A 275223-nucleotide genomic window follows, 5' to 3' on the forward strand; every position below is an offset into this window, starting at 1 on the left:
TTTTCACGTTTGGCAATCAGTTGGGTAACTCTGAAGAGAATTCAGTTCCTGAAGGCACCTAAAAAAGCGTTCATCTGCTGGTGATTTTTCAAATACGTTTCGGCGATCTCAAGGGAACAAAGGATACAGAAGGAAAAGGACTGTTTCAAATCATGAGGCAGAATTCGTGTAAATTTAGAAGCATTTTGGAAAAAAAAAAAGGCTTCTTGTGAAACCAGTGGATAACCCCAAGGCCATCTTCAGGCCATGGATGGGGTTAGAAAACGAGACCAAAGCAAAGAGAAAACAAAACAAAACGCAGACTTACTTGAGTAAGCATCTTCTCAAGCAGCTGACAGATCCTCAAAGCTTTAGGATACAAATTCCGCCGCCCTGCTTTAGGAATAGGCAGGGACATTTTCCAGAAGTGATTTCCCCACCATTGCCGCCTGCCTGAAAACTACCTACTTCTCCCTGTAGCAAACAAATTTCATGTTACTGTTTCTGTACCTCCCAGTAGGATACCTACCCCAATTGGTTTTTGTATCATTGCCCAGCTGCTAAAAGCAAACAAAATCCATTCAGTGGCAAACCTTAAAGAGATCAACAGCCAGGATATTAAATTATATCTTTCAAGTAACCCAATATCTTCAATTATTTCAATCTTAACTCAGAGGCAAAAACATTAATCAAAAAAATCACATTTAAAGCATTTATTTTGAAAAATAAAATACAAAAGATCATTGAATTGTAATTGTACATGTAATTTATCAACTTCTTTAAATAAAAAGATATTTAACAATTTCCACGTCAATAAGACAAATAACTGTTCCACCAAAAATCCTTAGGACAAGCACAGACCACTTCTGAAAGTTTCATACATTTAAAACCAAACTGCTAAAGGGAAAAAAAAAAAGACCTTTGAAGACTGAGGTTTGGAATTCTGAAGACAGAATAGCAATTTCAGAGACAGGCATTGTGTTGCAGTTTTTAAAACCTTAAAAATAGTTGTGTAAGTGTAATACAGTTCTACAATAACATCAGTGATTTTTCTTTTTTTTTTTTTTTTAATAAACAGGTTTACATGCGCTCACAACAACAAAATCTTGACCAAAAAGAAAAGAGCATGAAAGAAATGGGGGAGAAAATTCTGAAAAAAGCGGGCCATGAGCAGTACATCTCACTGATTTCAGTGGGACAGTCCTTATAACATCACTTCCATTGAAAAGGCAGCAGTCTTTTTCTAAAGAGAAAGGAAAATAGTTACATTTGAGCATTCAATGTAGTATTGTTTTTATCCTTTATAACATCTTGCATTTACAAAAATACTGCATAATTACGAGCAACCACTGCCATCTCAGCGTGTGAAAAGTTACTGTCAAGCCTATCTACTTCAGAATGAATGTCTGCACTTAATCTTAGGAAAACACTTATATCCATTATTTCTAATTGGTATGATGCTTTTGGCTATATTTAGGGCTATAGAGAAAGCCATATGCATGACCACACATTGAAAACTATGTTGGATATATTTATGTGGCATGACGATTTTGGCTATAGAAAAATGCATCCAGGTTAAATATTTTTTGATAATATACGGTTGACAAGTAAAGATTGTGGATTAATGCAGTAAAAATCCTGCAACAATCATTAGATAACTAGTCGAGAATTTACTGGGTTCCCTGAACAATCTTGCCATTGTTATTTCAACAGCTAAAATATTGACTATGAGACACACAAAAAGCAAATGATACAAGTCAGTCTATGTTTAGCTTTTTCCTCTACCTAAAAGGGCAAACAATTAAAAAAGAGGCCATGAAAATTCATCCTTATAGTATTTTGTTAAAATGGTGACCTGAATCTGTTGTGCAAGTATGTTATAGTACTGCACAGATTCTAAAATGAACAAGAAACCCTGCTGAAGAATGTCTGAATGAACAGTGGTTCAGTTTTATGTACTCCTTTCAACGTCAGGCTCCAATGTAGTGCTGACAATCCAATAGCATAGCAAACACTGCAAACTGTAATGAGCCACATAGAACTGCACAGTGACTCTTACACCATATAAACTATGATTTGTACATCTTACTGAGCACTTACCTCAATGCGATTTTTACAGATTTTGAACCAAGATCAGATCTTCATACTTTTCTTACCCAGAATCTTGCATGGATTTACGTTAGTTTAAAAAGATCACCTTAACTAATGTGTTATGCATGTGTTTCTATTACCTTCTGTGCAAGAAAGATCCATTTTGTCTTCTATTCCATAGGCTCAGTCTGTTAAGTAAATAATTAAAATAAAATTAGCAATTTAACATTAGGGCAAAAGGTAGCAGCAGCAGCACCCATGCACCATTTAGCTGCTTGGTTACGTTAATTTTATCTTTAGTATACTTTACTAAAGAATACTTTATCAGAGTAATTTTTACCTCCAGCTCCAGTGTTTATAGTTTAAGAAACATTCTTTATTTCACAAAGCTTTGTTTTGCTTTTTGGAATAAATCTTCTGAGAATTAGGTAAATATTGTAGTCCTACTAAGCTAATTGTATAAATTCAGCTCTGAAATTTAGGGGAGTACAATTTGGTAACCTCCCCTGTCATATGACACCTGCTACAAATACTGGACGACGTTCTTTTGACATATCACAAGTTAACTGGAAAATACAAAACATAATTTAACTAATGGACGTTGTGGGCAGATCAAGGATAATTTATCTGGCTAGCACACCATCATTACACAATGTGCTAAGTTTTAACGACAGCTCATCTCCTTGCATTTTCCAGAAATCTTTATCAGCAATGTTTAATCTCCTTTTGTTCTGACACACCCTATGCTTGCAGCCATATATGCATATATTTGTCTGTTACATTATAGATAATCTCGAAATAAACACAGTAATTGCATTTGAAAGCATTATGAAATAACTGCAGCACACTTCCTCGATACAATTAGCTAACAATAACTTTTAAGCAGCACACATTTAAATAGTTTTCTTGCCGTTAAGCTGCATAGACATTTTGGCCAGCAGTGAACAATGCTGTGAGCAACAGCACATTTAGCTGCGTGGTGCCAGATTCTTAATGGTTTCTATTAGCTGAGCACAACTTGCAAAGCATGAGCACTAACTGTTTGAAGGGTGAGAGCACGCAAACATCCAGTAAGAGCGCGAAGCCCACATTAGAGATCACACAAAGGTTTATCAGAAAGATTTGGTGTCCACAGCAAAAAGTTATATTCTGAAAACATGAAACAGACACTACGGCTATTCAACTTTACTGATCCATGTTCATTTTATCTTGCCACGAGACTTCCTTTCTACTGTCTTCTTTGGCTGGAACAAAAGAAACCAGTTTTCCTTTTTAATAAACTAATTTTCATTTGAATGGATGGAATAAGTCAAAAAGCTTCGTCTGTGAGTGGTAGGTTCTACTGTGTATTTTTGAATCTCTACATCTAACAAAAAGCCACACTCAAGGAGCCTTTTCCTAATATTTGGGAACCAAAGTCAAGAAAACTTGCACCCACGAGTTTTTTGTTTGTTTTAAGTAAAGACACTGCAAATTATTTAACTTCTGATAGGTTACTTACGTTTATGTTTTCAGTAAACTTCTGTACTGATTGTATGATTAAAGACGGGAATTATGTAGAAACAAAGTAACACAAGCACTGTAAATAACTCGTCTGCTTTTAGTCATTGTACAGGATTTTTAGAAACTAGGAGAAAAGCATGGAGTCTTTTCCTCTTTTGCTTAAAATACTTGCACGTTTGGCTACAGTCATGCTGTACGTTACCATTTCAGTATACTGCTCTGCCCACTAACTCTTTTATTTTTAGACAACTATGCTAAAGTACTGCCCCCCGAATAGCCTGCATAAAGATCACACGTGATCAAAATGAGATACCCCTCTCCTGCCCAAACCAGAACTGCTGAACAGAACAACATATAAGCAAAGTATGGTGCTGGCCTCCAGCCCTTGGAGAAGGGGAGTAAGGCCTTGCAGGAGGCTGAAGGAAGCTCTATGATCAGGACTTTTTAAAAAACTCAAAATACCAGCAACAACAAAAGTCACGGGTAAGCCAAAAGGCTTGCCCGTGCACAGCTCCTATGGAGGTTTTTGGGAAATAAAGGTGCCTCTTGTTCTCTTAAGTTGCGGAGGTAAAATAAAGTTCTGGAGGCAAAGAGCCCCTAAAACGTCTTCTCTCCCAATTCACAGAGCTATACTCCTGTACATGCAGGACAAATTGGAGGAAAAAAAAACAACAAATATTTTTCTACTTAGCTTTACTTGAACACACCCTGAGACAGTAACAGTGATGAGCCACTTCCTGTTTTTTCTATCAAAGCACAATGTAAAAAGCACTTTAAACATTTAGTATCAATTACACAGCCTGCAATATTGGTATTTTTGTTTTGTTTGTTTCGCCAGATATTGTAGCATTTTTTTGCAAGTGTCTCATTGTTTCTCTCTGCTATCTATACTATACTTGCTTTAAACCTTTCAGTGCAAGACAACAAAAGGTAAAGCTTCTCTACAAATAACGAGCTTTGCAATTTGGTCTAGAAGACAAAATACAGAGCCAAACTTTCCTCCAGTTTCACAGTAGTCTTCAGTCAGCTGGGGTTTTTGGGCACCATACTACTAAAACTAGAGTTACACATGCACTCAAAAAAGCCTTGGCACAGTTGAGTGCAAGGGCAGGAGTGCTGGAGATTTAATCTTATGGACAAGCTATTCTCTTAAAATCAAGCAGAAGATCCAGTTTACGAAGAAGTGGCTTACGAAGGTTGTTTTCATACTAACTTGCTGCTACATCCATAAAAAGGAAACTAATTGAATACTGTACCTGTGGCACTTCTTTAAGAAAGTCAGGAAGCTGAAATTCACCTTTATAGACCTGGAAAAATAAAACATGATTTAGTATTCAAAGCTAACACTCACTGTTGTTTGAAATATTATTTAAGAAAAAAAAAAAAAGACTTCTGGGTTATTGGTATACAGTAATGCTAAATCAGATCTGCCAGGGAGTCTCCTAAACTGAGTACAACCCATTTGTAAAAGCAAGCTTCACTCACGAGGTCTGGCAGTCTGAAGCAGTTCTACAGCTTTATGCTCAGTCCCAGGCTTGCTCTTTACTCAACACAGATGGCAACATTTGAGAAAGGCATTTAATATTCCGACCGTGTTTGCATTCAAATGATACAACTCTAACTTGTATTACATTTCACGCTTGCTCAAATCAATCATTCATTAAGTCCTACATAATTTATTCACTATACTTTTAGAAAAAGATTTTCTACAGAATGATTAAATACGCTGAGGCTGAGTTGTTACAATACATACTTTTGGAGAAGTTTACAAGTAAACAAAACCGTTGCGTCATATTTCAGCACCTTCAATAAAGTAAGTTCTGCTTGTGCTTAATTACACTTTACAATTAAGAGACTCCATTTAAAGTCTTCTGAAAGAACTGCTTGTCACGATCCCATGGACTGTCAGAACGATTACCCAACAACCAACTTTCAGTTCCCAAATGTGTTTTACAGTTTAGACACTCGACAAATGTCACATAACACAAGATTTTTTTGATGCTTCAAAGTATTCATCATGTACAAAATATCATTTATGCAAACGGAAGGATCACACGTGAACAACTGATCCCACCTTACTGTGCTGTCAAAAGAAAGTCCTGTTAGCTTTGAGAAGAGTTTATGGACACAATGCAAATACAGCCAAAGTCTGGAAAAGCTTAGGTTTAAATCCTGTTAAAATGGTCAACACTCAAGGAGAGTTAGCATCTCCTACTCTGTTGTACACAAATCCATCCCTTTATTTACGTATTTAGCTGCTATAATTCTCTGCTAACAGGAAAGCTTATCCACTTGCTTCAATACTTCAAGACACAGGTGGTTTTTGTGTTTAGTTTTTGGCTTTTGTTTTTTAAACAGCAGTTTTCCGAAGTGTTTCATGTCAGACCTTGAGTCACTTAGCAGCCAAGATCAGACATTTAGCTTCTTCCCCCACAGGATGTAAGCACACATCTAAAACCTCTGGCTCTCTAGGAGAACACAAAGTTGGGTGAGGCTTAACTTTTCTTCTATTATTTTCATACTCTTCAGTCATTAATACATATTCCTGTACATGAAAAGAAAAAAAAGAAGAAAAAACACTGGTATACTTTTCAATACTAGATTTCATATAAATTAATAGGTTTGTATATGAGTACAGAAGAGTTCCCCTGTGACACTCCATATTCCTACAGATGTGAACAGAAAAACAAACCCAGTAATCTCTCATTTTGGCAAAAAAGGTACAAAGCCCTTACTAGTAGAGCTGCTACAAGGTCACAGCCAACAGCTCTTGTGATTATGAATCTCTCCAGCTGTACCCTCATTACCAGCCTGACTTCATGACAGTTTGTCATTATCACCATTTCTAATCTTTCAGAGCATAACGTTATTATTGAAACAACACCGTTTGGAGAAAGAGCAAGCCATAAATATTCTCAAACATACCAAGAGCCACGCCAAACAAGTGTTTCCACTATCTGACCAATTAGGAAATAAATTGGCAATGCATCATCATCATTTCTCTAGAGGATACTTCTTTAAAGCTGTTTGCTTCTACGATTAAACTGGAATACATTCCAAAGGGGGAAAATACTCTGCATTATTGATTTTTTTTTTTCCCTGACAAAAATAAATAGAATAGGACGGGTTTTACCATCCTTTCTACTGAACCCAAAAGACTGAACACCCTAATGTCATGGGTTCTTGTGTGGCTATAATTGCATAGAAATCAAAACCCACAAACCTACCAAAATCCTACAAAGCCTTAGAACTGAAATGGAGCTACTCTGAAGCGCCGCCCCAAGCTGCGATGCCTGGTTTGCAAAACGCGTCAAAGGAAAGGAATCAGGATCTTGAGGGACCCTTGTTAAAAATATCCATTCTCTCTGCTTCACCACGGAGAGCTCACCAGAGCACGAGGCCGTGCTCACCTCGCCAACGTGCTGCAGGCCCAGGACTGCAGCGGGGCCTGCTCAGCACCTCCTGCCTGTGGGACGCCTCTCCCCAAAACAGGCACCAAACCACAGGATTCGTGTGGAGCGGACTAGAGCTGGCAGCTCTCGTTACTCTTTCTCTAGGCTAAACAGCCAAACAAGCCTTCGCTAAGGCCTAGCATTAGAATAGGAATCTTTATACACACACACTGCAGAACTCGGGTCTTTCTGATACCCCTGGTTTAGACGAAATAGCAAGGCTGACTCAAAACGACAGGCAAAGCTTTCGGGTTAGATGCAGCGAGGGGGTACTGTCATTCCCATGGTAACTTAATGAAAGCCACGCTGGTCAAAAATTCCGCATGTGGCTTCTTGGAGCCTAGCTATGTAATAAATATTTCTAAATGAAGGAGAGGATTTCATATTTTCAGCTTTCAACCAAACCATTAAAATGCAGGCTTGCATTCTGAAGAGCAGAAGTGCAAGTTACAAATCAATAATATCACCACATTAAAAACGCTACAGAAGAACCTAGGCGAGGTTCCCAGGGAAAAGCAGCATCTTTTATTAGGCAAGGGAGGATGTTGGGAGCCAGAGAGGCTTCTCATCACGTCTTCCCATAAACCACTGCAGTCATCACCTGAACACTTTTAAAAACAGTAACGCCGATGACAATGCTGTATTGTGACACCGTGTTGGGCACTCTGGAGGCCTGCCTTCCCTTCCTTCTCCTGCAATTATGATATATATGTATATAATATAAAAATAAGTATGTTTCTCTGCTCTAAAAACCTTACCAGTGTAAGGCCCTTTGTAGCAAGAGCATTTACTCCTAATAAACATCAACAGGGGCTAGTCAAGGGTATTCATCCAACAGCAACAGTAAGAAAAATAATGACACTAGTGTCATAACCTGGAAAAATAAGAAAACGTTTCAGGGCATTTGATATTATATTCACATCAAACACCCCAATTTGCACACCACAATTCACAAAGGCAGAATCTAACCAATGACAAACCTAGGAAACTGCATCTAGATTACGTTTAAGACACAACCGTGCCTAATTTCTCCGTGCCATTATCTAGAATTCTGGTTTTGTCAAGGTTGAGACTGCCTATAAACTGGTTTAAAGTAGTTCCAAAAATGGTGAGTGGTCCCTTATGAATGAAAGGCCAGCAATCGTCCGCAATCCAGAAATTCATAAAACAATGACTCCATCTGCAGCCAAAGGCATTAAAAGGTTTCAGATTCAAAATTCTTTTCAGACCAATTTCTAACTCTAAAACATATTATTTGGAGAGTGGCAGCACAGAGTGGCTGAAGCAGGATATTGGAATCATTTCCAGTCTAAGCAAGAATTCAGTAAAATTGAGCAGAAATGGTGTTTACCATTTCTAAAAGAATTATTTTGCAAGCAGAAATGAATTTCCAAGGGGGTGGGGAATAATCTGAAGTCCATGTCAGATTGTTGTTCACTGTTGGCATTATTCAAGCTGTTCTACATACAAAATAATCCAAAAACATTCTCATAGCTAAACCAAATGCATTTTATTCTCATAAAGAGATCAGAAAGAAAAGCATCACATCCAGTTGTCTGACAAAACCCTTGTAAATACACAAGTTTAAGAATGGAAGAATAACTCAGAGAAGCTCAACCCATAAATATACTTTAGAGACAATCAAAGCACTCATTTTCTCCCACTTTTAAGTCTAATTTAGAAAAAAAAATCACATTTTATTTGGTCATTTCCATAGATAATGGTCTTTTTTGTCTAGAAATTAGCTTGGAAGTAAATGTACTTGGGCCTCCTGTATTTTCAAAACATCAAAGTTCCAGCGTACAAAGCAATCAATGTTTAATTATCCAAAAATAAATAAATAAAATAAAACCAGAACAAAGCTCCCTTCTAGAAACCATCCCTTATTGCACATTACATGGAGGTAGCCTCACTTTCCGTAGTTTTTAAGGCAGCTTACAAGGCTTACACAATTCTTTACCTCTTTGTTAGAACTGCCAGCAAAGAAGACTGTCCAAGATGTAAATATTTATCCAGTAAAATAACACAGAAAGCAAGACTTTAAGCCACGGAATATCTGCCAAGAGGCAGTTTGCAACCCTACTTAATTGTCTGTCTTGTTAATAACTATATATCTTACTAGCTCTATATATGCATAGATGGTAACGAATAAAAAGAAGTTTGTCACTCCTGTGACAAACAATGCAGTTGGGAACCCCCAGGTTGGAAAAAATACCCACTAAACACAGTATTGAACAAATTTACTTGATAAAGTCTGTGATGCTGGTAGTCATAAGACGGATGAAATAAAAAATTTGTTTATTTTTCTGAGTATCAGAGACTGCCCCAAAAGCCAAATGCCTTTATACTTAACTTCTGTTAACCAGCATAACTTTTTATTTTTTCCCCCCAAGGCTACTCAAGCAGCTGGCATCACAGTATACCTCTACACTTACACATCTTTGACAGCACAAGTAATTACTCTCATGCAGTGGTATAGACTCGCTTCACACCCTTTAATCATAGATTGTTTCTTTCTATCTTCAAAACCCCAGACACAGAGTCCTGAAATCAAGATCGTCACGGACGTCTCGACATTTAACAGCAGGAGACATTTCCTCACAATTTAATATGGGTACGAAACAGGAGTCATCAATAGAAGTCTGTTTTTTCCTCTGGATGTTACTGCAGAAAAAAGCATCAACAGAACATAAAACAGAGAGAGATAACAGCTTTCGGATGTGATTAGAGAAACCCACACATATTTGAAGAGTCACGATGAAAACCATAGCTTTTTCTATAGTTTTGTACGTTTCCGTCTCTCGATCTCTCCAGGGCAAGGATCATAACTTCATGAAGAAGTTAAAAGAAATGACTGGAATATGTATTCCTAGCATACAAACTCATTTAGTGGGGAGTGTGTGCCAAAGAAAATCTGATGTAATACGTTACAGATGTGAAAGGAAAGCACTTAGCCAACCATAACATAACAATAAGCCAGTTTCTACTGGGCATAAGTCAGAATCTTGCAGTTGCGAATTGTTCTCTGGCTTTTGGAGTGTTCTGTTAAACTGCTGACATACGCTTTTACACAAACTCATGATATTGATAAGGACATGAGATACTCTTCCAGTGTGGAGTGGATCTACTTTGGTATTTCATCATACAGTGAGTTGGCTATCGGTTCAGACAACTTAAATTATTTGCATTTTCTGCTTCATTTGCATATGAAAACTCATTCTAGTTACAGTGTTTTCCTTTATGCTCAGGATGTAGAATGTTAAATTCCAGGAAAAAAGTCAGTTTTGTACCTATAAGGAATGGACCCTTGCAGTCATTACATACTTACAAGAAACATACAAGACAGCAAAATCCTGCAGTCACTGAATAACTAAAAATTATTAAAGATTGCCTCTTGACGTGAAGCCACGTGCACAGATATACTGAATAGTGCAACACTAGTCAGACCTCGATCTCTGCTCTGCGTTCCTTCTTACAAGGAGACAAGAAGAAGTGTCAGAAAGGATAATACTGTCAGGCCTAACATAAAGCAGATAAACAGAAAGTAATGGCTCTGTTATTGAGAACAGCAGAAAAATCTGTTATATTTGTATTAGACTTGTACTCCACCAGTGCAGATTCTATCAGAGATGTCTTAATCCATAACACCACGCTGCACTTGGAGACAAACACAAAAAAAGAGATGGAGTTTGCTTCAGGCTCTCTTACTTCCTAAAACAAAACCAGAACTAACAAGACAAACAAAGTATAAACACTCGGTTTGGTGCTCTGCTACAGGAGCATGGAAAACCAGCCTAACCATTGTGGTGTCCTAGACGAGTAACATTTAAGTCAAAAAAACAAAATTCAGCAGAGACCGTTATTTTCCTTGCATTATCTACAAGCACAGATTTTATTCTTCAAGCATTGTCCTTTAGATAGTGAAAATCATCATTCTATTTCCAGATTGACGGAAAAAAATATATTTAAACTTGTACATATGTAAGTCACCAGCAGGGGGACAGAAGACAAAAAAAGAAAAATATGAACAGGATTTAACTGCACAGAAGACTTAGGGGAAACTAACATTTTGCACCCTGCTAGCCATTCCCTTCCATTTTCTCCAGTGCCAGCCTTCTCATGTTTTAGACACCCTTACACTGTTGGTTCTTACTTTAGTGACTAAGAGCAGCTTTGAAATTCCCAACTAGTATTTTCACCGTTGAGCATTAACCTAATTTATAGTCTTTCCAAGAAGTGATTGATTTTGCTCAGAGCAGTTACTACAGCTGGTGCAGCAGAGTATAAATGCAGTAATGCAAGCAGAATTTGCACAACTTTACAGAATAAAGACATCTCGCAGCTTAAGTTTTGAATCTTTTGAAATTATCTTCCACAACTGGACAATACACAAGCTCCTAGCCATAAAACCCTGAACTGAAAGCATTCAAGAGGCTTTCTAGCTGTGAGTTTATTTTGCATCTTGACTAATTTTTGTGTTTTTTATTCCAATTATCTTTATGTTTTTGTATGCAAGGTATGAAAACGCTCCTAATCACACGAAACAAGCACTCCCTGTAACAATGCAAGAACCAAGCATTGCTTTTTTTGACGTATCCGATAGCAATGAACTAGATCACACCGTGCTGTTCCATCTTTAGGTGGAGCCAGAATCAACCCTGCCAGTAATTTCAGTGGTGCTGGGCTTCCACCCTGTTGTCACAACTTACACAAACAAGCCTGAGCCAGCATTACATACCCCCCCCAGCACAGAACAACTCCTTCCCCATCTCCAAAAACAAAGCCCAAAACACCGGTCCTGCCCCCATAACACCGCTTTCTGTTTGCCAGACCGGGGCAGCTTCTTCCATCCGAAGCGCTAGTTCATGCCATCCCAAACTGGCTCAGAAACAATGGCACGAGTTAAGAGAGGCAAATGTCAGAGAACTCAGCGTTAATTCAAGTTAGTCCCACTAAGGGGTTACTACGCTAACACAATACAGTTCAGTTTCAGAAGTCTAAACTTCTTCTAAATCTGTTTTCAATGAATAAAATGCGAGTTCTGTACTCAGTTTAAAGTTCTCGGAGACCACAAACTACAAATATAATAGAACAGCTTCCAAACAAAGTGAAGCAATAAACAGTTGCATGCAAGATTTAGATATATTCTCATTATGTACTGAAGAAGAACTGGAAATATTTTATTTGGACAGCTTCATCTCCAACAACGCATACAGTACAAAACTCTGAAAAGCCAACCCAGGTGAAGAAATTTGAAAAGAGACAGCCAGAACAAAGCAAAAAGCAATTTACAAGTTCACCAGCTGAGAGAGAATGCAATAACACACTTGACTTGCCAAGCTCCTATTTCCCAAAGGCTGGAAAATCTAGATCAAGAAATACAATTCTTTTTGATAAACACCTTCTTCTCTTAGCTACGGTAGCAAGAAATAAATTAGCATATATTCAAGACAAAGAAGTGGAAATCCACAGGGGGCACGTGTCTGATGGGCCAAACTGCCAAGACATCACGGGTCCCTTCCTGCTCTTCCCAACCACCTTAAACACAGCATGTTTTGAAATATCTGCCCCCCAACCCCAAATAAAATAAAATAAAAAAGCTGTGGGGGAAACTAAACAAAAAGCATTTTTCCGAACTGAGTCAGCTCCCACTGATCACCAAGCAGAATATCAGTTATTTCAAAACCTCCTCGGTTTAAGGCCTGCATTTTGGCAGTTTCCCATGCAAGATGGCCAGGAAGCCTGACACCTCGGAGGGGCTGCTGAGCCTGCTGCCCCGAAAAGGAGGCAACAGAACGAGCAGACAGGTCTGGGAGCTGGGCAGCCTCACAACTTGACACCGTAGGGGCTCAGGACACCAGTGCAATCAGTGATGGAGACGGGACCAGTGGCTGTGGCAGGGTTTGCTGGGAACCAGCTGTGGGGAAACGAAGCACAGGGAGGAATTTGGGCCATCCAAATTAAGACTCAACCCAGGGAGGGTTTCAGCCATCGTTTGGAAAGGCTCCTTTGGGGTACATCACATTTTGAAAGACTTACGTTTCTCCCTTTTCAAACGGAATTTTCTAAGTTTTAGCCATCTTCATTCTGTTTGGCTTTTAATTTTCATCTCACTTCAGGACACCTTTTATCCCCCATTTTATCCAAACAAACCTTATATGCCAAGGTTGTTTTGTTAAGGTACAAGTGGCTAGGGAAAATGTATGCTGGGCCCTGCAAGAACTAATAACATACTTCAAACACTGTCTTGAGACTAGGGCTGTGAGTAAAAAATACTAAAACTAAGTGACAGTCAAAATATTAACAAGCATTCCATATGTTTGCAATGTTTGGATCAGCTTTTATAGCAATAGCCTCCAGTTTTTCAACACTATTTTTAAACATTAGTAAACAAATTATGCTTCAAAGGAGATTTGTGAAAATACACTCCAGGCTTTTAAATTAGGCTTCAATTTTTTAAGGTGTGTTTGTGGCTTTGTCTATTGCCTTAATTTCTATCTTGCATTTTGAAATCAAACAGATTTCAAGAAGCCACCCAACAGCACGCAACTGAAATTTGTACAATTTTAACAACTCAGACTGAGTTTGTCCTGCACAGGGAGAAGAGATAATCAACGTTAAATTATTGAAATACAATATAAATTTGGATCCCAGTCACTATTTTCAGTATTTATTGGTAGGCATGTGAGGACTTTGTCTTCAAGGCTCACTGAAGAGATATTGAACACCTTTTTTTGTTTGTTTTGCAATCGGGCTGAATTGAGTACAGAAGAGTTAGCTTGCCTGTGAGCCTTTTAGAACAATAAGTACCACAAAACCTACAAAACACTAGCCATAAGCCCTTCCAGAAAAGGGGGTAACCTCTTTCATTCTGAGCTAACAGCTATTAAACTTGTCAGCCTACCATCCTCTAATACACTGATCAAAATGCTTAATGGAAGTTTCTCAGAGAGGACTCCTAAAAAGAGAAAATACAAAATGTTTAAAGTCTACACAAAATGCAGTGTTCTTTAGTATCTAGCCCTACATTGACCAATTTTTAATATCAGAAGGTTAGTGACAGTTCCTTCACATTGTTTAGTTCAATTTTTCCAGTGATGACTTTGCTGCAGCAGCAAAAGTCACCTTCTTTTAATACAGTATACATTCTCAAATGAACAGAATTGAAAAGTTAATTATTCTTATTTCAAACAATGGTAATAAGCTTTTCAATGGATACCTCCAGGGATAAACAGTTGTATAGCCTAACTATTCAAATTCCAGCAACATTAAGCTCAGACTAAAATCCTCATGTTTAGGTTAATCAGCGCCAGACCTTCTTGCATCTTTTGTTTGTTCTACAAAGGACGGCAAAGAATTGGAAAAACTGACATTTTGGTCATCTTGGGCTATTTTCCACGGGTCACTTTTCAAATTCTACCAAGTATTTGGGAACAATTTTGTGAAAGAGCTTCTGCCAACCCTCATGTATAAAAAGCTGAGCTCATGAATCAAGTTTGATGACCAGGCGAGAAAGCTAGCTTTTTTCCAAAATTATCTGGATGATTCTCAAGAGGCTCAGTTTCATACAGAACACAGCACAAGCCTGGGGTTGGGAGGAAGGAAGAGGAACCAAATGGAACACAAAGAGCAGGAGACAGATTTTCCATGCTCACGGTCGTACAGAAGTCTTCCCTCTCCCCCACTCAACAAGGAAAACAGATCACTTAAGTATAAAAAGGTATTAGAAATAGACTTCAAAAAGTATCTTCTGCTCTATAGCTCACATCCACTTGGTAGATAAATGCACATAAGTATCTTACCCTCCTTGTGTTTTCCACAACTTTTTGATCTGGCTTCCCATAATTTGGTGGATTGGCATAGGGATCGTAGCCCAGTTTGGCCAGCATGGGCGCGATCACTGGCATATCTTGCAGAACATCAGCAGGTATCTTCCCAACCCACTTTGACAGCGCTTCCACGTTGACTGGCTTGATTACTTGATCAGTAGATCTTTCAACTCTGTTGAGGGAGAAAGAAAGGTTTTATTTTGTATTCCAAGCCAATATCTGATCCTTTCCTACCCGTAAGACTTTTAGCTTGCCTTTTCCCCCCCCCTCTTCTTTCCCTCTCAAAATTTCATGTTCCTACAGAGCTGGGGGAAGTGCAATTTTACTGTGTACAGCTGAAAGAAGAATAATTGGTACAACATCCATGCATGCTTTCTGCTCTAGGCTTTCACAGAGAGCATGCTGAAGCAAGTTCTTTACATAAAGAGAGCAATGAAAGCCAAACATCTGCTAAGTGAAAAGTATGCACACACCTACATATAAAGCTGTTTTCCCACTGACATACTCCCACATTAGCTGCTTCATTGTCTTAATTGCTCTTGAAAGTTGTATTCTAAATTATAATCCCTGTGCCACTTATTTTCCCCGTCATACTGTGACTAAACTTTTTTTTTGAATAGGGCAAATAACATTTCCAGAGACGCTTTTGAATATTACACCACCTTGATGTAAATCTCAAATGAAAGATGCTTTTATTAAAAAAAAAATAGGTGACAAAGATACAGAGTGCAGTCATATTTTTCATGACCATCCCTATAACTGATCGAGAGCTTGTTCATTACACAGCTCTTAAAGAAAGGCAAGTGAATAATCTTAAGTGTCATATGTACCTTATTTAGAAAATAACTCATTTGTTGCTCATTTAATCAACTGTCCTCAAGTCTTTCATTCTTGTACCCTAGTTTGTTTGTGGGATTTTTTTGTTTGTTTTTAAAGAAATCTGGTATCACTTTGCTTCCTCACGTTCCTTGCTTCTTTTAGATTAGAAAACTTAAAAGCTCCTTACTGTGTTTATTTCTGAAACAGGCCAGCGGCACTCAGAGCAGGCTGAGTAATCTAAGGCTCTCCGAACTTTCTTCTGAACTCAGAAAAAAATACACATGCATTTGGGATGCCACGGTTCTTCTAAGGCAGGTTAAGATCAGATCTGTAGACACAAGATGCCTAAAGGAATATTTACGTGTGCATGATAAGTAATGCTATAAGGTATGCCACTGTGTCAGTAGCTCCTGCTAGCTGGCTAAATCTGCATGCAGTCTGATGCTGAGCATCCAGCTGTCACAGCCACTTGCAGCTATCATCCTTCCTGGGCATCGTTTACGTCATGAAGAATTTAATCACAAAAAGCTTTACCACCCAGAAAAGAAAATTGGTATACTTGAAAGCAGAATAACGCTACGAAGTATAACACCAGCACCTCATCTGCATGAAACAAAGCATGAGAACACCGCCATTCAAATGTAATGCTCGAGCAGCTAATTCTTCAGAATTACACAGCAGGCAGAGTATGAGAAAACACATCCTGAGAACAATATTCCTTAAATATTCCCAGCACTTTCTGAGACAAGAAGCCTGAAGCTGAAGTCATACTGCTCTCAGAAGCGGCAAGTGCGATCAGTTATTTCATTAGCCTGACGAGTCCACAAAGAGGCTGAAGGACCCCTACACAGGGGGCAAGCATTAAACCAACAGTGCGGGGCATCCGGCCCAGGTGCTTACTGCGCTGTGCGATGAAAGCCTTAAATTACACATACGCACATCCGCCAGTCATCAGCTCAATTTCATCTTAACACCATCTCTTACTGGGTTTTACTTGTCATCATAGCTAAAATTCTCCGGGATACAGAAGGGAAGTGAGTCACACAGTGCTGGAAGGTCAGGGGCTGGAGCGCTTCAAACGCAACCAGCACGAACAACAAACCTGACAGGGAAATGGTCACTGGGGGGAACCATCCTGGCAAGCGGGGCCTTCGCAGATTGCTGCAAAAGGTGTTGAACAGAAGCTGATGAGTAAGCACCCGACAAAAAAAACTGCAAGACAACCACAGGAATTTAAGCCTTACTCTCCTCAACCATTTTCAGTAGCTCAAAAAGAAAGGCAAGAACCCAGAATGGGATTCGAGGGTCAGGATACCTTGTTCTGAAGTAAAATCACACTTAAATGGTTATGCTTTGCCCCGCTGTCAGTTCAGTCTTTGGTAACAAAAAGCACAAAACACTTCCTGGTGGCAAGAGACAGGCAACCAGGCTCAGCTGCTCCTAGGCACTCATTCAAACTATGCTGTAGCACGTTTGGTCTTCTGTTTACATCTTTCACTGTCCTGTCACTTAGGATGGGAAGAAAAGTAAAACACAATTACCAGAAAGGAAGACCAGAAGAATATCTGATGAATATGGAGGGCAGAGAGAGCAGGGAAAAAAACAAACAAACAGAAAAAGAAAAAACAAAGCAAAACAAGTAAACGTACCAAGTCTTGACAAATTTGATTATGTGTGCACATGGCAAATGCTGCCTGGCAGTACTGCCATCTTCCACTGCAAAATTGCAGGAACCGACTGGGCTCTGAAAGCAGCTGGTAGCACAGAGCACAGGGCTAACCCCACATGCTTCTACATCTGTACTAGAATAGAATGAAAGCAAGGTATATATTAAAACCAGTGTATTCTGAAGTAATTTTGCCTAGACAGCTATTTTCGTAATAAGCCTAATAGAAATTGCTATAAAAGGGCTGACATTTCTTTGCATCAGTGGTCACTGCAGCTGTTTTCAGTTAGGAGGCAAATGCCAGAGCTACATTAACACCACCAGTTACAGCCTGCAGCCCAGCCATACATTCCTGGAACAGCCACGCTGGCAATTACTTCAAACAACAGGTTTTGCACTACCACAAGGTCTGCGGTGTACATCCTTAAAACCCCTGCAGTGTTTCTCAAGCTGGGTAAGAAACAAAACAAAGGAGGAGGAGGGGGGAAATACCAAGTAAAAGAGAACAACAGTGAGGCTAGGGCTGGATCAGCAGCAAAAAAATAAATCAGGGATTACTAAGCAAACGCAGAAGAAGAAATGACGACAGCCAACAGTTTCCTCAAATGAAGCAGCCAGGGGAAGACACGAAGTCAGAGTCCTAAATACAAATTGCCCAGTTCCTAATGGTGCTAATAAAAGACTACTGCGTAAGAGTTTCTGAGTCTGGAATAAGAGAAAATGGAGTCAGCTCACTTCCTGAAGGACTCTGCAAGTCACTTGATGGCTAGCTTAGCTCTGGAAGAGAAATAACATGCGCGTACATTTTAGACAGCTGAAAACAAAGCACCTTGCACTGACCTAGAGCCTCATTCCATCTTATACAGATTGCATTTGACAGAGTTTTGATTTCAGATGAGTTAAAAATACATTCTTAAACATTCACTTTCTGTTACTGGATATAACATCACCACAAAGATCTTTTAGGGATACTGTGGTCACTTTCTTGAAGCGTTTTTAAGTATTTCTAGACAACAGATGTCAGATTTCTTTTCAAAAACCCTCCAGCTGTTACAACACCTCCAGGCACCCGACACTAGATCTTACTTGAGCAGGTATCACGACTCTGAAGCAGATACCAAACTGAGAAGCCTGAAAGGTCTGAAAGTCTTAGAGCTAAGTCGAAGATGACTGAGTCAGGCTTCTTTGCTCATTCTCTTAAGTCTTTACACATACCTCAGCCTTTGCAGGTTATAATAGCAGTTCATTCTTCACTCAACTTTTAAGGCTTTCTACCTTACCCAATACCTTGCAGACAGCAGATGAACAAGTTTTATCTACGTCTTCTTACTCTCTCTACTAGGCTACAGAGGCTAGGCCTTTGTGTTGCTATCTTTATAAGGGAAGGTCACATTCAAGTAGAGGTGATTTGGTGCTTGTAATGTGTTCTTCCTGCCACTGAAAGCTGCAATATAATTTGAGCGATCTGATTTTAATATACCATTACGGAACAGCCTGAAGCATTTGCTACCAGGCACGTGGTGAAGCACAGCTCTGTCAGAAAACAGAGCTGTATGTAGCAGACACCGCTGTTTTGGGTTTCCTCACGTTATCTGAGGTCATCTGCAGCTCTGTCCTTTGGAAAGTCAGGTGGGAGAAAGCTAGTAGCCCAAATACAGAGCTCTGCTGCTCCAGACTTGGTTGTTTCAGCTAAAAGAAGACAATATTCACACTATGAAGTACAGAGGATTCCCCAGGAAGCCTAAAGAGAAATCCTAAGCCATAAGAGAACAAGGCGGGATGGAACCTGAGCCTGGAACTTAATGGCCCATCGCACCCGAGGCCATAAAGAACTCAGCTGCAGCTGAGAACAGGCCAAGCACAACTGCATCCTCCTTCTGTCAAGTCCGCTGAGAGGCATTCAGCTGTCAAAACCTGATAAGCTGTGGCACAGCCTTTTAAATTCAGGGTAAACTACGCAGCCAGGACCCTTCCAAGGGGCACGTGTTCCTTGGGAACCCCTGCTCCGGGCAGGGACCCTGGCACGCAGCAGCCACGGCCTGTGGCACCCGGCAGTACACGAGAGGCGAGGGGCTGAAGTGAGGAGGTGAGGAGCTGAAGGGGATCAGACTGGGGACCTTGAGCACCCCTCGTGCAATCGCAGTTAGTGCTGTGTGCACACACGAAACAGAGATCCAAGATCCAGAATTTCATATTCGCTGGGTTTTTTCCTACAGGCCTCAAACGACTGAGTCACTGAAGTCATTATCAAATTATAAAGGTCTCTTGCAACCGAAAAACAAATCTCGCCCTGCATTTCAAGGGTATTTGATTAGACAGAAACAATACAGACATAACATTAATAAACCATTTCTCCCTATTGCCAAAGCCTTCTGAAATAATAAGTTACTTTATTACATATTACATATCATCTAGTGAGAGATAATAAAAACATCAAGAATTCCATGAACAGACTGAATTGAGGGTCACAAAAATAAGAATATTTTCATATGTGTTTGCCTTGAAATTCCTTGAGTCTCTTTTCTTGAATTTGAAAATTTGAGAATTTGAAAGTCTGATTCAAGAATATTCACAAAGCCACATTTTACTTTCAACATTGTATTTTCATAACTTTTAGAGTCACGAACAAACATTCTCAATTCCTCACATCCCATTCCACCAGATTCAGCACAAAATACTACTTGAAACTGTGTGAATTCAATAAGGCTACTGAGTTTTATAGTTTAGAGGTCCACTAATTTTTACAAATACAAATCTGGAAGCTGTAAGGCAGTAATAATTTACTGGAAATGGCATTCTGCATAGTTATTTTACAGGACACTTAACAGAACTTGGCAGCCACCTTTTTATGGCAGTAAGAATAAGTTTACTCCCCCCTCAGCTGCCACGGGGAAACAGTAACATAAAGCAGATAACCAAAGAGAATTTCAGACACAGACACAGACTGCAGAGACATCCAAGAGCACAGTGCTCCAGGGTTACACTATCAGAAGGCTTCAATCTGCTAAGAAGAATACTGCAAAAAAGGGTTGAGATGCCTTCTTCATAGCTGTAACAAATTTTATGATGTGCTTGCAACCATATTCCCCTCCAATATATTAAGGATTCTACACAATAGTCATTTCCCTAGGCATTAAACAAAATCTTCCTTTTTTTTTTTCTCAAAACCTTTTAAAAAAGGAAAAATAATCACTCTGTATTCAACAGTTTGACACGTCTCCACCCAGCTCACACTGCTGGCTGTGCAAGGTACCTCTGTTACTCTAAAGCACTTGGTTGGTGATAAATATTCAAAATGCAGAAGCCAAGGAATTTAACCGAGGATGTCTTGCTGATAGAATATGCCTTTTATTTTATTATTTTTTTTTCTTTTTGAAATTAAAGTGACATGCAACCTGGCAGATAGATCTGTCATAGCAAAAAAAAAAAGATTCAAGCACTCACACCTTTTCCCCATTGCAATGCCCAACCAACTCCCATACTTCAAAAACTTGGCTGTAAAACTGGCAGAACAACCAGAAGAGCTAGCAGTTTAATGGGAGAATAAATAAAGGGTTTTTGTTTGTTTGTTTTTTCTCCTTTCACAATACTTAATCTTTATAAGCAGAGCTAGATTTCGGTCTCTGAAAGTAGTCAGGTCAGATGCACAGATGGCGTGACAGAACACTAAGAGATCTGCCTACAACAAGGTTAATTTTATTCAGAGTGTATGTCCTTTTAGGAGCACATGCCAACAGAAAAGCACGCCAATTCTGCTTTCTATTTCACTGGAACAATTTCTCAAGTTTCCTGGAAGAGTACGTTCTTGGCAAATACGACTCGAGGGCCATTCTTGCATTGACAACAACAATTAAGTTCCTGAAATCAGATGGGTGATCTTGCTAGGATGAACAATGCCAGTCTAGACAAGAACAATCCAGGTTTATTTAGGGCACAAGGAAAAGCAAAGCTATATTGGAAGAGAGGCTGATATTAGATGTCCAAGTTCAAGTTACACTGAACTTAAGCTAAGTGCCAGTTCACATGCTTCACACACACGTTAGCAGGACAATTGTTCAGAAGGTGCAAGCAGTGATTCAAAATGATTAGTTAACAATTATTCTTATTTTGCATATAATCTGCATTGCAAATCAGCTTTCCAAGACACCACTAGCTACTTAACACCAAAACCAAGTTATGACCAGACTTTTATATGCAAAAGGTACTATTTTACCTTTTAAAAAGGTACGAGATAAAAAGAGGAATGCTCATACTCACTTGGAAAGAGAAACACCGCCTGCTTTTCCGATCATTTCTTCGTGGTGCAGCACTGCTTGGTTCCATGGGATGCGAAGAAACTTTAAGAGAGTTCTCATCCATCTTTCAGGATGCAATACAAGCTGTTCATAATGTACCAGCATACACCTCTCAAAACCAACCTCCATACACTGGTTATACATAGTTTCTATAGCACGATTCCACTTGGTCAAACAGTCCCTGTAGCTGTTCAGGTCAAAGCCAGCTATTGTGACTTTTCTAGATATCATGGAATGTACAGATGCACGACCGTCCCGTACCATTAGAAGAAATTTGGCATTGGGGAAAATTCTAGCAAGATAAGTTAAGGATTTTAAAGCAAAAGGATCTTTGTTACACAAATACGGTGCAGGCTCTCCATGTTTCACAATGATTTCCAATAGAAATGCTTGCATGGCCGAGTCCAGAACCTCATCTGTGACTCCAGCTTCATCCAGCCGGATCTTCTCTTTGCTTGACCTAGCCCACATCTGCTTAACTGCCAGAATTCGTGGGATGACCCTTGTCTCTTCTCCGCACCGAATATCTGGATGGGCATCAAGCATGGCACGCATTAAAGTAGTGCCACTTCGAGGTACTCCTCCAATAAATATTAAAGGCATGTCTTTGTTGTAAGCAAAGGTCTTATTCGCATTTACATTAGAACCAGTTCTTACTGTGCTTCTCACGCTTTCCATCCTCACAGGCTGGCTGCGTTCCTCTATTCGATGGTGACACTCCATCGCGTGTTGGCCCAAATAAAACACTGTCACTGAACTGATCACCAGACATGCCAGTAGCAAGTTCTGTTTGAGTTTTCCAACCATTTTGATAATGTCTGTCACGTCAAAGTAACGAGACCTAGTTTGGATTATTTTCTAGTTCACATGCCATGGAGATCCTAATCCAAAATAAGTTAATGTCTGTTGAGAGAAAAAAAATAATAAAATAAACTTTGTTAAGAACTGCATGATGAATCAGCAACAGAAATATCTGATGGCATTCAATGCAATTATCATCTCCTGGTGTTGCATTAAGACCACAAAAGGCAATGTCTAAACATAAATATCCCACAAGAAAAAGTATTCTTGTTTACCCACAGCAGCAACACAAAATATAACAAGATTGGCAATTATAGTTGCTATTTTCATAGTTCTCTGATGCATTGTAACAGCATATTTAAAGGAATTCCACCACTGGATAACTACCATTAAACTTTTCAGTCAAGGAAAGACATTATTTATATGGAACTCTACAAGCTGAAAAAACAACTCTTAAGAAAACACCTTTCTTTGCTAAGTGAGGATTTACAGGGAAAATAAAGACAAAAGACAAAACCCGCCCCCTTTCACACTTGCCCATAAATACATTATCTTCGGCATTGCCCGACACGCTCCATTTCCTTCAGAGGACAGGAGGTGATAGAAGACATTTCACGGTTACGAAACAATCCTGACTGTGAGATTCTCCATTTTTCGATCATGGGCTTTATGCAATGAAGAAAAACAGTTTGCAACAAGTAAATTTCGATTTTAATTTCAAGAGAAGCTTTGATGAAAGAAACATATCACCATTAAAAACTATAAACAGAATCCAAGATTAAGATTGACTAGGATCAAAACTAAAATCAGCCTTGATTTAAACAACAAAAAAGAGTCAACCCATGATGACTTAAAAGTTTTAATCCATCCCAGTACTGAGATGATACAAAGCAGATATAGAAAACTAAGGATTTCATCCTACCTTCTTTCTTTTTCTTCACCTACTATTTTTTCCTTAAAGATATTTTTGTCAAGAAAAAGACCAAATCATTCGTCATTCCATTGATTAAAAAACGTGAAAATAAACCAGCCTCCCCCCACATCTTATGCAGCTTTTTCACCTCCAGAGAAACGTTCGCTGAAATACTAAAAACTGAATAAATTGGAAAGAAAGAAGAACAGATTCTGTTTGCCATCAGCATACAAGCAAAAAGAATTAAAGCCTTGCATGTAATAAAGCATTCCCAGAATAACTATATACTGCTTCCTACATTCAGATAAGGAGGTTTGTGCTCGTTTTAAGCAGGGCTGGTAAGCTTGTTATTTCTTTAAGCTTCTACTTCATCTGGGTAAATCCACACTACTGCTGGTATGACAACACGAGTCTTCCCCCACCAAACAAAATGTAACGCGCTGAAGTTTAGAATTAGAATATTTTGTGATTTCACAAAGAGCTTTATGGCGAGTACCCAGGTGACAAATCAATAGTCAAGTGGCAATACCAGTAAGGCAACTTGGCTTCCTAAGCCATCCTGGCAGCCTGTATTCACGGAGCTTATGGTTAAAGTCATTTCACATTTATAGCATGGAATAGAAATACATAGTGTAAAAAAAGTGCTTAACCTACTTGTCATGGTATAATCTCCCTTCCATCTATACAATATCACATGTAAATTATTCAGTTTGTTTTAAACTCTCACAACTATTACAAAAAAAAACACAGGAGACATGGCAAAACAAGGATGACCGCTCATCTACTTTATGAGGTATCAATAACATGGCTTTAATTCACGCCCTACTCTACAATTTAAGCAGCTACAATTACCTGGTGACAGGACGACACTTCAGTACACCGTGAAACAAAGTGAACTTGCCACAACAAAAGCCACCACTGTTCTCCTGTAAGCTACTTTCAAATAGCTATAGTACTACTTTCTACAATGACAGTACAACTCGGAATCCGAAACAAATCGGATGGGTAATATAATGTAAGGGTTTGCACAGCTACCACATTTATTACTAAATATCTTAGTTAACTTTTTTTTTAATTTTAATTCTAAAAGATTTCCAAGCTGTAATAAGGAGATAGTCTGAAACCCCAAGATACGTAAAATGAAAACGAGGTTTTTCACTGATGCTATTTTTCATTTAGGACTCCTTAAAACTGCATTATTTACATGTAATTTTTATTTTTATAGATGAAAAGAGAACCAAAGACTTAATTAGATCACTTGCCAACATGTACGTGAGATCAAATAAAAGGTTTAGGTAGAAACAAAAGATATAAGAGCTGTCCAATGTAGGCACTTGTAAGAAGGACTTAGGAAGACGCCATGACTTGCAGCCAACACCAGTGGATTATGTTCAACCCTGGCTTACAGAAAACTGCCACCTCAGCTGCCCAGGCGCCTTGCTGCGTTCATGTCAACCTGTACCCTGTACCTTTATTTTTCCATCCGTAACAGTGACTGTATAGACTCTTCTTTTACCTGTACTCTGTCGTTTTCTGAGAGAGGAAGTAGTCTGAAAACTGACTCTTCCTCTCCAAATTCAAATGAAATTCATACTCTAATTGATACTTTAAATATGAGCTTGCTTTTCAGGGCTGAAATAACTCACTGAACAATATGATTCACAGATGCTTTTAATTGCCAGGCGCTCCGAGGACTGAGGTACCGCCAACATTTTAAAGGACTGGCTTCCTCAACGCTTTTCCATCTCTGTCAGCAACGCACAACACACCCCTGAGCACATGCCGATGCCGACCCCGCTCTGAAACACGACCGACTGAAGTATTTCCTCCACAAGAAGCTCAGGGTCGGTGACGGGATTCACAAGCCGAGACCCCCAAGGCCGTCCCCTGGCCGCTGCCGTGTGGCGGGGAGCGCTGTGAGGGGTCGCGGCCTTGAGGCGCTGACAAAGCTGCTTCCAACTGGCGGCTGTCGCAATACTGCACTTGAAGTTCAGCTTATTGGTCTTTGCTACCAAAAGTAAACCGGAATTTGGGGCTCAACTGGTTTTGTCATAGGTGAAGCTGCCCAGGAGGGCTGGCAGGCACCCGTGGGAACAGCGCTCCACCACAGCAAGCCCCATTCCACCTGCAAACCGCTGGCCTTGGCTTTACAAGTGCCTGGATATCAGCAGAAATAATCCCCCAGAACTACGTGAACACCCTCCAAACAGCACTCAAAAAAAAAAAAAAAGTGTATATATATATGCACACACAAAATATATGTATGCACACACAATTCAGTCAATAGGTGCACAGCACTGAAAAGCAGAAAGTCTCTCTTCTGAGCAGATTCAGCATGCACACCTAAGTTTCAATTAAGGAAGGAAAACTGTGCTGTTTAAAACTAGCAAACAACACACAGAATCCCTCTGAATGCTCTTAGAAACAGTAAAGATTTAGTTAAAAGTCTCCTGCAGAAAGAGCTAGCGCAACAGGAACAGATTTTGCTGCAGAGCATACAAGATGTGCAAATATTTACACTTTATACAACCCCCAACGTTATTCAGTTTGAGTAAATGCCATAAATCTCATTTCTCAAAAAAAAAAAAAAAAAAAAGACAAGCCCAAGACCCAAAAACCAAAACACCAAGCCAAAGATTTTCTTTGACTTACAAACTAATAAAAACCTATCCCTTGAAGCCCCTAATCTTCCCCAAATGCAAAAGTTAGGAAGCTGATCACTAAGGAAAGCCTCTCAGGGTATTAACTCTATTACTTTGGTCGTTTATGTTAGAATATCACTCTGAAAGCCAGAACGGAGCTGAAGCAGCAGCAGTGTCAGAGCAAAGCCTGCTGAACGCAGGCTGGAACACCCCATCCACGGGTCAGGCAAGGCGGAGCGAAGGCTCGCTCCCAGCATGATCCTAGCACCGAACGCACTAAGTGCTGCACATTCAGATGGTTTCCTAAATTACCATTAAGTATTGACCATTCACATACAAAAACAACAAATCCACGTACCTTTTTTTTTTTTTTTAAACCAGAAAAAACAAACACACCAATCGACCACAAACCTTTTCATTTGGTGCAGCAACTTTTGCTAAGTTCCACGCTGCCAAAGGCTGACAGAGCAGAAGCAGCCAGGCTGAAGCTGCCCTGTGACCCTCCGCGCTGTTTTCTGCCCGGGAGCAGTACCTGGAGCACGCAGCCGCCGCGAAGCGTTGCAAGGCCAGGGCCTCGTACATCGGGAATCCAACAGGAGCTGACAGAAAGGCACCTCTCAGCAAACCGATCTGTTCTACAAGCTAGCAAGCTCCCTTCTGGGCCCCTGGTTACACATAAAGCTCTTCAAGATAAGTATGACATATGGAAGTTACTGCCCTTCAAGCAGCTCACAAATCAACAAACTCCACCTCCTCCCTCCTCTACATGAGTGAGCACTCTGGATCGCATCAGTGTCAACCTGAAGAATTATTACAAGTCATTAATGTTCTGCTGTTAACAGCAACTGAACTGACGGCGTCTGAAAATCACAGCAGGGCGATCAGCAGTCCCTGGCTAGCGTTTAAGTAGAGCTTTGAAAAATGGTGGGGTTTTCACCTGCTGGGACCTGAGGAGAGCAAGCTGCCACTCCAGCTAAAAGCACAGACAATTCTTAATAAAAATAATAAAATGACAGAAAAAACAACACCGCAGTCAGAAGTTGAAGATCACTACAGTGACAGAGAAGGCCTTTAGCAGCCATTTTCAAAAGACAGACTAAACCAAACGCCCAGCAAATATAAGCGCAAAAAAAGAAAAAAGAGATGGATCTACAGGTTTCAGTACAAGGAAGTGCAACTAAGCACTGAGTTAGAAGTGCCTGTAACTGAATTTTATTTCCAGAAAAGTCAGACCGATGAGTCAGCCCCAAGAAGATGTGAACAAAGCAAAATGACTGCTTTGTCTCCCTGCTCTGCACACACCAGCTCCCTCCCTCCCCCCTGCCCCTATCTGCAGTAGCTCAAGACCTACTTTCCTAAAGTTCATCCAAGAAACGCTGAAGATTTTAGCTTAGTAAAGAGGCAATTCATTCATTTGTATTTTATGGTAAAACAGTTTGTCGCTGCTTGAAAAAGTCATGTTGGGGAAGAAAAGATCATCCATCACCATGCAGTATGAAGCAGCCCTCCCAAACTCTAGCGGGCACACTTGCCTTTGGGAGACTGCAAAGAGGGATGACCACCACCCACCTCCTTCCAGTGGCTCTTTCCAAGGCTAAACAAACAGGACAGCAACACTTGCATCACCCATCTCGAAGAAAACCCACATATATAAAGCATTTTTCAGTGATTAGTTTGTCCCCACCTTCTTCTACCTCTCAAGGTTCTGGCTCGCATCCTGACCACCAGATCTCTTTCTAGAACAGCAAGTACAGGAGCACTGCTCGATTTCTGTGCAACGTGCCCCCTCCTGCATCCACCTAAATGCGCATCATGTTTGAACACAACGCTTCTCAAGAAGAAAGGTCGTGCTCAGCTCTGTGTCAGCAGGCCACCAGGCTTCAGTCATCCTCCTCAAAGCCTTGCACCCTCTGCCCTGCGTTGGACAGTGGTGAGTGGAAGAATCATGAGTTATGGTATCAAAAAGATACCATACCATACCATGTCAAGAAGATACATATGGTATCAAGAAGATACTCCAGAGACGCCACCTTTCAGACGAACAACCGCAGTCTGACTGCTGGATTCAGCCCTAACAGCCAGCACTTGCGGTACAAATCTGCTAAGGGAAATTGTAGAGAACAATCATTTGGCAGCGGCACAGGTAAAGTAGGTAATTAACTGGAGGAAAAGTGTGAAGGAGCAAGAGGAAAAGAAGAAACCGACATGGTGAACACCTGCAAGTCCAAGCAGCATTTTCATTTCTGCTTGTACGGTCAGAAGCAGAAGATGAGAGCGACAATGGATAACAGCAGCTTAGGAATTTTTGCTACTCAACTTAGCTCCGTTCCATCTGCTTGACCTCCAAGCCAACATGGTAAGCAAAGACAGCGAGAGAGATGCAATAAGCTCTGCTCTTCCGACGCAGTTAACTGGACCAGCCTTAGCGCTTCATTGCATAGAGGGAGCTCCAACAGTTCCTGGCTGCCAAGCTCTCCAAAGGCCACTTTGCTCAAAAATACAGAAACATACCCATAAAAGCTTCCCTGAAGGCAGCAAGAAAAAAGCTGGCTGGCTCTTCAGCTGCTGGACTTCAGCCACTCTTCTTCCAAGCCCTGTTCACACTGTACACACAAGACCCAGCTGCAAAAAGCTTTTAGATGTTACTAAACAGAGGTGCCACCTCCCGCTGCCATGTACTCTGTAGTAAGGACACTACCAAAGTCACCTAACACATGGCTCACAAAGAAACAACTGGGTTCCTGTGTGACACAGATGTCCCACAGCCAAAGCGTCAGCAGCGTTGACATAGAAAAAAGGCCAAAAGCCCTTACCATTATTTTAAAAGATTGAGGTACAGACGCTGTAAGAAGTTCCTCCCTTCTGCAAAATCAAACCATGTATAAGAACTTGTTAATCTTGATTCAACTGGTTCCAATTCCAGCAGAGAAATGCCTGAAGAGTCGATAACCAGCCTTCCACAACTGAATCCAAGGAAAAGAAAGTTCTCTTAGTAATTATCCTCCCATCTGCATTTTGTTTCAAGTCGCCAGTTGTGAATGTCTTTTCCTCTCAGGCACTGCACTGTAAAAGCACGTACTGGAACGGTGGCAGAGACTGACAGTTCTCAGGAACCCTCTTCAAAACAACACACATTCAGAAGACACGGCAGACACAACATATTCCTTAGAGAAAGTTCCACATTAAGCTCATCAAATGGTTCAAGAAAGAAGCCCCTGCAAACAACAACAGGCCTTCTGGTATTTCTAAGTCAAAGTTAAAGAAAGGTCTTACACGAATTCCATAAAAGCTTTCCTTCAATGCACTGGTTTGTTTCTAGGTGTTTGCATTTGTTCACCACAAAGAAGATTGCATAGGAAAGCTGACAGTTACATGATAATGGTATAGCACAGCACTGAGGAACACGGCTGAAATATTCACGGGATACCACTAAAAGAAGCTATCCAAACCGGCCTCGACTCATTTAAAAGATTGTTCCAAAAATCATTTAGGTATTCAGGGAGCATTTTGATGTCTTCCAAGCACAGCCATCTCAAGGACTCCCCCAAGGCTGAGCATCACGCCTTGCCAGCGGTCACGTAACGGCATCGGAGCGATGCTGAGGTCAGAGGACTGCACGAGCAGGCAAACCCCAAGCACAGCACGCAGCAAAGCAAGAAATAGAAGGAAGGGCCAGGAAGCTGAGTACCAAGCCCATCTTCAGCCTTTTCAGTCATCCCGGCTCTCAAGCCCTGCAGCTGGTTTCTCGGGGTTTCTCCCCCCGTTCGCTATACAGGCAAAAAGGCTGATAAACCAGCACCGGCAGTTTTTATCCACCCTCAAAAATAAGCAGCAAGTCACCTGGGGGAAAGCACCCGGGACGGGACGCAGGCAGCAGGCTGAGCACAGGCTGGCTTCGTGCAGAGCACCTCCACGAGCTGAATGATGAAGCCGGACGGGATTACCCCAGGGAAACGAGGACGTGTGAACAACGATCAGCACGGTCCGCTCCGCGGGCATTTTGCTCACACTCCCGTAAACCTGCGTTTTTAGTTTGTTTTTAACCTAAAGCTCTGAAAAACTGTAAAGGCCAAATTACCCCCCCCGTGGCCGCAGTCAACTGCTGGTCTCAAAGTTTTTGTATCGAGCGACCCTACCCGAAACTCTGGGGTCCCTCCACAACCCCTGGAGCTGTCCCGTTACGGGGGGGCAGGAGACGGGCTCGGTTTTGTGCGTTTGTTTCCCTCGGTTAATCAGCGGGGGAAAGACGAAGCAAGCCGCAGCCCTTCCTCTGAGCAGCTGGGCTGCCCCAAAAAACATGAGCCTTCTTCATCATCCTCCACCACACACACACACATACGTGTATACAATATATACATTATATATAGAGAGAAATTCAGACGCATTTGTGCTCCCCCCCGGACCTACCCACACCTCCAACCCCTTCTCACAGCGAGGCCGCCCCGCACGCCCCCCAAGCCCCCCGAATCCCTCCCAACAGAACCATTTTACGTTTCCCACCGTTTTACCCCCAAAAAGCGGTCAAAGCCCACCGAACCCAGAGGCTCCGCCGGGACCCTCCCTAACGCCGGCTGCACCCACAGCGGGCAGCAACCGCACGGAGCCGCCCAGCACCGCCCCGGCAGCCTCCGACCGACGGCCCCGGCCCCCCCGGTGCCCCCCTTGTCCCCCGGTCCCCTCCCGGTGCCCCCCACGCGACGTGCAGCGCTCCCCGCCTCACCCCTGCTGCCGCCGCCGCTGGCAGGGCCGGGCCGGGCCGGGGCCGCGGAGCAGCAGCGGCGGGGCCGCAACATGGCGGCACGGGGCCGGCACCGGGAGCGGGGCTGGGGCTGGGGCTGGGGCTGGGGCCGGCACCGGCACCGGCACCGGCTGCGCGCCCCCCTCCGCCACCGCCCCCTCCCCTCCCCGCGGCTGCCATGGAAATGCCAAGCGCGCCCTGATTGGCCGCGGGCCGCCATGTGTCGCGCGACGCGGTTGGGCCGCCGGCGGAGATTGACAGCGGAGGGGGCGGGGTTGCGAGGGGGAGGTTGGCCCCGCCCACCTCCGTGCTTTTTCCCGCGCGGCCGGAGGTGGCGGGAAACAGCTGGGGGGGGGTCCCAGCTCCTCCGGGCTGCAGCGGGGCCGGGAGCGAGGGGGATTTGCACGGGGGTTTTGCCCCACAGGTGCTGCTGCAATGGGCTCGAGCCACGAGGACGCACAGCAGCTCGGTGACCCCCCCCACCAAAGCCCAGCCACATGGCACCCCGGCCGCTTCGCAGCGCGCTGGGCAGCCAGCCTGTATCCCGCACCGCGGGCAGGCGGCCGGAGCTGGACTTGGTTTTAACTCACCGGCACCGAACCCACGTTTCTTCTTTCCGTGCGGGGGCTCTGGCCCAGCTGCCTTCGCCCCGTGCAGGCGAACACCCCACGGGATCGCAGCAACAGGAGTAATCCCACGGGGCAGCCCCGAAATGGAGGTTGCTTGCCACGCAGGGGGGAAAAAATAAATGAGGTGAAGGGAGCTAACGGGATGGCAGCCCCAAAACGCAGGCTGGGAGCAGCAGCACTGCTCGGGGGGCTCGGCTAACGGGAACTAGCACTGGCAGGGTGCTGCTGGCCTTGGGGACACCACAGCAGTAGGACCTTGGTGCAACGAGGCCAGGAACCACCACGTGGCAGAACATCCCCTTTTCACCACAAACGCCCTAAAATCGGGTTGGAGTCATTGCCCTACCTCCCGTGGAGATGTCACGGTGCCCACCACGAGGCCGGGAAACCCAAGCGGGTCTCCAGTGCCTGGTGAGCATCAGGATCCTGAGCGATCCCACCAGGGTGAGCCAGGTGCTAACAGCCCTCACCTCCCTCCTCACACACCAAGAGCCCGTTGTAAAGCTTTTACGAGCCTGCCGGGACGTGGCTTCCACCCACACAGCACTGGATAGGGATGGGGACTTATCCTGCTCCCCATGGTGACAAGGACACGCCGATGCTCAGCAGGGGCTTCCACCACGTTCCAGGGGCACCCGACGTCCCCAGGCCCTTCAGATGTGCTCGGGAGCTGCCGGGTCCGTGGAGAAACCAGAAATTCCCCCAGGTGCTAAAATCCACCTCCAATTTCCCTTCTCCGCCAGCCATTGCCAGGCAATAAACGTCGCTTGCTGCCGACGGCGGTGGGATTTGAACCGCTGATTTATGGACGGACCGCTCCGCGTCCTATTTCCAGTAAGATTGCCTCGATCCATTAAGCAGCACTTCTCAGGTCGCTTTATTGATTTCTCTTTTACAGCTCCAGCCGTGACTCACGCACATCGTCCCCTTTCTCGGCTCCCGACCCGCGGCGATCAAACGGGGCCCTGGGGAGAAAACGCGGCTCTCCGGGGGGGAAACAAGGGGGAAATCACAGCTGCTGGAGGAAGCAAAGCTGCTGGACAGAGCTGGTGCTGCCTTTAACCAGCGCTGGTGCAGGAGCCATGCCTCAGCCAACCCACCGGCTATCTGCAGGCAGAGCCCGGCTCCCAGCCGGGGATAACCCACGGTGAGAAGTGACAGCGGGGAATTGCTCGTTGCTTTCCAGCACCCTCTCCCTTCTGCCCCTTGGTGCTGAGCACCGGAGGTGGCAGAGCCCCCCCGGCACCGGCAGCACCTTCCCACCGCACCACGCACGCTGCGGGGCCGGCGCACGCCTGCGCTCCCCAGCACAGCCGCCCCGAAATCTGCCACAACCGGGGGCAAAATTGGGCTTGGTTCCCCCCCCCTCAGCTGCCAACACAATGCTTTTATGTAGATTTAAGTCCACTCCAAAAAAATAGCCCTGTATTCAGTTTAAGCGCGATGGTTAGAAGCCAAAGTGTCGCTGTACCTTGGTGGTGGTGTTTCACCTGAATGCCACCTTCCCACCCGTAAGAATGCAGAGAATTTCCCCCTCGCTCTGCACAGCTCCTGCCTTCCCCCAGCGCCCTGCTCGCCGGCTTCGGCACGGCCTGGCCGGCACAGGGGAATTTAGAATATCGTTCCTCTTCCTCGAGTGCCTCGGCAGCGAGCGCAGGGCCAGGCTCTGGGAGGAGGCTGGAGGAGGGAATTTCCCCGACAAGCGGCATCCCGGCCGGGTTGAGGCTGGGGATACGGCAGCCAGGCACAGCACCTTTCTCCTTCCCCCTGCCTGGACCCTCGGGACTATTCCTGGTCTGACCCAAAGCAGCTCTGTGCCCGATGGCTCCCGGCCCTGTCTGGGCCTGACCTGGTGCCTGCCGCCTTCTGAACGTGACGGCGGAGAATCGATCTTCCCCCGCGCCTGCAGAAAACGCGCGCGGTGCCAGGAACATCCCCGTCCTCGCCTCCCTCAGCTGCATTTATTTCACAGGGAGATTTTTTCCCCAGATGTGCGAGCCCTGGAGGTGCAGCATCCTCGGGGTTTTCCAGCGTCCGTCCAACGAATACAGGAGGAGCTGTTTTTCCACTCAAGGCAGGAGCGAGCACTCTCCTCTTTCACATTTACAGGCACCTTCACGTGTTCCTGGCGGGCGGACAGCTGCCGATGTGGCACGACAGACGTGCGCGGGCTGAGCGCTCCCCTCCTGCACAGGAACATCCGAGAACAAGCCAGGGCCTGACTCTTTCCCCTCCGCTGGATTTTCTCTTAAAAATAAATTAAAAAAAAAATCCAACGTCGCAGAGACCAGCTAGGCAGAAGCTCATTGCCTGGGGCGAGCAGGGCCCTGCTGGTGGCCACGAGCAATGCTCTCGCTACCCAGGGATGCTCAGGGAACGCTGCTTGGGGCACCCCCTCCTCGTGGCATCCACCCGGGGAAATCACACCAGGAATTCGGGATCCCTCCTGCAAATGGGCAGGAGCCATTTCTGGGGGGAATAGGGGATGCCCCAGGAAGTTTAAATGGCTGGAAATGCCCGGCGGGTTGCAGGATTAAGCCCTGGGTCTGGAAAGCAGAGCCCGTGCCATGCGTGGCAGCCAGACAATGAGCTAAATATCCGCCAGCTTATTTGTAATGCCAGCGGTACGAGAAGTGATCTCAGCTGTGTCTGGAGAACAGTGCAAGGAGGTGAAGGAGAGGCTCCCGAACTCCAGCATCTTAAAAAATAATAAAAATCAAAACCAAAAAGACACAAAATCCCACTGCCGCAGAACTGGCGGTGCGCCTGCATCACGTTAAAGGTTTCCAGCCCCCGAGCTCTGGCTGCGAGGGGGCAGCGAAGCAGCAGCACACAGCAGCTCCTGCGAGAGCGGTGGTTTTGAAAGCAAACCTGTCCCGTGGTGAGAACGCATCGACACCCCAAAAAAATACAGAAAGAAAAAAAACACTGCTTTGGGGTACAGGCTCGTGTGCTGGGTCCCACCACAAAGCGCCCCATCCCGGCAGTGATTTCTTCCCCGTTTGCAGGGGCCGAAGCGCAGAGCCCCTCGGGGTTGCCGGAAAGCCCTGGGTTCAGACCCATTTCGTATTTTCAGGTCCCGGGCCGGGGGGGCTGGGGAAGGAGCGGAGCCCTCGGGCCAAGGTCGGGGAGAGGGAACAGCAAACACGGCCCCTCTCGCTGTTTGGTTTCCATCAATGATTTATTCTTCTGGAGGCCTTTTAAAAGGAGAAGGTGGCACGCGATGCTCTGAGCTGCCTGAAAGGCTCCTGGCAGGGCCCAGCGAGGGGACGCAGCGTCCTCACGAGGGGATATACCTGAGACCTGTCCTCCCCATGAAATAATCCCACGGGAAGCTGGGCACAGCGATGGTGGGCACGCCACAAAATCCAGACCTCGTCTCTCCCCGTGCCCTGCTCCAACCCCCAGAAAACAGCCCCCCCGCAGCTAGAAAACCCACGTTAGATTAAAAAAGCAGCGCAGAGGACAAAACGCACCGAAAGATGCATCTGCAGCAGCTCTTGGGGAAGAACCTGGGGCACAAACAGAAACAAATTCTTTCTTTTGGTACAAACCCTGCCTCCGAGCCTCGCGTAGCTCAGCCTGCGGCAGCTCCGCGCCTCCTGCGCAGGGGTGCGGGTGTCAGAGACCTCACAGCTGGGTCGCCACGCTGTCCAAAGGAGACCCACAGAAACCTGCTCGATTCTCTGTCTTCTCTAATATTGACTTCTGCGTGTTCTTCAGCATTACATTCTGTAGAAATTCCCTATTTCTTGTTTTCCTAGCAAAAACAAGTCCTTCTCTGACTGAAACAGAGCAGAAAGGGCAGAAATCCCCTGCCAAGGCGCTGCTGCTGCTGCAAAATGAAATCCCAAACCTTCTGCACTCGTGAAGCCAGCAAGGAGCCTCTGCCCATAGCTCAGGGCTTTCCCTTCTGGTTATTTTGGGTTATTCTGGGCACAAATCTCCACCCTGCTCCACCTGTTCTGCTTGCGGCACTAGGGGAAGCCTCCGGCTGAGCTGGCAGGGACGGGAAGCATTTGTTGGTTTCGGGATTTTCTCTTTTTTTATTTTTTTCCCCCTAACGTGCTGCAGGAGGGCACGAGGCGGTGCAGAGCCTGGGCTGGGGCACGGGGGAGGGACAAGAGCAGGGGGGTGGCCCCGTGCTGGCCTGGGGTGAAGGCAGCTGCTCCCAAACCCCTCCTGTACGAGGCCGATCCTGCGCTGCCTAAATGCTCTTGTATGCACACAGGTGTAGGTATGTGTAGAGTACATACATAAAGTGTATACGTGCGTATCAGTGTGCATATGTACAGGTCTAAGTGCATATATGCATATATAAAGTATGTGTTATATGTATAGATTTAAGCATATGTTTGAAAATATTACATATACATTTATACCAATATATGTATATATAATATAGAGAATATTTTCAGGCATTTCTGTGCACTTAGGTATACATAAATGCATTTTAATCTGAACACAAATAGAATGTAAAGAACATATATATGCATAAATGCATTTACAAAAATAAAATATAATTGTGCACATGTATACAAATAAATAAATATACATATATAAAAAAAATGTGACCTGCCAAGTAAAATCCCCTCAGAGCCAGCAGACGCGGGGGCAGGCTCAGCCCATGCTGCCTATGGCGGACTCTCCCCAGCCCAGCTCTCGTTCCCACTTTCCCACCTCCAGGAGGATTTTCTGCCCGGGTCTGTGCTGCCGTGCACCCACCCAGCCGCTCTCCCTGCTCCTCCGTGGGGTCAGGAGACAAGCAGATGGGGAAATAAGCTCGCGCAGGGGGTAACAGCACGAGATTCCCCAAAGCCACCGGTGTTGGGGATGCAGCCCCTCTGCTGCCAGAGCTGCCTCGCAGTCCAAATTGCCCAAACGTTCCCACAGGCACCTTTTATCAGCACAGCACCGACACTGGGTGGCTGGACACGAGCAGAGCAGCCCCGACTTCTCCTCCGGCAACTACGAAAATGTGACTGCGAGCGACTCCGATGAGCGCAGGAGGAAGCCTGCCAGTGTCTGTATTTGATTTCTTACCTAAACGCCAGCCAGCTTACCGCAACATCAGCTTGGAGCCATAAACCACGAGACAAGCGGCGTAAATCAACGTGGCCAAGAGACCCGAGGAGGAAGGGGGCTGTGCTCCGCGCTTTCTGGATCAGGGAGCAGCTATCCGTCGCGGTGACGGTTACCTCGGGAAATCCTCGTACTGATTTTCTCGTTTGCAAGCACAGCGAAGGGCCATGGAAAGCTGCCTCCGTGCGGCGTGCCTGGAGGTGCCGGGATTTGCTTCCCCCCCGGGGTCGAGCAGCAAGGGCTGCCACACACATCACCACCGGAGCGAGTGACGAATGCAGAGCCTCAAACAGCGGCGCTCAGCCCCTCCTGGAGAGCCGCAGGGCAGGAGACATGGCTGGCAGGCGCACGGCGTCCCCACCCTGCTCACGGGCCGAGCAAAGTCCACAAAACCCCATTTCCATTCATTTCCCCCTCTACATCCCCTCGCGACGCTGCAGCAAAACCCCAGCACCGCCAGCAGCCGGGCGCTGCCCCTCGCCCCGACTCGCCGACCCCAACTCACCGCGCTGCCGAATTTCACCTTTCTCGACTTAAACGGGCGATTTGGGCTCCCATCAGCGGCAGCTCCGGGCAGTCCCTGTCCCCCACGCTGCCGCCGTTCAATGAATTCCTGCTCGAGGGCTGGGCGCAGAGCTGCAGCCCGGCTGCGGGCAGCTTGGGCACGGGACCGGGCTTAAGGCGCGCAGAGTCCTCGCGCCGGTCCTTGGGTGCTCTGCTCCCACCAGCTTTTTCTTCTCCACCCGCTTTTATAGGAGCCGGGTAGCTCCTGCTGGCTTGAGGCACACTTATTATAGCGACTGCTCTGACCCATTTAACCAGCGTTAAATAATTTCTCAGTTCATTGTCCTGCAGAGATTAGTTACATGGAAGCATATTTTAATGATTAACTATTGGGCTCTGCTGAGGCCCCAGCAAAAAAAAAACGGCAGCGTACAGGGCCCCCACCCCCTCCTGCCCCCAGCACCCCATCCTATTGCCCCCCACTCCAACATCTCTCCTTTTCCTTCGAGCCCCAGCCCCCGGTGGGGTGCATCCAGCCCAGCCGGGCTCTGAGGGAAGGCTCCAGCTCCCGGCACTGCAGGCAGAGGCTGGGAAAAGCTCTAAAAGCAGAGCCCGAGCAGGAAGAAGCAATGTGAGCTGGGCGGTTTGGGGCTGCATTTGCCTTTTGAGCCACTTTTGGCTCTTCCGAAAGGGGGGCATCGATCCCATGCAACCAGCGTGAGAGGGAGATTTGTCCAAATCGTGTTTCACCAGACCAATGCTTGGCACTAGGGCTGAAGGGGACAGACGGGGATTTCGCCCACTTCCCAGCTCTGCCCCTGCCTTTCCAGAGCAGCGAGCTCGCTCCTTCACCTCCCCAGAGCTCTTCTTCACCAGTTCCCTGGAGCAGGAGGGGAAACTGAGGCACAGGGAGACCAAGGGCAACCTGCAAGCTATGCTGCTGCCTTCACGCAGCCTTTGGCCACCCCAGGAGCAGGGCAGAGACCCCTCTGCCAGCCTTTGGGAGCATCTTGGGGCCGTTTCCAGCGCTAGATCTGCAGATCCAACCCACCTTCCCCACCAGCTGAAACCTCCACGGGTTCGCAGCGCGTGGGCAGGGGCCCGGCCGCTTTCCGCCGAGCCCCACGCAGAGCCAGGACGTGGGACGGGCAAGAGCCGGGTGTTTGAGTTGGCCTGAAGCAGGAGCCTCCAGCCCCAGCCTCCGGTCCCTCTTCTGCCCCAGGCTCCCCTGGGGAAGCCCATTCACTCCGCAGCATCAGCGGTTTGTGGGGGGGATAAAGGAGCAGACCTGATGGAAGGAAGCGGTTGAAATCCCTTCGGGGTTCTGCGCTTCCTTCTCCCTCCTTCACCTCCGCCTGCTTCGTGCCGAGAGCGCTTCAATCGCTTCGTGTCCGCTGAGGTTTCTACGGAAATCAGTGAACAATACAAAAGGGGAAAAAATAACCTTTTTTGAATAGAATGAAAGCAAAACCAACAACCACCGTGTCTTAAAACGCCACGCAGCAGCTTGAGGCTTCCTGCTGCAGCTGGTGGGGCCAGGAGGGGCTGGCACCATGAGCCACGCAGTGACAGCGGTCACTGTCCCCATGGGACAAAGCAGTGGGACGGGGTCTGGGGCAAGGCTCGTAGAGGCACCACGGTGAATTTCCCCTCAACCCCAAAGTTTTCTGGCCACCCACGATGCTGCAGGGCTCACCGGGTACCCGTCAGGTAACAGCACGGGAACCCCAGTGCGAAGCGGAGCGGGAGATGCTCGAGCCGCAGCTGGATTATTTTAACAGCTCTGACTTTCTGTTCTCGGATCCGTTTTCTTGACATCGTCTGGTCCGGAACAGAAAGGGTTTGAGCCCCGGCCCGGCAACCCCTGCTGAACCCAGCACAGGGGGGCTGCTGCTTCCCAAACCTGACCCCCTCAACACGAAAACCTGCGGCTGAGTACAGCAAAGCCCTGCCTGTACTCGGATGGGAGCACTACGGGACAAAACCCAGCGAGGAAACAGCGAACCAGCTGCAGCTTAAGGAGCAGCACCCAATTTGTATTTTAATCCCATCTCCAAAGAGGAAAATGCCAGAGAGCTGGGGGGGGAAATGCCATAGCTCTGGCTGGGGACCCGCATGCCACCCTGTCCCCAAAGACCGGCAGCGGGGAGGTTTTGGGGTGGAGGCTCCATGAGCCCTCCAGCCAGTAGCTGGTTTGGGGTTGTTTTTTTTTTTTGTTGTTGTTTTTTTAAATGAACAATGAAATTCTGCCTGGCCCCACAGAGGAAAAGGGCTGGGGTGATCGCTGCCAGCTTTTCTTTAGCAGCTCTGCAGGGTCCGGAGCAGGAGGGGGACTGACTAATCGCACGCAGCGGGCTGGGCGGTGAAGCTGTCCATGCGAGGACACAAAACCACGGGTTTTACTCCACATCAGCACGGCGAGCACATGGAAGCTGCTAGGATTGGGGCTGGGAAACAAAGAACCATCCGCGGCATCCTGGGCTCCGAGCAAAGCCAGGAGCAGGGAGCAAAGGGGTACGGCCACCTCATTGCTGCAGCCAGCGATGCAGGAGGGGCTGGGCGAGAATTAAATTGCTTTGCAGCTGACACTGCCATCGCAGCCTGGAGGATGCTCGCTCTTCCCCTGCTTGTGTGTCCCCCCAAGCCCTCCCTGCCCGGCTTTGCTGTTTGCATCAAGTCCTTCTCCAGGAATTTTTGGCTTCCCCTTCTCTTTTCAGATGCTCTCTCACCCCGTTTGGCTGGTTCTCAGGCCAGCTTTATTTGAATTATTTTTCAATGTTAGCAGCATCTCAGCTACCTTTGATGGATGTTTTTATAAGCGCAAGTTAATAAAATAAAGATCATTAATGCATTAGGAAATTAATTTAAGCAACATGTACTGGGAGACTCTTGTTCGTGGCACGCAAAGGTTCTTGGGGTTTAACAAATGTTTCCTAAGCGCTCTCTGCATTTAAGTTGCACTTTGGCCAAAGCTCCAATTTTTCAGCGTAAGCATTTCTCTGCGCTCAATAAAAACTTTGCAGCAGGATTGCTTTCTGTGGGAACAGAAAATATTTTCTTCATCAGCGTCGGCAGCGGTTCCAACCTAAACACCGCTGCCATCGCCTCCCTCTAGGATGCTGGACGTGTCCCAGGCTATGCCTCAATTTCAGCCGCTTCGAGTGGGGGCTGACACAATGTTCCTCTCGCTGGGAAGGTCACAAAACATCGCTCGTGTTTTAAAGGGTGCTGATGGCCCCTTCAGAGAATTCCCTGGGCCCCTCTGTGAGTGTGTGCGTGGGGGATTGGATGCATCCAAGCTGCTGCTGAAATACTTTAAAGCGCTTTAACATCCCAAAGACAACCGGTTCCCAGCCTGCCTTGACCCCAAATCCCCTTCCCTGTCACAGCATCCCACCTGGGATCAGGGATGCTGGTTCTCGACCTCACAGAGTGGCACCAGGATCCCTGTGACACCAAGCTGCTGGGGCAGAACAAGGGGCCTGGGGCAGGAGCACAGCGAGCAGACCGGGGCATTGCTCTCACCGGGGAGGCTGAGGGCAGGACGCCGATTTTGGGACTCACCGTTCTTTCGTCTCCCACCATTTCGGGTCCTCCATCCATGCTGCTCGGGGCAGGTCCAACGCATGAGGACCAGGAAGGACGAGTGGGAGCGAGCGCCGGGAGGATCTGCACGCCGACAGCCGGGGTTCCCATTCCCCTTCCTCTCCCTGGAGTCCTGAAAAAAAGACCAGGCAACCAGGCCCGCCATAGCTTTGGCTGATCCCTGCCCCTGCTCCCCAAGCGCCCCTTCCCAAATGTCCCCAGTGTCACCTCCTCGGGACCCAAACTGGCTCCTGCCCTCCCCGCGTTTGGGCCGATTCGCGCTGGATGCTCCAGCATCTGTGCCAAGGTCGGGACAGCGACGCCCATGTATGCCAGCTCAGGATCTGTCCCACGACTGCCTTTTAAACATGAGAGGAACCCGCGTAACTCAGCTTTCCTGCGTAACCGTGACCCTTTGATTCCACAGGAGCTGCTGGATTTATGTCAGGGCGAAGCGCGACCGTCCCCTGCTGAGGATGGCGGCCACCAGCCCTGCCACGCTGGCGCTTGGCTTCACGGCTCAGCCCCGTCCTCAGACTTGATCTCGTGCCCAAATCAAGAGCACAGATGTTCTCATTAGAAAATCATTTCATCACACAGTTCAACTCCCCGTTATCGCTGTTACGAGGGATTTGCAGCCTGTGCAGGACATGCCTTTATGGTAGGGTAATTCCCAGGGACACGAGGCCGTGAAGTCTGGCACTCCTCTCCCTGTGAAATTTGTAACTCGACTCTGTAAGATCGGCAGATCTGCGAGTACACGGTCACGCTGGGATGGTGGAGGGAAGGGGACAGCCTCTGCTTTGAGCAGGGAGCCTGCGTGCTTGGTACAAAAGGCTCCCTTACCTGCCAGGATGCACAAAAACCCCACAGGACCTTGGGCACCGCTGTGTTGGTGGCTGCTGCCAGCCTGGCTGTGAGCGCCGGTGACAGCCCTGCCTGTGCCCAGCTGATGCCTCACCTGCCAGTCCCCAGGGCTCTCCAGTAAAAATTTAAAAAAAAAAAAGTAATTCCTTTTGGCCAAAGAAGAAATTAAGGCAGAGAAAAGAGAAACGACTTACCTGGGGTTGCAGGCCCACAGCAGCGCTGGTGTTTGCTGATTGACCGCTCTCTAACTCCTCTCCCCTTTCGCTGTTCGGGTGATGCCGAGACCTAAAGGAAAGCCCCCAAGGTGGCAAACGCTGACCTTGTGGTGTGGTCCCCTCCCACACCACCTCGCTGCCTGAGCGCTGCTCCATGAGCCCGTCCCAGGTGCATCTCCCAACGCCAGGACAGACACTGCCCATCCTGCCACGCTGGCTCCCTGCTCCGCATCTTCCACCCCAACGCGGCCGAGGAAATAAATCTCTAGCCCCGAGGACGAAGGACTGACCTCCTGGAACAGCAGGGGCTGAGTTGTATCCCCTGCCCCATCACCACGTTTGTCCTGCCAGTGGCAGTTTGCTGCTCAGACGTAAATGTAGGGCTTTTGGGTCTGTGGGTCAGAGCACAAAGACGCAGCTGCTGCTGCCCGACAGGTTGTGAACTCGTGAGCATCGCCTGTCTGTGCTGGACAGGAGTCAGAGACGTTTCCATGAATCCTTTTCATTTACCAGGAACATTTCATAACCAGAAACGTTCTTAGCAGTGAGGCAGAGCTGAGGAGGAGAGACACTATCTGTTATTTAGACCAACTGATACAACCGAAAAAAAACAGACAAGTTTTCAGGCAGGGAAGGCCTCCTCCATGCTCCTTCTGCAATACGTCCTTTGAAACAATCCGGTATCTCCCTTGCTCTGTGAGCCGGTACTGAGCTCTGCAGAATGCTTGGAAAAGGCTGGTTATGCTCAGTGCATGGAAAGCAAAGCATGAAAAGCCCCAAGAGCCCCATTTCAGCCAAGCCGAGGTGCGCACACGATTCCCTGATTCCCTCCGTCCCTGCCAAATCCCTGCTAGGGCTGAAGGATGGAGGTGAGCAGTCACTTACCAGCACATCTGCTCAAACGCTGTGACAGCACTAACCCCCGGGGATCTGCTAGTCCTTCGGATGAACCTCGCGTGCCATTCATCACCCTGCTTCAGAGGAGAGAAGCTGCAGATCAGAACGGCCTCCCAGCGCTCCTTTAGCTTCAGCTGTTAAGATCTACCACTTGGCTCTCGGGGAAGAAAAAAAAGAAATCCTAGAAAATTCTAAAAGGTTGTAAAAGTGGGTCTGAGGCAGGCTGACGAGCCCGCAAGGTTTCAGAAGTCACTCAAAAAACTGCAGCTCTTGGCTGAGGCTTTACAAGCGTGTGTCCAAACGCAGGGGGGCAGATTCCATGCCTGCAAAGCGAAGCATTTTGGGGAATGCAAGATGTGCTGCTTGCACCACTGCCACGACAAAGAGCTGCTACCCCAGGGAGGCAGAGGCATGAAAAAGTTCATAGAAAATGCAATACGGAAAAAAACGTTTCAAAGCCAAAATCCAGAATCATCCCAATTTGGGTTGGATTAATTCATCCGTGGCTTAACTCAGAGGGGCAGAGCGTGGCCAGTGTGAACCGTTTCTATTCTGGGCCAAATTTAAGGCAGAATAGTGGCACCGCGGATGAATCTGGACCAAGGAGTAGCATTAAGCAAGAAGAGAAAACGTTATGAGCACCACACAAGGAGCACCTTACACCCACAGCCTGCAGCACGCCTCCGTATCAGAGGAGCCTCTGCTGGAACAGGCTCAGCTCCCCGCCGCGGCTGCGTCGTGCAGGACGCACTGCTAATACGCAGAGCGACCTCACAAACTGCGATTCCAGGCTCAAGCAACAGATAAAACAGCGGGCACAACACAAAGTCCTGCTGAGATCCCCGTGAGACTTTCCCTTTCTATTTTTCGGTCAACAACCCAGAATAAAATACTCGCGTAGGGTCAGAGCCCCAAGCACCCACCTGCCACACTGCACAGGGCATGGCACAGACAGAAAGAGGGGCACAGGAGAAGCCACCAGTCTGGCTGCATCTTAACCCCTAATGAGAGCAGCCTTTGCCCCTGCGCTGAGGGAGCAAATGCCCGAGCACGCAGCAGGAGGCAGGGGAGGCGGAATCACAGAAACACGGAGATCACCCAGTCCAATCCCCCTGCTCACAGCAGGCTCTGCTGCGCCTTCCCCGTTCAGCTCTTGGTCATGACAAACATGTATTTCACATGGGACATACGAATCAGGCAGGGGATGAACAAATTGGGCAGCCTGCAGCTCGTCCTGCTCCCTGCACAGCCTCCAAGACGAGCAGGAATTTGCTCCAGGGCAGACGCTCACTTCAGTCTGTCCAAAGTCAGCTGTGTTCTAGTTAAACTCCTCTATTTTATTTCTTCTAAGGCATGACAGTCCCAAAACCATGTCCACTTTGATTATTTTTAAAATGTCAAGGCTCTGCTGGCTTACAGCAGCTGCAAACGCTCCCAACGCAGCATCACGGTGTGGCTGGTTCAAAGTTTCAGGGCAGGATTCTCAGCCCGTGTAAATCACCCCGGTTTGGCTGACCTCAGAAGCAATAGCTTGACTACGACGAAGATTTTAATAAGTAAAAATTAAGTACTTAAGTGCTAATGACAGAACCTTTTTGTATAAACACTTTTTAAGTTCAAGGCACTCCACAGATGTTATTTAACCTTTACACCAATGCTTGGATACCATTTTAATGGCTTCAATAGCATTTTTAGGTACTTCATCACTGTTGTTTGAAGACGTGCTTCAGAATAAAACCTGGCCACAGCTAAACTTTCGGAGTTCTTGGTTTGCTTTCTCTAATGGAGACTATAAACCTTTGCTTAGTAAATGCACCACAGAAAAAAAGCAAACAAAACACATTTTGCCCCTGCAAGAAAAGGAGAGCTTGTCAGGCAAATTCTGCATTCCTCTGGGGGCCAACGGCCTTGTACACAGCCCTGCCACCTCTTCACGGTGTGATCGCCACCAACGCTGCTCAACTCAGTGTAGGGATTTCCTGTATCTTCAGCAAAACTCCCTATAGAAGTCTCTGCTTCCACTGTATCATCCTTTCCCAGCAGCAGAGCACAGCCACGTAGGAGGGGCAGCTCCTTCTCCTATAAAACAAAGCTTCTTGCTAATAAAATGTCTCCAGTGATGACTGTCACACCACCATCAAGGCGGCTGGCCTTCTTAGGCTTGGATTTACGAAAAGAGAAACCAAGACACATCCCGAACAGCTTGAAACCCCATATATTTTGAAGTATCAAAACAGTAGATGAATTCTGACAGCTTTCTCCCGCGAAGCACACAAAGCACGAGCGCTGCCATAACCAGAACCGTCAATCTGCCAAGACTCAAATGCACAATACGGAATAAAAATGAGGAGCGCGCAAGAAATGAAAAGGCTGAAAAAAAATCATATTCACTTCTTAAATATTCAGAAAGTGCAGGGTACTCTATACTTTTCTTGTCACAATTACAACCCGAGATTTTAAGTGCCCAATATGCACTTGTGTTTCCTTGTATGCTTGACATGTCGTGGGGCAACAATTTCTGCACCGCCTTGTCTCCAGAAGAACTAGCAGAGCGCACTGTGCTAGGTAACTGATTAGTTCAGAAAGCAAAAAGCAGCCTTGGAAGCCAGGCAGATCTTTTATGTAATATATAGGACAGTGGAAAAACGGAATCACATAAACAAGATGACATTTGCTTTCCATAAACCATTTCTGAGTCTTGGGATTCCGAAGAACGCATCTGAAAGTAAACAGCCCAATGTGAAAAGCGTTCCCAGAGCCAGAGTAGTTCCTCACCTGAACTTAGGCAGTCAGAGATCACAGACCATAGATTTTTAAAAAGATTTCTTAATGCAACGCAGATGTTGAAATCCCAGATACCTTTAAATGTTACCAAGTATTGCATTTTCAGGAAATTTAGTATTTCTGTATTTTAACTGAGACTGAACCATGCGCAAATTTAATGTTTGTATCCCCACCTGGAATTTATTTTGATAAAAAGGTAAATCAGATAGCAAGTAGATAGGTTCTTGTGTCTTGTACAAAACACACACAACAGAAGATGACATGGATGCTGGCAAAAAGCCTTTGTGATAAAAAAAATAAATCAGCAATTCCCAAGATGGAACATCCAAGTTCAGAGATCTGTTAAAATGTCAGTGCTGGCTAACGATACTTGCGATCTGGTCCCATCTGCTTTTCATAAGTTTAGAACATTCTTCAACAACTTAATTTTAGAAAAAGAGTGCAGATAAAAATGTAAACACTTGCAACCCAAGGCCGCAGAATGTCAAACAGCATTTATGACTGCTAAGAGCAAAAATGCTAATTTTATAATTAATATCACATCATTCTGTGACATGATCTATTAATCTCCTATTTTATTGCACATCTAGAGAGAAAATACATATATATTGACATATCACAAAAAACACTGAAGTCTTTTCCCTCTAATACTACACTTAACCTACCCAGTCAAAACATACCATTAGCCTTCAACCTTGGAAAGCGTTTAATGTGAGATAAATTATGTTTAGGAAGTAACAAATATATTTTCCAATACCTTCCTTTCCTCTCCAAAGATCAAAGCAGCTTAAAATACCATGGAAATGCATATCATAACCTCCCCCCCCCCCCAAACCAGAAATTATCATTCCCTTTCATATATGGCACAACTAAGGCTCAAAAAGGGTAAATTCCTTGTTTAGGATCACAAAAGAAAAACCATGACACAACTGGGGAAAAAAGTCAGATATTTCAATTCAAGCTCTTGTAACGAGTCTTTAAGCCAAAAAAAATCCCAGGACATACTTCAAACTTTATTTCTATTTCCAGTACATTATAACAATTATAGAAGAATGGTCTGCAGTTACAGTATAAAACCAGTGCCATGTGTAACTCATGACATTGTGTATATATACAAAAGATTTATTATAATCATCAATGCTTTCAGCACTAAATACTTAAACCTGAAATCTTTAATCAGACAAGGCTCAGTACACAGAAAATTCTCCTTCGGCCATGACTGATTTTCATTCTTCTGCACCAGATTAGGACTGAAGTGTTGACTCATTCATTTATTCCATGGTCAACAGCATATTCACAACACTGTAACTTGTCTATATATAAATACTGGAACAAATGTTCAAAGGGAAAATATACACCTCACTCTTAATGTTCTTCTGTTTGTATTACTAAGAGCCTTAACATTACAGTCTAAAGCCTCAGCTGCTGTGAGCTGGTCCAACTCAGCTGTGTTCAGTGGCAATAAATATTTAGCTGATGATCTGGATCTACCTTTCATCAAGTATAGACTGTCAGACATCCTTGAGAACAGTTACCCTATCAACAGATCCTCTCACTTCCATGACATATTAGCCTACTCGAAGTTGACTGAACAAGTATCAAGCAGTTATTACTCCACGTATCGATCCCTGAAAATAGCCCTTTTCACAAACAGCTCCAAAAGTCGGCTTTGTATTGTAATCCATTCTGAAAAACAGTTGGGCAATTCAAAATCATATGAAAGCAATTATAATTATAGTACTGCTGTGATAATTAAAACATTGCCAGCTGTATATTAGCCTGCTCAGATGTACAGCTGTTACATGGGTAATGGAAAAAATACAAAAGCTTCAGACTGTCCCATCATTTCTGACAGCTACACAACAAATCCAGTTACTATCACCCCTGTATATAACAAAATGCCGAAACAATAGTGTCCTTTTCCAGGCTTTCTTGTAAACAATCGGTTCCCTCATCACCTCTGAATAATAAGAATTGTAATATATTTTACAGTGATGTCCAATACAAGATTAAACCGGTATCAAGTGAAAAACAAAAACATTAACCAATTCTCTTTTGCTGAAATTATTGCCAGCTTTGGTCTAGACACCTCCTACTTTTGGTCACCTTTGTCTTCAGTTGCCATTGCTGAGTCTCTCTGTTGTTCGTCCGGATCCCCTGGAAGGATACTGGTGACTGTCTGGAGAAGTGACTCGATCTGCTCCTCTGTTAGTCTTTCCTCGCTTTCTTCTACCATCTGCAGGTAAAAAAAAAACAATCTATTGTGATCATTAAATCCACGCTTCTGCCCTCACCTCCAAAAAGAAGGACTAAACTAAGCAGGAAATCTTGTTTTCAAGGGATCGAAGACATTGTAAAATGTTTCTGTAATGAGCTCAGTCAAAGTGGAAGTCTTTCAATATGTAAAAGAAAGAATGAAGAGCTCCATTGTTAACCACGACAAATGGCACTCCATAATGAGACCCTGCTTGCTTTAAAACAAGGCAAACAACACACTTGACCCAGTCTTTCCTTCCTGGTTTCTCCTAAAACCTTTCCCACTGCAGACATCAATATTTTGAGCCAGGCCTTTCATGTGGCTCATGTGCAGAGCTCACTTCCAGACCTATCTTCCTAAATTCCTGTGCCTTCTCAAAAGAACTGAAATGAGATAACCCTAGATGGGTTACCTGAAGCTTGGTATCTCATCCAGCACCTAGAAGGTAAGTAATTAGGGCAGAAAAGAAGCCACCTAATTCTGGAGCAGCCATACTTATTGGAATTTATTTAAATTGCGAGATCCCCGAGTATAAAAGCATATAAAAGCTCCGAGAAACACAAAACACGCTGTCACGCACCAACAATAAAATTCTGTAAGATTAATTAGGGACCTACTCTCACTGTGGAGCTGTGGGAACTCTCGTATCACTGCTACCAGGAAAAACAACTGCCCTAATTTATAGGCAGCTGTTAAAAGGAAAAGCTTGTCAGAGGACTGGAAACGCAAGCCAAATGAACTCTTCAAACGCAAATGAAACCAATTAGGATTGTGGAGTTTGCGATTTTCTTTTTTATGCAAAGTCCTTTAACATGTCCTTTGAAGAGCGGTGATTTATATTAATTACAGTTCCAAGTCACTGCAGGTTTAATCATTTCTAGCTGTAAATTGCCAGCTATTCAGACACATCGTGCCTACTAAAAACCAGAGCGGTATATTCAATTAACTACTCCCCACCTCCTCCCCCCCGATGTCCTATGAGTCCTCTTTGCACAATCGGGTCATCTTTCAGCAGTCATTATTCACAGGTCCTTGATGAGAGGAAAGCAAGCACGCTAGAATCCACTCATGCAGCAAAAGGCAGATGAATATCCGTTTGCCAATGACTGTTTCTGGGGACTCATCCTCAAAGGATGAAATTCTGTGTAGAGTGCCTTTCAAAGTATGGTCATTTCAGGAATTACTGTGGGACCCTGGCCTGAAAAACAGCCTGGGCTCTCGTTACTATCAGCTGTTAGAGTACATAAAACGAGTTAAAATATACTAAAACCACTCCTAACATTACCTTTCTGCGTAAGCAACCGCTGCAGCTATTGAAGTGGTGTCGGATAATTGCCTTTTAGGCTACAGCTGAGTGGTGATCATCTCAGCAGGTTAACCAGCTTACCTTGGAGCAGCAACGTTATACAACGAGGTCTGCTACAGTGCAAAAATACGCTCTTTGTTGCCAATACCGCAGACAAAGGCATTACTCCAGAGATGACCTGTGCTGCTAAGTTTTGTAGAGGACCGTGAGCCTGTTTTTTGGACTGGATTATAGCGTTATTAACGACTGTTACATTCAACTTTAAAGGTGACAGCCCCACAGCAGCAGGATCTGTACAGACATAAAGAAAAAGCCCACATCCTTTGGACAGGCAAAATTACTTAAGGCTGAATGATTTATGTCTCAGCGGCCAGTGTCTCCTGCATTTGTTACTGCTTTCAGATCATCAGAAAACTGGCACCTTGCCTGACTCAGATTTGATTTATTAGATCACTTGAAGTCTGCCCCTCTTCCCCATTTAAATTTTATCTCTCCCTAGATACCTCCATTCCCTTTCCTTGCCACACGCTTGTTACTTTAGATACTTGCTTCAGGTGACCCAAGTCAAACACAAGGACTTATCAGAACTTAGATAATATAGTGGTTTTTAGATTAGCACCAACTCTTCTCAACTTCTGCATTTAAGACAGAATATATTTAGGTGCCTAATTTCTGCTTCTTACATGCTCTTGAGCACTGAACGAGTAATTTCTAATATGAACAATCATATTTATGTCATTTGTACTGGTGGAACACGAGAGCCTGCTGGACTCACAAATGGCAGATATGCCTCAGGACATTGACTGATGAGCTCTGGTGACTGCTCTGGCAGTTTAAGAAATCACAGTTGAGCAGAAAGTTGATGAAAAAAGTAGTCAGAAGCACTGGTGCTGAAACTGATGTCTAAGGTTAAAGTGTTGAGAAAAGCGCCTTTAAAGAAAGATGCTGGACACTGTTCTGAAGAGCAGGTAATGCGACTCCACATTCCCTTCCGTTGACAGATTTGTAGTCTCAGCCAGAGAGAAGTGGTAATTTCTTAAACTGCTGCAGCAAATTCATTAAGGACTCACCTCTCAGTGCATCCTCGCTGCCAGCTCTTACACTGGGAGTTACTGATAAACAAAACTCTGTATTTCAGCAGGGCGGACAGCTTATTATTCAAGCTGATATTTCAGCACTACATGGCTGTGATACATTTTAGAAGTTCAAAGGATCAAGAGCGTAAGTGATAATCTTTCTTTTCTTTTTTTTCCTCACAGAGAAACAGCGTGAGCAGTAATTTATGAAAACACAAGCAATTAGGAAGCAGAAAAGCAGCATGCTGAAAGGAAAAGCTAAAAAAACAAAGCACAGAGAACACGCAGACAAAGAGACAAATGGTATCTGTTTCCCTTTAGAACAGTTTCAAGGGAAACAGAAGGTGACTCAGAAGTTTATTCTAGATTCAACAGATGTTTGCACAGCCTTCTGATTTGCAACTATAATACCTTTGCTACAGATAGTACAAGGAAATGAGGTTATGATGCTCAGAAGAGAAAAAATGTATAAGAGAAAACAAAAGAGGGGAAAAAAGAAAACTGTATTCAAGTGCTGACTTTTCCAGCAAGAATTTACCAATACAGGAAAAAATCTATACCAAAACCCTCTGCTAACCTCTAACTTGCAATTGGCTGAAACTGCTCAAGCAACGGATTCAAACTGTAAGCAGTCAGGAATGCACAGTTTATACTAGCGCAAACAAAAATGCAAATGTTTGAGTAAGTGTATGACATAAGATATTTATGTTGGCAGTGCCACACAAGCCAAATGGAAATTGATTATTCTCACAGATGATGCCACGTGCAAACTGTAGGGTATCATCAACCAAAGCTCCAGCTGAACTGCTATGTTCAATATTTGGGGGTTGTACAACTGGGCAATGTTACAGTAACAAGGTTTATAGATAAAAAGCACCCTAATGCGCAGCAAGACAAGCGTGTCTCTTTCACAGGGCTGAGCCCAAGGATTTTCTTGAACACAACAAACACAGCAGGCCACCTCATCTGTGTGTCTTCTTACATAAATAAATCCCAAATCATTACTTTTTCAGTATTCAAGTCTACATTACCCCAAAATAACTACAGTCGTATTTAGTAAATATTATAGCATATCAAAGTCTTTGATACATATATACAATATGAACTATTTATGAAATGCAACTATGTGGCTAACAGCAGTTCAGGCCTCAATGATAACTTCTATTTCACCCAAACCGGTAACAGTTAGTTATTTAACTCTCACTACACTCTATTCATGCTGTAAGAAATTTTTATTTTTCCCCCAGCTAATGCTCCAAACAATGAAATCTGTAAGATCAAAGAAGGAATCGAGCAAGGACACAACAAAATTTTATCTGGTAGCCTAACTGGTGTTCCTACAGATGAAATAAATGGAGGCACATTCACCTTGCAGTTAGTAAATACCTTTAAACCCTGAGTACCTAGAATTAAGTTTCTTTATTGATAAAAAAAAGTATCAATAAAATTAACTGGCCAGATTTTCAGAACTGTGGAATATATGCAAATTATTCAGAAGTCAGCAAAATCTGCTCTACTGCTCAGCTTTGAGAGCGGTCCTATCTTTATGTAGAAGTCTAATAGCCAATACTTCACTTGCTTAAGCACCTTTCATTCTTCCTCTCCAGCTATATCTGTGCACAGATTTCTAACGCAGCAAACCAAAACACACAATCATCCATCACTAGGCTCCTGCTGCAACAGAATGAAAAGACAAATCACTCACCAACTGCTGAATTAAACTCTGGCAGATGCCTTGCTCAGTAATGTAACCGCTACTGGGAACTAGAGCTGTATTCATTAAACAAATGTGTATGTGGAATATTTTACTACCACGCAGCCTTTCCCAGCTGCACATTTTAATAGTAGCCTTTTTTAATTGAATACTATGTATGAATTTCTCAGAGGAACAAAACAACCATAATTTCCAAATCAGAACGCTAACAGAATTATATTAAGGAGTAAGTCCCATTAAAACCTGCTAATAAATTCTCATGGCAGGAAGTTATTTGCAGAAGGTTTTAAAGGTTTTATATATCAAGTAGGTATGTCAGAAAATGGCCACTAGCCTATCAAGATAATTTCAAAGATCAACAGTGGTTTTGCTATTCATAAAACAAAAGATGAAAATTTATATTCATGGTGACGTACACATGCTGGCACATTGTAAGTACATTGACATACACATGTGCATACTTGTCTAGATTTTTTTTTAAAACTGTGAAACAAGGGCAAACATTTTAGGAATATGCTGTCCCTAACTATAATCATACCTTATATTTTCTGATTACCAAAGTAAAAGCAAAGCGTAAGAGACTTCATCATCCTTACTGTGCTTTCTTTTGAGCTTTCAGACTAACATTTATTTCATTTAGCCTCCTAAGACAAGACAACATACTGCAAATGTTGAAGAATAAATAAAGCTGCATGGAAGAACTCTAAAAAAAGAGTTCTGGAAGAACTGAGAAACTCTCAAGAATCAGTAATATTTGATTGCTAACAAACCTCAGCATCACCAAACAGAATCGTCTGTGGGTAAAAAGCTATTGTTTATTTGAATAATAAGCTAAGGATTCTATTAAAAAAAAAAAAACAGTAAACCATAATAAAAAACGAAATAGGGTTCCTATCACTTCCAAAGCTATCAAGCCCATAATTTAACTCCAGTGTAGGAGTACTTATTTTATGAGAAAATGACTGCTAATTCCTCCTTTAGCAGTAATTCAAAATAGTTCAGCACCAAAATGCTAATATAAAAAAAAAAGAACATGAAGTAAAGTGAAAGACTGATTGGAAAGCAAAAGAACGACTGGATTAATGTACCTCAGAGATAATTAACCAACTATGCAAAGTGGGAAGCAAAATACATTGTTGAGAAAATAAAATGTTTAGTTCCTCTAACACCTTCAATTTTCCAGAAGAGTATACTACATTATTTCCTATTCTATAATAAAAGACAATCTGTTAGGCTGGTTACGCAGAGCACACATCACAAGGTATGAAGGTCTCCAAGATGGAGATCTGGTTTTAAAAAGCACAGAATTAAAATCCACTTTTCCGCTGAGAGAGAAGAATGTGGAGCAATTTGTTCATTAGAAGATGCTTAATCTTCAAACCCATCACGGTTCAGCATTAAGTAAATCTGGACCAGTATCACGGTTAGGTCAACATCACTGTCTTTCTTCCTCCTTTGTGAATCACTGAGCCAAGAACAACATATGTTAGAGATTAAAACAGGAGGTCAAGATAGCTGTAATGTGTACAGTGTTTTACCCAGTGGGATATGAATTAGAATTTCATGCTCTTTTTGTTGCTATTGTTGTTTGAAAATAAATCCTGGCACACAGTCCGGAAAAGACAAATATGAACAATACAGCAATTTATGCAAAAAAAAAAAAAAGTGGAAGAACTTGAGATCAAAAGATCATAAATGTTCTCTCTAATTATTTTTTTCAAAATTGATTTATTCTTTGCATGTTACTAAAGACATGGAATTTTATAGAGGGACAGCAAAAACCGAACAAGCAAAAAGCCAGAAAGCCAAAAATTAACAATCAGTAGTAAATATAACTATCCTCTCCCATCAGCTAGTAAAAGCATATCAGGTAAATTTGACTCCATCCCATGTATAGGCAGCACTGACTAGAAGTTTGAGGCATCAAAACTATTTGAGCAAGGGAGAGAGAGACATATGGCTGGTGTGGTGTTTTGCTTAAAACTGTTTTTTAAAAAATAAAATAAAATCAATTTGGCTATGTTATATGAAACTGTCAGAAATTCTCGACATCATTTATTCTAATTTCAACTTCAGGATGGACTCAAACCTTCTGAGTGACAGGGACAAGTACAATGAAAAGTGAATCAAGGCAATTTTACATCTAGCATTCACTTCTCCGTAGGTTGTCTCTCATCCTGCAGTGAATAGACTTGCCTGCATGAAATCTGCGTATGGGTAATCTTCTCCCTACTGACATCAAAGAAAAGAATGCTGTTAAGCCTCCACAGCTCTGTATTATTTTACACTCAAAGACACTCTGGGAAGACAGGGGTTTTCAAAGATGCTGCATTGCTACAATCTCTTTCCCCTGTCCTCACCAGAAAACAAAAATGATTGATCACAGCAATCCCAAAGCGAAATCATTTCCTTCCTATGGCTGCTAGTCTCAGTATTTCACCAACAAGAATGGCCTGCAGTTTCCTAGTAGTTATTTTGTGCTCAAAAGACTTTGATGTGCTTTGATGAAAGACTTAGGTACCGCAATTTTGGGGCTGCTTAATTTAACGCAGTGTTAACAATCCAGTCAGCCTAGTCTACTGTAATACTAGTTTTGGAGAAACTTGCACTGGAAATTAGAGGGGTATTAGAATGTAACAGAAGTAACCGTATCCCCAATATTTTATGGCTATACAAATTCAGACTAGTCCCCAAATGTATTAAAATTACAATTTATACAAGTTGCTTTTGAGAAAGGTTACCTATCAATAATGGGCTGATACCGAATACAGATACAAAAATAGAGGTCTGCAGGTTTTAGCAATGAGCTCTGCCTAATTTCGACATTACAAACCTGAAAAGATCTGAAGATCTGAAGTACGACTTTTTTCCCCCCCAGAAATCTGACTTTTAATAGAAAGGCCCAATTTTCTCATACTGCCTCCTGGGCTTCAAACATGACACAGCAACCAAACTTTTTTCAATATTTCATTGTTAGGTTAAGACAATGATGAATTGAGGGGAGGATGGAAAAGAGAGACAAAAATCTCGTTACCTGAAAGCCACAAAAAGATTACTGCATTTCAGGAAGGCAAAAAGAGACAAAACACTGCCTACGCAGGCACATAACGCATCTGTGTCTGCAGCACACAAAGCTAACCAAGGTGTGAGAGAGGCTCTGCACTGAGGCTCTACATCATCGCTTATGAATAACTTCCTAAGCAAAACTCATGAAGCCTTAATGCTCTTGGTTGGGTTGCTGACAAGACTGACACTGATCTCTTCAACCACAGAACACAGAACTAATTCCTTGACTAGAAGCATTGTTGTACGAGATGCCTTCAGCATTACAACGTCTACTCCTTGGCTACGAAAGAAAAACAGTCCTACTGGTATCTCTTTAATCCTTCCTTTTTTTCAGCAAAATATGATCCTGTTACTACATAATTGGTTTCAGGGTACGATTATAAACAGAGGTTCTGAATGTAAGAGATCTTTATTAAAATATCCTTAATATAATAATCCTTTATTACGAGACTTTCTTTTTTATCCTAAAAGAGATACTTCAGAGAATATAGCCTATTTATTGCTGCTTTGCAACCATCTCTCTTTACATCAGAATTATGCTTAACAGATCAATGATGGCCACTTTCCATCAGGAAGCCTGCTTGTACCTATTTCTCGTTCTGTACAACTGCTCAAAACACTGTATCTGTCATTACCCCTTCCTTTTCAGAATGTTTGATTTTACTATAACATAAAACCCTGCCATAAAAACAACTATGGCATGACAGTCGTTAAGAAGGGAAGTGCTTGATTACAGAGCAGCAGCAAAAAGTCTTAGGTAAATATATTCTTACTCACAATACTGTAACTAACCTTTAATGATCCTGTTCAGCATTTTCAATATGTGACACTGAAGCGAACATAGGGGTGGAGAATCTGTCCAAGAGAAAGATGGGCAAGGCTCTAAGGGAGGTCTCAGAGAGGAAGCAGTTGGGACTACAAACCATGAATGTAAAGATGTGTATAAAGGGATACGTTCAATCACCGACCATGAGAAAATAATTATTCAACTGATCCTCACAGTTAAAGCTGCTTTCGTTTAAGCTTTGAGCAGTTAGGAGCATTGTTACTTACCAGCTGTATTTCAACTGCTGTCACAGGCCTGTGGTTAAGCAACTGCAGCTTTTCTGCTCTGTTTAGAAACAAAGAGTAAAACAATCTGCATTACTACATAATTTGAGGATCCCCCCAAACGACTGTTATGATGCAAATACATTCCTCGTAATTTAGGGGTGAAAAGCCACTGCCAAGGAGAATTCTGACAGGGTCTGCAGTGTGGTTTCCTACTTTAATTTGCATATTTTAAAAAGAGCAATTCCTTGCGTGTTTAAACATATTGCTGTTGCCACCTATAGTCTAAGGTGGCAGGGCAAAGGCCCTTAGATCATTACAGTACAAGCATTAACAAATATGCACTGTTACTTTGTTAATTGCTGCACAGAAATGCGAAACAACTTGCCAAAGATCACAGAATCTTTTACTATGAACAAATGACCACAAGAACAATTATCATACCTAAAAAGTTACAATCCATCCGTCAAATGGCAATAATTTATTTGTTCTCTTAGCACACAAGAATTGCAAGGTTAAAAAAAAATTAGCTCGAAACCACGGAGTCATTTGTACTGTCTGTAACCCACACAGTTTATGCCAATGCATTTTTTCTTACACTATTACAATGGGCTAAGGCCGTACTGCTGCACTTATGTCTCTGGGCAAAAACAATGGCTTCGAGTCCTGTGGTCCCATGCAAACCTTGCTTCCAGTTGTTTCTACAACTGGTGGGAATAGTGCAGCAAACCAGCTGGGGGACTGAGGTGGACTGTAAAGACAATCATAGCCCTCACAGCCCTCTTCTTCCTGGTTTGTTTTTAACTTGACTCACTGCAGTCCCATAAAAAGTGGTATAGCCACAATCAGCATGGCAGCAAAGATGCAGAAAACATCAAAAAAACAGCCACAACAATCAACACCCAACCCCAGTCACAGCCAGGGTTGTAAAGATATGTCACTTATTGCAGTTTTAAAGACAAGAGACAATTCATTAATTTACCATAACTCAAAACCCTTGGTAACCTACCCACACACTACGGCAGAAAGAATTCAAATTTGCAGTCGTGGGCATTTCCCACAAAGCACTTCAATCCGATATTAACCTCTTTTACTGTGATTCTAGGTATGAACTGTGTTGCGTCTGTATTTTTAATGCTTGGTTTTCATTCTCCTCTGCCTATTGTGGGGGGGAGAAGCCAGTAAGATTAGTCTGGCATTGGTATTTAAACACAAAACATTTTAATGTTCAGGGAGACTGTTTAGCACCACTGAAGCCAGTGGCAAAATTCCTGGCACATTCAGAACCACGATTACACTCATCCAGCCCCACTGTTTGTCTGGGTTCTTTTTAGCCAACAGTAATTACCTCTGCTTTTTCACCAAGTAATCAAGAGATCTCACAAGTTTCCATTTAAACACTTTGACCATTAAAATAGGAAAAAAAAAATAGGTATGAGGCAGAAAATTTCGCTGACATTTAAAAATCTTTTTTTTTTTGAAGATGTGATCAAACAAGTATTTGCCTGAAACTCAAACCACAACATTTGAGCAACAGCTTTGTAGCCAAAATTTATTCCTTTTACACCCTACTGAAATAGAAAACATTTCAACAGCAAAGTCAAAAACCAACTGGCATATGCCAGCAATGCATATTTCATTAATTTCAGAAGCTCAAATCATTGACATTGACCACATAATAGAAACATGGCCAATGATCTCAGCTGGTCTTTGTGTTTTAGTGCAAAAAAGCACAATCATACAGCACTGCTAAGGATACAACGAATGTTTAAAAGGGAATACAAAACAGTAACAGACAGGTTTTATGAAACATACAACTACAGCGTAATAATAAGACATGCAAAGAGAATTGAACCTGTATTTTCTGGAAAAAAGCTTGAATGAATAATGCTCAACATATATGCGTTCCTAGCAGCCATCTACGTTTATGCAATACTTTGTCACACACGTTTGTGCGTCTAAATGAGAAGTGACAGTTAACACATACCATCGTCCAGCCTGTGCTATAGCAATGAACCACAATTCTGAGGAATTAAAGCTTGAAATGTCTTATTATTCAAAGGGCATCTTGAATGTGTACTTACACTGATTCCTTAGCGTTTCCCTTTGGTTCTGTGGGACCCGTGGGTGGCTTTGAAAGGAAACCTTAGAGCTCTCAGGGGAACACAGATGCTGTAACTCCCAGCCCTGGGCTCTCCCGGGCAGGCCTTTACAACCAGCAGCTCAACGCCCGTGTGTCTGGAGATGCTGCAGAGATGCAGCCTCATTTCACGTGGCCTCTAACACCGGCTGCCTTTGAAACCTAACACCAGCTATCAGATCCTAACTTTGTAAGGCACCTCGATACTTTACCATTCACGTGTGTGCACCAGTAAATGCTCAAAGCCCGAGGTGTTTACGCTCGTCAGAAGCCTTTGACAAGTGACGCATTGCTTCGGTGTCTGCACTGAATCTAATACTTAATACACCGAATTTAATACTTCTGAAGGCTGTCAGCTGACACCCAAACAGAGTAAGACCCTTCACTTACCTACCCAACACACAGAACAAGCAGCACTAGAATAAAAATTTCCTGGCTGATGTCCCCAGAGTGACCTGAAGGAAAAATCATGTACTACCACCAAAGACCGGATGAGCTAACGGGCCTATTTTTACCTAAAATGTCCATGATTGCAAGTGACTTGGTGATGGGACTATGGGAGACTGTGGCTCAGAGCAGACAACTGCTCTGCTGATACCAACCAATGGACTTAATTGTATTGGAGGGTTTTGTGATGTGTATTTACAGCCCTTGAGAACAGCAAACAGCTCCAAAGAGACAATACCATGATTGCTGTTTTTCAACAAGAGATCCAGCCTCTTGGTGACAAAACCAAAGTCCTAAAAAAGAAAACGCCATAGTAGGCATTGTTATATCCTTTGAAGGCTCCATTAAATAACGGAGAAAAGGACTGCATGGCCATGGACCCTGTCCAGGACCGCTCCTTCCTCCTTGGGACTTTGTAGCGCCCTGAGAAGGATCTGTCCTTCCATTCATGAACCATACGGTACACCCAGGGAGCAGAAATCTAAGATGATGCTGGGGAGAAGGTCGTTTGTGTCAGCTACGTTATAAATCAGTGTTTTAAGGGCAATTCCTCCTGCAGTGACTACATCCTCTCTTTTCTCCTGCAGAATAACTGTTTACATTCTCTTCCATATCCTGTTAACAAATCCATTGGCAGCACGGGATTTGGTCCTGAACTCTGAATGCTGTGATTTTACAGACAACACAAAAGAATCAGAATTAGCCTAGTTACCCAGAGATATTCGTTTGGTTTTGGAGAATCAAGGATGAAAGCCAAATATGCTTCCATTGGTGGGAAGCAGTCAGTGTGCTGCCTTTGTTTTCCCATGCTAATCACTTGCATCTATTTATTTAGCAGCTTGATGTTTACAACAAGAGACTATTAACAGCATGGCTGACTTTAACACTGAGCTGAGAACACCACTGTGTTGGCTGCCTTACTGTCAAAACTAAAGTATTAATAGCTGCTGCCGTTTGCTACTGTTATAAGCAAGGAAAGGATGAAATAAAACCCTAACATTGACACAAGTACAGAAAACCTTTAGCCCAGAGTTGAAATTGAGAGGTCATTTAAGGAGTTAATGGGGAAAAAAAAACTACTAACCCTACCTGCATAAAATTGTAGCAAGACATCATCACAGACAAAGCAGAAATCTTAACAAAAGTAGGTAAAGAATATTAATTACATCTTCAGCATTAAAAGAACCTAATTCATCTGACTAAATGTAGGAAAAGTTTAGTGCTTTTTCCTCGAGAGCTAGGAAACTGCTTGTTTCGGTGCCTGGAACACTTGACAGAGACACAGAAGCTGGTGTTCTGGTCCTGGCTTTTGATGTTATTTGCTTTATGGTCCCTGGCCAAACACAAGTCTGTGCCTCAGTTTGAGACATCTAAGACAGATAACATTTGCAGCTGTCACAGGAGAACTATGAGGATACCTATTTGTAAAACACTTCCCCCTCCTCCTAAAGCCCTACTTACAAAAATAGAATTTTATGCTCACTGTTTAATGAATTCATACTTTATACAAGTTTCTCACTGCACCGTACACTCACATACGGCTTCTGAGATCAGAGCCTTTTTAAACAAGTCTTTCTTTGCTTTTGCTGCATGACACGCCCCAATACAATCTCAAGCATCCTCCAGATCCTCAGACAAAAAGATAATAATAAAAAAAGTTATTTGACTTGGAGATACACTTCTTCATTTTTCTTTTTTTTCAGAGCGATACCTTTGAAATTTGCTGCCGACAAAGTTTCAGAGCCAAATAATCAGGAGCAAAACACCGCAGTCATACTATGCCTGCGCTAAAGGATGCAAATCTTACTTATCCAGAGCTATTTTAAAACAGGTAGAGCTCCATCTTGTTTATTACAGAAAGATTCCTGGCAAAGCAGGCAACAACAGAAATAAATTAATAACAATTAATTAGTGAAACTGTTCATGTTTCCTGAAGACAAGAAATGGAAGCAGAGAGTTAAAAAAAAGGTCACCTCTCAAAGGCTTATCTGCTTATAAGCCATTAACGTTATTATAAATTATTAGGGAACAGGTAGAAGTTATACAGTCAGGACAAACTGATCTCAAGAGTATTATTTCAGCAAAGATGGTATCATTCAGAATATTTCCAGTTTGCAAAATGCATACAGAAGAACGAAGGATAATTTGCAAGTAAGTCATTAAAGTGTGTTATCTGAAATATTTCATGCCTGGTTTTGATCTGCAAAGCTCCCTGCTGGAAAAATGACTCAGAACATCAAAAAGGAATTAGCAGCAGGACATTAAAAAAGAAAAAGCAGATAAATAAATGACGTCTTTAATCTGAAGGTGCTTGAGTAGGGGTTGAAGGGTTTTAGAAATTATAGACACTAATTAACATTGAAAAATAACATTTTTTTTTAGCCAGGTTAACACTATATATTTATGATTTAAGCAATGCATTTGGTTTATTTACATAGAACTTGAATGTGATGACACAGAAATGACCAACTATTCTGTAACCAACATCTGAAAACTGATACCTAGCCAGTTAGTTATTTGCTGATCTATCTAAATATCATTCTGATAACAAAGATGTAAGTTGTTTTATTCTGACAAAATATGTGAAGGTGGCAAAAGAGATAATTGACAGTAAAGGAAGTCATGTGGACAAATACGTTGATACTAATAGGGGTACACTAGATACAGGTGGATATATTTGTTCCCTTCTGCAATAAAGAACAGTAACATTTTATCTTCTATTGTATGTTTAGTAAATTCCCAGCTACTAAGATTATTTACGAAATACCAAGCATGCATGTGTGCAAGGCGTGAAGTTACCTCTGCTTACTTGGGAGGTCCAGCTGTTCCTGCTGTTTGTACAGAACACAGAAATTCACTCCAAGTGTGAGATCTGAGAAGCTCTGGTCCTAGCTCTTCTTCCTGCATGCAATTTCTGACCTTCCCTACACACAATGAAAAGAGTGACTAGAAGGGTACTCTGGGCATCCCTTTGCAGCACACACACACAAAACCCCCTAAAGCTCAGTGTTTCTCCAGAAGACTGGAATCCTCAGCCCCCAATGCGAGCAGCAAGCAGTGAATCGCTGCATGCAACAGGAGTCGAAGCTCAGTACTCACTGCGCTGATTTTTTTCCTGACACTGGTATCAAAAATTGACTGTTGCAATCCGAGTCTCTGTGCACCAGGGATTTCTTGATAGCACGCACATAAATTAGAACTTTTTCTATCAGAAATAAGCTTAAAGGAAGGCAGATGTTGCAAGCCTGCACATGCATCAGTATCAGTGCTGACTGCACTATTTTGCACAGGCACAGACATAATAAGCCTGAATTTAGCTCATGCTTCATTACACCTAAAAAATGCAAGGAACTTTTCCTAACTCAGATGAATCCACTTTTACACCTTCTACAGCAAGCCTATTTACACTCATGTTCATTAAATAAAGAGGATAACTGTTTCATTCATCTAAGCAGACACTGAAACATATTTTCAGCATGTTTCCCCTACAATGTATGTCTTTGTATCTTCTCTGGACTGTCTGGATTTTAGTAACGCTGGTGGGAACATGAAAGCTCTTCATTCCAGAGACGAATATGTAGCAAAGATGAGCAATGGGTGAAAGTCATTTTCTCACGTAAAACCAAGATCAGAGTTAATTGTCTGTGTGCATATTCTTACAGCACCTGCCTAGCAAGAAATCCCCAAACGGGGATCACCGCTGTTAGGCTGAGCAGTGCCTCCCCGCTTCTCGACCACATCCAGCAGTAGCTGAGACTCTACTAGTGCCAAGATCAGCGTTTCCAGCTGAGGGCAAAATGAAACCGAGTGGGCTTTGGGACACACAAAGCTCAGGCTGCTGGAGGCAAAAGCGTGCAGAGTTATGGGAGAAGAAAATGGATCTGAGGTCCTCATTAGAGGGGAGACTGTAGGAGGTGAGGACATACGATTACCACATACTCAAGGCCAAAAAAAGTTCACCTAGAAGACAAAAATCAGTTTTGTGTTCAAAATCACCTTGCATATTTGCACAGACAGAATGGACAGCACATTGATGTAGTGCATATTAAACTCAATTTCTAAAAAAAAATTTTAAAAGTTACATACTGTTGTGCAAATTAAGACAAAATCTATCATCTCCTACCAGCAGTGAGCCAAGTGTTTCTAGCATTTATATTTTAGCCAAAATCTTGTATTAGATGTCTTCGTATTGCCCACTTCTATCTACTGAACTCCTAGACTACATAAATATATACACACATATATTTTGATTATCTAGGAACAAAAAGTAAGTTTCTAGTAAGATCTATAGGCATAGCTAAGAAGAGAACAGCATTAGTGCCAAGATACAGCACACAGAGCTAAAAAAAGACACACTAAAACATCTGTGACCGCAAAGGCAGATTTATCCAAAGAATGTATCCTTTTCAGTTGCTGGGAAAATTAGAAAATAACAGCAGTGTACGTTAACAGTGTATTTTATTACTAACCGAAAACATCAGATCCATAAGGCAAATCCTATGGTCTTGTGTCAACCAAGACAACTCCTGTAAAATCTGGTCTGAATCAACACCACGGGATTTGGCTTATTGATGAGCAGCTCTGAGCTGTGGTCTGCATAGTCACAGCCCCAGTTTGTGCGTGGTCAGCAGAAACATACCAGGCTCTGTTCTCCACACGGGTTACCACTGAACGTGAATGCTGGTACGGTCGTCCAGGATGAACTGGAAGGGCTGATCACTGCATCTGAACGCAAAAAATGCTATAAAGAATTCATTTGAAATACGTAGATTCAGTGCGAAATACAGTCTTTTTCAAGACTATTAGATGATGCTATTATTAAACTAACACCATCCTGCCTTTGGTGTTGAATATTCACTTTGAAAGCTCTAGAGGAGACAAAAATTACAGTGGAAATCATTCGGTCTTTACTATCCTCAAGGTTTATCTTTGTTGTAGATTTTGGCAGTAACAAGGGAAAATACTTTCCAAAAGTACTACTGATTTTCAGCTCAGTATTTCCTTGAATGTGTTGATTTAAAGACAAAAAGGGCAATGCTTATGCCCCATTTTTAAAATTTAAATATGCAGTGAAATTTGATTAATCCCAAATTAGATCCAAGGCAGGTTATCTGTAACAGGAAGAAGTACAAGAAGAGCCAATTTGCATTTAACTGCAATTACAGAGCACAAGTTTAATAAACGTTCTTTTCATGTGATGCCATTCACACTACCTTAAAAATATGAAACCATTCCAGGGACTAAAACTGGAAAATTAGCTGCTAGTGGCACACTCTATTTCCAAGTACAACATGGCTTACTGTACTGAAGCAGTAGCCAAAGCTTGAGGCCTTAACAAGGTAATATAAAATTCACTATGATGTCAGTTCAGAGTTTTTCATTTTAAAAAAAATCCCTCAGTTCTACAGTTTCCATTTCAAACTAACTGATGACAAGCAAAATCCCTGCGCTTTGCCATACTTTACTGACTACATCAGTCAAACACACGTTTAGGTATCTTGGAAATTGTTCCATTTAGCAAGGCAGCTATCCAAAAGGTCTAAGTCATTTTTACACATTTATTTTTAAAATTTAAAATTTGCCTTTTTGTTTTTAAGGAAAACTGATTTTTTTTTCTCCCTATAGTAGTGGCGAGAAGAAAACATCACAAAATAGATGGCTGTCAATGGAAAAGATACGCTGCTTTTTTAACTTGGTATTTGGAGTCGCAAATATCAGCAATAACAGAAACAAAAGACTTCAGGGGTGAATTTACAGGATCTGCACAATTTGCCAGCCCAACACTATCACCTCTGTAACTCTGGCCAGAACATCCAAGGACACCACGTGTAGGCTGATCAGCGGGCATTATGCATTGTAGGTCTGTAGGAGGAGGGCAGGAGAAAATGAGAATTCACTTAATCAAAAGGTCCGTTCTTTCAATGAATGTGCACCAATCCACAGCTTGTTGCTTCTCTGGACAGTGCCTGGTCTTTCTCCACTACCCAGAAATTATCCGATACGCTAGCACAACCTGGTGCTGGAGATCTGCAATAACACACTGAGCAGGGCAAGTCAGCTCACCACCCCTCTTCCTCCAACACGTTTTTAGACACAGCTGCAAACACTCCCTATATTAAAAGCCCCATATCGATCAACAATTTTCCAAGTCCTTGTACTAGAAAACAAGTTGCTGAGCCTAATTAACAGCAAAACCACACTGCTTAATTGTTTTCTCCTCGATTAGATGCAGAGTCATAAGGAATTTGAATGGCAAAGGAAGTAGTCTAAAACGTTGGGCTATTTCTGACCAGCAATGTCTATTCCTCTTGCAAGGAGAAAACAGAAAACACCGCTGTCCCCTTATCAGAGACAGGCACTAACTATCTTGAATCAAATCAGCTACCTTCAGCAAACTGTTACCAACAAAGACAGCATGTGAGCACCTAAGAGATTAAGGGAGATCGCATCTCTTTCAACGCCTTGCCCAGAAAGGAAGAAGCAAAGACAGACTCTGGAGTTCATTACTTTTTGTGGGAGGGAAAGTCATTATAGTGGGATGACGTAAGCAAGGTCTTGAAGAGCAAATATTGCAGATTCTTTCCTCTCGAAGGGGAAGAAAGCTCTCCACCAGCTAACTGGAACGAAATCTCAAGTGAAGCCTTTTATACAAATTCCACCTCCATTCCAGAGAATGGAATTGATTAAAGCCTTTGGCTTTTCATTTATTTAACAACAGAGCGGCGTTGAAACAGTCTTGGTTATGAACCAAAGGGTAGCTCAAGATTTCCTTGTAGGCATTAATATTTTAGGCCATTTAACATAAAGTGAGCGCATTATAGAGTAATTGTGTACCATATGCTTTCTGTGTTTTGGTGAGAAGTGGCTGCCAGATGGGCTTTGATACTTATAGCTTGAAGTGTATGAATGGAAAAGATTAGAAGAAACAAGAAGCGCCAAGATCACACTAAATTCTGTTTCTTATTTTGTAAAGTATGTGACAAACATAGTGCTGGCAAGTTCTTTGCCAGATGACAGATATTAACTGTAAGTAAAACTGTAAAGGATTCTCAAGAAACCACGGTACAATCTGAGTTCTGATAAGCCATAAATCTGTAACTTAAACTATTGGTTTGCTCTTTGCTCTCACCCTTCTGCCATTATGCAGAAGGAAAGTACTTCTTTTTGCTTACCTTACAGACTCTGATTCAGAGAAAAAGGACAGAGAGGATGACACCTAAAACCAAGGGCACCTCCTGACATCCATGGAAAGAAGAAAAAAATAGTCAAAAAGCTCATTTAAAGTTTGTAACTATTTCAACATTTACAGCAGTGCTATTCAAGTTCACAGAACAAGCAGGCAAATTCTTCGGTAGATCTTCTGCAAAGCAGCTCGGCCGTAAGGGAGACTGCGAGAGATTCTGTAGCTGGAATTCTGTGTATTATGACCCAGTGCCATGTAGTACTTCATTCTGAGACACCATAAATCAGATGGGGAAATGAGGCAATCAGATGCAGTCAAGGTATCTAACATGACAACAGAGCTCCCACACCTTTTTGTATGAGTTAACCCTGAGGTCCTGGTCGTATTCTATCAGAGAGAAATGTGTATTAGAACAAAACCAACATTTATGAGACTTTTATTCATAACTCATTCAGCTACTTCTGAAAAATCCTATTCTGCCTTTTTAGCTCCCCCTGGCTTTTTGTTTGTTTGCACCATTCTTCTGCTGCTGCCCTAAACATACAGAACAAGCTTATTTCACTTCCAAGATGACAGGTCTCTTTTTCAGTACCAGAAATGAAGGATGCAGTGAGTACTTAAAAAAAAATAGTTTGTTGACAATTTTAATCTATTCTCATTTCCATACAAGCAGCTCTTTACAGTAAACCGAGTATTTCCTCCATGCTTGAACACCTCAATATCAGAAAAGAATTAGATTAGTTCATAAATTAGTACATAAATTAGTATCCTGCTGTATGGAACGAGCTACAAGAGGACTAGACAGTGACGTACTGACCTGGCAACTTTTGTTCAACAAAAGAAAGCACTTACAGGCAAAGTTACAATACTCATGACACAGCTTCCAAGTACTGGCTTCCCTATATCAGCAGTGAGAGCGATACTGTGATCAGAGCTGCTGATATACTGAATGAGAGTATAATGGTTTGTTGAGAGAGAGCACTGAAAAGTCAACAAAACAGCTGACTGAATCTGCTTTCTATTCATCTACGCTCTGGACAGGATAAACCCTTGCATTGTAGCACTGCTCTCAACTTGCATTTCTTTTTGTGACACAACCAAACCAGTAAAAGCCCCCTTCTCAGAGCATGAGCTCCTTACAAGTACCAGCAGAGAAGAAAAATGCAGTCAGTGTCTATACAGCATAAGCTACTCCTTCATGGTGAAGAGGGAGTCATTTAGAAGCAACTAGGTCTTTGATTTCTGCTTTAAAAATCAGATGAGTGATTAAAGCTATTCAAGCAAGTAGCTCTCTGATTAAGTTTTGTTTGGGCCTGATTATTTGCAACAGGCTTCACTTACACTCCGAAGAGATGTTTGAGAGGATTAGGGGTTTCAAGCACTGTGAACATGCATTCACACCCCTGCCAAAGGGGAAAAATACCTCTGAATCCTTGTGAAGAAAATGTTGCATTTTCTGTGAAGGACTTCCCACAATAAGAATAATGAAACGTATGTTCAGCTTCACTAAAAACTGTAGGGGGGAAAACGCTCAACTGACACTGTATTTAGGTAACTGAAACGTGTATCTCAGCAATCCTAGTGGGCAAGCAGCCCAAAATGGAACATCTTAGTTTGCTAAACACTAATTAGTATAATCCTGCGAGAGGATCTGAAGCAGTTGGAGTTCAAAAATCCAGATAAAACTTAGCTTCAAAAGCACATACTTTCCATAGACTTATGTCAGGATTTCATTTATTACCTCCCTGTAATACAGCCACCTTTTTGCCTCTTCGGAATGGATGCATTTTCGTTTAAGGAAGTTCATAAAAAATGAGAAGAGTGATAATAAGCTGAAGTTTTGTTTCGTTTTTGTTTGTGTTGTTGTTGGTTTTGTCTCCCCACATCCCCCTTCAAAACCCATTCACAACTTTACAGCTTATAGGTTCTTTCTCAGAAAACATCTTATGAATTCTACTTTATGCTTGGACAAACACAAGCATGCTTATGGAAATATGAATGCATTCAGTCATTGATCAGTGAAGGGAAAGAAGTTTGGTTGAATACTTAAAAAAATGACAGAAAATAATTAGAATACCTTAATCCAAACTAGACAGATTACCGCACTGTGTATGTAAGGATCTTTTAACATTCCCGTTAGTTTATACTTCTGCTCAAAGGCACGTCTCTACTTACTTGGTCAGCTTATGGCCTTTCATTGCTATGAGGAATTCTTTTACGGTCTCAGGACTCTGGTATCTACACGGTGTTTTTGATATGTACTTCAGTGTCTGTAAGGAAGAGAAAGAAAACATACATTATTCCACAGTTACTACTTTCTTCCCATGCTGACTATGAAACAAGCTATTTTTGAAAAGTCTTCTCAGTACTGCTCAAAAAAACTCAGCATATCATTTCAGGTTTTGGACGTTCCTTTCTTCCCCACTTTTTCAAAAAAGTATGAAGCGCTGCCATAGTTAACACAGATCACTCACACTTTTCTTTCCTCAGCAACACTATACTGATATTTGCTGAGGGAGTAAGGAACAGGCAATACATAACTACAACTTTATGTAATGGAAATTACATTAGTACTTATCCAGAAAGTCTCAGTGAATTCAATTTACAATGACATGACCCAACTAGCTCATTACACACCAGGTTAGAATGACAGCTTTGACTGTTCCCTCTGTGGCTTTGGATAGCCATTTACCTGGGCCGTTCAAAGCCCAGAGTTACCTGTTGAAGAGTACAGGAAAGGAGTAATTCCTCGAATTTGATTGCAAATTTAAATTTCTTGATTTGAATGAAATACCTTCAGGTGATGCTAAGATTGTGATTAAGATACACTTACAGCTGCACTAAACAGCATCACTCAGATTTATTTTTTCTTTTTAAAACCAACCAATATTTACAGATTAATAGCTAGCTTAAAATGTACCAGGTGTATATCGTCGTTTTTTGTTTGTTTTTACAATAATACTTGAGAAAAGCTGAGGATTATTCATCTTTAAAACCACGTTACCTTCTTCAAAGTTTTAATGGCGTCAGTGGCAGGGGTAGAATGCCAACCCATAAAAAAAATCATTTAAGCTGCACAGCACTAGCAAAGCCTTTTCAATCTATGGTTGTCTTCATCCTTTATACACATATTTGGCAATGCTTTCTTAAAGTTCATAGAAGCAGGTTACGGGTTGTCACAAAAATCTGCAAGACTACTGTAAATGTTCGGGTTTTTTTTACAGGTGAAACTTATCAACCTCGGATAACAGTTGCAACAGCTCTGCTTTGTTTGTTTAAAACAACACACCTAGCAGACAGATGATACTTTATGTAATTTGACCTGACCAAATAAAAAAATGGCAATAAGTCTCTACTAGAAAAAAAACCAAACACTCACAAACAAATATCTTTTCACGGGAAGTAGCTTAGAAATCTTCCTAAATGTTGCTTGCATTAGAACCCAAAATGAAGAGTTGGAAATAATGAGAAACAAAAGAAAGGTCCAGGAAATCCTTGCATTGTCTGCACTGTGTGCATCAGCAACTGAAGGATTTGAAAGAGCATTGTCAAAGCCTGTTTTGAATTAAGGAAAAAAAATATCTTCATCTAATGATACTCCATAGCTATACATAAAGTTTAAAAGTATCTGTACAACTAACAATGCAACTAGCTAACTGGATCACAAATACAAAAATACATGTGTGGTAGGATAACATATGCACAGACTACCTATAATAAAAGTAAGATATAATTACATATGTTATGCTTTGACTTTTCTTCTTTGTACCTATTCTCAGAAAATGTTTAAAGCAAATATTTAAAAAGTCAGAAGCCAAGAAAGCTGAATCAGTATTTACAGAGCAAAAAACAACATATACTGGGAAAAAGTGATTTACAAGATCACTATGTCAGTGAATGTATGCAAATTTATTTCCAGTGTTGGTTGTCATCTTGGTTGTCATCTAAAAAGTCTAGATAAATAAAAAGAAACTTCAAAAGCACAAGATAATTAATTCTACTTAACAGAGTTGATAAAATATGAATCATCGGTATTCTTAATGAGGTTTCCCTACATATTTAACATGCAGCAATATGACATGTAGCAATATGACAAAGCAATTAAAGCTTTAAGGTGTATTCTGACTTAAAAAATAAAAATATTACAGGGTCTTTCTCAGCTGATTTAAAGAGGAGACTGCTAGTCTCCATGAAGATTTAAATTAGAATTTTTGTAAGCCACTATTTTGTTGAATCTGAGGCTTAGGAATTAAAACTCTGCACCTTTTCAAACAAAGCCAGAACTAAAACAAAAACAAAGCCTAGGCCAAATCTTATTCACATGAGTAGTTTCACTGCTCAATGGGATTATTCATGCAAGCAAGGCAAACTGCTTTGGACTGGCTGCCAATCACGGTGCTACTCATGCAGTTCTCTGACATGGACACAAGAGGTCATACTGCATGTCTATTTTGAAGTTACTAATTTGAGATACTTAAAATGTTAATATTTGTATTATACAGGATTTTAATAGTTCTTCCTAGTAACAGATTAAACATTTATTACCCATCTGGCATCCAACCAATGTTGATATTTGTACAAGTAATTTTGTGATTCCAGTCATCTACGTTTTGCTCTTTCGACCAAAAAAGAAGTATGTATTTTATTTGGAATGTATTAGTTTAATGCTCTTAATAAGAAGATATGTGATCTGTGCCTCACTGAAAACAAAATCAGGTGGCATCATCAGTTCATCAAACGATAGCAAGTTCTGCCCTGCATCTTAAAAGGATAGAATAAAGAATCATAGAATCATTTAGGTTGGGAAAGAACTTTAAGATCATCAAGCCCAACTGTAATGTCGAACCTTAAAAACAAGAGGAAATAATAATAATAATAATAATAATAATAATAATAAAACAGGTTTTGTTTATTCTTTTTTTGTAAAGGATTTTAATAAGACCCTAGATTTTGCCCTCACGCCTCTGGCGAGCACTGCTCATCTCAATCCCTTGATCTGCAACAGTTAGCCAGCACGTACCAGCTAAAGAAAACTTTCAGATATTTGAATACAAGAATCTTATTACAGCACTACAGGCAACGCTCTGCTATCTGGGAAGATGGGAGGCTGGAGCCTCCAGAGAATAGAAAAGCCCAGTGAGGCAGATGTTTGGAAGCACTGTGCAGACACCCAAGCTCCTCCCTGGCTCCGCTGGCTAGCTTCAGGCCAGAATTACCTGTGCCAGTCGCAGGACAGCCCTGCTACGTTAATTGTTCCCACTGAACGGGAATACAGTTCAGGGAGAGCAGGATGTTACCGCAGAGTTAGAGTGGATCCAGTAGAATCCCACACTCTGCTTCATGCACAGGAGACCTAAAATGCAACCGGTACTGACCCTGGAAATACTCCAGCTATGGTCATACCTACCACACCTGAGTTTATAAACTCTACTGACAGAAATGTCTGTACACAGAACCAGCTGCACGGTTCTGAATTTATAGTGCAGTTACCCTGCAACATGAATAAACTGACTACAGATAATGAAAACTGAAAAAAAAAATAGGGTAACCTGGATGCAAAATGACCGAATGATGTGAATCAGTCCAGCTTGTGCTAATTTGCAAAGGAACTTTACAGTGCTACTCACTTCATACATGATTGTGTTCAGATTCTGCTGACCAGAGCTCTGCTTGTTTTTCCCACTCTCTTTGCGCTGCTGCTTAAGATCAGTAAGTAACTGGAACACCTGGGGAAAAAAATGCTTTAAATCATTTGAGATTATTTTACCTAAAAATATTACAGCAGGAAAGCATAGACGAATCCTGTCAACCAAATAAAAAAGTGTTGCTTCTTTGCTGACTACACCAGTTAGTTAAAATGAAAAATATTTTGGCAACAGAAAGGTGAATAGAGAGAGGTGTAAATTTGTGAAAACTTTTTTTTTTTTAAGTGAATATTTTAAACAGATTTTCAGCAATTGTTAGGTGTTATTCAAGAGTCCCAAAGGACCCTGTCCCAGTTGACAGAATGAATCTATTCTATTTATTTATCTTAAATCATGTCCTAAACAGAGTTGGGTCAATACCCTGCTGTAATGACACAGAGCTCCCATTTAAATACTAGTGATGCTTGAAGCAAAATCTCCTGCTCATTTGTTGCCCTGCCGGATTTGTTAAGACAGATGTACCTACAATATTAAACATATATATTCCCTGTCTCACAGGGATACAATTTTATATTATCTGCAAGAAAAAAAAATATACTCTACAATTGTCACACTGCCAAGAACCTACTATATAAAGGCTTGAACTATAAATGAGATTAGTGGCCCTTTTATACATTCCAGTGGAATTACTCATAATAGTACATGGTAGAGTGACCAATATGGTGTTATGGTATGTTAAGCCGCAAAGATTACATTAGCTCCCTATTTCATCACAAAAATATAGTACAACCAGACATACTCTTGAAAAGATGTGATAAAAACGTCTTCACATTTATGATGCAGTGAATATTAAAAACGTAGGAGTGAGATTCAGAGGGTAGGTCTGAATGCAAGGAAGACATTTTGATTTCTACAACCGTGCTTTGTCAAATTTGCTGCAACATCACGGCTTCTTTATTCATCATAGCCAGACATGCAGGAAAATATTGAGAAAGCATCACAATTACCCCATTTATTCCAATATTAAATCACATCAAGCTGTAATTCCTTCAGATGTTTTGCTTCGGGCTTTACCGTATATCCAGAGCATACCCACAGCAAAGTAACAGATGACTTCTTACTGTTTCTTCCCTCATTTTTAACTAGCTTAATTCAAGTTCCAGTTCCAATTATAAGCTCAAGTCCACAGAAGTAACAATACAAATATTTCTAGCCGGTGAGAAGCATGAACATTACTACGAACCCTACATTTACTTTGTATTTTATCTTCTGTGAAAAAGGAACACCTTGTCTATCAACCACAAGTAGTCGATCCTTGACTTAAAGGATTCAAAAGGATTTCAAAACTGAAACTATGCATTTAATAAATATTTGAAGACAATAAGACCAGTGACGACGAGACATAAAATGACAACTCCAACCTCACAAAAGAAATTCAGGCATAGAACATAAAACACGTCAGTCTCGAATACTCCTTTCACACACCACTTTCTGTGCAAAATATTACCTTGATAAAGAGAATGTTAGCTATGCCAGTCAAAGAAAAGAGGAGCAAACAGAAAGAGGTCCATAGTTTTAGAGGAATCAGTATTTTGAAGAGCAGTAAAAAGCCATGCCCAATATAGCTGCAGACACTGCAAATCCCTTCCTGCAAATAACTGAAAAGCTGCATGCATGACAACTGTGCTGTCAAAGGGAAATAAGCACTCATCAGTAACTTCATTTTCCCGCTTCCTTTTGTTCTTTTTCAACATATATGGTACATTCACCAACATAAAGACTAAGCCGAAGAAAGTTTTGTCTGAAGAGCATAAAGAATTGATTCTGCAATTCTCCCTGCACTGCACCACCCCGTTAGGACACCTACAGATTTCACAAAAAATGGCCAACGCTGCTACTGAACCTCAGCAGGCAGTAATACCTGGACTCCAAAATGCCAGCAAACAAAAAAGAAGGAAGCAGAGATGATTTGGCAATAGATAATCTCTGAAATATTTGCTATTTTCTGTACTGCCATATAAAGCATCCGTAAATTCAGCACAGGTACAGAACTGTTTAAAGATGAGGATAACCAAATCCTAAATAACAAACCACCACACAAAAGAGGATTCAGCAAACTAACCATGTAACTGTGTAGAGATGGCAAGGCTGAATTTAACGTTGCCGACATACTGAAGATCAGACCCGTATCTATTTGAAAAACTTGTTTGTGTTTGATTTGGGACCAACCAAGTAATGATACTGTACCCACTGCTACTGAAAACATTTCCAGATTTCCTTTAAAAAACTTTCTTAACAACAAGTAAAATAAGGGGACAGAAGTCACACAGTCTTGTTGATTGTCACTGGCAATTTTTTCAGCTTCAAAAGTGTTCAAGTGGCTGCCTCCAGCATTAAGGTATTGGTTTAAAATCAGGATGCAGATAAACTTACCTCAAAGTTACTCAGCAATGCGGCATTTGCATCTTTTCTAAAAACAAAAAAGAAAGCAATTATTTATGTTCCAAATGAAACAATTTGAAACTTTTCTTTGCAGAGTCATTAAGACACTAAAAGAACAGATGCTATTTTCACGGAGTTGATTTCTTCAAAAAAAAAAAAATCAAGAAATTGATTTTGAGGATTCTGCAATTATCAAGCTGTTGCCTCCTCTGAAAAAGTACTTATTTTTCCATATTATAAGTTTATTACATAGGTGTACATCATATTTTGCACAATTTGACCTATGAATCTTAACACACTTCCATTACATAATCCTTTTACTCAGCCACACTATTTTATTCACTCACCCAATTTTACCAACTATACCCAAATTTCCTTCCTTCTTCCTCATATAAAAAGGCCTCCAGTTTTATTTGGATGAGGACTGACAGGAAAAGTCGTTAAGATTATGCACACTATTTATTTATTAGACAAGGAAAAATAAAACAATTACTTTTTTTGTACAATGTACATATTGTATGTGTGTGTGTAGATACAGGTATGCCATTACACACACTGTACTGAGTAAACAAACAAATGACTACATACAAAAACTTATCAAATTTTCTCTTTATTTATTATTTGAATCTTTGTGTGGCTACTCCTTTATTAGCAGGACAAGGCTGAGAGCTTCCCATTTTCCACCAGCCAAACACTTCCCCGCTCATTCTGTCCCGATTAAGCAAGTCAAATGCATTTTTAAATTAATCATGCCTCTACTACTACTGAATATTGTAATTTTATATTTCTAAATTAAAAAAAGGGAGAAAAGCCTGACACAGAACACCATACATTCTCCAAACAATACATTCTGCTGAGCAGTCACTAGCCACAACAACAGCAAGTTTCCATACAAAAGGAAAAAAAGGCTTTTCTCAGGTCTGTGCAGCAGCATATAAAAAAAAAAAAAGGTACAATGTATTGTCAAGCACCATCAACTGTTGAAATAGAACTGTCACGTTCATCCCTTTCAAATGAATTAAATGCATCCACAAACTTCCACAGGTTCTATCATTGTTTTTAAATGAAAATGACCTTCTAAAATACGCTGAGATGAACTTCAACTTCCATTTCGCTGACTCGAGTGAAAGTTCAGCAAGTGAGCTCATACATGCATTAGTTTTCATTCATGTTTTACAAACCATATAGCTTTTGTTGTTAGGTAAATGCAATTCTTCAGAATCTTTGCATTCAGTCTATTGCTACGAAAATCCCTATGGATCAAGGACATTCTTTGTTAGAAATAATAATGCCAGAGAAGAATTATATAGGGAATTATTCAGTTAAAGTGAGAGGATCATATAGAGTAAATACATTACTACAAAAATGCATCTCTGGGAAACCTATCTGAAGTTACATTATTTAAGACAATTGGTTTCTTGCTTTCAATTCTAAACCACTGTCATTCAGAAAAACGCTTATTTTGTCTTCTAACAATGGACAGTAGATGAGTCGGTCTAGATCTTAAAACTTCAACAATTTTTGCTGTGCTGAAATATCAGAATTACAAAGTAGCAAACAAGCCCAGTTTCAAAAATTTTGCTGAACTTATGGAGTAGAAATGTAATTTTCTTCAGCCCTCTCATGAGTCAGCTATCAATTCTACACTCAGAAAAAAAAAGATAAAGAATGAATTTCAACGTATATTTTAAATAAAAAGTATGCTTAATTATTACGACAATAAGAAATGTCATGTTTACACCAAAAATATAAACATGTTTTAGAATCTTTCACAGAGGCACCATTGGTCCAAATTTTAGTCCAAAACAAAGTATTATTGAGAAGGCCTTCCACTTATAACATCAGAAAATGTCTTACTGTATGGCATTACACATCTAAAGGCATCATTTATGCTTCGTGTTTTAAAATTTTATATTTAAACCCAAACATTTTTAGAGGATTCTTTTCTCTACTAACAGATACTTTTGGCGTAAGAACTTAGAGATGTTTTCTAGTTGTAGAGCTTCCCTTTAGGAAGACCATCATGCAGGAAGTATAAGACTGAGAAGATTAAATTCCAGCAGTAACTCAAGTGCAAAATGGTCTAAGTTGTTCCACTTGGATGCAAGGGACATCCACGCACAGCTCAGGACTTCAGACTCCTGGTCTTCTACTTCTGATGCTCATTTTTTTGGTACCACCAGTAAAATAAACTGTTTTACTCAAGGTGGTAAAAAAAAATAAAGTGGATGTATAAGTGGCATCACAGACTTACTACTAACGGTACTGAAAGAATCTCTTTCGGTAGAGCAAATCCTATCGTTCACACATGCAACAGCAACCTTGAGGCCATGTATGCCTTTTGCAGCATTTTTCAGTGCACACCAGTGAGAAGAGGTCGTTTCCCTGCTGTCACCACTCATGTTACAGCTAACACAATACCAACTGCCATTTCAATGAACGTCCCTGATTTGTTATCTGCTTTCGAATTGTACATATAGAAGATTAAACAATAATAGAGCCTCTATGTCCAGTAGGAATGGCCCCAGCTCAGCTGGTGTTGGCGGATGCTGACGTGCATCCCACAGGACTCACTTTCCGTACCCCATTCACCAGAAACCAGCACGTCCTGCATGTATATCACCACACAGTGCTCACAGAACTCACCAGAATGAGTCCCAAAGCTTTGACATAGGTCAAAGCCTATTGTTTGGTGCTCAAGTGATGCTAACAAGATAGAAACATACAAAGCGTTGTGTAACACAGTGACCTCGGGGCCGAGGGCACAGGGCCTGGGGCTGGCTGGTTTTGCAGCCACCAGGTATTTATGTACCCTTTATGTTTCTTCCATCTCCACACCAGCATGCGCTGCTCCTACAATTAGCTGTTTATCTGATATTTGCAAGAATAATCTTCCCCCACAACCTGCAGAATAGGACTCGTATTTCCCTTCTTGAGTAGAAATAGAGAGAGAAGAGGAAAACGCTGTGTACACACATGGCCAGACAAACAGGAAGGGCAGGGGACATGCGGACTCAGAGCAGGATTAAAGTTAAGCCACGATGTCGTTTTCCCAAACAGATGTTTCAGCGATATTTGCAAAGCAAACAAACAAACAAAAAAGCTCAGTTTCTCAGCAGAAGGCCTAAGCAAACTGCTGATTATAGGGCTGCAGGAGGCCCTACGCACTCTCACACACACACTACATGCTGCCTCACAGACACCCACCTCCACACACACAAACCCGCACAAACACACATCCCCAAGCACACACGGCGCAGACCCACGCAGATATACCGCCCCACACACACATCCCAGCCCAGGAGCCCCCACAGAAGCAGGGGGGATGCTGAGGGGCCGCCGGCAGCGACCCGCGCCCACCCCGTTCCTTACACCTCCATCTTGTCGGCGGCCCTCAGCCTGCGCAGCCGCCGCCTCGCCGGGGGCCGGCCCCTTCCACAGCCGGCCCCGCGCCTGCCCGGAGACGGTGTGCGGGAGTTAGGCTGAAGGAAGGAAGCGGAAGAGCCGCAGGAAGGGAAAAAAAAAAAATAAAAAAATTACCCAACTCTCAGAGCAAAAAGTAAAAGTGCAACTGCATTGGCCGGGAATCGAACCCGGGCCTCCCGCGTGGCAGGCGAGAATTCTACCACTGAACCACCAATGCCGGTGATGAAAGGTCCTCTGCCGCCCCCTCACTTGTAGCTACCAACTTTGTACACTGAGCCGCTCCCCAAATTGCTCGTACATCCACGTCCACCTCACGCAGTGAAAAAAAGGGCTCTTCAGAGCGTTCAAGAAGCACTAAAAGACCTCTCTGGCATCCAGAAAGTTTAAAATAGATGTGCCTGCCAGTCCCTGTGGATAATATGGAGGATGAGAATATACCATGGAATATAGATATATAGAATATAGGTACATAGAATCTCTATATAGAATACAGATTCTTTGTATTTTGAAAGGACAAGCAGATTTCACTTGCAGAACAGTAACTACTGTCGACAGAAAGCTTGGTACAAAAAATGTCATCGGGGCAAAACACGTTCTGATTATCTGCTGAGGATCTGACAGCCAGTGTTAAGAATGATGACAAGGGGAGAACAGCACCACTGTGACCACTGCAAATCAAAGCTCTAGCCATATGCAAGCAATCCCGATGATCTTTCGAGGTCCCTTCCACCCCCTTCAATTCTGTGATTCTGTGAATCCTGGAGGCTGCAGGAGCTGTACAGTACTGCTGCTGTCTTTTAAAGCACCTGCACAGACATCTTACCAGGCTCATCAGCATCGTGTGTCTTCCTAACATCACTGTGATCCTTTCCCGTTTAATTTATGTGCTATTAAATTTTGAAAGAGCTCTTCTCATTCCTGAGGAAACTAAAGACACTTCATTGGGCACGAATAGCTGAAAATCCCATTGGCTACCACAAGAAAAACTATCTAGACCAGGGACTGAGAGCCAGAGAAACACTGATTAATTTACTTTGCCGTTATCTCTCAGGCTAAGGTTCACACACCAACACAAGCACAGCAGCACTAAGTCGCTAAGGAGTCACAAAAACCTGCTTGTTTGCAGCAGGGCTGTAAGAGCAATCTAGGGAACAGGAGGGATTGGACATCTTGTGCCCACAACCTCCCTGGTATGATACTATCGCAAAATCCACCAGCCACTTTTCACCCTGTAATTAAGCCAGAAGAAAGCCTACTCTCAATTTGGGATTTGGATCTCTCCAGGGTGTTGCAAATCCTCATCCAGCTCTGAATGATAAGAGCAAACTGCAGAGTCTGAGGTGCCCAGACAGTGGGCAACAAACAGCTCTCAGACATCCAGAAACCATCAGGATCAGATATCTAAGTGCTGGACAAAGTTTAAAAGCCTACTGTAAAGGTTTTTTTTTCAGCCCTTTCCACCTGCAGACCCCTAAAAATGTTTTAGTAGATGTGTGAACCCCTTCACATACAGATTGTTGTACAGACAGAAATTAATTTATATTATGGAATCACTTTTCATGGAGTTCTTAGAAAAAAGAGCCAGGAGAAAGGTCTTTAAGCTGCAGACTGAAAGTTGTCTGTCTGACTCAGTGGATAGGATGTAAGGGATGCTGGCCTTTTTCATGTCAGGATTAACTGACCTTGCAAGCTGGCCAAAACCGGCACAGCAAATGCTCTGTAACTTCTCTGCCATATTTCAAACCCTGTCCATGAAACTGCCTGCACACCAGCTCCCAGCTAGGCTAAAAAGAGGAAAAGAATGGAAAGGAAGTCAGTCAGCTTTCGTTTGAGAATACAGTATTTCCAGACTCTATCACGTTTCAGAGTTTTATTCCAGGAATCTACTAATCCTTGCCTGCCCCTCACCGTTCTCTTTAGATATGGGTTCAAAATCTTCAGCATATTAATTTTATTTCTCCTTTGCATCTCCTTGTTATATCTCTCCCCCAACACCAGTGTATCATATTTATTCTCAGGGACGCTCCAAAAGTTTCGATCCAGACCTTTTTTTACAGTCCACGATGACAATGCCCAGTTCCAGCAGCTAGGAAGAACGAGCGCAACACAAATGCCTCTCTCAGTGGCTCTAAACTTTTTTTTTTTCTTTCCAATAGAGATATTCTTCCTAAATATTTTCTAACAGAAGCACGCAGCCTGTTGGGATTTAACTACATAAACAAACCAGCTACAGACCCACTGACATCATGCAAGGGAGAAGGGGAAGCTCTCAGAGAGAACTCATTGCCCTTACACACAACTTTCCAGGAGAGACGGGCTGATTAGCTCAGTTAACTTTGTTTTTAATTGCCGCACGTTCGATGTTAGACAGTTATGCTACACCATCCATAGGGAATGCAGACATAGGTCTTTCTAAATGTGCTTAGCATGTCAACATTTTAAGCATTGGCTTGTGATTGTTACCAGTAAGGCCTGGTGAGAGAGGGGCCTCGGTATTAACTATTGAAAGCAGGGGGCCTAGCGATCGCTATTGAAAGCAGATCTGCAGGGTATTTGTGTTCTTTGTCATGAAGGATGTTTACTGTATTCAGCAGTTCGCTGATCACCCTATAGTGTCTTTTTTTCTTTTACATTCAAAATTCATTAAACAAAGTTCGTTTTTTTGTCGTTGCTTCTTTTTTTTTTTAACAAAAAATGTCAGCACTGCTTCACACCAGTCTAGCTGACAGTGCATTTGCCTAGCACTTTCAGTCCACAGAGCTTTTTTCTTTTTCTAAACCAAAATGACAGTAAAAAAAGAATGCAGTTAAAGAAGGTACATTGTAGCAGGTTATGTCACCCCAGACTCAGTTATGGGAAATAGGTCCTGTTATGAACAGAGCATTTCTAGAAACACTAAAGCGCTCTTTCAGAGCTGCACTCCACAAGTATTGCACTCTTCCAGTGGGGGGAAAAAGAAAACAACATACACTCTAAAAGAAATAGTAAGGATATGACTGTGATTACAAAAGCAAGTACAAATAAAATTCAAATCTTCTTCAAATCTTACATTTAAATGTATTTAATTAAACTTCTTCATGTTGCAAAATGGGCAATTTACTCTCTATTACTACCTTACCATATGTCAGCTTGGATAAAGGTGTAGCTGGAAATACTGATGTGTGAATGATGTGCCATCCTCTGTGCTAAAATTGAAAATAAGTGGACAATGTGGAAATACGTGGACAATAAGTGGACAACCTTTCCATCAGAACTTCCTCAGTATTTAACTGTGGGATGGGGATTTGGGGGCTTAATCTTTCCATTTCACAAGGCAAATCAAAAGACTGAAAGAAGAAGACAGGACATAGAGAGGCATCAAAACCAGCACAAATAGAGAAGAGAGTAATGAGGAGAATACATTTCCGTGATTGTTAGAAAGCCTATTCTGCAGTACTAGCTCACTGTTTTCCTCTCAAAAAATTCAACTGTCCCAGCCCAAAGGATCTTTAAGACATTCTACTTCTTCAATGTTCAGTGTTACATTAAGGACTTCTGATTAGATTTACAGTTTCACTTCTTCATTATAAAAATATTGCCCTGTATTCCATGTTGCTTACTATATAGAAAAGAGAGTTGTTGAGCATTTCATCTAAAAACAGGAAAAGAGAGAATTAGCAACCTCCTAGATACAAACTGGGACAGAAGGTAAGCAGCGTACTACAAACAAACCGATTCCTGTGAAGTTTGCTAAATGCACAATGATACTGCTGACAGATCCCATGTGCAAGTACATGTCCTTGCTATGTCCAGTATCAGACAGACTGATAAAAATAGGACCAAATAGGATCACCTGATAGCAAACACAGAAGGCTTCTTGGTCGCAGAACTAGATTCGTGGTCAAGGCATAGATTATGAAAACTGCAGAAATTCAACCAGGTTGTTCCCAGTGATTAATACCCAGCTGCGTATGGGTTGTAGATTATTGTCCCACAGCATCCATCAGAACAATTTATTTCAATGGGACCAAGGCCAAACCCCACGATACATCACCACAAATACTTCACATGAAGTCACTGCGTTACTGATCTCTCACCAGGGCACTTGGATTGCTCCCTTTTCCCTTCTCTTTGGGCAAGTCTTGTTTGATATCTTCAGGAAGAAAAACATACAGTCCTTACACAGGCTGCGTCTTAACCTGGAGTCCATACCTCTAACCCCATGAGACAGAGATGCTCCCTGTACAGGATTCACTTGGGTTGTAAATTCAGTGCTCACTATTTTCCCAAAACATCAGCAGTCTCCTGTCAAAGTAAGGACAAGGACACTCCTAAAGGGTGAAGGAAACAAGAAAAGTGTTAAAAATGAGGGATTTCAGAGCAATGAGGAATGTGATGACAAAACAGTTAAGCAGTTTCCTAGTGTGGATGTCCCAGTGTGAATGGGAAAAGGTGACAAGTTGCAGAACTAAGAATGGCAGAAAAAGGACAAGCAGGTCAGTTAATGGCAAAGAAAATATGAGGACAAGAAAAATAGAATATGTTTCATGAGCTCTGACAAAGGTCTGAATCAAGGAGATGGAAGCATGCTTCACTGTAGTAGCACACTCAGTATGGCAAACCAGCAAGCACTTATTCTGTGGAGTGGCTGCAGAAAAGTGCTCTGAGGTAATGAGAAATTGGTGCTGAGGAGCAGCTTTGTGAGCCACTGTTCCCAAAGCTCCCCTGTATTTTAAACCAGTTATTTACATTCATGATATTTAGGGTTTGAGGGATTTAAGAAGGGCTATTTGCCAGGGCTGCAGACCCAGTGACTGCTGTGGCACTGGCACTTCAGCCTGCACAACCTCACACCCTGCAGCCCCAGTCTCACACGAGCTTCTTCCCAAGACTGACCCCATGCAACGACCCCATGCAGTTAATGAGAGCAGAAACCCACAAGGCTTCAGTGTCCTTTTAAGTGGGGTAAAAAGGCTCCTCTGCACAGAAACTGGAAAGGGCAGCCAGTTCCCATCTGTTTGCTAGCTTAATGGTTGGACTTGATGATCTTAGAGGTCTTTTCCAACCTAAACAATTCTATTTTATTCTTGCATGTTTGCTGGGGTGACAACATGGATGGAGCATCGATGATCCACCCATCATACCAAGCACATTCATTCCAATGTAGAGGGGGACAGAGTGAGATGACTCCTTCAGTACAAGGATATTGCCAGGAGTGGAGCTGACCTGGCAGTGAAAACACACAGAAAACACTCGCACGCCACATGTGTGCTGCCTAAAGCTCCACCAGAAACTTTACGAACAAGCAACATGAACGAGGGCATCTCTCCCAACGCTCCTCCTCGCAGCCTGCAAGGATGCCTCTCTCCTGACTTGCTCATCATGTGCTGGATCGGCAGGGTTTGGGGGCAGGAGAGGGGTGGGAAGGGTGAGGGGCTGCGGGGGGGCCGTGGTGGGGCTGGCCATGGGGCCACCCCGCCCCGACAGGGCGGGACGAGCCACCAGCCCAGCTCCGAGGCATGTAAAAGCGGGGCAGCAGGGACAGGGAGCACACGGAGCTACCGGCCAGAGCTCCACTGCGGACACGGTGAGCGGGGCCGGGTGGGCAGCGGGGGTCCCGGGGTCCTGTCCCACCGCGGGGCTGGGACAGAGCAGAGCTGAGCCTCGCCTCGCTGTTCCGCAGGTTGCACCAGGTGCCGGGATCGCCGCACACGCGAGCAAAACGTCGTCTGAAATGGCATCCGAGGTGAGGGTGAGCTTTGCTTTAACTGCGGGGTGCTCTCGGGGTGCTCTAGGGATGCTCTAGCAAACGCGAGCTCCGCTGGCTGGTAACCCCAGCAGTGTGCCCTACCATGTCTGTCAGGGTGTTTTTGGGTGCTCCTCTCTGCCTGCTTTGTTTTGCCGGGTTTTAAACAGAAAAGGGGACAGCAAGCGTGTTTGCTGCAGTATTTCTGAAGACTCACCTCTGACTCTGGTGAAAACCCGCAGTAGGGAGGATATACCTTGATGCCTCTTCCCGTCCAAGCGCTGAGCTCGCAGCACTGGCCATTATTAGCACCCCATCCCCGGTGCCATTCACCCCAGGGGACTGGATTCCCAGCGAGGGGCTGCTAAACTTTGTTTTTGCAATTCCGATTTCTCCTGCTGACAAACCTGCTTTAAAAAAAAAAAAAAACAGAAAAAAAAAAAACAAGCCTCCCAACACCTCATGCCTCCAGGCTCAACCCTGAGGCTCCCTCCCCTGCTCTCCTCTCAGGTCCACCAGCTCGGCAGGGACCTGGGGCAGGGGCTCCCCGAGTCCCTCCGCCGCTGTCCATGGTAGCGGGGTCCCGCTGCCCAGCACCACAGATTGCTGAGCTCCTGGGGGCGCTCTGGGGGCTTTGGGGCTGCTGCTTTTTTTTTTTTGCTTTTTTTTTTCCCCTTCTTAAAATTTGTAAGACTGAAGAGTCTGCACCCTTAGCCGATCTGATGCTAAGTTTAAGCCAAAAGGGATGGGGCTACTTCTGGCCCATAGCTCTTTGTCAACCAAATACTTACTTACAGTCTCCCTAAAAGAAAGGCTTCCTTCTTTTTTTTTTTTTTCTTTTTTTAATTCCAAGTAACAGTAGATGCTAGCATTCACTATAACCCTGACTCCCTTACTTTTCTCTTCAATAGACTATGAGAGGGTTAGTGACCTTCAGCTGCCTTACAAGACAGATCAGTGCTGCTCTTGTGCCATATGCCCTGATATTTGTTTTCAAGGACAGTACACACTCCTTCCAGAGTTCCACAGAGACATAGGGTAGAGTATCTTGGGGGACTCCTGACCTGACAGCTCAAGGGCTAAATACTAGTAATGGTGACTTGCTCTCCACCTCTTCAATTAATTTCTAAAGCTTCTAAAGTCCAGAGACCTTTCTCGTCAGTGCTACTGCACTGAAAAAAAATAAAGATGCCTGGGCAAGGCCTCAGTTTTACTTGGATAAGGAGTGGGCTGAGCATTAAATGATTCTTAGGAGAATGTATCGGTAAGCCATTTGAACATGCCTTTTAACTTCATTACCCTCAGGGGGATAAACTTATGGGAGGAAGGTTTGTCGGAAGCACGGATCCCATCATGCAGATGCTCAGCACTTCCATGTCCACTGAACAGAGGCTGTCTGAAGTTGATATCCAGGGGAGCATGGCTTATGCCAAAGCCCTGGAGAAGGCTGGGATCCTAACTAAAACTGAGCTGGAGAAGATCCTGAGTGGCCTGGAAAAGGTATTTATTTCCTTCATAAACTGTCACGTGTCCTCAGGCCTACATCCAATCCCCACAACAGTACTACAACAAATAGCTCCTTATCAGACAGCAGCTCCCTCAGCTGCTGCTCTAAAACCAACTTTCTCTACCCTCATGTTCTATTCCTTAGCACCAGGCCTGTGCAGAAGTGCCTTCCTGAAAGGGAATGCTGCCCTAAATCAGGGAGAACCAGAGAGACCCATGTTTATTGCCCTCTGTACTCTTGGTACTCTGAGAGACGCTCTGGGCAGGGTATGGACGCTCAGATTGCATCTAGCTAAAGGCACCAAAGCCAGGCAGTAGGAGGTGAACCAGTCGAAAATTCAGGAATGAGAGCCTGCAGCCCCGATGAGTGCACTGTGAGTGCTCATTATGGAAGGCTGGTGCCTCGGTGAGATGTGCTCAGTGTGACCTGGCCCCCATCCTCTTCAAACTGAACATTCCCGAGGAATTGTTTCAGTGTGAATTAGGAATATTCTTTTTCCGCTGGCGCTTGGGATCCTTTTGTGTCTGGCCGCCTGAGTTAGTAGAAGGCAATGCATAGCATTGTATAGAGGTGAAGAGAAGTGAGCAGCTAAGCGCTTTTTTTGAAATATCCATTGTTGTTGCTCACCCGCCATGGACAATGGGGAGTCTATACAATGTTTGTATAGGAAAATCTTTGTGGACAATGCTACAGCAACGACGGACATTTCAGCTCGCTTTCTCTTTGCTCTGCTTAAGTCCTCCTATGGACAGAACATTGCAGGATCAGCAAGGGTGTAATACACGAATCCCACCGTGTGCAATATAGAATACGGGGATAGAGAAAGCAGCCAGCCTTGGCCTGAAAAAATGGCAATGCTGGAGCTTGTGTGACTTCCATTAGGATGGCAGAAGATGGTATTTGCTGGGGACACCTACAGCCACCCCACAGCAGGGAACAGTAGGGGCTGACTTGTGTTTCTGCTGTTTGTAGATCTCTGAGGAATGGTCTAAGGGAGTCTTTGTAGTGACCCAAAGCGATGAGGATATCCACACTGCCAACGAACGCAGACTGAAGGTTTGGTCCTCTAACTTCTTCTTCCCTCTCTAGCTAGATCTGCCTGACAATAAGTACACGTATCTCTGTCCCACTGTGATATTCCTCAGCACCTCTGGTACTGACTCCCTAGGTGCATGGTCAGGCATGTCCAAGACCCCTTTTGTGGATGAGGCACTGTACCAGCATAGACATTAAAGTTGCCTTTCCCCAGAAGAGGTCCTATAGCTACTTACAGAACCCTACAGCTGAGTCCTTTCCAGGCTGGGAGGAGGTCTGTTCTTGGGGGTAGTCTGCTTAGAATACAGAGACACTGACAGAAGTCTTCCTGTTGTCCTCAGGAGCTGATTGGTGATATCGCTGGAAAGCTGAACACTGGAAGAAGCAGGAACGAACAGGTATGTACAGAACCACTTGTTTTTGCCCTTTTACTGCTCCCCCTCCACACTTCATGAGAATTCTGACCAGAGCAGCCTTTAGCTCTGTCCCTCGATAGGATGATATAGTGACATTATCGTGTCAGAATGACCAAGGACACATTTTATGAGAGGAAGTTGTGTCTTCCCATCACGTAGAAAAAGGAGGGAGTTATTTTACAGTGACAAGCTCACAATATAAGTCACATTCTCCTTCATCTGACCATGGCCAATCTTGTCCAGGTTGTGACTGACTTGAAGCTGTTCATGAAGAATTCCCTCTCTGTCATCTCCACTCACCTGCTGCAGCTCATTAAGACCCTGGTGGAACGCGCTGCCATGTAAGTCCTTTCCCCAGTCAGTGTGGCCTCAGCCTTGCTGGGAAGGGAGACTTCTAGGCTTGTTCTTTGACTGCAAGACCAACCGGGTGCAGCAGCAAGGTCTTCTGCAGGGGAAGTTACAGCCAGGCAGTCTGGGATAGCACAGGAAAAGACAACGGCACCTCTTTCTCCAGAGTTTGCTTCAGAGACATTCTTCTTTGCCTAATGTATGCTGGGGATATAGCCTGATGTATGCTGCCCTTACACTGACAGGGGCTGCTCACCTCTTTCTCTCCTTTCACATGCAGAGAAATTGATGTTATCTTGCCTGGCTACACCCACCTGCAGAAAGCTCAGCCCATCAGATGGAGCCAGTTCTTGCTCAGGTAACCACCTTTCACACTCGGCTCCAGGGAGCCTTCGGCATCCTTGGGGCCCTGCTCAGCAGCAGCCCAGCAGCCCACCATCCTCTGGTGGCACAGAGCTGAAACCCTGCAGCCTGCCCCAAGACGTCCCCATGTTCAGTCCCACTTGGCTCTGGAGGCCAACTCTCAGCATTCCCCAACCATCTAGCCACAATTATTTCTCAGCTCATGGGACAGTTTCTGACTCAGATGCTTTTTCCTCTCTCATGTCCCTTCGTAGCCATGCTGTTGCACTGACCCGTGACTCTGAGCGCCTGGGAGAGGTGAAGAGGAGGATCAACGTCCTGCCCCTGGGAAGGTAACTGCTGACTTTCTGTGTAATCCCTGGGCATCACTTGGCTCTCCAACATCTTGGGAGTTATGTTGCCTGCACAGTTTTGGTTGGAGTTCACAGAAAGTTATGTCTGACTTATGTTTCTCTCTTCCCTGGCAGCGGTGCTCTGGCTGGCAACCCCCTGGACATTGACAGAGAGATGCTGCGTAGCGGTAATGTCTGCCTACGACGGGGTGGCATGGCTCTACTTGAAGTGTCTGGGAGGGAGGGAAGCAATGCCAGGTGGCGCCTTAAAGCACTATCCTGTGCTGTAACATTGGACCAAGAGCAAATGATTCATATAAGCTTTTTTACTGCAAAGATACAGACCATGTCTGTGAGGTGGGAGCAGGAACAACCGACACTGTTGCATAATAGTCGCCTAGGCCTGATAGTGAAGGCCCTGTGCAGCATAAAACTTCAGCATGTTTATGTTCCTGGCATTAGTCAAGGGCTCACAGTCACCTGCAGGCTGGGGTAACTTGCTGCCTTCAAGCTTCAGTCGTGCCAACCCTGACTGCTCTGTCCACCACTTTCCTTACAGAACTGGACTTTGCTTCAATCAGCCTGAACAGCATGGATGCCATTAGTGAGAGAGACTTTGTGGGTAAGCACAACTCCATTGCTTCTTCCCTCGACCATCTTAGAAGCAGGCTTTAGAGGCCCTCCCAGTTAACCCCATCAACAAGGGGACTGAAATCCCTCACTGGGAAATAACTGTAGAGAAACTTGGGCCTAAGCTTCAGTCAGGGCTCCCTGGGTTGTCAGCAAACCAATGCCCTATTCACCTCCTGACCTCCTGCCTTTTCTGCAGTGGAATTCCTCTCTGTTGCCACCCTGCTGATGATCCACCTTAGCAAGATGGCTGAAGATCTCATCATCTACAGCACCAGCGAGTTCGGCTTTCTGACCCTCTCTGATGCCTTCAGGTAGGTGCTGGTCCCTGGGCAGCCAGCCCTTCCCTCAGCCTCTCCTCCTCCCTTCTCCAAACCTGAGAGACTGAGACAGAGCTGGGGGGCTCACTCCTATACAAGGCTGACACACAAATCAACTCCCCAGAGCACAGAAAGGCTGGCAGAAAGGCAGGCTAAGAGAGAGCATTCTTCATTAAGGATCACTGATTTCTGACTCTGGTAATATCCTAACAGACTTCCTGTCTTTCAGGGTGGCACAGCCACAGCCCTGCCTCCCCAAGGCCACAGAAACACTCTTGTCTGATACCACCTCTGGAGGGCCTGCCAAGTAGCCTCTGATTTCTCTCCTCTCTGAGAGGCAGCACTGGGCGGTAGCTCCAGACAAGACTGCAAAATCAAAGTCTCTGCTTTGGCACACATCACAAACTCCAAGCACTTGCTTCACTGCTTTCCTACACCGAGACTGGTGGCCAGTCAAGGGGGTGGCACTCACATGGCTTCCAAAGGGCCGGGCCAGCAAGCTGCACGACCTGTCTTAGTCTGCAGGGATTGGGGCCTTGCTCCCCGTTACACTGCAAACGTCTTTCTTTCAGCACTGGCAGCAGCCTGATGCCTCAGAAGAAGAACCCTGATAGCCTGGAACTGATCCGCAGCAAGGCTGGACGTGTGTTTGGACGGGTAAGTGTGCTTAAGAAAGAAGAAGGATAGGGAAGCTGCTCATTTTGGGGCTGAAGCATCTTCCTTCATGCCTCTGTGTTTTTTCTTTATTAAAAAAAAAAAGAATTGTGCCCAGTGTGGGTTCTGACCTGCTGGGGCAGTGTGTTCCTCTTCTGGTAGTTAACTGCCTTGCCTGTTTCTCTCTGCAGTTGGCTTCAATTCTCATGGTTCTCAAAGGACTTCCAAGCACCTACAACAAGGACCTGCAGGTAAAACGGACATTGGGCTTCAGTCTGTTTCTCTGAACCAGCACAGTTCTCTTTGGCTCGGGAGCAGGCTCTTGCACTGCATTTTCCTGCATTTCCCTGGTTGTGTGCAGGATGATGAAAAAAGGGCTGAGGCACTGCATGCTGCAGGTCACACCCCACCCCAGTGGGAGCCCCTGGGATGACATGCTGCCTCCTCTGCTGGCCGGGCTGCCCATGTTGTTGGGCTCCATCAGGCCATCTAACGGTGATGTGTATCTGTGTCCTCATGCAGGAGGACAAGGAGGCTGTCTTTGATGTTGTGGACACCCTGACTGCTGTGCTCCAGGTTGCCACTGGGGTGATCTCTACTCTCCAGGTAAGGCTTCAGCCTCTCACTATTGCATGTGGTTGGGGGGACACATTCTGTGCATAGCACAGCCACAGGAGCTCTACACTCGTCCTAAGAAGAAACCTCTTACCCATTCATACAGCTTGTTATGCCCCCACCACAGCAGCAGCTCGGGTACACTTAGATCTGGGGGTTAGCTTGCAGAAAAGGTCCTTGGAGAGCCTGGTCCCTCGGCAATGAAGTCCCCTCAGTGTGACCACTAATGCCTCCCCAAGGAGGAGCGGATGATCATGCCTCCCTCTTATCTTCCTCTCTACAGATCAGCAAGGAGAACATGGAGAAGGCTCTGACCCCTGAGATGCTGTCTACTGACCTGGCTCTCTACTTGGTTCGCAAAGGAGTAAGTACAGGAGGGAGAGCTGGAGCTGTGACTTCTTTAGATGGAGAATGCTGCTCAGTGAGGGCCTGAGATGAGGCCTTCTGTTCTGTCCCCAGGTGATGATCAGTGTGGGTCAACAAACACGAAAGCTGGAAACCCATTCTTTACATGTATCCCAAGTAGTGGAACTGCTGCCGGGTGGACTTGATAGTAATTTACAGGTGGAATTTTACGTCCTAATGCCTCCCCTCTTCACACCCCAGAAAACACGGATTCAGATTTCATTTCCATAATTAAAAACAAGTCTACACAAATGAGAGCACATTCTTTCTTGCCTGAATCTGCAGCCCAGTTGCCTGGTCACTTGACGCTTGTTTTTGCTTTCATTGCAGATGCCATTCAGACAAGCCCACACTGCTTCGGGGAAGGCCGTCCACCTTGCTGAGACTAAAGGCATCACCATCAATAATCTCACCCTGGAGGACCTGAAGAGCATCAGGTTTGTATCACTATCACTTTGCCTTTTGAGGGGAGATATGGCAGGTATCAGCCTGGCTTGTACAGGCTTTCTTATGAAAAGAATTAGCTTAGCTCTCTGGTCTACCACAAGCTGCTCCTGTCCAGCACTACAAGAGCAGAGGCAGAGCAGCCAGAGGCTTTTCCCCTTGCAATAAGGCTCAGCCTCCCCTCCCGTATCCTCTCTGCAGGCACTGAGCATGTAAAGCCAGCAACCAGCACCCATCACCCTGCACTGACACCTCTTCTCTTTGCCTCCCCAGCCCCCTGTTCAGCAGTGATGTCTCCCAGGTCTTCAACTTTGTCAACAGCGTGGAACAGTACACTGCCATGGGCGGTACTGCCAAGAGCAGCGTGACTACCCAGATCGAGCAGCTGAGGGAGCTGATGAAGAAGCAGAAGGAACAAGCTTAAGAGTGTGGGGAGATTTCCCGTGGATGCAGCATTGTGCTTATCACACTAATGCAGAGTTAATAAACACTGTGGTGTATTGTAGTTCACTGAAACTCCTGTCTTGCGTTTTGCTTCTAAGGGGGCAAGATTGAGCTGGGCTTCCTCGGCCCTTCTGAGGCTTGGGGTACTTTCCACTGCTGTGAAAGAACTGGGAATCTCTTCCCTAGCAGGGAAGCTCTTCTTGGATGGGGTGCTCTAGGGGGCTGGTACTTAGAGAGCAGCAGGAGAGTCTGTCTACATCAGGAGACCTGCAAATGGTTGGAACAAGTGCACACAGCACAAGACTCCATCCAGTGGTGCCAGACTAGGTTACTCAGGGAGACTTGGGAGTGTTCGCAAAGCAAGACACTTGGTACAGCACCTGCAACACTCGCCACATCACCAGCTGTCACTGCCGTCCTCCTAGGATTATGTGTGCCAGCCAGCTTGCCTGCCCCCTGGCAGGGAAAAACCTCCTCAGCACCTGGCACTGCAACATGCTTAACCTTAGGCAGAACATGCCCAGCAGGTCAACCCACAGCTCTTCCCTATCCATCACAAAACCACCTTTAGCTCTGGTTTACACTGAAGCACAGGGCCTGCACCATCACAGACCAAGCACTTTCCTTTCTGCAAGCCAAGCCAATCTAGCTGGGGGCAGAGTGCTTGAAAACAGGCAGGCATTGCTGGCTGACTCTTGCAAATCATTTACCATCTTCTTGCCTGTCCTTACTGAAATGAAATCAGAACAAAGATCAGGAAAAACATTACTTTAGGAATGAAAGTGCAACAATCTTGTGTCATTCTTATGGGGAAAATATTTGGTTGAACAAGTATTTATAACATTACTTCCCATTACTGTTCTGCAGTGATTTCTGTTTGGAATGACTGCTACTTGATTGAAAGGCAGAGAAATAATAGTTTCTATAGGGAAGGCGGGGCAAATTTCATTAAACACTAAACCAGCTTGAACCTGGAATTCACAGCACAATAGTGCTTGTTGTCATGGACAATTTCTTTTTTTGTCACAGCATTTTAAAGCTGGTGGTTTGCTCAGCACCCTGCCCTCCATGCTGATACAGCAACACATTATTGACTCAGAGTACTGCAAGACTCTGGAGCATACATAGGTAACGGGAGTAACACAAGCATTGCCTCACCATGTTTTGGTTAAGGGCTCTAGCATAGACTGGACAGTGCAAAGTGCCGTGAGCTAAATCTCCTGCCATTAATGAAGTACCCCAGGAGATACAATGTGCTTTCATCCTACCTTTGTGGCATTAGTGCTTTAAATATGGAGGAAAAGCACCAACAACAGAAACTCCCCTTTCTTCAACACTTCCTTCCACCCCCAGTCTCCCCCTACTCTGGCCCTATACCTGATCTGATCCTGGCATTTAAAGAACACCACATTTTAATCACTGCTCCATAAACCTCCTTTGTGTTTTCCCTGTTACTTCCTGCTCTATTTCTATTTTGCCACTTGTGTCTCACTCTCTAGATAGGCTAGATGAGGTAGGAAATCATGTATGCAACTTTGCCAATAGAGGGAAGGTGCAAAAGAGGGAGAGGTGACACCAATATCCAGCACCAATGGAGTCAGAAGGATTAGCTCCCTGTTTCCAGCTCACAGCTCTTTTATTCCCTCCCATAAACTTTCTCTATTTGTGCCACTAGTTTCTCTTTCCCTGACTGTATCTTCTAGCTATTGCTCTGTACCTTAAGAGCCTCAGCCAAATAGATTTCTTCTTGCTTCCATCAGCGAGTGTCTGGCGTTGCTCCTCATAGCTGGTGCTGAGTGACACAGGGACCTGCCAAACTGAAAGCAAAACAGAGGTCTTAGCAGATTATTACATCTCGGTCTCCTACTTAAAAGAGTAGGTCATAGTCACTGGTACTTCCCACCCATCCACCCTTTTCTTAAAAATTATGGAATAACTTAGACTGGGAGAGAACTGTGAAGGTCTCTGGAGCTCCATAGACATTACAGGAGACTGTGACCCAGAATATCTTCAGACTTTCACTATCGCCCTACTATGACTCATTGTGATCTGGGTTTTTAAAATCCTGTCCCTTATTACAGAAGTTCTGTGCAGACAGAAGGATCAGTGTCTTGGACACTACTTAGGAGTAACTTGGGCTTAAACTCCTGCTCCATCACAGATGACAGGAAGGCACTTACACCAAGAATCCTGGCTTGTATCAGGAATTGCCTAGCCAGCAGGACCAGACAGGTGATCGTCCCCCTGTACTCTGCTCTGGTGAGGCCACACCTCGAGTGCTGTGTTCAATTTGGGCCCCTCGCTACAAGAAGGACATCGAGGCCCTGGAATGTGTCCAGAGAAGGGCTATGAAGCTGGTGAAGGGCCTGGAACACAAGTCCTTTGAGGAACGGCTGGGGAAACTGGGGTTGTTTGGTCTGGAGGAGAGGAGGCTCAGGAGAGAGCATTGCTCTTATTGCTCTCTACAACTCCCTGAAGGGAAGGTGTGGGGAGCTGGGGGTTGGCCTGTTCTCACAGATAACCAGTGATAGGACCAGAGGGAATGGCCTCAAGTTGTGCCAGGGGAGGTTCAGGTTGGAAATGAGGAGACATTTCTTCTCAGAGAGAGCGGTCAGGCATTGGGATGGGTTGCCTGGGGAGGTGGTGGAGTCACCGTCCCTGGGGGTGTTCAAGGAAAGGTTGGACGTGGTGCTTAGGGACATGGTTTGGTGGGTGACATTGGTAGTAAGGGGATGGTTGGACCAGATGATCTTGGAGGGCTTTCCCAACCTTCATGATTCTATTCTATGATTCTATTCTATTCTATGAATTCACACACTGTCCTTTTAGACGTACAGTCTGACACGCAGGCTGCTCATGAAAACTACTGAAAGTCTCAGCAGATGGCTATGTAACTCTGATCTGGCACCCAAGCAGATAAAATACCTACATAGGGGCACTTGAAACATTACACAGAGTAGTGTAATGACCCTTCACTGGGTCGCCACAACAAAAAGATCTCTAACCTACTTTCACACACTGAAAAAGTCCCAGTGAATATTTTCTCTCCTAAACACGCTGTTATCCCTGGTCGTTCTGCCCCCTAGCTTTCAATTGAAGAAACAACTTCTCTGCTGTAACAAAAGGGTAGCGAGAACGGAGGCATTTGTGTGCCTGCAACGTCCCCTGCAGGCACCATGGATGAATTTGAGACAGCAACACCCAAATGTGTCCATCCAGCCCCCTTCTTCACCAGCGGCAACACAAACTAATTTCATTCGGATTCTTCAACTAGTTCTATACCTCATGTTACAGAGGGATGCATGTACAGATAAGTGGAAAAAATTACAAAGAGGCCTGGAAGTAGTAGAACAGAAACCGGAGCTTTCACTCTTATATTTAACCATGTAACTGTTTAAATACGGGTAATATTTAAAAATCAAAGCTCACATATCACACATACACAGGGTGCTTAATGACATAAAAACTCATCTAGAAAAGTAGATACTGGAGAACTCTAGAAGTGCCATAGAGATTCCATCTTCCCTTTTCTAGCTCTGTGGGTCAAAAATGAGGTGTCCCGGGGAGAGGTGCCTGGACCAGCTGGGTGCACTCTAAGCCCTCCTGACTGTAGTGCCTTGGGCATCTTCCTCCTACCCTTTGTCCCTTTGGGCAACTCCTGTACTGTGTCTTCAGACAGGAGGAGGTACGATCTTTGCATAGGTTGTGAGCGTTCCACATAGCCAATCTTGAGCCCGTATCACAGACACCAAGAGGTAAAGCCTTTCCCTGTATCTGCTCCATCTGGATGTAAGTGTAGTGCTTACCATTTTGCCAGCTTCCCAGCAACCTCCTGCCAAAGCCCATCATAAAGACAAAGACACTCATAAATGATCATCAAGGTGAGAATCATTGAACACGAGGGACTTCACAAGAGGGAGGAAGGAACCTGGCAAGAAAATGGTTCCAAGATGTTTTCCCAGTGTAGGCAGCGTGATGCTGTGTGTCTGCAGGTCCGCTAGTCCTAAAGGGAATGGGGTCATCTCCCTAAAAAAAATAATGATCATGAGGGGAAGTGTTGGAGAAGCAGTGAATTAAGAGTTGGGTACAAATCCAGATGGAGAGTTTGAGCCTTGTTCTGGACTGATGCTGAAGGCAGCACTCCGGACACCCAGCTGCTAAAGGTGGGTTCCTTTGGGCTGGGAAGCCAGGGGCAGCCAAGCCTGGTGCCAAGCCAAGGCACCCCGTCTGTGTCCCCTCTGCTACAGAAATCAGCACACCCTAAGCCTGCAATCCCACTGCGCCCTAGACTTGCTCTTTAACTCGGAAAGGGGATGAATGGTAGTACTGAGAAAAGAGCATAGAAAAGACGGCTGGACTAAGTCCCTTCCTACCTGAATTTTCCTACGGTCCTGTGACAACAGGGTTGCCTAAAGGGAAGAACAACCCCAAAGGGGACCAGGGGATGTGCTTCCTGCGCTCCCCCAAACACCTCTGAGTGCACAGACAAGGAAAAAAATGCCGTGGCAGCAGCCTGGGGAAGGCAAAGCAGAAACACGCCGGTGCTGCGGGGTGGTTCCAGGGGAGGGGGCGGCGGGGGGGGGGGGGGGGGGGGGCCGGCCATGGGGCCACCCCGCCCCGACAGGGCGGGACAAGCCGCCCCAGCCCGGCTCCGAGGAGGGTAAAAGCGGGGCGGCAGGGACGGGGAGCACGGAGCCACCGGGGCTGCGCTTCGGACACGGTGAGCGGGGCCGGGTGGGCAGCGGGGGTCCCGGGGTCCTGTCCCACCGCGGGGCTGGAGCAGAGCTGAGCCTCGCCTCGCTGTCCCGCAGGTTGCACCAGGTGCCGGGATCGCCGCACACGCGAGCAAAACGTCGTCTGAAATGGCATCCGAGGTGAGGGTGAGCTTTGCTTTTAACTTCGGGGGGCTCTCGGGGTGCTCTGTCTGACGCGAGCTCTGCTTTGCTAAAATCAGAGTCTCTGGCAGCGCAGCCTGCCATTTCCTTCGGGCTCTTCCCTCTACCTAGGACAGGTCACGACAGCCCACGCAGCTCGTTCCTGCTGACCTGTGGTTAGGCAGGTACTTTACCAAAGCTTGTGTAAATAATTCTCTGTACCAAAGCTGCGTTTTCGGTTTCTGTGACTGGTTGTCTTAGTGACTTGTGCTTCCTGCCTTTGGAGCAGCTATTACAGCCCTGGCTTACTCTGCCGTTGGCTGTGCACCAGTGTCCATCCGTGTCAGGCTGTAGCCACTTCCTCCTCTCACCAGAGCCCTATAACTAGCTAAAATTAATCCTTCAGTTTTGATTTCTCTATTGCAAATGGATCTGTTGCAATGTTTCTTCTGACCCACCTCTTACTTTGGTGGAAACCCATAATACTGAAGATATGCCTAGACACAGCAGTTCCCCATTGAAGTGCTTACCCTCAGGTACTGGCTTTTAATGTTGTATCCCCTATGCCATACTCCTGTAAGCACTGGATCCACATGGAGGACCTTTAACACTTCTTGAATTCTGTTTTTTTTTCTCCCTCCCCTCAGCTTGCTGACAAAGCTGCTGCAAAGATATGAAAAAACATGTGCAACACTTACCTCTGTAGGCTTCTGCCTGCTGTCCTCTCAGGCACGTTGCTGAGATGTGGAGACAGTCTCTAGGGGGGGAAAAAAGTTTCTAAGGTTACTCAGCAGTGCTTTGGCTGACTGATAAAACCCCAGCACAGATTAGTTTGCAACTGTCCCAGCCAGCTTTTTGCTGTCCATGGTAGTTATAATGTACAGCATGAGAAGAGATTGATGGGGTGCTTAAAAATCAAGTAGATTAGCAATCATCTATATTTAGGGCCTTCCATTAAATGTTCTCTCCAGCATCAGCAGGCACAAAGAAGAAATTGGAGATGCTTTTGAAATTTTGAATGAGTTTAAAGGTTTCTGCACAAGTAACATCCCTATCTATTTCCCTGCAAGTTTACCAGAGTTAGGGCTTTACGTGTCCTAACCAGATAAACAAAAATCTGATGGTTCTTAGCTAGTGAATCCATTCAGTTGCTGAAACACTGGTGAAAAAGCTTTACACAAACCATGCTGTGATGCATGCCAGGAATTGGGTAGTAAATTAATCTTGATTTGGGAAGAAAAAAAAAAAACAAACAACTTTTCCTATGTATTCTAAAACCATCTATGTGTTGACTTATTTTTCTGAATGTTCCTGTTGCCAAAAGGTACCCAGACTCCATTCTAGAGTCAGTACCGTAGCTGATTCTATGCTAACTTTATGCCAAAACTTGTAAGCACATCATGGACTCAGGAGATGCTTACACTGTAACTTCAGACTCTTGATAATGCAGCTTGTGCTGGCCCATAGCTATTTGTCAAACAGAAAAATCTCCTTCTTTGCACAACAATGGACTTATTCCAAATAATAGAGGATACTAGCTTTCACCATATTCCCTATGACTGCTTATTTTTTTTCCCTGCTATTAGGCTATCAGGTAGTCAGTGACAAGAAGCAGCCTTAAAAGCTAGATACATGCTGCTCTTGCACCATATGCCCTGATATTTGTTTTCAGGGCCAAGCCAAACTCCTTACGGAGTCCTGCAGGGGTAAAGTATCTTGGAGGACTCCTGAGCCTGACCTGACAGCTCAAGGGCTAGCAACAGTAATTTGCTCTCCACCTCTTCAAATAACTGTCACAGGTCATAAAGTCCAGGGGTTCTTCTGGTCAGTGCTACTGCACTGAAAGAACATAGCTGAGCTTGCTCTCTATGTTGGATAATGAGCTCAATGGACACTACATTGTCCTTAGAACTTTAATAGAAGTTATTATGCCTTTTTAATTTGCCTCTTCCTCTTTCACAGGGAGATAAACTTTGGGGAGGAAGATTCAGTGGAAGCACAGATCCCATCATGGAGATGCTCAACGCTTCCATTGGCTATGACCAGAGGCTGTCTGAAGTTGATATCCAGGGGAGCATGGCTTATGCCAAAGCCCTGGAGAAGGCTGGGATCCTAACTAAAACTGAGCTGGAGAAGATCCTGAGTGGCCTGGAAAAGGTATTTATTTCCTTCATAAGCTGTCACGTGTCCTCAGGCCTACATCCAATCCCCACAACAGTACTACAACAAATAGCTCCTTATCAGACAGCAGCTCCCTCAGCTGCTGCTCTAAAACCAACTTTCTCTACCCTCATGTTCTATTCCTTAGCACCAGGCCTGTGCAGAAGTGCCTTCCTGAAAGGGAATGCTGCCCTAAATCAGGGAGAACCAGAGAGGCCCATGTGTATTGCCCTCTGTACTCTTGGTACTCTGAGAGACGCTCTGGGCAGGGGATGGACGCTCAGATTCCATCTAGCTAAAGGCACCAAAGCCAGGCAGTAGGAGGTGAACCAGTTGAAAATTCAGGAATGAGAGCCTGCAGCCCCGATGAGCGCACTGTGAGTGCTCATTATGGAAGGCTGGTGCCTCGGTGAGATGTGCTCAGTGTGACCTGGCCCCCATCCTCTTCAAACTGAACATTCCCGAGGAATTGTTTCAGCGTGAATTAGGAATATTCTTTTTCCGCTAGCGCTTGGGATCCTTTTGTGTCTGGCCGCCTGAGTTAGTAGAAGGCAATGCATAGCATTGTATAGGGGTGAAGAGAAGTGAGCAGCTAAGCGCTTTTTTTGAAATATCCATTGTTGTTGCTCACCCGCCATGGACAATGGGGAGTCTATACAATGTTTGTATAGGAAAATCTTTGTGGACAATGCTACAGCAACGACGGACATTTCAGCTCGCTTTCTCTTTGCTCTGCTTAAGTCCTCCTATGGACAGAACATTGCAGGATCAGCAAGGTTGTAAAACATGAATCCCACCATGTGCAATATAGAATATGGGGAAAGAACGGCAATGCTGGACTTGTGAGACTTCCATTAGGACAGCAGAAGATGGTATTTGCTGGGGACACCTACAGCCCCCCCACAACAGCAGGGAACAGTAGGGGCTGACTTGTGTTTCTGCTGTTTGTAGATCTCTGAGGAATGGTCTAAGGGAGTCTTTGTGGTGAAACAAAGCGATGAGGATATCCACACTGCCAATGAACGCAGACTGAAGGTTTGGTCCTCTAACTTCTTCCTGTCCCTCTCTAGCCTGATCTGCCTGACACTAAGTGCATGTGCCTCTGTCCCACTATTACAGTCCTCAGCAACTCTGGTACTGACTCTGTAGTCAAGAGTGTCCAAGACCCCTTTTGTGGAAGAGGCCCTGTACAAGCACAGAACCCAGAGTTGCCCTTCCCCAAAGAGCTACTTACAGAATCCTAGAGCTGAGTCCCTTCCAGGCTGGGAGGAGGTCTGCTCTTGTGGGGAGTCTCCTGCTTATAATACAGACAGTGATGGAAGTCTTCCTCTTGTCCTCAGGAGCTGATTGGTGATATCGCTGGAAAGCTGCACACTGGAAGAAGCAGGAATGATCAGGTATATATAGAGCCACTTGTTTTTCTCCTTCACTACTACCCCTCCTCCCCCATCAGTTCCTTGTCAAAACTTTCTGCCATCTTTCACATGCCCTTACTCTCTCCAGCACGTATTCCCTAGGGCTTTAAAGTAGTGCTGCTGCAGTGACTCATCTGCACAGGGGAGTAGGTTGTGCAGGATGGCTGCTCAGTGGTATAAGGCCACGAACTTCCACTGACATCCTTTTGAAAGCCCATCGAATCCATGACTTTACTGGCTGGGTGCTTTGCATCTTTTGGGATTAGGACTTTTGCTGATGACACTTGTGTAAATTGGGGATTATGTTATCCAAAGCAGACAATACCTTAGAAGTCCACTGAAAATACTGGTCTTTGGTTCTGTTACTGGAAAGAAAGATACAGCAACTTTCACAGAGCACAGACCAGGGAAGTATTCTGGTTACATGTCCTTATCTATCATATGGACCAATGAAGAGAGAAACCTGCCAATGCTTTCTGCTGAACTGTATTTGGTCACTAAGTATGTCACATTCTCCTTCATCTGACCATGGCCAATGTTGTCCAGGTTGTGACTGACTTGAAGCTGTTCATGAAGAATTCCCTCTCTGTCATCTCCACTCACCTGCTGCAGCTCATTAAGACCCTGGTGGAACGCGCTGCCATGTAAGTCCTTTCCCCAGTCAGTGTGGCCTCAGCCTTGCTGGGAAGGGAGACTTCTAGGCTGGTTCTTTGACTGCAAGACCAACCAGGTGCAGTAGCAAGGTCTTCTGCAGGGGAAGTTACAGCCAGGCAGTCTGGGATAGCACAGGAAAAGACAACGGCACCTCTTTCTCCACAGTTCAATTCATAGAGACATTCTTCTTTGCCTAATGTATGCTGGGGATATAGCCTGATGTACGCTGCCTTTACACTGACAGGGGCTGCTCACCTCTTTCTCTCCTTTCACATGCAGAGAAATTGATGTTATCTTGCCTGGCTACACCCACCTGCAGAAAGCTCAGCCCATCAGATGGAGCCAGTTCTTGCTCAGGTAACCACCTTTCACACTTGGCTCCAGGGAGCCTTCAGCATCCTTGGGGCCCTGCTCAGCAGCAGCCCAGCAGCCCACCATCCTCTGGTGGCACAGAGCTGAAACCCTGCAGCCTGCCCCAAGACGTCCCCATGTTCAGTCCCACTTGGCTCTGGAGGCCAACTCTCAGCATTCCCCAACCATCTAGCCACAGTTACTTCTCAGCTCATGGGACAGTTTCTGACTTCAGATGCTTTCTCTCTCATGTCCCTTCGTAGCCATGCTGTTGCACTGACCCGTGACTCTGAGCGCCTGGGAGAGGTGAAGAGGAGGATCAACGTCCTGCCCCTGGGAAGGTAACAACTGACTTTCTGTGTAATCCCTGGGCATCACTTAGCTCTCTGACATCTTGAGAGTTCTCTTCCCTGCAACTTTGGTTGGAGTTCACAGGCTATATGTGACTTCTGTTTCTTTCCTCCCTGGCAGCGGTGCTCTGGCTGGCAACCCCCTGGACATTGACAGAGAGATGCTGCGTAGCGGTAATGTCTGCCTATGACAGGGTGGCATAGCTCTACTTGAAGCCTCTGGGAGGGAGGGATAGATGTACAGGGACAGGCCTAAAAGTAAAGGCCCTGTGCAGCATAAAACTTCAGCATGTTGGTGTTCCTGGGGCTACTCAAGGGCTCACAGTCACCTGCAGGCTGGGGCAACCTGCTGCCTTCAAGCTTCAGTCGTGCCAACCCTGACTGCTCTGTCCACCACTTTCCTTACAGAACTGGACTTTGCTTCCATCAGCCTGAACAGCATGGATGCCATTAGTGAGAGAGACTTTGTGGGTAAGCACGACTCCATCGCTTCTTACCTCTGCCATATTAGTAACAGGCTCTGGAGGCCTTCCCAGTTAACCCCATCAACAAGGGGACTGAAATCTCTAACTGACCTCCTGCTTTTTCTGCAGTGGAATTCCTCTCGTTTGCCACCCTGCTGATGATCCACCTTAGCAAGATGGCTGAAGATCTCATCATCTACAGCACCAGCGAGTTCGGCTTTCTGACCCTCTCTGATGCCTACAGGTAGGTGCTGGTCCCTGGGCAGCCAGCCCTTCCCTCAGCCTCTCCTCCTCCCTTCTCCAAACCTGAGAGACTGAGACAGAGCTGGGGGGCTCACTCCTATACAAGGCTGACACACAAATCAACTCCGCAGAGCACAGAAAGGCTGGCAGAAAGGCAGGCTAAGAGAGAGCATTCCTCATTAAGGATCACTGATTTCTGACTCTGGTAACTCAACTGTGTCTGTTTTCAGCGGATGCTCCTCCCCAGTGAGAGCTGGCAGGCCTGGGCTGTAAAAGTGCAGGCACAGAACTTCCTCCTCTGCTGGGAATTCCTGCCCAAGCCCTTCCCTGAACAGGCACAGCTTGCAATCCTAACAGACTTCCTGTCTCTCAGGGTGGCACAGCCACAGCCCTGCCTCCCCAAGGCCACAGAAACACTCTTTACTCTGGAGGGCCTGCCAAGTAGCCTCTGATTTCTCTCCTCTCTGAGAGGCAGCACTGGGCGGTAGCTCCAGACAAGACTGCAAAATCAAAGGCTCTGCTTTGGCACACATCACAAACTCCAAGCACTTGCTTCACTGCTTTCCTACACCGAGACTGGTGGCCGGTCAAGGGGGTGGCACTCACATGGCTTCCAAAGGGCCGGGCCAGCATGCTGCATGACCTGTCTTAGTCTGCAGGGATTGGGGCCTTGCTCCCCGTTACACTGCAAACGTCTTTCTTTCAGCACTGGCAGCAGCCTGATGCCTCAGAAGAAGAACCCTGATAGCCTGGAACTGATCCGCAGCAAGGCTGGACGTGTGTTTGGACGGGTAAGTGTGCTTAAGAAAGAAGAAGGATAGGGAAGCTGCTCATTTTGGGGCTGAAGCATCTTCCTTCATGCCTCTGTGTTTTTAAAAAATAAAAAAAAAAATTGTGCCCAGTGTGGGTTCGGACCTGCTGGGGCAGTGTGTTCCTCTTCTGGTAGTTAACTGCCTTGCATGTTTCTCTCTGCAGTTGGCTTCAATTCTCATGGTTCTCAAAGGACTTCCAAGCACCTACAACAAGGACCTGCAGGTAAAACGGACATTGGGCTTCAGTCTGTTTCTCTGAACCGGCACAGTTCTCTTCGGCTCGGGAGCAGGCTCTTGCACTGCATTTTCCTGCATTTCCCTGGTTGTGTGCAGGATGATAAAAAAAAGGGCTGAGGCACTGCATGCTGCAGGTCACACCCTACCCCAGCGGGAGCCCCTGGGATGACATGCTGCCTCCTCTGCTGGCTGGGCTGCCCATGTTGTTGGGCTCCATCAGGCCATCTAACGGTGATGTGTATCTGTGTCCTCATGCAGGAGGACAAGGAGGCTGTCTTTGATGTTGTGGACACCCTGACTGCTGTGCTCCAGGTTGCCACTGGGGTGATCTCTACCCTCCAGGTAAGGCTTCAGCCTCTCACTATTGCATGTGGTTGGGGAAACGTTCTGTGCATAGCACAGCCACAGGAGCTCTACACTCTTCCTAAGATGAAGCCTCTTACCCATTCATACAGCTCGTTATGCCCCCACCACAGCAGCAGCTCAGGTACACTTAGATCTGGGGGTTAGCTTGCAGAAAAGGTCCTTGGAGAGCCTGGTCCCTCGGCAATGAAGTCCCCTCAGTGTGACCACTAATGCCTCCCCAAGGAGGAGCGGATGATCATGCCTCCCTCTTATCTTCCTCTCTACAGATCAGCAAGGAGAACATGGAGAAGGCTCTGACCCCTGAGATGCTGTCTACTGACCTGGCTCTCTACTTGGTTCGCAAAGGAGTAAGTACAGGAGGGAGAGCTGGAGCTGTGACTTCTTTAGATGGAGAATACTGCTCAGTGAGGGCCTGAGATGAGGCCTTCTGTTCTGTCCCCAGGTGATGATCAGTGTGGGTCAAAAAACAGAGCTTTATGTTGCATTGTTTTAAGTAAAAATCAAACCAACAAAGCAAAATGAGAGCACATTCTTTCTTGCCTGAGTCTGCAGCCCAGTTGCCTGGTCACTTGACTTTGGACTTTACTTTTATTACAGGTGCCATTCAGACAAGCCCACACTGCTTCGGGGAAGGCCGTCCACCTTGCCGAGACCAAAGGCATCACCATCAATAAACTCAGCCTGGAGGACCTGAAGAGCATCAGGTTTGTATCACTATCACTTTGCCACATCTCCCCTCAGAAGGCAGGTATCAGCCTGGCTTTGTACAGGCTTTCTTATGATGCCCTTCCCCAAACAGGCCAGGCCTGACAGCACCCCAAAAATCTTCCCAGCCTCAATATCAGTGCTGCTACTGCCAAGCCTGTAATAACTGAAAGGGGACAACAGTATTACAATTGAACTTGAGCAGGACATGGGCAGCAGGTCCTGGGAGGGCCTGGAAGCAGCTAATGCCTTGACCTGCAGGCACCAGCACTCCAGAGGAGTGGCTCCCAGCCTCTTCACTCTCCCCTTGGAGCTGACTCTGGTCTACCACGAGCTGCTCCTGTCCAACACTACAAGAGCAGAGGCAGAGCAGCCAGAGGCTTTTCCCCTTGCAATAAGGCTCAGCCTCCCCTCTCATCCTCTCTGCAGGCACTGAGCATGTAAAGCCAGCAACCAGCACCCATCACCCTGCACTGACACCTCTTCTCTTTGCCTCCCCAGCCCCCAGTTCAGCAGCGATGTCTCCCAGGTCTTCAACTTTGTCAACAGTGTGGAGCAGTACACTGCCATGGGCGGTACCGCCAAGAGCAGCGTGACTACCCAGATCGAGCATCTGAGGGAGCTGATGAAGAAGCAGAAGGAACAAGCTTAGAGTGTTGGGGACATTTCCCATGGATGTAGTGTTTTGCTTATCACACTAATGCAGAGTTAATAAACACTGTGGTGTATTGTAGTTCACTGAAACTCCTGTCTTGTGTTTTGCTTCTAAGGGGGCAAGACTGAGCTGGGTTTCCTCTGCCCTTCTGAGGCTTGGGGTACTTTTCACTGCTGTGAAAGAACTGGGAATCTTCCCTTGCAGGGGAGCTCTAGGGGGCTGGTAATTAGAGTAGCAGGAGGGTCTGTCTACAACAGGGGACCTGCAAATGGCAGGAGCTAGTGGACATAGTACATGGCTACATCCAGCAGTGCCATGCCATGTTACACAGGGTTCAGAAGGTGACTTGGGGGTGTTCACAAAGCAAGACACTTGGTACAGCACCTGCAACACTCACCACATCACCAGCTGTCACTGCCCTCCTCCTAGGATTATGTGTGCCAGCAAGCTTGCCTGCCCCCTGGCAGGGAAAAACCTCCTCAGCACCTGGCACTGCAACATGCTTAATCTTAGGCTGAACATGCCCAGCAGGTCAACCCACAGCTCTTCCCTATCCATCACAAAACCACCGTTAGCTCTGGTTTACACTGAAGCACAGGGGCTGTGCTTTCCTTTCTGCAAGCCGGGCCAAGTTACCTAGGGTAGTGTTTGAAAAATATGTCTGGCATTGCTGTCTGCCTCTTCCAGAAATCATTTTCCACCTTCTTGCCTGTCCTTACTGATGTAAAATCAGAACTGAGACCAAGAAAAGCCCTAGCTGAACAACGATACACCGCCTAAGCTAGTTGTGGCAGAAAAACCAATCATGTACTCTTAATTCAGGTGAAGAGGTGATATCACTATCTAACACCAACAGTGAGAAGATACACATCTCCACCTTCCCAGCTCACAATTTTCTTTCCTTGCAGACTGCTTAGTATCTGCGCGGGCCTTAGCTGACTGGACTTCCTCATTCCTAGCAGCCATCGCTCAGCATCCCGGGGTTCAGTGCTGAGTAACGTGGGGCCCTGCTGCTTGAAAGAAGGTGGTCTTTGCATATTATCATATCTCAATCTCCTACTTAAGTAAAAAGATCATAATCAGTGGTGCCTGATATTTGTCCCTCCACCTTTCTGATACTCTCACGTGTCACCAAGCCTTTCACTGCCCTGCGATAAGCTGGCCTGCTGTCAGCTTGCTAACTGAATCAGACCCAGCGTGACCGACAGATCGCTGCACATGTGGGTACCTCTTCAGCAAACAAATACTACAAATAAATGTGCTGTAAAATTAAAACCCATCAGGTGGCATTTCCTTCCTCCCTGGCCTCTGGGAGACGTGTTTCTGTCCTGCTTTATTCGTAAGGAAGTTCTTAGGGGACGTGTTTGGAATGGGAAGCGCTGCCCTCGTTCAGGGTCAGTCCCAATGTGGCTGTGCGCTGCAGCACCTCCCTGCTGCCTGCCCTCAGGTGCCGCCGGGTGACCAGCGCTCCCCGACAGCTTCAGCACCTCCCACTTCAGCAAGCCACTATGGGAAAAAATAAATAAATAAAAAGGAGAGCGAATAAATAAATGACAGACACAGAGCCACCCACCTCCCGGGCAGCCCCGGCCCCCCCCCCCCTCGGGCACTGCCCACAACCAAAATGGCGGCGGCGGCGCCGGGCGGCGCGGCGGGGCTGTGCCGCCTGCTCTTACCGCTGCTGGCGGCGGTAACGGCGGCCGGGGGGGCCCGGGGGGCGACGGGCGGCATGCTGTACCCCCGGGAGAGCCCCTCCCGAGAGCTGAAGGAGCTCGGCGGCGTCTGGAGCTTCCGCGCCGACTTCTCGCCGGGCAGGGCCGCCGGCTTCGAGCAGCGCTGGTACCGCCGGCCGCTGAGGGAGGTATAGCGGGGGCGTGAGGGGGGTGGGCGGGGAGCCCCTTATCCGCTTATCCCCTGCCCCGGGCACCGTCGCCCCGTTTTGCTGCGATTTGCTGCTTCTCCTCCCCGTGCGGGGGTGCTGGGTGCCGGTTGCTCCACACACGAGGAGCTCTCACACAGCGCTCCCCTGCGCCCTGCAGAGCCAAACTGCCGAAAATGTGCCTGGTCAGGGCGCCCTTCAGCCCCTGTCCCACATGGAGGAGTCACGCTGGGACTTCGGTCTGTTGTTAAATTCGCCCCTGTCCCGCTCTGATGGAAGTTTGGGATGAAATTCACCCCCTTCCCGCTCTGATGGAAGTTGTGGGTTCTGTGCGTGCAAATGTTTGGGTTCTTCTTTAGCCCTTTGGCTGCTTTTTTTTGCCTAATTCTGGAAGGAGAGGGGAGACGTGACCCTGTGCTGCTAGATGTGTGGTGAAAGGAGACAGCCAGAGGAGAGGGGTCCTGCACAACACCCCCACGAACAGGGCCAAGGGGTGTACACCTACCCTACTTTAGGGTCAGAGAATCTCCTTGAAGGAGACGTACATTATGGCCATCCCAGCCAGAGGTTATCCTGCATCAGATGCTACAAAATCCACCTCTCCATCCAAGTTTTTTTATTCCTGCTAGGATTTTCTGATGTCTACTAAGGGGGTGTGTTTCTCTGCAGTGCTGGTGCAGTTCGGTGCTGAGTCAGCCCCGCACATGATGCTCGTCCCTGGGCAACCAGACCTTCCTCGTTCCACTCGTCGTGGAAAAGCTCGTTTAGGAAAGGGGAAGCTCCCCAGCTGCGTGCTGCTGCAGTGCTTGTTTCTGCAACATCACGAGCACAGCAGGTGCTAAAAATGAACAGCTCTATTGTGTAATAGAATCCGGTTACCAAAAAGTTAAATGCATTACAACACTCTGCTGCCTTCCTGTAATCCTTATGTTAATAATAAGCAAGCGAATTATCACTATGGTAATTCTAAGGAATCTATGTTGCTTTTAGGGAGTGAGAAAGGCTGTTCTCAGCCTAAGGATGTTCAAACAGTCTCCATAGTCCTTCCCTGGGGACACTGTCCCAAAACATCCCCAGCTTCTGCCACCATTCTGCCACAGCTCATAGCCCGATGAGCAGCACCCTGCACCAGTGAGCTGGTGCCACAACGCCCGCACTGCGCAGCAAAGGCTGGAGCTGTGCAAGAGAAACTACATTTTGTCGGGCTGAACGTCCACCTGGGCATTTCCCCCCTACCCTTCTGATAGTGCCAAAGCTATTAATGAAAGCATTTCCCTGTTACAAACCAGGAGGGGAAAAGATAGGAGCAGCTTCATCCTGTAGGAACAGGGCATAGTATGAAGTGGGACTTGTATAGGACCTGTGACAGACCACGTTAGTTTCTAAACAGGTTTTTCCAGATATTTCCACTTCCAAAAGGCATTTTATTTTCTGAGGCTGTCAGGTTGGATGGCCAGGACAGTAGAATTTCTTTTTTTAAATGATTTGTTCTCCCCCTTTTCTGTACAATTCCTGCCAGACTGGTCCTGTGATTGACATGCCCGTGCCTGCCAGCTTCAACGATATCACTCAAGACCCCAACTTGGAGAACTACATCGGCTGGGTTTGGTATGAGAAGGAGGTGCTGCTTCCTCAGCGCTGGCTCCAGGACGACCTCAGGGTGGTGCTCCGGTTTGGGAGCGCCCATTACTACTCCGTTGTGGTACGTTGCACGAGTAATTGTGCATGTGTTTCCGAGATCGTGTTGAGCTAAAATCTGTCCCATGGCTTGTTCAGTGAACAGGTTTCTGCCAAGGTTTTTATATCAGTTTGTGATTTTCTTAACTCTTGATTATCTTCCGCCATCCAAGAACTTGGCTGTGCTTCCCAGCTCTCTCTTCTCTGATCTTCCAGTAACAGGTCTAGTAACTAAAGCATTTCCTTGCTGCAGGCCTGGAAGGGACAAAATGCCGATTTTCCCAAAACAGAGTCTCTCAGTGACTCTTGCAGACTTAGCTCCCAGTAAAGAAGGGATGCTAGATTGAGCTTGCAAGGAATAAGAGCCCAGAAGAAGGTCCGTTACTCCTGGGAATCCAACTGCCTGTCGCTGTACTCCTTCCCTTCTCACTGCTAAACTTGCCACAAAAACCTAACCTGACCGCTCGGGCTCATGGCTGTCTTCTGTTGCAGTGGGTCAATGGAGTGCAGGTTGTGGAGCACGAAGGTGGCCACCTTCCTTTTGAAGCAGATATAAGCAGCATCGTCCAGGGCAGCCCGCAGATTCCCTGCCGCATCACTGTTGCACTGAATAACACACTGACACCCCACACTCTGCCTCCGGGGTCAATTGAGTACATGAATGACCGAACAAGGTGAGTTGCTAAAGTGCTGCGTTGCAGAGGATAACTCAGGGATGAGAGAACGGGAATTTATTCAGCTGCTGTTTCTAAGGCCCTCCACACAACCTACAAAAGAATGGGTTGTACGTAGACCAAAACTCATCAGTCAAGCAATGAGAAGTTTAAGCTTCAGTGTTATGAGATTTACACTGAACTACTCTGTCTGTTTTATGCACAGGGAACTGAGATTAAGTGATTTGCCAAGCTGAATCAATGGCAGATTTGAGAAGCTTCAATTCAGCTGGAAGTGCAAGTACCTGCTATCCTGAAGGATCAAACCTATTCAGTGCAGTAGATGTTTGTTAACTGGTAATCCCCTTCAGCATAGCATCAGTAACAGTACTAAAATACAGATCCAGCCTGTTGTAAAGACTATTTTACTAGCACTTTGCTAGCATCCATATGCTGCCTTCAGTTCTTGTCTAATGAAACATAATGCGGCCATTTTTCCTGTCTTGCTCACTCAGGTATCCCAAGAACTATTTTGTACAGAACATCAGGTTTGATTTCTTTAATTATGCTGGAATCCATCGCCCGGTTGTGCTTTACACCACTCCTTCTGTCTACATAGATGATATTACTGTGACAACTACTTCATCAGAGAGTGTTGGTAGGTTCAGAACAATTACAGCAGCTACCTCAGGCTCCAAATGGAGATGACAAGGGCAGTAGAGAAAATAACCTGCAAGCGTCCAATTGAATATCTTTCATAGTGACTTTCTTTTTAACCTCAGCTGGTCTATTGCACAGCTCAGCAGTTTCAGGAATATAAAAATTTCAAAAGCAGTAAGAAAAAACAAGTACTTGCAAGACATTACCTTTAAAATGAAGGGACAATCAGTTGTTTTTAGAAGTTGAATTTCTTGGTAGGGGCATTCTTCCTGCCACCTAAAGCACAATTATCTCTAAGTAACAAAACTGTGATACACAAATCTTCCTGGAAACTTCCAGACCTGAGGACAGACATGTCATGCTTCTTACAATTTGTGCTACTCTGTTGTTGTTCTGCATCTCCCTGGCTTTTTAATGCTGCTGTATGTGAAAGCCTTCCAGTGTTTTACGCATGTATTTTTCCTTTCATGCCAGTCTCTGATTGTCTTTTGTTGTCCTCTGAACTAGCAAAGGTGCAATATCAGGTATCAGTAGTCGGCAGCACGCTCTATTCCTTGTCCCTGAGTTTACGTGACCAAGAGGGAAGAGTGGTTGCTACAGGCGATGGACCAGCTGGAGAGTTAAAAGTCCCGAATCCAAATCTTTGGTGGCCATATCTGATGCATGAGAACCCTGGATACCGCTACTTTTTAGAGGTAACAATGCCATCTCTTCCCTTCTGCCTGCATTTCCTCTCACTGTATAATAGCATTAAGGAACTGCCACATGGCCCATCTTCCTTACTCTTCTGGATCCTGTTTACATCACAAGAATGGCATTGCTAATCGTGCTGTAATCAAATCAACCTTTGCCAGCTTCCTTGATGCCGAATGGAAAGGTCAGTCAGTGAGAAGAGGGGGGCATGCCACACTCAGATGCTTGCCTCTCACATGGATGGCCTGATCCACCTCCTGCAAAATGACTGTTTGAAACAATATAGGGGAGGAGATATCATATAAACTGAGAGGTTGCTGACCTCTTTCACATGCTTTCCTTTGCAATGAGCTTTCTTCCCACTCTGCCAGACAAGAGTTCAACAGAAAGAGCCTGGCAGACCCTGTGCAAGTCCAGGGGAAGTAGTGATGTTGAGATGCACAAATGAGGGCAGATAAGCTGCTGTGAGTTTCCAGAGGCTCAGAATCATTTCTTTTGTGAGCAGACATTGCAGTCATTGCCTGGTATCAAGGTGCAGAGGAGAAGAGGCATACTGCTGCCTTGTCAGGGCAATGAAACAGCTGGATGAGTAAGGGAAAAAGAAGCTTTTGGGGAAAATGTGCCCTAGAAGGGTCATCCAGGCCTCATTCTTCATCCTTCAGTTTCCTCAGCTTGGATTTCTCTTTTCTGTTTAGTCAGATCTTGCTTCCTTCCTGAAGAGCTACACAGGGATCACAAAAGGTAGATGAAGCAGTGGTGAAGAACAGGCAGCAAGGAAGGGCGGGGGAATGGATGGGAGGTCAAGATAGCCCCTACACGTGAGGGGAAGGAGAGAGGATCCTTGTGAAGCCCAGCACCTCATGTGTGTCTTCGCCTTGGGACTCCAGGTGAAAATGCAGGCGCAGGCAAATGAGGCACTGCTGGAGGACATATACACGCTCCCGGTCGGCATCCGCACTGTCCATGTCACCAGCACGCAGTTCCTCATTAACGGCAAGCCCTTCTACTTCCACGGGGTCAACAAGCACGAGGATGCGGATGTAAGTGTGCGGCACCCACCGGGTCACCTACTGGCACCATGCTCGGTGCTGCCAAGGCAATGCCTACTCTCACCTCCCCTCTCTGCCCAAAGGGGCTGATTCCTCACACCCTTCTCCCAGGCTGGGAGGTGCCGGGGGTAAGGATCTGTGCTGCCTTTATTATTATTTTTAATAATAAGGGACACCATGCCCAGACCTGCCACAGTCATAACGCCCTTCTCAGGGTGCACGGCGAGCCCAGGCTGTGTTGGCAGAGGATCTAAACGACCTCCTGGCCACCACTACCAGTCAGAAATAGCAACTTCATCGGTTTCCCTCCCCAAGAAATGAGAGGGGGCAAAGTCTCCTGCGGGAAGGTTTGAGCCGCGGGGCTGCGAGGCGCGGCCCGGCCACAGGGAGGCCCCACAGCCCCTCCGGAGGCTCCGTCCCTGCCCGTGCCGCTCACCTCAGGGCCAGCCCAGCCCTGAACCTGCTCCTTCAGGGCCTCTCCTCGCTACCCGGGGCCTTTCAGCCCTGCCCTGCCTCATGGAGAACCCCTGTGGAGGGAGAGGGTGGCCTGGCAGGGCGCCTCCCAAAATGGTGGGTGGCTGCAGTGCAGGTTCTCACTTGAGGCTGCTTCTCCAAGCACCCTGGGTCTTGGTGGCTGTGCATGGCGTTGTGCTCAGAAACAAATACCGTGTGGAGAGGTCTTGTGGGAAGCTAGAGGCAGTGCGTGGGGCTGGAAATGCTCTGGGAGCAAGCAGGAAGGAGGGCTGCCCAGCGGAGGTGTGAGGAGAAGCAGGGAGAAGCCATTCCTGTCTTCCCCCTCAGATCCGTGGCAAAGGCCTCGACTGGGCCCTGATCGTGAAGGACTTCAACCTGCTCCGCTGGCTAGGGGCAAACTCCTTCCGCACCAGCCACTACCCCTATGCTGAGGAGATCATGGACCTGTGCGATGCCTATGGCATCGTGGTGATCGACGAGTGCCCGGGAGTGGGGATTAAAATGCCGTAAGTGCATGAAAGACCCTTCCCCATGTTTCTTTCTTATCCTTATTGCAAGCTTCCCCCTCCTGTCCTGCAACTTGTAACTCCCTGATAATGAAAGTACTTTGCTCTATTTAGAAATCAGCCCGTTGCATTTTGAAGCTTCCCCCAATGCCACGTGTGACCAGTGAGGTTTGGCAACCAGAGGGCGTTTTGCCACATGGGCATTGCGTCCTCAGATCTGGCTTGATTAACGAGTCCAAATCACGGCCCTGAACTGTGCAGCAGGCTTTGGGGAAATAGGGCAGAAGCTGTATTTGGTTTCGAGACTCAGCTGTGCTCACACACCCCCGAGTTATCAGACAGACAGGCAAACAGGATGGCTTTTGTATCCTCACCTGGCCTTGTTTCCTTTTCAGTGAGAGCTTTGGGAACAAGTCACTGCAGCATCATCTTGTTGTGATGGAGGAGCTGATCCGCAGGGATAAGAACAGGCCGTCAGTTGTGATGTGGTCAGTAGCCAACGAGCCGGCATCAGAGCTGTCCCCAGCAGCTTACTACTTCAAGTAAGTGCTTGCACACAGGGCTGAGATTTGAACCTTGGCAAGTGATACACCTTCATGCTTTGGGACGGTATAGAGAAGTAATAAAGAAAAGGCCAGCAGTTTTTAGGAACCCTGAGACTGTACTGACAGATGCAAACTAAAAGCGTAACTGCCACATACGTTGAACCGATGTCCAGAACCAAATAATGGTCTCAACCTGTTGTTTCTGAATCAGTAAACCTCTGCAAAATTACCAGAAGTCCATTTGGTCTGAGCATCTCTTCTGAGTTAAGGGTCAAGCAGGCCTGATGGGAATGGGTCATTCCTTAGTCCTACCTAAGGAAGACAAATGCTAAATTCTCTAAGTCTGAGAATTACAGTAAAGTTATAAAATATTTGGCATTTAATTCTGTAGATGAATTTCTTTAGCTAGTGCTAGTTATTTGTTCTGCAGGTGTTAGTGACACCCCACTTCGAAGTCACTGCTTTGAGTCCCTACAGACTCCTTGGTTTTATCTTTAAAAAGATTTAAGCTTTGGATGGTCAAGAGTAATTTCTGTAATTGGGTAGCAGACTGTCATTGGTAGCTCTAGGTTCATTAAGAGAGAGCTGTGAATTTTCATTCCTCAGAATGGTCCAGCACCCTCCTGCAATGCAGAGGTAGCAGCAGAGTTTGACCTTCCCATTTTTTGTCTCATTTCCTAACAGCAGCCAACCTGCTTTGCCTGCTGTGGCATAGGGCTAGGGCCTAGTGTTTTTTGGAGAAACATCCCCAGAATTGTTCTGAAGCTTCCCATCACCCTTCTCACATCTTTTTGGTCCCTTCTCCAACATTCAAGCTCCTGGCCCCAACAGACAAGTTAACTTGCCTGTGTTTGGTTTACTTCCACTCTGCTCATTTCCACGTGGGATAACACTAACTTTGTGACAGATAAAGGCCTCTGCCATATTTATACTCTACAGGACTGGCTAGAATTGCAGGCACATTGTAGCAGCTAATCATTCAGTGTCCTGCACTATTTACTTAAAAATACTCTGCCTACTAAATTGAAAGAAGCTCCCTATGTCTGAGGTGGGTAAAAAGACAGGGAGCTCGGGAAGGTGAGGTTGTGCTTGGCCACATTGCTTCTCCATGCTGTTGTTGAACTCTTGTTTTATTGTTTACAAACAGGACATTGATAGCTCACACTAAAGCTCTCGATCCCACCAGACCTGTAACCTTTGTGTCCGATACCAACTATGCTGTTGATCGTGGTGTAAGTTAATTTCTAGCATTTTTAATTCATACATTAAATTTCTTATCAGTTGCTTTATGGTCCTTTCCCTCACCTTGCAAAATGCTCTAATGATATTTAAGGAAAGGCAGAAGAAAACTTACATTTTAGTTCCTAGTATAAAGCACCATACACCATCATTGTAGGCAGCCAAAAAGTCTGTAAGAGAAAGGAGGAGTTATCTTGAGTCAAGTGCACAGGATCAGCCCCCTGGGTTCTGGTAACATGGTGATACTTTGCTATTCCTGTGATTATGTCTGTTAATGCTCAGGCTTTCCATTTGCAATTAGACCAAAGCTTAAACCTCTTAAAATGCTAACAGCCTTTGTGGGAGTCTGAAGAAGGAGACTTTGCCTTAATTCCTGCTTTAAATGGCTCTAGCTCATCTTTGGCAGATGTCTGTTAATGTTGAATAATCTAAAAGCTCTTCCAGCCCAAGTTCAGCTTCATAATTGAAACCCTGGCGCTGTGTAATTAGATGAAAGGTACTTTCCTTGGCTGCCCGTGCTTCAAGCTGGCTGTAGCATGAATGAAGCATCTGTAGCACACACAAATTGGTCTCAGGGGTAGTTCCTATGTCACTTTTGATTTTTCAAAGTGGTTTTAATACTTTGTGTCACTAGTGTACAATAAACACTGTTAGCAGGTGAGTTTGTAGGTTCGGTAGATGTGATACTACCATCTGTCCCTGCCACAGGTTAGAGAATCATAGAAACATTTGAAGCTTTCCACCAGTTAGCAGGAATGACCTTCTGTACCTGAGGTCTCTGCCTCCCCACCCCAGGAAAAGATCCTGGGGGCCTTACTTTGGAAGGATCCTGCTCCTGGATACCGCTGTTACATCAGGCACGCACACAGACTATCTCAGCCCCACCACCAGGTTCTGACAAGCGTGAGGAAACACAGAAAAACAAAACCAAAGAATAGATCTCATACACTGCTGTGATATTAGAATTTTTTCTTTTATTACAAAACATGTTAAGAGAACATTGAACAAGTTACATACAACATCACTTTATCTTTAGGGGGCTTTGTGCCCTTTTATCATACTGCCCATGTGGTAGAAATGGCATATAACTTGCAGAATGCTTTTTTTTTTTTAGTATTGCACCATTGATGCACAAATTTAGTTGCTAGTCAAAGTAACTGACTAATAACTTGACCATCACATTCCAATATTCGGTATGTCTACAAGTACCAGCAAGCCAGAGACATCTTCAAGACTCTAAAACTTCTAACAAACCTAAGGGTGAAATGGGTTGTTCTTGTTTAACTCTTTGCTGTGACTTAAGTCTGCAAGGAAACGCCAAATACACCATTGCCTTGTTAAATTTCTTTTTTCCCCTTCTGGGAAACATGTCATGTTGGGAGGGTCTCACGGATAGAACAGAAGGCATTATTCTACAGGTAACAAAACTGAATTCTATGAAACCAAGATTTAGTTTATGAATGAAGACTGCTTACACTGAGCTCTGTGACAAACCACTCCCACCTTATTTCTTGTAGGCTCCTTACGTGGATGTAATTTGTGTAAATAGCTACTTCTCCTGGTATCACGACCCAGGCCATCTGGAAGTTATTCCACTGCAACTCACAGCACAGTTTGAGAACTGGTATAAAACCTACCAAAAACCTATTATCCAGAGTGAATATGGAGCTGACTCAGTTCCTGGACTTCACAGCGTAAGTGTTGTAGATGCCTTAGTTGGAAGAATCACTGCTCTTCTTAAAGGGTCTCAGCAAAAGCTAATTAGAAAGAATTGGTACCAACGAGCCTGACTACTTAATTTTGAGATGCATTAGGTAACAGTCCAAAAGACTCCAGGATTGTAATCCTGCTTCACTGAAATCAATGAGCTTTGCCACTGACTAACAAAGAGGTAAGATTCTACCTAACTTTTTAGTGGTTGGTAAGAAAAAAAAAACAATCAGTGAACATTTTGCACGGTGCTATTAAGTTCTCATTCACACGAGATAAGAATGCCGGTTTTGACTTCTAGAGCCAAAGCCATTCTCTCCTGAATTTTCTGCTAGGCAAGCAGTTTTCAACAGCGCTGACCGCTGGTATTAGCTCCACTCCATGTACGGAACAAGTAACACTTCTCTTTGGGTCCTAAGCTACAGTGTGTTTCCTTTTACAATTAATCATTCTGGCAATCGTGCTATCATTAATTGTCAATTTAAACTTATTCCATGTAAACCTCTAAAAGAGGCATTCAGAAATCCGTACTTTGGCATTTGTAGAAAATTCCTAACTGGAAGATAGAACACCGGAGAGCGGACATTCATTTCATGACACCAGCCCACACAGAAGGGGATGCCACTCCCATCCTGATCACAAAGCACCATTACAAAGCAAAACCACAGATTTTCCCCAGCTGTCCCTTACATTTGTATTTGATGCATTTCCCTTTGCAATTTCAGTAATTGCTGATCTTCACTAAATAGCCATTGTAAATGCAGTGACAATGAAAAGACCAAGCACCTGTAAAGCTTGTCCTCAGGAAGCAGGTCTCCAGTAAAGGGGAAGTGAACAACATGGAGCCTTTGCTGAGATTAACTGTCACCTTCATTCAAGGCCATCTCTTTTTCCTGGCTGTAGGATCCACCTCTTATGTTCAGCGAGGAGTATCAGAAAGCTATGCTGAGAGAGTACCATTCTGTTTTTGACAAAAAGAGGAAAGAGTATGTGATTGGGGAGCTCATCTGGAACTTTGCTGATTTTATGACTAATCAAGGTAAGCTTATATTTATATCCTAGACAATTCTCCATCCTTCCTGCTAGTTTAAGCTGGGTTATGGCACACAGAAAGAATACTGTGCTGTAGGGTACGAAAAAGAGATCCTCTGCTTATGAAGACAGAACATGGCTGGTTTCTGTGACAAAGCCCAGCATAACTAGAACCAGGAGGGAAGGTCCTGCCTGCGCTTAATGCATCCTGTCTCTCCATCTCTCCCCAAGATGTTCCACCTGCAAAAATGCTAGCCAGAACACAGGACAGTGCTCTAGGGCAGAATGCAAGGGAAGCTTTTGAGTGAGCAGACGGATTATGTCTCTTTCTTGGCATTCCTCAGTTAGCTTTTAGGGAAGCATCTTGCTTCATATTTCATCTACAACTGCCCTTAATAATGGGGCACCTTAAGTAATGTATTATTAACTTGGTATTGAGGTTTAGCAATGGAGGGCCAGATGCCACAATGGTAGACAATGGTCTACCTTGACACTTAATCCACAATTAATTAAAGGTAAGTGCATTTGCCAAGTATGGGGCACTACAGTGCAGACAATCACACAGCAATTAAACTATTACAACTCAGAAGGAGACCTATTAAGGAACCAGTTATACATATGCCACCTGCAGCAAGTTAGGGTGGTGAACAGTCAGTGTTCATTTCAGGCAGAGAAACACCTTTAAGAATCATTTTTAGAGCACCAACATAGGTATTAAAAAGTTAAGTCATCACAGAAGCAGTCAGAAAAGTAATACAAGTTTCAAATAGGATGATGGAAAGATGTAGACAAGTTTAAGTATACATACGCAGTTCCAGTCTCTGTGTGTTGAAATCATTTTTTCTAGTTTCCTATCAAGGCTAAAATAGGCAAAAGGGATATGGACACCACTAAAGGATAGTACAGCAAAACAATTAGTAGTTGATGTCTTCACCATCAGGTTACAAGGTGGCACTAAGGGCAGAAGGAGCATCTACTGTAAATATAACACTGATCAAGTTATTGGGCATACCTGAATTAACTGTCATCGACTTCCAGTTGTAAACACAATGAACTGCAGCTCTATTGCTCAGTTTTATCAGTCGATCTTGCCAAGATCATGCAAATTATATTGCCAAGTTCCCCGTTGTACCTTGAACACAACGGTTCCCCGTTGTACAGGAAAAAAGTGCATAGGTCTCTTCCACCTAACCCGATTTAGTACATGCATTGGAACAATTTGCAATGGGAGATACAAGAGCATTTTGTATATACTTTGTTTTGTAACTTCTCTACAGGGACCACACGTGTTTTGGGGAACAAGAAAGGAATATTTACACGCCAGCGACAACCCAAGTCAGCTGCGTTTGTTCTGAGAGAGAGATACTGGAAGATTGCAAATGAATCAAGCTGTCTTCCTCCTATAATGAAATCACATATCCTCTTTCTATAATGAAATGAAAAGGTATAACAGCTGGGTACTACGCAGAACTTTTTCATTAAATTTCTGTTTAAATAACATTTACGCCTGACACAAGTCTTGCAAGTCTAATGCAATTTCTACTGCACCTGAAGTAGTTACTATGACACAAAGCAGATCAGAAACATCAGTTTTTCTATGCTTAGCCACATCTGTAGGCTTCCTGTTTCCAGGTAGCAAAATGAACATTCAGTTTCAAGGAGCTAAGTTAGAGAGATCCTAACTGAGGTATCTGTTTATAGCAAAAAATAAAAATAAAAACAGAAACCAATGCTGAAGACTTCAAAAATCCAAGTTACTCTAAATGAGCATCACATCCTTCCAGTGCGAATGAGGTTTTCCAGTTATCGTCCCCTACCTGTTACTACTCAGATCACAGCGTATTGGCCACAGGATTACAGACAATTTATAAAACTTCTCGTATTTAAAGCTGGACAGAACACTTGTGGCTGGCTGAGAGATTCTGAGAGCTAACAGCGCTCAGGAAGGGTGTGAACCACTCCTGTCAGGCTACCCAACATACTCCGATACAGTATGGAATTCATACTATAGCAGCAAGGTGGAGCATGTTGGATAGGTCGGTACTACATCAACTGACCTTTGTTTAGAACTACGAAATCACAGTATCAATTGCTGCTATTAGATGCAGTTTTACCTTCCAGCATGGAAGAGCTTCCTTCATATTCAATTCTCACTGCGCACTACAATAACAGCATTCTATTGGAGAAATTTCATCTACACCTTCTTGATGCTGGCCTGAAACATTTGGGGGTAGGATCATGTGTAAATTGATGTGCACATGCTACACAGTAATGTCGTGCAGTAACTTCCCTTTCAGGCTGCACGCCAGTGTTAGAGGACTCCAAAGGCCAGGCTTTAGAACTGTAACAGATTGTGCCAGTACTCACAGAAGAGCCCGGGACACTTAGCCTGCAAACTTATTGCAAGGTCTTGGGGTTGTCCCAACAGCAGCATTACCCAACAGCAGAACCACAGAAGCGGAGGCTGCCTTCTGTGTTTTGGAAGTTGGGGCAGTTACGTAGTCTCATTATTCCAATTCACTGATAACCATGTGAACCTGCTGCTATGCCTACTTTTTCTGCAATTGGCTCTTCTGTTAGTACCTCACGAAAGTAACTAAAACATCTGCCAATATAAAGAACATATTTGCTTGTGTTGTGCAGTGGCAGCCAAATTCATTCCTTTAAATGTGATTAGGGACCAACACCACTTTCCATTGCCACATGCAGAGTAACAACATACATGTTTACTGCAGACTTTGAAACAATATTTCTTGAACATCTAAAGGAAAAGAAAAACATACTATCAACATTCCTGATGGTTACTCTTGTGATAGGTTTACAGATTTTCTAATTAACTAAAAACACAGAATATAAGAGTCTATCCACATTAAAAAGACACTTGCTCAAATGTAACCTGATACAAGAGTGAACAGTATTTAAGCCCACTGCCAGTGTTTGAACTCCATTTCAACTTCTCACTCTCTCGACATTTTTTAAACTATTTTCTTCCCCCTTTCAACAGACAGCATGACATACCAACAGCTGCCACACGAAAATAAAGATTTGACATTGTTAACGCATTACAAACGAGCTCAGATCCTTATGACATACACAGGGCTTGTGGTTGCAGAAGAGAAAGAGATACGTTCATTCAGTCCAGCAAAACATATGCAAAGTTTAATATGCACATGTATGGTAAGCACACATTTCAGAGTATCAGTTCCTGCTTGCTCTTAACAGCTCAGTGCAATTGTAAACCCAACCCGCCTATCCAACCCTTCCCCAGAAGTTCCCTTCCTCCCTCCCTCCCTCCACCCCCTGCCCTCCCCGCCCCCCCAAAACCAAGACAATATACAGCAGTTTCCAGATACTTTGTGGTCTTGTCAGACAGAATTTAAAGCAGGCCTACAGAACTGAGGAAAGAAGGAACTGATAAAAACAACATACTTAACGTTTTTTGCATGTTGCTTAAAGAACTGTAAACAGTAAAGCCTCAAGTCAATGCTGCCCAACCTTTACACCCCCATGTGCACACAACATTCAGCGAGACACAAGGAAGCTGCAGAAGTTCTATAAACTGGTATCTCTGGGGACCCAAAGGCTTTAATCCTTCTACTGCTAGCATACAATTTCTTTCAAAGAGATCACAACTTAGTACATTTCAAGAAACAGAATTACAGTACTGACTTTAAAGACAGTTTCTAAGGCTCAGACTGAGTCCAAAAAGGCCTCTGAGTTCATTCAAGCTCTTGTTTGGACTGCATGAATGCAGCATAAGAATGATTGCAGCAAGACGTCCACAGGTAATTTCTACATTTATTTTTTATACCAAAAAGTTATGTGCAACAAATAGAATTCGTACATATTTACATTGTTTTACCTGTTAGCAAAATCGTATCCTAAACCTCCAATAGAGAATCTCTCAACCTATATTGATAAAAGGAACATCTGCCCAGTGACTCCGTTTAAATGGGTGTTTAATTTGGAGTTTAAAGCACTAGTGATAATAGTTGATGGAACATACAGTACAGAACAAACACCTAATATTTAGGCCATGCTTAATACAGTTGTATGGTAACAGAATACTTCATCTTTTCTGGACCAGTTTTCTCTAGATCATCTTGAAACAACGTTGGCAGAACTAAAGTTACTAGAACTCTCCTTAACTTTAGCCAATAAAAATTAGGAGACCCAAGTGCTGCCCAAAGCACCTCGTCAATATTTTTGATCAAGAGACTGTACAGAAGACAACGAGTGTGTTTTACAGTATGCAGAAATCTCCTGATAAGAGAGATTTGCTGTCACTTTCGAAATCAAAGGTGGTAGGGAATGTTTCCTTGGCTGTCCTTAGCATTGCAAACACTTTACAGTAAGAAGCTTCCAAGAATATTTACTTTCTAAACAAGACTTGAATGCTTCATTGGCTTTAAGAGTAACGAGTACCTTACAGTAAGAGGATTTCAGGAATGTTTACTTCCTAAACAGGTTTTGGGATGAGATTCTTCTGCCTTTCAAATGGCCCCTCCCTGCAGGGCTTCGGAGAGCCAGGCAGGGAGTGGTGGTGGGGAACAGCCCAAAAGCACAAGCACTGTATCTTAAGATTTTTTTCCCCGCTCCATTCTCAGGAGGGTTGAAACCACAACCAGAATCTGTGTAACAATACTGCCGCCTCCTCGTCCCTCTTCCAGGCCAAGTGTTATTTACTAGCATTTACCCATTCTACTGTATCCTCAGGACTTGTCAGAATTTCCCTTCAGTTTTGTAAACGGCAAATTCATATCAATCACACGTAGGCAATGACAGTTGTTTTGGCTGAGGGGAGGCAGGGGGCAGTTGCATGAAGCACTTGTCTGATTTCTATCCCGTTACTAATTGCAACCCGAGCCATTTTACTGGAAGAAATATGCTGTTTCTATCATTGGTAGCAATGAGGAAAGAGTCAAAGATCTGGAAGCAAAAAGGTCCAAATTTCTACTGCTAATATTAACTTTGCCCTTTATTCAGGCCAACTGCATTTCTGAAGCACAAGAGAGAAAGTAGAAGAGTTAGGGCCATTTCTAGCAAATCACTTCCAGTAAAAAGTAACTGCAAGAAAAGCACACAAGACAAAGGAGTTCACAATTAAGGGTCAGATTTGCAAGGTTGTGCACAGAGTACAGCTGCAAATTCTTCCAGAGACCAAAGCGATTTTCCATTTGATCCCTACGTGCACACAAACAAGGACCGCAGACATGACTGCTGAAAATCTGGCCCTGAACAATTTTACTAAACAAACTGAATTAACAGACTATGCCCACACAGACAAACACAAGACACAGTGAAGTTAGTCAACACCTATACTTTCAGTTGATGTTTTTTCCTTTTTTTTTTTTCAGTGCGCATTACAACCAGAAATCAGACCAAGTAATCACTGATTAAACTTGTCTCCATTGCTGCTTGTTCTGAGATATTAGCGCTGCGACTAACCATTTCAGGCAGCACATTTACCTCTTCCTCAGATGGAAAGATGTTTTAGTGTAGATCATAGGAATGCATCAAAATAAATCTATACAACATATTAAACAGTGATATTGTCTCAAGGCTTATAAGAGAACAGAGTGAAGCCTTGAGGGACCAGTTTAACACCATTCACTCCCCTCACATCAAAGTTCAAGGCATTTGAGAGACAGAACTAAACATCAAGACAAGCTTTAACTATACTCTGGTCAATACAAAATGCATTTAATGAATTGTCTAAAACTCTTAGACAAGAGGGACGTGTAATTTAGTGTTACATGCAACAGATGTTACTCATACCACAGAACTCTATACATAAAAGCATGTTTCACCTACATCCTTGATACAAACCAGAAAATTACTTCAGTAGTAATTTAAATACTATTTTCTGAATGCAACCTAAAAATTCTATTTTCTCTACTGAACGCTGCATGTTTCACAGTCAAGTTCATCCTCAGCAACTTAGTGTTTTTAATCCACTTAGCCATACAACAGAAGTGTCTTTTTGACATTCATGTGCAAGAAAAAATCCTAAGATTAGTTAAACTAATTCTTTAAATAAATTGGTATGCAGTTGGAATTCTTCGTATTTAGAAGCTGACAAGGGCAAAAAGCAGCACAGCACCAATTACAGAAAGTAGCTGAATATTTTGGTGTCACAGAGTCTGAAACACAAGCATTTTACTTTCCCAATCACATCAACCTCCTATCGCATTGAGTTAAACAATATTGCTACCACTTCTCAGTCTAAAAACTAACATAGGTTTCTTAATACTTTTCTATGGCCAGCAAGTTTTCTGGGACTTTTGTTTGTTCATTTTTAAAGCAAGGACACTTCTGTCTGCCAAGTTCAACACAAAGTATTTGGTTTAAGATTTTAAGACAGAAGGCACTTTTAACATTCAGCCTTAGAATACTGCGTGCAGAAACATTACAATTTTGTTCCTTCGCGTAAATCTGCAGTTTAATTTTTTTTAAATTAGTTATTAGAAAGAGCAATGATAGCACTATATCACATTTCATTTTCAGGAGCACATTTACTTAGTTATCCCGCTAAACAGACTGCCCTTCCAAAGGATCTTGTGTGTGTCAGGCCTAAAGTTCATTTCCCAATATAGCACAAACCGAAGATCCTGACGAAGATCAATTCAGTATCTGCTTATTCAGTGCACTACTTGGTTATCCCGCTCAGTCAGTGGTTTCCACTGCAAATTGCAATCCTATACTGCAGCACTCATGTAACATCAAACATTAGTAACACTGCCTGTCTGACTGCAGTTTAAAACGAAACAGCACTACCTGGAAATAAAGTCCTTCCCAAGGGCGCTCTTTGATACCCCAACCCCCAGTCTGTAAATAGCATTCCGGTGGTAACCTTCTATTGACCACATTAAGCTGTTTTCATTCTGTACAGAAATTAATGAAATTGTGGTTTAAACGAACATACTTCAGGTTTCAGCTTTAATTCCATTCTCAATACTGGAAACAAGAAAAATGGAACAAAACCCAACCATCATTTTCGTGAAAGCGCTAGCAGCGAGTGCAGCAACACGGTGTTCTCTACAGAGGTCACTTCTTCCATCATGTCAGTCGACTGTTAGCTGAACACTCCGAAAGCTCCTAGGCTAACAAAACTGATTGTACAGTGAGTTCTCCAGGGATGAAACCAATATTTCTAATTTTATTTACAGTATAAGTCCTAGTTAAATCTAAGTCCATCAGCTAAAAAAAATAAAATGTAATACACATACTGTAAACATGGCAACATTAAATATTGTAATGCTATTCTAGAATATTTAATGTCATGATCACATCTTGTTATACCTGAATTTATATACAGGATATTTTATAGCAAGTGTTACCCACTTTACAAGTGGAGGGGGAGGAGAGCCTAGGTTTTGCTGTGGCTAGAACTCCTTCAAAGTAAAGTTAAAGCTTGTCTTTGATTGTATTAGAGCTTTCTTTCATAACCACATTTAAATTGAAGATTACCACAAAAAATTATGGAGGGCCCCTTCCAATTTATAATTAAAAATTCAGTTATGATTCTCAAGGAAAGTGTCTGATATGGAGAATAAAAAATTACTGCAAAATAAACTTAATGGAAGTTGGGTCTTCAGACTGTCAGTCAAAAGTTCAAACAGGCGTTATTCCTGTTTGGGTTGGAGTTGCCGTTTCCAGGCCTCGTTCAAATAAACTAGTCGTTTGTAGTTGATGATAAAGAGAATGAAGTTCAGCAAATATGTGACGACGCAGACAATGCAAAATTCCTTCAGCACGAAGTACAGAATGTACGCCAAGTACAATGACCCTACTACAGACACTATGGAGGATGTCATGAGGATTAGAGCTGCTACTGCACTTGCTGTCATACCTGCAACAAGAGAGAAAGAGTTACTGCTGCTGCTCTCGTCCCCCCTTTCCACACAAAGCAAATAGCCTACGCACTCCAATTCAAAATCAAGGCTACTCGGCAAGTTTGTAGGACATAAAAGTCTGTTCAAGATACCACGAGTTCAAGATGGCTGACAAATCGCTACATGAGGGGAGCTCCTAGGTTCTGTACAACAGTCCTCTGATAAGAAGCATGTGTAGCATTTACCATCTTCCTTATTCCTGAATTTTGGGAAAGTTACAGGTTGGTCAAGTTACGTCTATTGATACAAATAGCTTTAGAGCAGACCTCAGAGTTAGAACATACATACATACACTGCTACACTTCATGCACTTTTTGCCTGCTATCCCCATATTACTCCTGCAGAACTTGCACATTCCAGTTTCATCTTTTCTATCCTGCAATCCAACGCTAAATACATTTAAGTGATAATAGCAGTGCAGCAACCATCTCGATACTTGTATTATTAATAGCACAGCAGGAAAATTAAGATTGCTCTTGGTAGCACTTGGGCTTTTAAGCCCTTTACGCAGATGTACCATTAGACTGGTTCCAATAAAAAAGAGAACACTTGCATTTTGTCTGGTACCATGCAGATTTCGCAATGCATAACACATTCCCCTTATCACCACAGACCTGTTATATATTTTAGGCTCTAAATTGCATTAATACTTACCAAGTAACATTTGTAGTATATAAAACACAAGTCCAAAAACACTGTTTGACTGATTTATTGCACTGTCCTTTCCGAAGATGGAACCCAGCAGACCGAATCCTCGACCCCATCTGTAAAACAATGAAACTAAGTTAACTTGTATTTGGGCACTTGTTGCTTTACCTCAGTATTTATAATTCATCCCTGTTGGGGAAAAGACGTAGCTACACGACCGGGGGTCCCACATCAAGTCCAGGGGTATCTGACAAGCCAGCAGCTTGCAACAGGGTGTGCACTGGGTACACCTTTATCCCACACACTGCTGATCGAAGTTATTTGTACACTGACAGCTACAAGTTCGCACAACTGCAGCTTCACCAAACACCACGTCTGCTTTCTCAGGTTGTAGTTCAAAGCTCTTCTGTCAAATAAACGCGTCTTTCCTCCAGCAATAGTTTTAGCAGTTCGCTACAAGACGAGTTGGACATGCACTCATTAAACATACAGCTACGGGGAAATGGTAAACCTCGTAACTGGTTGTTACTGCCTCCCTGCCGGCATTTACCTCGCTGGCACCACAGGTTGGAACATATGTTTGCACCTCAGCGGCTCCCGATCCATCTAATGCCTTAGGAGGAACCAAATCTGGCAGACAGACGAGCTGGGGATGGTACCAGAACGGGAGCCACAGGCCACATGTGCTACAGCCCTGTATTTTGAACAAGCACCTTAACAACAAAGCAATGTTCAACATTTCTGTGATAAGGCAGGTAGCCGTACAAGCCCTACTAAGCTGCTGCTACAGTAGGGTGGATAAAAGGTGAGACTAGTGAATGCACTTGTGCTAGAAAGCAGTAATTTGATGTCCAAAAGCAGATCGCTCCAACATATCACTCCAGTCGCTATCCTAAAGGCAATGATCCTACTAAACCAAGGCACAGCACAGGTTTGCTCTCTGTGCTACAGGAACGCTGCCGACACGCTGCACCAGGCAGTGACAGCGGTGGAAGGCCACCACCGCACCACGGCTTCCTCTTACAAGAAAGGTGTCACAATAACACAGCTTTACACCATCTCCAAAATACTTTATCTCAGAGCCATTTGTGCAACATTTATAAAATGTATTCAAATTTATCATTTTAATTCAAGCTTAGTAACTGCCTGCAATTAACTATTACACCTGAGTCTTGCGCTCTTCTCCCCAAAATGTAAACAGAAGTATGCACTAATTCCTAAAAAAGGCATTTACTGCATACATAAAAAAAAAAAAGGGTCATGCTTTGGGTCTCAAGTCTTGTAAGTGACTGAAGGGAAACCTATGCATAAATGTAAAGCTCCAATCAGCACAGAAATGGCTGGCACTTGCTTTACCATGGTGACAGTGCCTCGCATCTGGTTACACGTCCCTGTAGCACAGGAAGGCCGGCAGTCCCCATGAGCTTACAGCACAGCTTGGGGTGAAGTGGCACCAGCACTGGATGGCAAACATCTGGAAGAGCGGCTGTAGAGGTGCGAGGGCAGCACTTGAGAGCAAAGGGAGCCACGCTTCCACAAGGGAGGGATTTAAAAAACAAACACTGTACAACAATACATAAACAAATATTATAAAGAAATACTGCAAGTCCAGAAGAATCTCAGCTATGACAAGACTTTCCTCCCACACTGAATTATCTGGATTTTAAGTGAGAACTGTTTATTTTTCAGCCTTAATTTGATAAGATACTCGCAGCACATCTAACAACTCTGTCCGGCTGCCCAGCCACCAAAAACAGTATTACAGGCAGACAAATACATTAAAGGCATCATTATTCTGCATTTAGTAGTTGGAATTTTCCATATTACCACATCAATAGACACTTCAGCGTCCTACCCACAGGTGCAATTTATTGTCCAAGTTCCCAGGTGAGACTTCCTTGTAGGATGACATTAAACCCTACTTGAAGCCTCCTCTTGCTCCCTCCTGAGAGCAGGTGGAGGAACTCAACGCGTGCCTGAAGCCTGCAGTCCCCTTGCTCAAAGCACCTGCAGGATGCCGACGTGCCACCCTCTCATCCTCATGAAATCCCGTCATATTCGAGAGCAAACTCCAGCCTAAAACACCAGAAACTTCAGAGTCTGACCCCACAGTTATTCTGGAAGTCAGTAAATTGCTGCTAATGGAAAGCTAACAAGTTCCAGCCCTCCACGACTGGCAGTGTCCTCAAGTCACCATCTGTAGCTGCAAGGTCAGAGCCTAGTGAAAGCTTTTTCCATGTGCACCAGTTCATTAAGCATCTTGTTGGCCTTGTAGCAGCTTTAAGGACATCGAGTATTCAATTTCAGTCCATGGACCACAGCTCTAGTCTCTCATCTTACCCCACAAGCTTTGAGGTGGTTGAGAAGCCTGGAGTGTAAGATTCAAAGCACTTGCTCAGACTTTTAAGGTTTAAAGTGTGGGGAAGTTTTCTACATCAAACAAATGCAAAAAAAAGAAAGACTAATTTCTCTACAGAAGAGGCTAATTCATCTCCTAATTCTGTCACAAACGTCCTAAAACTTGTTAAAACACACAATGAACCAAGTAATTTTGCAAGCAGTTGGAACAGAGGAGTGGGAAGGGGACTTGGACAAAAATCTTCCTTCTCATATCTAAATCATATAAATCACACCTGATTTTTTTTTTTACTTCAAATATCTAAAAACAAACAGCAAACACACCAAGAAGAAAGACTGCAGTCTTAGCAAGGAAAAAGAAATATAACATCAGCAAAACAATGAAGGACAAGGGTTACAAATTGCTCAGAAGTTCTCTAGGGAACTTGTCTTTACAAGAAAGAGTTTCATTTAGAAGAACTGACTACTGGTCAGCTCAGAATTTATTTTTTTTGATATAAAAGGCTGGGTAAAACGAACTGTGTTAATGAAGAACTGTTTGCACAGTAAGCTAAAAACACCAGCCCAACGCCACCAACTTGTTCCTGGCACTGCCTCGTGGCTCCCCATCCCTGAAGCAGCCAAGTGTTCTGCTGTGGAAATAAAGCTGCAGTCAGCTGGTGTGATTCAGAGCAGTATCGCAAAGACATGTGGCAGGCCTACTTCTGCCACACCCAAGTCTCACTCTTATTTAAACGTAAAACAAACCGCACGCCGGCCTGAACTAACTTCAAGGAAGTTTTAAAAGAAATCTTTAAGACATCTTACTGCGTACTACGACTAACTCAAATTCCCCCTCTGTTTAAGATGACAGCCTGCTTCATTTCTCGTTTGTAGTTACAGTTTTGAAAATGATTTGAAAAGTTATGCCCTCAAAAAGATCTTCACATTCTCAGAATACAGATTCAAGAAATCCAAGACGAAGTCTTTAGAGGCGTGTAGTTTCCCAACATCTAAAACTGAACGCTACAGTGGCTTTTTATTCACAACGTACGTTCCTTTTATCAAAAGTAAGACTTGAAAGTCATTATCCACCCCCCTAAACAATGGTGTGTGATAGTTAACCGAGCTCAGAAGCGTTGGCTGTTTTTTTTTTTTAACGTCTCCAGTAACTCTGCGCACTTGACACTAGTAACAGAGCAAGACAAGAAATGACAAGAGGTCATTTTGATCCACAGGTGACATATCTCCATTCCATCAGGCGCTGTTAAATCACTACCTCTTTCGCACCGTTATGAACATCCTCTGTGTTCCAGAACAGCACTTACTTACAGGAGCGTGCTCTAACACCAAACGTGTCACTGTGCTTTAGCAGCGACAACGCTGCTCGCAGAACTCCACGCAGTACTCTACGCTCTCGGCCACTTGAAAGGACGAGCGACCAGGCTCCACGTTTAACAGGTTAGAAGCTGTCAGAGTTATCAGTATTAGCTCAGGACGAGGCACAATTCCAAGCCTGCTGAACACAGTGAGTCAAACAAGCACAAAGTATATATTTAGCCAGGAGTCAGATTATCTCACCCACTTTCTGGAGGAAACACCGCGCTATTTCTTGCAGCCAAGCACCCCTGTTCTCACAGCTACCAGCAGACGATGCTTTTTAGAGCTTTTACACAGAGATTATTCCCCAAGATGCTCTCCTTGACCTCAGTTATCCCTAGCTTACAAACCACCTTAAGAAACTTCTGAACTGGGGTGTCACCTGCACCAACATGCTTTGTAGCCTGCCTCAAAGCCTTCCTCGATGCACCTGGGCACGTTCTGAACACATCCTTTTGAGCTCCGTAACATCCTCCAGCACCGAGCTCCTGAATCACCCCGCCTCACCTTCACCTGGCAGCCCTCAGTTCTCACCTCAGGAGAGGAACCAGCTGCTGTACGTTCATTTTAACGTGAAAAAAACCCACAGACTGGGTCAGGTCAAGCCCAGGCAGCTCCAGCACCATGCCTCTGCCATCAGAGCAGCAGATGCCCAGGACAAGGCACCCATAATTCCCCGGTTCATGTCCCGGTCTCCTAAATGTCTTGTCGAGAGGGCCATCAAATCCTTCAGGAGGTCGGATTATCAAACAGCACAAGTGATTCAACATCTGAGGACACTGCATTTGTGCAGCAGCAGGCTTTCCCAACACATTTCGCACAATTTTTAGCTTAGCTGTAACGAAAAGGGCAAACAATAATCAACAAAATCGGTGATATTTTCAGAGAACTCTAAGAACACAAATTCTGTTTCTTGGCCACAAGTACCTTACTTAAATCCCATCATTTCACGATTGTTTTTCATCCCATACAAATTATTTAGCTATCAGTAGCAAGCACCGTTTAGCCATTTGTAATCCTGAGGAAACTCTATATATATATACATAAAAATATATTTAAAAAAGCCTATATTTGATAAGTGATAGTAAATTTCCTTAAATGTCATCTGACTTCTGCGATGCATTACAGCACAGCGTGAGAGTTCCCAGGAGGGCAGCAAGGCTGGCCTATGCTCACACATCGCCTTCAGTGAAAAGCTGATATAAAGGTCACAGGATCCGGAGCATTTTAATACTGAGCAATGTTAAGAAACTCTGGTTGCAGGTTCTTTACAGCTTCACTGGAGGATTTTGGATTAAGCCCAGTTCATGGTTACAAGGTCACTCAGGCCGCTCTAACAGTTTTAATAAATTAAAGTAAAAGCCTTCAATTAGAAGCCACAAGAAAGCAGATTAAAAATCCCTATTTATAAGCTCTCCAGGAACGCTTACAAGTTTTGATACACTTGGTTTCATGTTTAAATCTGCTAGCAGTATGTACCACAATCAGCTAGGATTTTGTTCTGTGTCTTCCAGCTCTACACCAGAAAACTGGTCCAAAAAATGTCAGCGCCTAGATCAGCAAAACCTCAAGCAGACAGTGGTCGATTATTTCATAGCAGTCTTTACCAAAGCACCAGTTATTCAAACTACAAGCCAACGCGTTCCTTCTACGTCATCTTTTATTAATCTATCACAAATGAAGCCCAAAGCTGAGCTACGGGCACTTTTTTCCATTTTTATGGCATCAGGCAAAATCATTCTCAGCCCTATTACAAAATCCAGTCAAGCCAGAAATAATATATTCACGAAATGCAAAAATACATGCGTTAGAGCCCAGATCACTGTAAGGTTCATAAAAAGACTCAAACAGTGAGCGTAGTGGTTTGTTTCATAAAAGACGTGTCTCTGCCACGACGTATTATATCAGCTTCAAGTATTAAGTCATCAACATTCTACTAAAGGGATGAGACAAAAGTCACTTAGCTACCAGCTTCTGTGCTTTGGGAACACCTGGGTTCAGAGCTAACGAAGCTGGGTGTCTGTACGTGTTCCCGTAACACCTTCATCCCCCAGCACATAGAATAACCCCACACCACCCCGCAGCTCGCATCCTCCGGCCTCCCCCAGGACCTGCCAGTCCTGCCCGAGTCCTGCTCGCACCAGAGCCGGCACAGCAAACGGGACAGATAACCTTGGCTCATGCTGCAGCTTTTTTCTCTCGGCGTCCCTTCCTGCCCCTCTTTGGTGCCAAATCTGGTTCTACAGAGCTTTAGGAACTTGTACCCTTTGTTAAACTTTGCTGTAAAAAAACCAAACAGCTTTATTCTCACCCTGAACCCAAAACGCAGCACCAGAGCAGCTACTAGGAAGAAAAATAACTCTACCCCAGGACCTGAGATGGATTCTGTCCACACAGATTTCTCCTGCCCAGTCAAGAAACCAGACATCTTCAAACCTTCCCTCAGGCAGCAAAAACAATGAATCCTCGCTACAGAGTAACTGGCAAAGCATCATAACGCCTGCTATCTAACGATCTGCAGACCTCAGAAATGAGCAACAACCGGTTTAAAATCACAGGACAGATTTTAGCGTAGTCTCGGGAAGCCACACTTTCATGTAAAACTATTTTAGCAGTTTAAGACCAACAAATATGATTCCTGCCGAATAACCACCAGCTGTTCCACATACTGCCCTTCAGCAGTTCCATCAAGTTTTTATCTCTTTCTCTGCAGGATCACAGATGCCTAACAAAAACAGGGATGTGGCTCAGGTTAAAGAAACTACTGACAAGCAGAGGCTAACAAGACCAGTAACATTTCACAAGAAAAAGCACGTGGACTCCATTTGCCTACGCTGGTTCACAAGAAGCCACCAGCCAAGCACAAAGCTGCCTTCCCCATTTCTCACCTTACAGTCACCGACAACCGCAGCTGCCAACCCCAAACACATCAGGACGCTTCCCTGGGGGTACAATGATAGAAAAGTGCTGGGCCATCAGGAGCTTACTGGTAAAGCGAAAGGTAACTGCTACGTAATGTCCTTAACCTGGAATCAAGCAAACCTGACAGACATCAAGGTTTACAGGAAGGTCCCCAGCAGAACTGAAGGGGAACCTGCGATGTAACACTGGGTTAGGTGCGAGGTCGGAGCTTTGCTCCACGTCCCACTCCCTTGGATAACAGGGTTGTTCTCAGCTTGGCCTTTGACTCGCTCTGCGCTCTGAAGATGTACCAGCAGAACAGTTTTAGCAAGGTGTGCTTTGCCGAAAAGACACCACTGGTCAAAGTGTTTAACTTTAATCCATTACAGCACAACTGCTTGTGGACAAACAAGCCATACAGCAGTGGAGTTATGCTCACACATCACAGCACTGAAGTACTGCAGCACAAGACTGAGCAATTCAAATACTTCACTCACCCAGGAGAAGACAGAAAGCTGACGAAGTCCAATACCCGCATCTGAACAGGGGTTTCAGAGTGGCTCAGCCACAAGATGACAGGCAATCCAAGACCTTGCACATTAGCGTGAAGTTCAGAGGAGGGAATCCCTAAAATGTCATCTATCCAGTTATATCCGGATGAATATTGATTCTTAAAATCCTAGTTTGACTCTAGAATTTATTGGGTAATTTGGCTAAAGATGTTGGTCACTATTTCCAAACCTTTTCGCTTTCACAGCTGTCTGAAAGCTACAAATATTGGTGAAGTTGCATCGTGATGTGTGTCATTGGTCGTTCATGCCGGCTGTATTAAAGTTGTCACAGCATTAACACAATCTGGGGTACAAAATTCTTTCAGCAAGAGCCAGCCACTAACCTGCTCTGCCCTGCAGGCACCTCAAATTAATCCAGAGAGAAGGCAGAAACGTAGCAGAAGACCCAAAACTCTCCCATGGCACTCAAAAGAACAAAGCAAAGAGCTCAGGGGCTCTGTGTTACTACTTAAATGTCCCATTTCATTTCAAGCCACGCCACCAGCCATACGACTTGAAACTTATTAGTTTAATTTCCTCTATGAAACTATTACAACAGCAAAACCAAAAAGATTTTTAGGACCTGCTATTAGCCAGTCTCATTATAAATAAAGCCATTCCTGCCACTTAATTATTCTCAGATACAAGAGAGCAATTCACTTAAAGCATCTCCAGCAATTGCCAAATTAAAACATTTGCTATTTCCCTACACCTTATCTCTCCCTGGATAATGACAGTGGTCATTATACAGTCCTTAACTGTTTTTATTTCTAAACCATTTTCATGAACTTTCCCCGTGATAAAAGCTTGAAATATGCTGACCATTAACACGTTGAGCAGTCAGAGATACTAGGAAGGTAGCTCTCCAGCACAATCTCCTGCATGAGTCAGTCTCTGATACAAGATTTTCCATGCTCCTCCCTCTGCGTGCTGGTAATCTTCGCATTTCTTCTCTCATTCTTGTGCCAATACCAGATTTGGCTCAAAAACAAGACTTGGGAATAACAGCAGCTTATTAGTGGAAAAAATCCTCCCCAAAGACCAGAACTTCGTTACAAAATAATTCAGCTAAAGACGACTCCACTAGTTTACTCCAATTATTCTACAAATTCAGTATTAACCCCAACATCATGACTGTACTTCTCAAAGTTCACTCCTCTGCTGGAATCATCGCTTGAAACGTGCAGGTTGTTACGCTCCAAGCTCCATTACTTCCATCAGCAAATCTACCTTAAATAGAGTCACAGAACTGAAAGAACACTCTAGAAGCTGGTGAGACACAAAGAACAAGTCTGCCACCCATTTCACTCTGTGAAAACTGATCAGAATCACAAATTATTTGATTAGCTGTGTAACTGGCAGTGCAATAGTTTAATGAAAAAAGAAGGAGCTGAAAGTTAAATCTGCATTGCATGTGGGGCACCGCATTTGAAACCCTGGTGAAATCTAAATTATGGTTTGAAGCTCCTCTCAGAAATTAAGCTTCAAAGAAACTTTGGTGACACGTGGTAGCAGCGAGAGGTATTTAAATGGGAGAGGGATGGGAGAACGATTGATGGATAGGATGCTGTGGCAACACAGAAAATACAACAATTTCTATCCATGTTCTTCCTTCAAAATTTAACAGCTTGCCCTCTTGTCTCGGTTTTAGTGGAATATTCCTTTTCTGTCTGCATCCTGTGCAATGCAGAAAGCACATTCTTCTCCAAATAAGGTTTGACTGAGCAGAACTTGCACGCTCCTTTTTCCGCAAACTCTTTTTACCACCTGCTTCAATTATCATGAGCTATCCTGACATTTGCAATACTTCAGTCGTTAAGCATGATTCTCCTAGCAACTGCTGGGGAGATTTCAGTGGATTTTGTCCCTAACCGTTCGTATTATGATACAGAACTCCTGCAGTAGAGTATTTACAGGTCTTACCACGGCTTACACAACATTTCTGCTGCAGCATTCCCAATGAACACTATAATTACATGGCATTATTCTATAATTAGAGATATCTAAAGATATAATTAGAACTATTTTGCTTTTCAAAGCACTCGGTAAATACATATTAAAACTGTTTACTTGAAATTCCCAGTCTCAAGCGCAGCCTTTACAATGATAACAACAAGCTACTGAAGGGCCAATTGTATACACGAAGAGACCACTGCCAAGGCTACTCAGGTGCTTAAATCCCCGTTATTCTCTTTTCACCTCTATAGCTGTGAGAAAAGTTAAAATACTGACAATACTCACAGGATTTACTCTCAGTAGCCCATGCATAATTTTAACTTTTAAGTTTAAGTTACCCAGCAAGCGTATTGAAGCCTTCTTTCTGCTTAAATTGAAACATCTAATTTCAGGACACTTCCCCAGTAGCACCATGAACAATCTCCTTACCTTCGCAAACTAAAGACTGTCTGATGTCTGACTGAAAACAGAGTTAAAGCCCTCGTTCAATCCCAAGAGCCTCCTCTCAGACATCCCTAGATACACATCGCCTCGTAACTTAAGACAATGACGCCTCTGTCACCACCGAAGTGACCGAAGTGATTTTAGCAGTAAGATTTCCCTGTATGCTTTGTCTAAACAGATTAACCAGCTCCCACCTTGCCAGATTACGGGCGTGTTCTCGCCCACAACTTTGTTATGATAATACAGCAAGTGCCCTCACACGAATTGTGACGGCTTTTGTGCAAGTTACACCAAGAGGGGGGAAAAATGATAAAATACTCCATTGAAGGTAAACATACAAAAGCATAAGCTTTTAATACATAATTTTGCTGATCAAGCTAAACTCTCCCCTTCTTAGCTCCTTACCTATATCTCTGCATGTCTCTATGTATGTATACACGTACGTACATGTACGCACATACACATACATGTGTACACACAGACAGTAGTGTTGAGATGTTTGGACGAATCACCTTATTTTTTCAGTTGAAATACTTGAGAGCATGCTCCTAGGTGGGTTTCTTAGCCAAACGGCACCCGTGGGCACTTCCTGCAGCACACTCACACCATTGGCACCCGTAACCACCCGGCAGGTTACGCCTTTTCCCTGCTGCCATCGAGCGAACCAGCTACCTGACAGGTAACAACCCAAGCCGGCAGCACACTGAAATTCACACACCAACTCTCCTAACGGAGATGAAAACCGTGGGCCTTTTAAAAAAACAACCCCTAAAATAACTATTGACAGGAGACCTGCAAAATAAATGGAGATTTGAACGAGGCTCGTGCTGCTGAGCCACACCTCCCTGCTCATAGCCCCCCCGGGCAGCACAGAGACCCCCTTTGGGCCAGGCCCCGGTACCACGCAGCAGCCCCCGGGCGGGCACCGGTACCACAAAGAGCCCCCCCAGCCCCCCGTGAGGCCCCCTCAGGCCCCGACCCCCTTCGGCTGCCCCCCAGCAGCCGCCCCCCCGCCCTCAACGTTCTCCCCCCGCCCGCTGAGGCCCGCTCCCCTCAGCCCCTCTCCCTCCGAGGCCCAGAGCCCCCGGGCCAGGCCCGTCCAGGCCCTGCCCGGCTCCCCCCGGCCCCCTCACCTGGACGTGATGGCGGCGGAGCAGCGGACCCTCTCGCTGAGGTCGCACAGGGCCTGGTAGCGGAGGTCGCGGCCCTTCTCCCGCTCCAGGTGGCAGGCGTAGAGGGACAGCAGGATGCCGGCGGCGCACACGGCCGAGCGGGCCACCCGCTCCCAGCGCGGCACCGACACTCGCAGCAGGACGGGCGCCGCCATCTTACCCCCGCCCTCCCTCCTCCTCGGCCCGCGCCGCGCGCCCGCCGCCGCCCGGCCGCGCATGCGCGCCCGCACCCCATTGGCTCGCCGCCCCCTCCCCTCCCCTCCCCTCCCCGCTGAGCCGCGCCCGACGTGGCGCTCCGCGACGACGTCACGTCAGGGCGGGGGGGGCGGGGCTCGGGGGTGTGTGTGTGTGAGGGGGGTGAGGGAGCGGGGCGCCCCCTGGCGGGCGGGAGGGGGCAGAGCGGGTTTGGGGAGGAAAAGGAGGTTTTTGTCCGTTTTCCTCCCAAGTGGTTCCTAAAGAGCCCTGTGCTTGGCGCTGGGGTTCTGTTACCCTTCACACGTCATAGAATGACAGAATTATTAGGGTTGGAAAAGAGCTCCGAGATGGTCCAACCGTCCCCCTACCACCACCATCACCCGCTGAACCACGTCCCTAAGCACCACGTCCAACCTTCACTTAAACACCCCCAGGGACGGTGACTCCACCACCTCCCCGGACAACCCACCCCAATGCCTGACTGCTCTTTCTGAGAATAAATGTCTCCTCATTTCCAACCTGAACCTCCCCTGGCACAACTTGAGGCCATTCCCTCTGGTCCTGTCACTGGTTACCTGTGAGAAGAGGCCGACCCCCAGCTCCCCACACCTTCCTTTCAGGTACCTGTAGAGAGCAATGAGGCCTCCCCTGAGCCTCCTCTTCCCCAGACCAAACACCCCCAGTTCCCTCAGCTGCTCCTCACAGGACTTGTGTTCCAGGCCCCTCACCAGCTTTGTAGCCCTTCTCTGGACACACTCCCGGGCCTCAATGTCCTTCTTGTAGGTCGCGAATGGCATCCACAGTATGCCCACACATACCCTTGGTAAAACGCAACCAGGGCCACATCTCATCTTGGTTACCCCATGTGTTTCTGTCAAAAGCTGCCCCAGCGCTGGTCTGGTTGGATTTTCAGAAACTGGCCCATATCTCCGCTCTGCAGATGTAAAACCCACCTAGCAGCTGAAAACACATCAGGTTTTGCTTGCTGTGGGCACCCACCACAAGCGCTGCTCATGATTTCTTTGGAGGGTGGCCACAGGCCTCTGGTTCTCCTTCCCTTCCCAGTTCTGCCACTTGTTAGCAGATGGAAGAGTGGATCTGTACAAAAGGAACCTCTGAAGTTTTCCCAAGGAAGGCAGGATGATACGGCACAATGGCAGCATTCATCCCATTAATCCTGCCATTCATGCCTTCATTGTTCTGCAAAACAAAGCTAATTCAAAAGGAAACGTGTTGCAAAATGACTTCAGCGAAAAGAAGGAATCTCTCTGCCATCAAAATGGGAAATTGATAGATATTCATGAAAAATATTTGAGAAAACCAATTAAAAAGAGCTGTTTGAACCCTAACTAGTTTATAAAGTAAATGATCTCCTGCTCTCTCTTGTGTCTTCTGCTATTAATACAGATAAGGACAGAGGGGCAAGGGGAAAAGTGTGGAGGTGTTTGAGACAGAAAGGGCAATGTAAAGAATAACAGATGTACTAAAGTTGCAGGAGAAGAAATAACATAATCTCACATAACTATAGTTTAGCCCTTAAAAAAGACACGGTCTAGTCAAAGCTTTTTCTGCATGTGCACCTTCGGATGCCGAGGGCTGGGAGCCCCCTGGACATCAGCAAGAGCAGGGCAAAGCTGTGAGCTGTTTGCAGGAGTCCCAGGCCAGCTGCTGGAGAGAAAGCGCCAAAGCTGAAGTGAATTACTTGCCGTCTGCCTGGAGTGCAAGTCCCATAATGCTGCACAGGCATTTGACAAAACCCAAACCCCAGAGCTGCTTAGAAAGCAGACGAAATGGAAGGAGGCCAAGAATGAGGGAAAGAGAGCGGAGATGTTGTAGATCAGCTCCTGCAGTAATGCCTACAGTCTGAGCTTACGTAGATGCTGCTGCTCTGAATCATGGTGTACTGCTTATCTCCTAATGATTTTCAAATTTACAACAACTGCTTTTCTGATGGAAGCTGTGCTTTGCATTACTGTTGCTGTATAAGCCAACATTTATAATGCCTACATCGGGTGCAGTCATTGTCATCAGGCAACAGTTACATCCCCTTACGTACGAGATGTTGAAATGACTGCTCTTGGGTAGCCACCACCAGTACACAACTGAAGAAATGGTGAACAAGCCATTTTTTTATGTCATGATAATGAAGTGATGATATCGCTGAGTGACAGTTGCATTTTGTGGATGAATTTGTGCATATTACTATAGCTATAATGAAAGGTGCTTGCTTACAATGGGAAAACGAGTCATTTTAAATTTCCCTTTCTATTGCACCTGAGAGTTTATTAACTCATTAGGTCTAATCCCATGCACGTTAGTCATCTGGATGCCTTTCATTATTTTCAATGGGTTTTAGGTATCGGGAAAATAAAGAAAAAACAAATGACTAGTCTGCTAACTGCATTAATAGAGAACAGGTTTCAGTGCAACAGTTGGTCTATCTGTACTGAGGTAGTAAGCTGTAGGGACTGTATTTTAATTATATTCCTATGGAATAACTGCCTTTCTCATTATCCTTAATAAATAATTCATACTTTTCTAAGTCTCTCCTAAGGTTCATTATTCACAGCAGAATCCAAAAATCATTTTTGTTTTGTGTAAAGATCTCCCTCCATTTACTGGAGTAGGGGCTCTGCCTTTCGTTTTCTTGTAACACCCCCGATTTTTTCTTATGGCTAAGCGGTGGAAGGCCTGACGGTATTTACTCTGTCCCAGTTGCTCTTCTTTGCTGTGCCCCCCATCCCAGGCTGTGCCACACCAGCCTTTTCAGGCCAATTTCACCATTGGGCTCCAGACTCCCAATTTATTTATTTTTTTTCTTTTTCGGAGCAGCCACCTGATGCCCCTATGGCCGAGCCACGTTCCACAGCCTTCCATGGCGGGGCAACCAGTGACTGCGGTGCCATCGTGCCCCATCCCACGCTGCACCTCCTGCCTGCGGCACTAACAAACTCAAGCCCTTTACCCCTTTATTCTTTATTACGGCGCCACGAGGGGAAGACACCCCTCAGGAGGCGGTCGGGGCGTCTCGGCACCAAACCCCTGGGCACCCCGAGCCTCCTCCCCTCCACGGGAACCCCAAAGAGCCTCCAGCAGGGAGGCCTCGGGGCGGTGGCGGCCTCCCGGAGGCAGGGGGGAGGGATGGAGGCTGAGGGATGGAGGCTGAGGGGGGCTGAGGGGGGCTGGGGGGGGCAGGGGGCGTGGCTTTCGGAGGCCCCGCCCCCGCCGCGGCGGTGACGCCATCACGGCCGGCGGGTGTCGGGTGACCTTGAGCGGCCGCCCCGCAGCCCGCTCCCCGCCGCCATGCCGCGAGGTGGCCGCAGCCGCACGTCCCGCGGGGCGCCCCCCGCCAGGTGAGGGCGGCCGGGCGCGCGGCCTCCCCTTCCCCATCCCTTCCTTCCCTTCTCTTCTTCCCCTTCCCGGCCCCGCCGCCAGTCCGGGCTCGGCCGGGGGAACGGGGCTTTGTGGGGCCGGGGGGGGGGGAACGGGGCTTTGTGGGGCCGGGGGGATTTGAGGGGGGAACGGGGCTTTGTGGGGCCGGGGGGGGGGGCGGAACCGGGGCTCTGTGGGGTCGGGGCTCTGAGGCCGGAGGGCTCCCCCCCCCCACCAGGGGTCTGCCCCCCACCAGGGGGCTCCCCCAGGCTCTGAGGCCCGCTTTAAGCCAGGCCCTGTCTCGCTTCCCGTGAACTCTCGCGGTCCCTTGGGTGCTCCTGGCCTTGAAATCTAGAAATAAGGCCGCCGCTGGTCCCTCGGGATGTGGGGTGTGGAAGGCGTTGAAAAAACAAATAAAAATAATGCTGCCAGCCTCACCCTGCTGTGCACAGATCGTCCCCTGGAACGCCGAGGCCGTGCCGTCCACGTGCGGGGCTTACACAAGGAGGAATCACCAGCAGGCAGAAGGCCTTGACTTGTTTGGGGTTTGGAGCAATGATGTGGGTTTTTTCTCTTTGTGTCCTTGCAGCCGGGCGCCACAAATGAGAGCAGCACCGCCGGCACCCGCTGCTCGGGCCCCTGTGCCGGCAGCAGCGCCGGCCTCCGCTGTGGGTGCTCCTGCGCCGAAGCAGCCTGGCCTGATGGCGCAGATGGCCACAACCGCGGCGGGGGTTGCCGTAGGCTCTGCCGTGGGCCACACCATAGGCCACGCGCTCACAGGAGGGTTTGGCGGGGGAAGCAGCTCGGAAGCTGCGAGGCCTGATATCACTTATCAGGTAAGGGGAAGCACAACTGGACGCTGGCTCATGAGGTGTGGTTAATTTGAGAGGTCAGCTAGGTACAGGCTAAAGTAATTGTTATACGTTGAAAGGCTGCACAAGTTGTGGCTGTAGAAAGAAAGGTAACGTTACTGACAGTTTCCAAGTTAACTACCACAGTCAACATGTTTATTTATCTTAAAAATAGTTCAAAGGGACACGAGTGATGTGTGCCTTTGGTATTGGGGATTGTTTCCTACGTATATTCTGGTATACGGGTGTTGTTCCCTGCTGTAGTACCCGTGTGACTCGGAGGGGACTTCCATGTGCCCAGTCTGCTGATGATAAGCTCTATTGCAGGATCAGTGTCCTGAAGTCACATTCTGTGCTGCTCAAACATAATTAATGCTGTTGCCTTGCCCAGATGCTGTCCAAAGTTACTTAGTTGTTTGTAACTTATAAAACTGTTCAGAATGTCTGGTGTCACCGCTGGAAACTTTGTACTTCAACCCATTATTTGTTTTCCATTTAAAAAGTAATACATTTTGACAGAAAGGCAGGGAAGAAGTACACAGCAATCAGTACTGAGGGGGCGTGGTTTCATAGGCTGGAGCTGTTGAAAAGGTGCTCACAGAGGTGTCTGCCATTTCAGGAACCCCAAGCAGCTCAACCTGCCTACCAGCAGCAGCAGCAGCAGTTTGCTCCTTGCCAGTATGAAATGAAACAATTCCTGGAGTGTGCGCAGAACCAGACTGACCTCAAGCTGTGTGAGGGCTTCAGTGAAGTACTGAAGCAGTGCAGGTTTGCTAATGGTAAGCAGTGGTTACCAGACTAAAGGAGCTAATTGCTGCAGTCATTGTGTGGGTATGATGTCCTGTTTTTTCAATTAATTCTGTAAAGAATAGGGATTGGTACAAAGCAGCGAGCAGAAGTCAGTTAAAGGGAGTCATGGTGCTGTTGGCTTTCCTGTTTCGATCCAGTACATGTAGCTGGAGGTGGTGGGGTGGAGATGGCACGAATTCCTGATGCTTTCATACTAAACTAATGGAAGGCAATAATTTGGGAGAGCGGTGGCAGCATGCTTCGAGAAGCAGCGTAGCATTGCCAGCTTGGTACTGGGGAGTGCTGCTGGTCTGTAGCAGGTGTCTCAGGCACAACTAACAAACCATTCTGATGTTGTTGGACAGAAGACTGCCAAACACAGGTGGCTGGATGGACTGGTGAAGCCTTCTCTCGAATATGTTCCTTCTTTCCCCTCAGTGTTTGCTGGGACACATATATGCCTGCTTTATAGTAGGGGTGTGCAGTTTAGGGATCTAAAACTTGATGTGATTAACTGTGCAACTTCTTATCTTACAGGATTAGCTTAAGCCTCCAGAACAAGGTTGCTGAAGACCATCTTACAAGAACTGACCTATGAATGAAAAAGCTTCAGTGATAGTCTAAAGCTGTCTGATACCTTGTTAGTTCGTATATTCACACTGTTGTCCTTGTGGCTTGATTTCTGCCATAGCCTCTACATGTGATACAACTTAAACTGCAAAGTAATTTAGCACAAAATGGAAAAATTAAGAATAAAGTGGAATGAACTAATGGGGGTCAACTGTTTTGTTGATTGTTGTGTTGAATGTAAGTGAACCAATAAAACTTCTCTCTACAAGTCCTGTGCTCTAGTGGATTTTGGAATGTGGGGTAGGAGGTGAGTTTTAAGAGTAAGCAGGCAAGAACTGAAGTTAGCAGGCTTAGCCTGCTTGCCAGGTGCACTGACAGGAAAGGTGCCTGAAGGGCTGGAGCTCCAGGAGTCCAGGAACACCCTTTGGTTCCGTGGTTAGCTGTGCTTGCCAGACACCTCATCTTTGAGCATTTGAGCCCCAAGGGCAGCTTCTGCTCGTCACAATATGTAGTGACAAGGAAGGCAATGGCTGGCCACGATATTCTGCATACAGCAGGTCTCAGTTCCCTTAAAAATCAGCATCCTATATATCAGCTACAAGTATGATAAATTATCATACTTGTAAATACAAGTTCTGTGTTTGCATTCAAGAGAGTGAGAAACACCTTTCCTCTACTCAGAAAAAATGTGCTAGACCATTACCTGAGCAAGCCTATACAATACCAAGCAGTTCTACTCTTTTAAAATGACGTATTATAGTCTTATGTTATTAGACTTGTAGATCCCAATAATGCAAGCAGAGGCCGTGGGTTTTTCTTCCTCGTATTGAGTCTTGAACTGAAATGCAAGAATGTGGCCAAGTTGAGCAAGTGTGGCCTCTCCTTGCAGCTGGTTTAGAGAAGTAACAAAGTTAGTGGTGCCACGTGGAAGAAAAATCTCTCTTTAAAAAGTACTTACTGATGTGCCTGACAGTGCAAAGCTTCCTTTATCTATCAGAGGGAGTAGACAGTTCATGTCCTGCTAAAATACTCAGAGCATGCAGTGTAAATGCCCTCCTGCACTTCAGCTTGTCATCACGTGCCACTGAACTGTTTTGTGAACCCTGCACACGTGTCTCGAGGACTACGGGTACCAGGATGGAGCGTTTTTATAGGGGGAGCGTGTGTGTGGGAATAAGGCTGTACTGAAACGTGCGATTCTTTTTAAAAAGCCATAGCATTACCTGTTTCTGCTGAGCTGCTTTTGTGCTGTTGTGTATTCTGCCTGTTCCCAAGAGCCTCCCATCTCTGATCTGCGGTTCCTGGAAGTGAAAAGATAAAATTAGCCTTCAGAACAGGGAGGGGCCGCCTCAAATGTGGGGGACAAGGACAAAAATACCTTTTCCCGGGGACACGAGCTGTGCTTCTGATAACAAATCTCGCATTTCAGTCGTGTTTCTCACCATACCGATAAAAAGAAGGGAAAAATACTTGGGGCCTGGCACTGAGCTGGTGCCGGGTTTGCAGCAGGTCTGGCCCCAGAGCGCAGCTCAGCACCAGGCAGGGAGATGCGCTCGGGCTTTGGGCAGGGCAGAGCCCTTTCCAGACCCCACCTCCGAGCCTCTCTGAGGAAAATCACGGCGCGGTGCGGCTCTGGGGGGGAACCCTCAGCGCCCCCCCGGTGCCCCCCCTCAGCCCCCCGCTGACGGCCCGCCCCGCGGGGCTCACCTCAGCGCCCTTCCCCTCCTCCCCGCGGCCTCAGCGCGGGGCCTCCCCGGGCTCCCCTCAGCTCGGGGCCTTCCCCCGGCTCCCCCCCCCCCCAGCTCGGACCACGGCCGCCCCCCCCCCCGTGCCGAGCCGCCCCCCGCGTTATTTTTGGCCCGGCCCGGCTCGGCCCGGCCCCCCGCCGCCTCCCGCCGGCCCCGCTCCATTTCCGCCCCGATGGCGCTCGGCTGAGGCGGCCGGCGAGGAGGTAACGGGGGGGGGGGTGCGTGTGTTTACGGGGTGGGGGCGCTCGCCCGGCCCCGATTCCGCTGCCGGTGCTTCGGGACCCCCCCTGCGCCTGCCCCCCCAAACCCCCCGGGAGGAGGCAGCGCCGGCCGGGCCCCCCCCCCCGCCGAGCTGGGGCCGCAGGGACCCCCCCCCTTTCCTCCAGCCAGGGCCCTGCCGCTGCGCCTCGCGTTTATAAGTCGCGGCGGCGTTGCTGAGCTTTATAAATTCCATTTAGGGCATTCATAGGTTTATGTATTCCTTTAATTTTCATTAAGGCTCTGTTAGATACCTGCCCCCCCCCCCCCCTTGAGCTCTGACAGCAGGTTCACTGACCGGACCCGCAGCGTCAACCCTCATAACCAGGTCAGGACGGACACGCTTCGGTAATGGGATTTAAACCGCCCTGAGATGGGAGCCAGCCTGCGAGCAGCCCCGCTGCCGTACCGCCGGCTTGTCTCAGAGCGAAGGGCAAAGGAGAACACAGGGTGCCGGGGCTGGAAACCTCGGGCCCGGCTGTAAGCACTCAGCCCAAGCTTTGCTGCCGTATCCCAGCTGCTTTCCCTGCCAGCGTTAGAAAAAGCAGGAATGAGCTGAGGACGTCCCGTTCCCGGTGCTTAGAAAGAGAAACCGGTGAAAATGAGGGCTCGGGACAACCGGTTAATTTCCACGCTGCTATCCCAAAGCTCAAAATATTGCCACATCGCTCTTCCTCCAGCACGGACACACAAAAAAAACAACACCAAAAACAAAGGACAGCAGCCTTTCAGGAGTTTTTGGGTGTACACGTGCCCCCAAGGAAGCTCATACTGCTCCGTACTGCACTGCAGCTCGGCCCCGGCTGACCCCGCAGCAGTCCCCACCCTGCCCAACCGTCCCTCGTCGCCCACCTCCCCTCCTCAGCCCTTTCCCTTTTAACATTTTTTTTCCTACTTTTGCTCAGCCACAGCCTTTTGGACAGCATCATGTCAGAAGTAATCAGGGTAGGGGTAGAAAAAAAAAGTATTTGAAATTATGAGGAGTGGGTGGAGGAGAAGAGGTAGATTTCAAGGCTTTGTGGGGTCTTTGGGTTGTGGTGTTTTTTTTTTTTTTTTTTTTTCCCTTTTCTTTGAGGGAATGCTGCTGCTGGGGACCTTTGGACCTCACAGTCGCGTGCTGCTGCAGTGCCCCGGCAGCACATGGCTGAGCGCTTTTCTCCTTGCAGCCCCTTCCTGCCCGTGAGCGAGCACCAGGCGGGAGCCAGCCATGACGAAGGAGGAGGACCTCCCCGACTGGAGCTCGTCCAAGGAGTTTTATGAAAAATATGAGCCAAAAGAGGTTTTGGGCAGGTAAAGCTTGGTTTTAGCAAACTGCTGTTTTGCCCATTCTGGTACCCGATAGCAGCAGTGTCCCACAGGAATCTGATCCGAACGGAGCCCGTAGCATCACGGTTAAAAATAGCAAAGAAGCGTTTTCCATCAGCTCAAAATCTGTCCCACCAAGACAGCATAACAGAATGAGATGCGTTTGTGAAGGAAACACTGTGGTGCATCCATAGAGTTGGGCTGGGCGGGAGGAAGCAGACACCGCCCCAGCTCAGGACCCTTCCCGGGAGCAGTATCACATCCCCAGGGTGGTCGGAGCCCAGGCCATGCTCACACCGTCCCCCTGACAATTAGTAGTTAGAAAGCAATTTGAGCCTGACCTCCCCGCAACATCTCAGCATGCTAACGGGGAACAGAAAGCACCCCGTCTTTCCTGCGTTGTCCCTGGCAGGGGGGTGAGCAGCGTCGTCCGTCGGTGCATTCACAAAACCACGAGGCAGGAGTATGCCGTGAAGATCATCGACATCACGGCGGGCAACATATCCCCCAAGGAGGTGCAGGAGCTGCGGGAAGCCACCGCCAAGGAGATCGACATCCTCCGGAAAGTCTCGGGCCACCCCAACGTCAGTGAGTTGGGGTCTGGGCATTGGGGAGGAGGTTTTTCTGCCTCATTTATTCTTCAGGGTGTTCCCAGGAAGGGTTTTGGGATGAAATCCCCAGAAGTCAGACCTCCACGAGCCCCATGGTCCCAGCAGGACACGGGGCACCTGCTCTGAGCAGCCTTTGCTCTATCTCTGCACACACGTGCCAGCAGTGCCCAGGCCACCCTGGCTATCTCCCTCCTGCTCTCCCACTCAAAACATTAACAAAGATCACCTCATTAAATTAATTAGCAATTAGATCAGCAATTTTTAGCTCATTATTGGAAAGGAACACGCTCTGCATGGGGTATGTGTCAAGGAACATGCCACACCGTGCTCACAGCCCCCGTCTTTCATTGCAGTCCAGCTGAAGGACAGCTACGAATCCAGCACCTTCTTCTTCTTGGTGTTTGACCTGTAAGTACCCGCTCGCCCAGCACCACCAGCTCCCTGAGCCCCAGTTGCCCCCATTTCTCCTCGTTTTCACCCTGCAAAGAGCCAACCTAAATTCTCCCCAGCGCCTTATGATCCAGAGAGGGCAAAGCAGTGGCATGACCAGGGCTCATGTCAGGTAGAAAAGAGCCAGCTCACTTCAGCCTTGCCCCCATTTCCCCTCCGTCAGCAGCTCAGGTTTCCCTGTAACCTTTGGTGGGAGCCCTCAGGCGTCCCCGCAAGTTATTTATATGTCCAGCAGGACCAGGGCTCGCGTGACGCCACAACTCATGACAGCGGGGCGGCGCAATGGACGTCAGGGTGAGCTGGCACCGGGAGAGCCCTGCCTGGTCCTGCCCAAAGCCTGCCTGCCCTGGGCACAGCCTTTCCTCCTCCTGCTTGGCATTTTGTGACAATATCTAGTCCTTTTTAACCCTTTTTATTAATGTGTCAGCTTGTCATTTGGTGTAGTGGGGGCCCTGGGGCTGTTACGGGGCAGCGAGCCCCAGGCAGTCCTCCCCAGGGGTTTGGGTCTGTTTTTCCCTCCCACGTACAGGATGAAGAGAGGGGAGCTCTTTGACTACCTCACCGAGAAAGTCACCTTAAGCGAGAAGGAAACCAGGTAAGGCTGAAAACTGTGCTGCAAAAGCAGAGCACAGCTTGAAAGGACAACCTATTTTGCAGCACCCTCGAGCAAAATACCCCCCCAGGCTGTGTCCCCACACCTGGCTGTTGAGGTTTTTGCACAGGGGCTGAGCTCCATGGTTCCTGTCCCCATCCCCGGGAGCGCAGTGCTGAGGGGCATTGGGACTAGCAGAGGTGCTGTCACCCATCCCCAGGAAGATCATGCGCGCGCTGCTGGAAGTGATCCAGTACCTCCACTCCATCGACATCGTCCACCGCGACCTGAAGCCGGAGAACATCCTCCTGGACGATGACATGAACATTAAGCTGACGGACTTCGGCTTCTCCTGCCAGCTGCATGAGAATGAGAAGCTCAAAGGTAGGCGTGTGGCGAGGAGGGCGCGATGCCGGGCTGGCCCAGCCACCCCGTTAACACAGTGCCTACGGTGAGGTAGTGGAGCCCCTCCAGCCCCAGTGACTCCAGCCCTTACTCTTTTTGATGTTGTTGTTGTTGCCCCCTTAGGAAAACCATCCCATTTTTCCGCTTTTTTTTCCTGCTGTCCTGTTGACCCACATCACCCCATTCATTTTTTCCCCTCTCCTACCCTGCAAAGAACCAAGTATCCAACAACGGGCATCACCCACCAGCACACCCATCGCTCTCCTCACTTGCATTTTATAATTCGTTATAATTCACCAAGAAAAGTCACAAGCAAGGTGCACACAAGATGCAGTTACTGCTATCACCATCACTGCCATGATCCCACCCGGATCCAGACACCCCGCGTTGTCTGTGGGTCACTAAGGGGACGCTCTCCCCTGTTTTGCAGAAATCTGTGGCACACCCGGCTACCTAGCCCCCGAAATCCTGCAGTGCTCCATGGATGATGAGCACCAGGGCTATGGGAAGGAAGTGGACATGTGAGTGAGATGCCTGCCCTCCTGCCCTCAGCCCCTGGGGTGCTTCCAAAATGATCGTAGTTCAAGGCACAGCAGGAGCTGCTCCTTGCTGGTCAGTGGCTGGGGACCAGCTGTAGGGTTTGTGAGGAGCTGAATGATGCACCAAAAAAACACGGGGTTGCAAGGGGCTGGCCTGGCGAGCAGGGAGCTGTGGGAACAGCAGCCTCTAGCTGTGCCCACGTCCCCAGGGGAGAGCCCAGAGCTGCTGGAGCCCAGCAGGGGCTTTGCCACCCGCTCTGGTGGCTTTGGGCTCAGGTCTGCAGCGGTCAGAGCTGCAACCAACCACTTGGGACACACAGGGGCATTTCAGCCTCCTTTCAGCTTAGCTACCTCCAACACAGCCTGTGGGAGGACGCTGTGTGCCACAGCCTGAGCCAAACCAGCCAAGGTACACCCAGCCTCACTGGTACCTCCAGGTCCCACATCTCCCTCCCCTAAAACAAGACAAAAAAACCCCACCAAGTAAGGTGCATGCTTGCAACTCAGCTTCCTCCTGCAGCACTAGGAGAGCAGCCCCACACCACCACCACCTGCACGACTCAAAAACCCTCTGCTCCCTGTGACCCGTTAGGGCTAATGAGCCCCAGCAGCGAGCTCAGCCCCCTCATCAGAACCAAGCAGAGCAGCTTCCTCCTGGTTTTCCAGGCTGCCCAGGCCACCTCCACCCCATTACCCCCTGGCTGAGGGGAGGCACAGAGCCACCCTTGGGGCACGGAGCCAGCTGGGCACCCCATGGGTGCTGCTGAGGCTGGTGTGTCCCCCTGGGTCCCCGCAGGTGGAGCACCGGGGTGATCATGTACACCCTGCTGGCCGGCTCGCCTCCCTTCTGGCACCGCAAGCAGATGCTGATGCTGCGGATGATCATGAACGGGGACTACCAGTTCGGCTCCCCGGAGTGGGACGACCGCTCTGACACCGTCAAGGACCTGGTGGGTGCTCAGGGATGGGAGGACCTGAGGGGGGAGCAGGTGCCTGGGACACCCTGGGTCAATCTGATGCCCTCCCGCAGATCTCCCGGTTCCTGGTGGTGGACCCCCGGCAGCGGTACACGGCCAGCGAGGCGCTGGCACACCCCTTCTTCCAGCAGTACGATGTGGAAGAGGTTCGGCACTTCAGCCCCTTCCGGAAATTCAAGGTGAGGTTGCTGCCGGTGTACCTGGGAACGGTGTAGCCAGAGCCCGGGAGGTGAGCGGTGGGCTGGATTTCCTAGCTAAGGTGGGAGAAACTGGGCATTCAACAAGGCTGGTGGACCGAGGCTTTGTCAGGACGCAGCAGTCAGGTTTGAGATCCTTTTCTGAGCACTGTTTCATTTTCTGGTACTTCCTAAGGGCTTTTTCACAGAAGGAGGGGTAAATAAAAAGAGAGAGAAACCTGCCTCAAAAAAAATAATTTACTTTCAAGGGGAAATCAGTGAATCTGACTTCACACAAATGCATCAAATGATGCAAAGAGTGATAAAACAGGGCAATCCCTTCCCCTCTCCCATAGCTAATTATTAGGACTATGTTATTATGTTAGGGTAAATATTAGGGCAGTGCAAAGGGTATCCAAAATGGCATTAGATGAAACGTGCAGGGCTGACGTGGTTTTGATATTAAAATCATGTTTGGAGAAAACTCATACCACTCACATGGAACTAAATAACGGTGCAGGAGCTGGGCTCCCTCCTGACTCCCCTGTGCAATAGCAGCAATTTGGGGCACGTTAGCCCCGATCCAGTCCCTGTGTGGGACCCGATCAGCAATTTGCCTGTTCCCCTCGTGCTGCAGGTGATCTGCCTGACCGTCCTGGCATCCGTCCGCATTTACTACCAGTACCGGATGGTCAAGGCGGTGACGCGGGAGCTGGTGGTGCGGGATCCGTACGCCCTGAAGCCCGTCCGCAAGCTGATCGACGCCTGCGCCTTCAGGACCTACCGCCACTGGGTGAAGAAGGGGGAGGCGCAGAACAGAGCCGCTCTCTTCGAGAACACCTGCAAGGCTGTTTTGCTCACCCTGGCAGCAGAGGAAGAGCTGTTTTGATCGCAGCATCTCTGCTGCATAAGCTGGTGGATTTGCTCAGAGTTAAGGTGAATAAAATGTTTCAAAACCCACCAGTGATTTCTTGTACTTTTTCTTAAAAAATACTGCTGGCCTTAAGTTAGGTGCAAACAGCTGTCAAGGCTGTGGTTTGCCCTGGGGGTATATCCCAGTCTGAGTTTCCTCCAAAATCACTGTAAGGGACCGCTTTGGGGAAGCCATCTCCAGTAGAGCTGCAGCCCAGTGCTGGATCTGTACAGGCTGAGCAGTGCCTGGGACTCCCGCACCATCGGGCTGGGGGACAGAGGCAGCCCGCAGCACATTTGTAGCCCTCATGTGCTGGTTATAACATCCGAGCTGGGTTACTGACTTGTGTCATCCACACACTTGGGAACGGACACACATGGCTCTGTCACGAAGGGACAGTGAAGGTGCCTCACTGCACCTGGGAAGGCTCAGGGCTGTACAGAGCTGGGATTTCCTGAGGAGATGGGCACTGATGTATGCCACCCTGCCAGGGATGTGTCCCCACTGCTTCCTCTGCAGTGGCTGACAGGGACCTGGCACAGGAGGGAGCAAGCACTGGGCAGGCAGACAGCAGTGCTGGGCTGGAATGAGAGCAGCTCTGAGCTGGCACTGGGGTCACGTATGTACACCCCTCTGCTTGTCTAACACACCAAAAGGAGAGCTGTGATGTCCACAACACGAAGAGGACAGAGATAGAACACCCTGCCTGTCATTCCCAATCACCACTCAGTGCCCAGACATCCCCGCACAGAAATGAGTTTTAGCTGAAAATACTTATTTTTAATTTTTAAAACTGCGTGGGTTTAATGAAAGTGACTGTCAGGGATTACTGTTCGTCTCCACAGGAGAAAATGTCTACAATCTTTCCAAGTGACCTCTTCAGAGCTCAGGTTTGGTCCTGCTTTTCTTGGCGGCGTGATCCGGGATGTCAGCAGCGCAGCGGAAGCTGAGGTTATCAGATGCTGAATCTGGTGTGTTCCCCATTCTCAGATGGAAAAAAGATATCTAGAGTTAGGGAACCTTCATAGTTTAATGCTTAAATCATTGAATGTGATCCTGTGTAACAGACTACAAACATCTTCCAGTTACCTGAATAATTTCTAGAAAAACATTTAACTATAAATTCTTGATGGAAATTAAAAAATACTTGAGAAGCAATAGGAATGTGTTTACAGCAGTAAAATTTTTAGCAGTATCTGCAGTATGTTTTCCTGAATGCTTCTCAGAAAAACTGAGCGGGAACAGACAGACATCTTCTAAAATAACACCCCCTTCTTATACCACCAAGGAAGAAATCGTTGTGAAGCAGTGCTCGGGCACTGCACAGACCTACCTGCTGGTAACACGAGCTTTATGATTTGCAGACCCATCTGCAGTGTCAATCCAAGAGGCCCCCCTCAGGACGTGCATCTTCTGAGCACGCTGCCTCGAGTGCCCTGGTGCCAGGTACTCTGACGCAGTCCACTCCCAAGTGTTCCCCAGCAGATCGTAGAGCCCTGAGACACACGAGGTTTTGCACAAGGATTACGGGAGCACATCTGCAGGGGTCGCAAAAGCACTTTTGTGTATGGGAAGGGGGTGCAATATTTAAAGTGTCACTGGAAAAATGTGGTTTAGTGGTGAGACTAGCAACCAGAAGCTCTTTACTGTATTGCTAACTGCAGGTGGACCTCCAACAAACCTCTCATCTTAAACGTCTCATCGTTTTCCATCTGCAGGAGGGAATAGCATCTGCTGCCCTCCAGCGTGCCTGGGATTTTCAGATAAATCACACGGCAGTGCAAAATAACTGTTAATTAAGATCAAGGGATGGTTTGGTGCATTGAAGTGCAGCAGGTGTACATCAGCCAGCTGTGGTAACAACCTTCAATGCTTTTGCTGTACTCATTCCACCAAGATGCTAATGTGATTCCATTTCACATTTGAAACTTCTACAACTATGGGATTTTATACTTAGTGCTAAATGGATGTTAGGAAGCAGGTGTCACCCCAAAACCACAACCAGGATGAACTCCATACCATAGTTGTTCTGAGGTGAGAATGCTGCCACTGGTGACACCCCGTGATAACCATCTTCAGCTGTGTCAACCCTCGGGAAATCGCCCTGTGTGAAAAAAGATCATGCTAAGCAAAGAGCCACTGCAGAGAAGAAGAAAAATAACTTTTTTTTTAAACAAACCCTGTTACACTCAAATAATGGAAATAACTCTCCATTACAAATTAACTCCACATGGCATGTGTGTCCAAGAGAGCAAATCACTCACCTAAAGTTCTCCCGAGGGAAAAAACAACAACATGCTTTTCAAAAAAACTTGATGTATGAGTTTTGGGGAGAACTGAAATTCCAGCTTCCCAGGGAAACTAGGCTGAGTCTGTTCCCTCTAACAACATTTCAGAGTACTCCTCAGGAGCTGATCTTCAGGACTTCACAGGTAGGTCTGTATTGCTTCCCAGGAGCACACTCTGACAGCTACACATACGCTGCATTCCAGTTAAATGCCACCAAAAGACCTCAGCTGAGATGGGATGATTTGTAGGATCTTACCTGCCACAGGTTTGTACGGTTTGGCTGAAACTTGTTTCCCCAGGGATACAGCCTTTCTGTCAAGGAAAAAGAGACCAGTTACCCCATAAGTCAGCCCTGCACTGGATCGCCTATTTTTAACCAGGCTTTTGTGACTGTCCTTCTCCTTAAGCCACTGCTTATTCCACTCCCAGGCTGAAAAAGGTCATTCAGCCCCCTAGATTAACCTCTGAAAACATCTTTATATTGAGCTACCCGAGCCTTCACGGATCCAGTAAAACAAACATCGTTTGATGCGGGTTTGGAAAAGGTCCCAGCCTGTCCTACGTACGCTCCAGTCCTCCCCGTGCAGCGAACTCCCACTCCTCCTCAGCAGGGAGCCTCTTCCCCTTCCACTCGCAGAACGCCCGCGCGTCATTCCAGCTCACGTGCAGCACCGGGTGGTCCAGCCTGTCCTTGATGCTGGAGCCAGGACCTGCAGGCTGGGAAGCATCGCATTGAGCAGATCTTAACTGATTTAAACATTTTTCAACAACAACAACAACAAAAAAAGAAATAGAAGATAGACCAGACCAGGGGGGGAAACCTGTACAAAGGAACCAGACGTGTTTTTTTCCCCTGTTCAGTCAGTAAGGCTCAACATACACAAAGATGTGCGTGCTCCCAGCAGAGCTTGGTTCTGCCCCCGCAAGGAGAGGACTCACCACGCCTGATTTTTGCTCACCTGTCGCCAGAAAGCCTTCTCAATCGGCAGCCACCAAGGGGCAGACTAGAAAAAGAAATGACACCAGATTAAAGCTATACTGGTGACCCCCCTCCCCAGCACCATGCACACTTAACTTGTTCTACAGCACTAGTTGTCAAGAAGAGCATGTGTTAGTCTGAAAATGGTTAAATGCTGTGGTTTGATCCAGGTTATCACAGGCATTTTAATATTGCTTTTCAACAGAGCAGAGAATCTGCTTTTAAAAGTAAAAACAGATCAAGAAGTCCATGGTATTTATTTTTTCTGGTTTAGGATTTAATTAATAAAGTTGTTTGAAACATACTTTGCTCTCTCCCAGCTCACTGGAAGATCTAGAGAGCCAAGTTTGGCAGCATTTGGAGAGGATGTAAACAGAAGAGCCCGTAAACCAATCCAGGCTCAATCCTGCTGTTCAGTTTCAAAAGCAAAACAAGCCCAGGCTAAGGAAAAGAAGCCTTGAGGAAGGCCAGGCTGGGCTGTAGCTGTTACTCAGCAGAAAAGCAATACCTACTGCAATCAGCGAGGTTCTGCCCTCACGGGTTTTGTGCTTACAAGGAGGTCAGACAAAAACATGAGCAGAACCATCATCATCACTGAGTCATCCCCAGGGGCATCACCCACCTACTAAAACCTCTCAAATTCCAGGTGGGATGCAGATTTACCTCCAGTTTTTGGGTGACTTTTTTTTTCATCTCTTCCGATACGAAATCCTCAAAGACAAAGCTCCAGCCAAATGCTTCTGCTTCTGTTTTGAATTTCTTTTCTCTAACAAACTCCCTGGCATAAACACAACATGCTCAGGCATCTGGGTAAGAGGTCAAGACTCACACCAGCAAATATCACGAGCTGCACATGCAACAAGTCCAGAGCAATGCAAACGTACAGGAGCTAGAGACACCCGGATCTGCAGGGAGTCCCAGCTCCTCGCTGGCGCAGCTCCGATGGGTTTGACAGAGAAGGATTTACATGGTCTGATCTCAATCCCTTCACAGGTCTGATGATTCGGTTTAACATTATGTAAGTAAACTTCTATTGCACCCTGCTCTGTCGCAAAATGCAACTGCACCAATCAAAAATCCCTGCCACTAAAAGCTGCAGCTGCTATTAGTTAAATGCCCCAAAAATGCAACAAATGTCATGTGCTGCTGACTAACCTCCCCCTGCCTCTGTCCCATTCATTTCTTCATTGTTTTAAGAATGGATTTATTACTGTATGCTGTTGGGCAGCTGCTGGTGTCTGGAAACTATGGCTCTTCTTAACTAAGAAGGGCTCAGCTGGGTAAGTAAAGGCATTTCCCCCAGTACGTTCACCAGCGCTTTGCACGAGAACTTCTATAAAGTACATGGAGGAGTGATCCAGTATTTACAAAGGGAAACTGAACCTACAACAACCTGAAATATTACAGCCCTAATAGTTACAACAGAGAAGCACGTTACATTTGCAAGCTACAGCAGTAAGATCCTTCAGCCTGCACCTGTAACAGTGATTTATTACTGACAGACCTATTTTTTGTGCTAATGGAACCGCTAGGAGCGTGCAAGCGTTACCTTCCAGACCCCAGAAGAAGCTTCCAGACCCCAGAAGACCCATCACCAAGAGCCACGTCCTGCTGGCAGCTCCCCACAGACTAAGTGGATCCAAAACTTTGTCTTACCTGAAATCCCTGTTTGTGACAGGATATTTGTCAATAGCAAATGGCTTCACGGTCACCTCCCTGACGGGCCCTTCTTCATTTCTGTTCTCTGGGGAACTGGATCCCATCTGAAACGTCCCACCAGGCAGCTGTACCATGTTTTCATCTTTTCCATATGCTAAGAGAGTGAAGTAATTCAGTACAAGAACATTAACTTGTAAAAATGAATGCACAGGACAGTATACTTTAATTGCCAAAAAAGTTGCTTTATATACAGGAGATATGGTGCAATATAATAATTGACTACGATTAGCACATATATATGTGTATTTTTAAATAAGCTATATTTTAAGGTCTCATTTTCAGCATTTCTCTTGGGAAAGGAACAGCTTCAGTCAGGACAAATCAGCAAATCCCTTAAACTAATCCTTTGCTGCATTAGAAGAAAGGGAACCTGTGCAGTGAAGTGATTTCAAAGCATCCCCGCGAGGCAGACGGACAAACAAGAGCAGCACAAGCTCCCTAACTCACCGAGCAGGGCTTGGCTGCAGCCCAACATGCAGCAGCAAACCACAAGCGTGAGGCGCATCTCCCTGGGAGCAGTGCCAAGCAGCAGCAGCAGCGGGTGCAGTGCAAACAGAAAAGTGAGTCGGCAGCGGAACCGAAAGGCTTTGACCCAGAAGTGCTCCAGGCTCGGGGAAGTGTTTCCGGGAGGGACGGGACGCCCTTCCCCGCGCCAGCACGCTGCTGCGCACGCTGCATGCCAGGCCTGCTGCACCCCCTGAGCAGATGCTTTTCCTTTCAGAAAGAAGGAAAAAAAGATACTTTCACACCATGTTGATTGCACATCAAAGTTGTAAAGTATTTCACCTCCACACATGCAAAGCCTCTTGCTATCAGTGCCACCGATAAAACGACCAACACTTGAGCGTGCCCTTCATGCAAGTTTTAAGAAGGTTGCTCGTTCATGTCAGCCACCTGGCTGTGACGAGGAGGGATGAAATAATCCCTCTATCAGCTCTACAGCAAGCTGCCACCTTCTGGCCTACTCTAGGACACAGCCCCAAGTTCAGGGTACCTGCCCTGGCAGCCATTCCAGGCAGCTTCTCCCTTCCAGCCACCAGCAAAAATCCCAAGAAACCAGCAACAGCTCTGAGCAAAAGCACCAGAGACCTGAGCACTTGTGCACACACTTTATTTGCCCCCTTGTAACCCAACTTCCCCCTTGCACACACTGGAGACGTTTGCTTTTTAGATGTATCCCACTTGACAGATACCTGTATTTTGACTCCTCAGTCTGGTAATGACAAAGAGGGTGATGAGGATTTGGCAAAATCACCTCAAGACTGCAGTAGGCTGTTTTTCTCCCATGAATTCAATTACCTGCTTAATGGGGTTTTCATTCAGAGTTCTGCCTAGATCTGGTGTAGTGTTAGCAGTCCATGAATACTTATCCAGAGCACAAAGTGGGAAATGGTAAAAAGCAACCAGCATTATGGCAAGGATGTCACCTCAACACACCCCCCCAACCATTCTGGAGCACATTAACTAAGTTTTGTGACCAAAACTGTGAACTGTGAAATGATCTGCTTAATCCAGCTGTGTAATGTAGTGCGCATATTCCATTTAAACCCACATTACTCCAGAAGCAGTGTCCTGGGCAGTATTTTCATAACCCTGAGACCTGTTGATCACTGTCACAGCAACTACTGGAATTGGTAATGAGGCCCAGCACACAGTCAGGAAACACAAATCAAAGCCCGTAGTTCAGTGCTGTTCACAACAGCAGTAAATGTTCAAGGCCCTCGGCCACAGAACGCAAGGTTTTCAATAACTGACACCCAGAAAGCACAGAACGTAACAGTTTATTGGGTAAAAAGGACAGCAACTTCAATTGTACACTTCAGAGAAGTCAAAAATAAATAACTGATTTTTAGAACCGAATATTGGAATAGTTGCTAACATTTTGAGTGGCCACATTTACCAAAGAGTGCTGCTCATTACAGCAGAGTGACTTCCATTGCTGGGAAAATCCACCATGGCTAAGAAAAGAGCACCTTTGGGTGGATTTCCTGAAGAGATCCCATGGGGCACTACTGGGGCTGACCTCCATCCCTGCCAGCAGATCCAGTTCAGCCTTTAAGAGACGACATTCCCGCTCGCATGATTTCATCCACCAAGAGAATGTTGCTAGCAATCACCGTGCTAGGAATACAAAATAAATATTGTTAGAATATCTGCTTTGACAAAGAAAGCCCAGTTTTACTTCCACCCTTCAAGGCCCCTTCCCTCTATGTGCGAACCCTTGGTTCCACGTTACTCTATTTCAACCATCTAACACCCATTACTAATTGAAGTGAAAGCTGTAACATTTACCATGAATGAAGCAGTTGCTTTTTGACATTGTAGTTGTCCCAGATTCCAGCTGCTGCAGCTACCATTGGCTCACCTAGAAGAGAGGCACAACCACCTGAATAACCAGCTTACACCATTCAAGGGAAGACTTTCTGCAGTTTAACAACTGGTATTACTTGCCACATGTAAGTATTACAAGCACGCGAGGCTGACTGCAGCAACAGCACAGCAGCCAAGGCATTCTGCAGAGCTTTTCATGAAATGAAGTTTGGCTTTCTGCAGTAAGAGCAATTTTATGCTTCATTGACCTGAGCCACGATAGGTCTTTGCCTCCTAGGAACATCACTTCTGTCATTCGGAAGTAATTGTTTTGCTACTTCGTATTTACCGCCACACTGATTTTACCAGAGCATCTCGGTAACTTTAGTTCTTACCAGTGTTCAAATCAACTCCAGTGAGCTGCCCTGATTCTGCGTGTTCTGTCTGAACCTTCACTAGTGTTTCCTGGGGATCGTAACCAGAGTTCTGAGCGAGAACCTTTGAGAGAAGAAAAAACATCATTTCACGTTAATCTAACGAGACCTGCAGAAAACACGATAGATCTCAGCATGCTTTAAAGCCCCGTCACTCCGGAGTTCCTTATACCTTAGGAATGATGAGCAGAGCATCAGCAAAAGCTTGAACTCCAAGCTGGGCTCTTCCTTTGACGTTAGGTTTATGCTTAACAAGTGCATTAGCTACTGCCACTTCCAGCGCACCTGCTCCCGGAACCACACACCCTACAAGGGAAAGCACTAGCATTCAGACTTCACAACAAGCACCTGCTCCAATCTAAACAGTTAATTTAACCTCAAAGTTGGTGAATTTTGTGTAAGTCACTAGACAGAGCAGAGACTTACCATCCTCGATAGCGTTTTTAACAGCACGCAGACCATCTCTTACTGCATCCTTGATTTGTGTAAGCGTGTGCTTATTCGGTCCCCTGATCAACAGGGTAACAGAGCGGGGGTTGTCACACTTCTCAATAAAGGTGTACTTCTCTTCACCCTAGAAACAGGGTTAGGCATTCACATCATATTGAGCAAATGTACACATTAATAAAAAAACTGAGCAGACACTTCCAGTTCTGAACCAAGAGCACTCCAAGAAGCAGTGAGAAGCAGAAAGAACCTAGCATTCTAGAACCTTATTTCCATTTTCTCAATTTTACAGGTATTAAATGCATAATATGGAAATAATAGGAAAAGGCACTATGGCAAGAGCAAGCATGTAGGTAAATATTCACATACAAGTGACACTAGGATTTGAAATCCCATCAGCCTTTGTCCATATTCTAATACAGCTCTTAAAACATGAATAGAATTCCATGCAGTCACATCAGTACACAAGAAAACGGTGTCAAGTGCTATCAGCAGACATATTTAATGTGGCTTCAACTACAAGCGTAGCTGTGTGTACCAGTGTATACTCATAGACGAGGCCTGCGTGGCCCAGGCAGTCAGGGGTGAGATCCTCCACGGAGTTCATAGCAGTACCGCCGCATGCCAGGGTCAGTCTGGAAGAATTCAGTTACAGCTTAGCAATCATTTTGTATTAAGTAAAATCTGAAGTCACCACTATGGACAAGGGTATTTCAGCACGCAGAATACTATAGTTACTAGGCTTTCAACAGTTGTCTTTTTAAGCAGTAAGCTTGTAGAATTAAGGCTCTTCAGTAGGTGTCTACATGTGAAGCACACTGACAGCTCCAATTCCTGTGTCACTCCACGTGCTGACCTGACAGTTCCATGGTTTGTACAAAATACCCCAAGTTTCTCTTGTAAGAGCCAGACAGACCAAAGCACACTTTTTAGTGACAGTCCTCAGAGGTGGATTCAAGCCAGAGCTAACTCACTAAATGAGCCTGCAACAAGTTATTTACCCCTCCCTTCCCCAGGAACTGACCTTTCCATGTTCCTCCTTTTAGCTCTGCGCAAAGCAACTATTCCTTCTTTTGCAAGTGCATCCAAGGAAAATGGGTCAATTCCCTAGAAATGAAGAAAGTATCAGGATAAGGAAAAGGAAAACTCATTAATGCCAGACAGAGATTTAAGTTCTTCTTCAGGGTTCAAAGATAATCTCAAGCAGGAAATGCATGCATATATTCAAAAGTCCATCAATTTAGTTATTTTTGTCTGAATAACTGTACAAAATCAAGTAGCGTGTAGCTTGCCAAGAAAGGCCACATTTAAAGTTATTTTTTCTACTTCGTTATACCATTCATCTCACCTTCTGGTTGATCACAACAAATCCTTTATCTGAATCACCACAGACTCTTCTTTTCAAGTCGATGATTTTGTTTACTCTGTCTTCAATGAACTTTCTTTCTGCTTTTACTAGCTTCTCTCTCTCTTCTGCACTTTTGTAGAAGAATCCAGAGCTCACTTCTCTGGAAGGGAAAAAAAAAAAGGCAGTAAGACAATTAGCTGTCCTCTATGCTGTAGAAATAAATTTTGAAAAGCACAAAGAATTCTTTCAGCAACATTCTAAATATTAATATGCAGATTTCATCTCGGTTGCCCACTTTCCTTTTTCAAAAAAGGGCTGCAGAGGAACACCACCTCTTCCATTCCACCTTTCACACTACCTGCCTTGCTCTAGAAGAGAGCCTGTGCAATCCTTTTGCCACTTTTTTAAACACACCTTAAAAAAAGTTATAAAAGAGAGGAGTATTTCTGCTCATCTTGCCACTGGGTACTTACGTTTTCTCATATTCTAGAGATACGTTGCAAGTAAGAACATAGGCATCTTCCACTCTTTTCTTCATGTCAGGATGGCGAGCACCATGATCCAAAACCAGCCCCCTAATCAGCCTGAAAGATGAGAAAGCATTTTGTGTGCCAATGAACACAAGGAGGAGATGAGCACCTCATGGAAGCGCAGACTAGGGAGTTAACTAACAGCGAAACTGGTTCAGTATGAATTGCCTGTGGGTTTTTGTAAGGAGTAAATAATGATCATGTATCCCACTTCTAAGGGCATGCCCATTCACATACAAAAAGCACACCAATCAGAATGTAAAGAGGGAATTTATTCTGGCATAGTGTCTGACTGCAGTAGCTATTGAGAAAAGCTAGTGCAGAATTCATCCATGCCACCGACATAAACGTAGGGGCCTACGGAATAAACAACTGGATGACTACAACCCTGTTTCCACATACTGAATGCTATTTTCCACTTGTAATAAACAGACAGGAGTTTAAGAAAATAAAAAGTATAGATAAAAAGTGAACAACCATGTCCACCCATAGCAAAGCAGAAGTCTGAGACAGTGCTACTCTGCTATTCAAACATCTTTTGTCAGGGAATCAAGTTCAGCTACTGGAACATTTCTGCTCTCTACATGATTCCCAGCTGAACTCTCTATTTCTGCCGTTCTTTCATTCCCTCCCTAGTGACTTTCCCAGCTGTAGCTTTAAAACACGGAAGTTCTTCTTTTAAGAAGAAAACAAAGGCCCCAGGTTGCTCAAATATCAGGACACCATTAAGACGAAGCTCAAAGATACTTCTTACTTACGCTGTGTCAGTTTCTGATTTGTGTTTCATCTCCATAATCTCTACCATGTGGAGGTCAATAGGCTCATCTTGTTTTCTGACTGCCAAAACAGAATCTACTACAGCCTGGAATAGAGAGGAGAAAAGAAAGTCCCCAGAAGGGCCATTGGTCTTTCGAAGTGCAAGCCTGCATCCTCCTATCCACCATTTGCCCAAGGAATAAACACAGCAGCTTAAAACCTGGACGTCTTTACATGAAAAGTGGCTGGAAACACATGTACCACTTGCCTCTGTTAAGATGTCAGCAAGTTCAGTGTGAACTTTAGTCCGAAGGGATGTTCTGGCAACATCTATAAGGGTCTCCCTGTCCATTTCTTTTGTCACTTTGACCTGCTCCAAGACTTCAAGTGCTTTTTCCTTTGCAATCTCAAATCCTTCTGCTACTATTCTAGGGTGCAAGCCCTAGGGTGCAAGAGAAGAAAGGAAACCATTAGACAGTAAGATAAAAAGGTATTTTCCCCACAAGTAGAACCTGTGGTTTCAACTCTCATGTAACATCAGAACACAGGGTACATGCATGCTACAGAGACAATAAAATGTTCTAATGTTCTGTCCTTCTGAATACATATAAAAGGAATGCCAGTCCTTCCAATGCAGAGGAAAAGCACAGATTACTCTAGCACAGAATCAAAACCAAGGGAACTACAAAGCACACTTGGGTGTTCACTGTGCAACATGGATGTATTCTGCAACTTATACTCCCCCAAGTATCTATTATCAGAGAGCATCTCCTTGTTAACATTCAGTAAGTGTTTTAATCTAAACAAAACAACCAGAAATAAAAGTATGAATCAAGCACAACCTTATTAAATCCTCCAGTATTCCCAATAAGCAGTTTGGAACCAGTCTTGGTGTCCTCCTCTGTAGCTTACCTCCATTTTACAAGTTCTGTGATATGCTCATTTTAAGCGGAAAATATATTTGTTTTCATGTTTGATTTATGAGCGTTAAGCACACAACACAGAAGCTGAACAGTATTAAGTGAAGCTTTTCACTTGCACATCTGCAAGAGATGCACTAACACATACCTCAGAAATATAGAGATCTGCCTGCTTTAGGAGCTCTCCAATGATCAAGACGTTTGAGGTGGTGCCATCTCCAGTGATGTCATCTTGTGCTGTTGCTACTTTTGCTATCAAGGAGGCTGTGGGGTGTTGTATTTGCTAAACAAAAGTAAGAAGCTGAACTGTAAGCCTCACCACAACGGTAGAGAAAGCTGATCTGAAGTCAGCTCAGTAGTTTATTTAGTTGACAGGCAATGTTTTAATTATTCCTGTCAATTTAGCTAGTTTCAACACACAATTCCGGTTAGTAACAACAAAAATCACACTTGGTCAGTAAGTTTCTTGAATTAAATCTGCGTCACAGTCTTTTTTTCCCCCTGAAGACCCAGCAAGTCTCTGGTGACCAGCAATAGGACCTTATGGGCGCTCCTGCGTGGAGCAAGAAGTTGGACTCAATAATCCTTGCAGATCCCTTCCAACTCCGGATATTTTGTGATTCTGTGATCTACACAGAACAATGGTGCACGCTGTTAGCCCAAGCTATTCCTCACCTACAAACAGAGCTTCGCTTGACAGAGCCCTTTTCTCCTTTAGGAACCAGGTGCACCACGACAACTACAACTGGATTGTTTGGGACACTAAGAACAGTTTAGAACTAATTTAGTTCTCTGCATGATCAATGCTGTACATACCCTAACTGGTTTATCATTTGTCAGTTGCTTTACTTGCTCTTGTAAAACTGAAGATCAACATTCAGTCAGTTTGTTTCTCATCAGTTCCTCTGCTAAGCAGTGCAGTGGTGTTTCAGCTATGAAGATGGAGAATTATTGCTGCCTGGCCAAAGTTCACAAGTACCACACATGACTGCAGGGTACTTACACAAGTCAGCCTTTCAATTTAAGGAACACGTGTAGCACTTAGCATCTCCAACTGCTAAATGAAGATTATTTTCGCATAGATTGGAGCCTATGAACCTACAGAACAGCATCCACATTTGAGGAGACTGGTGCTGAGTACTGGGAGTACTGGGACCCATGGCTGCTGCAGAGCCAGGGGCAGGGTAGCAACAGCTCTGTATAACGTGCCACATGCAGGTAGGGGGGGCTGCGCTTTCACCTTCCCTGTGGGCCTGGTATTACACCACCTGCACCCACCACCCAACATTTTTCCAAATCACACACTTATGAAGCACTCTGTTGCAACTGACCTTAGTACAATAAAATTATGCATTTCCTAAATAAAACGTAAGGTAAGAAGAGTGCTTATATTATTGAAACAGTTCATACTTCCTTTATATGTAAACTGCCACATTAGCATGCCAACTTCATTCAACACCTCCCAAACTGCACTTACTCCTTTACGTTCTTCCCGAAGAGTATTTCCCCCTCAACACACGGGGCCAAATACCCCAGAACCACACACGAGGGGCAGCGATGGACACGGCCCCCTTTACCCCAGGCGATGGGGAGGAGAACAGGCCCAGGCCCCCAGCCCCCCCTCCCTGCTCACCATTTCCTGCAGCAGCACGTTGCCATCTTTGGTCAGCTTGATGTCTCCGGCGCCCGAAACCAGCCTGCGAGCGACACCAGGAGGGGGTGAGCATAAGCAGAACACCCCCCGCAGCCCCACACTCCGCCTCCCCCCCCCCTTTTCCCCTCACGTTTCCCCTCAGGCCCCAACGGCTGAGGCGCACGGCATGAAGGCCGCGGCCTCCTCCTCCCTCCCCCATCCCCAGCGGAGGCACGGGGGACGCTCCCTCACATCTTCATGGTGCCCTTGGGGCCCAGGTTGGTCCTCAGCACGTCCTGCAGCCCGCGGGCCGCGCTGATGTTCACGGCCAGCGCCGCCTGGGCGCGAGCCACCTCAGCTTTGGGGTTGAGCGCCTTCACCGCCATGGCCGCTGCCGCTCCCCTCAGCTCCGCGCCGCGCACTGGGCGGGAACGACGCCGGCCGCGCCTCCCCGCCCGCCCCTTCTAGAACACTCCGGCGGCCGCGCGTCTCCATTGGTCCGTGTGCGCCAGAGCCGCGCTGCTATTGGCTGCGAGGCCTGTCGATCTGTCGGGCAGCTCCCGCCTACTGTCTCTCCCCTCCTCTTGAGGCGCTGAAGGGAGCGGGGCCCTAAGGGAATGGCGGGGTGTGTATGGCTCGGCTCGGCTCGGCTCGGCTCGGCTCAGCTCATGCTTAGCAGTGAATGTGTAAACGAGGTCTTTGATCGGGCAGGGGTGCTCGCTCGTGAATCCCACCCACTCATGTGACAGACACCCCCTGGGGCAGGTTCACAGAACCGTGAGAATAAATAATTAAACCTGCCGATTTAACCTTAGATCGGGCAGATTAATAGTTAAGCGGCATGGATTAATAATCGAAATGGGTCTTGGTAAAAAGCCAGAGCTGAGGTTAATCAAAAGTTTCTTAACAGAAGGTGCTGTGTGGGCCCACCAAGGCCAGCAGCTTCTCAGAGGGATCTTCCCAGCCACCACAACGCAGCCCTGCTCGCTGCCGTGGCCTTTCACTTCACAAGTCTCTGTAACTGGGGTAAAATTCTCCCCAGGCAACGCTGAGGTGTCCCGTGAGATCTGTGCAAGAAAAAATGTTAAAGTCAAGGGAACCTCAATGGAGTGTTAGAAGCCTTGGGCTGATATGGCCAGTGAGGGCCCAGTCCTTGAGCCTGCACAACATACGCATTTTAGTGGCTTTCAGCTCCACAAAGATGAAGATGGAGAATTTCCCTTGGAAAAGGCTTGAGAGCTCTTGCCAGGGCTCCTTACAAATACCACAGGCACAAATTGCACCAAGTTTGGCTCCCACATTGCCCCATCCACACCTGTGTCCCCTAACACCTGCCTGCTGCAGGGGCGATTGGCAATACCAGGCATGACACAACCCTCTCCTTATTTCAAGTGTTTTGTAAGGAAAGTCCCTGCCCCAGAATAATCGTGGCCTGTGGCTGCAAAGCTGTGCTGGCAAGATCCAGGCCAAGTAGTTTTTGGTATTCCTGCAGCCCATCTGCTCCAGAGGGCACTAACCCGCAGCAAACAGACACATGCAACTCCGTACCAATTGGTCCTGAGCTCAGAATTTCCTCAGTACTCGGTACGGACCACAAAGAGCCTCACCCAGGGCTCATCCACCAGGTGTAAGGATGGCGCAGAATAAATCTCCCCTACCCCTTCCCACTTTTTGCAGCAGGGAAGCTGCCAAAACCCAGGCCATGGCAGCTCTGGACGGAGAGGTTGGCTGCTGAGCAATGGGCCGCTCGTGTTTCCGTGCCACTGCCAGTAGTAAACTCTAAAAGCCTGCTGATGGGTACAGTTTTGTTGCACAACAAAAGTTTTGGGGAAGCATGACTGAAATGGTCATTGAGGGTCAAATATAAGGGCAGACTCAGCAGCCTTGCTGATTTTGGCAGTAGAGGATGGCACCTGCCGGTAATGTGCTCCGCTGCTTTGGGTGAGGATCTCAAGTTTCTGGGCAAAGCGCCACACATGGCCCATCATTCTGACTTGGCAGGTCCGGAGGGGACAGCTGCTAGTACGCTTGGGTTTCTGATTTTTACATGTTTCGGATGGAGTTGATGTTTGAGCAAAATATACCACAAGTTTGGAGCCTTTTTGTTTAGCAGAGCAGGGTGCTTGTCTTGTAAAATATTTTAATGCTGATTCTTTAGCAGAGAGGCTGCGATTTTTTTTTCCTTTTCTGCTGCTGTAATCATTAAAAATAAACATTAAACATTGCAAAACACAGGAAATTACACTTGGTATTTCATAACTGGGCTCTGGAATTCTCCAGTTAATGTTTATTCTTCACTTTTGCTGGGATGCTACCTGCCTGCTGAAAGCATAACGAAACAAAACAAGACAAGCCAGCCCTGAGAGGCTGCAGTGCTTGTACCTGAGGTGCCGAGCTGCTCTGCCCACTGAAAATACCCGAATCCCTAGCTCTGCCCTCAATTCTATAGCCCACAGGTCACACACATATTTTGCTATTCTTGCCTCTCTGGTTCTTAATTTTTGTTTGCCTTGATCCCTTCTCCAGGCTATGTTCAGTAGAGGGCAGCCTTGTCAAACCCATAGGTGCACCAGCAGGCACACTGTATTTTTTTACGTTTTCCCTGCTGTTGTTCTGTGATCTGTGTGGGTGATGTCCTGTGAAAAAGGCAGGAATTCTCCATCCTAACGCTTCCAGGCACCTCTCTCTGTGCTTCCTTCCTGGGCCACACATGTCTAAGGGTGGTTATGTTATGGTATAGTAATATTTCTCGTTTGCATTTTCATATTAAATGGCCATTTTGCAACATTTTTCAGACAACACTACAAGCTTTTCTACATTTTTCAGTCTTTTAGTTGTAGTTGCTGAACTGTTTTGAATATTTGCTCGTAATGTGTAGTAAAAATACAGGGCACATGCTTACAAGGCCTAAGTAATCCTTTTAAATTACTGGAGTTGCAACAAATTACATCAGAATGGAATCAGTAATGTAATATTTAAACAAATTACAAAAACAAGTCTGTTAAACTAAGACAAGTAATGGGAATATCCTTCATGAAATGTCCAGTAGTGATTCACTTAAGTGAAATCATGCAATGCTTATCTTGGCAGAAAAAAAACACCAGAGATTCCCAGTAAAAACAGTTTTCTTTCATCTTTATCAAGATCTGTTTTTCTTTAACCGTATTCACCGAAATGATTTCTAACTCCGTTTTAAAACATACTGCCCTGCCACGATAAAACTCACAAACAGGACCAGACAAAACAGCAAACCACATCACCAGTTTTGCAGCAAAGGGGCTCGGTCCCATCTTTCCCTGATGCAGGAAGTTTCTAATAGATGCTTGTATTGACAAGTAGTCACGCAAGTACTGAGAACATTTGAAAAGACATACAGGAAGGCATGGGAGGAGAAGCACAGAAGGGTATTGATTTTAGTTCATACACTTAAGTTTGAGGAATAATCCTGCCAGAATTGCAAAAACATCATGCATAGAATGTGACTGGTGTATCCAGTGGTGCAGAACAATCTTTCAAGATGGGTAGCAGTCATAAGACTCCTATCACAAGCGAATAAAAGAAGCTAAATCAGCAGTCTGGCTTTCTTGACCTTGAAACGAGTAATTGGCTTCACAGTTCTGGGTTGGCAGCCTCCTGTTTACTAACTAATGCCCGCAGTCATGTCTGCGGGAAGTTCTTCTGTAGGATGCCAAAGCACTAGCACAGACAGGTTCTGCAATTTTTCCGTTGCTTTTGACAACATTTTATTTGGAGAAACAAAACAGAGCCTTCTCAGAAGTAGAAGCTTTCATTTTGCCTTCGAAGTTTGTGATGAATTTTGACTGCAGATTTTTTTGGTGTGTAATATTGCGCACGCCGGTACGCAGCTTAAGCCAAAATGCAGTAGTGCAATTTTAACGCACGAAACCTTTAGTTTGCGGTGAAAGCAAGCGCCCCTGCCTCACCCCAGACTTCATGCCAAGAGAAACTCCTGGCTGTTGCTTGGCAGATCCCCTCCTCGCCTCTCCTCCCTGGTCCTCCCGCGCCAGCGCCGTGCGTGGAGGCAGGTGGGCTTGCTGAGCCCCGTCCTGCTCCCCGTGCCCGTGGCAGGGGCTGGCGGGCGAGCAAACCCCACATCATCTTGTGCACAGGCTGCTCCCTGCCAAGCCATGCCTACCCAAGCTGGGAGCGCCCCAAAGTGGGCCCGAACGGCTCCTCCCCTGACGTCGGCAAGGTTACACCTCTCTTCCTACGCCTGTCAGCGAACAGCTGGACTTCTCTGGTTACATGTGTGCAACCATTTAAAAAAAACATCCAGCCTGGCTTACTCAGCAGATTATAAAGAGTGATTTACAAAATGCGGCTTTCTTCCAGATCAGCCCGTGCCGTTGTATTTATGTGACTGAAGGTCTCAGCTGATCCGTTCTTTTCTTGTGCAGCCAAGAGGTTTGCAGCAGCACCACCGGCCACGGCCAGTACAATACTGTAAGTCACTGGGAACGTTTCTTTCTCGCACTTTGGAAGGGGTTGGCGTTTGGTGTGTTCAGTTCCATAACACTTATCAGATTTTTCTTGCATAGGCAATGAACTATACGCCGGGGCTGTGCGCTGCCCTGCGAGATGCAGCAGCACTGTGGTGCCTGTTTTATTACAGCAGCATGAATGAATGATGCAATCGTGCAGGGGGAAAGCATCATCATTTTGGCAGGACAGGCAAGAGGGGATTGGAGAGATGGGAGATGTGTATCAACATCCACCAGGTTCCCCCTATCTCTTTTCAATTACCTTTTAAAAGGTGCTTAAATGTGCTGTTAGGCACTGCTGTGCAGCTATCAGTGTGTCGCTGCAAACATTCCATCTCTTGACTTGCTTACAGGTTTCTATTACTACCTTGTAAACTGAACAGGAAACCAAGTAGTTTGAAGCAGTCTTAGTGACTTTAAGGACCGAATCTCTCTATTCTCACATTGAAAATCACAGAAACTCCTAATTATGGATGGGTTGAACTTAAAGAGTAGTACTTGCAGGAATATATATTAAAAATTTGCCTAAATATAGCTTATCTGTTTAAACACATAATCTCTCTTCTAAAGCACATTGCTTATACTGAGAATTATACCTCAACATAGCAAAGCCATGTTACCATATTATTCCCATTTTACAGATAAAGGACTAGCAACAATGAAGGATTAAGTGCTTTGTTTAATACCATGGATACTCTCCTGTGAACACTCTCAGGAGCAGAATCACACCTGTAGCAGGAACAGGCTCTGAGAAAAGGTTCAGCAACAAACTTCTCCAAATCCCATACTCTAAGCAGCAGTTTCCCATCAATGCTACAGAAGCAGTCTTATATGGCTGCGTTTCTGTTAATCTCACTGAATGTTCAGTGCAATATTTCTCTGCTCTGGGAATATATCTCACAGTGACTTTGTTCTCATGCGCATCAGTGCAAACTGGGACTAACTTCACTGATGCCAGGCAAATAACTCAGGGCAAAGTGAGACCAAAATGGGTCTTGTTACAGAGCAGTAGCTTTCAATAAAGTGCGCACACTTACATTGTTAAATGTGAAAGTGAATCAGAATCACAAACATCAGAGACTGTTTGCACACTGTAGGATATTCCTGAATGATCTCTTAAAAAAGGCATTTTAAGTAGTGTTTCATTAAGATTCACTTAATCTTCATTTTTTTTCACAGCAAGAAATGTGAACATAATGTAAAGTAGCTGTGTGACAACACTTCTGAAAGCTGAAATAAGATAACAAGTCAAGTAGAGTCACAATGGAGATTTTGAGATCTCTTCAAGATCTCATCAAAATAAACCAGCCACAGAACACCCGGATTCCTGAGTACCGCTTCATGTTCCTTTTGCATTCGCAGATCTTGCAGATGTTTCAGTTTTTCACAGTGTGGCAAGTGCCCTTCTTTGAAGGGTCAGCAAACAGAAAAGATTACAGTTGTTTTCCTTTAACATGTGGTCTTACATAATTGCTAGGCTTGCTGCTGTGACTCCGCCCTCTCTGTTACGAAAGAGAACTATTTCTTGTGGAAACGCCAGTTTTTTTCCAAGTGGCCTAATGAAGTACTTAATAGTATGGAGGCAAGGAGATCTCATGGGAATTCCACTCCCCTTGTGATTTCTTTTTTGCTCATCTCAAGTTTCACCTTTCTCTTTATCACTTTCTTCTTACGCCTTCTTTAGTCTATTGTTTGCACATTTTTTTTCTCTTTCCCATTTTCTTCCTTTCATCTTTTCCCCATCGTATTTTATCATACCTGTTGAAATGGTTGCTGCTTGGATACTTTTCCAGCATGGAAATAATAGAATAGAAATAGATTTCTTATCTGAAATACGATGGCTGAATGATCAGAGATTTTCTGCCCAAGTTTTTCATATGGAGACTGAACTTATAATTATTAGTTGTGGGAATTTCTTTTTTCTTACCATCTCATAAAAACATTGATGCGTGTAAGCAATCGGATGTTCTGTGTTTCAGAGTAATTTGTCTCTGCCAACCACAGAGGCCAATACCACTCTGGAATTAAAAACTGCTATTCCTTTACTATTTATTATTTAGCGAATCGCCCATAGAAGAGCTTTGCACAGCTTCAATTCTTTTTCCTCATATTTTCAGGTGACGCTTACCTGTAGACAAGAATCAGAGATTCATAGAATCAGAGTATCCTGAGTTGGAAGGGACCCACAAGGATCATCGAGTCCAACTCCTGACTGTGCACAGGGCAACCTAAGAGTTAGGCCATACATATAAGAGCATTGTCCAAATGCTTCTTATACAGTGACAGGTTTGGGGCCATGACTTCCCCGGTCACATGAGCTACTGTGTATGTTCTTATATCCCCTGCATGTTTAATTCTAGGCAGTTTCCTGGTGAATGCCATGGCAAGATGGCCCAGGGAAAATTCTGAAAACAAAGGAAAGAACAGAACATCTTCTACTTGTAATTCCCCACACTCCTGGGGCCCATTGCTCAATCACGAATAGCCTTGCCTTATGCTCCCATTTACGTTTAGGGCTGGGAACAAAAATCACAAGTCACTGAAATTGGCATGTTACTGTTTGGAATGGCTTTTGCTGACCTCTGGAGCTGATGGTCACCCCTGGAGCTTTGCCGACAAAAGCAGAAGAACCTTCTTTCATTCCAAATGAACCATCTTTAACTCCTAATTTTTTTCTCACCAGCAAGACTCCCTGCAATAGCTGAAGCTTCCCACATAGGTTCTCCTCTTTGCTCCAGGAAGAGCTTCCCTATTTTATAGTTCATCACAAGTTCTCCAACTTGTGTGATGATACATCAGCCAAAAATGGCTCTGTGTTTTCCAGAACTCAGTGCTTGGCTACAAAAGGAATTGGAAGGGTTTTGGCAAGCCACTCATCAAGGGAGATCAGGAACTACTGATCTGTTCTGCATTTCAGAATGCAAGTCTTCCCTTACAACTTGTCATTTTTAGGCATTATAAACCATAGCCTGAAACTCTTTTAAAAGAGTTACTGCATAGAATAAAGAAAAGACAGAGTTAATTCCAGCAACGGCTTTGTATACATATCCATCAAAGTGAAGTTCACAGCAGTGGTCGCATCATTGTAAGGAATATTCAGAAGGGAAGGGAGTATGGGAAATTTGGATGAGGAGGAGAAGGGAACAGGGAGAAGGGAAAGTTCATGTCCCTTTCTTCCTTCTCCCAATGTGTTTTTCTAGCTATATCATAATTCTCAGAGAAATTAAAATTCTGAAGACGCATATCCAAAAATATATTTCAGGTTCTCACCAAGAAATCACATAACAGTGCTATGTCACCACACAGTGATATTGCATCAGAACGTGGTCATGTTGCAGTGCAGCCCCAGGTTAGCATGAGGCAATGTGACTGCTTTGCATAAGAAGGAATCAGTGTTGGAACACCATGACGCAAATGTCACACCAGAATGATGCAACAAGTTTGTCCAGTAGAGCAAATCCTTAAAATTGGCACCAAAACCAAGGCTGAATTCTTAGTGGACTTTATAATTTCCAGTAGGCTGGAAAAAAAATTAATGGCATGCTATTTCAAAAATGCTAGTGGACATTTTTTAAAATTCCACTGCACAAAGAGATCTAGCAAATGGCTGTCAAGCCCTGTCCTGAAGTCAAAGCCCTCCTGCTCTGGAAATCAAAATCTTCCACTGAAAATTCAAAACAGTGCTGTGGAGTCAAGGTCAAGCCAATGCTAACGCAAAGTAAACCTGGAATTCACGTGTCCACCTGCTGCCAAGTCTTAGCTCAGAACCAGTTTTGGTCCAAGGAAAGTTTTTATGTCCATTGTCAACCTGTACCCACTCACCTTTGCTTTCTGGGACACTGGGGAGGTTGAGCCCAGGCTCTGTCCTACTTTCCCACTCCCAAACTGTATGTACAGGAGGGAAGTGTGGGCTGGGTGGTATCTGCTCTCCTACCTCACTCACACCTGTGACACAGATGAGCATTAAGTAAGCCACCGTGTCACCTTTGCAGCCTCGTGCAAAAGCCATGAACCTACTTTGGGTATTACAGTCGTGTTCATACCACAAAACTCAAGAACACCTAGAATTATCCCCCTCAACTAGTCCTGTTCCGTGGCTGCCTTTGGATAGCTTTGCCTTTAATCTGTCACGACTTGCTCTCTCTCTTGCTTTTTCATATTTAGCACTGATATCTACCTGGTAAACAGAGATTAACTCTTACGGATGTGGTGCTTTGCTGTTCACAGCAGGTTTCACTCCTTAGGTTTGCCTGCTTCAATTATACAGACTTTTTCTTTTACCTTTCAATGAAGGATTGGGGTTATTTTCTCTTACTCTATACACATGAACAGATAACAGATGTGTGCATGTGTGTGTTCTATAAGTTTTTTCCAGTGATTATGATCATTTTCCATAAAGCCCTTTGTATCCCAGTACTCACCATATGTTGTCAATGGCACTTCATTTAGTACTGGTGTCGGATGCCATGCATAGCCTTGGTGTTGTGGGAAGCACAAGGCCCTAACTCGGAGGGCTCTAGGTCAGACAAACACACTACCTGTGATAGCAGTCCTCATGGATGGACATGCAGGCAATGCCATTCACACCTCTGCAGGAAACTTGAATTAAGAGCAAAAAGTGAAGAATAGTTAATTAGGAAGGTGTTGGGACTACAGCTAGACTGGGGTTAAGTATTGGAATGAAAACACTATCCTGGACAGCTTACCGACTCTTTTTCTGTTGAGATACATATTCATTTCTGCTTCTGATAGGGTAAACCCAGTTCATCAGATTAGCTGCAACTTTCTGTGGTTAGCTGTTTGATCCCAAGTTTTTACTCAGTAGTTAATCCATCAGTCCTTAGTTAAGCAGAACTGCTCTCATGTTGATTTGTGTACCTAAGGAATGAATAAAATCAAAACCTTCAGGACCTAGCCTAGTAATAATAGTGCAGGCTTGAACAGCAGCTTTTAATCTGAACACCTTAAAACACCTGGACAACAACTTCTACCTGCCACACAGCAGGGGAAAGACCATAATCTATTACCAAGACTAGTCATGGGAATAAAATCACAGAATTCACCTCAGGAAACAGCACTGGTGCTTACCATTTGTGATCCCTAGATGACTCCTATCTGATGGTGAGCTACTTCAGTACTGATCATCTCTTATACTCCTCTACAGCAAGATATGTAGCAATCAGTTCTCCATCTTCACTGGATGTCTTTTGTGTGCAGAAGGTGGGAAGTTTGTCCCAAAAGGGCAAAAAAATAAATGTTTTGTGGAAACCTGTGTATGTAAGACCTGTCACCATGAAACCTCACATGATACATAGGAGGAAAATAAATTAGTTGAGTGAGAAGAAAGCAAAAGATGAAGATATACGACATGCTGTTTAAAGGTATTTTTGTCTCTATTCCAGATAAAGAAAGAACCTACTACCCAGGTCAGTTATATGAGACTTGTCCTGCAGGAAGTTTAAGAGATTAGAAGAGATAACCAAACACGAGCTTCAACAAAGATGTGGGAAATAGGACAGATACAAAGCTGTACTTGTATCTAAATGTACTACTGGTAAATAGCGAGATACACACTGCAATCCCTTATGAAAGGGTAAAGCACGATTAGTAAGGTAGAGTACGAAAATCCCTGATTAACACCTTGTGCTTCTGGTCTGCAGAGGTGCTCAGTACATATAAGTGGACAGATATAAAAGGGAAGAAAATGAACTTTTGACAGGTATTGTTATGGAAAAACTCATGGTTGTGGGCTTTGGGAACTTCACTCAACCCCTTAAGATATCACCACGTTATTTTAATCAGGACATAGAAAAGGATCTAAACCTTCATGACTTAGGGACGACTACTCACTGATAGGTTTAAGACAGTTATGCCTACTGCAATCAAGCAAATCTTTAAGGGTTGGTTGTCTTTTACTGTCTCCTGGAGCAACTAATTTGACACTGCAGACCAGGTCTGATGAGAAATCAAGATCCATTTGAGCAATCAAGATCCATTTGAGCGGTGAAGGCAAGGCAAGACAAGACAGGGAATTTTAAGTCCTGTCCAGTAGTTGGCAGTCTGATGGTTCAGCAAACGCCAAGTATTACGACCTTGAACCCCACCTGAGCATCAATGGGATGAGCCTGCAGAGAGCAAATCAGCAGCTGACCAAAGCTCCACAGCCCACCCATAACGTAAGCTGAACATCAGTAGGCAGCAACAGCAGAGAGCAAATCAGCAACTGAGCCAGACCTCCACCGCCACTCACACTTTGATAAAAGCTGGCTAGCAGGCTGCGCTCGGTCCTTCTCGCAACGAGCAGATCAGTCGCTGCAATGGCTCAAGACGGAGTCCAGTACTGTGACTCACAGAAACAATTCATCTTATCCTCTTACAGTAAGAAGGTTCCTAAAAGGATGGCGTCTCTCCTGGAGATGAAAGAAATCTTCCGCAATGCTGATGCAGTGTGCTTTGATGTGGACAGTACAGTCATCAGGGAAGAAGGCATTGATGAGCTTGCAAAGTTCTGCGGAGTTGGAGATGCCGTCGCAGAGATGTATGTATATTTGCTGTTTACTTCACATGAACATTAGTAACAAGTAAGCATGGATAAGGTTAAATCTGTGACAGCAGTTTTACAATACCGATTAATTCATCTCTGTCACAGGAGATTATTATCATTTAAAAAAAGATGTTAGGAATAGTAAGTGGAATTAATGCATAATGAAGTAACTTTTTTTTTGAATTGTGAAGCCACTCAACAGGACTATACTGAAATAAATTCTCTAAATTAAATGTCTTTGATATGCTCAGATGAGGCCTCATCGTAACACTTGGCAAGGAACTAGCAGAACCTTATTATGAGATGGAGGAGACTGGACTCTTCACTTCTTTGAGGCAGTTGTTTCCATTGAAACTTGTAGCAAAAGTCCTGTTAATTTCAGAGAAGAGCAGCTGGCCTTTAATTTAGGAATACTGGTCCCAGTGGCTCAGATTGCTTTCACAGAGTATCAGCTTTCCTTTGCCTCGCTGGTTCTTACAAACGCACCAGTCTGTGGAGCTCTTCTACCACTGGTTGCTACCAACCTTTTCAGTGTACCAATCTTGTCGTTTACAACAGAGATACTATGGTATAACCTAGAAGCTATGGGGCCTTAACTTGTTCCTTGGCATACCTGTTAAAATAACAGCTCTTGGGAGAAGCCTCAACTTAAGTGTCACTGATTTGTTTTGTTTGGATCACAATTCAGGACCCGCAGAGCTATGGGTGGCACTGTGACATTCAAAGCAGCTTTAACAGCACGACTAGGTCTCATACGACCCTCCTACGAGCAAGTGCAAAAATTAATATCTGACAATCCACCTCAGCTAACGCCAGGAATACGGTAAGAAGAATTTCAAATGATCTAATGAAAAAGTATTCCAAAAGCACATAGCATAAATCAACAAAATGCTGTGAAGCTGAAAGAATGTGAAGCTGATATAGAATGCGTTCCATGTTGTTTGTGTACAAAGCTTAGATCAGGAGCTTATAATAGCCTGGATCCATGTTGAGTGGATAAGTATCCATATAAAAAGAAACTGTCTTAGGTATTAACTGGCATTTTGGCTGGCAAGCTGACATTCCGGCATGAGAATTAGGTGGGCATGGAAAATAATCTGCTCCACATCAAGAAGTTTTTTTTTTTTTTTTCTGAAGAGAGCTGGGAGGAGGTTTATTACGGAATAAAAACTATTCGCTTGGTCTATTCTGTAATTATATTCTCTCTCACACTTCTGCATGCAGTCACCACTGGACTCAGCTTAGGGGATCCACTTTCAGAGCTACACATTCTGTACTGACATAAAAAGTCATTAGAGGCAAATCCATACGTGCATATACACGTATTCTTTCATCTTTGGGTTTAGATATAACGTTAACTATTTCAACTGAAAAGGTTTTTCTTCCTATTCAGATTGTTTCAAACAGTTGAAAATAATTTCTTTACTATGAAACATGGCTATAGCTGTAAATCTAAAATATTTTTAGCACATACAGTTGTTTTAATACAATATTGTACTTGTATTTTCTCCTTGAAATGAATCACATGCTCAGCTTTTTCTGTAGAAGGCATAGCTAGATGCAACAACAAAGGGGGCATTGTTTCCGTGTTTAGAATCACATGACTTTCCTTTTCATTCCTTCCCTTTCTTCCTCCTTTTCTGTGTAGCCTGCTTTAAGCTTCCACTCTGCTTTTCAGTGTTTAGCATTTCTTCTGTTACTGCTATCACTTCTACTGCTTAGTGTTGTTGTATGTTGATTTTCCTGCCTCTAAAACCAACTTTTATAAAACTTTTAATTGCCATCAACTCCCGTTGATATTAACCGGGTCTGAACATTTCTCACTTTTTAATTCCTTTTCTGTAGCTGGTGCCCTTTTCTACACAGAGTATCAATGTCTTCGGGGAATCAAGTCTGAATTAGAAAAATGTTTGTGCTTTGCACACTTTCCAGCCCACTTTTATATTTTTGTGCAGTGCCTTTAGCTCCCCTGCATTCCCTGCTCTTTTTCAGCATTACAGATATCTCACTGGTTTTATATTTAGCTTCAGAAAACAATCTGAATTGGATCTGGTCTCATCTGTTCAGGGGAACTGATGTGAACAATATGAAAGTATAAATGAAACATTTCTAGGGAGCTCTGGTTTCTGAGCAACTAAATACCTGTTCATATCTAGACAGGATGGTTTTGTTCAGCTCGTTTCAAGCAAGGTATACGCACAAACTTGTGAAGAAAAGATGGAAAAGCTTCAAGCAGCTGAGAAGGATGGAGTTGGAAAGCAGCACACAAATAAACTGGAATAACAAAGTAGACGGGTGGCCTTGTTTAGGAAAGATCTATTTTAGCTTTCTTGTTATCCCTTCAGCACACCTAGATGCTGCCAGGCACTCATGCTTGGTGACTTTCTTTCTTCCCAGGGAGCTGGTGAACAGGCTTCATCAACGAGGGGTACAGGTCTTCTTGGTCTCTGGGGGTTTTCAGAGCATCGTGGAACACGTGGCCTTGCAGCTGAACATTCCAACAGCAAATGTCTTTGCCAACAGGCTGAAGTTTTACTTTAATGGTGAGATTCCCCTAACAGGTCATTTCTTTGCTAATTAATGCAATTATTTTGCGTGTGTTCAAACTGTTAGATCTTGGGCTACAGATATTGTCCAACCTACATCACCTTGCTACCAATCCTGGTAACTTCAAGACCAATCCAGCTGTCTCCAAGTGGGGAAATAGCCAAACTTCCCCCCAAAACATGAATTCAGGTCCTTTTCCAGACATATGAAATAGAGCTGTAGTTACTTTTTAATTGCAACTTGTGCCAAAGTTAAAAAGCATTACAGTTGCTGAGAGCAGTTTCATTTTCTCTCTCTTTCAAGTTTATATAATTTATTACACCTACCTGCTTTCAGAGGCAAACTTCATTTTCAGTGACTCTGAGGCATGTATGAAGACCAATGGAGACTTTTGTAGAGCTACTCTGGACTTCTTTAAGCTAGTGTAATTGAGCAGAACTGTGGTTAGTGAGCTTGGTTCTTACTCAGTGTTTCACACACTGTTCATTTATCACACTGAATGCTGCTTTTGAAATGTTTAGACCAGAATGACTGGATCAAAGTGACTGGGAAAGGATTTGACATGCTACCATACAGGGTTTCTACTGTTTGTCCTAGCATTTCAGCTCTTTGAAAACATCCCCACTGAAGACTTATGTAAAATTCTAGTTTTTATGCTTACCTTCTGATTACTTCTTTGGGATGCTGAAATTGTGAGGCTTACAGAACTGCACGTAATTAGCTGTTTTCTTGAAGAAAAGACCACAGGCACGTATCTTTCTTCATCTACATGAAAATATGCTATGTGTCTAATTCATCCTTCCACTGTTTTCTAGGAGAATATGCAGGATTTGATGAAACACAACCAACAGCTGAATCAGGGGGGAAAGGAAAAGTTATTACTCATCTGAAAGAACAGTTCCATTTCAAGAAAGTAGTTATGATTGGAGATGGAGCTACAGACATGGAAGCCTGTCCCCCTGCTGTAAGTATTAAAAAACTGGAATTCCAAATTCCCTTTGAGCAATTTGTGTGTGTGTGCAGGAAGTATGGTTTAAATTCTTTATAGGACTTCAAGGAAGATCTTCAGCACTTCCCAGAGCCTGAAAGATCTGTGTAGGTAGTTTTCTCTAGAAAGGCTGCATCATGCAACTGTTGATTTCTCTCAGCTTAGCCAGTTTCAGTAAAGGTTCCACTCTCTGAGCCAGGGTGCTAGCTCAGTCCAGCAGAAATGCAGTCTACCAACCTGTCGCAAATCAAGCTGGTACGTCTGTCTTTCCCATCTATGTTGCCAAAATAACTGCTTGCTTCTGCTCAGAGCTCCGTACAGAGGTCCTACACTCCCAAGATCACAGTTCTGGACAGTATTAAATGTTGCTAAGCATGAAGGTCTGGTGCACATTTACTTGATACCAGCCTAGCAAGAAGGTTCACCTCACTTGACACCTCTGAAGATAGCAGCCCTATCAGGGCTATTATTCAGTCCTATTATTCAGCCCTAGACAGGGTGGAATAATAATAAGAATAGAAAGACAGCTTTTATAAACAGTCATTTCACAGAGGAGGGATCTTAATTCTTTCTCATCTCTAGTGCCTTTCTCTACAAATAAGTAACTCAGTGCCCCTGCTTTGCCAATGCTGGGGGCAGATATCCTAGTGCATGGAAATGCACAGGAACAGACGGACTCTACGGGCTACTGCTGATGTGAGTTAGGACAAAGCATCCCTTAGCATTAAATATGTGCACGATCAAAGCAGCTTCATATTTGCTTAATGCTTTCTATCTGAAGGCAAAAAAACAGCAGTGGAAATTTTAAACACTGTTTTCTAAGACCCAGAAATGATGACTGTTTCTGGTTAATGATTGAAATCATGGTTAATGTTTACTCTTGGTATCTATCAAATGAGGTAAACAGAGTTAAGATAAAAAGTATAGGGATAATCGTGAGATGCTGCTTGCACGTTCAGATGTTAACTCATGCTTGAATAGTAAGGCTTTATGTTGCATCACAGCTACATTTCATTTTCAGTAAAATCTCAGATCTGAACAATCTTGAAGTTACAAGGTACTGAGACACACCTTTGCTATTAGAACTGATCTCTTAGTAACCAAAGCGGTGTAAAATTAAATGTTAACGAAGTTCCTGTTAATAAATATGAAAATGAACACGCCAAGTAAAATAGGTGAAGAGGCAGGGAGGAACATCACAATTTTAAAATCCAATCTTAAAAACAAACTTAATTGCTGAGAAGCTCCATTCCTTACACAGAACTGCAGTAACTCATGTGCCCATTCTTTCTGTTTTGCCAGGACTGCTTCATTGGATTTGGAGGAAATGTAATCAGAAAGCAAGTAAAGGAGAAAGCTAAATGGTACATTACTCACTTTGATGAACTGCTAAAGGAACTGGAAGAACGATAAATTATACAGTAAAATAATATATTTAACAACTATAAGTCAATTATACAATGTAATTAAACATATTTGTTTGCAAAGTTGTGTTCTGGACTTTTTAATGATTCTGGGTGTTGGGTGACTTCCTTCTCTGATCTGAAACTCATGTTGCAAATGGCGACATGCTACTCAAATATTTTGTAGTGAAATGGTAAGATTTTTTTAAACGTCTTTTCCAAGGTGTAAGAGGTGCAAGATGGTAAGTACTTTCCATTCCAAAGGATCTCGGAACTAGGTTAGACAGTGAACAGATAGGTAGGAAATATTACTAAATATCTCTGAGTTCATTAAAATATGGCTACAGGAGAACCTGAGGTGTCATCTGTTACTCAACATCATTGTTACTCAACCTGTAGTCTAAGACATGAGATACATGCAAATGTAAGATATATGCAATATTCATCAGCATCCTAGAAGCATATTTTAAGGCGAGTGATATAGTGCTTCACATACCTCATTAAAATACAAGCAAACTCTAAAATGTTGATTTTTTCAGATGGCCACAGTTTACTTAAGTGTTCTATTTAACAATTCCCTGCCAACCTGTAACTGTATGGAACCTGACTCGCCTATCTTTACAAAACGTCTGCTGATTAAGAAAACACTAGGAAACTTATCTGGTCTTTTTCTCTGCCTCAAGTGTGGATCAACCACCCTCAAACTGTTTGTGCCAGAAGTCTAACCTGTTCTAAACAAGTATTTCTCTGAGCTTCAGCTAATGAATCCTAGTTTCTTAAGGCTTTGTCCTTCATGGCTGCTATGTTTGATCCAAGAGGGACTTTATACAGAACTCACTTGATAAATTGTGCTTTTTTTTTTGTCAGCAAATCCCTGACAACTTTTGCAAGTATGTCTTTTTAAGCAGCTCTGCTGACACATCATGGTACTTTTCTTTCCCTGACTTATAAGAATCTCATCTGAGATAATGTAAAAAGCTTTACTTATGGCAAAATGAAAGTCACATCTTCCATCCACATAATACCATCACAAGAGAAAGATGGGTTGATAAGACATGATTTGTCCTGGAAAAAAAAAAACGCTCTATGCAGGTTCTTATATTCTGGGTGTCCCCACATTTAATTTTTTTTTTTTTGAAACTGAAGATTAGGCTGAGTGAGTGCCTTAATTCTCAGGTTCTTCTCTTCCACCCCACCATACATTTTATAGATAGGAAGATAAACAAGTGATGTGCCTACCTTCCAGAACCTCACACTGTCTCTGCAAGATAATCACTACTGGTTTATGCAACTTGCATGAAGTTTCCTTCATTTAGTAAGATTAAATCAAGGTGAAGTGATCTTTTCCAATTGTTCAAGCATCGCCAGCAGTTAAAACAAACACTGGTTGCCCATTCTGCTACATCATCAGAAAAGATACGTGGGAAAAGGGTATTAATAGAGTCACGGATAGTGATGAACGGCAACTCTCTGTGATGCCATCTCATGTTTTCAGCAAAAAGCAGAGACAATAATAAGTTACAGCAGTATTTAAATATTAAAGAAGTACAGTGATTAAAAAAAAAATCTAGAAGCAAACTTGTAATGGCTTCTTAGAGAAAAGCAGAGATATAAACAGCTATACTGAGTATCTGTAGACAGAGCTTAAAAACCTTCACAAAAGACAAGACAGACAACGGTTGGCAGGATGCTCACCAGAACACTTCTGGGAGTATTAAACATGATCTCTTTTAAATTCTTCCTGAGAAAAATCCCAGCCAGCTCCAAGGGCAGCCCATGTACAATCATGCTTTTGTTTAGGAAGGAGTGCATGGATAGAGCAAGTGTAAACTCTTTCTGCTCTCATTCAGTCTATTCCTCTGCCATTCTACAGTTATGAAGCCAAAGAGAAGTGCTTCTATTTGCTGCAGTCTTCTACTGAATTAAAAGGCCACTAAAAAAAACAACTAAAATCCAGCTAATCAGCTATAGCTGCAGGCCCTGATCCTACAAACGTTATGACATGCTTCAAGTATATGTAATTCCACTAATGCCACAGTTAGAAGACAGTGCATGAGGCTTTGTGCCACAGAGATGTTAACATTCACAACAGTATCTTCTGCCAGTGTTGACTGCTATGGAAACACGGCACTGCGCCAACGATTTCACAAGAGCTCTTTAGGTCAGACTGTTTGAAAAAAAAAAATCACACCCCCTCCACTGGGCAAACAGCAAGCCCTCCCTCCTGGTCCAAGAGGTACCCAAAGGATTAGTTACTTTAGCGAGTAGCTGAGCTCTTTCAACTGTAAAATAGTGGAAAAAAACAGAGGGGAATAAAGCAGCATGAGGAAACTTTCAATATTGCAACCAAGGTACTGGTTTACTTGAGCGTATCCCATCACAGCAGAGCCAAATCTGGAGAGCAGTACATGTTATCAGAGAGAGAGCCAATTTGTTTTCACATGTGTCTTCTAACTAAGAGCTATGGGGAAATATATTGCTTCATATAAAGCTTTCTATTTTAATGTGATTATTCAGTGAGGCAGAGTTGCTTTAAGTTACATTTTCAATTTGCACAAGGGGATTTTTTTAAAAGAACAATTTACACTCTTTCTAGAAAGACTACAGGACAACTAAAACTTGAGTTCGTGTCTTCATTACGGTGCTTTGAACTGGAACACGAACTGGCAATTACCTGAGACCCTTCCAGGCATTGTTCCCTGCTTCCCAACCACTGGAAAGCGATTTCATTACTGAACTCGATGATTTCTACTCTAAGAAATGCTAATGCTTTGTTAGTCAAAGGAAGAAGGCAAACTCAGCCATGAAATTAAGAGGAAAAGACAACAATGTTTACAACAGGAGAAAAACAACTTCAGAAAGGGCTCAAGCAATGGTAAGAAAAGATCCCCATTACTTAGGGACTCTGTTATACTTATGCTCTCTGATGAGAGAGCACAAGTTTGTAGCTCAGAATGATAGGAGGCACATAAAAAATACATTACAACAATACCAGGGATTCAGATCGTAGGTAGCCCATAAAGACTGAAGAGATTTGTGATATCTGGTGTCACCCTGCAGAACATCCAGTTATTCCTTAGAATTTTATTCATCCAAAATTTCATGGGCCTTCAAATACCTATGAGTTTTGCCCAGCTATGTTTAATTCTTAGTGCTTCTGACTGAAGACTAGAAACGTGGATTGCAATGGAATCCACAAAATCCTTTATCCAAGAATGTTTTTCACCTTTTGTCTGTGATGAGATGGTTGGTTATGAGGGTTAACTTACCAGGAGAACTCTCTAGGAACAAGAAATATGGCAGGATACCGGGAGAAATAACAAGGACTGGAAGCTGATATTGTTATCTTTTTTTTTCCCTTTTGCACCTAAAGAGTAGTCTCAAAAGCCTGGAAAAGGACAGCCCGAAATGATAGTACTGACCACATAACTGATTTACAAGAAGGAACAGATGAAATGATGTGCGTGGCCCATTAACTGAGCCAAGCTGAGAACTTTAAGCTAATACAGTACAAAAGTTTACTCGGTAAAATCCCAGTCAGCTGACAACATACACAGAAGGAAAATATGGAAACAGACAAGAATCAAATCAAATGTTGACTTTGTTCAAGATGAAGGTAAGAGTGCAGTGTATGAAGGTAAGAGTGCAGTGTATTTTACATGGGAGAAAAAGAAGAAATCATACCTGAAAAATAAGCGTATTTTGTGGAGAAAAATCAAAAGGAAAAATATTTTGGATTTATCACCATAGCACTTACAACACTTAACAAAATGGGATGTAATGGAGATACTGTAAATTCATCTTGGAGAGGGAGAGCTGAAGACTGGGAAGGTGTCCCTGACACAGGGAAGTGAAACTGGAACTGATACTGCCTAACCAAGCTGAAATATTCTATGCAGTTATTCAAACAGTTCATCATAAACACTGCAAGATGAGAGAAAACACAGATGGTGCAATACGTATAGGGTGCCAGTAATATGTGAAAATTAAAAGGATTTTATTGACTGATGTTTTTCCTGAAAACTCATTGAAATGTACAAACTGGACATTCAGTAACTGATTTGTACATTCTGTATGTTACACTGATTCTTGCAGCCACTTTGAAGAGAGAATATTATTTTCACTTACAGGATGTTCACATCATCGCAGACACTAAAAGTGTTGATATATTCTAGTCTAAAAGTGAAACCAAAATAGAACTGGACATAATGGTACACTGCTTTTTGCCAATCCTATTGACTCAACATGCGCCAGTTTCACACATTAAGTACCTACTGTACAGTTAGTGAAACACCTGACCAAGCATATGTCTGAAGTCATGATTGCTTATTAAATAAAACCCCTTTTCCTAGACTTCCAAGTTGTTTGTAGACATAAATGTACTTAATTCAACTTGTTTCCCTGCAAAATGTTCAGACAATCACGTCTTGTCGGTATCTCTTTGAAAATTGTGGTTCACGCTAAAAAAAAAAAAAGACTGTAAATAATTTCACAAAATTAATTCCAGATGTAGGTATTTAGAGAAATGTGTAGTTAGTTTCAACAGGCTTCGGTGTCCTTGCAAAACAGAATGCCCTGTTCTCTGTCCATAATCTATCACGTGACAGGTAATATTATCCTCAATTAATAACTGCCTATTTATAAATTTAGAGCTACTTACTGGTTTCAGTCCTGCTAGAACAGCTAGGTGTACTTCAGAGTTAGAGACATCAAAACTGCCTGACGGTTTCAGAGCTCCTATCTTCAGAACTCCCCCATATGTTTTTTCAACCTGCAGTCATTTTATTGCTACACAAAGGCCACAGCAACTGTTGCTCCCTTTTGTTGCTGGTACTGAACACTAGGCATTTTCTATCCAGCAGGACATATTAAATACTGTATGCCATATTTAACCTCAGGAACTGTCTCACAGAAGAACTTGTATATATCTTTGGACTTGCTTACACTTAACCAACCCTTTAATTACAGTCCTGTATTTCTTTTTTTCCTGGTACAATCCTAAGAGCAAAACGTCATTAGAATCTGAAGAAAAGAGGTCTCTTTTATAAGCTCAATACAGTACTTTTATATTTCTGACTATGATATACAACGTATACCATAAATTAATTAAGACAAATACTTGTCACTTTATCTATGTAGGCACAAGTAAATCAATGACTTTACTGAAGTGGAGAAATCTTCAACGGTATCATGATTCTGGACTCCATTTCCTGAATAAGGGGCACTGAAAAAAATTGAGACAAGGTTTAATTTCACTAAGAGATCATTAGCAGTTCTGCATCAGTTTAAACAGATATTATTGTCTTCAAATTACTCCGCTAGCAAGTACATGTCAAAGTCATCAGTGACCACCAACAATCCTGTAACTGAAGCATAGCTGTTTTGAGAAATGAGTGATTTTTTTTCAGTGTAATCTGTCTGCTCCTTTGAAGACAGATATTTCTGTTCCTTTTCACCATAATGAAAGTTACCTTATATTTTTCTGGTATACTTTCTTTGAAATAGATCCAATGAACCTGAAATCTAACATTTGTAGCATACTTTTCTGAGTTTTGTTATGAAAGCTATCTTTGCTCTCAAAGATCTCCTGGCTTCTATTTCCAAAGTATAATTTCCCCTTTTAAAGAAATGTATTTTACAAGGCTCCAGTATTTGATGAAACCTGTTGCTCTACAGGAGAGGTGTTTGCATGAAAATTGACTATTAATGTCAGAAATTTTTAGCAATCATGGAGCGTCTCCAAGTTTGTACAATCGATTGCAAAATCCACTTCACAGCTTAGTGAAATGTCCTTCCTTTACTTTACAGTGGCAAAAATGACACACAGATGCACTCAAAATACAGATGCTATACTTTTTTATCATTATACAATGTACTGAAGAATAAAAATGATGGCATGCAGAAAGGTCTGCCTCCAGCATTCCAATGAGGTTAATATGTTACCTGTGTAATAGACTAGTTCATCCCAGCCAGGTTTATGCCATGCAGCATTCCTTATATCTTCTCTCGTTTGGAGATCTTTGTAGGCTAGTGAGGGAAAACAACAAGCACAAAGCTTAGAAGTAACTCTTTTTCCTTCTACGTATGAAAAGCTCCCTTAAAAGTATTCTAGAGTGTAATTAGGAGACTGCAAACATGAGGAAGGAAAAAAGTCAGATGTTCTCCACAAGAAGGAAAACTCCCAAACCAACGCAAACAGAAGGAACTGGGGAAGAGAGAGAAACATACTCTGCAAATGCTACACCATGTAAGTACTGCATGGTTGGAGCGTTTTGGGTGGTAGTGGGTAAACAGACATCAAACAATGTTTGGTGAAACATTCATCTCTGACCATGAGCATTTCTATAAAAATTGCCGAAGAGTATTAGAGACAGAGTACCAAAAAAACTAACGTGTGCTGACTGTAAGTTTTTAAGTGTGACAATGGCTATCAATGGTAGCATGAGTAAACCTAAACATGGTGGGGAGAGAGGTCTTAGAAACAGGTAAGGAAAATAATGCAGCAGACTATTGTTCTACGTGGGTGGTGTCAGATTTCTAATGCTGAAATATAATATTCTGAATTGTCAAGACCTGAAGGTAATGCTGCATGTTTTCTAAAATAACTATTAGACAATGAGTTTCTTCAAGGTGAAACAATTCTAACTTAAAAAGCACCTAAGCATTGGTGGAAACTAACAAACACACAAATAAGCCAAAACACTGTAACGTAGTAATGTAAATCAGTGCTTGACTTTCCTTCTTTTAGATGTGGTACGTGTGATGCTTGAAAATAAACTGTAAAAATCTGACTTCAGCATGAATGGGGATGGAGAAGAGAGATGGCAGGACATGGCTTGTCATGTTTATATTACTGAAAGCAAACAAGTAGATAAGAAAAAGCCATGAGAAACTGTTGATGGAAACAGAACAAAGCATGAAATGTTCACTTCTGCTTGCTTCTTTTAAAAGTAAAGTTCCCTACACAAAAATAGAGAAAATCAACGTAGTTGACGTAAAAGAAAAAACTCAGTAAGACATTCCTCTGCCTTTTAGAAAAACTTTGTCTCCTGGGCAAAGTCAACAGTCTGTTAGGGGCTGACTGAGTGAGAAAGAAGCATACAACATAAACAAGTTTACCCCAAAGGTGATGAACCATATACAGCTGTCCAATTTGTGAGAAAAATCCTCCAACTGCTTCATTATTATCCTGTCGGAAACGAATTGCACGAGCCCTACAGAAGACCAAAGGAGCCGTTAAGAACAACAGAACTGAGTAGGAAATAAGTGATAACTGAAAGGAAAGCACATGTGAAAGGAAGCCCAAATTTCAAACAACATTTGCAGTACCCTTCAGCAATTAAAAACGACAAAAAAAAAAGCTACACTTTTTTCCAGTACTAAGTAATTAAAACATGCCTTGTTAGAATGTGTTAGAATTTGAGGCCCATGGTTTTATTAGTCTGTGTATTAATAAGTCTTTGTCTTCAAGATTAGATTAATTATAATAACTCCTGAACAGCATAAAGTGGCAGGATATTTTTATAGAAGGTTCTTCTAAAACTAAACCCTTGGGTTTCAGTCATACCATCTTTGCCACACTCATTTACCACAGATTTTGTGGTTGTGAAATCCAGCTTTTTTATTCACATGGACATTTGTTATGCAGCTCCACTATGCAACATTGCATGATTTATTGTGTGAGTAAGATCAATATCTCTTTTATTGTGTGAATAAGATCAATATCTCTTTTAACTACAAATCTGTTGCATGTTATAAACGACATTGGATACCATTGTAGATATGCCTATCTTATAAAAAAATAAATTACTGGAAAATTACTGTAATTAAAAAAATTAAATTTATGACAACATGTCTAAAAATCCAAGTCCTCACCTTTGTCAAAATAATTGAAAATATTCCACATTATTTAACTATCAACCATACGAACTGCATGGACTTTGTGAATGTCAACTGGAAGAAACGTACACTGGTGTTAAGTAAGAAAAAATCAGAGAGACAAGATCTTAAGAGAACACTGTCTCAAATGCTTTTATAACCTATATATTAAAATATAAATGTGCTGCTCAATACATTTTCAAGACACAACTTTTTAAAGATTAGAAAAGCCAAGACTTAGACCATTTAAACTAAAAACAAGTCAATTACTAGTGGTGCTGAAGTTGTGAAAGATCAACACGGTGTTAAGGAGCTAACAGCCTCCCTTCACTGAGCAGTGCTTTCTACTAAAAATAAATTATTTCTGCTACATGATATCAAGCTAAAAGGGTTATGTAAAGGAAAGCCAAATCATGGAGCCCACAGAACTGTTTGCACACAGAATTCCTCTTTCTTTCCTCAAAGGATAAATTGAGGGTCAAAGAACTATTTTACAAGTTGCCTAAGAACAGAAGCAAACCATTAACTGGGTGACTGAAATGCTTTGGTACCACTCTGCCACCTCTACTTCTTAACTTTTAAACACACATCTCTCAAGGAGGAGAACAGAAGTGCTATAGCAATACTTACCAGTAATTTCCCCACTCAATCATTGTTCCGGGCTACAAAAACAAAACAGACAGTTAAAACTGTAGTGTAAAGAAATCTACAATATTTAGACAGTTTTCACAACATTCACGTATGGAAAACACTATTTATTAACAAAATCACTTCCTTGAAGTGATAAGCATATTATAATCGTCTGTAATTACTCTGTTTTGTTACTATATTACTTCTTCGTCATTTTCCAGAAGTTTCCCTCAAATTAAAACACAGGATTTTCAGCCCTTCATAGAAGACATTAGTGTCTTGTTGGAGCTTGCCTTAATTCTGGACCCCACACTTTGAAAGCAACAATGACTCAGCCATCAGCTTTGATAAGAAACAGATTTTTAAGAGGTCTGTTTTCCATCTACACTGTATAAACACGCTTTGAACATTTTACAACAGAATATAGCTTAAAAAAAAATAAAAAGAAAAATTGAAACTTACTCTAAGTTGATAGGATCTCAGTTCATAAATATTAGGCCCCTCTCTGGGAACAGGTTCATTCCAGAAACTAAACTCCAACAATAGCTGGTTCTTGCGAGAGAGAAGCATGTTACCTCTTTCTTTGCGAAACGCTGTGAATTCCTTAAAAACAACGTGATCATTGTCAGACTGTATATTATGTTTCAACAACAAAAAGCAGTAAACCATACAGCACTTTAGATTTTTCAATGCTATCTTGGAGTTCTGGACATTGAAATCCTTTAAATTGTACAGGCATCTAAACTCCCCTGGCATCTTTGAAAACTTCAGCTGGCATATTTACAGAGCACCTGAGAATCTTGAAGTGTTTCATAAAGTATTCAGGTATCAAGACTCAGTAGTTTTCAATCTGAGAGTAAACCCTTTTCTAAAGGTTTTTCTAAGGCTGTACAGATGGTGATGACATAGAGAAGTAAAAGCAGGTATCTAAAACGAGTGCTGTTTGGCTCTGATCATTCTGTGTTCTCTTCTATTAACCATTTCTAACAAATCCATGTGTTTTACCTTATTTTGACGGAGTTTACTCATGACCTCATTGAGAGCTGGATAGCCTCCTTCATACCTCCACAGATGAACTGAAACAGAAAAAAAGGAAGTTTTTTTATGGATGTTGCATGTAAGTTGCCAAACTTATGGAATATCACAGTATAAATTGCTCTTCATACAACAGAATTATAAGAAAACAGAAGTCATGTAACTGGCTTAAAAATAGATTTTCATTAAAGAAAGCACTACACATTTGAACATTTTAAGAATAATAGGATCATTCGTTTTTTGAAAGGGATTCTTTCAGAAAATTCTACAATCTACTCTGAGGATAACAGGAAGATTATTTAAAGAAGTTTTTTGTTGCCATGCTAGTAAAATGCGATGACTTTACGTGACTATAATTTAAACTGAGATTCAATTTAACAGGCTGATTTAATTCCAGAAACATGTTTTATACCAATTTCACCTAAGAACAAGAGATTGGTTGACTTCTTAGTTCAGCAAGTTACTTGAGGAAAAAGAGCATAAGACACTTTCAGTAGGATGAAAAATGATGGAAATGTTATTTTTGCGGTAAACATTACGTTAAAAAAGCATACCAGAAGATATCTAAATGTGCTAGAATATTTGGTAGGATTTTCCCCATAAAAACAACTTCAGAATAGGTATTTGCATTTGATGGTCTTTTCAAAGCGTTCTTCCTTTAATTAATCACAATATATGGCTTTAATAAATCATTACTAGATTTATTTACAAACACTTACTATAGCAAGGCAACAATATTTCACCTCAAAGAGTCCCAAAAGCTATTTCCTCTCCTATATAAAAGTCCTGTGCCTTTCCCAGAAGAGTGATGTAGAGGCTAATGTAAGGCACTTCACTATGATAGCAGATTCATCCAGTGTGCCTGCTTCTATTGTCTAGTCCCCAGGGCGAATTTGATATATCCAGCTGGTATTAAGACCGCCTGGGTACAAGCACTGAACAAGTCAAAACCCAATAATCTGCTTTATTAGACTGCTAGAACTGCTGCAATAACATTTTCAAGCCAGGCTATGGATGCAATTACAGATACATTCTGTGTTAATACATTTAAAAAAAACAATGAATGAGACTTGGTTAAGACACTCTCATTTCAGTCGTCTTCATCCTCCAATTTCCCTTCAACCTTTAAGAATTGTTTCTCAGACACTGTTTGCTTTATCTACTGCTATTTCCTCACATTTGTGCAGTGTCAATATTGGAATATGCTGGGAATGCAGGAAAATTACTGTGTACTTGAGTATATCCTTCAATAATTCTTCAATAATGGAGTGACATTGATACTAGCAGAGCTCTAACCATGGAGCTTCTACGACATAAGAAATATCAGCACACCACTTTGTATTTGTGGTTTCCCATTCCTTCAATTTCCCAGAGCCCAGGAAATTTTTCAGGTTTTCTTTCTGCATGAGACTCTTTGCAGTTACCTCTGTAGCAGCTCTTCAGCAATCAGTAGTTCAATATATTTTCAATCTGTGTTAGGTGGTATCCTTACATGAACAAGAACTGAAATATTTATACTTTCTTACAGTAAGGGCTTAGCTTACTGTGAGCTTACAATGCAATCCTTTTTTTCTGATGGTGTGAAGAATGATTTGCATTTCATTATCATACAGCAGTTAGAGTATGAAAGTCTGAGTAAAGCTTTTATAGTGGCCAATACAAGTTCAACTCTGCCTTTGTGAGCCTGTGGCTTAAGTATTCAGGAACACAACCCGTGCCTGCAAAATATTACCGGAGCAAATTTTACAAGCATTTCCCCAAACTGTTAATCTACCACCTGGAAGACAGGAAAGTATTAACAATAGGACAAATTTTAGGAATTAAAGCTTCACTGTCAAACTCAGCAAGACAAAAAGCAAGCACTGTAAATGTTAATATGACTACTGTAACTGATGCACACACATCCTTGCTGTACAGGTTTACTAACAACAGAGATGATTTAAAGAGAAGAAACCTGCCAAGCACACGTTTCACTTGTATGGTTTTACGTTCTGTTGTACTTCTATCTCCTACCAGCCTGATCTTGCTCTCCGTACCACGTGTTCCAAGTCCCCACCAGTGCACATGGGTAGTGTTTTTCTTCATGAATCTTTGGCAGCACCTCTTGACTTGAAAACAAGGAATACAGACACTGTGTTGCATTTCCTTCAGGGAGGCTACAGTTGATATGTATAACAAATCACCCCGCGTTTATCATTATGGTATGAAAAATCACAAGCTCTACGTTTCAGAAGAGAAAGCTGAAATACAAGAATCTGCTACACAAGGGGAAAGATAGCTACAACACTACATAAAATTAAGGTAAGTGTTACCATTTCTTAGACTGTAAGACAAATGCACAGCATGGTAGGATTCTTTGGATGCAATGAATGATGTGATATCACCTAACAGGTTATCCAACACATTAGGAAAATAAACATCAGGATATCTCACTTACAGGAAACGCAGCCTAGCTACATGGGTGGTTTGCTTTAGGGAAATCGTTTCTTTATCAAGAGAGGTAGAATACACAATAATAGGAAAGGACAGTCTTTCTCCTGTACCACGTACAATGTTTTTAATTCTGTTGACCTGAATGAATAAAAACAAGTATTTTGTTTGATCAAATGAAGACCGGGGTTCATAGTACACAGACTTACTGCCTTCTACAGTTTCAGAAAGTAGATCTAGTTTGAGACAACTTATCCTTTAAAACACTGTGAAACTGCCTAGCAAATAGATCTAACACAAAATTTAATTTGTTTGATTTTTTCCAGTATTGGTACTAGTTTTTCAAACGTTAAAACGTGACCAATATTAGCATCAGGAAATTAAGTTTTACTGATAGCTAACTTGGTAAAGTCAGCTTTCATCGCACTGAATTTTGATGAATAAAACTATGGTCTGGATGAACTTTGCTTTTTAGTATTTTTCCCTGAATAGTTACTACTTTTACCCAGTTTGGTTCATGGGCAGCGTCTCTGCATGGTATCAAATAATAGGAAGCAGGCTGGTCTTGTGCTGACAGAATATGAGAGTTCTACCACTTGGTTCTTGGTTCTACCACTGACTTTCTAGATGACCTAGAGCAAATCTCATTACCAATTTGTATCTCAATATTTCTTATTAGATAGTGGAAATAATATGACAGAAAGACTCTCCAAGGATGTTTTCAGTCACCATCAGTGCTTCTACAAAGCATAACGAGATCCTAGAAAGGCAGCTTTAAACAGGAATGTTAACTACAATAGTCCTACAATATATTTTGTTGTAAATTATATTAAAAAAATACAGAATACCTTTTAATTCATAGACTTTAACACCGTCTTTTTCATTTTTAAGAATTTCCCTAATTCTTCAGAAGGGGTCCTCAATCACAGTGATTCATGAAGTACTTTCATAATTGTCTTTGTTACATTATTTCTTTATGAATACACGGTGACTAATCCTTATTCTGATTTCATAAAGAAAAAAAGAATTTACCTGCTCATGTTTAATTAAGGAAGGAGGGAAGTTCAGAAGTTCTTCCTTTTTTTTTTTTTTTTTTTTTTACTACTCCATTCTTAATGGAATACTTAAACTATCTTTGGTTTGGAAAGAATAAATCCAACCCCACATACTTCATCTGACTGCTGTCAGCAGTTTCTTTCTTTGCTATTGTCTCTTTCCTTGAAAATAAAAGCCTCTGCTTTCACTCAATGTTTAGGTAGCTCATGAGTGCGGAGAAGTGGTTCCCGGTCTCATACAATTGGACATGTTTATATTAAGCTTTTAAACAGAAAGATGGCTGAATGCTAATTGTGCTTCTCTGTATATACACTTTTTAAACAAAAAGGTTAAAAATACCTTAAGTTTGAAAGTTATTCTAGTGGATTTGTATATTTGTATAGCAAGGAAAATAGGTTTGGGTTACTGAGCCCCATTTCAAAGCTGAACACGGGTATGTTGGACAACCTACTTATGGATGTACAATGAACCCATAACAGAGTTGAGGACATAAATTAGGAGTTGTGAGCTTCCTCACCCTCCAGCCCAGTTGATGTCTCAGCCAATACCACCCTTAAAAAATTGGTTGCTGTAGGGTACCACTGTCCTGAGAATGTTTTATTTAACTGACAAGATGATCACTGTCAGTGAGAAAGCCCTGCTGGTTCCAAACATTTGAGGCTCTCTACTTTCCCAAATTTAAACATTCAGTTCTTTTAAAAGGCAGCTGTTCTGGCTCCAATGGAGTCATTGTGTAGGTAGAACAGGACTAATATTTGTCTAATTTCATCCTTGAAATAGTAAATTTAACATGGTGCCATTCATGCATTTTATAAAGCTGTAACTTTTTGGAAAACCCATACTATCACTGCTCTCTCTGGAGGATATCACCTCAATGCAAAGATCCTATCCAAGGATTTGTGCAGCTCTTTAAGAGTAGATCTCAGTAACGTAACTTTGTAGCAGAAAGATACAAATGAACTGAGGGAAAAGCAAACCCCGCATTTTTAAAATCTCCTCAGAGTTATACTTTAATTGAAAACTGGCATGCAGGTTTACTTACCAGCGCTCTCTCCCTCTCGTTCCTGTATACAGACAATAACCAACCCTCAACAAATTCCTACATGGCAGCTAAAGTTGGGGGGCATGCTAGCATACAAGGATCTGCTCGTGTGAACCAGCAATGGTAAGTAAGACACCTAAGGAAGGGGAGTGATCTATTCCAACAAACTTCACCTCTGGTTTCACAAAAGGCATCACCCTAAGCGGCAGCTCAGGAAAATGACACCTCCACATGGGAAGGCAGGGGGTGAGCTGAGTCAAGTACCTTTTGCTAGCTTTCTCCAAAAATAGTATGATCTATTTACCATTGTACCCTGAAAGTAAATGCAGAATTTGTCCACCTCCCCTCTAAATAATTATCGTATTTGCCGATTTTCAGAACAGCTTGTGACCAAATCAACAAGTCTAAGATGTGAAAATATAACGTGCACACTTACCAAAGCTTGTTGTAGGCGTCTAGACATTCTGGTTTTACATTGTGAACTGAAACAACAACATTAGATGAGAAATGCAGGAACGGAACAAAGAAATGGTAATGTTAAATATAAAAATATCACTCACTTTGTAGTTTATACAGACTGCTGGTCTCCCTTTTGGCTAGAAGGTTGGAGTGAGCATCCTTCCTCGGGTCGACTTTGCGAACAAATAGCGATTTTAACCAGCTGTCTTCACGAGGTCTGCTAGCTGAAGATACCAGCCCCCTACATATTAACAAGAACATTACACTGTCACCAAGCGTGTCTTGAAAATGCCCATAATGCAGGGAAGACAAGCACAATCAATTCAATACAGACTCATAACATAGTTACAGCCAGGGCTGCTCCTAAATCTTTCCACCGAGCCACTCGCTAGCAAGGTAAAGGCAGTTTTCTCCCCATGGGATTTACCTTCTCACAAACCATTTTATGTGACATAGAGCTGAACGGTCAACCACGAGCTATCTGCTCTTATCTACCTTGTAAAGCATGGCAGGGAATGGGTGGATGGCTGCTTTTACTGCCTATTTATCTTCTTTTTAATTGTCTTTGCCCAAGAAGGCTGGGTCTGTCCTGATGTACACAGACAGGAGTGAAAAAGAGCAAAAAGCGTGCATAAGGAAAGATTTGTACGGTGTAAATAGGAAAGTAAGTGCCATATGTTCCTATGTTTGCTTAAATATAGCTCTGAAAAGTTAAATAATGCATCTGGTGTATTTAACTGACCCTCTATAATGGATGTCAGGGGACCCCAAGTTAAAATGTTTTATCTTCTTTCTCATAAGCATTTCCTTCAGTTTGCCTCTTTTTTGATACAGGGTTTCTGCTGAAATACTGAACTATTTATCTGCAACACTAAACAAGTGGCACTACGGGTGAAAATTTAACTTTTTTCCTGTTTCGGAAGTCAACTTTTGACCCTGAATTACTGACTAGGAGACACAGATGATAGGTTTCAATCTTCAGATATAAAGCTGTCTTCCAGTATCAAAACTCTTTGGCAGTCACTCAAAGATAAAAAATAGGGGAAGAAAATCTCAACTTCTTTTGGGAAAAACTCTCTATGAAGAGACTCTAGTCTGTATTACACAAAATCAGTTCACACTAGCAGAGTTTTTCAACAATCAACCTTTTAGTCCCAATGTCTGAAAGTAAGCTAATGAACTGGGATGCCCCGTGAAAGCAGAATGGAGGAAAGGAAAAAGAAGAACATCAGCTGAAATGACCTTCAACATCAAGAAGTAATTGGTAAGTATTTTATTGTATTTCTTGAAAGTGGTGCTTTTTTGACCCTAACAAACACAGAAACGCATTCCTGTGCAGCAAGGTAAGCAGTCATTCTGCACACAAGCATTCAAAAGGGCATTTCACCATAGGGCTGCTGCCAGAACAGGGGGCGCGCAGTTGCCCGGGGTAGACATACCTCTGATCTCTGCTGGGGGAGGAGAGAGGCACAGGCGACTGCACAGTTGTGTTGTTACAGCTACATGAGGTGCCGCAGGAACATATGCTGCCCCAGCTGATGTCAAACTGGAGAGTGGGTAAAGCCCACCTAATAAATGCATGTTTTTACAGCTCCTGGACAGCAAGCACTAATGCTCACCGGACAGCAAACAAGGCTGCAGGAGACAGAAGTCCATCTCAGCCCTGCAGTGCTTATTCTTTCATCCCAGGGAGATCTGCGCACTACCATAGTTTCTTCCCCTAGTTATTAAATGGAGTTAGCAAACATATTTAGAGCGCTCTTCTGTGAGGATTATTGTTTGCAGCAATTTTTGAAGGAAATGGGTAATCACGTTGCTTTGTTTGCTCCTTTATCAGCAGCAACAGTAAGCTAGAGTTATGGGGATAATACTGACAAGCAAATTCCCTTGGCATTAGGAGAATCTTATGACTTCAGTGTAAAACTGAACCTAAACTGGAGGTAATTTCATTTCTGATACAATGACGAAAACAGTTAATACTTTATATGAAGTCTTTTACTCAGAAATTGTCAAGATCCTCAACAATGACTAGTAAATCACAAGTAGCCATCTAAACACACACTTCACTTACAATAAAGGATAGTAACAGCTGAAGTTTATTAAAACAGACATTCAGTGTACCCACCCTGAGATGCTAGGGCCTTATTTTTAATCACCAGATCCCTTGAGAAGTCCTACACTACTGTTGTCAAACTAGGCCCTGACAAACCAAGAAGCCCTGACGTGATCACCGGTTCACTCGTTTGGGCCATGTGCACCCCAGACTACCTATGGAGCAGCTAGGGACTAAATTCATGACTTCAGCCTGCCAGTTGTGAGCATCAGCCACACACTAGTTCAAAACTAATCCACCATCCAAAAGATCTACTTGTAACTAACTTCTTAATGTTACGCTCCACAGCATTATAAAAACTGTTCCAAGTAAAATGGACATTGGATCCAAATCACCTAAACATCACTAATGAAATTGTGAAGAAATGCATAGAATGAATGCAGACACACTATATGGAATTCCAATCACACTTCGCTTTTTTTTTTTTTTCCAATTTTTTCAGGGAGCAATACTTATTAAAGAGAGATTTCATGTGAACTTTTAAGGCACTGCTTGACTTTGCTAGCAAGTGCTTATCGCACAAATGTTATCTATGGTCTCAGATTTCTTGCTACAAAGACCGGGCTGTGAACACAAAAGTAGAACACTGAATAGCTTGCTTATATTATATGAATAGTGCTGGTGAAAATGTTTCCATCCCCCCCAACTTCTGCTTTAGTACACAATATACACCGGGTAGAGTAGGAGGTAACAGGTCAAATATTTAGATTTTGTAGTAATCAATGTTTGCCTGGACGAGAAAGGAAAACAACTTGTCTATAATTGACAGGTTTTGATTTGTGGTCTAGACAGATGTCAAAGTTTATTTGAAATTTAAAAAAAATGTAACCCATGCACATAAAATTTCACAATGTATGCTCTCCACAGCTCTCCCCCTTCCTGGTTCAAAAAGTTGATGCATTTAGTCTTGCACAGGGGCTGCTTCTCAGTCTAAGGCCTGAGACGGCAGCCTCCCCGACTCAAAAGGAAGGAGGAAAAATTGGGTGTAGATCCTTCCCATCTTGGGTGGCTCTGTCTCCAACACTTTGGGAACATGTGTGGTTGTTTCCTATATCCAAGGGACGTGTGTCTGAACACTGTGTGCCTGCACCCTTGTCGCCCCAGAGATGTGCATGTGCCTGACCCTTCAGGCACCACACGTGGGTGGATGCGCAAACACACCCCAACACCCAATTGGTGTGTGTGCGCGCCCTTACACCAGGGGGCTGTGTGTGTGCACATACGCCAGCTCCTATGCGAAGCAAGGAATCCGTGTGCCCCGATACCCACAGGGCACGTATATGTGCCACTGTGCGTAATGAAATTAGGGTGACACTGGTGTGAGCAGCCACACACCCTGACACTGGGGGGAGTGTGGGTTTTGGGTTGGGGTGTGGGTCAGCTGTGCACTGTGACACTGCAAGCATGGGGTGGCCATGCACAGTGACCCCGAGGGACAGCACCATGTGTGGTTGTGCCCCCCAAAACACATCCTGCAGGGGGGCCACACACCCTGCAGCCCAGTGCAGGAGGGATGCACAGCAGCTTTACACCCTGAGCCCGGAGGAATATTGGGGTGAAGGATACCCAGGCACCCCAACGTGTGGGCTGGCTGCGCACCCCAACATGGGGGTGACACGGGGGTGCTGGCTGCCTGCACACCCTGGGGGTGATGTCGGTGCGGTATGAGCCACAACAGAGCCGTGATCCTCCCGCAGGGGCTGCCTCACTGCCCGTGACCTTGAGGGCCACCCCGAGCGGGCCGCACTCCCCGCCCCACGGCCCCTCAGCTGCCGGGGCGAGAGGGGCGCCATTTCCAGTCAGGAGAGGGGCGGGTGCACGGAGGGAAGGGGAGGGGAGGGGGGGGATTCCGCGGTGTAGGGCGAGCGGGCTGCGCCGTCTCCCCCTTCATCCCCCCATAACCACCTTCCTCACCCTCCTCGGGGCTCCCCCTGTCCCCCCTCGGGGCTCACCTGAGGGCCAGGCCGCCGCCGGGCGAGAGGCGAGGCCGGGCGCTGGCTCCCGCCAGGCTCCGCCGCAGCAGCACTCGCGCCGCCATCTTGCTCGGGCCGCCTCAGGGGGTGGCGGCGGTGAAGGGGGGGGTTTTAGGGGGGCTCCGTGGAATTGCAGCTCTATCGCCGGCCGAAGGGGGGCGCGGGGGTGCTCCAGGCACGCATGCGCTGAGTGCGGGGGTTTTTTTGGGGACCCCTGTGGGGTTTTTTGGGGGGTCGGGCTCTGGGCACCCCGCCGCGTCCCAGAAGGGCAGGGCCGCTGCGGGCTTGCCTCAGTGAGGGGTGAGGCAGTGCTGCTGCAGCTCCCTGTGAAGGGAAAGCTGCTGCCTGCCCCTCCTCAGCCCCCAAAACAGAAGGCCGCCTCTCTTTCCATTAAAACACAACTGGTTTCCTCTCTTTCCATTAAAATACAACCAAAGCATCGCTGCCCAGGTGTGCAGTGCAAGATGTGTCTGCCCCTTACCTTCCAAGTGTGCAAGGAAACAGCCAAAGCCCCTCCAAAACACCACTTACCACTGCAAGCTGTCACTGCCAAAACCCATGAGGTGTCGTATCCACCCCACTCCAGAACCACTGGCTTCATTGCTTTCATTCCCGACCTTGCAGAAAGTTTTGGCAAGGTAAAGGATGCACTTAAGAAGTAGGGTAATGTCCCATGAAAACTACTTACTAAGAAAGAATTCAGACAGTTTTTCAATCACATGCAAAAACTAGTTTCTTATTCTCCAAATAAATTTTCTGCCAAGATGCAGTTAAAATATTTTCTTCACACCGTTTCAACTCCAGTAGTGCTTACTTCAGCTAAACCAGTGGTGTGTGCTAATATCAAGTCTTCAAATAACTTCAAATTAAGAATCAACTTTAAATTAGGCAAATATTTAAAGGATGGTTCTGAAAGCAACTAGCCAATTAACAGCACAAGTAGGTTAATGAACAAATTTTGACTTTCTACATAGCACATATAAGTTTCTGCAGCTTCCATTTCTATTTTGTGATTTTCCTATCAGCACACCATGAATGTTAGATGGACTAGAACATGCCATGTGCTTTAACATCAGTGAAGTACAAGTGTGGTGCAAGTTTAAAGACCAGTTTAGGTTAAACTTGTCAATCTTTTGAAAAAAAGGTTTCAGATTAGGTACATTTAATCATATTTTGATCTGAAAGTGTTATGCTCCTGAGCCAGCAAGAATCTAACTGCAAGCCCAAAAGCTGATAATCTTGTGTGATGTATCAATTTTATGTAAAATTACATTTACACAGCTACTCAAGAAAAAAAGTCACTGGAGATACAGAGAAAGATTTACTTCCACAATCAGCTGCAGCTTGTTAACCAAACAGAAAACTGTTTCCTATAAAAACCTGTACCTATAGAGAGTTTACAACTTTCCTGTCTCAAGTAGAGGTCAAATTCCTTTACTGCCTCCTGTTAAGCAATTGAATTGTATCTTCTACTACCCAGAGCCATGTTCTATCCTGCATCTGATTTCTTTCAGCCTGTGCCAGGGATGAAGTTTCACATTGTACATTCACTTGAACAAGAATCAGAGCCCAGGTTTCCTTCCATTTAGACAAGGGCCACAGTTAGCCAGCTACAATTACTAATTTACATAACTTTAACCACTTCAACAGACAGATCAAGAATAACCTACAGCCATTGTTAATAAACGCTTCCTCAAACTGAGGGACCACATTCACATTGTTCATTTCCATACACAAGTTTGAATCAAGGTGTCTTGGCATCCCAGCTTATTGATCCGAGATGCAAGGTGGTACTTGAGGACTGTCTGTCAGTCTACCATTTGAAAAATAGTTGTTTTGAAGTACTGAAGTAAATTTAAGTTTCTTATTCCTCCCAACCCAAATCATGTGCTGAGTTCAGATTTGGTTATAAGTTTGGTGGCAGCTGAAACAGATTTATGCAGGTAGAAGAAACTGAAAACTTGAAATTAAAGGGCAAATGATTTATTCTATTCAATGAAATAAAACAGCTGATAGCTTACTAGCATAGGGTACCTGCTTGTAAAAAGGTGATTTTAAGCCTAATGAGCTCAGAAATACCTTGTTTAGCTTCTAGTCTGAAACACAGACCAGTGACATCAGTAGACACTTGATAAAGGACTCCTCTTAGCTCTGATGTACCACTGCCTGCCATATAGGAACATGGAGTGCTGTCCCCACAAGTATTTTGATGCAGACACCCCTTTACAGCAACACAGGGCTGCTGTAACAGCTGCACACTTAGCTCTGTGTTCTGGAAAACAGGACACAAGATCCACAGAAGTTTCTCCAGCAGAATAAAGCGATCTTTAATCTTTAACCTCTATGGGCTTCTAGTTTCATATTAAAGTATTCAGCAAATCAGTACCAGTAACTCCCCCAAAGTACATTGTTTAAATTAGCTTTTCCAATAAGATTAAGTCTAAACACCTTTACCTCTTTTGGCTTTGTCATCCCATCAGCTTCTACCTCATGCTGGCAGTTCAAAGAGATCCATCTCTCCCAGACCTACAGGTTACAAAACCAACTCTACTAAGCTACCTGAAGTTAATATTCTCACTTCACTGCCATTATAATGGCACATAGCTGGATTTTTGTCAGAACTTTAACTTAAAAGATAACACAATGTGGTATGAACAATTAAGAGTAAATAAGGACAGATGCAGGTGGCTGTTTTTTTTTAAGTTTCTGTACTTCCTTTCAAACACTTTAATAGAATTAGTTTAAGTAAGCCTACAAGCCACAAAAGATTGCCTGAAAGACAGAACAATCAAGTAATATAATGACCCTCCCACCGAACTTAAACATAATTATTTTGTCTCTCTCAATACAGAAGAGTCATTCCAAGTGAACAGCTGGCTTTCTGAAACTGCCAAGACTTTGGGCAAAACTACATGCAACAGTAAGTGTAACAATTCACATTTTCCATATTTTCATTTAATAGGCACCTCAAATTTTTAATCTGTAACATGTTACTAGAAGCAACTATGTTTACTATTTATTTTGACTACAAATTTCACTGAAACAATTAACATAAAGCAATAGGGCCCCAAACATCCCTGACAGAGATGAGCTGAAAAGACCCGTTTAAATATTCTCTCCGCTATTTGTCTGATGAACAAACTTTAAGTTCCTGGAGTTTTTCACTTAGATAGTTTGTATCTGCCTCTGTCAGATTTTCTGAATCTGACAGATTTTCAAGGAATCTGGTTCCTGCACAGGGCTTTCCTGTTATCGGATCTATGACATTTCCGACCTTGAAAACAATTTCAGCCAGTTCGTGTTTCACGTGTTTGCTCCTCCGCTCAGGCAAAGCTTTTAGAAGAACAATGTCTCCAACAACACACTGCTGCAATGGGTCATGGGCAAAATAGGTTTTTCGCTTGTTAAAGAACTGTGGAAGGAAAAAAGTAAACCTTGGCATTAGGTTTCAAGACAGAGCAATTGCTAAATATATTTAATAGAAAATGAAATAAATTTCACTAAGAAGTGAAAGCTTGTGTAATTTTTCTCAATATTGAGTTTGGAATGTATAGAGAAATGCAACTGTGCACACTATTTCCCAAAGAAAGCACAGTATAAACCTTCCCTAACTCTCTAGTTAGGATGTTATCGCCCACTGAACTTAGGGAAAAAAACAACTACAAAAAAAAACAGTCATAGCCAATATGTGAATATGAATATAGTAAGTTCTTCACATAACTAGGTTCTTTTTCTTAAGATCACCATTTTCCACCAGCCTCTCTGCTCTCTAGTTCTATTAGCTTTTCTTCTCTTTAAGAGACTCAGCAATTGCTGCAACAAGACAGCTGCCTTGGTTCTTCCAAGCCCAACAACTTTCCTGTGCGGTCTGTACTTCAAGACCTGATGTTAATTCTTATCTACCCTAAAAATAATCAGCCATGAAATTCAATTAAGTTCTTACTCAATTCATTTTTCCCATATAAAAATTCAATATATAGTTTGCAGAATTCAGAAACTTAAGAAGTCAACATGTTCTTCCACAGGAAGAAGTATTGGACTCACAAGATCCATTACCTAATTCAACTCTCTCTTGCCTTCTGGTCACCAAATACAACACCTACATATACCACAGATTTCTCCATATCAGTAGAGAACATGCTAATTTTAACCTCCCCATTTGAAATGCGCTGAAAAGAACGTAAAAAAAGCTCTTATAGTACATCATATACAGATTCAATTACTAAATATGCTTATAATTATGCGTACTAAAAAGTGACTACAGGATCTATTGGAAAAGTGACTAATACCAAGTTTAAAAACGCGAAGCATATTCCAAATCAACAGTAAACGAATAAATTTAAGCACGAACCAACAAAACCTGCCTTCCTAACTCCGATAAAATGAAGTACATTAAGAAAGCATTTAGCAGATGACCTGAATGGGAAATAACCTGACAAAATACACTGCTCACTGCTTGTCACCCTTTGTGGTCAACCTCACAGCCAAATCATTATGCAAGTCCCTTAAGGGGTTGGCAGTGTAAAGAGATTAAAAACTCTAGGAGTCAGATTAACAAAACATTCTTCCATACAGTACAATAATCACACGGCAAGACAAGTTGTTAACCAGCTTTTACCTTTAGTAAGTAAGGATCTAGCACAAGCCTTGTCACTCTCACTTTGGCGGTCTTCTGCATTTTGGTTCCTATGACTTTTCCTACTATCCATTTTGCATGGACAGCTCCACGTGGTACAGACATTGTTTGGTTACAGTCATCCAGCGCCTGGCAACAAGCAAGCAAACGTGTTATTTTAACAAAAAATAACCAGTTTCAGAGCAACAGCAAATTCCTTTGAATCATGCTGACTGCTACATACGTAAGAAAGAAATGCATAGCTACAGAAATTATGAATTTAACTCATACTTCAGCAGCTGATTTTGCTAGAAGAGTTCACGAGGTTTGCGTATGACTAGAGTTAACCCAAGCAGAAAGCTGTCTATAACTGCTGCTCAGAAAATCATTTGCTTGTGCATACCCTACGACTCTTTGCTAACTAAACTTATGGTAATGAAGTTCTTCAACTTTCATGAGATAGCCAAAAGCTGCCTCACCTACAGCAACCATAATCACTTTTGAGTGAGTCCATTCCTGTAAGGAACTGTACTCCACTACTTTATTAGCTTTGTTTAAATAGGATCTGCTTTCTGCATCACCCTTACAAGAATCACAGGCATGTTAATGGAGGATATTAAAAGGCTTGAACTAGTACTAGAACTGCTGGATACTAATTACCTGTTTCTCTCTCAGCTGGCTATGCATTGCTAACCACTACTGACACCTACTGAATACGCAAGCTGTCCCTTTTGCACCATTACACCAGGCTCACTTAAACACCCCAGACCACCAAAAGCAGCGCTTCACCCCCCGGGGGCCCATACAGAGCACAAAACACTTCCCAGGGCAGAGTCTGAGGCTGCTTTTACCGTCCTTGCCTAAGCTGCGTGACCCGGGGGACTGGTAAAGGCCCCCTCAGGCCCCCTCAGGCCCCCTCAGGCCCCCTCAGGCCCCCTCAGGCCCCCTCAGGCCCCCTCAGGCCCCCTCAGGCCCCCTCAGGCCCCCTCAGGCCCCCTCAGGCCCCCTCAGGCCCCCTCAGGCCCCCTCAGGCCCCCTCAGGCCCCCTCAGGCCCCCTCAGGCCCCCTCAGGCCCCCTCAGGCCCCCTCAGGCCCCCTCAGGCCCCCTCAGGCCCCCTCAGGCCCCCTCAGGCCCCCTCAGGCCCCCTCAGGCCCCCTCAGGCCCCCTCAGGCCCCCTCAGGCCCCCTCAGGCCCCCTCAGGCCCCCTCAGGCCCCCTCAGGCCCCCTCAGGCCCCCTCAGGCCCCCTCAGGCCCCCTCAGGCCCCCTCAGGCCCCCTCAGGCCCCCTCAGGCCCCCTCAGGCCCCCTCAGGCCCTGCCGCCACCACCGCCGCCTCACCGGCCTTAAGGGAAGGGATGCGGAAGGGGCGGGGCCGCGGCCGGAAGAGCCGCGCGGCAGGGGGCGGGGCCGGCGGCGGGGGTGGGCGTGGCGTGGCGGGGACGATTTAAAGGCGCAGGCCCCGGGCAGCAGTAGGGTGGTGGAGGTGGGGGTTGAAGGGAGGGGGCTTTGCTCTGGGGGTGTGAGGGTGGAGCCGCCATTTTGTGCCCCTTGCTGCTGGGCAGAGCCCTGTGTGGGTGTGGGCCTGTGAGTGGCTGGCACCCCCCTTTGCCCTCACAGGAATTAAGTGCTGCTGGCACTTGCGTTTGCGTAAATGACCCAAATGTTGTGGGTTTTCCACGTAAACCTGAAGGAACTGGGATGCCTGCGTTGAGCACTGGCTTCTTGTTGTCGATTGTCCCTACTTTGGGAGAAATTCGGTTTAAATCTGTAAAATCAGTGCCTGAAAACCAGAAACCACCTTACAAGTAGAACAGTGCAAAACCCCTTGGCCGTGCCCTAGTGCTTGAGGTAGTTTCCTCCTGGCAGCCTCAGTGCCAGGCGGAGGCTATCTTATTTCTTAATTTTTTTTTAATTGTTTCACCCTTTTATCACTAGCAAGAAGCCTGCAGCCCACCTTTTCAGGCTTGTTCTGTTTAGGCTTTATTGTCCCACACAGGAAGGGGGCAGGCAGGGAATGTCACCTACCTGCTAGGACAACGCTGCAGCTTCCCTCGTTAAGGTGGCTGGGCACGGGGAGCCCAGGCTGTTCGTACAGCTGCAGACACTTGAAACAGTTCGATCAAACACTGTTAAAGAAGTCTGGAAGTATGCTATCCGTCCTTACAGATACCCAAGTCAAGATTCAGGGGCTTCTCCTAATTTACTTTGCTGCTTGAATTGCAGTGGAGAGAAGTTGGGAGGAGTCTTGCTGGCACAGGCAGGAAATGGTTAAGAGCCCTTCATATCACCTGGGAAAGCGATTCTTTGATTTTTCAGAGGGCGCTAACATGCTGCAGTTCATGGGGAACAAAGGGAAGGAGATCAACTATAAAAGTTGTTCTTGGATTTTATTTTCCGTGGCAGAACGTGTGAGGGCTGGACATTGATGTTTGCTGAAAAATAAGGGATTTTGGATTAAAAAGATTTTTTTTTTCTTTTTATCTTCGTTCAGAAAATGATCTGTGAAGTAACTCTGATTCCAACCGGTGACTTTAGATAACTTCTTTTTGATTGAGAGGTAAGAACAAGATTTGTATCACTGACCCATTTTAAAACAGTGAATTCTTGGCTAAAATCGTTCCATAGGTAGGACAAGGAACACACTCAGGACTGAGTCAACAGCTGTAAAAAGCCCACAGCGCTTTTCCTTTACTGTCTGTGCTCAGTTTGCTTGCATTAATTCCTGAGCTTAAGTGTAGAAATTCAGGAACTGGGAGAAACCTAATGAGCCAGGGGACTTTACAGCAGAGTTGCAGTAAATGTTTCAGCAATGACAAGAGACTTTTAGTGTGTAGTAGTATCCGTGTTAATGTGCTTTTGCACTTGATGCATCAAGCATCTTCTGTTGGTTTTTAAAGTGCTTCCTGAACCTTGCTTCTTTAAACCCCATTGCACTCCCTGGGGTTTTACGTTTCAGTCTTTTAAGGACTTTGCTAGCAAATGCACGTGTGCTGCTCCTGGGCAATGTGCTGGACCTTAACCTGGGAGGACAGACTGCTTTTGGGGGGTGTAAGAGGGGTCTAACAATTTCCATTTATTCTTAGCCTGTACACAGATGAGAGGTCTCACCTTAAAAGTGATGCTGACTTTTTGTGTGCGTTTGTGTCAGTGAAAACAGATGTTTGACCGTCCAAAGCATGATTGGATGGTAACACCTCAGGCACAGTCACTGAGAGCAAGTGCTGTGTGAAGGGAAATCTTTATATCCTGTGGAGAGTACTGCGAACCATCCATTTACCTTGGAAATGCCAAACTGAAAGTGAATAGCACTCTCACTCTTGGCAAGGTTAATTACAGCTTATTCATTGAGGTATTTCTCAGTGTCTGTCTCTGTAACGTACTGAATTCTGGAATTTATTGAGCTTTTTGAGGGGTGCTCGTTTCATTTTCTTTGTACGTTTTGTCGTGAATGCTGGAAGTGGTATCTGATGGGTGGGTTATTTCCCATTTTGACAAACTGTGTAGTGTAGTGGTGGAGCACTACAGTCCATCTAGTGTAGTGATAGAGATAAGCATCAGTCATTGCAAGAGTCGCCTTGCCAGTTATTCTTGCTATTGCTTGTTGTTCCCAGCTTCCTTCCCCCACGTTTTGCTCAGGTGCTAGTTTCTTATTGTCAAGAACAGGGAAGATTATAACCCAGTTAGAGCTGGTGGATGTCAGTTCTTTCATCTTGGCCATGTACATGCTAAAAGGCAGCATCTGGACCGTGTAGATCCTGCAAATATATTCCTCATCACTGTCCCTGTTCCCCTCATCAAGCAAAGTTTATCATCTTTCTGTTAGTTTTCATAAGGTGCAAGAAAAGCTGTGGACGTTCACAGTTTCTGAACTATGTGTTCCCACATTCTGGCTGGGCTGGAAAGTTATCACCCTGCCCTCTTTTGGATTAATATGGTATTTGGTAAGGTTATGACATGCTCTAATCTATTCCATTTTGCTGCTTCTGACTCTTGAGCTTTGATGCCTCTGGCAACTGCAGAAATAAATCACTGGAGCTCGGTGACAGAAATTGCCTTGAAACAAGCTGCACATGATTCACAGTTAAACGTTGTTATTAGCAAGTATCTAGAGAGTGTATCTCTTCTGCATTTAATCAAAAGATTGCAAACCCAGATTGCCTTGTTTGGCAAGATTTATATGAAAAAGTTTTTTCTAAAAACTTCACTGTTAAGTGCTTTTGCTTATGTTGTCAGTATCTGACGTTCATTTAACCTATCTGGTGTGAAAACCTTTCCTATTTCTTTACCAGTACTATTGATTAAAATGCCGTTTACATTTCTTGGGAAAATTTGATATTCAAAAATGTCTTTTCACTGTGAGTCAGAATGTACTTTTCCATGGAATAAAAATTCTGGAAAGGGAAAAAAATGCTATTGGAAATGTTGAACAAATTATATTGTCATTTCAACCAGGTTATATAAGAAAAAAAGAAATAACTTCAAAGTCAGAATGAAGGGCTCTGGTGTTTTTGTCATATTTTGAGAAAATTAGTACATTCTTCTGAAATAGTTCAATTTTATCTGTTCAGCATTTTCCATATGAAACTCTCTGAGAATGTTCTGTTCTGGCCCAAACTCCAAGTTCCTATTTAACTGAATTGGCTGTTTCAAATTACACGTTAAAAATGAATTATGAAGCTTTTTCTCTTTTTGTCTCCAGCCACTGGTGTTTCTTCTAGAGCTGATTTAAGAAGGGTTTGTGTCCCAGTATTCCATGGTGGTTCGTCGTTCTAGTGCTCTAACTGCTATATCCCATGGTCAAATTATTTACAGTAATTCTCTGTTTTTGAAGAAAAATGGGCAAGAGTGAGCTTGGGAATGTAACAGGTTAAAACATAACTTTGCTGTTAGCTCTGCTGCAGCTTGCAGATTAGGGATCAAAAAATTACTGGCATAATTACTGCTGGGTTGGATGCCTTCACATGGTGCTCTCCCTGTCGATATTACTGTGGTCGTATTACACCATACTACTGTGGTGATTTTGTGGTTTTTAAGCATTCCTTTCCCTTTAATTGAAAACACCTTTGTATGCTAAACAGGACCTGGGTTCTGCTCAGCACTGTGCACTGTGATGTTGCCTAAATTAGAGGAAATGCACTCAGTGGTGAGATCTGCTTTGCACTCCTCTAAATAAAAGCATTCCCCCAGGACAAGGGGGATACCCCGAAGGTGAAGGGATTTGGTATTTCTTCGGATATGCCTCCCATGTGTTAAGATCCCTGACACTCACCAGTTTACCCTAATTCTTTGCAGTTCGAGCTGTCCTCTTCTAGCACTGTTGGCAGGCACCGCCGGCAGGAGGACTAATCAGGAAAAGTGCTTTAGGGATGTGTATTCCCCTTGGTCTTGAGGTGGGGGCACATACTGCCATGCTGTTGCAGGCAGAAGTTTATCTAACTTGTTCAGAAAGACGGAACTTCTTTACTTTTCCACCATTATAGTATTCTGGTGAGTGAATTTTTCTCAGTGTGTGACTTGCTGCAATTTAATTAAGCCCATTATTCCTTGTCCTAACCATTGTGGTCGTGTAGAGCAGACATTATCATATCTCATTACGCTTGTCCCTTCTCCGTACTAACCAGTACTTTCCTTTTACTACAGATTATTTTCTAGCCCTTGGCGCTCTGCTTTGGATTCTCTCCAGTCATCCCATTATCTTTCTCGAAGTGTGCACCTCAAACTGGACACAAGACTTCAGCAGAAGCTTTACCAGCCCCAACTGGAGGGAGAGGACACCTCAGCTGCTCTCAATGGTGTCAGAAAGATGAATTTTCTCCTGAGCTTCTTTTCCCCACTCTGAGTTGCCTCAAGTACTTGTTCTCAAGTCTGGCTGATGTCCACGTGACTTGGCACCTGATTTATCTGTTCTCTGCTTCAGCTTCCTTACAAGTCAAAAAGAAAAATTTCTGTATATATTTTACCTCCTATTTAGCCATCTGAAATTTTTGGATGAGGGGCATATGTAAAGTAAGTGGAAAATGACCCATGTATTTGTAAGCCAATTAAAAGCTTAGCAGCAGAGAAGAAAGGGACGAGATATTTTATAAAATACTGGAGAGTATTTTATACTTTTCCATTTAAACTAGAACTTTATTTTGGAATTGCTTAGGAAGAGGTTGGAAGTCTGCCACCCTGTAATAGTCTTACATTGTAGGAAACCAGTAATGCCTCTGCCTCTCCTTGACCTGTATAGTTCACAGATTCTAACTGGGTTGTGCAAGACTGTGCTGTTAATTTTATAAAGTAAATACAAGAAGAAAAAATTACAGGCTGACTAGTGCTGCAGAGTGTGGATTCACACTACCATTTAACCCCAACTTCCAACGTTTGGTTTGGCTGGTATACACAAAATCCTCATGACAATGGAAATAACACGTGTCTTTATTTTTCTTTTTTGATGGCATGCAGTCAAGTGCATTCAGAATATAAAATCTGTGAAGAAATTTTCTGTAGGCTTCTGCAAAATTACATTAATTTCATCTTAGAAGAAAAATCACTGGAAAAAATTGGTGCTCTAAGTAGCTTTCATCATTGTGTGTTTATATGTCTAAAAGAAATAGGTAAATTCAGCTTGATTTCACTGGATATATTTCTGGCATTTGTATAATTTCAGGGAGCTAAGATTTTATGATGTCAAGAAACTTGATAGGATAGTTGCTCAAGGAGACAACTGATGGAAAATTATTGAGCTGGGTTTGATATAGTAAATCTTTGTGTGATGTGGCTCTCTTTTACAAGCAGTGCTTCCGCAGATGCATTTAGAGTACTGACAGTGGTACATACAACAGAGACCTTTGAGGAAGAGAGTTTTGCATGGATGTATAAAAGGGATGAGGAATGTCTAATTTGCTGACATTACTCCAAAGCCATGTTCTACTTTTGATGAAACTGAATATTCATCCGTTGCAGAGTTTCACTGCAAGAGAATGCTGAATTACATGGACACAAGTGATTGTATGGAGCACGAGGGCTGGACTTGGAGGTTCCCTAGATGTCCTCTGCTGTAGTGAGGGGCAGTCCCCTGGATCTTGCAATGTAAGGTCTGAATGAGGATCTTTCTAGTACTGTAGGAAGCTAGTGTTTGCCCAGGTCTCAGGGAAACACAAGAATAATATTTTAGAGCAATTGATTTTTAGGGAGTAAATCCCCAGGTCAAACTATTTTTTTTTTGTTTTGACATAATTATGGTTTTGAGCATCTTCTTGGAAGCAAACATGCAGAGACTGCTTGTATTTAAGGGTGACTTTATTCTGCAAGTTTGAACTCATCCTACTTTGAAATATAGCCAAGAAAATTACTGTATTTCTAGCTCTAAATGCAGCTATGTTTGATTTCAGGTGTGGCTGTCCTCATAAACTGAAAAATATGTCTATCCGAGGCCTGAAGAAGAAACAACCAAAGACATTTAAAGTCAAAATTATAACAGTGGATGCTGAAATGGAATTCAGCTGTGAGGTAAGAGGCCTCAGAAAAATACTGGAAAGTTGGAATTGCCCTTTATATGAGCAAGACGTACCCTTGAAAATTCTCTGAAAAGCCACAGCTATCATTTAAAAGCCACATTTTTTTAATGTGACCAGGTTCTTTGAGATGCAGGCCTGGATAAACAAGTCTGGTCAGAGCTGGTCCTAAGATGTTGCTTATAAACTAACTTACAAAATGGTGTTCCATGTTTGTTGATCTGGGAAATTCTCTTCAAATGTGATTCGCCATCTGTAAACGCCAGTTTCTTTCTTTAGCTGTAATGGCTGGCTTATATCTTATGTGGGCATGAGAGAAAAATGATCAAAGGTAAAAGCTAGCTTTTCTTCTATTAATTATGGCTCTCTAGTAAATTGGATAGAGAAAGCATGACTGCAGAAAAATGTGGAAGAATACATATATAGCAAGCGATCGATTGATAAATGAATTGGGCTGCGCTGTTGAGGAGACAGAACTGTGCCTGATTAATTCCTAATCATCCAACAAAAGCAAAAAAAAAAAAAAGCGCAATTACTTTGAGAAGGCGAGTTAGAAAACTAAGGTCCGCTAGGATAGCAATTTTAATGAGAGAGATGACTGTTGTGGGACATTTAATATTTCATTTACTTGATCCCTCAGAGACAATATACTAGTCACAAGCAGTGCATTTCTGTAACTTACAGATCTAGAGTACTTGCAATCAGGGTTGTGAAAATAGAATTTGGAAAATTTGGTTCAGAGCTCCAGAATCCTGTTAACAAATCCAGCTTGATGTATTCCTTCCTTTGCTATCTCTTGCTGTCCTGCAGTACTGCTTTTTTCTGGGTTGACTTCCTGCTTTACATCCAAATGTTGCCCCAAAGTTTATTTTTTTGCCATTAAGTTTAGTGGCTGACCCTGCAATGAGACAAAATCATCTTTTAATATGTAGCCAAACAGAAAAAACAGATGTGCAGCCTCTTCAGTGAAAAATGAGACATCGTGTGTGTGTGAATTTTGGGACCTTTAATCAAAGTTTCTGTTCTCTACGGAGCTAGGCTAGTAAATTAGATTAGATTGCTATTTTTTTACTGGGTTAAAAAAAAGATCCTGACTACACTGTGCACTAAATCCTACTCCAAGAAGACAGGCTCCTGCTCATTTAAATCAGAGTAGCATAAAGGCTTGGCTTGTTGCCACTGAAATAGCTGAGGTATGTGAAAGATGGATTTGCTTTGATTGTTTGGCATTTCTACTCTGTGCACTGACACTCCTTTGATTTCCCCCTGGTCTTCTCTCAAGACTCTCTAATTTGTGTAAACTGTTGAATAAGATTTTTACAAATATTAATAAAGCTTTGGTAGGTCCTAGGAGATCAGTAGTACAATCCTCATTCCCTCTGCTCATAAAGTGCTTGATGCTGTGATTAAATGCCTGCAGCTTTGAATGTTTGAAGGAAAGGAAGAGGAAGTAGAACATTACAGCTCTTGTACCTTTGCTGTAGGCAGCAGTAGGCATGTTTCTTTGACAAGCTGAAGGTGAGATAATAGTTTGTAGGGGAAAGGCAAATGGTAACCTGGTTTGCTCGCCAAAAATGCGGCAAGTTCAGTCAGGATAAATATGTTTTGTATTATTTTCTTTTTCTTTTCTAGATGAAGTGGAAGGGAAAGGACTTGTTTGACTTGGTGTGCCGAGCACTTGGTTTAAGGGAGACCTGGTTCTTTGGCTTGCAGTATACAATGAAGGGAATGTGTACCTGGTTAAAGATGGACAAAAAGGTACAGAAAACAAAAATAGTAACCTGCAATCTTCTACTCGTAAAAGACTTACTTTTTCTTTAAGCTCAGGAGCTAAAGGAATGTGTTAAATGACAACCCGTAATTCTAGATGATATCATTTTTTTTAGGATTGAATTTCATTGTGTTATGCAATCTTCTTGTATAAGGTTTGGTCTGAAGTGTTACCGCTATATGCACTGATTCATAATATATAATATATGCACATATTCATATAATCACCACTATATGCACTTGTTGTTAATACATTAAAGCTCAGCATTGCCCTTCCTTCTAGAACATGGAAGCGCTGCCTTAACTGGATTATTAGCTGCCTTCTGATTTTCCTCTGGAATAATATTTTGAGACATTTCTGTACCATTTTTACTGCTGATTTTGGTTTTATCTTTAAGCAGGTTTTAGATCAAGAAATCCCCAAAGAAGATCCCATTAGCTTTCATTTTTTGGCTAAATTCTACCCAGAGAAGGTAGAAGAGGAACTGTTACAGGAAATTACCCAGCATTTATTCTTCCTTCAGGTCAGGAACATTTTTTTAACCATGAATTCCTTCTGTGTTCACCCCAGTCCCTTTATAATGTCTTTGATCTTGTTGGCTGTTGTTAGTCTCACAATGACTCTGCTGGCTTCAGCCATATCATTGTCTATGTAAATATCTCATTTTTGTAAAATACAAACATCTCTCCTGGCTACTGTGGTTTTGTGTGATGATAAGTTGAATGTTTGCCTTCTGCAGGCTTTTGTTCTCATGATGGCTTCTCTTACTGTTTGTGCTAGGAATGGGAGTTAAATTGCTGGGACCTGTAGTTTCATGTAAAATGATTTTTACACCTAGCAGTTCCAGTGGTAATTTTGCACCTGGATATTCCAGACTTGCTTTTTTCCTAGTAGTCTGTGGTCAAAAGAAAACAAAAACACAACAAAAAACATGCAAGGGTGGCACCGCTTGAAGAACTTTATAGTTGAAACTAAGGGTAGAAGGAAGGCTGCAAAACCAAACGTTTTGGAGATGTGAATTCTATACCCTGGGACTGATACTCTTTGAGGTGGGGCAAGGAAAAGTACATCAGTTATAAATTACTGACCCTTTAACTTTGAAATGTGTGTAGACCTTGTCTTACAAAGCTTCCCACTTTTACTGAGGTTTAGAATGTGAATCGGGGAGACGAGGCAGTAGTGTTGGTCATGCTCAATTTTTGATTTTGGGAAGAAACTCTGTGTAGGTTGGAACTTTTTGAGCTAAGTCTGCCTGTTCCTGTGTTGTATTTCTGAGCTAGCAGCTTCTCCATAGCCGCTCTCATAGGTGCTTTCGTAACTGGTCCTGATATTTTCACACTCAGAGGACAAGTAATCTCAGATTTATTTGTTCATTTATTTCCACTGCCATGCAGACACCAGGGCTCTTTTCCCCAGCATAATTAGGACATCCTGACCAGCTTCTTCTTTCATCTTTTACAAGTATTCTGTTTTCAGAACTCTGTGAAGATTCTTCTAACGTTAGATTTTAAGCCATCTGTAAACCACTTAAGGGTAATCACAATTTTTACCAGACTTCCTGCCCTTATGGAGCACTACCTAAAGTTGTGGGTCTGGGAATTAGTTTCTCAAGGTTCCTGCCCTAACCCTTCAGGGGTGAGAAGTATAGAGTGAAGTCCCCATTTTTATCAGCTTCAAGAGTCATCCTGAGGACTGTGTCACCTGGTCTGCTCTGGCTGCAGCTAAGCTGAAGAGTCTCAAAAGCTCCTTGTCATCTTTCTCTTAGAACTGCTGGTGTAACCTCTTGAGTAACCATTCCTTAACCTAGTTCTTTCAAAACGAGAAGGATTAGAAGAGACCTGTTATTAGGTGTATGAACGGTGTGAGGGAGTGACTACACAGCAATTATGGTGGCAGTTGTGAAGGTGAAGAAGAGGAAAGGAATGGTGATAAGCACTTGGGGACAGTAAGTTTTTTCACTGATATCAGCTGTAGATGGAACAAGACCCATGACTGCAATCTATCCCTAAAACTAAAACTCCCAAGCTTCTAAAAATAGTCCAGGTGGTTACTGGAAGATCTTGTTGTGTAAGACTGCAGAAGGCATAATCACTAGAAAACAAGAACTACCTAACCTGTCCTTTTTAGATCTTCTTCTGGGATTGTAGGGGAAAAGATCACAATTTGATATCCATCCTGAAATACATAGGTTTGCTTATCTAACAAGTTTCAACAGGAGTAAAGCAGCATAGAGACAGCTGCAGCAATAGGCTGTAGCTGTAACAGTAGGTATACAAGCATTGAGTTTGGGATGGTCACTTGGTGGTCAGCTGTTTTTTCCAACATCTGTGCCACCCATCTTCTCTCCTGAGTAGCTGTGGAATTTTCTGAACGTTACAGACTCTTTATTCTGGTAGCTTTCAGTAGTATGTGTCTGTGCAAGTAGGTTGGCTTATGGAGTAAAATCAGTCTGCATCTGTAAATAAACACAGTAAATACACTGGTTCCCTGCGGAGGATGTGCTAATGAAGTAATGGGAAAATGCTGTTATTCCAGAGGTTAACATACTAACTAGAACTTCACCAGAACCCTTAACCATTTGGAAATTTGCTTCTTAAGCTAAGTCTGGAAAGGAGCGAGGGGGCAGAACTCTTCCTGCTCTTTTAATCCTGATTTCTTTTCACTTTTTCTCCTTGAACCTGCCTTGACTAGCAGATATGCAATTAGCAAATTCTTCTCATTCCAAAGTAGAAAAACAAGACAGAAACATATTTGGACTTGTGAAGTTTCCTGGCTATAAGAACTTAAGATCACACCTGGATGCCAATAGGAAAAACATGTACAGACATCTGGATGCCTACAGGTTTCAGTTCTACTCACTATTCAGACTTCAGATGTTAATGTGGCATAACGTCTTTTTGCTAAATGTGTGAATAAACATCAATGACTAAAGCTACATTTTCTGTTTAATGATCAGATAACTTACTCCTTTTACAAGGATGTTTTGTTATACTACTTTATAGAAATGATCAAAAAAAACCCCACCCAGACACTTATAGGAGATTTATCTTAAGTTGTTCTCAATTCTGAAATGTATTATTTGCACCAAGGAGTATGAAAGCCAGAGCTTTCCAATTTGGAAGAAAAGTCTTTTCATTCTTTCCATTTTAACAGCTTAGAAAGAATTTTCCCTGTACTATAACTCAGGTTATATATTGTGCTCACCAGAGACTAAATTCAAAAGAAAAACTTTCTTGATGGTTCATTTCAGTTCATAGCACCTACAGTTCTAAGTGTCTTTGTAAAGGCAGCTCAAGCATTGTCTCAGGTAATTTTTCTTTTTTGGAAACGTTTAAGTCTGTGCATTATGTAAAATTTTCTTATCTTGTGCTTGTTAGTAGGCTAAATACATTACACCTGAGAGGATGATTTGGGAAGATTAATTTATTCTTCCCCCTTCGGGTTTCCCGGTAAAAGTTGCCCAACATATTTAAAATCAAGCAACGTCTTACAAGCTATTACACCTCTGATGATGCTAGCACCATGGAGTACTAAAATGAAAAGAACGCTAAAAGACTCTTTACCATTTCTACTGTGCTTTTATTTTTAAGGCACTATGTTACTGTTGTGCTTAGACCATTGTAACTGAATAAATCTAATGCTCTATTAGGCAGTTTCTCTTTGTGAGGTGCCCTTCATTCTTCTGGAAAGCTTTTAAAGATTCTATTAATGGTTTTAGTATAATGTCTCTGTCCTTGACAACATTCAGCAGGCAGGTGGACAGATCCCTGAGCAATCTGGTCTAGTTGGATTTGCTTTGACTAGGTGGCCTCCAGAGGTCCATCCTGACCTAAAATTTGGATGTGTTACATGTTGTAAAGCTAGGTTTTTTTTCTAGCTAAATTTCTTTCTTGTTGTGGTTGTGTAGCTCTTTAGTGCTATTTTAGATGGCAGGTCAAATGATTGTTTGGTGTAGCACATTTAGTATGGCTGAATACAAAGAAGTTATGATGATTTGCAATAGCTAAGGAGCATACCTACCCTTATTCAATGCTGAAGGTAAAAATGGTACAGCTTCATTCTGGGAAATGAGTTGGTAATAAAAACGAGTGTGAGAAAGGTCCTTAATTCTATTTGTATGAAGGAAGAATAATAAAATGCCCAATGAACCAATATTAACAATTTTCTGCTGGTTTATGGAAGAGGCGTTTTTCTGTCATTCCAAGCTGAATAATGTGATTGAAAATGTAACAGCTGATTATGTTTTCATTGAATTGTCTTTCTGAAATTAAAATACTTCATCAGCTCTCATGCTTATTTCTAGGACTATAATTTACAGGCAAGTTTTAGTATAGAAGGTCCATTTATGCTCTTTGGCAACCTACAGAAGCCAGGAAATACAGGTCATTTTGTACTGCTAGACTGGAGTAAAGATACCCTCAGTCTGAGGCCTCTAATCTCTGCGAGGGGCATTAGCAGAAAAATTTCAGGAAAGGGCTTGCAGTACTTCTGTAGTTTTTTGATAGCCTCTGATAATATGCACTTACTAATTTATTCATGGTGCTGAACAAACTTTAGGAAGAACTAACTATCATAAGCAGGAAGTAAAAAAAAAAAATGCTAAAAGGAACGAAGTGCAGATAATAAATCTGTGTTCTGTAGCAGATTCTTTTTCAGGGCTCCCTATATAAATGTGGGAAGATAGCTGTCTGGCAGTTCTATGAACTTAGAATTAAAACACTTTAACCTCCAAAAGTTATTTTCATTAAATGTAATGTTATGGTTTCTTGTGTTTCTGAATGCCGCTTTGTTGTTGCTGTTAACTTGTGATGGTTGGTGCCAAGTTATAGTCCAGGCATGTCTAATTTCATTTCAGGCCTGACATAAGTCTTGACTATGAGCTTCTTCAACTTGTTCTCTTTTTCTTCTGATTTAGGTGAAGAAACAGATACTGGATGAAGAAATCTATTGCTCTCCAGAGGCAACAGTTTTACTGGCTTCTTATGCTGTTCAGGCCAAGGTCTGTGCGTAGCAGTGCTCTTATTTATTTTTAACAAACACATATACAGGGTGGTATGTAGAACACAAGTGTTAAACTTTGCTATTAAAATAGGTCATGCTGGGAGGCACAGGTGCAGCTGGAAAAATAAGCATTAGATGCCATTACAAGGATTTGAGGAAGAAATTAGTTTGCTGTTTTATACTATGCTTTCACAGTTTAGAGGATTTCTTTTGATGTAGCATTTTAATATAATTATTTCTCCCAATTGGAATTATTTCATGCTATTAAAGTGTCCAGGGATACAGAGATGCTGATACCATGAGCTTACAATGGTGTGATATTCTTTAGTATCTTTCAGAACATAGTTACCTTCATGCCACCAAGAGCCCAGCTCATAAAATGGCAGGAGGTGAACACAAATTAGCAGAGCTGGCCCTCTGCAGCAGCCCAGCCTACATACAGTAGGAGGAAGTGAGCATACACTCCACAATATATTCCCTAGTTCAGAGAAGGATGTGAAGTCGCGGCAGATCCCTTTACATCTTCAGTTACCAAGAGGTGCAGGCTAGGACTGAAGCGTAAGGTTACAGGCCGCATTAGGGGGATGCACTGGAACCACATGTATAGCACAAAGACTGGAACTAACTTCTACAGATGGTTCAGATGAGGGGAGCCTGTTTTATTACGCTTACACTGTATGTGGGAGAACCAAAACAACATCTGTCTCGAGCAGTTACATCAAACTGCAGCCAGAAAGTTCTTCAGCATTCTGCATCTAATGAGCTGAATTTTTTTTATTTTTTTTTTTCTTGGGACAGTATGGTGACTACGACCCGAACTTTCATGAGCCAGGCTTTCTAGCCCATGATGAACTTTTACCCAAACGGGTAAGTTTTTATTCTGTATAAAACCAAACTTTTGAATCTGTGCTTTGATGAAGAGCTGGTACTGCTTTGGACTAACCCGAGCATTAGATACTGATTGCGTTTGCCTTGAACTTGCTGAAATGACCAAGCTGTGAACTGCATTGTTGCATTCACATTGCCTGGGAGAGGAAGCGCACATATTTGTATCTTCAAAGGGAAACAAACTTCTTCCTTTCTCTCTAGGTCCTCAGGCAGTATCAGTTGACAGCAGAGATGTGGGAAGAAAAGATTACTGCTTGGTATGCTGAGCACAGGGGTATTGCTAGGTATGAAATAATTTCATTCTTTGGAAATCCTGTACATTTCAGTAACTAGTTATTTGCTGTCTTTAGTGAAATTTGGAGTTTGTAAGTGAGCAAAGAGATCCTGGGTTCCAAGCTATGCTGCTAGGTTTGTTTATTAATAAAAAAATCTATTCACCTAGGGTAAAAAGTATCTGGTATAGGGCACCAAGTGCTTGTAAACTGATCTTGGTTTAAAATTAACAGAGAAGTTAGGCTCTTGCTGAGCTTCACAACCTAACATGTTTAAAATCTGATATTTTATACCTTGTTAAAATCACGGTTCAAAAAGGTGTCCACATACTTAGTAAGGTACCAAAGTGGTATAGACATTGCATCATAGTTCCAGGACCAAGTTTTGGTGCGGTTCCATGTGGGTGTTCAGCTACTTCTAACACATTCAGCATGCCTGGAAGTTCAATTAAATGTGAGGTAGGAGCTGTTGGCACCCAGAGGCAGCCATTCCGAACACTTCAGTTCAATTTTTCTTTGGCTGTTCTAAATGCTTCTTAGCACTATCTTTCCTGAATATTTTCCCCAAGACTTGGTGCCTCAGTTTGGAGGGAGGACAACGATGGGTGGAGAGACTTACTTTTATTTGGACTAAGCCCAAAGCACTCATTCTCAACAAACTCTGCTTCCTGAAGGGAATATCCTCATGTTATGGAGAATAGTGGTAGAGTAGATCTCCAAGAGGTGATAATGGAGTGGCAAAACTAACATACAAGGATAAGACTGGACTTGAATTTTAATAAAGATTGCGCTATAACTGACTCAAATAAAAATGGATACAGCTTTGTCTTCTGTAGAGATGGTGTTTTTATTATCCTTTTTCTGTTGAGGGTAAGACAGTAAAGTTAATGAAAGCACAAAGGACCAGGATGCCTGTTCTTTTTGAAGTGGGAAATACACTGTCAGGACAGAAAGATTGGATAGGAGTCACCTGCTGTAATCGGTCTTATTCTCTAGGGATGAAGCTGAGATGAACTACTTGAAAATTGCCCAAGACTTGGAAATGTATGGTGTCAATTATTTTCCCATTGCTGTAAGTACTTTATTTTAGTAGTTTGCTATTGCTGTATTTGATGGTAGTGCCATTTTAAAAATCATCCAGGGAGTTTGGAGCTGGGACTTCAGGGTTCTGCTTTTCTCTGCTGCGGGTGGGCACTGTAGTGATTGTCCTGACTTGGTTTACTTGCCTGTTAATTGAGTAGGTGAATACAACAGTAAACATTAATGTTCTATCATTTGACAAAGGTCTTGGGTATGTAATAGGAAGAAGGATAAATAAACTAGAAATTTGAGCTGCTTTATTCAGCTGGGTTTGTTAGCTAATAGTAGCAACGTTCATAATCTGTTTTGTAGGAACAGCCTTTTCTTAAAAATTCAAATATCAGTTTATTAGAATAATTGTGGTTCTTGTCTGTAGTTGTTTAATGTCACTATAAATAGGACTTACTGATATCTGTTGTTTTTTTTTTTTTAGCAAAATAAAAACCATACAGATCTCCTACTTGGAGTTGATGCCAAAGGTATTCATATCTACAGCATTAATAACAGGTTCTCTCCAAATAAGTCATTTGAGTGGAGTGCTATCAGAAACATTTCCTATAGTGAGAAGGAGGTATGATGGCTCTGATACATTATTCTTTTTATATGGGCAAGGGTGTGGACTGGGATTCTTGGAACAGGCTGAAAGCGGTCTCTGTTTAAATAATTTGGGGGAGGGGGGTAAATCCTAGGGAGCTCTGTTACAGTTTTAGTTCCTAACAAACTTGCCTTTCCGATGTGCTGCATAATCTCGGTTCCCCTAGGAGCCAAGGGCTGCTCTAAGCTCTCTAAAATTGTGGAGCCCACTATTCTGTTTCCTTCCCTGCTGCTTGTCATTTGCAAAACAAGAGTGTTGGTCTCTGTAAAAGATAGATATTACGAATGCCATCACGGCTGACTTTAGTTATCTCAGCAGGAATTAGATGATCTGTAAAGACTTAATGCTAGTTTTGCATGCAGAAGTTGTCCCAATAGATGAGGTTTGAAGCACACTGGCAAGCGGAGACATGCAGGGAGATGTACGTGTTTTTCTGCCTGAATTCTACTAGTTTATCAGTGAATGATTTTAGTCTTCAGCACAGCCCTACCATTACAATTTCACTGTGATTTCAGAGCCCATCTTATACTTGAAGAAAGTACAGTGGGGAGCAGGTGAAATTTGGAGTTATTTGAAATCATGTGGCTGCATGGAAGGCTATAATCAGAAAAACAAAACCAGAAAAATCACATTGGTACCAGCATACTTGGAATTTGTCAGCCAAAGGACAATGTGGCTTATTCCTTTCTTTCTGTGGACCATTTGAAAAACACTGAAGATGAGATTTGCTGTCCAGGCTTAGCTGTGCATACATTAAATCAGGCAGGGCAGCGTACAGGAAAGTTCTACCTCCAGAGAGTTTTGTTTTCTTGATGTTAAACTTCCCCTCTGGTCCGTGAATAAGCTGCTTTAGCTCCCTATTGTTGGGAAATTGGGCAGTCCTGTATGAAAGCTCCACTATATTTGGCGTCATGTTCACAGTTCGGCTCCTCACAAGGCAACACATTAAACCAGCTGTTACCTACAGGGTGAAACAGGCTGTAGGATGTTAAGATCTTGGTGACTCAGATGGCCTGAAATTATACATTGCATTACGAATGAATTATAGGAATAGAGTGCTAACCCATGAGTCACAGAGAGCAGGATCTTAAAGAATGGAGCTGTTTTTTTGTTATGCAGCCAAACTGAGCTCAGCACATGAAGTAAAACTGTGTGTACTGACCTGGCAGCATGAAAGCCTTTCATGTCCTCTGGAAACAGCTTGGGAGATAGGACTGGAAATGTGAGAAAGCAGGAGCTTCAGTACTGTTATCTCGTGGTCAGAAGAATAAATCCTTCAGGCCTTTGTAATAGGTTTTGTTTACACTTGAAATGATTGGGATTCAGAGAGGTGTTTGACATCTCCCTGACGTTACTAATCTCCAGAAGTAGTCATATTCTTAATGTATTCTCTTTTCCTGATAACCAGGGCTTGCTTCAGCGTTCTCAGGATAGTTTGCAATGCACAGGTGGTATTGTTATGAAAAACACCCTCCAAACTGGCACGAGGTGTGGGTCTGTGAGAGGCTTTATCTTCTAAAATGCCCTGCTATTTTAGATGAGCAGATGAGGAACCTGTATAACAGAGAACAGCCCTGGTTCTGATTCTTGTGAGCAAAACACTTCTGCATCACTCTCCCTGTATTTGTGGCATAAATCACTGCCTCCCTGGAGAGAAGTGGAGATGGACTAAAGTTTGCATTAATATTAAATAGTTTCAGCTTTGTTTTTCTTCCTTTTCACTGCTTCCTCTATTTTTATCTTTTGTCTGAACAGTTAACTATTAAACCTCTTGACAAAAAAGCAGAAGTCTTCAAGTTTTTTTCCTCTCAGCTAAAAGTAAACAAATTGGTAAGTGTCCTGTTTTCCTCCTTTAAAACCGGGCCTGGCAGTACTGAGTGATACCTGAGTGAGAAATGTTTGTCTGTGAAACCGATGTAGAGGCCAGGGAGCATTGAGTTTCAGCACATGTTTTCCATAGGATTCTTCTGCCTGGGAAGTCAGGGTACATATGTTTGTCCTCTCCCTGCTGGGAGGGGAGATGATGGGTGAAAAGTGAGATGTGAAAGAAGGCCCAAATCACAAAGGGAAATCCAGTTAGTGGAAGGGGAGGACGTAGCGTATGGAAAAGTGCCCACTGCAGCGTCTGCTTATCTGGCTGCTGTGGATTTTTAATCAGCTGTTGCTTCTCCTTTTCTGGGAGAAGCAACAAGGAATGGACCTAGTCAACTTGCTAATTCTATTATCACTAACTGCTTCCTAGCACAGCCACAGGGGCTGGATCGCTTCTCAATGACCCTGTGGATGGGGGGCCACCACAGCTGACCATTCCCACATAGCTGCCTCCTGTGTACTCCTGGCCTAGACCCCCTGCCTGTTCTTTTTCAGGAAATTGAAACCAGACAGGGATGAAGGATGGAAGGAGAACCCCCTCATCCTGTGATGTTTTCTAATCTATTAGGTACCTGAGTATGAGCCTGCCCTGGTGTCACTTTTCTTGGAAGGGAAGCAACTGCCAGCATTTGTGCTGAAGTCAGAAGTGTTAGCTTCTGTCCTGTGAGACTGGTGTGGGACTCTTTCTGCCCCTCTGGATGGGGTGCAGCTATGTCACAATCACATTTGCTTTGCTTTTCCTATCCAGATTTTGCAGTTGTGCATTGGAAACCACGACCTGTTTATGAGGAGAAGAAAAGTGGACTCAATAGAGATCCAGCAAATGAAAGCACAAGCTAGGGAAGAAAAGGCTAGAAAAAAGGTAGATTATTCTTGCTCCTCTATTGCTGAAAACACTGATTATTATTCCAGCTGGTGCCCTTGCTGTCCATGCGCTGCATCAATATGTGTGTGGGAGGTGAGAAAGTGCAGCAGGATTGAGTGTGGGAACAGCTCTAGTGTGTATGCGGCATCTGAGGATGTAAGTGATGTTTGTGAAACTGAAGAGCTGATCACAAAGATTTGGGGTACGTAACAGATCGATGCAAGTGTTCTTCCAGCAGTCTGAAATAACCAGTGTTACCAGTTAGTGGAGTTCAGTGCTGCTGAAGTGCAAGTAGCTTCGGCATTGCATCTCTGCTAAATGTCAGCTCACCAGCTAGAGAGCAGTCCGTTCGTCAGTAGATTCATTTGCTGTGCTGCCTCAGGCCCAGATGAGATTCTGTTGCAAACCCACAAATGTGGTATTTCTCATTCTCTTTCCAGATGGAGAATCAAAGGCTGGCCAGGGAGAAGCAGCTCCGAGAAGAAGCTGAGCGAGCCAAAGAAGAGCTGGAAAGGCGTCTTTTCCAGCTGGAAGATGAAGCCAGGCAGGCCAATGAGGCCCTGGTGAGTAGCACGTAAGCTGAATATTCTTGCACTTTGAAGGGACTTTCTTGGTTTGGAAGCTTTTTTTTTTTTTTTTTTCTTTTATGGCTTCTGTGAGGTGTTAGAAGTTATGGCTTATACAGGCTGGACAGTTTCTGGTCAGTGGTGGAGAAGGCAGGCTGGAATTTGCTGTGAGCCATTCTCCCTATGTTCAAAGCACTTTCTTCAGGCAAAGAGGAAAGGAAGTAACCTTGTGAGCTGAAAGTGGGAGAAAGAAGGCTTAGTGCATGTTGCATGTGGCACTGGCAACTGAAGGGGGCAACTTCTGACAATTTTTGGTTGATGTCTTTGTCCAACTCTGAACAAATGTCTCCTTGTTGTATAAAAGTGAGAGGCAGGAAGGAAGTTAGGCAATTCTGGAGCAGAGGAGGAACATCAGACCCTACAATTGTTTACTTTTTATTTTAGGGATTACTATATTTATCCGTTGATCTGTTCAGGAAAGATATCTTCTTCCTTACTGACTGCAAGGGTGAAATTGTAGACGCTAGACAGAGTAACTACAAAAAGTTTTTCTCTTAGCTCCGATCCCAGGAAGCAGCAGAGCTGCTGGCAGAGAAAGCTCAGATTGCGGAAGAGGAGGCTAAACTGCTGGCCCAGAATGCTGCAGAAGCAGAGCAAGAGCGACAGAGGCTGGAGATAACAGCTCTGAAAACCAAGGAGGAGAAACGCCTGATGGAGCAAAAGATGCGGGAGGCAGAGCTGATAGCAGTGAAGCTGGTGAAGGAGTCTGACCGGAGGTTAGATTTGCTTGAGCGTGATTGTGTAGCCCCTACTGGGTTGCCTGGGCAGAGAGAATGCTACTTTCTTAGGAGGGTGGGAGGTAGAGGGGGAAGGAGAGCAGTAGGGAGGAATTTTCCCAAAGCAACACACTTCAGAGTGGAAATGCCTTTGTGTGCCTTGTTTGTTCCACCTGTTACCAGTGGTTGTGATGCAGGTCAAAAAGTTTACAAAGGATCCTAATGGAAAGCTTTAGAAATGCTTAGTATTAAAGATCCAGAATGCATCTTCTATTTAACATTATCAAAAGAGCACTGGTTACCTAGCTACCTAAGTTTAACAACCTGTATACCCCCTAAGCTATGAAACTTTTCATCATTACTAAGTAATGGTGTCTCATATCCCTTCCAGATCTTTGAACAGTATAACCCAGGTAAACTCATGTGGAGTATAAACCACGCTGCAAGAGTTTGCATGTTCCATAGCACTGTGCTGCCTGAAGATGCAGAGCAGACTAGTGCTGACAGAGGTTGTTCAGGGCTTTCTGCTTGTTTTAGGATGCTGCCAAAAAGCTTGCCAAAATAAAGAGCAGATATGTTGCACCCTTCCTCATCTCAGGGAGGATCTCTGGCAGCCTGAAGAATCTGTTTCAATAGGTCATTTTTGAACCCGTGGAAACTAGGAGTAGAAAAAACACTGATTCAGTCAGTTCCTGCAGGATTGCCCTTCAAAGCCTGTGTCGTGCTGTGCCTGGTTCTCCATGTGACTATCTTACTGCAAATGTCTTTGGGTAGAGGAATCACTCAGAGTAATGGATCTTATTCTCCAGAAACTAGTGAGATGCATAACTCTGAAATCTTTGTGTTGCTCTATGCTGGAAATCCTCAGCCATTCATGCTATGATATTTGTCTTGCAGAGCCAAGGAAGCAGAGCATCTGAAACAAGATCTGCATGAAGCCAGGGAGGCTGAACGGAAAGCCAAGCAGAAGCTATTAGACATCACCAGGCTTAATTATCCTGTAAGTTTCTGTTCTGCTGGGCACTGCTTCATCTTGGGAGATTATATATCTTGGGAGATATGTTAATTTCATGTTTGTAGCCTCATCAGGCTAGGTTGTGGCATGTCTACATCTAGCTGTGAGACAAACACGTAGAGGGCTAGCTGGTGATTGAACACAGTGTAGCTGGAATGGAAGTTGTATTTGTTAAGGGCATTGAGCCAGGAAGATAAAGGTGAGACAAATATTACAAAACAAAAATACAACAACTAGAAAACTCTAACCAAACAAAAGCCAAAACAGGACTTGTGTTAGGTTTTGGGAAGCAGAGATGGTCTTGCCTGCATTCATGCCTGATACTGACTTTGTGCCATCTCAGACAATACTTTGTGGAGGTGGTTGTACTGAACCTGGCATGTGAATTCCTTGTGAGTATCTTCAGGCAAAGCAGGTGAAGCTGTCACCAGCAAGAAGTTGTTGCTAAGGCACTGTGCCACACTCTCTTCTACTTCAGTCTCGCTGGGAATGGATTTCCATTCTCTGCTGAAATAAATAAGGAACCCTGCAGCTAAGGTACTTTTCTGCGCTTAGGTCTGTGGCCTGTGGACTTTGGCAGTTCATCTGGGGCCACTCAAATAGAGGGGAAGGTCTTCGGGAGCATCTGTTTCTCATAATCCATGGGTAGCTTGTGAAATGGCTCAGCAGGGCACTCTTGAAGAAGCAGGTGAAATAAAACCAAAATCAAACAATCAAATCTTACTGACAATGCTTGTGTTGCCTCTTTCAGCACATGGTCAAGTACCCGCAATATTTGCCAACAGACACTAGAGATGCCAACTTTGACAAAGGGTCCATCAAGCTGGATTTGAAGGATGTTGACCTGAAGAGACTCTCCTTTGAGATAGAGCGAGAGAGGTATCAATATGCTTATGGTGTAAATAAATGAGATTAATCGTGGAAAGTACAGAAAGGAAAAATTCTCTGGGAATCATAGGTTACATCCTTAACAACTGAGGGTGGCCTTCTCCTTGTATGTATGACTGGAGGCCTTTTACTGAGCTGGTGCAGGTTGTGTCTCTGTAAAACTAGCTGTTTTGCAAAGAGGAAAAGTTCTGTGGTGCCATCAACCCATGACGGATCAAGAACCCTCCTGTCTTGGAGACCAGTAGGTCGGGCATGAAGTTCTTTAACAACATGTTAGAGGACAGAAGTTTCCCTCTAGTGTTAAAGTGTGGTATTGCTTCGATACCAAGGGGCTTTTACTCTCTTGGTCTGGAGGGAAATTCTTCGTGAAAAGTTAGTTTGTGAATGCTGAGGAGTGGAAGTGAACCACCTCACTGGAGCAAGGGAGTCAGGCAGACACGTGCCAGACTTCCTTTTGCCAATACAAGAAAAGAAAGGCAAAATGAAGCAAGAACCGCCTCTTCTCTCCTTGTGCACTTGCTTCCCCCAACCCCTGCTCTTGAGTTATGTAGTAAGCTTTTTGTCTCTAATATGTGGACTACAGGCTAGATTACTTAGAAAAGAGCAAAAAATTTGAAGATCGACTGAAAGAACTGAAGTCTGAAATTCATGCTTTGAAGCTAGAAGAAAAACAGTCTGGGCTTTACTCTCATTGGACTGAAGTACTGGGATCCTTGGATCGCTCCTTAGGAAATGTACGTATCCTAAATACCTGCCACTTTTTCCGGCATAATGAGAATAGTATATGTATGTATGCCAAAGGTAATTGCTGTATTTCAATTCAATGCACATTCTTCAGGACCCTTGCTACTAAAATATTTTAAGTATGAACAGAGAAGAGGACTACTCATGTCAAAAAAAAAAAAATTTCCCTGGCAGGATATCAGTAACATAAGCAAAAAATAATAGCCTTGTTTTGCAGGTTATGAAATCACAGTAAGGTTTACTGTCATGGAACAAACTAAATTCTTGTAACTTAATGCGTTTAAATGTGGTTTCTCATAGTTTGCATCACATTCTCATTCACGTGCTTTGTGGTTGCTATTAATCTCTTGTAAAAGTCTTGGCTTTTTTTTTTTTTCCCCCCCTTCAGGCAGTGAGGAACTAAACTCAGATCTTGGTCATAAGTTTCTTGTTACTTACATAAACACTCTTCCTGAACCAGGGGAAGAATAGGGCTGTCTTTGCATTTCCAGTTTGCTCCACATGTAATAAAAATGGCCCTGAGTAAACTGTTTGAGAGAGAAGGGTGGCTTGGAAAAATTGAGGGAAGATGGCCTGTATGCTCTGGCTGGCTATGCATTTGATGTTTTCTGGCTTAATGAATGTTGATGGAGAGAGGGCATTAAATTTCCATGTGTTCTTTTCTTTTAAAGACCCCGTCATGGATGAAAACCTTCGAAACTGGAGATTCATTGGATATAAATCTTCAAAGACCTTTCCCTGCTTACTCATTAAATACTACAAGCAGCTGGCCTTGTACCAACAAAATTCAGCATGCAGTGCCAGTGGAAAAGTCATCTTTTCAAACAAATTCCTTGGTTGCCAATAGTGTAGGCACAGGATCCAGAAAACAGATTATAAAGGTAATCAGATTTATAAGTATATTCCCAAATATTGACTAGAGGTTTTAGAATTCAAAGAAGTAAAGAATGGCTGGCTTTAGGGAACGGTTTTATCCAGCTCTGTCACAACCTCTGAAATGACAGGTCACAAAGCATGGCTGTTCCACAGGTTTGGAGGCCCTGCACTGGAGCAGCATTTAGGGCTGTTGAGGCCACCTGTTTTTTCTCACTTATGATCTAAGCCTTGGTAAATGAAAGTGATGCCCATATGCAGTAGGAGGATTTGTTAAATTTCATTTGTATCAGCCAGGCTTGGAAATGAGAAGGTGCTCTGAGAGAACTTAAAACACTGTGCCAATCTTTCTGGTTTTAAGGGATGGGGATAAAGACATCAATAAATGCCTAGATTTCCTACAGCTCAGTTCTTCTCTCATTTCTCTCAAAGAATCCTAAAATAATAATGAACTGGGTCTTATAAAACAAAACAATTTTTTAAACTTCACTGGAGTGGAGAACATAGTATGTGTTCAAGAAGGACTGTAAGATTGTGCAGTCCTGTACATATGGAAGGAAATCAGCTTTCTTCAGGCAATGCTAATTGTGCAAGATACTACAAATAAAGTAAGCCTGATGTATTTGCTGTTTTCTATGAACAAAACTGGGGGTTTTCAGGATCAGTCAGAGTGTCTAGCATATAACTTCCAAGATCAGAACCTACAGGGTTGTAGACTTAGAACTAAAAGGAAAACAGTTCAGTGTAGCAGCAATTGAGGAAGCAGCTCTTTCTATTGCAAATAAGAGAAAAAATATTTTAAGACTAACCTAATGTAGACAGTTGTGAGGCAAACAGGCTTGTTTCAAGAGGGAAGAAAAACCATTTGCAGGGCATCTTGGAAAAGGCTCCCATCAGACAAAAAGGAAGAATTAGACCAAAACAAAGTAGGCTTTGCTTTCTGTAGGAGTTCAAAGTAGAACTAATTTTTCTTATTTAATTTGCATGTAGGTTCAACAGCATGACTCGGATGTGATCTACATTTGAAGAGTCTCGTCTCCTTACCAGACGGGTAGAACCTGATTACTGTCTGTTTGGCTGCTGCAAAATGCAGCTATGCGAGGACATTTGTGCAGCTCTGTCTCCTGACAGTCATCGGCATAAAGACGTGGTTCTATCGTTATTGGTGCCATTCGGTTTCCAGGCAGGCAACATAAGCTGGGAGCATTAAAACTGCCGGTGTAAAATGGCTAGTGTCTTTGGGTCCAATGGTAAACATACAAACCCAAAGGAGCATTGTTTACTTTTTATGCACTTTTGAAAAAACACTTTACACTTCACTAAACCTTCCCCCTGGGTATTTTTACACACTGACTTACCAGCATGGTACTCTTTGTGTGTAGAAAGGATGCCAGGCAGCAAGTGTCTTGGAGATGTTTGGGATGAGGAAAAAAAAATAAATTGTACGTGACCTTAGTGTTTACCTCCACAATAGACTAATTCTGGTTTTGGTCCTGTCCATAGGGCATGACTCTCACAGAGCTGTTCAACGTTTTAGTGTTTGCCTGCCAAATATTTTCCTTTTCCTCCCAAAGTTTCTCTGTTCACTTAATTGATTTGCATTTCTCTGTGAGAAATCTCAGCTTGTAATTCCAGATGTAGAATTGGACATCTTCAAATACCTCTCCTTCCTGGGGGAATCCTTTGTTTGGAATGCAAAGCTTCTGTTCTCTCTACAGTTTCTGACTAGATCAAGCACTTTCTGTTGCTTGCCGCTCCAGCAAACTTTGCATACATTAACTTGTTTCCCAATTCTCTGTAACACAGCTTCCAAATTAGACAAAGACAAAATACGTTATTGGTGTCTGCTGAAGTTGGACTTGCTTCTGATGGAGAGGTGCATGCAGCAAAATGTCTGCCTCATTAGTAAAATCTACTTGCGTTTTCTAGTTTTGTATTTGTTTAAGTGCCTGTTTGACCAATAAATCTTCAGTCTGAGGATTTCTGGGGAAGCGGAGACAATACACAGCTGTAGCTAAAGTAGTAGCACAGCTGAGCATGTGAAATGTGATGTAAAAAATGGATGTTAATGTTGTTAAATATCTAGTTCTAAAAGCTAAGAATAAAAAATACATTCAATAAAAAGCTTGAATTTTCACTTGCTAGTAACAGCTTTGAACCGAATGGTGTGTCAATATTGCAACAACATTAACAAGGCAAGTTCCAAGAACAAACATGCAAATCCCCTCTGTATCCATCTACAACAGACTGAGAGCACAGTGGGAGATAGCATCTGTAGCCAGCTCTGTTCTCAGATTTTTAGCAGTCCTGACAGTTACACTGCAAGATACACAGAACAGCTATCTGCAGCGGTGTCCTGGTGTCTTTTTTTCCCAGCCATAAGAGTGGTTGCTGCTGCTGGCTGGCAGGGAAGGGGAGCGCTGTTAATTCTCTTTATGGCTCTCCTGTGATGTTTGCAGGCTGTTGGCTATTACATCTATAGTTTCTGATTGGTCTGGGGAGGAGCGATCCTTGTGAGATAGAGAAGACATAAAGGGGAGAGGGAGATGCTTTGGGGGCCCCAAGGTTGAGCTGGTAGCACTGGCCAGAACTGGACAGTGGTGGCGTAGGAAATAGTCTTAGGGGAAAGCAGTAAAAAGCAACTTGGAACTTGGCATTCTCAGATTTTGCAGGGGGAGAGGAGCGGGATAAGGAGAGCTAGCATTTTCTTGGTTTTGTATTCCTGTTTTTTCTTGGTATTGCCACAAATGACGAAGTTTATACCCTCATTCTGCCACGTGTGCTGAGGCTTCCTTTCACTGTTGTATCTAAGCTGCATCATTGGACATGGCAGGAGTGAAATGCTCCACATACAGGATTTATTAATTTCTTTGGACTCGATTGGTGAAATCCTGTACTGTCACACTGAAAAGGAGGACAGGGCCATACTGCTGCCAGATTAAAAACGAAGCCTATCTCCACAAGCTGTTCTCAGCCTGCTGTCTCACAGGTATTCTTGCTGTGCATTGCTAATCTGCAGCACCACATTCTTGTGTGCTTGTACAGGTGTTGTTTGAAAGGTGATTAAAAAAAAAAAAAGGCAAAAAATGCTTGCAGAACAACAGGTGAAATCAGAGGTACTGTGTTGCTGGGAAGGCACTGCAAAGAGAAGTGCACAAGGGCATTAATTTGCTTAAAACCTAAATAGATACTTGAAACAATTATACTTGTATGTTGGCGCTTCTGATGCTAATCAGTCATTGCTTGATTCCTCATCCTGAAGAGTGATGTATTTATCCAAGGATGCTGTCAGCATCTTCAAACGTTTGAGGCTGGAGTTGGTGACGGTGCTGAAGGCCTGTGGACCTGCAGGCAGCTGTCAGCAGATGGTGCTGCAATGCTGCTCTGCCACACTGTTCAGATGTGCTTTACAATAGCTCAGAAGGACCTGGCTATGGGATGGGAAAAGGATTGGCAATATCTGCCAGTTCCCACACCAGCCTGAGCTTGCTCGTATTCCCTTCCTGGAGTTTAACCTGCCATAATTCTTGATGGCAATTCAAAATGTGTAAGTGCTATAATCTGAGAAGTGATTATTGCACAAACAGCTTAGTCCCATGGGTATGAGCTAGCTCACAGTATTACAGAAAAATCCTGTAATAGTCCTGACACATCATTGTCACGATCAGGCTGTGAAAATGGCCTTCTGAGCAGATTGCACCCCTGACTGCCAGAAACTTGTGGGACGCCACAGGTCCTGACTATTTGGTATTTCCATTAATGCTATGTGAAAAAAGCACAGGCTTGATAAATTTGTACAACATGGAAATGTATGCTCTAAAGAGGGTGAGAGGCCTGAGAAGCCTACAGCTACATAAAGGGCTACTGCGAGGAGGAAAGAACAAAATCCTCCTCTGTTTCCATGCTGGATAAGACACAATGTTCTGGTCTCAAGCTACAACAACAAAAATAGAAGAAAATACTGTAACAGTGAGGAAGTGCTAGTAGATCACCTGGAGGGTGAGGAAGTCTGTTCCTGGAGCAACACCGTGAGTTTTAATCTTCGGTGTGGATGTGAATGACTTTCCACAGCCCTCTTTTCTGTTTCTCTGAAAAACCACTTACTCTAACCCTGAGGGCCTCTCCATGCCCTCATGAAAAGCTTAGATGGGAAACCACATATTCTTACTCATCTGGGTGCTCCTGATCTGAGCTGTGGGAGTGAGCAAATGCTGCTTAGTCCTCACTAGACTTTACCCAATGGGCCCAGTGCCAGCGAACTGGAGTTGCATCCCATTCGTGCCTGATCTGCTGCGGTCCCCGGACCCAGTGCCACTTCTGTGTATCCCCTCATCCCACTGCCTGAGCCCCCTGAGGCATCTCAGCATCCTCTGTGACACCATACCCTCTACAGAAACCTGTCTTAAAGATCAACTAGTCCGTATCCACCTAGCTGGGACCCAGCCTGGCACCGGGAGGTGGGTGCTGCAGTGAGTGTGGCTGGCTCCTGACTCATCTGCCCTTGACCTTTTCCTCCCTGTGCTGCTGTTTTTAAGGAGCCCAGTCATCAGCAGCACAATGAGTTCACATCCTGCCTTCGCTGACTGCTGTTGCAGAATTACTCTCATGCAGGCTTCTTCCTCTTCTTCCTCCACCAGCAGCCTGTCATCCCTGTATCTCGTTTCGGCAGCTGAGGCTGTGCCGCTGCCTCACTTCTGGCTGGCCATGTGCACTCACAGCCAGCAGGATCTATTGTTTCCTGGGCCTGAGATTTTTATTCTCTGTTGCTGGAGGCAGCTGCCAGCTTCTTGTGTCCTTCCCTGAAAATCCCTGGTGCTCATGTTTAAACCTCAGGAGTGTGTGTGTGGGGGTTATTAGGCCCCCCCCCTAATTTGACGGTCACACGTGCTCCCAGCCTGCTCCTCTGGGTGATGGGGAGTACGCTGGGGACAAAATCCTGTCATGGGCACAGCTGTACTGAGTCCTTTGTGGCAAAAATCACAGGTTTGGAGGTGGGGATGCAGACACCTTAAATCTAGGCTCTTCGGCCAGTTTAACATTGTGGTGTCGTCTCATGAGGATGCTTGGTGATCTCAGACCATAAAAGCCATGAAAGAGGGGCCTTGGAGACCAAGGGTCTGCTCTGCATATGTTCCTGCAAGGGCCCTGGGCACAAATAAAATGAAGTAACCCTGCTCTGGCACTACACATGCTCTCATCTCCGCGTGCAGCAATCCTTCCCTCTCATCTCAGACTCACAACGTGGAAGTGAGCCTGAGCCAGCTCTTGCAGAAGACTTTTTCCCACTCCATCTCTCCGAGGTCTGGGCAGTGTGGGCAGCGTGGCCGTGGGACTGGGCTGGTACCAGCAGAGCAGCTCTCCTGCAACGAGGGGCACTCAGCATTGAAACAGAAGTCTCCTTCAGGATGGGATAGCTTTCCCCATTGCCATCTGCGTGTCTGGTATCCCTGACTGGGCACATGGACCAAAGCAGCACAGGAAGGCCTGCTCTGACGATTCTGCAGTGTAATTAGTTTCTAATGGCACTGATTTTCACACAGCTTTATGGGTAAAAGATGGGCCCAGGTGCAAGATTGTGCTCTATGCTGTTATTTCTAGGTTTTGGCACTCCTTTGGCCTTTCCATTTTCCTGCAGTGCCAATTCAGGGGTAGGAGGGTCAGCATTATGAAGGGCTCTGGGCACGCAGGGGAGCCGAGCCCTGGGGCTGCGCTGAGACTGTAGACTGGGGCAGAGAGCAGTTTTCATACCACAGAGCACTTTGAATCAGGAGCGACACCTCTCCTGGGAGCAGAGGGCCCTAATCATGCTGTAAGAGTAGAGTTACACCCAGCAGGGTTCTGGCATGAAGCCTGCAGGAAGGAGCCGTCCCTGAAGGGTACTAAAGTCCTAATGCTTGCCATTACTCCAGGCTTGGTCCTAAAAGCAAAGGCAGGATGTGACAGCTTGTTATCTGCTAGGCCGTAAACGTCTGTGCTCTCCCTGGGGAGCTCAGAGAAGGAAAAAGCCATCCCCTTCAGCTGCAATGAGCCTGCCCGATGGGACAGCTTCATGGCTGGGCCTTGCGACTGGGGGAATGCCATGGGTGCTGGTGCTCACAGGCTGGGAGGATCGAAGTGAGAGGCCTGGAGGGACCGTTAAGTAACCCTGCCTCCAGTGTGATTCAGTCTTTCTTCTTGGGGTTGGGAGGAACAAGGGGAAAGGCCTACAAGCTGATCCCTGAGACAGCATTGTGTCAGTAAATTCAAAAGGGAGATTCCAGGAAAAAAAGAGGAACTCAATATAAAAAGCCTGATAATTTAAAACAGTGTTATAAGAATCTTTTGACTCAGCAGAGATGCAGTTCAGGAAGCTTGAGGAGCTCTCAAGAAATGATCGTGGTATGCAGAGGGAAGAGATGAATAGAAATCTCTGGTCCCTGAGGAGATCTGGTGCACTGAGGTCCTGCCCTGTTGGTGACCATGATCCTGGGGACTGTGGTTGCAAGGACAGCAAGCTGGGCAAAGTAAATGCAGGGAAGGTGATGAGTAAAAGGCTGCAGCTGCAAAATCAAAGTTATTCCTGGGCAGCAGAAGCAGCAAGCAGCCAGCGCAGGAGATGGGAGTGTTTGCACTGCCTCAGTGCTGCTCCTTCAGGGCAGAGAAAAATGAGATGTTAGAGATGGGAGCATCCAAAAAGGATACTCGAGAGGAAATTTATACGAAGAGCTATTTTTCAGTGGTTCTAGAATGAGTGGTTGAGCTGAGCAGGCCAGAGGAGTTTCAGAGTGAAGCAGTAAATCGTATATCAAAACCCCACAACCACTGAAACCACCTCCAGTCCCGGAGGGGAACAAGTGAATCTAGCGATCGTCCTGGGAATAGCGGAGCAGGCAGCTGCCTCCTGTGTGGGCCGACTGCCTTTGCATAGCCTCGTGGAACATCTGATACCAAAGCAGCGTTGCAATTAGTGACACCTTTTAAAACAGGGCTCCACAATGCTGCTGTGAACAGGCCCTCCTAAAGACAAAGCCGCCCAAATTCAGAAGGAAAACAATACCCCTAGTCTGGCAGGCATTGGTTGGACAGTAGGACTAATGTCTGTATGAACGCTGGTGGTTTTTATCTGTCCTGCCTGGCTTGGTAACCTGCTTGAGAAATGTACTGCTTCCAGGTGGGAATCTCATTTCCCACCTGTTTGTATTCATAGCCAGCTTCCAGCCCTGTATCCTCATACCAGCAGTGTCTGCTTGCTAAAATAGCTCTTTTCCACCCTGGTGCTGGCCTATGCGAGGTATTCTCACAGATCAGTCATAGCCCTTTGTTTTCCTAACCCCCGCCCCGCGCTTTTGGCGTTTGACTCCTCTCTTGTTGTATAATACCAGGGGCTGGTCACAGCCTTGTGATTTGTGCCATGGGCCTTTCCCTGCCCCAAACACATCCAGCAGACGGCCTCCTGCGCTGGGACGGCTCTTCTTGCAATCCCTGGCCCCCAGCAGCACGCTTGCCCAGTCTGCAGTACTGAATCAAACCCTTCTCCATTACTCCAGTCCTCAAGGTCATTATAATCTTTCTCTGTGATATCCTGGCCTCTTCTGGATTGATGATAGCATCTCATTCTGCCTCATCAGCAAATTTCCTTTACGTTCTCCTGCTTTTTGTGCCAAGATCATTAACGCAAATGTTAAGCAGAATCATTTTTTTGAGGCAGAAACTCAAGGAACTGCACTGGTAGCCCCCCCTCCGTCTAACACTTCCCCTTCCAGCTGAAGCTACGACCGTGCCCCTTTCAGGCGGCTCCTCACCCGCTACACATTACATATGCCAGTCACATCTTTCCCTCCTTAGCTAATAATTTACTGTGTGGCACCATTTCAAATGTCTCGCTGAAGCCCAGACAAGTGAGATCTACTGCATTTCCTTCGTTGCAAATATCTGTGAACTTATAAAAGGAAGCTATGAGGTTAGTGTTGGTCTGCGTCAGGACCAATACTGCGTGATGTACTGCCGATGTGTTGTACCTTGCGCAGTGCCTGAGGATCTGCAGGAGAGGGGTTCAATGGAAGGCAAATGTGTGCAAAATACAAGATTATTCACATTAATCAGGGTTGGGGAAGACTAGGGTTTAACCAAGTTAGTTGACTGAGCAACATGCTAGCTGGTCACTGTTGTCAAATGCACTCAGGAGTCATTTGAAATACTGATTTCTGTATCTGTGGTCAAAAGAACTACAGCTACTTGGGGAAGAAGATAGCCTGTGTTTTTTTTTTTGTTGTTGTTGTTTGTTTGGTTGGTTTTTTGAGTTTATGGCCAGATTTTAAAGATATTTGCATCCTGAGTATCTGGCCCATGTGACTTGGATGTCTTTGTTCTAGTCCTCTTCCATGACGTTCAGGTCCCCTAAATGCCATTGTCTTCAGAAAGTGAGACTTAACATCTTAATTTCTAGAGTTCATCTAAGGTGCTGCGAGTCCAAGGATTAAGCAGGATATTGAAGCGCATGAAGGATGGGACAGAAACTAATTCTCCAAAAGCCTTAATGTTGTTGTAGAAAGCAGCAGGATGATCTCCACGTGCCAAATTCAGCTCTGATCATTTTGACTCAGAGAAGGGGAGAGCCGACAGAAGACGCTGAGCCAGGTGATGAAAGCATTTAGTGACTTGGAGATAGAAGATTGAAAAGAATGGGGCAAAAAGATGAAGGGAGCTTAAAAAGAAACATTGAACATTGATTATTTACCCTTTCATGCAGGAGAAGAAAGGGATGTGGTTAAAACCATTTAAAGTGAGAAAAGGTATACTAGAAAGAAATATTTTGACACAAGGCATAATAAACATGAAACTGGCAGAAGGTCTCATAAAGGGCAAACAGTGGAAAACAAAGACGGAAGCAAGTGCATGGCTATGAAATAACCCCAGCTATGTAAGTTTAGATAATTTTTTATTTTTAGCCTGTTTTAATAGAAATGGGGCTTATGCAATCTGCTGTCTGGGTGCAGGAGGTAACAATACTTGGCGTCTGCAAACTCAAAACTGAAATCACTTTTTGCAGTCAGACAACTTTTTTTTTTTTTTAAAGTGCCAATGAAGCATTCATGTGGGCAGGCGCAGATCTCTGCAGAAGCAGTATCTGAGCCCTGCTGGCTCATCTGAATTGTGCAGAAGAGCTTTAGGTTCGTACCTATGGCAGACTGGAGTCCACGTGCCCTTGCAAAGCCAAAGCTGGCCCTGATGAGAACCAGCCCCAGGGCTTTCCTCTGCCTGAATACAGGGGTGGAGGCAGGGCTCCAGGTGCAACTGTGAGCTGCAGGAGACAAAAAGCAGGATGTGGGGCTGGGGAGGGGGTAAGCACTGTGTGGGGGTACAGGGGGAAGCTGTGGGTGCTGCCTGGAGGTAGTGAGGCAGAGAAAATCTTCATGCTGTGGCAAGAAGGTGCCTGTGGGCTGGCGAGCAAGCTTCTGGAGCGTGTTTTGCTGTGCCCAAATCCTGCTATTTACAGAGGGATGTATTTATACTTAGTGAAGCAAAGTTCTTTCTTATGTAAATGCTCGCTCCTTGCATGTAGAACTTATTTATTTATTTTTAAAGTGAATCTATTTTGCCTTAAGGCACAAGGGATACTTGAGCCTCCCAAGTCTTATCTTGGAGTCAATATGGGGAAGAGAGTGCAAGAAGCTGAGGCCGCAACCCCCCTTGGGGTGAGATGTGTTCCCTAGGATGGTCTCCAAGCCTCCTGGCTGGGGAGCCGAGGGTAAGCCCTGGGGTTTGGTGGGGCTGTGCTGGATGGGTGGTGTGAGGCACACCTGCCTGCAGGGTGATGTTACCCTCCTTTTGTTGGGCTATGCTCATCCCCTTGTGTTTTTCTCTAATGCATGCACACGGCTGTGCTGCAGCCTTCTGCCTGGGGAGAGGTTTTTGCTCCTTTTGTTTTCTCTCTCTTTTAGCTATTGTAGAAGTCACTCAAATGGTGGGAGAACAGATATAACTTTGATCTAGGACAGTAGAAAAATCCTTGTTGTAGGTCTTCATGCAGGCTGTGGCCCAGGATCCTCTGAGAGTGAAGGGGCATTCAGGGCTTTGCATCAAAAAGTTATCAGTGGGGATTGGTTTGGGAATGTAGCTTTGCTGAACTACCCCCATAAAACAATAAATACAAGAGTCAGCGATACCTCGCTGCAGAGAGAGACTGTTTGGCTGATCTGTATTTTCCTTGTGCTCTCCAGCCACGGGACCTCTTTGCATAATTTTTATCAATGACAAGCGTCGCTTCCCAGACGGATGTTGCATAATGCCACGCGCTATTCTCTCTGCACTTGCATGGTATCGTGGTGTTGGCAGTTCCTTCCACTTTTTTTCTTCCTGTGGTTTCCTTGCTCTCTGCATTTCCCTCTGTCTCATGCTGGAGCATGGTGGAGGTGGAGGGGCTGCTCTTCTCCACTTGTTGCTGTGCGTCTGGCAGCCTTTCCTGAAAGAGGTGCAAAGGGCATCCCTCTGCCCTGCCTCGTGGTTGGAAATGCAGCCTGCTTCTGCCAGCTAGCAGGCATTTGTTCTCCGGGGAAGCTATGCAGAGCTGGGGAGGGTTTCCTAAAGCTGGCTGTTGGCTAAGGTCCTTGTCTCCTCTTTCTGTAGAGAGCTTGGGGACCAGAAGTAATGCGATCCTCTTTAAAATGGCCGAGACCATCCCTCATCCTCTATTTCAGTTTAAATGAATCCCGTGACACTGTCCACCTTCTCTGTCTAACCAGGGGACCTTCTTGCTGCTCTCTTCTCTTCTTACCACTTTCTGAAATGTGCGGCCCTAAGAGGCAAGCTGCTCCCAGCTGCGGCCACCGCAGTGCTGAGCGAATTTGGAGATGAGCTCAGGCTGTGCCCTGTCCCTGCTGTGCTGAGGAAGCAGCCAGAGGCAGCTCTCTGCATGTCCTCATGCCTCCTCTTGTCCCTCCACCTCGCCAGCTGCCTGCCCTCCGTAATGACAGTCCCTCTGCTCTTAGCTGCATCCACAGCCCCTGGGGAGATGTTTTTAGATATTAATTCCCTCATTTTCTTATGAGACACATGCAGGGCTGTGCTGGAAACAACTGATAATGGAAGGCTAGTGTTATGTTGGCTCATCACTGGCTTTCTGCTACCTCTCCTGCTCCACGTGAGTTTGTTAATTGCCAGTGGTTCAGGAGAGGAAGTGCTGGAGCCTATTGGTTTAACAACACCTGCCTTCTCTACCTCTTCCTTACCCATTTGTTCTTTTTTCTATTCTCAACTGCATGCCTAACCTCTGGCACTAAATTCTAATTGTGTTGAGTACCTGGCCCCAACCTCTTCTTTTGTTAACGTGAAGATGAGCCAAAAAGACTGCAATTTTGGCTATGTGTTCACCTTCCTAACTAATAGGCTTTTTTCTTTTTGTTCTTCAAATTGTTGTTCATAAAGCTGGGTCTTCTGGGCTGCCATGTTCCTTGCAGGAATTCTGAAAGCTTCACTGACAAGAAGGCAAATTGTTTTCTTTCCTCACCCTGGCTTTTGAATTTCTCCTGTTTCTTTCCCAGATTAGAAAGTGGTCTGATTACAGATGACTTCTACCGCAGGAGAATTAAAACCAGAAGTCATTTCTTCACTCTCCCCTTAAATCAGTTCCTTATATTCAATTCCTTAAACATGCTTGAACACAAACTATCTATTTTCGCTGAGCTGCAATTTTGTGCAATTCATTGAAATATCCTCAATTCCAGTTAGAATAGGAACTACTTCATTACCGTCCAGTAAGAAGTTCCATCCGGCCCTTGTCTAAATGGAGAACTGAAAGCCCAGCCAATCATTTCTGCAGTAAAGAGGAAACATTTTCACCATTTCCATCAAAAATAATCTTTGCTATTGTGAGATCTTTCTGTGATTTCTAACAGATAACTGGCTTTAGCAGTAACCATACAAAAGCCTATGCACAGAGGTGATTGTGCTTCTACTTTTTATTGCGTTTGTCTCAGTTTCTCTGAATTTCTATGCTGTGGGATGCTCCTTACCACTATCCTTACCATTGCTACTCCTGTTTGTCCCTTGCCAAGCAGTAAGCATCAGGCTCCTGGTGTGGTGAAAGGCCAGGTCTACGTGGGGCTTGCATGCAATATGGTGATCTTTGGCATGTAACATGGTGGTCTTACTAAAAGAAACGATCGTGGTCTCCTCTCCTCATCTGGCACCTCCTGTTCTACCAGTGCTGGCCCTGAGGGATGTGCCCTTTGGGCAGGGAAAGGCTCCGTGGGGAGCGAGGGGCAGGAGGTGGAGGCTGAGGGTTGTATGGCGGCCTGCTGGGGAATGCGTGGGGTACTGCGGGCAAGGCTGGAAAAAAGAGGAGGGGAGGAAAAAAAAAAAGGAGGAAATTGCAAGTTTTGCAGTTCCTTCTGGGTGTTCGGCTATGGAGGTGTTGGGAATTACTCTTGGAGATTGCAGATGTTGCCACTTTTCAGTCATACCACAACGGCCTTGAGGTTTCATCTGCGAGGCTGTGATGAGCTGGCATCAGTGGGTGCAGGCGGAGCCTCTCCTTCTTCCAGCTCCTGCTCTGTGTCTCCTCCCTGAGGCCGGTCTATTTGCTTTTTTGGGGCTAAACCAGTACAGAGAGCCTAACTGGGATGAAATTGTCCATTTTGTGAAGAAGTGGGCAAGACGGAACTGCAGCACCTTGGTCTCAGGAGGCTGCAGACCACAGCCCAAACAGAAACCCGTGGCTGGAGAGGTGCACGTCCCCTGTTTGTCCCAGGCACAGGGAGAGTGACAGGCCGAGCTGCGGCCTGAGGACACTATTGTGGTCCTGGAGCAGGCTGACAGAGCCCAGGCCCTACAGGCTGCCTGGTTCTCCATATCTCTGCAAGCTTCCAGCATGAGAATGCAGTTTGTGACAGGAAAAGGGACAAATGTGAGACTCCCTGTGACTTCCAGGTCAACCCAAACTCGTATCTGTGTTATCTTTCCTTTCCTAGATGTCCGACAAAGAGCCTCTGTTATCAGTGGAGGTGAATGTACGTGTGATACGCCTTTTTGGAGCTAGCTCTGTAGCCCCGCTGTGACCTGTGGAGCAGGTTGAAAAGTGCTGCTTGTGGCAAAACTGTGGATAAGTTTGGATTTTCCATCTGGCAGTATTTTCCTACCAGCAGTAGTGGTGCTGGCTGGATTTGTATGTGACATGGCATCTGGGCTGGGTTCAGTGACCTTCAGCAGAGCAGCTCTGCTGCCCCTGGACACAGTGGTGCTGTTGGGGCAGTGGCAAAGCAAATCCCTGACTGGAGTGTGCTGGTAGCATGCTTGGGATTCCCATCAGAGCTCCAGATGTGGAGCCCTGTGTCCCAGCCTGGCTCTTGTCATGGGGCTTTGGGCTCCATTTCATCCCCAACGAGCACCAAAATGGAATCCGAAAGCAGTGGTCCTGTGGCTGGAGGTTCCCCTTTTGTGGCTTCCTCGCCTTCTCCAGCTCAGCAAAAATCGGGTATCCTGACATAATTTCCTTGGTATGATGCACTCATCTTTTTTCCTTGAAACCATGTACCCGCCCAGCGGCCAGAGGATAAAAGACGGCAGTGGCAGCAGGGACCAAGCATCGTGCAGTGGAGATCCCTGCAGCCACCCCAGCTCCAGCCCTGCTTGCCATCCGCTTGGTCCCCGCAGCACCATGAAGGTCTCCGCAGCTGTCCTGGCCGCTCTCCTCCTCCTGGCCCTCTGCTCCCCAGCTGTGGCCCATCTTGGTAAGTCTGGGTGTCACTGTGTCCCCGTGGGGCTGGGTGCCCCATCCCTGTAAGGGAGCTTCTGGGGCAGGCGGAGAGCCCCGTCCCTCTCCCCATGGATGGGGCCCTCGTGGTGGGGTGCGGGTGATTGCCACCAGTGCTGGGGCTCAGCCTCAGGGATGGCATCTCCAGGGGTCTGTCCTTGGGGGATGCGACACGAGGGGGGGGGACAGGTGATGGCAAGTCCCCGGGTGGAGCAGTTGCTGTAGTGTGGGGTCTCACTGAGCTCTGTTTCTTTGCCCCCACAGATGGCGTCCCCACCACCTGCTGCTTCACCTACCAGCACCGCCCCATCCCGCGTGGCCTCATTGCCTCCGCCTACATCACCAGCAGCAGCTGCAGCCAGCCAGGGGTGATGTGAGTACCCTCCATTCCTGGGGTTTGGGGTGCAATGTCCAGGGCAGAGCCCTGTGCATTGCCGGGAGGGGGGACAGGGGACGGGAACATGGCTGGGGACATGCGGGGCGCTGCTGGCAGGACCCAGCTCCGGCCCCCTGCTGCCCCGTCCCGGCACCCAACGCTGGCTTTCTCCCTGCAGCCTGGTCACCAAGAAAGGGAGGGAGATATGCGTGGACCCCCAGGCCCCCTGGGTGAAGGCACACCTGGAGCACTTCCAGAAGAAGAAAAACTGACCCTTCCCTGCTGCCACCGCCCCCTGGTGGGCTTAGCCCCCAGCGCCAACATGCAACAGAGTACTTGAACTGTGTCTTTCTTCAATGGGAAATTTATTCTATTTAACTTATTTAAGTTAAATTAATTGAATTAAATGTATATTTTTTTGCTATAAAAAGGGAAAATACAAAAATAATTTAAAATATATCACTATGCCTTTCAATGAGGAGCCTGTATTTCTGATGTCTAATTAAAGTGTTTCGACTGTAAAACCCCTTTGTTTGTCTCCGAACTCCCTTCCATGGCACTTCGCTCTCCCCTGGCTGGGCTCAGCTTCTGCAGAGCAACCCCTGACCTCAGCACATCCCCACTGCGTGATGTTGGAATTGTGTCTTGGGGTCCCGACACCAGTTCCTGTACGGGGAAACAGCCCCAGCAGTACCAGCAGTACAGACAGGAGGGTTGGAGCCACTGCGGCTGCTCTGCCCTGCAGTGCTCAGGCACATCAGCAAACCCACCTGTGACGTTTCACCGTTTTATTAGGGACATCCTCCAGGGTTGTTGGGCAGTGGCTGGGAGGTGGCCGAGGGGCTTTCTGTGGGCTGGGAGAGCAGCTGGGTGCCGGGGTGTCCTTGCAGCATACCAGCCTCGTGTTCCAGACCTGAACTCCCAGGAGCCGGGGTGCTGCACGAGGGTCCCTGCGCCGGGGCTGTGGGGTCTGGGTTGGCTGCTCCAGATGATACCGAGGGGGCTGAAAGGGGCAGAGAGATGAGCACAAGCTCCATCCATCACACCCCTGTGCCCATCTCCTGGTCCCATGTCTGGGACATCTCTCCAGGGCAGGTGGCCATGGTGGCCACCCTGTCCCCCAGCTGCAGCTCTCACTGGTGCACGTGTTGGCGCAGTCGCTGCACTCCCAGGAGCTGGTGTCCTCCCTGATGTCGGAGCAGCGCTGATGGGTCCCGCAGGAGCCACAGGAGCTGCAGAGCAGCAACCTCCAGGGCCTGGGGGAACGACGGGACCATGGGATATCCCATGGTCACCAAGGGTCCCAGGTCTGTGGGGTGCCAGCCCTGGTGGGTTCCATCCTGCTCACACCCCAGCAGCCGGGGTTGAGCTGCCAGCATGCACCTTGTGCTGTGCTGAGCTCGGCACCCTGGGGAACCTCCGTCCCAGCCTGAAGGAGGAGACAAAAGCACTATGTCCTTGCTGGGGTGACGGGGCCTCCACCACTCACCCCGTGTCCTCTGACTGCTCCCGTCCCACTGGGCACAGGCACTGGCTGGCGTCGCAGGAGCTGTGCCGCTGGTGATGATCCTCGAAAGCCCTGTCCTCCTCCCAGGCAGCGTCCCTGCAGGAGCCGGGGACAGCTCAGTCCTGAGGGGATGAGGGGGACCCTGGGGAGGCAGGAGGGGACTGGCCAGGGTGCCTCGTGGAGCGAGGCAGAGGCAGGGGGAGGGATGCTGACCTGTCGGGGATTTTGATGCCCAGGCGAAACATCTCCTCCTGGAAGGTCTGCATGTCCTGGCAGAGCGGGCAGCGGAAATGGTGCAGGGCTGCGCTCAGCGCCTGGCCCTGGGGCAGGGGTGGCATCATTGGGGGGGGTCCCATGTAGCCCCCACACAGGTTTGGGTGATGCTGGGGGGCGATGTCACCCACCTGGATGCAGCGGCGGTGGAACCAGGCACTGGTGCAGGCGGGACAGACCAGGGTGTCGTAGCAGGGCCGCCTTGCCACCGCCTCCAGGCAGATGACACACAGGCTGGGGCCCTGCTGCAGCGCTCGCAGCCGCTGTGCTGGCCGGTGCTGCCAGCAAAAGGACCTGGGGGACAGGGCTGGCAGCTCAGCTCCCTGCTTCGTCCCTCCTCCAGCCCCGTGGGGCACCCACACTCACTTGAACTCCCCGAAAAACTGGGAGACGCAGCCCCGCTCGATGCCGCAGGGGAAGTGGAAGATTCGGGGACACCTCCGGGCCTTGCAGGTGACCGAGGCACCCCGCCGCCGGCAGATGCAGCACGTCTGGGGACAGCAGGAGGGTGGCTGCCATCAGCGCAGTGCTCCCGGGGAGCTCAGTAAGCCCATGCCCCGCAGAGCCCACTGACATTTTGGTGGGCCACCTGGCTGGGGACACCACACCACTGATAAAGACTTAACCCTTCTCAAAATGCTCATTTTTTGAAGGAGTGAGACTTTTTGGACAAACAAGGCTCTGGTGGGCTGTTTGCAGCTGGCTGCTGGAGCATCCCAGCCAAGGGGCATGGGGACCGAGGTGGGGACACGTCCCCCTGGCCTCACCTTCTGTGCCACCCGCTGCAGCTCCTGGTGGATGTCGGGGAGGAGGAAGCCAAAGAAACCCTCTCCATCAGCCCCTTGCTGGCTCAGCCCGCTGGCGTGGTACTGCAAGAGGGAGCCGGGGGTGTGTGCAGGGTGGGCGGCTGCTAGCACGGGGTCGGGGGCCGGGGGCTGAGCCCCCTGAGGGCTCACCAGGCAGTTCTCGTGGATGCGGAGCCCGTCCTGCTGGCACGTCTGCCCGAAGACCTCGGGGTCGCCATCTGCCCGCCGGCACAGCCTGCACACTGCTGTGGGGACGGTGTCATCGTCACCCCCAGCGCCGTGCGGGGTGACAGTGGCATGTTGGGGCGGGCTGGGGGAGAGGCACATCCCCTGTGGGGATGCTCTGCGCTCACCTTCCTCCTCGGGAACATGCTGCTTCCTTTTCGGGGGGGACGGCACCTGGGGGGACCCTGCCAGCACCCTGAGCGGGGCTGTGGGACTGAAGGGGCCGGCTGGGGGGGGTTGTGGCACCCTGCGGCGCCGGGGCCTCAGCTCCATCACCGCATGGGGCTGTGGGGAAGTCGGTGGGGGTCAGCAACCGTCCCCTTCCTTGTCCCCCCTGTTTTTGGGACAAGACGGGGAGCCGAGCTGGTGGCAGTGCCCTGCACTGGGGGGGGTGGGGTGACGGGTGTGTGACATGGCCCCGTGCATTGTGATGGAGCAGTGAGGAACCCCAGAGGAGGTGACGTGGTGGTGATGTCAGGATGAGCGGAGCCACGACATGCCTCCAGCGTGCTGGGGGGGCTCTGAGGGACAGGGACCCCATGTCGGGATGCCAGCATCACCCCACAGGGCCCAGCTCCAACCCTGGGGGTATAGCAGGGAGAGGAGAGCCAAACAAAGGGTTTTGCAGGCCAAGCACTTTATTTAGGCGTCAGAGCCCCTGACTCTTGACAAGCAGTTTGATGTCTTCTCTGTCATCTTTGTATTTTGACTTTGTTAGCAGCGGTGAGGGCAGCAGCAGCAGGGAAGGGTCAGTTTTACTTCCAGAAGTGCTCCAGGTGTGCCTGCACCCAGCGGGCCTGGGGGTTTGCACATATCTCCCTCCCCCTCTTGGTGACCAGGCTGCAGGGAGAAAACCAGCGTTGGGTGCCGGGACGGGGCAGCAGGGGGCCGGAGCTGGGTCCTGCCAGCAGCGCCCCACATGTCCCCAGCCATGTTCCCGTCCCCTGTCCCCCCTCCCGGCGATGCACAGGGCTCTGCCTTGGACATTGCACCCCAAACCCCAGGAATGGAGGGTACTCACATCACCGCTGGCTGGCTGCAGCTGCTGCTGGTGATGTAGGCGGAGGCGAGGAGGCTACGCGGGATGGGGCGGTGCTGGTAGGTGAAGCAGCAGGTGCTGGGGACATCGTCTGTGGGGGCAAAGAAACAGAGCTCAGTGAGACCCCACACTACAGCAACTGCTCCACCCGGGGACTTGCCATCACCTGTCCCCCCCCCTCGTGTCGCATCCCCCAAGGACAGACCCCTGGAGATGCCATCCCTGAGGCTGAGCCCCAGCACTGGTGGCAATCACCCGCACCCCACCACGAGGGTCCCATCCATGTGGAGGGGGACGGGGCTCTCCGCCTGCCCCTTACAGGGACAGGGCACCCAGCCCCAGGGGGACACAGTGACACCCAGACTCACCAAGCTGAGCCTTAGCTGTCGAGGCCTCAGCTGGGGAGCAGAGGGCCAGGAGGAGGAGAGCGGCCAGGACAGCTGCGGAGACCTTCATGGTGCTGCGGGGACCGAGCGGACGGCGAGCAGGGCTGGAGGTGGCTGCGGGGCTCTCCACTGCACGATGCTCGGCCCCTGCTGCCGTCTTTTATCCTCCGGCCGCTGGACAGGCGTGGAAATTGATGGGTGCATCGTTCCTAGGAAGTTATGTCAGGATACCCGATTTTTGCTGAGCTGGAGAAGGAGAGGAAGCCACAAAAGGGGAACCTCCAACCACAGGACCACTGCTTTCGGATTCCATTTTGGTGCTCGTTGGGGACAAAATGGAGCCCAAAGCCCCATGATGAGAGCCAGGCTGGGACACAGGGCTCCATGGATGGAGCCCTGATGGGAATCGGATGGATCAAGGCTGCTCCATCCTCCCTGTGCTCAACCTGCTCTAAAGCATCCGTGGTTTCCATCACTTGGAGCATAAGGACTTTGGTGACATCAGTGCCCACCACCTCACGGTCCCATTTCCTTCGTCCTTGCAGCAGGCTGCTGACCATCCGATGTCCCCATAGCCACCTTGGTGCGGCGGAGGGGCTCTGGTGGGAAGGGAAGGATTGTCCCCGCCTGATGCTGGCGTCTCCCAGGCTCCAGCGGGAGCGGGGCCACCCCAGGGTGCCCATCTGCAGGGGCCCAGCTGGGGCTAAGGGACAGTGCCAAGCCCCCAGGCCCCCTCCTTCTGCAGCCACCAGCGTTTAACTCCCGGCTCCTCTCTGGGGAAAGCAACAACCCCCCCCAAATCCTCAAAATCCAACATTTCTCCTGTGTCTGCCTAAATTAACATCCCACGGGGCATCCTCACCATCCTTAAACCCACAATGGGGCAGAGGCTGCTCAATGTAGGGGGGCTATGGGGCCAGCCTTTGTCTCCACCTTCACCCCCCTGGTTTCACGGCCCCACCGACACCTTCTGGGCTGTTCCCCGGTCCCTGTGGGGATGCCAACCCCTCCCAACCCCTCTCTCCTCGAGCAGGATTTAAGTCTCACTCCAGGTCAGGACATGGCTCTTTATTAAGGCCACCAAGGGCTGTACACGGGTGCGGAGAGGAACAGAGGGGGAACGAAGGGGGGCAGGGGCTGGGGCTGGCCCCATAGGTTAACAAAGCGCCACGGGCACGGGCAGGTAGCGGCGAGGCACAAATAAATAGGGCGCGTGGCGGTGGCGGCTTCACACCGAGGCATTGCTCAGCTTCTGTCTCTGCAGGTACTGCTGGAACCAGGGCTCCGTGGGGTCCACGCAGAACTTCCTTCCCTTCAGCAGCTCCACTCTGGGGGCAGAGGGGTGGCGTTAGATGGGGTGACCCCCCCTCCAGCCCCAGCACCCCCCTGAAACTGCTGACTTCGGGCAATCTTAAATTTCTTTTAAACCCCGGCTTCCTTCCCATTTTTATTGGTGAAACAGGGGGTTGGGGTTGCAGGGACATTCGGAACAAAGCAGTGTGGGGGGAGGCACATCTCACACAGCACCCGGGGGGGGGTTGGATTACTCATTTTGGGGTATCCCTGATGGCAGGTGAAGCCTCAGGGAGAGTGGGCGAGCAAGGGTGAGGAGCGTGGTGGGGAGAAAGGCTGGGGGAGGGAGACTGGGGGAGGAAGACTGGGGGACCTGGGCACTCACATCACGGCTCTGTGGGAGCAGCGTGGGGACGTCTCCTGGTAGCTCCGGATGAACGAGGCAGGGATTTCCTTCTCGATGAACATCTTCTTGTAGCAACATTTGGTGTAGGAGCTGCGGACTGAGAGCAGGCAGGGCTTGGTGCTGTCCCCAGGGGTGTCACTGCTCCCCAGGCACCTTCCTGCTCCCCCTGCTCCGAGGGTTCCTGGCGTGTCCCCGGCTCTGTGGCTTTGCCCCAGGGATGGACCCCCCCCTGTTTCTGCCCATCAGGAAAGCCCTAGGAACAAACCCCTTCCCTTGGGGCATGGCCAGACCCCTCGGCGCCTGCTGAAGCTTTGCCTGAGCCTATTTTGGCTCCATTTAACAGGAACGGGACACCTCCAGCACCCCAACTCCCCAACAGGAGCAGGGGCCGAAGCTGTGCCCCCGACCCCAAATAGCTCCGTGTCGGTACTTACAGGACATGCCCCAGCTTTCAGTCCAGACAGCAGCGAGCAGCAGGGCGACCAGGGTCAGGGAGAAAAGCTTCATGTCCAACCTGGCTTTGTCAGCTCCAGCGACCCGTAGTTCTTGCTTGTTTCGGGGCTACGGTGAGCTACCTGCCTCTCCTGCCTACACCTCGGTGTTATAAAGCCCCCGGGCAGCATTTCCATGACACCCCCGGACACTCCCCGGTGGAAGAACCGCTCGTCGGTGTTCATAAAGGGCAAGTGGTGAATGGAAATTCCTCCCTCTGGCCGGTGCTGCTCCATCCCCTCCTCTCACCCAGCCTACGGCCCGGGAGGACGGCTGGAAATTCTGGTGAGGAGCCACAGCTCTGCGCCGCCGGTGATGCGCAGGGGCCAGCAATCTATTTTGGGTTCAGCTGCTGCCACCGCGACAAACCACACAGGATGATGCTCGCGCTCAGTGAAGCCCTGGGAGAGCTTCTTTTCAAAAGCCATCCCAGCTGCGATGCTGCTCTTGCGGTTCTTCACGGGGGCGAGTGGCTCCCACCGACCCACGCGAGACCCCATGGCCGAGTGCTGGCTGCCCACAGCGGTGGCCGTGCTACCCGTGGTGCCACCCGTGGTGGTGGCTGTGCCCAATGCATCTCCTCGTGGCAGCCCTGGTGTGCGGACTGGCACCGGGGCCGGATCCTGCACCCCCGAGGGGCAGCTCTGGTTGAATTTTGGTTGGGGTCTCCGTGGGGACAGCTGGTGGAGGAGCACGGGGAGCCCCCTCCTTGCAGGTTGGCAGCGACCCAGTGCTGTGCCCACCTCTCGCCCCTTTTGCTGTGGCTTCCCCAAAGCCCACGTGGACACTTCTTGACCCCGTGCACCCCCTGGATCCCTCTCCCCCCTTCTCCCACCCCCAGAACACATCAGGAATGGCCAGGACTTCATCTCTTCCCAGTGCTTTAGCGAGTCCAACGCTCACAGATGTTCTTTCACACACAGAGAAAGCCAAGAGGAGGACCTTGCCTGCTCCCCAGACACTTGCACAGCCAGTTGTTTGCATGCATAAAGTTCCCTTTAATTCCATCACCGTGCCGTACAAAAAACAAGGATGAAGCTATTCCCTCTTAACCCCTATGCTGCAGGAAGCCTGGTGAGTGCCGTGCCACCGACACGCCGGTGCTGCCACCTGCAAAGCAGTTGTCCCCCGCCTGAGACCCCGTCCTGCCTTGGTCCCAGGGTGGGGGACAGCGAGAGATACAGGAGGTACGGAGCTGCCTGCGTGCAGAGCTCCAGGGTTTGGACGTCCCAGTGGGACTCTGGATCCGGGGATGGAAAAAACCCGAAGAGGTGATTGCTGGTCAGCCTGGAGCTGGGCATGGGGCTGCGATGGGAAGGACAGCCTCGATGTGCCACATTGCCCCTCGTGTCCCCATGGCCACCTCTGTGACGGGGTCACCCTGGAGGGCCCCGCGGGGTTCCCACAGCCGCGCTAGCTGGGGATGGAGAAGGAGCTGACAGGGAAGCTCTGCTGGTACCTCTTCACCCAGGCCTTGCCCGCCTGGGCGCAGATCTCCTTGCCGCTCTTCACCTTGAAGCTGGGCAGAGAGAAGCAGAGGGCTTAGTGGGGATGCACTACGGGGCTGCAGGGCTCAGTTTTGGGGGGGCTCGGAGATGCCTCATGCCCCATCCCACACCTGGGCAGCGGAGGAGCAAGTCTGGCCACCAAAAGGAAAGAAGCAGCAACGCCTGCGTCCCTCGGTGCCACCCGAGGGGCAGGGGGTACTCACATCACCGCCTGGTGTGGGCACTCGGGGCTGGTGGCATAGCAGGAGACGACGTTGTCCCTCTTGATTCGTCTCGTCTGGAAGTTGAAGCAGCACTTGTCGGGCATGGCCGGGGCTCCTGGGGGGACAGCGAGAGCTCAGCTCAGCCTGGAGGCCCCCATCTCCCTTCCAACCCCCCCGCATGAAGCAAACCCACCCCCATGCACCCCCTCCCTCTTCCCTGGGGTCCCCGTGCTGTCCCCGTCCCCAGTCCCGCGGGTGGCCGCGCTCACTCTGGGCCAGGCTCTGGCAGCACAGTGCGACGAGGAGGAGGAGGACGCAGAAGGCCCCGGCTGCCTTGGCCATGGTGGGCTGCAGGAGGGCTGCGGGCTGCTTCGTGCTCCCTCCTGCTTGGGATGGGGCTGCTTTTATGGGGCTGCTTCCAATGGGGCCAGCGGTTGCGTAGACAGGGGGAGGACCTGGTCCCTGGCCATGTCCCAAAGCACAGAGGGTGGGCGATATCCTTCCTCTCCCAGAACAGCCCAAGGAGGAAAAACTGCTCCTAGAACCCATTGGGGTTGGGATTTTCCAAGCTGCTGCCTCTGGCACTGGGGCTAATGGGTGGGTTGCTGCCCGAATTTGGCTCTGCACCCCAATTCCCAGGCGGGTTGCAGGACATGTAGGGCAGGACGGTGTCTAGGAGCTCTGTAGGGTGCTGGCAGCTGGATCTGCTCCCCGCGGCCATCACAGCTGGGAGCAGCAGCCCCGCATCCATGGGAGCAGAGCAGAGGTCTGCGTCCCATCACTGCGCATCCCAGCATGGGGGCCGATGGCCAACCCCCGTGCCAGAATCCCGGAAAGCCGTAGGGAAACAGCCTCTGTCCAGCTGCAGAAGGAACATACGTGGCTCCTGCTGTTTTTTTGGGGTGTTCTTGGCTGTGACAAGCTGGGAAACAGCAGAGGACAGACTGGGGCCTCCCCGGGGGTTTTTGCCTGCCCCAGCTGTCCGACCCCCCCCCCACCTCCCAGCCTGGACAAATCCCAGGGCTCCTGTTCCAGCTGATGACAGCCGGTGGGTGGTGGGCTGCAATCCACCTCCGCATGTCCCCGTGGCTCGGGACATCTGCAGCGGGCTGCAGGCACTGGGGTGGGTCCAGGCTGCCCACATCCCCAGGGGAACCGGGCCCCTCCATGGCAGGACCACACCACCCTCCTGCCTCCCTCCGCTGGCTCTTCTCCAGAGCTGTTTCCCAAGGAACCAGCCTCGAGTTTTTGGCTCCCAGGTTCCCTTGATGGGGCACACGCATTTGGGGTGTGGCGAGGGGGCTGCAAGGCTCCCCGGTGTGCAAGGAAGGGGGCGTTTCATGTCTCTGCCTGGCAGCAGCCCCTTCCCATCACCAGTTTAATTTCTTCCAGCTTGAGCTGACCCCCGGGAGTGGAGGAAAAGGGATGCCTGGCTCCACTTTCCCTTCCCAGAGCCGTCCTTTTCCTCTCTTAGCCCCATGGCCTGAGGTCTCCTGGCCCTGCTGCCCCTACAAGGATGGGCTGAAACCCCGCTGAGCCTGGCTCCTTCCCCGGTGGGAGCACGGCGTGGCTCTGAAATGATGACCTGCTCTCAGCAGCATGGCTCGTGCTGGACGTGGCCACGGGAAGTCTGGGCTGGATCCTTGCAAGCACCAGCTGCTTCCACACAGGGGATGTTCAGCCCCCAAATTACGGTGTTTTCCCGGCAATGAGACCAAGAAACAGAAACGCAAGGAAAACAACGAAGTTTTGTTAGACTGGGAAAAAACCCTTCTCAGGACTCCCATGCATCAGGCCGGGGAAGTCCAAGGATGATGCTCCCAGCACCTGCGGCCGCCTCCGCCCCGAGCCCTGAGAGCAGGCACCAGGGTGGGCAATTTTGGGGCCCAGTGAATTTTCAGCCCCTATCGGGCCCTGGGGACGGGAGTACCCCACGCACTAGGTGACTCTGTGCAATTAATCCCCAGGAATGTCACCATTTACCATCAGTCTTGGCTTTTTCCGGCCTTCCCGGTGCCTCCGGGGTCACTTGGCCTCGGGACGGAGGCAGACCTCCAGCCTCCGCCACGTGGAGGGGGGATGTGGGCACCACGGAGCGGGTCCAGCAGCCTCTCCTTCCCTCCTGCGTGGGGCTTTTGTCCCTCTCCTTCATTGGGAGGTCCTATGGGATGCAGAGGAAGGTGGATTTGGGGACTGCAGAGGGCTTTGGGATCCCTGGTGGTGCTGAACTCCTGCTGCAATCCCCCTACCAGATCGCGGGGCGCTCCCTCAGCCCTGCGCCGAGCAGAATTCATCCTTTAGAGATGCAGAGCAGTGAAAGCTGCTGGGGCAGGCCGGCTTTCCTCCGCGGTGACAGCTGCTTTTTCAGCTGTGTTTCCACAGGCGTTATGGATGCCACGGCTCGCTACTCGTCCCAGCTGATCGATAAACCGGGGGGACGAAGATCTAAGTGCAGCACCTGTGGGACGGGACGGCTGCTGCTGCCGGGGCAGCCAAAATAATGACTGTAGTCAAAGCATCTTCACCAGGTCGGGGCTGCTTTCCATAAAGCTGGAAGGATTTGTTTGATTGATTCCTCTCCCTTTTACCTCTCTGTCGCGGTTGGAACAGATCAGCGTTTCCATTACCTTGCCGGGGCTGATGGTGAGATAAGCACTTAATGCACACCCCACTCGTGAGATTTCCTTTCTAAAGGCTGACACGGACCCCGCTGTCCCTGGCCACCCTTGGGACTTCCCCAGCCACCGGGGGAGATGGTTTTTGCTGAGCCTGGCATGAGACCCGTCCACCTTCCCCTGGGACGAGGTGGCTTTTAGTCGCCACAACCTACACCCCTGCAGAGAGCGTGGCTGGAAACCTGGAGAGGTGCCATCATCTCCCCCAGAAAGTGGTGGAGGGTTTTTTGGTCCGAGGCTGGAAAACCCCATGGAGGCTCACTCCGAAACCCGGAGCCTGGCACTGGGAGCTGCCCCGAGGCTGCGGGGATGGGATCATCCCCTGCTCCCAAATGCTGCTGCGAGGTGGAATCGTAAAGAAATGGGATGGAGCAGATGGCTTCACCCTTGTAGGGGGGGAATTCATTCACTGAGTCATGGCCAAGTCCTGACTTCACAAATATCCATCAGGAGCAAAGGCACATCCCAGCTGAGGAAACTGAAAACTGGGCAAAGCCATGGGAGCTGGGTTGAATTCCTGTAAATCCCTGGTGTTTTGGGCACACCTCTTGATTTTGGGGTCAATGGCTGGTGGCTGGACTGGGGCATTCCCCCTTCCCAGCGCTGGACTGGGGGTGTGGGTCCCCTCATCCCACAGTGGGGAAAACAGCCCCAAAGGGAGAGGTTTTCCACCCAAAGCAGCAGCTGGGTGGCCTCGGGGGCTGCAGTGAGTTGCAGGCTCGGGGACCCCAAAGCAGTTCCCGAAGCCCCTAAAATAAAGACAAAAACCTTTTGTCTAGGATGATGGCTTCTCTCTGGACAGCTTGGGGAAGGGTCTTTGCTGCTTCCCCCCTTGGGATGCTCTTCCCCCAGAGCTCTCCTCCCCAGACTGTCCCTGGCTGAAGTCCCTGCTCGCCCCGGGCATTCCCACCGGCGTGTGACTCATTTCCGTGTCCTTTGGTCCCCAACATCCTGGCTGTCACCGAGCAGCCCTGGCTGAAAAGCTGATTTCACACCAAACTCCTCTGCTGGAGATAACGATCAGGGCTGGGCCGCCTGAGCTGGGTGTTAGCTTCCCCCTCCCTAACCTTGGCCTTTCAAAAACCAAGAGCTGAAAACTCAGAGAAACCCAAGGCACTCCCTGCCTCTAGCTGCACCCTGACTTCTGAGCCTGCAGGCTGCAGGCGCATCATTTCCCAGCAACCCGAAAGGCAAGAAGCAGCATTTATTGGTGGGAAAAAAATAATAATAGAGAAACCCCAAAAGATAAAGTAAGATGCTCATGAAATGCTCTGCACTGGGAGCTGGGGTAAAAAAAAGAGTCAACAGCCTGGGGACTTGTTGGGATCTCCGTGTGCCTCCAGTATTGCTTCTGGGTGAAGACTGCTGGTGCCATTTAAAGATCTCGATGTTTTTTTGCTTTGGGTGGATTTTCTCCAGGCACAAGAGCCCAGGCTGGGCAGCACTGGAGGGATGCAGGGAGGTGGTGGTGGGGAGCAGAGAACGGCATTGATGGGGACCTCGGCTGGGTCGTGTCCTCGGTGTCCTCTTGTGTCCCCCGGGAGCTTTCCCATAAATGCTTCTGCAAGTGTTTTGGGGGAAGGTGGTGGGAAAAAACTTCCTCCCCTCCGCTCCTTTGGCTAGGCATGTCGTGCATTGAAAAATTAAAGCCAAGGGTTGGTGTGCTAATTTTTTGAATTATTTTCCAGTTTTGGGGCTGCCCGTGCAAGGCTGGGGAGAAGCGTGCCTTGCTGGGAGCCTTGCTCTCGGGCTGGAAATCTCCCCGAGCTTCGGCTGCTGTTTTCCCTCGGTCTGGCAGAAGATGTCAGTGCTGCCCAAGGAACAGCTCGCTCCGTGCCCGCTCCTCCTGCCCATCACCCGCCTCGGGCCCTGCTGGGGACCCTTTGGGGTTTTTGGGGGGCTGGAGGAGATGGGAGGCTCCAGCCAGCCCCACAGCCTCATGGCCCTGTCCTTTGGAGACCCCAGGGGGCTCCCAGCCCCATGGGAACCATCCGGGAGTTTCCTGGGATGGAGGAGGTGGAAGGGATACGTCCTGACCCCGCATCCCGTTGGGTCCCACCAGCACAGGAGCAGCCCTGCTGGGGATGCTCAGCACGGGGGAAAGCTGCTCCGTCCTGGGGAGAGAGATATGAAAAGGGATACGGGGGGGAAAGAAGCAGGGGATCCAAAATGAAAGCTTCTACCAGGCACACGTGGAAAGGGGAAGAAAATCCTCAAAAGAGCGTTGACAAGTCTGGAGGCTTCTGGGACCTCGGGTGACCAGAAAAGTAACACATCAAAGACCCCGCGTATGCCTGAAGACAGATAAAAACTCGGAGCCAAAATGTTCCATGAATATTTAACTGCCATCAATATTTAATTAGGAGATAGAGAGAGAGATTAAGAGCAAGGATACCCATCCCCTGCGAGTGTGCCAGCGCTGCCGGGCTCGGGGCAGAAGTTGGGGTGCAGACACCCTGAGGGAAGGGGAGAAAAGTCCCAAAGGCAGAGAAGAGGCTCAGACACAGCCCTTCCCGCAGCCCGGCTGGGGCATAGCGGGGTGAAGGATGCTGCCAGGGGACACAGCTGGCCCTGGTCCACCCCATTCAGGTGCCAGCTGTGCTGGTGGCAGCGCCAGGCTGTCTGCAGAGGTGCTTTAATTTGATAACAGCCCCTGGTGGCGCGGAGATGGGCGCTGCGGGCCCCAGGGGGATGCAGGGCGCTTCCCCCCTCCCCAGCCTTCATCCCTTTGAAGTCTCCTGCATGCTGTCACAGCAGTTCAGAGCAGTGAGGCGATGAACTGCCCCAGAGCTCGCGGGAAAGGGCGAAGGCTGGGGTGGGCATCCTCCATCGCTCTCATCCCCTCTGCCTGCTTGGGTGGGCAGAAAAAAAGTGTGCACCGGGATCTCCATCCTGCCCAGGTGACAGTGACAAGGTGTGGTGGGGCAATGACCCCCCTCCCTGCTCCTCTTTTCCTTCGTGGGACATTAAACCAGGGCCACTGAGGTCCCCAGGACAGGGTCAAGGAGGGGGACACTTATGGGGTGCATCCCTCCTGCACCCCACAGGCTCGCCTTGGGGCTGCAGCAAGAGCTGGGGTCCCAGCACAGATCAGCCCTGGGCTGTGGGGACCCCCTCAGTGCTCTGGGCTTGGTTCCCTCTTGGCGACCTCCCCAGCACCTTCCTTGCCCAGTGGCTCCATGTGCAAGCCATAAGGGGGTCCAGACCCAGTACCTTTGGGGATGAGGGTTTGGGGCTGGGACCAGACCAGGGACACACCGCACTGCCCCATCCCTGCCGTCTGTCCCGCTGCTGGTCCCCATGCCCCATCCTGCTGGGTGCTGAGCCGTGGCAGCACATCCTCATGCAGCCAGTGGCATCCCTAGGGCTTTAACCTGGGCTTTGTGCCCACCGTGATCCTCGAGCATCTCTTGAATACCGCCAAGCATGGGGCTACTCCACCTCCGCTGGACGCCACCACCTGAAGAAACCCACCCACCAAGCATGACGAAGGCTCCTGGACCTTGCTCTTGTCCCCACCGACCCCCAGCGGTACCCGCAGTGTGCAACCAGCACCACCCCACCCAGCCCCACCGCCTCCACCCACCGCACGCCCTGCCGCCACCCGCCGCGGCGCCCGGGGAGGACGGATGGATGCAGAAGCGCTGGGCTATAAAATTGCTTCTCGTGCAGCCCGTCGGCCGGGGGAAGCTGCCAGCAGCTCTCCTCGCCTCCTCGGGACCTGCCGGCCCGGCGATGCGGCGGTGACGGCTGCTGCTCCCCCGTATCTGGGCCATTCACCACTCGAGACTTTTAGCGCCCCGAGCAACGGCATGTACTGCTGATGAGTTCTTTCTGCTCCAGTAATTACAGTGAGGAATTTGTCGGAACGAGCTTTCTAAAACCTTCTTGTCTTGTTCTGATTTTACCTGGAGTGTAAAAAGTCATTAGTATGGTAAAACGGAGGCTGTGCTCAGCCAGCAAGCCATCCAGATAACACGGTTTACATCCACTACACTCTCAATATGCAAAATAATAATAATAATAATATAAAAAAAAATAGCTGGCTTTATATTTTACCCAGATGGAGTTTTCCTCGATTGAAATTAGCAGGATGGGAAGGAAAGCGGAGAAGGAGGCAGGGCTGGGGGTGTGCGGGGTGTGCTGCTCTGGCTGGCCACACGCCGTAATTTTGGGGCAGTTTGGGTTTCGTCTGCCTCGTTCCCTCCAGGAGCCTTCTGGTGCATGTGGCATGGTCGGAGCGGTTCCTACAGCCCCAAACCCCTGCCTGGCCCACTCTGTCCCCATGACACATTCATGGCACTGAGCCCATTGCAGCCAGACCCCAAAATGCATCTCCTACGCCCCTACAACCACCAAAACATCACCCAGGTGATGCTGGAGGCACCGAGCATCCCCCAGCCTGCAGGGAGCAGGAAGCAGGGAGCAAAAACCCCTCCTGGCCCCACCACAGCCCGAAAACCTCCTCGTGTGTGGCTCCCGGTCCTCCCAGCCCCTTTTGGCTCCCGCGCCAGTGTACGGGATTTCAGCAGATGTCAGAGAGCGTCTGGGGCTGAGCGCCTGGGGAGCTCAGGCTTGAAATGATCCAGGAAAAATAAATAAACAAATAAAAAATCATCTCTGTAGGGAAAAAAAAGGAGCTGAGGTCAGGCGGAGTTGCGAGGCGTGTGCCTACAGCCTGCCTGATACTTTCAGCCGGCAGCTGCTGAAAAATTAAAAAAAAAATAAATAAAAATATATTCCAGCCAAAAAAATAATAACCAAAATTTAACATGATAGAAAAAGTGGTGAAGGGGATTGTACTGAGTGGGTTTTTAGTGGGAAGAGGTGGGTTTGTGAGCCAGAGCTGCTTTGGGAGAAGAGGGATGCGTGATTTCTCCCAGATCCCTCCTCAGTCTCCAGCCAGAGGATGCCACCCGGCCGGGTCCCGCCTCTGTCCCCACTGCTGCGTCACCTCTGCTCGGCTGGGAGCCCCGTGGGAGCCCCCACCCCTGTGGTCCCTGGGGTTTTGGCTGCTAGGAGTGTTGGGAAAAAAGAGATGCTTCTGTCTTGGGCTCTAATCAAAGCGCTTGGGTTTGGATTTAATTAAATGATAAGGTTTTGGGGGCTGAAAGGAAACCCTTTGGTGGGAGCCGCTTGGATTTCAGGGTATTTCCAGCCTCCCCAAAGGCTGCTTCAAAGAGAAAAGTGATTGAAAGGCAGCGCATCCATCTGCCCATGCAAAACCCAAAGCGTTCTGATTTCCTCAGCTTTTATTTTCTTTAATGAACTACTTGACAGAACTCAAACAAGTTTGTGATTTTTCTTTTTTGATATATCCAGATCCGTCTTGTGGGCCCAGAAAACCCAGGAAAGGGGAGAAGGTTGGACACCAACATTATTTATGGGTGAAACAGCAGTTCCCCTGCTGGTGTGCCAGGCTGGTATTTCAGTGCTCAGATGGGTATCTGGGAAATGATGTTTATAAGCCAGGATACAGACTTATCCTCTCGCACAACAAAGCTCAGCTTTTGCTTTTTCCCCTTCCCTTTTCTCCCACGAGCTGTTGTTATAGGGTGGGCAGACCCCAAATTGACAGGTGGATAAAACCAGGAGCTCTCTGCGCCGGGAGCACGTGCGGCGTAAAAGCCTTAACTGGCGATTCCCAGAAAGAGCAATGAAATAATTCAATGTGATTTGTGTGAGGCCGGTACATTGGAGCCAGGCTGGCACCAGGGCTTGCCACAGCAGGGGGATTTGGGTTTTGGGGTGCTGCCAGACCCGGCTTCAGCTTTGGTGCTGGGGAACAGCAGCGCTCATCCGGCTGCTGGCTTTATTTAGCTGAAAAAAATGTGGGTTTGGGGTTGGTGGGGGAAACAAGACACCAACCCAAGGTTGAGCTCCAGAGGGTTTGGCCAAAAAAAATAAGAAATCAGAAAAAAGTGACCCTGTGCGGATGGCTCTGTGCTCCTGGGGGGGGGGTGGGGATTCGCTTTGGGCTCCACCTCTCCCCCCCAAATCTCCCCCAGCCGGGGGGTGAACGCCGACGAGCCCCATGCCTCTTCTTTCTGCAGAGCCTGTGAAGAAATGCAGCGTCATAACAGCGGCGACCGCAGCGCAGGGGAGGTGTGAAGAGACGACAAAGGAAGGAGCACCTGCCCGGCAGGAAGCGGTTTGCAGAAGAAAGCACAGCACCGCGACGTGGGGGCGGCTTGAAGCCCCGCTGACAGCGTTTTTCCTCTCCCCGCCGTCTCCGGGTGGCTCTAGGGAATTTTGGGTGGTTTTACGGGGCTGGGATGGGATTTCTTTTCCCCCCCGACACCCTCCGAGACCCTTCTGCACCCTCTGGGCGGTGTTAGGGCTCTGGGAGTGGGAGAAGGGAGCTGAAGTGGCTGGAGAATGCTTCCAGCTAGACACCGAGACACTTTGCATTCTCGCATTGTTTCCAGTAATAAACTCAGGTTATTACAAAAATCTATTACCATCAAAAGATGCCGATAAACCTCCAATCCTTCTGCGGCGAGGTTTTAATATTCCTCCTGGAGAGCTTTCCGCTCTCCGTGGCACCGGGGCCTTATCTTCCATCAGCCCACCTGAGCGGGCTGCGCTGCTATCAGATCCTATTTGGCATTTGTTGGGGTTGGTTTTTCATTTTAATCCCAAGTTGATTTCTTTTTTAGCGTTCCTCACTTTCTGGCTCCCGCTGGACATCGGGGCACAAAGGGCCATGGGGTTGTGTGCGTTGGGAAAGCAAACCCACAGCCTGAACCCCATTAATTACAGAGATTTTATTAATAGAGAAATTATCTGCTGCACCGGGAAAACAAACCCACAACCCAAACCCCATTAATTATGGAGATTTTATTAATAGAGGAATTACCTGCTGGCAAAGTGTGGGACTCCAGCCCTGGGGTGCGGGGGCCCCTGCAAAGAGCAATGGTTTTGGGGGGACGCTGCACCTTGAGCAGGGCTGGAAGCCCTGGAAATGGGATTTGTCACCAGTTTCTGACAGTGTTTAAAAAGGGAGAAGAGGAATTTGTTTTGGGGTAGTTGGAAACTGCTGCTGGTCCGTCCCCCCCCGCCCCCCCAAATTGCCAGCAGGTTGAAGGGAGGTAGAGAGCGGCTCAGCTCGGTGCCTGCAGACACTGCAAATGCTGAGTTATGTGGATTGGGTGGGGATCATCAGGACAAGGCTACCTCCCGAATTTCCCACTTCCAGACACACAGTTTCACATTTGGAGGGAGGAGGGATCCTCTCCCCACAGCAAAAGCCAGACAAATGCCCCCAGCTACACTGCTGGTGCCAACTGCCCATCCTTCAGCAGGGAAACCATGGTCCCCTGCATGAAATGGGAAAATATTCATCCTGGGGAAAAAAAAAATCATTTGTTGTTATATACTGGGGCTTGGTGGGAGTTTATTTCCTTCTACATGAGACTGTCTGTCCTTCTGACACGGGGAAGCACTTGTGGACATGATGGGCTCCCAGCCAGCAGCAGGAGAAGGGTAAGTGCAGGGCACCAGGGCACGGTTTCTCAGCCTTTTCCATTTCCAAGCCTTCATTTTCCAGCACAGGGGAAAAAAACCCTAGTCAATATATTTATGAGACCTATGAAACCTGCGGGCCGCAGGGTCAGGACGGGCACGCAGCGCCGCATTAATGCTTTGCTGTTCCTCCTCTTAATGCTCTCCGTGCCCGTGCCTCCCTGTGGGCATCCCAAAGCCAGCCCGCAGCGAGGGGAGGGCTCGGGGCTGCCGGGAAGCACCGAGCTGCTCCTACCGCCCGCACCAAAGCATCGGCAAGTGCTGAAGTGGCAGAAGATGCTGAAGGAGCAGAAGCTGCTGAAGGAGCAGACGCTGCTGAAATCCCAAGCCGCCTACAACATCGCCCGTCGCACGCAGGGGAAGACAAACCCCGGGTCTCCCTGCTATGGGATCAGCTAGGGTCAGCCTTAGGGGTGATGTCCCTGCCAGAACGTGACCCCCTCAGCTGGCCCCAAAATTTCTCTTGGGGAGATGCTCCCAAGGCTTTCCCTTGGCTTTCCCAGGGCCTTTTCCCTGGATAACAGCACCCAGAATACTCCTGGTCTCCAAAGTGAGCTTGGAGCAGAGCATCTCCGTGTGCAGAACGATGGAGATGAGGGGTAAGGACATAAAGAAATAAGGAGATAAGGAATAAGGAAATAAATAGGGAGTAAGGTATAACGAAATAAAGAAATAAGGAAATAAGGAATAAGGAATAAGAATAAAATGTTAAGAATAAAGCATTAAGAATAAGGAATAAGGAAGGAATAAGGAATAAGGGATAAGGGATAACAGAAAAGGGATAAGGGATAGGGAATAAGGGATAAAGGATGAGGAATAGGGAACAGGGAATAGGGAATAAGGAATAGTGAACAGGGAATAAGGAATAAGATAGACCCATTCCCAGCCCCACGGACAGGCACTGCCCTGCTGTTGGACAGCCTGAGCCCAGCGAATCCTCCTGTAGCCAGGTCTCGGGGTGCTGCAGGCGCAGCGCAGGGTGCTGGGGGCTGCCAGAGCCACTGCTCGCTTCCAGCCCAGGTAAATGGGAGGCTGGGATGGAGGCTTAAGTGAAAAATTGCCTGCTTTTTAGTGGCATTAAAAATAGCCGGCTGGCTCCTGGGATGGCACTAACGCTCTGCCAGGTCTGGCTTGCGGCCGCGCTGATAACTGCGGCGCCGGCGAGTTCTCCGGAGGGCTCAGCGCCGGCAGACGGGGAGCCAGCGAGCCCCCGGGGCTGCCGCGGTGGGAGACGGTGGTGGTGGGGGGCCTGGGCCAGCGTCAGACCCCGTTGGACCCGGGGGTGCATCCCCATCAGGGGTTGCTGCTAATTACCGCTAATTGCAGGGCCCCGCAGACGCGCCGGGGCAGCTGTTTGGTACCTCTCGGAGATGTCTCTGGTGCTTTTGGAATATCAGATTGCCAATAAAAGCTGTGCAGAGTGCCGGAGGCAGCTCCTCGGCTTGATGCCGTGTTTTTATGCCCCGATTCGGGTGATGGGTCCAGCTTGGGGCTGCGATAGCTTCGGTGCCACGACCCTGCGCAGCCAGCAGCGAGTGCTGGGCACGGCAAAGGCTTCACAGGCAGCGGGGCTGGAAATCTTCCTGCCCCTCGGTTAGTGGGAGAGACAGCTCAGGGCTCGTGTCTTGCACTGGCTTTAGGTTTTCCTTTCAGAAAACCAAGAAAATATATAAATAAATAAAGCAACACTGTGAGCCGCCTAAGGGGGAACCCCTGTGTTACTCCTCCCTCCTTTTTGGGGAGAAAGATGCTCAAAGGGGTGAGAAAGGGGTTGGACCCCCCTAACCCTGTTCTTTCCACCCTCCTGATCATCATCCAGTGCACGAATTAAGTGTTGAAGCTTCTCCCTCTGGTGGCCGGGGGCTGCTCCCAGTTAGGCGGGTGCTGGTCCCAGTTTGGGGGGCTGCAGCCCCCGAGGAGGATGGAGGCCCGTGGGGCTGGGCAGGTCCGTTTTGGGGGATTTCTCTTGGGATTTCCCCAGAGCTGACTCAAATCATCGCTGTGCACTGGACAGGGCTGGTTTTGGGATCCCCTTGCTCGGGGCTCAAACACAGCCCTGGCATCTCAGAGGCGAGTTATTAAGAGGGGTAGAGCAAGGGGGTGCCACCTGAATTAATTGGGATGATAACTAATTAGGATCACTAATGGGTGGGGCTGGGCGGGTGCTTTCCTTGCAGAATAACCCTGCTGGGGGGGATTTCTGCCCCCAGCTCCTGGTCCAGCCCTGTGTCTCCCCCTGTCCTGTGTCGCCCCACCCTGAGAAGGGCTCTGGGGACCGTCCTGATGGTGCTCAGCACCTGCACTGAGCTGACCCAGGGCCTCTTGACAGCTTCTGGAGGGGGAACATAAATCTTTCAAGGCTGCAAATGTCTTTTTTTTCTTCCATTCTGGGTGAGGAAAATGGATTTTTTTTGCAACTCCCTTCAATGTCACTGGTAGCAGGAGAAGCTGTTGGTACACCGCAGACCCCCTCGCTGCCCAGCCGAGCGGAAACTTGCTGCCTTCCCCGGCGTGAGCTTTGGATGCTTTTTCTTTTCCTCGTTGCCTCGTTTGTTTGGGAGCATTTGCAGCACCCCCACTTCAGGGCTGCCCTGAGCTCGGGGAAAACCAAGGGTTACGGGCAGCTCTGGGGTGGGGAAAGTTGGACCCTGGTGGCTGCATTGTGTTTTTTGGGTTGTTCTCTGCATGCTCTGATGTTGTAAAGTCGATAACTTCACCCCGGGTGATGCCTGGTGATGTGGAGAGGGAATTGTGCAGCTTTGGTGCCACGCCATCCCCTGGGAGAGCCCTGGGCTCCTGCACTGCAGCCTGTAGCGGCCACCAAGCACAGCTCCTCTGCTCCGAGAAGTGCATTAAAAAGATGCTGCAAAGTTAAAATTAAATCATCTGCTGCCGGGCTCGCAGACGGGGGCTGAAACCCAGGAAGGCACCAGGGAAAGGGCAGAGGAAAGCTGGCAAACGGGGTGCACCCGTGCTGATTTGGGCATCCCCCGCAGACCGTGAGCAGGGCTGAGGCAAAGAGAGGTGACAAAGGCCACCCTGCCTGCCGGTGGCAGGGTCTCAGCCTCTTCACCTGCCTCTCGCAGAGCCCTCAGGGCTGTTGGAGCCTGAAAAGCGTGGGCACGGGGCGCTGGAGCAGGCGGGGAGCAGGCAGCGGGCAGCAGCTCGCGGTGGAGCTGAGCGCAGGGAGCCTGCGGTCTTCAGCTGAGTTATGGGAATGCATAAAGGGAGATGTTATTTGAAAGCTCTGGATCACCGTGCTTATTTTTTTTTTTTTTCCTTTTTCCTTTTGGCCTGTGGCTCAAAGCTGCAGTGAAATGTGGAGATGGATCAGGCAGCCGCCAACATGTGAGAGGAGGTGGTGCTGGGTGCATTGCTCAGATGGCCTCTGGGAGGGTGGAGGAGCCTCCGTACCCAGCTCCAAGAAGGGATGTGATCGCTCACCAGACCTCAGCTTGGTCCAAAAAGGTTGTGCTGGGCCCCCCCAGGATGAATTTTCCCCATCCCAGAAGGTTTTGGGGCCCCTCCTGCTGCAGACCAGCCCCACGTCCAGCCCTGTTTGTAGGGTGGATGCAAAGGGCGCATCAGGCATGGCACTGAAGACATCGGGGGCTTAATTGAGATGTGAACACCTTTTAGCCAAATACTGAATCATCTTTGGCCAGATACTGTCAAGGTCACAAGTGCTCTGCTCAGAACCCGCTGAGCTCCGAAAGAAACTGTTGCCAGAAGTCTGAACCACCGGCTTTTTCCATGAAACCATTAGCCTTTCCCTCCTGGCCCCTAAGAGACAGCCTGTAACGGGTCCCAGTGGAAAACAGCCCCTTTCTCCTGATTGTTTCCCGTCTTTTCTACTACACCCTGGCTTTCTGGGGGCTTTATTTGCTTTTCAACAGCTGCTGCACATTGAGCAGTGAAGGATGCTCTGCAGAGCCCAGCGCTATCACCGTGTTGGATCCCAGCGCCGTGCAGGCAGCTCCAGATCCTTTTTCCCGACACCCCCAGCCCCAAACCTGGCTGGGCAGGAGGGTGGATAAAACCCCACCTTTCACACCCCCCCCAGTCCAAAATCACAGCCTCCCCTGAGCCCAGCGGGGCTGCCGAAGGGGTTAATCCACTTTGCGCACAAACAGATGGGAAAATGTTTCCCTCTAATGCTGCTAAATAGGCTCCTGAAAAATGCATGGCCCTAAGTGGTCTTGTAGGGCTTTCCCCCCCCCGGGAGGGTCGGGACAAGCTGCAGAAGCGGAGCTCAGGAGGGGAACAGCCCAAATCCCTAAGGGGGGGGCTGCTAATGGCACCAAGCAAAGGGTTTCGTGGGGTTGGGCTCCAGATGGGACCAGGTGCCCCGGGGACAGCGGCGTGGCCATTAGCGGGGTGGCCATGGACGAGTTAGCAGCTGCTCCGTCCTGATCCCGCTGGACACACAAGCTGGGCAGGCACTGGGGGGGCTTGGGGAGGTTTTGAGGGGGAGAACCGGGCTGTGGTGCCCCCCCCGGGGCTGTGTTGGATGGCTCATTGCTCACAATTAGCAGCTCCAACACCCCCATTTATTGAGGTCCCCGGGAGCAAACACCTCTGCGGTCACTGGTCAAAGACCCTTTGCAGGGGACGGGTGGTGGCGGTGGAGAGATCCCACGAGGCTGCGGGTGCTGAGCTGGTCTCCGTCCTTCTCCTAGCACTTCCCCGTCCCCGCCGAGCACAGTTGTGACAGGTCCAGCGAAGGGGAAAGGGAAGCCCTGCTCACCGCCGGGGCCTCTCGCTGCTCAGCTGGCGACCGCCCCGTCCCCAAACCTGTCCCCATCCCCACAGGGCCGGGCAGGTGGCAGAGGGGGGACACCGAGCCGTGGGTAAGGGGTCCTCCCCCGGAGAGGGCACAGCGGCTGCAGGGAGGGAGCGGGCGTGGGATGGGGAACATCGGGGGTGTGGGGTGGTGGAGGAAAGGTGGGGATGGAGGAGAGGTGGGGACTGGGGTGAAGGGAGGGATGGAGGGGATAGAGGGCCCTTTTTAATCTTCATCCCCACCAAGCATCCTTTTTCTTGCGGTTCCTAGCTGAACCCATCCTAATGATGGCCACAATCCCCTGGGGGGGCATGTGGAGGAGCAGGGCTGGGGACGCTGTGACACGGGCAGGTAATGATTTGGGGGACACAGGGTGGCACCCCCGAGGTGGGACAGCCAGCAGTGGGTGCTCGGTGCTTTGGGGACAGGTTGGAACTGACGGAGCTGTGAGCTTGTCCCTGCAGCACCAAGGACCCCCCCCGCCCCGCCCCACAGCCCTTATCTGATTAGGGACTGGGGGAGCCTCCGGAAAATTGACCTGCCTGAGCTGAGCCAGCGAGGGGGGACTGGGAAACCAGAGCAAATGGGCTCTTCTCCTCCTCTTAAGTGCTTTTCGCTGTCTGTCTTTCCTGCTTGGCCAGAGAGGCAGGGAAAGGGGGGGGAGAGAGGGGGCGATGCAGGTTGTGATGGGCTGGAGTGCCCCGGTGGGAGCGTGGGGACGGGCGATGGGGACAGTGCCCTGTCCTGGGGACACGCCGCCACCCTCCTGCAGCCTGCGTGGTCCCGAACAGGACCACGTCCCCGGACAATATAGGGGGAAAGAGGCTGGAAAAGAAGGGACCCTGTATTTGTTTCCTATATGTAATATATGTATGTATGGTGATGGGGTCTGGGTGGGCTGAGGTAGTAATTACCCTACAGCGGGTCCCTTTGTGGGCTGGGGTCGCTCACACCCGCCCCAAATCCCCACTGATTGCAGCTTCTGAGCTATCTGGAGATGATGAACACCCCAGTGAGTGTGCTTATGTTCCCCGGGGCTATAGGTCTGTCTCCTGGGTGCCGTGGCTCTGTGTGCTGGACATCGCTCCGAGGTCTCCCGCGGGCTCTCCTGCACCCCAGGCACAGCAGGCACCTGGGCAGAGGGGTGCTAAGCCCCCGGGGGGGCCTCGGGATGAGGCTTTGGTGATGGGCAGGACCCAGATGTCACAAAACCAGATTTTCTGGATGCCAAATTTCCTTTTCCTTAAGGCCGATTGCATTGCCTCTGATTTTCTGGCCTCTGCCGATTCCGTCGAAGACTTGTTATTTGATTTAGGTGATGCAAATCCCCTTTCCCTCTCCGAGGTGACAACAAAATGACACCAAACATGGGCTGGTCCCCACCTGGGGATGTCCCCGGTATCCAGCACCACCCCGAACTGTGCCTCCCCCCACAGCCCAGCACTGATTTCGGCCGAATCTGCACCGGGGTTTGTCTTTGGGGGAAAAAATAAATAAAAAAAACAAAGAGCAAGGGAAGAAAAGAAAATCTATTGCTGGCCTTGCCGGCTGCCAAGATAACCGCCCCCTCCTCTGTAGCTGCTGTAATTAGGTGCGTGAATCCCCGGCGCGGGGAAACGCGGCGCTCGTGGGTTTTCTGTGCGGATGCGAGGCTGCCTCCATCCATACGGGGCATTGCACCGTGTGCTGGTGGCTTGCCCGTGCCAGAGTTGCCCCATGGGGTGAAAATTTGGGGAAGGAAAGAGGAATAAATCAACGCCAGTCTATTGAAATGTTCCCTTTCAAAGCAGTCACTCCGCGGGGCTTTTTGCTCATGGGGCCGCTTCGTTCCCCCATGCGGAGCCCCAACAACTTTGGTAATGCTGACTTGTTATGGCAGATGAAATATTAAAGGGCTATGATATAGCCCAAAATTAATATTTCAACAGAATGTAAAAGGAGAGGCAAAGACGAATCCAAACAGTAAAGCTGAAATGAAATGTTTTTATCTCACAAGACCAAAATGGCTTGGCACTCCGGCTTTGATTCGCCCTTCCCTTACTTTTATATGCTATTAAAATATTTATTGGAATAGTATAAATAGTGCTTCTGATGCCCCGTGTGCCACTACGCTGTTTGGGGTAAAGTCTAAACAATTCGTGGGCCACGGGGCAAGCTCTGGGCTCAGCAGCCCTCGTGCCATAACCAGATGGAAGCATGGCTTTGGGGACGGCCACCAGCACTGCCTTGTCCCCTAGCATCCAGCCGTGACTCTTCTCCCTGTTATCCCATTCTGGGATATCCCGTTCTGGGGCTGGTCATGCACGGTTTTAGGGTTTCTACCTCCCGTTGCCCTCCCTCTCCCTCTCAACCCTATCTCCGGTAAGAGAATAAACCCATCTCTGCCCATTTTCCGCTTTTCCCACCCATTTTGCTCTGCGAGCATCACCCCAGCGAGATGGAGAGCTGTGGGGTGGCCATGGGGACTGGTGACGGGGACGGTCCCCGAGCCGATCCCATTGCTGGTGATCCCAGCAGGCTCCTTTCCCATTCTCCATCCCTTCGTGGCTGAAGCCTGCAAGAACCTCGTGCCCTTTGCTTAATTTGTATGGGATTGGCCAAGGCTCACCCTGACCTGGGGAAGAAGAAGGGGACAGAGCCAAGGATGCCCATAGGAAGCCACAGCCACATGGTAACACAAACCAGCGGGGAACCAGCTGGACAACGAGTTACAATAAAATCCTCCTTTTTCTTTAGAAATAATAACATAAAATGAATTTATGGCAATTACGGGATTTCTATATTTATGTCATTATCAGAACTATATAAGGAAAGTTGGCTGATATGAATGTATTTCGGGCGCTGCTTCCAAGGGGAGGGCATTGATATATATATTTTTAATCACGTTCCAGGCTCATTAATTCCCCGCCCGCACAGAATCAGCTGTGGGGCCGGCTCCGAGCGCTCCGGCCGCTACCAGGGCAGCTGCTTTTAGGGTGAGGAACTCTCCTGCCTGCAGTAATCCTGGCTGAAAAACAGTCACAAAGCAGGAGGTTTTGGCTGAGGCTTTCACCTTCCTGGGGTGTTCCCCCTTATTTTTTTTTTTAATTTGATTGTTTTTTCTCTTTTGTAGGCAATCTATCAGTTTTGGAGGCTCCTTGGGGTCAGAGCATGAAAAATAGCAGCCCGTGGTGTCCCCCCAGGTGCAAACCCCAGCCCTGGCCCTTTGCTTTTCTGTTAAATCCCTACCAAGGGACGGGGTTGGCATCCCTGTGCCTCGGCCCCGTGCAACACCTCTGCAGCTCCCACAGGGATTAGGGCCGGATTAGCGTCTGCTGGCCGCTGTTATCCCGGCGATTAGTGCTGCCCCGGGATTAACAGCAGGTGAAATGCAGGCCGGGGATTAATGGGGCCGTCCCGTGTGGATGCTTTCAGAAATGCTTTCGCTTGGCGTTTGCTCCTGCTGCTGGCTGGGTTTGGGATCTGGGAGCATGGCCGGGATGTCCCCATGCCCTGGGAGCAGCGGGGCCATGATGCCCCCCGACACGACGCAGCCTCAGCCCAATGCTTTGGTCCTCGTCCAAGGCACAAGGATCGCAGCCACCTGCCCTTGCCCACCCCGGCCCCTCCACCTGCCAAACCGGAGCCGTAAATAAAAGCCAGGCTGGGTGAAAATACTGATTTCTGTAACAGCTGAAAAATATCCCGGCGGCGGTGCCAAGAACCTGCCAGAGGCAGGGAGCACGGGAGCACCCTGCTTTCAAAGCCCTCATCTAGCAACATGGAAAGGCTCCTGAGATGGATATTATGGGATGCGTGGTGCTGACACGGGCCCTGATTCCCTGCCCCGGGGCCAGGTTTGGAGTGGGGAAACTGAGGCTGTGCCCCGCTGCCCTGGGGACAGGCTGCGAGGGATGAATCACGGCCGTGCCACCGCCTCTCCCTGCTGCTTTGGCGTCCCTGGGGACTGCAGCCCGTGAGTCAGCCCTCCCCTCCCCAAAGCAATTGGGAGAGTGGTTTATAAATCACGGGATTTTTCTGAAAACCTGCGGCCGTCGCCTGCCTGCTGGGGCCGGACCCGTCGCTGCAGTCACCGGGCATTTTGGGGACTCTGGACACCGTGCCCTGCCCTCCCAGAGGGGTCCAGGGGGTGGGTTTTGGGGCAGACCTCACCAACCCATGGTTCCAGCAAGGGGTGGCCCCCTCCTGTCACCCAGCACGGCTTGCAAAGCCTCCTGGCAGCACCCAAAGGTGCTGGGTGCTCGGGGGCTGCCCTGGGGTCCCTCCTCCCCCCGTGGTGCTGCCGCTCGCCATCACAACCAGCGGGCCCTTCTCAGGGGCTTCTTCGGCTTCTGTCACTGCTCAAGGTCAATCCCATTAATTGCCGTGAATTATTTTGGCATTAATGGAGATGTCTTATGCACTTCCCCTATAAATGAGGCTTCCAGGATTAACGCGCTGGCCAATATTTCCTGGTGAAGGCAGAAAGGAAAATATATGGCAGGGGAGCAGGAAGGGCCGGGGGGCTCGGGGAGGTGGCAGGGGCAGGAAAACGTGGGGAGGGGGCGCGGGAGCCACGTGGGGGTCTCAGCATGGGGACGTGATGGGGGGACATGGCCTGGCCTGCTCTGTGTGCTCCAGCCGTGTGCCGTTGGCATGGGGCAGGGGGGGAAGCGTTGGGGTCCCCTGGGTGCAGCCTCGGCATCACGTCCCTCTGCTGCCCGGGGGCTGGGGGTGCCGGACCTGCTCCCTGCCCTCGTTTTCGGTGGAAGCACAACTCGGCGTGGTGCTGGGGGACCAGGGCCTGGACGTTCCTGCTTGGCACCACGAGGGGAGCGTGGCGTTCCCCAGGTGTGCTGGTGGTGGTGTTCCCCAAAATCTCATTCCCACCCCCCCAACCCCCCAAGGCTGATGGGGATCCCTGTGGGTCTGTGACCCTGTGCCGTGAGTATCTGGGTGCCCCACGGGAGCTGCTTGGGGTGCACGAGGCAGAAAGGAGCAGGGTGAGCCCCGGGTGAATCCCCAGCCCTGGGGAGCACGGGGGGGGCCCCCAGCTGCCCCCAGCCCATGCGGGGGCTGCAGCCGGGCCCTGTCTGCAACCCCCCCCTGGGCAGCACAGAGAGGGGTCTGGGGAGGAAGGGGACCCCCCAGCCACGACAGGGATGGGGAAGGACCCCCAAACCCCCCCAGATAGCAGCGGGGGGGTGTGAAGCGGCCAGACCCAGCTGCCCCTCTCCACCCTGGGGTGCCGACATGTGCCCCCCCGGCGCTCTGCGCCCCCCACCCCTCTCCCCGTGCCCTCCTCCCCCAACCCGCAGTTTGCCCTATTCTTTTCTTCCATTGCAGGAGGGAGGGGAGGGCAAGGCTGGCCCCGCAGCCCCCCCAGGCTGCACCCATGGGTGCTGGGGGGGGGATGGAGGCCGGCTGGGAGGCTGCTTGGGGGGGGTGGGGGGTCGGGAAAAAAGGGGCTGCATTGCATCCGCTCTGCTCCCAGCTCCTCGCCCGAGGAGGGGGAGGAGGAAGAGGAGGAGGAGGAGGAGGAAGGCGCCTCCCCCTGCCGCCCTCCCCGCTCTGACCCCCCCCGGAGCCCGATGCGGCTCCGGCCGGGCGAGCGGCCACGGGAGCGCCCAGCAGCGGGGCCCCCCCCCCGGCACCGGGGGGTCCAGAGGCGGGGGGGGAGGGGGGGACAAGGAGCAGAACCCCCCCATTCCCACCTCCTCCCGCCCCCGCTTTTTGCTTTTATTTACAAACAGCAGCGGGGCACCCCCCTCTTTAAGCCGGGGGGGTGGGGGGGGGAGGAGGCGGCGGGGACCCCCCCTCCTTGCCGTGCTCATGGCCGGGTCCCCCCGCTTCCAGCCCCCACGGGGGGGCAGCGGCTGAGCCCCAGCCCCCCCCCCGGCCCCGCTCCCCCCAAACTTTGCCTTCGGATGCGGGGACTCCGCCGAGCTGCTCCTGATTAATTGCATCTGCCTCGGATTAATTATTCACCCTCCTGCTGCTTTTTTTTTTTCCTGTTATCGTCGTCTTTTATTTTTATTTTTATTTTTTTTTTCCTCGGGGGGAGCGCTTTAATTCCGATTTTTTGGGGAAGAAGGCGCTTGGAGACGATACATAGATTTTTTTTATTTTTTTTTTTATTGTGCAGGGAGGGGGGGGGGCTGGCGACTTGCTAGCCCTGCAGCATCATCCTTCATCGGCGCAGCTTTTATTCTATTATTTTATTTTATTTTTTCTTGGGGGGGGGGGTGGGGGTGCGCACACGTGCTCTTCTCCCCCCCCTGGATCCCGAGGAGGAGGAAGAGGAGGAGGAGGAGGAGGAGGAAGAGGAGGGGGGGACCCACCCGGCTCGGCGCGCCCCCGCTCGCCCTGCAGGCACCGGGGGGGTTGCGGCAGGATTGGGGTGCGGGGCCGGGGCTGGGGTGCTGTGCCCCGTGAGCTGGGGGGGCACCGAGTCCCCTAACCCAAACCTGGTCCCCCCCCCCCCCCAAATTCCACCGTTGGCTGCTGCCGCCGGCTCGCACGTGGTTGGATTTAGGGGATTTCTGCGGGTATATATATATATATATTTTTTGGTGCTTGGCTTGGATTTCTATTTTATTTTAAATTTTTTTGCCACCGGGGGGGTGGGGTGGGCTCGGGGCCTGGCTGCTCCTGCCGCTGCCCCCCCCTCCCACCCCCCCCCCCCCCAACATCTCGCCATGGGCTCCCCAAAGAAGATGCCCCCGGGGCTGGCCGCCCTGCTCTGCTGCCTGCTGCTCCCCGGTAAGTGCCGCGGGGGGGGGGGGGGGACACGGGACGGGAACCTGCGGGGGGTGCGTGGCTCTGTGTCCCGGGGGGGCTCCCGCGGTGTCTGCCCCCAGCCCCTGCCCCCCTCTGCCTTAAAACCCCCCCGCAGCCGCTACCTCCCCTCGCCCTCTGCGCCCCCCCCCCCAAGATGAAACGGGTGAAAATCGGAGTTTTTTCCTGCTTTAATAAAATGACGGCTTCACGGGGTTGTTTGCTCGGGTGGGGAGAAGGGGGTCGCCCCCCCCCCTTTTCCCCAAGCCCCCCCCCCCCCGCCCCGGCCTCCCCAACGCTTTCTCCTCCTCATGGGCATCGCTTTGGGTTGGGGTGCGGCGATGGGCGTACAGCCTCCCCCCTCCCTCTGCTTCTTCCTCACTCCTTCCCCCCACCCCAAATAAATAAGGATTTGGGGTCGGGGGGGTCCCAGCCGGTGCTGCTGCCCCCTCCCCGCCTGCAGCCTGAGCAGGGGGGGGCCCTGCTGCCTGCGCTCACTTTCCCTGAGTTGCATTTCAATCGCTGCTGTCACCCTGCCGGTGACATCCCGGCCCTGGGGACGGTGGCACCTGCTGCAGGGGGCTTTTTTTTTTGCGGGGGGTGGCACTTTTGGGGGGGCTTGTGGGGTAAAAGCGACCCCTGCCAATGCACCAGCCGAAGCGCCTTTCCCCGGTGGTTGAGCAGAAAGAGGGGGGGCTGCTGGTGTCTGGGGGTGCCGTGTGTACCCCTCGGCCAGCCAGGGGTTTTGGGGTGCCCCCAGGGGTTGGGGCTGTGCCACCAAAGCCGGGGGGGTCTCAGGATCACGTCCCAGCAGCCCGTGGATGAGGCGCTGGGGGGGGGCTCGGGCAGGGTTCCCGAGCATCTGCAGCCCCCCGAGGCTCTCGGAGGAGCTTGGGGAGCTATTTACCCACAGCGGCAAAATAATAAAAATTTAAAAAAATATATAAAGGGGGGTGTGTGTGTGTGCTGAGGGTGCTGCAGGGGGCAGGCAGGGTTTATTTTTCCCCTGACCCCCCCCCCCGGCTCCCCCCAGAGCAGCAGGAGCAGCGATGCTCCCGGTGCAGCACCCGCAGCACGGCGCTGCCTCGCTGGGCACCGCAACTTTATCCAGGGGCTGGGGGTGCTGGGCCTCCCCTGTCCCCCCCGCCCCCCCCAAGGGACCCCAGGAGTGGGTACAGACCCACGGTGCTTCCGCGGGCACCGGCTTTTTCGGGACCAACAGGTAACAGGGTTGGCAGCCGGCGGGGGAAACGTGCTCGTCCTCCTTTCCTCCTTCCTTCCCTGCCTCGGTTTTGCATTTAGGAGCTGCGGGCGGCTGGCTCGGCGTTTCCCCATGGTGGGGGGGAACCACGGCAGGCCTCTGCCAAGCTCCGCTGGGGGATAAACGCTCGGAGACATCGGGGGAAATCTCCCGTCTTCGCCAGGGGGTTGTGGTGTGGGGCTGGATGCGGCCCCTGCTTCCCCGTCCCTTCCTGGCGGGGGGGGGGGGGGTATTTCTGAGCCTCTAGGAGCAGGCAGCAGGGTGGGTCAGGCTTCTGCTTTATGGCAGGGCTGGATTTGGCCCCTGGGCCGGGGGATATGATGGGTTGGGGGGGTCCCAGGAGCTGGCACTGCGGTGCTGGGGCTGGAGCCGGGCTGCCGGCAGGGTGTGCTGGGGCTGGCATGGGGCTGCTGCCAACGGGGCTGGTGCTATGGGACCCCCCCAGAGCCCACTCCCCACTCTCCATCCCTCCTGCCCACCCGGCCCCATCCAGCCCGTTAAGGGATGGGGCGGATTTCCCAGCCCCAGCACCCCAAAATCATCCCCCCTCTCCCCTGCACCGGTGGGCGAGGGTGGCCCCAGGGGCTGCGGGAGGCTGCTGGGACCCCTGCGAGGCGCCTGCCATGGGCTTGGGGCTCGTTTTGGGATGTGGAGCTGCCCTCGCCAGCCCCTTTGGCCTTTCCTGGGCAGCTGAAGGTCTCGGAGGGAGCCACAAAAAGCGGCCAAAAGCTCCAAATTTCCTTGGCCTTCCTTAGGAATTGCTCTGGCTGCCTGCTGGGCTCAGCCTGTGGCTACGCGGCACCCTTTTCTGCTGCCCGAGGATGCTTCTTCCCCGTTCCCTTTTTTATTTCTTTCTTTTTATTTTTAATAACGACCCTCGGCGGCAGCTTCACCCCGCTTTGTGCTTCTCTGCCGGTCCGGGAGCCCCCCGGGAGCCCCACTTGGCTGCGGGCCCTGCACCAGCTGCTGGCAGAGAGGGGATTTTGGCATCCCCGCATCCTGGGCTGGGGCGGCCCCGGGGCTGCGTGAGGGTTTTCCGGAGGGACGGAGCTCGGGTGCTGGGCACGGCGGAGCCGCAGAGCTGAAAGAGCCCTTTCGGGATGCGGCACAGCGGGGATTCGCCCGTCGGTTTGTTTGGGTGGGTTTGGGGTCAGCCCCTGCGTCCTCTCCCTGCTGCTCGCTGAGCCTCGGCCCTGCTGCGTGCCTCAGTTTCCCCTCTCCTGGAGGCGGAGATGTGGGGTTATTTGGTGTCTGTCCCCGTGCAAGGCAGGCCTGGCTTTCCAGCTGGCTTAGCGCCGCTTGTTCGCCCTCCTGAGAAGTGTGAAATAAAAATAAAGGATGACTTTTGCAGCCGTGCCGTGGAGGGGCAGTAACCAGAGCGAAGGGGTCCCCGCGCGGTGCTGCTGTCACCTCCGGGGCCACCGGGGCCGGCTCCCCTGTGCCTCCACCCCACTGGGGATGGGGCCATATCCTTCTCCCTGCATATCCCCCCTAATTCCCAGCGGGTCCGAGCCCCGTGTGTAGGGCTGGGGGAGTAGGATGGCCGCGGGAGCTCCAGCCAGCGCACCCCAACGCCTGCGGGGTGCGGACCACCTCCCGGCCCCATTTCGGCACCGAGCGTCCCCTGCCTTGGGGATTTTTCAGGCCAGCAGGTGGAGATGTGCCATAACTTGCTGCCGGAATGGGGAAAACACATTCGGCATTTGCTCGCTTACCAGGTCCTGGGCGTGATGCTGGGTCTCAGGGGCTCAGCACCCTCAGCACCAGCCCCGAGCAGGCGGGGGCTGGCAGCACCTCGCCTGCCTGGTGGGGCAGAGGGCAGGATGTGGCCCCCGAGCCGGGCTGAACCAGGCAGGAAGGGGTCACACGAGGGCACCCAGGAGCCAAAATCCTTGTTTCCAGCTCCGGGGTGCCCTTAGGTGACCCCAGCTCTTCCTTGCTGCTTTTTCCTCCCCTCGGGTTCCTAACGGGGTTTAGACCCGGGGTGGGGTTGCCGCCCGCTGGTTTGGCAGCCCAGCAACAAGTTGCTCCTTTCAGGGAGCATCAGGTTTGTCCCTGCGTGCTCACAGGGGTGCCTTGAAACCCCCAGCCGGGGCTGCGCTTGCCTGTGTGTGCGTGACGAGCACGGGGAGCAGGAGCTGGCACATGAATTGCCCCAGAATTTCGGGACCAAGCTCCCCCTGCTGCACCACCCAGGGAAACTGAGGCAGGGCACCGGGTAGACGCAACCCCACAGCAGGACGTTGCACAGCAGTGCTACTTAATTCACCCCACCGTGGCCAGCTGCCATGATCCCTCCTCTCTAAACCCGTTTCCTGAAAAAAAAAAAGAAAAGGGAAGGAAAGGAAAAAACCAACCCAGCCCCAGCAGAGCATCCCCTGACATTGCATGGGCACAGCCCAGCTCCGCGGCACAGCCACCCGCCTGTCCCCATCCATCCCGTGGCTTCTGGCAGTAGGGGGGCGCAGGAAAAAAAAAATCCTGGGAAAAGCAGGGATTTAAAGGGCGAGGGAAGGGGTCTTTGCGTGGTGTTACCCGATTTTTGGCTCTTTGCATTACCAGAGCAGCCCAAAAGGGGTGGCTGGAGGAATTGGTGTGTTCCCCTCCCGTGCGGCGCTCGTCGCTGAGCGAGCATCCCATCCATCTGGAAAAGGTCACTCTGGCTAATCTAATCAGCGTCTTTTATTATTAAATACAGGGCTCTGCTAACGAGCTGCCCCCCCGGGAGGGAGGAGGGGGCTGCCTGGCGCCAGGGCCGTGCTGCCTTTGGGGTGGGTTTGCTTGTGGGGAGGTCGTGGGATGGCAGCGAGGGGACCGGTGCGTGACGGGGCAGGTCCTGGCGCTTCTCGCCGTCGGTAGAGGTGCTCTGAGCTCAGGGTTTCCTTGTGAATTGGAAGAAACACGGTCCTCAGAGGTGCTCTGAGCTCACGTTTTGCCTTCAAACTGGGAGAAATGGGGTCCTCCAGCTGAATCTGATGGCAGCCCAGGATGCCTGCTGCCAGGGGAAGGCACAAACGTAGGGCTTGGGGATTGAGTGATCCCGGGTTTGTGATGCTGCTCTCGCCGTGCCTGGTCCCTGCCTTTCCCCAGCTGCTTGTTGCTGCTCCCAGCCCTTCCCTCCCCGCAGCGCCGGGTCAGAAGCCCGCGGCTCGCTGCCATCTCCTCCCCGGGAGGATGCTGCGATCAAGGCACTTCTGTTTTCCTCCTTGGTCTCCTTCCATCTCCTGCTGGCCAGTGTTTTCCCCTTGCTTGTGCAATATTTGCTGTCCTGGATTTTTCAATAGCTATGCCGAAAGCCCAGGCTCTCAGGTGCTTTGCGTTCCAGCCCTGGAAGGGTTACGGCGGCAGGTTGTGCTCTGTCCTGCTGCCTTGCAGGGCTGACAAAAGTTCTGCCTTTGGGGCTTTCCCTCTGCTCTCGGGGTGTTTTCTTGTTGATGCCGGGCCCCATCCTGGCTCCTTCACGGCTCGTTTTGTGCCTCTTGCTGCATCCTGCTACGGCTCAGCACTGCCCGGCACAGGGGAGAATTAACTGGCGCCGCAGCAGCCCAAAACGTGTCCCTTGGCACAACCGGGGGGATGGAGATGGGACGGGGGCTGTGAGCGGGACAGGTGCCTTCGGGGGATCACTGCCACCCCACACCGATGCTGGCTCAATCCTGGGCTAAACAGCTGCTGGGTTTATCCAGGGCAGCCCCCTGCTGTGCTGCGTTTTGGAGCCCCGGGGTGTTCCCGTGGACATTCATGCTCGGGCAATTCCTCGTCCTTTTTATTCTTCCCTTTTTTTTTTTTTCCTCTCACCTTTTAATTCATTTCTTCATTTTTCTTCCTCCTCCACAAAGGCCCTCTCCTCCCCGGCCCCTGGCCTGTCCCCCGACGTGATTTGTGGAAATTGCTCTAAAGTAGCTGCCGCGTAAAAGCCTCGCCTGCTCCGGGAATTTATGGCAGGCTGTGCCTGAGCGCAGCACATCCCATTTAGC

The 275223-nt window shown here is 46.2% G+C and overlaps 20 protein-coding genes and 5 long non-coding RNA genes across 45 annotated transcripts in view; 11 read left to right on the forward strand and 14 right to left on the reverse strand.

The window, feature by feature from the left end:
• Positions 1-677: 677 nt before the first annotated feature.
• On the reverse strand, positions 678-37266 carry TPST1 (tyrosylprotein sulfotransferase 1). Of its 7 annotated transcripts, none has more exons than XR_014574301.1 (7): positions 36945-37266; positions 21597-22537; positions 14828-15026; positions 4830-4880; positions 3239-3314; positions 2211-2258; positions 678-1222 (listed from the first exon to the last, which is right to left on the reverse strand). XR_014574301.1 is itself a non-coding variant. In XM_083806607.1 (6 exons), exons 2-5 carry the CDS (start codon positions 22439-22441, stop codon positions 2241-2243), a joined length of 1113 nt encoding a protein of 370 aa, XP_083662733.1. In that variant the 5' UTR covers positions 22442-22537; positions 36945-37241; the 3' UTR covers positions 678-1222; positions 2211-2240. The 7 variants fall into 7 exon arrangements, 2 of the variants coding, with proteins under 2 accessions (XP_083662733.1, XP_083662732.1); XR_014574302.1 differs by lacking the exon at positions 36945-37266 and adding an exon at positions 30711-30906; XR_014574303.1 differs by lacking the exon at positions 36945-37266 and adding an exon at positions 29831-30010.
• A 9017-nt stretch (positions 37267-46283) lies between these two features.
• Positions 46284-77129, reverse strand: CRCP (CGRP receptor component). 2 transcript variants are annotated; one of them, XM_083806617.1, is made up of 6 exons: positions 76990-77129; positions 73609-73645; positions 71158-71256; positions 67706-67800; positions 55764-55821; positions 46284-47527 (listed from the first exon to the last, which is right to left on the reverse strand). In XM_083806617.1, exons 1-6 carry the CDS (start codon positions 76995-76997, stop codon positions 47384-47386), a joined length of 441 nt encoding a protein of 146 aa, XP_083662743.1. In that variant the 5' UTR covers positions 76998-77129; the 3' UTR covers positions 46284-47383. The 2 variants fall into 2 exon arrangements, with proteins under 2 accessions (XP_083662743.1, XP_083662744.1); XM_083806618.1 differs by lacking the exon at positions 71158-71256.
• Positions 77130-82471: 5342 nt separating this feature from the next.
• On the forward strand, positions 82472-90371 carry LOC310884607 (argininosuccinate lyase). Its single transcript, XM_083806601.1, has 17 exons — positions 82472-82609; positions 82706-82768; positions 84074-84268; positions 85248-85331; positions 85652-85708; positions 85970-86067; positions 86355-86432; positions 86692-86769; positions 86905-86957; positions 87329-87391; positions 87599-87713; positions 88292-88376; positions 88565-88624; positions 88896-88979; positions 89272-89352; positions 89724-89830; positions 90111-90371. The coding sequence occupies exons 1-17, from the start codon at positions 82487-82489 to the stop codon at positions 90259-90261; spliced, it is 1575 nt and encodes a 524-aa protein (XP_083662727.1). The 5' UTR covers positions 82472-82486; the 3' UTR covers positions 90262-90371.
• On the reverse strand, positions 86042-98689 carry LOC310884619. 2 transcript variants are annotated; one of them, XR_014574308.1, is made up of 5 exons: positions 98550-98689; positions 95854-95912; positions 91999-92098; positions 88505-88618; positions 86042-86171 (listed from the first exon to the last, which is right to left on the reverse strand). It is a non-coding gene; the product is annotated as an uncharacterized lncRNA (long non-coding RNA). The 2 variants fall into 2 exon arrangements; XR_014574309.1 differs by having other exon boundaries at positions 86066-86198.
• LOC310884608 (argininosuccinate lyase) lies at positions 94884-103656 on the forward strand. 2 transcript variants are annotated; one of them, XM_083806602.1, is made up of 17 exons: positions 94884-95001; positions 95093-95155; positions 97118-97312; positions 98267-98350; positions 98656-98712; positions 99277-99374; positions 99664-99741; positions 99999-100076; positions 100207-100259; positions 100494-100556; positions 100679-100793; positions 101499-101583; positions 101768-101827; positions 102100-102183; positions 102474-102554; positions 102805-102911; positions 103414-103656. In XM_083806602.1, the coding sequence occupies exons 2-17, from the start codon at positions 95144-95146 to the stop codon at positions 103562-103564; spliced, it is 1401 nt and encodes a 466-aa protein (XP_083662728.1). In that variant the 5' UTR covers positions 94884-95001; positions 95093-95143; the 3' UTR covers positions 103565-103656. The 2 variants fall into 2 exon arrangements, with proteins under 2 accessions (XP_083662728.1, XP_083662729.1); XM_083806603.1 differs by having other exon boundaries at positions 94902-95001; positions 95093-95161.
• Positions 103657-104289: 633 nt separating this feature from the next.
• On the reverse strand, positions 104290-105383 carry LOC310884620. The gene is made up of 2 exons (XR_014574310.1): positions 105244-105383; positions 104290-105073 (listed from the first exon to the last, which is right to left on the reverse strand). It is a non-coding gene; the product is annotated as an uncharacterized lncRNA (long non-coding RNA).
• Positions 105156-117184, forward strand: GUSB (glucuronidase beta). Its single transcript, XM_083806599.1, has 12 exons — positions 105156-105428; positions 106966-107148; positions 107616-107797; positions 108292-108434; positions 108944-109131; positions 110017-110169; positions 110980-111158; positions 111554-111700; positions 112851-112935; positions 114460-114636; positions 115556-115691; positions 116962-117184. The coding sequence occupies exons 1-12, from the start codon at positions 105192-105194 to the stop codon at positions 117114-117116; spliced, it is 1965 nt and encodes a 654-aa protein (XP_083662725.1). The 5' UTR covers positions 105156-105191; the 3' UTR covers positions 117117-117184.
• Positions 117185-119469: 2285 nt separating this feature from the next.
• Positions 119470-135177, reverse strand: VKORC1L1 (vitamin K epoxide reductase complex subunit 1 like 1). Its single transcript, XM_083806611.1, has 3 exons — positions 134930-135177; positions 124234-124343; positions 119470-123536 (listed from the first exon to the last, which is right to left on the reverse strand). Exons 1-3 carry the CDS (start codon positions 135121-135123, stop codon positions 123310-123312), a joined length of 531 nt encoding a protein of 176 aa, XP_083662737.1. The 5' UTR covers positions 135124-135177; the 3' UTR covers positions 119470-123309.
• Positions 135178-138357: 3180 nt separating this feature from the next.
• Positions 138358-141009, forward strand: CHCHD2 (coiled-coil-helix-coiled-coil-helix domain containing 2). The gene is made up of 4 exons (XM_083806612.1): positions 138358-138516; positions 139125-139371; positions 140006-140165; positions 140713-141009. Exons 1-4 carry the CDS (start codon positions 138467-138469, stop codon positions 140721-140723), a joined length of 468 nt encoding a protein of 155 aa, XP_083662738.1. The 5' UTR covers positions 138358-138466; the 3' UTR covers positions 140724-141009.
• On the reverse strand, positions 139366-142416 carry LOC310884621. The gene is made up of 3 exons (XR_014574311.1): positions 142124-142416; positions 141969-142046; positions 139366-139482 (listed from the first exon to the last, which is right to left on the reverse strand). It is a non-coding gene; the product is annotated as an uncharacterized lncRNA (long non-coding RNA).
• A 142-nt stretch (positions 142417-142558) lies between these two features.
• PHKG1 (phosphorylase kinase catalytic subunit gamma 1) lies at positions 142559-148766 on the forward strand. Its single transcript, XM_083806605.1, has 10 exons — positions 142559-142696; positions 143918-144041; positions 144469-144644; positions 145021-145075; positions 145647-145712; positions 145930-146093; positions 146545-146635; positions 147450-147603; positions 147684-147809; positions 148444-148766. Exons 2-10 carry the CDS (start codon positions 143959-143961, stop codon positions 148693-148695), a joined length of 1167 nt encoding a protein of 388 aa, XP_083662731.1. The 5' UTR covers positions 142559-142696; positions 143918-143958; the 3' UTR covers positions 148696-148766.
• Positions 148767-149477: 711 nt separating this feature from the next.
• Positions 149478-154439, reverse strand: SUMF2 (sulfatase modifying factor 2). The gene is made up of 9 exons (XM_083806604.1): positions 154154-154439; positions 153644-153800; positions 152651-152765; positions 151968-152012; positions 151575-151725; positions 151265-151320; positions 150739-150823; positions 150053-150215; positions 149478-149704 (listed from the first exon to the last, which is right to left on the reverse strand). Exons 1-9 carry the CDS (start codon positions 154209-154211, stop codon positions 149599-149601), a joined length of 936 nt encoding a protein of 311 aa, XP_083662730.1. The 5' UTR covers positions 154212-154439; the 3' UTR covers positions 149478-149598.
• Positions 154440-155470: 1031 nt separating this feature from the next.
• Positions 155471-162542, reverse strand: CCT6A (chaperonin containing TCP1 subunit 6A). Its single transcript, XM_083806600.1, has 14 exons — positions 162337-162542; positions 162085-162148; positions 160600-160734; positions 159800-159973; positions 159534-159637; positions 158719-158829; positions 158246-158405; positions 157922-158004; positions 157436-157532; positions 156877-157024; positions 156623-156756; positions 156412-156514; positions 155999-156071; positions 155471-155827 (listed from the first exon to the last, which is right to left on the reverse strand). Exons 1-14 carry the CDS (start codon positions 162468-162470, stop codon positions 155755-155757), a joined length of 1593 nt encoding a protein of 530 aa, XP_083662726.1. The 5' UTR covers positions 162471-162542; the 3' UTR covers positions 155471-155754.
• Positions 162543-172797: 10255 nt separating this feature from the next.
• Positions 172798-178152, forward strand: PSPH (phosphoserine phosphatase). The gene is made up of 5 exons (XM_083806610.1): positions 172798-173124; positions 173819-173953; positions 175528-175673; positions 176493-176641; positions 177968-178152. Exons 1-5 carry the CDS (start codon positions 172904-172906, stop codon positions 178076-178078), a joined length of 762 nt encoding a protein of 253 aa, XP_083662736.1. The 5' UTR covers positions 172798-172903; the 3' UTR covers positions 178079-178152.
• Positions 178153-182033: 3881 nt separating this feature from the next.
• NIPSNAP2 (nipsnap homolog 2) lies at positions 182034-196818 on the reverse strand. Of its 2 annotated transcripts, XM_083806608.1 has the most exons (11): positions 196664-196818; positions 192700-192839; positions 192576-192621; positions 189625-189719; positions 187582-187652; positions 187039-187179; positions 186577-186608; positions 185188-185282; positions 184012-184095; positions 183232-183292; positions 182034-182528 (listed from the first exon to the last, which is right to left on the reverse strand). In XM_083806608.1, the coding sequence occupies exons 1-11, from the start codon at positions 196747-196749 to the stop codon at positions 182489-182491; spliced, it is 891 nt and encodes a 296-aa protein (XP_083662734.1). In that variant the 5' UTR covers positions 196750-196818; the 3' UTR covers positions 182034-182488. The 2 variants fall into 2 exon arrangements, with proteins under 2 accessions (XP_083662734.1, XP_083662735.1); XM_083806609.1 differs by having other exon boundaries at positions 182034-183292.
• On the forward strand, positions 184025-195761 carry LOC310884618. 2 transcript variants are annotated; one of them, XR_014574306.1, is made up of 6 exons: positions 184025-184315; positions 184817-187693; positions 189763-192262; positions 193173-193262; positions 193433-193862; positions 194190-195761. It is a non-coding gene; the product is annotated as an uncharacterized lncRNA (long non-coding RNA). The 2 variants fall into 2 exon arrangements; XR_014574307.1 differs by lacking the exon at positions 193173-193262 and having other exon boundaries at positions 184093-184315; positions 186798-187693.
• Positions 196819-197391: 573 nt separating the features above from the next.
• MRPS17 (mitochondrial ribosomal protein S17) lies at positions 197392-202694 on the reverse strand. Of its 4 annotated transcripts, none has more exons than XM_083806614.1 (3): positions 202638-202694; positions 201303-201449; positions 197392-200096 (listed from the first exon to the last, which is right to left on the reverse strand). In XM_083806614.1, the coding sequence occupies exons 2-3, from the start codon at positions 201423-201425 to the stop codon at positions 199806-199808; spliced, it is 414 nt and encodes a 137-aa protein (XP_083662740.1). In that variant the 5' UTR covers positions 201426-201449; positions 202638-202694; the 3' UTR covers positions 197392-199805. The 4 variants fall into 4 exon arrangements, with proteins under 4 accessions (XP_083662740.1, XP_083662742.1, XP_083662739.1 ...); XM_083806616.1 differs by having other exon boundaries at positions 202642-202660; XM_083806613.1 differs by lacking the exon at positions 202638-202694 and adding an exon at positions 201960-202141.
• Positions 202695-203352: 658 nt separating this feature from the next.
• On the forward strand, positions 203353-228128 carry LOC310884604 (merlin-like). 7 transcript variants are annotated; one of them, XM_083806593.1, is made up of 21 exons: positions 203353-203444; positions 203791-203856; positions 206940-207305; positions 208248-208373; positions 208676-208793; positions 210431-210556; positions 210967-211092; positions 215485-215568; positions 216369-216437; positions 216660-216742; positions 217727-217802; positions 218244-218381; positions 220161-220235; positions 221026-221139; positions 221583-221705; positions 222267-222484; positions 223382-223484; positions 224251-224378; positions 224971-225121; positions 225803-226012; positions 226995-228128. In XM_083806593.1, exons 4-21 carry the CDS (start codon positions 208330-208332, stop codon positions 227028-227030), a joined length of 2022 nt encoding a protein of 673 aa, XP_083662719.1. In that variant the 5' UTR covers positions 203353-203444; positions 203791-203856; positions 206940-207305; positions 208248-208329; the 3' UTR covers positions 227031-228128. The 7 variants fall into 7 exon arrangements, with proteins under 7 accessions (XP_083662719.1, XP_083662718.1, XP_083662721.1 ...); XM_083806592.1 differs by lacking the exon at positions 203353-203444 and having other exon boundaries at positions 203509-203856; positions 206940-207091; XM_083806594.1 differs by lacking the exon at positions 203353-203444 and having other exon boundaries at positions 203516-203856; positions 210970-211092.
• An 11420-nt stretch (positions 228129-239548) lies between these two features.
• LOC310884625 (C-C motif chemokine 4-like) lies at positions 239549-240633 on the forward strand. Its single transcript, XM_083806622.1, has 3 exons — positions 239549-239710; positions 239998-240106; positions 240288-240633. The coding sequence occupies exons 1-3, from the start codon at positions 239638-239640 to the stop codon at positions 240379-240381; spliced, it is 276 nt and encodes a 91-aa protein (XP_083662748.1). The 5' UTR covers positions 239549-239637; the 3' UTR covers positions 240382-240633.
• A 132-nt stretch (positions 240634-240765) lies between these two features.
• On the reverse strand, positions 240766-243412 carry LOC310884626 (PHD finger protein 7-like). Its single transcript, XM_083806623.1, has 5 exons — positions 242657-243412; positions 242256-242380; positions 241830-242183; positions 241599-241712; positions 240766-241365 (listed from the first exon to the last, which is right to left on the reverse strand). The coding sequence occupies exons 1-5, from the start codon at positions 243191-243193 to the stop codon at positions 240867-240869; spliced, it is 1629 nt and encodes a 542-aa protein (XP_083662749.1). The 5' UTR covers positions 243194-243412; the 3' UTR covers positions 240766-240866.
• Positions 243413-243540: 128 nt separating this feature from the next.
• On the reverse strand, positions 243541-244532 carry LOC310884624 (C-C motif chemokine 3-like). The gene is made up of 3 exons (XM_083806621.1): positions 244328-244532; positions 243942-244050; positions 243541-243760 (listed from the first exon to the last, which is right to left on the reverse strand). The coding sequence occupies exons 1-3, from the start codon at positions 244413-244415 to the stop codon at positions 243676-243678; spliced, it is 282 nt and encodes a 93-aa protein (XP_083662747.1). The 5' UTR covers positions 244416-244532; the 3' UTR covers positions 243541-243675.
• Positions 244533-245398: 866 nt separating this feature from the next.
• LOC310884623 (C-C motif chemokine 4 homolog) lies at positions 245399-247380 on the reverse strand. Its single transcript, XM_083806620.1, has 3 exons — positions 246479-247380; positions 246024-246141; positions 245399-245673 (listed from the first exon to the last, which is right to left on the reverse strand). Exons 1-3 carry the CDS (start codon positions 246549-246551, stop codon positions 245574-245576), a joined length of 291 nt encoding a protein of 96 aa, XP_083662746.1. The 5' UTR covers positions 246552-247380; the 3' UTR covers positions 245399-245573.
• A 133-nt stretch (positions 247381-247513) lies between these two features.
• Positions 247514-248799, reverse strand: LOC310884622 (C-C motif chemokine 3-like). The gene is made up of 3 exons (XM_083806619.1): positions 248517-248799; positions 248248-248362; positions 247514-248055 (listed from the first exon to the last, which is right to left on the reverse strand). Exons 1-3 carry the CDS (start codon positions 248794-248796, stop codon positions 247950-247952), a joined length of 501 nt encoding a protein of 166 aa, XP_083662745.1. The 5' UTR covers positions 248797-248799; the 3' UTR covers positions 247514-247949.
• An 11827-nt stretch (positions 248800-260626) lies between these two features.
• Positions 260627-264776, forward strand: LOC310884639. The gene is made up of 2 exons (XR_014574315.1): positions 260627-260837; positions 261754-264776. It is a non-coding gene; the product is annotated as an uncharacterized lncRNA (long non-coding RNA).
• A 4693-nt stretch (positions 264777-269469) lies between these two features.
• The window catches only part of TMEM132E (transmembrane protein 132E), a 20317-nt gene continuing 14563 nt past the window's right edge, over positions 269470-275223 (forward strand). Inside the window, exon 1 of the mRNA XM_083806090.1 lies at positions 269470-269970. Coding sequence (XP_083662216.1) covers positions 269907-269970 — 64 coding nt within the window. The 5' untranslated portion in view covers positions 269470-269906. The remainder of the gene's footprint in view (positions 269971-275223) is intronic.

Source organism: Anser anser, assembly GCF_964211835.1.
Source record: "Anser anser genome assembly, chromosome: 20".
Lineage (NCBI taxonomy): Eukaryota > Metazoa > Chordata > Aves > Anseriformes > Anatidae > Anser > Anser anser.

What these genes read in the sequence shown, in the direction of transcription:
- TPST1 (XM_083806607.1), bottom strand. Translation starts at nt 22,441, where the DNA reads ATGGTTGGAAAACTCAAACAGAACTTGCTACTGGCATGTCTGGTGATC. An exon ending in GGCGGTGTTTCTCTTTCCAA is followed by an intron (nt 15,027 to 21,596) that starts GTGAGTATGAGC and finishes CTCCCTCAACAG; the next exon opens with AGTTGAAAGATCTACTGATC. An exon ending in TTGTGGAAAACACAAGGAGG is followed by an intron (nt 4,881 to 14,827) that starts GTAAGATACTTA and finishes TTATTTTTCCAG; the next exon opens with GTCTATAAAGGTGAATTTCA.
- CRCP (XM_083806617.1), bottom strand. An exon ending in TGAACACAATCATGTATGAA is followed by an intron (nt 67,801 to 71,157) that starts GTGAGTAGCACT and finishes TCTTCCTTACAG; the next exon opens with ACACTGAAGTACATATCAAA. An exon ending in CAGCAGTTGAAATACAGCTG is followed by an intron (nt 47,528 to 55,763) that starts GTAAGTAACAAT and finishes TTTTACCTGCAG; the next exon opens with ATGGTAGAAGAAAGCGAGGA.
- LOC310884607 (XM_083806601.1), top strand. Translation starts at nt 82,487, where the DNA reads ATGGGGCCACCCCGCCCCGACAGGGCGGGACGAGCCACCAGCCCAGCT. An exon ending in CTGGTGGAACGCGCTGCCAT is followed by an intron (nt 86,068 to 86,354) that starts GTAAGTCCTTTC and finishes TTTCACATGCAG; the next exon opens with AGAAATTGATGTTATCTTGC. An exon ending in GGGTGATCTCTACTCTCCAG is followed by an intron (nt 88,980 to 89,271) that starts GTAAGGCTTCAG and finishes TCCTCTCTACAG; the next exon opens with ATCAGCAAGGAGAACATGGA.
- LOC310884608 (XM_083806603.1), top strand. An exon ending in TCCTGAGTGGCCTGGAAAAG is followed by an intron (nt 97,313 to 98,266) that starts GTATTTATTTCC and finishes TGCTGTTTGTAG; the next exon opens with ATCTCTGAGGAATGGTCTAA. An exon ending in TCTACTTGGTTCGCAAAGGA is followed by an intron (nt 102,555 to 102,804) that starts GTAAGTACAGGA and finishes CTTTTATTACAG; the next exon opens with GTGCCATTCAGACAAGCCCA.
- GUSB (XM_083806599.1), top strand. Translation starts at nt 105,192, where the DNA reads ATGGCGGCGGCGGCGCCGGGCGGCGCGGCGGGGCTGTGCCGCCTGCTC. An exon ending in GATACCGCTACTTTTTAGAG is followed by an intron (nt 109,132 to 110,016) that starts GTAACAATGCCA and finishes TTGGGACTCCAG; the next exon opens with GTGAAAATGCAGGCGCAGGC. An exon ending in TGATTTTATGACTAATCAAG is followed by an intron (nt 115,692 to 116,961) that starts GTAAGCTTATAT and finishes ACTTCTCTACAG; the next exon opens with GGACCACACGTGTTTTGGGG.
- VKORC1L1 (XM_083806611.1), bottom strand. Translation starts at nt 135,123, where the DNA reads ATGGCGGCGCCCGTCCTGCTGCGAGTGTCGGTGCCGCGCTGGGAGCGG. An exon ending in TCCGCCGCCATCACGTCCAG is followed by an intron (nt 124,344 to 134,929) that starts GTGAGGGGGCCG and finishes ATTGTTTTACAG; the next exon opens with ATGGGGTCGAGGATTCGGTC. An exon ending in TATACTACAAATGTTACTTG is followed by an intron (nt 123,537 to 124,233) that starts GTAAGTATTAAT and finishes CTCTTGTTGCAG; the next exon opens with GTATGACAGCAAGTGCAGTA.
- CHCHD2 (XM_083806612.1), top strand. Translation starts at nt 138,467, where the DNA reads ATGCCGCGAGGTGGCCGCAGCCGCACGTCCCGCGGGGCGCCCCCCGCC. An exon ending in CGCGGGGCGCCCCCCGCCAG is followed by an intron (nt 138,517 to 139,124) that starts GTGAGGGCGGCC and finishes GTGTCCTTGCAG; the next exon opens with CCGGGCGCCACAAATGAGAG. An exon ending in GGCCTGATATCACTTATCAG is followed by an intron (nt 139,372 to 140,005) that starts GTAAGGGGAAGC and finishes CTGCCATTTCAG; the next exon opens with GAACCCCAAGCAGCTCAACC.
- PHKG1 (XM_083806605.1), top strand. Translation starts at nt 143,959, where the DNA reads ATGACGAAGGAGGAGGACCTCCCCGACTGGAGCTCGTCCAAGGAGTTT. An exon ending in TTAAGCGAGAAGGAAACCAG is followed by an intron (nt 145,713 to 145,929) that starts GTAAGGCTGAAA and finishes ACCCATCCCCAG; the next exon opens with GAAGATCATGCGCGCGCTGC. An exon ending in GCCCCTTCCGGAAATTCAAG is followed by an intron (nt 147,810 to 148,443) that starts GTGAGGTTGCTG and finishes CTCGTGCTGCAG; the next exon opens with GTGATCTGCCTGACCGTCCT.
- SUMF2 (XM_083806604.1), bottom strand. Translation starts at nt 154,211, where the DNA reads ATGCGCCTCACGCTTGTGGTTTGCTGCTGCATGTTGGGCTGCAGCCAA. An exon ending in CTGCAGCCAAGCCCTGCTCG is followed by an intron (nt 153,801 to 154,153) that starts GTGAGTTAGGGA and finishes TCACTCTCTTAG; the next exon opens with CATATGGAAAAGATGAAAAC. An exon ending in ACCGTACAAACCTGTGGCAG is followed by an intron (nt 150,824 to 151,264) that starts GTAAGATCCTAC and finishes TTTTTCACACAG; the next exon opens with GGCGATTTCCCGAGGGTTGA.
- CCT6A (XM_083806600.1), bottom strand. Translation starts at nt 162,470, where the DNA reads ATGGCGGTGAAGGCGCTCAACCCCAAAGCTGAGGTGGCTCGCGCCCAG. An exon ending in TTGCTGACATCTTAACAGAG is followed by an intron (nt 159,638 to 159,799) that starts GCAAGTGGTACA and finishes TCTCTATTCCAG; the next exon opens with GCTGTAGTAGATTCTGTTTT. An exon ending in TCTCTAGAATATGAGAAAAC is followed by an intron (nt 158,406 to 158,718) that starts GTAAGTACCCAG and finishes TTTCCCTTCCAG; the next exon opens with AGAAGTGAGCTCTGGATTCT.
- PSPH (XM_083806610.1), top strand. Translation starts at nt 172,904, where the DNA reads ATGGCTCAAGACGGAGTCCAGTACTGTGACTCACAGAAACAATTCATC. An exon ending in GCTGAAGTTTTACTTTAATG is followed by an intron (nt 175,674 to 176,492) that starts GTGAGATTCCCC and finishes ACTGTTTTCTAG; the next exon opens with GAGAATATGCAGGATTTGAT. An exon ending in TGGAAGCCTGTCCCCCTGCT is followed by an intron (nt 176,642 to 177,967) that starts GTAAGTATTAAA and finishes CTGTTTTGCCAG; the next exon opens with GACTGCTTCATTGGATTTGG.
- NIPSNAP2 (XM_083806608.1), bottom strand. Translation starts at nt 196,749, where the DNA reads ATGGCGGCGCGAGTGCTGCTGCGGCGGAGCCTGGCGGGAGCCAGCGCC. An exon ending in TGAGATCCTATCAACTTAGA is followed by an intron (nt 186,609 to 187,038) that starts GTAAGTTTCAAT and finishes TTGTTTTTGTAG; the next exon opens with CCCGGAACAATGATTGAGTG. An exon ending in TATGGTTCATCACCTTTGGG is followed by an intron (nt 184,096 to 185,187) that starts GTAAACTTGTTT and finishes TTCCCTCACTAG; the next exon opens with CCTACAAAGATCTCCAAACG.
- MRPS17 (XM_083806613.1), bottom strand. Translation starts at nt 201,986, where the DNA reads ATGCATAGCCAGCTGAGAGAGAAACAG. An exon ending in GCCAGCTGAGAGAGAAACAG is followed by an intron (nt 201,450 to 201,959) that starts GTAATTAGTATC and finishes GCTTGTTGCCAG; the next exon opens with GCGCTGGATGACTGTAACCA. An exon ending in TAGATCCTTACTTACTAAAG is followed by an intron (nt 200,097 to 201,302) that starts GTAAAAGCTGGT and finishes TTCCTTCCACAG; the next exon opens with TTCTTTAACAAGCGAAAAAC.
- LOC310884604 (XM_083806593.1), top strand. Translation starts at nt 208,330, where the DNA reads ATGTCCTCTGCTGTAGTGAGGGGCAGTCCCCTGGATCTTGCAAT. An exon ending in AGTCCCCTGGATCTTGCAAT is followed by an intron (nt 208,374 to 208,675) that starts GTAAGGTCTGAA and finishes GTTTGATTTCAG; the next exon opens with GTGTGGCTGTCCTCATAAAC. An exon ending in AGCATTTATTCTTCCTTCAG is followed by an intron (nt 211,093 to 215,484) that starts GTCAGGAACATT and finishes CTTCTGATTTAG; the next exon opens with GTGAAGAAACAGATACTGGA.
- LOC310884625 (XM_083806622.1), top strand. Translation starts at nt 239,638, where the DNA reads ATGAAGGTCTCCGCAGCTGTCCTGGCCGCTCTCCTCCTCCTGGCCCTC. An exon ending in CCCAGCTGTGGCCCATCTTG is followed by an intron (nt 239,711 to 239,997) that starts GTAAGTCTGGGT and finishes TTGCCCCCACAG; the next exon opens with ATGGCGTCCCCACCACCTGC. An exon ending in TGCAGCCAGCCAGGGGTGAT is followed by an intron (nt 240,107 to 240,287) that starts GTGAGTACCCTC and finishes TTCTCCCTGCAG; the next exon opens with CCTGGTCACCAAGAAAGGGA.
- LOC310884626 (XM_083806623.1), bottom strand. Translation starts at nt 243,193, where the DNA reads ATGGAGCTGAGGCCCCGGCGCCGCAGGGTGCCACAACCCCCCCCAGCC. An exon ending in CAGTTTTTCGGGGAGTTCAA is followed by an intron (nt 242,184 to 242,255) that starts GTGAGTGTGGGT and finishes CCTGTCCCCCAG; the next exon opens with GTCCTTTTGCTGGCAGCACC. An exon ending in GGCATCAAAATCCCCGACAG is followed by an intron (nt 241,713 to 241,829) that starts GTCAGCATCCCT and finishes CGGCTCCTGCAG; the next exon opens with GGACGCTGCCTGGGAGGAGG.
- LOC310884624 (XM_083806621.1), bottom strand. Translation starts at nt 244,415, where the DNA reads ATGAAGGTCTCCGCAGCTGTCCTGGCCGCTCTCCTCCTCCTGGCCCTC. An exon ending in GACAGCTAAGGCTCAGCTTG is followed by an intron (nt 244,051 to 244,327) that starts GTGAGTCTGGGT and finishes TTGCCCCCACAG; the next exon opens with ACGATGTCCCCAGCACCTGC. An exon ending in TGCAGCCAGCCAGCGGTGAT is followed by an intron (nt 243,761 to 243,941) that starts GTGAGTACCCTC and finishes TTCTCCCTGCAG; the next exon opens with CCTGGTCACCAAGAGGGGGA.
- LOC310884623 (XM_083806620.1), bottom strand. Translation starts at nt 246,551, where the DNA reads ATGAAGCTTTTCTCCCTGACCCTGGTCGCCCTGCTGCTCGCTGCTGTC. An exon ending in TGAAAGCTGGGGCATGTCCT is followed by an intron (nt 246,142 to 246,478) that starts GTAAGTACCGAC and finishes GCCTGCTCTCAG; the next exon opens with TCCGCAGCTCCTACACCAAA. An exon ending in TGCTCCCACAGAGCCGTGAT is followed by an intron (nt 245,674 to 246,023) that starts GTGAGTGCCCAG and finishes CTCTGCCCCCAG; the next exon opens with AGTGGAGCTGCTGAAGGGAA.
- LOC310884622 (XM_083806619.1), bottom strand. Translation starts at nt 248,796, where the DNA reads ATGGGTTCTAGGAGCAGTTTTTCCTCCTTGGGCTGTTCTGGGAGAGGA. An exon ending in CTGCCAGAGCCTGGCCCAGA is followed by an intron (nt 248,363 to 248,516) that starts GTGAGCGCGGCC and finishes CTGTCCCCCCAG; the next exon opens with GAGCCCCGGCCATGCCCGAC. An exon ending in TGCCCACACCAGGCGGTGAT is followed by an intron (nt 248,056 to 248,247) that starts GTGAGTACCCCC and finishes CTCTCTGCCCAG; the next exon opens with CTTCAAGGTGAAGAGCGGCA.